At 42.8% G+C, this 288,358-nt stretch overlaps 7 protein-coding genes, 5 long non-coding RNA genes and 1 pseudogene across 29 annotated transcripts; 5 read left to right on the forward strand and 8 right to left on the reverse strand.

The window, feature by feature from the left end:
• Positions 1-359: 359 nt before the first annotated feature.
• On the forward strand, positions 360-7,962 carry LOC311108406 (mitochondrial basic amino acids transporter-like; the record flags this gene model as incomplete). The annotated part of the gene is made up of 2 exons (XM_084151034.1): positions 360-456; positions 7,029-7,962. 2 exons carry the CDS (start codon positions 360-362, stop codon positions 7,595-7,597), a joined length of 666 nt encoding a protein of 221 aa, XP_084007160.1. The 3' UTR covers positions 7,598-7,962.
• Positions 7,963-21,007: 13,045 nt separating this feature from the next.
• Positions 21,008-32,346, forward strand: LOC311108359 (mitochondrial basic amino acids transporter-like). Its single transcript, XM_084150995.1, has 2 exons — positions 21,008-21,453; positions 30,922-32,346. The coding sequence occupies exon 2, from the start codon at positions 31,023-31,025 to the stop codon at positions 31,488-31,490; it is 468 nt and encodes a 155-aa protein (XP_084007121.1). The 5' UTR covers positions 21,008-21,453; positions 30,922-31,022; the 3' UTR covers positions 31,491-32,346.
• A 7,871-nt stretch (positions 32,347-40,217) lies between these two features.
• On the forward strand, positions 40,218-41,852 carry LOC311108407 (uncharacterized protein; the record flags this gene model as incomplete). The annotated part of the gene is made up of 2 exons (XM_084151035.1): positions 40,218-40,290; positions 40,851-41,852. 2 exons carry the CDS (start codon positions 40,218-40,220, stop codon positions 41,558-41,560), a joined length of 783 nt encoding a protein of 260 aa, XP_084007161.1. The 3' UTR covers positions 41,561-41,852.
• Positions 41,853-41,901: 49 nt separating this feature from the next.
• Positions 41,902-43,644, reverse strand: LOC311108331 (uncharacterized protein). The gene is made up of 3 exons (XM_084150959.1): positions 43,515-43,644; positions 43,319-43,427; positions 41,902-43,079 (listed from the first exon to the last, which is right to left on the reverse strand). The coding sequence occupies exons 1-3, from the start codon at positions 43,587-43,589 to the stop codon at positions 42,136-42,138; spliced, it is 1,128 nt and encodes a 375-aa protein (XP_084007085.1). The 5' UTR covers positions 43,590-43,644; the 3' UTR covers positions 41,902-42,135.
• Positions 43,645-44,630: 986 nt separating this feature from the next.
• On the forward strand, positions 44,631-71,476 carry LOC311108819. The gene is made up of 3 exons (XR_014610553.1): positions 44,631-45,561; positions 71,170-71,213; positions 71,392-71,476. It is a non-coding gene; the product is annotated as an uncharacterized lncRNA (long non-coding RNA).
• Positions 66,078-87,399, reverse strand: LOC311108810 (ankyrin repeat and EF-hand domain-containing protein 1-like). 5 transcript variants are annotated; one of them, XM_084151574.1, is made up of 13 exons: positions 87,006-87,399; positions 78,323-78,480; positions 77,735-78,034; positions 77,211-77,296; positions 72,268-72,645; positions 71,419-71,618; positions 70,919-71,068; positions 69,942-70,065; positions 68,855-69,689; positions 68,349-68,575; positions 68,003-68,160; positions 67,223-67,363; positions 66,078-66,597 (listed from the first exon to the last, which is right to left on the reverse strand). In XM_084151574.1, exons 5-13 carry the CDS (start codon positions 72,617-72,619, stop codon positions 66,442-66,444), a joined length of 2,343 nt encoding a protein of 780 aa, XP_084007700.1. In that variant the 5' UTR covers positions 72,620-72,645; positions 77,211-77,296; positions 77,735-78,034; positions 78,323-78,480; positions 87,006-87,399; the 3' UTR covers positions 66,078-66,441. The 5 variants fall into 5 exon arrangements, with proteins under 5 accessions (XP_084007700.1, XP_084007699.1, XP_084007703.1 ...); XM_084151573.1 differs by having other exon boundaries at positions 72,268-72,669; XM_084151577.1 differs by lacking the exons at positions 77,211-77,296; positions 77,735-78,034; positions 78,323-78,480; positions 87,006-87,399 and adding an exon at positions 73,191-75,343.
• Positions 87,400-93,989: 6,590 nt separating this feature from the next.
• On the reverse strand, positions 93,990-133,010 carry LOC311108814 (uncharacterized protein). Its single transcript, XM_084151580.1, has 15 exons — positions 132,261-133,010; positions 125,150-125,307; positions 124,499-124,798; positions 123,945-124,028; positions 123,376-123,405; positions 123,003-123,289; positions 115,878-116,035; positions 115,227-115,526; positions 113,711-114,756; positions 105,545-105,702; positions 104,973-105,256; positions 103,406-104,502; positions 95,239-95,396; positions 94,667-94,950; positions 93,990-94,196 (listed from the first exon to the last, which is right to left on the reverse strand). Exons 3-7 carry the CDS (start codon positions 124,560-124,562, stop codon positions 116,030-116,032), a joined length of 471 nt encoding a protein of 156 aa, XP_084007706.1. The 5' UTR covers positions 124,563-124,798; positions 125,150-125,307; positions 132,261-133,010; the 3' UTR covers positions 93,990-94,196; positions 94,667-94,950; positions 95,239-95,396; positions 103,406-104,502; positions 104,973-105,256; positions 105,545-105,702; positions 113,711-114,756; positions 115,227-115,526; positions 115,878-116,029.
• Positions 133,011-139,474: 6,464 nt separating this feature from the next.
• On the reverse strand, positions 139,475-140,708 carry LOC311108818. Its single transcript, XR_014610552.1, has 3 exons — positions 140,557-140,708; positions 140,145-140,428; positions 139,475-139,683 (listed from the first exon to the last, which is right to left on the reverse strand). It is a non-coding gene; the product is annotated as an uncharacterized lncRNA (long non-coding RNA).
• A 5-nt stretch (positions 140,709-140,713) lies between these two features.
• Positions 140,714-160,742, reverse strand: LOC311108816. Of its 4 annotated transcripts, none has more exons than XR_014610546.1 (6): positions 160,657-160,742; positions 159,156-160,208; positions 151,165-151,322; positions 150,593-150,876; positions 149,092-150,144; positions 140,714-140,874 (listed from the first exon to the last, which is right to left on the reverse strand). It is a non-coding gene; the product is annotated as an uncharacterized lncRNA (long non-coding RNA). The 4 variants fall into 4 exon arrangements; XR_014610547.1 differs by having other exon boundaries at positions 149,088-150,144; XR_014610548.1 differs by lacking the exon at positions 140,714-140,874 and having other exon boundaries at positions 148,397-150,144.
• A 14-nt stretch (positions 160,743-160,756) lies between these two features.
• LOC311108815 lies at positions 160,757-180,473 on the reverse strand. Of its 8 annotated transcripts, none has more exons than XR_014610538.1 (7): positions 180,307-180,473; positions 179,687-180,177; positions 171,144-171,461; positions 170,732-171,015; positions 169,220-170,270; positions 161,229-161,386; positions 160,757-160,940 (listed from the first exon to the last, which is right to left on the reverse strand). It is a non-coding gene; the product is annotated as an uncharacterized lncRNA (long non-coding RNA). The 8 variants fall into 8 exon arrangements; XR_014610541.1 differs by having other exon boundaries at positions 169,220-169,710; positions 169,840-170,270; positions 179,687-180,473; XR_014610539.1 differs by having other exon boundaries at positions 179,701-180,473.
• Positions 180,474-180,520: 47 nt separating this feature from the next.
• On the reverse strand, positions 180,521-194,277 carry LOC311108817. Of its 2 annotated transcripts, none has more exons than XR_014610550.1 (4): positions 193,941-194,277; positions 181,842-181,999; positions 181,191-181,490; positions 180,521-180,729 (listed from the first exon to the last, which is right to left on the reverse strand). It is a non-coding gene; the product is annotated as an uncharacterized lncRNA (long non-coding RNA). The 2 variants fall into 2 exon arrangements; XR_014610551.1 differs by having other exon boundaries at positions 181,783-181,999.
• Positions 194,278-202,591: 8,314 nt separating this feature from the next.
• Positions 202,592-211,923, reverse strand: LOC311108643 (mitochondrial basic amino acids transporter-like). Of its 2 annotated transcripts, XM_084151332.1 has the most exons (6): positions 211,520-211,923; positions 207,693-207,736; positions 207,383-207,431; positions 206,941-207,024; positions 205,957-206,164; positions 202,834-203,627 (listed from the first exon to the last, which is right to left on the reverse strand). In XM_084151332.1, the coding sequence occupies exons 5-6, from the start codon at positions 206,162-206,164 to the stop codon at positions 203,059-203,061; spliced, it is 777 nt and encodes a 258-aa protein (XP_084007458.1). In that variant the 5' UTR covers positions 206,941-207,024; positions 207,383-207,431; positions 207,693-207,736; positions 211,520-211,923; the 3' UTR covers positions 202,834-203,058. The 2 variants fall into 2 exon arrangements, with proteins under 2 accessions (XP_084007457.1, XP_084007458.1); XM_084151331.1 differs by lacking the exon at positions 207,383-207,431 and having other exon boundaries at positions 202,592-203,627.
• Positions 211,924-214,427: 2,504 nt separating this feature from the next.
• On the forward strand, positions 214,428-216,962 carry LOC311108408 (solute carrier family 25 member 47-A-like; annotated as a pseudogene). The gene is made up of 5 exons (XR_014615898.1): positions 214,428-214,463; positions 214,599-214,671; positions 214,793-214,968; positions 215,990-216,274; positions 216,554-216,962. The product of XR_014615898.1 is annotated as a solute carrier family 25 member 47-A-like (transcript).
• Positions 216,963-288,358: the final 71,396 nt, after the last annotated feature.

Below are 288,358 nucleotides of genomic sequence, written 5' to 3' on the forward strand. Positions count from 1 at the left end.
CTAGTACTGCTATCATACCGGGTTTAACAATAAAACCCCATCCTCCGATGTACTCAAGTCGAAAACGGCCTCACAATTCAAAACCTCGTGCTTAATTCTGTAGTAAAACTGTTTTGTGGGGGAAAACTAAAATAAAGCCTTTGCAATATAACAGAATAGAGAAATTTATACTTTTCTCCTACCTGTGCCGGTGGTCGGTGGTTTGCAGTCAGCAAGAGGAGGAAATGTCTGCGTATTTCAACAACTAACAGATATCACCCCAGTTCTGTATGGACTTGATTGCCGCAAAGGCAGTGCGCGTGGTCGATACCTCCTAAATTCTTCTTCAATGGAAAGCAGCATCTCTGCAATCGTAAAAGATGGAGGATGCGTTTGACGTCAGCAGCTTTGAATCGGCATCTGTCAAAAAGATCCGCACTTCTGCAGGCTTGGTAATGGGAAGCTGCATGTGCACGGGTAACAGCTCAATGGAAACCGCCATGTATTTTTAGGCAAACAACAGCATTGTGAATGTGTTTACAGTGTCGGATCATAGTATCACATCTCAGCCGTCGATTCTAGACATTTTCTCCATCAAAACCAGTATTGTTTAGTATTATTTTTGTGGCTTTATCGTGAGAAATAGATAACATAATAGATGTACACATGGTTGGCATGATGATGTTATTGAGCATCCACTACATTTTAGTCATTTAGCAGACGCTCTTATCCAGAGCGACTTAAAGTTAGTGAGTGCATACCTTTTTTCTTTTTCATACTGGCCCCCCGTGGGAATCGAACCCACAACCCTGGCGTTGCAAGCGCCATGCTCTACCAACTGAGCTACACGTGATTTAGTCCTATTGAAGCAAACTGCAGCCATACAATTAAAGAACCATCTTTTAAATGCTCTGAAACAAAATAGACTAGGGAAAACAGCCAGCTTTGTATTAATGGATAGTCGTTAGGGGCCATTCGAAAATTAGTGGGGGTTGGGGGATTCCAACTCGAGATGTCATTTAAAAAATGCACCCCCCTCCCCAATGTTAAGAAAATATTTTCACATGACCCTCCCCTTGTAATTGAAAAAAAAAATGGCAATACCCTCCCCCTTCATTGAATTAACAGTGACAAAGTAGGCCTACCTCATTACTACAGTGCATTCTGAAAGTATTCAGACCCCTTGATTTTTTTCCAAATTTTGTTACGTTACAGCCTTATTCTAAAATGTATTAAATTAAATGTTTTCCTCATCAATCTACACACAATACCGTGTAATGACAAAGTGAAAACTGGTTTTTAGAAATGTTAGCAAATGTATAAAAAAATAAAAAACAGTAATTTAATATTTACATAAGTATTCAGACCCTTAGCTATTAGACTCGAAATTGAGCTCAGGTGCATCCTGTTTCCTTTCATCATCCTTGAGATGTTTCTACAACTTGATTGGAGTCCACCAGTGGTAAATTCAATTGATTGGACATGATTTGGAAAGTTTGGAACCACCAAGACTCTTCCTAGAGCTGGCCGCCCGGCCAAACTGAGCAATCAGTGGAGAAGGGCCTTTGTCAGGGAGGTGACCAAGAACCCGATGGTCACTCTGACAGAGCTCCAGAGTTCCACTGTGGAGATGGGAGAACCTTCCAGAAGGACAACCATCTCTGCAGCACTCCACCAATCAGGCCTTTATGGTAGAGTGGCCAGACAGAAGCCACTCCTCAGTAAAAGACACATGACAGCCTGCTTGTAGTTTGCCAAAAGGCACCTAAAGGACTCTCAGACCATGAGAAACAATATTCTCTGGTCTGATGAAACCAAGATTGAACTCTTTTGCATGAATGCCAAGCGTCACGTCTGGAGGAAACCTGGCACCATCCCTACGGTGAAGCATGGTGGTTGCAGCATCATGATGTGGGGATGTTTTTCAGTGGCAGGGACTGGGAGACTAGTCAGGATCGAGGGAAAGATGAACGGAGAAAAGTACAGAGAGATCCTTGATGAAAGCCTGCTCCAGATCGCTCAGGACCACAGACTGGGGTGAAGGTTCACCCTCCAACAGGACAATGACAAAAGCACACAGCCAAGACAATGCAGGAGTGGCTTCGGTACAAGTCTCTGAATGTCCTTGAGTGGCCCAGCCAGAGCCCGGACTTGAACTGGATTTTAACATCTGTGGAGAGACCTAGAAATTGCTGTGCAGCGACGCTCCCCATCCAATCTGACAGAGCTTGAGAGGATCTGCAGAGAAGAATGGGAGAAACTCCCCAAATACAGGTGTGCCAAGCTTGTAGCGTCATACCCAAGAAGACTCGCGGCTGTAATCGCTGCCAAAGGTGCTTCAACAAAGTACTGAGTAAAGGCTTTGAATACTTACAGTAAATGTAATATTTACGTTTTTATTTTTAATACATTTGCAAAAATGTCTAAAAACCTGTTTTAACTTTGTCATTATGGGGTATTGTGTGTAGATTAATGAGGGGGGGAAACTATTTAATCACTTTTAGAATAAGGCTATAATGTAACAAAATGTGGAAAAAGTCAAGGGGTCTGAATACTTTCTGAATGCAGGGGGTAAAAAAATCACCTTTATAATAGAACATTGCATGCATCTATCATTGTATTTTCGGGTCCCGGAAAAAAACTGTTTAATAAACGCATTAAATGCAATTCTAGTCATTTTACATGACTAAAGACATTAGCAGAATGTATTTTTTTATACCCGTTTTTCTGAGCTAATAGTCAGCAGGCCAGAACATAATATAATAGCAGCCCAATTCATTCCCCATCACTATAACACATCCGGTTAGTAAATAATCAATTCAATGACACATTTGAGATAAAATCACCAATGTCTCTAGTAAATGAGTTTTGTAGTCTTTGTCTATTTCTCTGTGCGTTGATTGGTGAAAAATAGTTAGCCTACCCTATTTCTTATTAGCTCAAAACAATCAGCTTGCAAGAGAAAATGTAGCTTTCGAAAAGTCTCAAAAGAAAGGCATATTTATAAAATAGAAGTTTCAAGGAAGAATGGACAGATAGATTTGCATTCATCGTACCACATTTCTCCAAATTTATCTGATGCCAAACCAGTGTATCTTGTTTGCAACAAAACTGTCGCTGTTTGTAAAAAATGTAATCTTTGACGTCATATGATTCTAAGCAATGTAAGCTACTTTTACAAGTTACATTGCCCTATCCCAGACAGAGGCACGAGGCAGAAATATTAAAGTTTAAACTGCTAGCTACTCTTCCATGGCTTAACACATCAAGAGAAGGTCACAAGTGCGTTCCTAAAAGCTGCCTGTGTTTAAACATCTCTTTTACAGAAAGTGAATAGCCAGAGTTACACATCGTAGGCCTATTAGATTACTTCACAAGCAAAGTAAAACATTTTACTTCTCGGCTAAAGAACTTCATAGTTCAGCCTCTGAATGTCATAGAGACAAAACAAATATATCCCCACATGCATCAGTCGCGTCTTAATTATTATTTCTTTTTCTTTTTAGGGGTAGATCAGCTTTAATATTGCAGATAAATTGTAACTTCCATCAATGTAATTGTCTGCATCACTTCCAATCCCCCATATGTTTTTATTTTCTCGCTAATATATATATATACAGTGGGGGAAAAAAGTATTTAGTCAGCCACCAATTGTGCAAGTTCTCCCACTTAAAAAGATGAGAGAGGCCTGTAATTTTCATCATAGGTACACGTCAACTATGACAGACAAAATGTGGGGAAAAAATCCAGAAAATCACATTGTAGGATTTTTTATGAATTTATTTGCAAATTATGGTGGAAAATAAGTATATATTAAAAAAATAAGTTTCTCAATACTTAAGTTTCTCAAACGTTTTCTGTAAGTCTTCACAAGGTTTTCACACACTGTTGCTGGTATTTTGGCCCATTCCTCCATGCAGATCTCCTCTAGAGCAGTGATGTTTTGGGGCTGCCGCTGGGCAACACGGACTTTCAACTCCCTCAAAAGATTTTCTATGGGGTTGAGATCTGGAGACTGGCTAGTCCACTCCAGGACCTTGAAATGCTTCTTACGAAGCCACTCCTTCGTTGCCCGGGCGGTGTGTTTGGGATCATTGTCATGCTGAAAGACCCAGCCACGTTTCATCTTCAATGCCCTTGCTGATGGAAGGAGGTTTTCACTCAAAATCTCACGATACATGGCCCCATTCATTCTTTCCTTTACACGGATCAGTCGTCCTGGTCCCTTTGCAGAAAAACAGCCCCAAAGCATGATGTTTCCACCCCCATGCTTCACAGTAGGTATGGTGTTCTTTGGATGCAACTCAGCATTCTTTGTCCTCCAAACACGACGAGTTGAGTTTTTACCAAAAAGTTCTATTTTGGTTTCATCTGACCATATGACATTCTCCCAATCCTCTTCTGGATCATCCAAATGCACTCTAGCAAACTTCAGACGGGCCTGGACATGTACTGGCTTAAGCAGGGGGACACGTCTGGCACTGCAGGATTTGAGTCCCTGGCGGCGTAGTGTGTTACTGATGGTAGGCTTTGTTACTTTGGTCCCAGCTCTCTGCAGGTCATTCACTAGGTCCCCCCGTGTGGTTCTGGGATTTTTGCTCACCGTTCTTGTGATCATTTTAACCCCACGGGGTGAGATCTTGCGTGGAGCCTCTTGCGTGGAGCCTCTTAAAGAAGAAGTTACAGGTCTGTGAGAGCCAGAAATCTTGCTTGTTTGTAGGTGACAAAATACTTATTTTCCACCATAATTTGCAAATAAATTCATAAAAAATCAATTAGTTTGTCATAGTTGACGTGTACCTATGATGAAAATTACAGGCCTCTCTCATATTTTTAAGTGGGAGAACTTGCACAATTGGTGGCTGACTAAATACTTTTTTCCCCCACTGTATATAAAATACATGAAAATCACGTTTTTGACATTTGATATCAATATGAGTGAGGTACAGTGCATTCGCAAAGTATTCAGACCTCTTGACTTTTCCACATTTTGTTATGTTACAGCCCTATTCTAAAATTGATTAAATTGTTTCCCCCCCCCCCTTCAATCTACACACAATACCCCATAATGACAAAGCAAAAACAGGTTTTTAGAAAATTATGCAAATTTCTGTTTTAAAAAAAAGAAAGAAAACAAAAATATTACATTTACATAAGTATTCAGACCCTTTACTCAGTACTTTGTTGAAGCACCTTTGGCAGCGATTACAGTCTCGAGTCTTCTTTGACGCTACAAGCTTGGCACACCTGTATTTGGGCAATTTCTCCCATTCTTCTCTGCAGATCATCTCAAGCTCTGTCAGGTTGGATGGGGAGCGTCGCTGCACAGCTATTTTCAGGTCTCTCCAGAGATGTTCAAGTCCGAGCTCTGGCTGGGCCACTCTAGGACATTCAGACTTGTCCCGAAGCCACTCCTGCCTTGTCTTGGCTGAGTGTTTAGGGTCGTTGTCCTGTTGGAAGGTGTATGTTCAGCCTAGTCTGAGGTCCTGAGCGCTTTGGAGCAGGTTTTTTCATCAAGGATCTCTCTGTACTTTGCTCCGTTCATCTTTCCTTTGATCCTGACTAGTCTCCCAGTCCCTGCTGCTGAAAAAACATCCCCACAGCATGATGCTGCAACCACCATGCTTCACCGTAGGGATGGTACAGGTTTCCTCCAGACGTGACGCTTGGCATTCAGGCCAAAGAGTTCAGTCTGAGAGTCTTTAGGTGCCTTTTGGAAAACTCCAAGCGGGCTGTCATGTGCCTTTTACTGAGGAGTGGCTTCTGTCTGGCCACTCTAGAACAAAGTCCTGATTGGTGGAGTGAAGCAGAAATTCTTGTCCTTCTGGAAGTTTCTCCCATCTCCACAGAGGAACTCTGCAGCTCTGTCAGAGTGACAATCAGGTTCTTGGTCACCTCCCTGACCAAGACCCTTCTCCTCCGATTGCTCAGTTTGGCCGGATGGCCAGTTCTAGGAAGAGTCTTGGTGGTTCCAAACTTCTTCCATTTAAGAATAATGGAGGCCACTGTGTTCTTGGGGACCTTCTGTGTCTCTACACAATCCTGTCTCGGAGCTCTATGGACAATTCCTTCGACCTCATGGCTTGGTTTTTGCTCTGACATACACTGTCAACTGTGGGACCTTATATAGACAGGTGTATGCTTTTCCAAATCATGTCCAATCAATTGAATTTACCACAGGTGGACTCCAATCAAGATGTAGAAACATCTCAAGGATGATCAATGGAAACAGGATGCACCTGAGCTCAATTTCAAGTCTCGTAGCAAAGGGTCTGAATACTTATGTAAATAAGGTATTTCTGTTTTTTTTCCTTCTATAAACCTGTTTTCATTTTGTCTTTACAGGGTATTGTGTGTAGATTGATGAGGCAAAAAATGAATTTTATTAATTTCATAATAAGGCTGTAACTTAACAAAATGTGGAAAAAGTCATGGGGCCTGAATACTTTCCGAAGGCACTGTATGTTGTAAAAAAAATGAATATATATGTTATTGCAAACATGCAGCACTGCCTTAGGAGTGTGCCATATCATGATTTGATGAGGGATTTGTTACTGTAATATAACAAAAACGGTTGCCAACACTTGCAAGAATACTTTTCTAGGCAAAAGTGTTCCATGTTTCATTCATACACATTAGTTGGTTTCTGCAACATCTGGTGGTGGAGCAACCTAGCTAACTAGCCAAGCCAGCTAACTAGCCAAGCCAGCTAACTAGCCAACCTAGCTAACTAGCCAACAAATCAAACAATTTGTGCATCACACACTGCCCTTTCAAGCTAGCCACTTAGCTACCTCTGTAGCAAATAACATTTTAGATTATCTGAGCTAGCTAGCATAATGTACTCTGCTCTGCCCCTGCACTGCTAGGAAAGCGTGTGTACCATAGCATTTGAGTTCAAAGGGTTCACCAATGGCACTAACTTTAATAAAAAGTTGACAACTTTCAGGAAAATAATTGTATGGCCACCTATTTCATGTTTCTCCACAAGTCAACCTTTCCATATTGGTGCCCATCACTAGTATTTATAATTATACTGTGTTACTAAGGCACTGGGGAGAAGAAGTCCAAGAGGAAGCTGTACAAGAACTCCCTGGACTGCCTGGCCAGTATCTACAAGTGGGAGGGGCTGCTGGGGGTGAACCGCGGCATGGTCACCACGCTGATCCGAGAGACCCCCTGCTTTGGAGTCTACTTCCTGACCTACGACTTTCTGACCCGCTCCATTGGCTACGAGCCCGGCGAACCTTACATGATCCCCAAGCTGCTATTTGCCGGCGGGATGTCCGGGGTCACCTGCTGGCTGTCCACCTATCCTGTGGACGTGATTAAGTCCCGCCTCCAGGCGGACGGGATGGGCGGAGTCTACCAGTACAGCAGCATCGCTGACTGCGTGCGGCAGAGTGTGAGAAGGGAGGGGCTCAGAGTGTTCACGCGAGGTCTCACCTCCACCCTGCTCAGGGCGTTTCCCGTCAACGCTGTCACCTTCGCCACAGTCACTCTGGTGCTGATGTACGCACGGGGGGTGGAGGAGGGGCCCAAGGAATGTGAACCGGCGTCCCCCGGCACAGCTCACCACACACAGCTACAGCAGCAGGCCCAAGCCTCCAGCCTGTGACCTGAGTCTGGAGGTGTTACTCCCACCTGAGCTGCTCTACTGTGGGGTGGGGGAGGGAGGGAAACCCATAGGGGCCCAATGCCCTTTGAATCTCTGAGTATGGAAACACATAGACTCCTGATTCAGCTATTTGTATATCTATAGATATGCTGTGTCGCCACTTGACTTGTAAATATAATTTACTTATAATTTACTCGAAGCACTGATAATGTTGGAAGATGAGATAAAGAAAGAAAACCAAAATGGTTATGGTTAGGTCGCTGGTACTAACTAGTACGACCACAAGTCTACTAACTAGGACTGTAATCAAATCAAATGTTATTTGTCACATGCTTCGTAGACAACAGGTTTAGACTAACAGTGAAATGCTTACTTACGGATCCTTTTCCAACAATGCAGAGTTAAAGATAAGATATATATTTTTAATATAGAATACAAATAGTGACATGGGGAATAAATACACAGTGAATAACAAATAAAAATAAAGAGTTCAAATAACATGGCTGTATACAGGGAGCCCCAGTACTGAGTCGATGTGCAGGGGTACGAGGTAATTGAGGTAGCTATGTACTGTACATATAGGTAGGGGTAAAGTGACTAGGCAACAGGATAGATAATACACATTAGCAGCAGCGTGTGTGTCTGTGTGTGGACATTTTTAACTATACTTGTGGGGACTAGAAGTCCCCACAAGAATAGTAAACTAACAAAAAATTAACCAACTGGGTATATTTTGTTGGTCCCGACAAGGTCAAATGCTATTTCTAGGGGGTTTAGGGTTAAGAATTAGTGTTAGGGTTAGAATTAGGTTTAGGAGCTAGGGTTAGTTTTAGGGTTAGGGTTAAGGTTAGGTTTTCGGGTTAGGGTATGGGTTAGGTTTAGGGTTAGGGAGAATAGGATTTTGAATGGGACTGAATTGTGTGTCCCCACAAGGTTAGTTGTACAACACTGTGTGTGTGGCGCCCCCGTATTGAGGGTCAGCGTGGCGGATGTGTTGTTTACTACCCTCACCACCTGGGGGAGGCCCATCTGTTAGGCCTACTGCTGCTAGGTAGCTCTCTCTCTGCTCTCCCCCTCCCCTCTGTCTGTTTTTGATTGCAGGAGTGAAGTCTGGTGTGCGGGAGTCAGGGTTCCAGCTGCAGCTCATTCACCATAATCACCTCAGCCTTAAAGACCCGGTCAAACTTGCCACTCATCGTCAGATCATAGTCAAGACGACCATATTATTGGAACCTGACTCCTGCCTCCGCTTCACTCCTGCCACCACCATCCTGCTTTCCACTACTGGACCTCCCTTTTGGACTCACCACGGACACTAGGACGTTACGGTACCACTCCTGCTCAGAACCTGGATCTGTTACCCTCCCTGTAGACCTGGACTTGCTCTTCCCCTATTTTTGGAAACCTGGACAATTTAACTTTGTAAATAAACCTGTTAAACCTTCTCTGGCTCGGTGTAGTTGTCTGCATTTGGGTTCATATCCAGTTAAATCGTGACTGTATGATCTGACCAACATGAACCCAGCAGACAGTAGCTCGGATACCACCCCAGAGTGCCCTCAAATTCGGACTGCCATAGCCAGTCAGGGCATTTTACTTGGCCAACATGATACTTTGTTTAAGACTATTTATGAGAACAGTCAGATGCTGCTTAATCAGGTTCAATTACTCACCAATCAAGTGTCTGCCCTTACTACCCAAGTTAATAATGCACCCCTCGTTCATGGCATACAAACTGCTCCTTCTCCTGCTCCGCCTGTTTTTCCTGCTCCTCCAGCCCAGATCAGAGAGCCTTTTGTTCCTGCTCCAGAGCGCTATGACGGGAACATGGGAACCTGTGGTGATTTTTTGACTCAATGCTCGTTAGTGTTTGAACAACAGCCCCTCACCTACGCCTCAGAAAGAGCCCGTATTGCCTACCTTATCAACTCTACTAGCGGTTCCGCTCGTTCCTGGGGATCCGCGGTCTGGGAGAGTCAGTCGGACATTTGCAACGCTTACGTTGCCTTCACCACTGAGATGAGGAAGGTTTTCGACCACCCCGTACGGGGCAAGGAGGCTGCTAAACGGTTGTTTTCTCTTCGGCAGGGGTCTCGCAGTGTGGCGGAGATGGCAGTGGAGTTTCGGACTTTAGCGGCAGTGAGTGGTTGGAATGACGAGGCATTACAAGGAGTGTTCATTAATGCTTTGTCTGAGACTTTGAAAGATGAATTGGTGTCATATGATGAATCGCCTACGCTGGATAATCTTATTTCACTCACCATCAGGTTGGAGAATCGGATTCGGGAGCGCCGCCGGGAGAGGAGTGTTAGTTCCAAGCAACCTGTCTGTCGTCAACCAACCTCTCCCCGCCTCTTCCCTACGGAGAGGGCCGAGTCTTCCCGAGTCAATACTAGGAGCACTGAACCCGAAGCCATGGAGGTGGGTCGTGCACGGTTGTCCTCAGAGGAGCGTGCACGTCATATTCAGGCTCGTGTCTGCCTGTATTGTGGAGAAGCTGGTCATTTCGTTCCTTCCTGCCCAGTTCGTCCGGGAAAAGGGCCGGCTCATCATTAATGGGAGAAGTTTTGGTGAGCCGAGCAGCAGATTCTTCCTCTTCTCCCCGCATTCTGCTCCAGGCAACCCTCCAGTGGCAGTCCCAGAATTTACCTGTTAGTGCGCTGGTTGACTCTGGTGCCGATGAAAGCTTTTTGGATCGAGAGTTGGCTCAACAAATGGATTTAGAGACTGTTCCTATGGACCGTCCGCTGCAGGCTAAGGGTCTAAATGGACAATTGTTGACCCGTATTACTCATCAGACTGTTCCTGTTTGTCTCAGAGTGTCGGATAATCATCAGGAGAACATTCAATTTCACATAATTGACTGCCCACAGACCCCCCTGGTCCTTGGTATCCCCTGGCTCATAAGACACAATCCACACATTGATTGGGTGACAGGTAGAATTGTTTCATGGAGCACATTTTGTCATGTGAACTGTTTGTGTTCTGCTCAGACCCCTGCCAGCACTGTGCCTCAACCTCCACTGGAGTCCATGGATCTCTCTGCTGTCCCTGACGTGTATCATGACCTGGCATCCGTTTTCTGCAAACACAGAGCTACTTCTCTTCCTCCTCACCGGCCATACGACTGCACCATTGACCTCCAGCCAGGAGCCCCTCTCCCTAACAGTCGCCTGTACAATCTCTCCCGCCCGGAGACGGAGGCTATGGAGAACTACATACGGGACTCCTTGGCGGCAGGTATTATTCGTCCTTCCTCGTCACCTGTAGGAGCGGGATTCTTTTTTGTTGGAAAGAAGGATAAGACCCTCAGACCCTGTATTGATTTCCGTGGACTTAACAACATCACCATTAAGAACAAATATTCTCTGCCTTTAATTAATTCTGCTTTTCCCCTCCTTCATGGTGCAACTATCTTTACGAAACTGGATCTACAAAATGCGTATCACCTGGTGCGCATTCGTAAAGGTGATGAATGGAAGACTGCCTTCAACACACCCTTGGGACATTTTGAGTATCTGGTTATGCCTTTTGGTTTGTCTAATGCCCCTGCTGTTTTTCAGGCACTAGTGAATGATGTCCTTCGGGACATGTTGAATCGTTTTGTTTTTGTCTATCTGGATGATATCCTGATTTACTCAGAGTCCTCCCAGGAACATGAACTGCATGTGCGCCAGGTGTTGCAAAGGTTGTTGGAGAACAAACTATTTGTGAAGATGGAGAAATGTGAATTTCATGTGTCTGAAACCTCTTTTTTGGGTTACATAATAGCTCAGGGGGAGTTGCGGATGGACCCAGCTAAGATCTCTGCTGTCACGGACTGGCCAGCCCCCTCCACCCGCAAACAACTTCAACGATACCTGGGGTTTGCGAACTTCTACAGGAGGTTCATCAAGGACTACAGCCGCATTGCTGCGCCACTCACCGCTCTCACCTCCATCTCACTACCGTTCGCTTGGAATGAAGGGGCCGAATCAGCGTTCGAAGAGCTGAAACATCGCTTCGCCTCGGCTCCCATTCTGATGCAGCCTGACCCCGACCGCCAGTTTGTCGTGGAGGTGGATGCATCCGACACTGGGGTAGGTGCGGTGTTGTCACAACGTTCACCTGAAGATAACAAACTGCATCCCTGTGCTTTTCTTTCACGGAAACTTTCTCAGGCAGAGAGGAATTATGATGTTGGCAATCGTGAACTGCTCGCCGTTAAGCTGGCTCTCGAGGAGTGGCGGCATTGGTTGGAGGGGGCGGAACAACCCTTCATCGTTTGGACGGATCATAAAAATCTTGCATACATCCAGTCAGCGAAGCAGCTCAATCCCCGTCAAGCCAGGTGGGCACTATTTTTTGGTAGATTAAATTTTTCCCTGTCTTACCGTCCTGGGTCACGCAACGTCAAGCCTGACGCCCTGTCTCGTGTTCATTCTGCTGTTGATACTGGTAGTAACCCTGAACCCATCTTGCCTCCTACCTGCAGTATTGCTGCCATTACATGTGACATCGAAGGGATTGTTAGACAGGCTCAACATCTACAAGCTGACTCTGGGAGCGGTCCTCCTAACCGGTTGGTTGTCCCTGAGTCTGTTCGCTCCCAGGTACTTCAGTGGGTTCACTCGTCTCCCCTTACCTGTCACCCTGGAGTTACTCGGACCCTTGACTTTTTGCGACGGAAGTTCTGGTGGCCCAGGATGGAGGCGGACACTCGAGCCTTCATTGCTGCTTGTACGGTATGTGCACGAAGTAAGAACTCCACCCAGGCCAGCGCTGGTCATCTACGACCTCTGCCAATACCCAGCCGGCCCTGGTCCCACATTGCATTGGATTTTGTCACTGGACTTCCCCCCCTCGTCTGGAAAGACTGTCATTCTTACTGTAATTGATCGTTTTTCTAAGTTTGCTCATTTTTTGGCCCTACCTAAACTACCCACTGCCAGAGAAACTGCTGATATTTTGGTTGAACATGTGTTCCGCTCTCATGGTCTACCCACTGATATTGTCTCTGACAGGGGTCCCCAGTTTGTCTCCCAGGTATGGAAAGCTTTCTGTAAAGCTTTGGGCATCACATCCAGCCTGTCCTCTGGATATCACCCCCAGACCAACGGGCAAGCCGAGAGAGCGAACCAGGAGATGGAGACCGCTCTCCGCTGTGTCACAGGGTCTAACCCTGGGTCATGGAGCTCCATGCTCCCCTGGGTGGAATATGCTCATAACACCTTGACTAACGCTTCCTCTGGTTTGTCTCATTTTCTGTGTGCTCTTGGTTATCAACCTCCCCTGTTCCCTTCTCAAGAGAGGGAACTGGCGGTACCCTCGGTGCAGTCCCACATGCGCCGCTGCTTCAAGGTCTGGAGGAAGGCCAGGGTAGCTCTGTCCCGAGCTTCGTCGTACATGCAGAGGCAAGCCAACCGTCACCGGTCCCAGGCTCCCGGTTACTCTCCTGGTCAAGAGGTATGGCTTAAGTCACGTGATCTTCCATTGAAAGTGGAATCTAAGAAGATGGCGCCGCGTTTTATAGGACCGTTCAAAATACTGTCTATTGTTAACCCCTGCACGGTTAAACTACAGCTTCCTGCCTCCCTACGGGTTCATTCCACTTTTCATGTGTCCCAGATTAAGCCTGTGTCTGTTAGCCCTCTGTGCCCGCCCTCTCGTCCCCCTCCTCCGCCCAGGATCGTGGGTGGGGGTCCTGTCTACACTGTCCGGCGACTTCTGGATGTTCGCCGCCGGGGTCGTGGTTTCCAGTACCTGGTGGATTGGGAGGGTTATGGTCCTGAGGAACGTTCCTGGGTTCCCAGGAGCTTCATTGTGGATCCTGCTCTGGTCCGTGATTTTCATAGGTTACATCCTGATAAACCCTGTCGGCCGCCGAGTGGCGTCCGTAGAGGGGGGGGGGGGGTACTGTTAGGCCTACTGCTGCTAGGTAGCTCTCTCTCTGCTCTCCCCCTCCCCTCTGTCTGTTCTTGATTGCAGGAGTGAAGTCTGGTGTGCGGGAGTCAGGGTTCCAGCTGCAGCTCATTCACCATAATCCCCTCAGCCTTAAAGACCCGGTCAAACTTGCCACTCATCGTCAGATCATAGTCAAGACGACCATATTATTGGAACCTGACTCCTGCCTCCGCTTCACTCCTGCCACCACCATCCTGCTTTCCACTACTGGACCTCCCTTTTGGACTCACCACGGACACTAGGATGTTACGGTACCACTCCTGCTCAGAACCTGGATCTGTTACCCTCCCTGTAGACCTGGACTTGCTCTTCCCCTATTTTTGGAAACCTGGACAATTTAACTTTGTAAATAAACCTGTTAAACCTTCTCTGGCTCGGTGTAGTTGTCTGCATTTGGGTTCATATCCAGTTAAATCGTGACACCATCAGGAAGTGCAGGTGGTAAATAGACAGCTACAAAAAATACTACAACTTATCATGAGGTATTCTAACTCAGGCGAGCAGAACCTCAAGACTTCCTTAATATTAGAAATTGCGCACCAGCTGTTGTTAATGGTCTGGTTGTGCAGTTTATCCTTCTATAGCTCTGTCCTCCTTGCACAGTAACTATTCAGTAGTCTACTTTGGCCTCTAAGGAGACTTATATGTAGAGTAGTAGTTGAACTAAAGCACTTCTCATGTCCGAACTGAAACACAACATACAGTTTACTGTACCTGAGCGATATCTGAATGCTGAAGGAATGCCCAGAATGTGATGTTTTGTTTGAAACAAGTGTGAATCAAAGAGTTGGCAATAATTGTGTGTTTTGTTTTTGGATGGGATTTGTTTTACGGAAATAATGTGAAGTTGTGTCTTTGATGTTATACTTGTGTATAAATGTGAGATTAGTTTTATTTTTGTTTTTAAAGATGTGATTGGCTAAATTTCTCTGTAAATATTGCAAATGCTGGAGTGAGGATTTTTGTGTGTGCACCTTTATGCATGTTTGGTCAGTATCAGAATTATTATTATTATTATTATTATTAGTAGTAGTAGTAGTAGTAGTAGTAGTATTTGTTTTTGCCTGAATGTTACTGTCATTGCTGTTAACTAATCTAGTTGTCTCTTGGACTGATAACCCATTGGCTCTCCTCATCCTGTATCCTTTAGTATATCTGTTACCTCCTGCCATTTTAGAGTATTTGTAATGGGGCGTTGATGTATATTTCTTACTGGTTTGTGAGCAACTGATTAGTATTTCCACAGATTTCTCTCCTATATGTATGATGGGAACATTTGTATGCTGTTCTTGAATGAGGGTATTCATATAGTAGGCTATACACATCTGTGGACCTATGATAGCATTGACACACAATATCCATGTGTCTGTAAGGGGGGAAGAACACACACACTGAATTGTCTCTAGTGTATTGCTGCTGTAAAGAACGATCACTGTCATAACCTTCTGAAACAAAGGATTCAGGAAAATCCAAAAATGACATCACAGTGACATTCTTTAAAAGAGCTTCTATGACATCATAATGGCATTATCTAACATATCCACTATGACATCATACAGTCCATTCGGAAAGTATTCAGACTCCTTCACTTTTTCCACATTTAGGATTTGCATTTAAAATGTGCAGAGAAGAATCTGAGAAACTCCCCAAATACAGGTGTGCCAAGCTTGTAGCCTCATACCCAAGAAGACTCAATTCAACTAAGTACTGAGTAAAAGGTCTGAATATTTATGTAAATGTGATATTTCCTGTGTTTTTTTTATATAAATGTGCAAACATTTCTAAAAACCTTTGTCATTATGGGGTATTGTGTGTAGATTGATGAGGGGAAAAAACAATGTAATCCACTTTAGAATAAGGCTGTAACGTAACAAAATGTGGAAAAAGTCAAGGGGTCTGTATACTTTCCGAATGCACTTTATGTACTGAATTGTTGAATGTAGCAATGTTTTCCCACAAAATGGTCTCTGTCTTTTACCAGGAGGATAATAAACATGTACTATACACCTGTAACGATCAGAGATCCTATTCGATACATTTTGGTTGGTTAGGGGTTATTTGCTGGTTGGATAAAACAGCCTCAACCCTTATAATACTGCTGTCCTGCGGTCTACTGAATTTGGGATTATGGATTATGGTTGTGGGGTAATGGGAAAAAAAGATTGCGGAGTGACATTCAGTTTGCCAATCAGATTTGCCAGTGCTAATTGTTACTTTTAACCTATTTTATATGTCACCATAATGTTTTATTGTGCTTAATTGTATTCATTTCAATGTTCTCATACTCCTTCAGTCCTAGACACAATAGAGGCTAAAGTTAACTGGCAATTACAAATCATTTGGACTCTAGTTTTGTGGGAAGATGCAATATGTACCAGATATGTCTGATAATCTGATAGATCATTTAAATGTAAATATAAAACCTATATTTTTCAATGTCAATTAGTTGTGGTGTCTTCAATGTTCTTCAAGGTCTCTTTCTCTTATCATGTGAGGTTTGCTGTTGCAAACTCAAAAGATGGAGACACTGATATTTTTGTAACAAACTAATGATGCTTAGCCAGCGTTGGTACATCAAGGTGACTTGTAGAAAATGTGAAAATCAATAAACGATAAAACAAGTGTTTTATTTTCATACTGCATCTTACTAACTAATAGCAAGGCAACAATAAACATGTTGTCCCCCAACTACTTAGCATGTTAGCTAAACCTTCCCCTAACCTTAACCCTTTTAGCTAACCCTTCTCCTAAACTTAACCCTAAACCCTAGCCTAGATAATGTTAGCCACCTAGGTAGAATTCGTAACATACAGTATCTCACAAAAGTGAGTACACCCCTCACATTTTTGTAAATATTTGAGTATATCTTTTCATGTGACAACACTGAAGAAATGACACTTTGCTACAATGTAAAGTAGTGAGTGTACAGCTTGTATAACAGTGTACATTTGCTGTCCCCTCAAAATAACACAACACACAGCCATTAATGTCTAAACCGCTGGCAACAAAAGTGAGTACACCCCTAAGTGAAAATGTTCAAATTGGGCCCAAAGTGTCAATATTTTGTGTGGCCACCATCATTTTCCAGCACTGCCTTAACCCTCTTGGGAATTGAGTTCACCAGAGCTTCACAGGTTGCCACTGGAGTCCTCTTCCACTCCTCCATGACGACATCACAGAGCTGGTGGATGTTAGAGACCTTGCACTCCTCCACCTTCCATTTGAGGATGCCCCACAGATGCTCAATAGGGGTTAGGTCTGGAGACATGCATGGCCAGTCCATCACCTTTACCCTCAGCTTCTTTAGCAAGGCAGTGGTCGTCTTGGAGGTGTGTTTGGGGTCGTTATCATGTTGGAATACTGCCCTGCGTCCCAGTCTCCGAAGGGAGGGGATCATGCTCTGCTTCAGTATGACACAGTACATGTTGGCATTCATGGTTCCCTCAATGAACTGTAGCTCCCCAGTGCCGGCAGCACTCATGCAGCCTCAGACCATGACACTCCCACCACCATGCTTGACTGTAGGCAAGACACACTTGTCTTTGTACTCCTCACCTGGTTGCCGCCACACACGCTTGACACCATCTGAACCAAATACGTTTATATTGGTCTCATCAGACCACAGGACATGGTTCCAGTAATCCATGTCCTTAGTCTGCTTGTCTTCAGCAAACTGTTTGCGGGCTTTCTTGTGCATCATCTTTAGAAGAGGCTTCCTTTTGGGACGACAGCCATGCAGACCAATTTGATGCAGTGTGCAGCATATGGTCTGAGCACTGACAGGCTGACCCCCCCACCCCTTCAACCTCTGCAGCAATGCTGGCAGCACTCATACGTCTATTTCCCAAAGACAACCTCTGGATATGACGCTGAGCACGTGCACTCAACTTATTTGGTCGACCATGGCGAGGCCTGTTCTGAGTGGAACCTGTCCTGTTAAACCGCTGTATGGTCTTGGCCACCGTGCTGCAGCTCAGATTCAGGGTCTTGGCAATCTTCTTATAGTCCAGGCCATCTTCATGTAGAGCAACAATTATTTTTTTCAGATCCTCAGAGAGTTCTTTGCCATGAGGTGCCATGTTGAACTTCCAGTGACTAGTATGAGGGAGTGTGAGAGCGATGACACCAAATTTAACACACCTGCTCCCCATTTACACCTGAGACCTTGTAACACTAACGAGTCACATGACACCGGGGAGGGAAAATGGCTAATTGGGCCCAATTTGGACATTTTCATTTAGGGGTGTACTCACTTTTGTTGCCAGCGGTTTAGACATTAATGGCTGTGTGTTGAGTTATTTTGAGGAGACAGCAAATGTACACTGTTATACAAGCTGTCACTACTTTACATTGTAGCAAAGTGTCATTTCTTCAGTGTTGTCACATGAAAAGATATACTCAAATATTTACGAAAATGTGAGGGGTGTACTCACTTTTGTGAGATACTGTATCATACGTTTTGCTAATTTATAACATATTGTATGTTTTTGCAAATTCGTCACATATAATACGAATTGTAATTCGTAACATACACTGCTCAAAAAAATAAAGGGAACACTTAAACAACACAATGTAACTCCAAGTCAATCACACTTCTGTGAAATCAAACTGTCCACTTAGGAAGCAACACTGATTGACAATACATTTCACATGCTGTTGTGCAAATGGAATAGACAACAGGTGGAAATTATAGGCAATTAGCAAGACACCCCCAATAAAGAAGTGGTTCTGCAGGTGGTGACCACAGACCACTTCTCAGTTCCTATGCTTCCTGGCTGATGTTTTGGTCACTTTTGAATGCTGGCGGTGCTTTCACTCTAGTGGTAGCATGAGACGGAGTCTACAACCCACACAAGTGGCTCAGGTAGTGCAGCTCATCCAGGATGGCACATTAATGCGAGCTGTGGCAAGAAGGTTTGCTGTGTCTGTCAGCGTAGTGTCCAGAGCATGGAGGCGCTACCAGGAGACAGGCCAGTACATCAGGAGACGTGGAGGAGGCCGTAGGAGGGCAACAACCCAGCAGCAGGACCGCTACCTCCGCCTTTGTGCAAGGAGGAGCAGGAGGAGCACTGCCAGAGCCCTGCAAAATCACATCCAGCAGGCCACAAATGTGCATGTGTCTGCTCAAACGGTCAGAAACAGACTCCATGAGGGTGGTATGAGGGCCCGACGTCCACAGGTGGGGGTTGTGCTTACAGCCCAACACCGTGCAGGACGTTTGGCATTTGCCAGAGAACACCAAGATTGGCAAATTCGCCACTGGCGCCCTGTGCTCTTCACAGATGAAAGCAGGTTCACACTGAGCACATGTGACAGACGTGACAGAGTCTGGAGACGCCGTGGAGAATGTGACAGACGTGACAGAGTCTGGAGACGCCGTGGAGAACGTTCTGCTGCCTGCAACATCCTCCAGCATGACCGGTTTGGCGGTGGGTCAGTCATGGTGTGGGGTGTCATTTCTTTGGGGGGCCGCACAGCCCTCCATGTGCTCGCCAGAGGTAGGCTGACTGCCATTAGGTACCGAGATGAGATCCTCAGACCCCTTGTGAGACCATATGCTGGTGCGGTTGGCCCTGGGTTCCTCCTAATGCAAGACAATGCTAGACCTCATGTGGCTGGAGTGTGTCAGCAGTTCTTGCAAGAGGAAGGCATTGATGCTATGGACTGGCCCGCCCGTTCCCCAGACCTGAATCCAATTGAGCACATCTGGGACATCATGTCTCGCTCCATCCACCAACGCCACGTTGCACCACAGACTATCCAGGAGTTGGCAGATGCTTTAGTCCAGGTCTGGGAGGAGATCCCTCAGGAGACCATCCGCCACCTCATCAGGAGCATGCCCAGGCGTTGTAGGGAGGTCATACAGGCACGTGGAGGCCACACACACTACTGAGCCTCATTTTGACTTGTTTTAAGGACATTACATCAAAGTTGGATCAGCCTGTAGTGTGGTTTTACACTTTAATTTTGAGGGTGACTCCAAATCCAGACCTCCATGGGTTGATACATTTGATTTCCATTGATACTTTTTGTGTGATTTTGTTGTCAGCACATTCAACTATGTAAAGAAAAAAGTATTTAATAAGATTATTTCATTAATTCAGATCTAGGATGTGTTGTTTAAGTGTTCCCTTTATTTTTTTGAGCAGTGTATAATACGAAATGGGTGATGGACATACACAAATTAATACATACCATATGAAATGTAACATATCATACTAAACAGGGCCAACATTATGGGTGGGCCCTAGGGGGTGGGCCCCAGGGGGGCTGGCCCGCCCTACTGTACCTCCTTGCCCGTCCAAATAAAATGTATAATTTATTTGACCGAGACGCGCGTCGACAGAAAGACACATCAATCTCAGATAAAGCATCCGAGCGAGTGAAAGGGCGCCCCTCTGTCTCCGTATGTGTAGACCATGTATCTGATGCTATCTGGACAAAAGGAGTATGGCATTTCATACTTTTTCTGACCAGACAGCATCAGATACTGTACATGGTCTACAAACTGTCGCTGTTTCGCTCGCTAGTTTCAGCAGAGAGGAACGGGTGAAGTGAGAGGGCTCACTCTCTCAAAAATCTGTCCTGAATAAATCCAATGCATTTCTATGGGCATTATATGCAGACCTAAGCTTGTCGCCTGCATTCCCGCCTTTAGGACAACGACTCGAATTGTTAGGGCAGAGACATCTCGTCATTATATACAGACCTCTGGTTAGACCACTTGCAAATTAGAAAGGAAAGTTGGCGGGTGCACTGTGCTCTGTTCGAATGCTAGCTCCCCCGAATGCTAGCTTTTCCTAAAATCATATAATTACTCCTGTCTAAATAAAATCGTTCAAAATACTTTACCAGACAGCTTAACTTAGACACAGAGGTTCATTAGCATATATATGTTTTAATAGCTGTGGATCGTTTCAAATCACAAGTGCATAGGCCTATGCCTATTTGGGAAGCCAGCAATTGGGTAGAAGGTGGGTAGAAGGATTACTTTATCCTATCCCAGGTATTCCTTAAAGAGGTGGGGTTTCAAGTGTCTCCGGAAGGTGGTGAGTGACTCCGCTGTCCTGGCGTCATGAGGGAGCTTGTTCCACCATTGGAGTGCCAGAGCAGCGAACAGTTTTTACTGGACTGAGCGGGAACTGTGCTTCCGCAGAGGTAGGGGGAAGAAACTGACGAAACTCACGAGCTGCCTATGGTCTTTATTATAACACCCATAAAAATAATGTGGGAGGTCCCGTGAAAAAAACGGCCCGCCTATAGAAATAAAATGCCTGTCCAACTGATTCGTTCTGGCGCTGGCCCTGATACTGAATGGAGTGTTTAAGTACAGAATAATACAGAATGCTCTGAGACCAGGTTGGAAATAAGCATCCCAGCAAAATAGTAACTATGGATACTGCATTGAGATTTGAATGTGTTATTGACTCCCTTTCTCAGAAGGAGTCAGTATAATTATACATTTTCAGAAGAAAAGAATATTCTAAATATGTTCGTCTGCTTACTCTTTTTGTGGGCGGCCAAGGTTTTTGTATTGCAAATGCAGCTGTCGACCGTGAAGTAGATATTTTTTTTACTAATAAAAAAGATTGGGTATCGATGTCTTGCCAAGGCTGCACTGCAGCGTGTACTCACAGGCGCTATCCCACTACTGGACGGCACGGGGGATTTGACCTGCTTCGTTTCCGACCTGGGCCGGTACACCCCTCCTTAGACGACCTGGTGGTCCCGGGCTCCCCCAGGAACACCATATCGATACCAAACTTAGTGCGGACACCCGTTCGACATACCGCGCTGCAGCCCAGAGCTCCTCAGCTCATTCGATCCACCAACCTCAGCCTCCCAGTGACTTGGATTACAGGCACGCGCCACCGCGCCCGGTGAGAAACTCAGCTGCAGGTAACGGTGATAAAGTGAGTAAGTAGCCCAGTCTGTAGCGTCATTTCGAAGAAGGGGTGTAGGCTACATTCCTTTGCAATGTCAATGGAAATAACGTAAACCTTTAAGTTCATCAAATTGCCCTACATTTGAATAGTTTTTCAATGAAAGTCAGAGTAGATAACGGAACATCTCTGACGGTCATTTGTTGATGTTTCTAGGATACAAAAGTAGTCTAGCCTGGGCCTATCTGTGCTGCTGGCTAGGTTGTAAAAAATGAATTAAGGTAAATTATGCATGGTTTACCATACATTGTGGAAGTGTAAAGTAAAAACACCTGTAACTAACAGTTTGAAATATTGTATTTTTATTAGTTACAAAATATATTTTAAAACAGTAACAGATTCAATAAAATACTTAGAAAAAGTATTGTGCTAATTTAAAATCTGCTAAGGCCCAAAAACATATGAATGAACAAAACCAAGGAATATGCTGACTTCATGCACATCACAATGGACATAATAAACACCAAACATATCATTCACACATCAACCATGCTTTGCTTAATTGATGTCTGCATCCCTACTGCATGCAATAAAAAAGTGTGTGAAAAATATACTAAAAGATGAGAATAGAACTATGAAGTCATCTTCAAGCACACTATGTGCTATCATAGATTCACATCAGCTGTAATAAATAAATAAATAAAAAAGATATCCTCTGTTACTCAATCAATAAAGCCTTAGACAGTTTGAAAGTCTATAGTCCAGCACAGGGAGAAGAGTAAGAAACTTGGGGTCATTCCTCCAGAACCAGGCTGGAGCTCAATACCAGATGCTTCTTCTATACAGAGAACAAAACATCACACATGGTTCCTCCTGGTTGTGTAAATGGTGACTATGGCAACCATGATGGGCAGTGCCATAAAGAGCATGATGTGACTGATGGGCAACTCAACAACATTTCTGGTACCTGGACATTGAGACAGACAGTGATTAAACAAAATCATTTTGATTAATTTATTTGAAAGTAAAGGTTGTATCACACAGAGGATCAATATCCATTAACCAAACACCTACAACTCTGTTTATATTGCTTCATCACAGAAGCTTTATTATTCAGTAAATATTTTACCCTGTGGAAGTAGATTGATAAATAGAAAAGGATCTTTAGTTTGCAAACACATAACCATTCTCAATCCTGTCCTTTTTGAGAACTTTAAACCACAAGCCCAAATGTAACACATGGTAAAATGTGTCACTTCTATAAGCTGATAAATATGTACCCTGCACAGGAGGCTGCTGAGGGGAGGACAGCTCATAATAATGGCTGGAATGGAGTTAATGGAATGGTATAAAAAAACAAACGTGTTTGATGTGTTCGATATCATTCCATTTATTCTGTTCCAGCCATTACTATGAGCCCATCCACTGGCCGCTATATACATTAACAATAGGCTGTGCCAGTAAACATCAACCACTGGTGATGGTATATGAGTCCGTTTTTACTCCGGGAACAACCCTATAGTGCTGCCAACGCAACCCGATCGAAGCTGCATGATGCGATACGGTATAGCGTAGCAGCCGTGCCAACCAAGAGCATGTCCTTTTCTTTATCAGCTTAACACAGGACACTCTCAACAACCCTTTCGATGCTGGATTTCGATCATAACTAAAGACCTGCTACTAGCTTCTCCATTTTGATGCTCTCTGTCTCTCCATCGCTTTCTCTCTGATGCAAGACACTGAATACGCTCGAGCAGAGCGACAGGGAAGATGCGATGGTGGTCCAGCACGGAAATCTAAAAGCATTATCAGACATTTATGAGACAGTATTACCAGGTCCGACTGGCGAAGACGTGCACCTGACCTACATAACTCATTTGGCCAAACATGTCTGGTCAACAAGCAACAACTTTCAATGGAGCCATGATGAAGAAAAGCCAGTGAGGAATAACATAGTTTTTGTCAATTCCACCATGAAGTTTGACAGTCCTGTCTCCTCTGTTTAACAGCCTACCCCTCCCATCAACACACTCTGCTTGGCGCAATTTACTATAGCCTAACGACAATCCCTAAATCAATCAAGGACCCCTTCTTTCACCCCCTGAGATATGTTTCTCCCCAATTCTGTTTACTTTCTAGTGCGTGTTCGTCCGTTTATTTTCCTAGAGAGAGAGAGAGAGAGAGGCAGAGAGAGAGAGAACAGCGCAGATGTCGTTGTCCACGGTGCTGAAACGCAGAAAACGCCCACAATTTACACATTTGCACACACAGCATCCTTAATTTTCAACAATTGACTACGCGTGGAGATTTAACACGCACAGCACATGGTTCATGTAATTCGAAAGGCGTGCCGCGTTTGCCTCTTTCTAACAGCTATACACACAGCCTAGAACGGATAAATAGGCAATATTAAACAAAAAGGCAACGAAAAAACTTTCTAGTACTGCTATCATACCGGGTTTAACAATAAAACCCCATCCTCCGATGTACTCAAGTCGAAAACGGCCTCACAATTCAAAACCTCGTGCTTAATTCTGTAGTAAAACTGTTTTGTGGGGGAAAACTAAAATAAAGCCTTTGCAATATAACAGAATAGAGAAATTTATACTTTTCTCCTACCTGTGCCGGTGGTCGGTGGTTTGCAGTCAGCAAGAGGAGGAAATGTCTGCGTATTTCAACAACTAACAGATATCACCCCAGTTCTGTATGGACTTGATTGCCGCAAAGGCAGTGCGCGTGGTCGATACCTCCTAAATTCTTCTTCAATGGAAAGCAGCATCTCTGCAATCGTAAAAGATGGAGGATGCGTTTGACGTCAGCAGCTTTGAATCGGCATCTGTCAAAAAGATCCGCACTTCTGCAGGCTTGGTAATGGGAAGCTGCATGTGCACGGGTAACAGCTCAATGGAAACCGCCATGTATTTTTAGGCAAACAACAGCATTGTGAATGTGTTTACAGTGTCGGATCATAGTATCACATCTCAGCCGTCGATTCTAGACATTTTCTCCATCAAAACCAGTATTGTTTAGTATTATTTTTGTGGCTTTATCGTGAGAAATAGATAACATAATAGATGTACACATGGTTGGCATGATGATGTTATTGAGCATCCACTACATTTTAGTCATTTAGCAGACGCTCTTATCCAGAGCGACTTAAAGTTAGTGAGTGCATACCTTTTTTCTTTTTCATACTGGCCCCCCGTGGGAATCGAACCCACAACCCTGGCGTTGCAAGCGCCATGCTCTACCAACTGAGCTACACGTGATTTAGTCCTATTGAAGCAAACTGCAGCCATACAATTAAAGAACCATCTTTTAAATGCTCTGAAACAAAATAGACTAGGGAAAACAGCCAGCTTTGTATTAATGGATAGTCGTTAGGGACCATTCGAAAATTAGTGGGGGTTGGGGGATTCCAACTCGAGATGTCATTTAAAAAATGCACCCCCCTCCCCAATGTTAAGAAAATATTTTCACATGACCCTCCCCTTGTAATTGAAAAAAAAAATGGCAATACCCTCCCCCTTCATTGAATTAACAGTGACAAAGTAGGCCTACCTCATTACTACAGTGCATTCTGAAAGTATTCAGACCCCTTGATTTTTTTCCAAATTTTGTTACGTTACAGCCTTATTCTAAAATGTATTAAATTAAATGTTTTCCTCATCAATCTACACACAATACCGTGTAATGACAAAGTGAAAACTGGTTTTTAGAAATGTTAGCAAATGTATAAAAAAATAAAAAACAGTAATTTAATATTTACATAAGTATTCAGACCCTTAGCTATTAGACTCGAAATTGAGCTCAGGTGCATCCTGTTTCCTTTCATCATCCTTGAGATGTTTCTACAACTTGATTGGAGTCCACCAGTGGTAAATTCAATTGATTGGACATGATTTGGAAAGTTTGGAACCACCAAGACTCTTCCTAGAGCTGGCCGCCCGGCCAAACTGAGCAATCAGTGGAGAAGGGCCTTTGTCAGGGAGGTGACCAAGAACCCGATGGTCACTCTGACAGAGCTCCAGAATTACACTGTGGAGATGGGAGAACCTTCCAGAAGGACAACCATCTCTGCAGCACTCCACCAATCAGGCCTTTATGGTAGAGTGGCCAGACAGAAGCCACTCCTCAGTAAAAGACACATGACAGCCTGCTTGTAGTTTGCCAAAAGGCACCTAAAGGACTCTCAGACCATGAGAAACAATATTCTCTGGTCTGATGAAACCAAGATTGAACTCTTTTGCATGAATGCCAAGCGTCACGTCTGGAGGAAACCTGGCACCATCCCTACGGTGAAGCATGGTGGTTGCAGCATCATGATGTGGGGATGTTTTTCAGTGGCAGGGACTGGGAGACTAGTCAGGATCGAGGGAAAGATGAACGGAGAAAAGTACAGAGAGATCCTTGATGAAAGCCTGCTCCAGATCGCTCAGGACCACAGACTGGGGTGAAGGTTCACCCTCCAACAGGACAATGACAAAAGCACACAGCCAAGACAATGCAGGAGTGGCTTCGGGACAAGTCTCTGAATGTCCTTGAGTGGCCCAGCCAGAGCCCGGACTTGAACTGGATTTTAACATCTGTGGAGAGACCTAGAAATTGCTGTGCAGCGACGCTCCCCATCCAATCTGACAGAGCTTGAGAGGATCTGCAGAGAAGAATGGGAGAAACTCCCCAAATACAGGTGTGCCAAGCTTGTAGCGTCATACCCAAGAAGACTCGCGGCTGTAATCGCTGCCAAAGGTGCTTCAACAAAGTACTGAGTAAAGGCTTTGAATACTTACAGTAAATGTAATATTTACGTTTTTATTTTTAATACATTTGCAAAAATGTCTAAAAACCTGTTTTAACTTTGTCATTATGGGGTATTGTGTGTAGATTAATGAGGGGGGGAAACTATTTAATCACTTTTAGAATAAGGCTATAATGTAACAAAATGTGGAAAAAGTCAAGGGGTCTGAATACTTTCTGAATGCAGGGGGTAAAAAAATCACCTTTATAATAGAACATTGCATGCATCTATCATTGTATTTTCGGGTCCCGGAAAAAAACGGTTTAATAAACGCATTAAATGCAATTCTAGTCATTTTACATGACTAAAGACATTAGCAGAATGTATTTTTTTATACCCGTTTTTCTGAGCTAATAGTCAGCAGGCCAGAACATAATATAATAGCAGCCCAATTCATTCCCCATCACTATAACACATCCGGTTAGTAAATAATCAATTCAATGACACATTTGAGATAAAATCACCAATGTCTCTAGTAAATGAGTTTTGTAGTCTTTGTCTATTTCTCTGTGCGTTGATTGGTGAAAAATAGTTAGCCTACCCTATTTCTTATTAGCTCAAAACAATCAGCTTGCAAGAGAAAATGTAGCTTTCGAAAAGTCTCAAAAGAAAGGCATATTTATAAAATAGAAGTTTCAAGGAAGAATGGACAGATAGATTTGCATTCATCGTACCACATTTCTCCAAATTTATCTGATGCCAAACCAGTGTATCTTGTTTGCAACAAAACTGTCGCTGTTTGTAAAAAATGTAATCTTTGACGTCATATGATTCTAAGCAATGTAAGCTACTTTTACAAGTTACATTGCCCTATCCCAGACAGAGGCACGAGGCAGAAATATTAAAGTTTAAACTGCTAGCTACTCTTCCATGGCTTAACACATCAAGAGAAGGTCACAAGTGCGTTCCTAAAAGCTGCCTGGGTTTAAACATCTCTTTTACAGAAAGTGAATAGCCAGAGTTACACATCGTAGGCCTATTAGATTACTTCACAAGCAAAGTAAAACATTTTACTTCTCGGCTAAAGAACTTCATAGTTCAGCCTCTGAATGTCATAGAGACAAAACAAATATATCCCCACATGCATCAGTCGCGTCTTAATTATTATTTCTTTTTCTTTTTAGGGGTAGATCAGCTTTAATATTGCAGATAAATTGTAACTTCCATCAATGTAATTGTCTGCATCACTTCCAATCCCCCATATGTTTTTATTTTCTCGCTAATATATATATATACAGTGGGGGAAAAAAGTATTTAGTCAGCCACCAATTGTGCAAGTTCTCCCACTTAAAAAGATGAGAGAGGCCTGTAATTTTCATCATAGGTACACGTCAACTATGACAGACAAAATGTGGGGGAAAAATCCAGAAAATCACATTGTAGGATTTTTTATGAATTTATTTGCAAATTATGGTGGAAAATAAGTATATATTAAAAAAATAAGTTTCTCAATACTTAAGTTTCTCAAACGTTTTCTGTAAGTCTTCACAAGGTTTTCACACACTGTTGCTGGTATTTTGGCCCATTCCTCCATGCAGATCTCCTCTAGAGCAGTGATGTTTTGGGGCTGCCGCTGGGCAACACGGACTTTCAACTCCCTCAAAAGATTTTCTATGGGGTTGAGATCTGGAGACTGGCTAGTCCACTCCAGGACCTTGAAATGCTTCTTACGAAGCCACTCCTTCGTTGCCCGGGCGGTGTGTTTGGGATCATTGTCATGCTGAAAGACCCAGCCACGTTTCATCTTCAATGCCCTTGCTGATGGAAGGAGGTTTTCACTCAAAATCTCACGATACATGGCCCCATTCATTCTTTCCTTTACACGGATCAGTCGTCCTGGTCCCTTTGCAGAAAAACAGCCCCAAAGCATGATGTTTCCACCCCCATGCTTCACAGTAGGTATGGTGTTCTTTGGATGCAACTCAGCATTCTTTGTCCTCCAAACACGACGAGTTGAGTTTTTACCAAAAAGTTCTATTTTGGTTTCATCTGACCATATGACATTCTCCCAATCCTCTTCTGGATCATCCAAATGCACTCTAGCAAACTTCAGACGGGCCTGGACATGTACTGGCTTAAGCAGGGGGACACGTCTGGCACTGGAGGATTTGAGTCCCTGGCGGCGTAGTGTGTTACTGATGGTAGGCTTTGTTACTTTGGTCCCAGCTCTCTGCAGGTCATTCACTAGGTCCCCCCGTGTGGTTCTGGGATTTTTGCTCACCGTTCTTGTGATCATTTTAACCCCACGGGGTGAGATCTTGCGTGGAGCCTCTTGCGTGGAGCCTCTTAAAGAAGAAGTTACAGGTCTGTGAGAGCCAGAAATCTTGCTTGTTTGTAGGTGACAAAATACTTATTTTCCACCATAATTTGCAAATAAATTCATAAAAAATCCTACAATGTGATTTTCTGGAAAAAAAATTCTCAATTAGTTTGTCATAGTTGACGTGTACCTATGATGAAAATTACAGGCCTCTCTCATATTTTTAAGTGGGAGAACTTGCACAATTGGTGGCTGACTAAATACTTTTTTCCCCCACTGTATATAAAATACATGAAAATCACGTTTTTGACATTTGATATCAATATGAGTGAGGTACAGTGCATTCGCAAAGTATTCAGACCTCTTGACTTTTCCACATTTTGTTATGTTACAGCCCTATTCTAAAATGGATTAAATTGTTTCCCCCCCCCCCTTCAATCTACACACAATACCCCATAATGACAAAGCAAAAACAGGTTTTTAGAAAATTATGCAAATTTCTGTTTTAAAAAAAAGAAAGAAAACAAAAATATTACATTTACATAAGTATTCAGACCCTTTACTCAGTACTTTGTTGAAGCACCTTTGGCAGCGATTACAGTCTCGAGTCTTCTTTGACGCTACAAGCTTGGCACACCTGTATTTGGGCAATTTCTCCCATTCTTCTCTGCAGATCATCTCAAGCTCTGTCAGGTTGGATGGGGAGCGTCGCTGCACAGCTATTTTCAGGTCTCTCCAGAGATGTTCAAGTCCGAGCTCTGGCTGGGCCACTCTAGGACATTCAGACTTGTCCCGAAGCCACTCCTGCCTTGTCTTGGCTGAGTGTTTAGGGTCGTTGTCCTGTTGGAAGGTGTATGTTCAGCCTAGTCTGAGGTCCTGAGCGCTTTGGAGCAGGTTTTTTCATCAAGGATCTCTCTGTACTTTGCTCCGTTCATCTTTCCTTTGATCCTGACTAGTCTCCCAGTCCCTGCTGCTGAAAAAACATCCCCACAGCATGATGCTGCCACCACCATGCTTCACCGTAGGGATGGTACAGGTTTCCTCCAGACGTGACGCTTGGCATTCAGGCCAAAGAGTTCAGTCTGAGAGTCTTTAGGTGCCTTTTGGCAAACTCCAAGCGGGCTGTCATGTGCCTTTTACTGAGGAGTGGCTTCTGTCTGGCCACTCTAGAACAAAGTCCTGATTGGTGGAGTGAAGCAGAAATTCTTGTCCTTCTGGAAGTTTCTCCCATCTCCACAGAGGAACTCTGCAGCTCTGTCAGAGTGACAATCAGGTTCTTGGTCACCTCCCTGACCAAGACCCTTCTCCTCCGATTGCTCAGTTTGGCCGGATGGCCAGTTCTAGGAAGAGTCTTGGTGGTTCCAAACTTCTTCCATTTAAGAATAATGGAGGCCACTGTGTTCTTGGGGACCTTCTGTGTCTCTACACAATCCTGTCTCGGAGCTCTATGGACAATTCCTTCGACCTCATGGCTTGGTTTTTGCTCTGACATACACTGTCAACTGTGGGACCTTATATAGACAGGTGTATGCTTTTCCAAATCATGTCCAATCAATTGAATTTACCACAGGTGGACTCCAATCAAGATGTAGAAACATCTCAAGGATGATCAATGGAAACAGGATGCACCTGAGCTCAATTTCAAGTCTCGTAGCAAAGGGTCTGAATACTTATGTAAATAAGGTATTTCTGTTTTTTTTCCTTCTATAAACCTGTTTTCATTTTGTCTTTACAGGGTATTGTGTGTAGATTGATGAGGCAAAAAATGAATTTTATCAATTTCATAATAAGGCTGTAACTTAACAAAATGTGGAAAAAGTCATGGGGCCTGAATACTTTCCGAAGGCACTGTATGTTGTAAAAAAAAAAGAATATATATGTTATTGCAAACATGCAGCACTGCCTTAGGAGTGTGCCATATCATGATTTGATGAGGGATTTGTTACTGTAATATAACAAAAACGGTTGCCAACACTTGCAAGAATACTTTTCTAGGCAAAAGTGTTCCATGTTTCATTCATACACATTAGTTGGTTTCTGCAACATCTGGTGGTGGAGCAACCTAGCTAACTAGCCAAGCCAGCTAACTAGCCAAGCCAGCTAACTAGCCAACCTAGCTAACTAGCCAACAAATCAAACAATTTGTGCATCACACACTGCCCTTTCAAGCTAGCCACTTAGCTACCTCTGTAGCAAATAACATTTTAGATTATCTGAGCTAGCTAGCATAATGTACTCTGCTCTGCCCCTGCACTGCTAGGAAAGCGTGTGTACCATAGCATTTGAGTTCAAAGGGTTCACCAATGGCACTAACTTTAATAAAAAGTTGACAACTTTCAGGAAAATAATTGTATGGCCACCTATTTCATGTTTCTCCACAAGTCAACCTTTCCATATTGGTGCCCATCACTAGTATTTATAATTATACTGTGTTACTAAGGCACTGGGGAGAAGAAGTCCAAGAGGAAGCTGTACAAGAACTCCCTGGACTGCCTGGCCAGTATCTACAAGTGGGAGGGGCTGCTGGGGGTGAACCGCGGCATGGTCACCACGCTGATCCGAGAGACCCCCTGCTTTGGAGTCTACTTCCTGACCTACGACTTTCTGACCCGCTCCATTGGCTGCGAGCCCGGCGAACCTTACATGATCCCCAAGCTGCTATTTGCCGGCGGGATGTCCGGGGTCACCTGCTGGCTGTCCACCTATCCTGTGGACGTGATTAAGTCCCGCCTCCAGGCGGACGGGATGGGCGGAGTCTACCAGTACAGCAGCATCGCTGACTGCGTGCGGCAGAGTGTGAGAAGGGAGGGGCTCAGAGTGTTCACGCGAGGTCTCACCTCCACCCTGCTCAGGGCGTTTCCCGTCAACGCTGTCACCTTCGCCACAGTCACTCTGGTGCTGATGTACGCACGGGGGGTGGAGGAGGGGCCCAAGGAATGTGAACCGGCGTCCCCCGGCACAGCTCACCACACACAGCTACAGCAGCAGGCCCAAGCCTCCAGCCTGTGACCTGAGTCTGGAGGTGTTACTCCCACCTGAGCTGCTCTACTGTGGGGTGGGGGAGGGAGGGAAACCCATAGGGGCCCAATGCCCTTTGAATCTCTGAGTATGGAAACACATAGACTCCTGATTCAGCTATTTGTATATCTATAGATATGCTGTGTCGCCACTTGACTTGTAAATATAATTTACTTATAATTTACTCGAAGCACTGATAATGTTGGAAGATGAGATAAAGAAAGAAAACCAAAATGGTTATGGTTAGGTCGCTGGTACTAACTAGTACGACCACAAGTCTACTAACTAGGACTGTAATCAAATCAAATGTTATTTGTCACATGCTTCGTAGACAACAGGTTTAGACTAACAGTGAAATGCTTACTTACGGGTCCTTTTCCAACAATGCTGAGTTAAAGATAAGATATATTTTTTAAATATAGAATACAAATAGTGACATGGGGAATAAATACACAGTGAATAACAAATACAAATAAAGAGTTAAAATAACATGGCTGTATACAGGGAGCCCCAGTACTGAGTCGATGTGCAGGGGTACGAGGTAATTGAGGTAGCTATGTACTGTACATATAGGTAGGGGTAAAGTGACTAGGCAACAGGATAGATAATACACATTAGCAGCAGCGTGTGTGTATGTGTGTGGACGTTTTTAACTATACTTGTGGGGACTAGAAGTCCCCACAAGAATAGTAAACTAACAAAAAATTAACCAACTGGGTATATTTTGTTGGTCCCGACAAGGTCAAATGCTATTTCTAGGGGGTTTAGGGTTAAGAATTAGTGTTAGGGTTAGAATTAGGTTTAGGAGCTAGGGTTAGTTTTAGGGTTAGGATTAAGGTTAGGTTTTCGGGTTAGGGTATGGGTATGGGTTAGGTTTAGGGTTAGGGAGAATAGGATTTTGAATGGGACTGAATTGTGTGTCCCCACAAGGTTAGTTGTACAACACTGTGTGTGTGGCGCCCCCGTATTGAGGGTCAGCGTGGCGGATGTGTTGTTTACTACCCTCACCACCTGGGGGAGGCCCATCAGGAAGTGCAGGTGGTAAATAGACAGCTACGAAAAATACTACAACTTATCATGAGGTATTCTAACTCAGGCGAGCAGAACCTCGAGACTTCCTTAATATTAGAAATTGCGCACCAGCTGTTGTTAATGGTCTGATTGTGCAGTTTATCCTTGTATAGCTCTGTCCTCCTTGCACAGTAACTATTCAGTAGCCTACTTTGGCCTCTAAGGAGACTTATATGTAGAGTAGTAGTTGAACTAAAGCACTTCTCATGTCCGAACTGAAACACAACATACAGTTTACTGTACCTGAGCGATATCTGAATGCTGAAGGAATGCCCAGAATGTGATGTTTTGTTTGAAACACAAGTGTGAATCAAAGAGTTGGCAATAATTGTGTGTTTTGTTTTTGGATGGGATTTGTTTTACGGAAATAATGTGAAGTTGTGTCTTTGATGTTATACTTGTGTATAAATGTGAGATTAGTTTTATTTTTGTTTTTAAAGATGTGATTGGCTAAATTTCTCTGTAAATATTGCAAATGCTGGAGTGAGGATTTTTGTGTGTGCACCTTTATGCATGTTTGGTCAGTATCAGAATTATTATTATTATTATTATTAGTAGTAGTAGTAGTAGTAGTAGTAGTTTTTGTTTTTGCCTGAATGTTACTGTCGTTGCTGTTAACTAATCTAGTTGTCTCTTGGACTGATAACCCATTGGCTCTCCTCATCCTGTATCCTTTAGTATATCTGTTACCTCCTGCCATTTTAGAGTATTTGTAATGGGGCGTTGATGTATATTTCTTACTGGTTTGTGAGCAACTGATTAGTATTTCCACAGATTTCTCTCCTATATGTATGATGGGAACATGTGTATGCTGTTCTTGAATGAGGGTATTCATATAGTAGGCTATACACATCTGTGGACCTATGATAGCATTGACACACAATATCCATGTGTCTGTAAGGGGGGAAGAACACACACACTGAATTGTCTCTAGTGTATTGCTGCTGTAAAGAACGATCACTGTCATAACCTTCTGAAACAAAGGATTCAGGAAAATCCAAAAATGACATCACAGTGACATTCTTTAAAAGAGCTTCTATGACATCATAATGGCATTATCTAACATATCCACTATGACATCATACAGTCCATTCGGAAAGTATTCAGACTCCTTCACTTTTTCCACATTTAGGATTTGCATTTAAAATGTGCAGAGAAGAATGGGAGAAACTCCCCAAATACAGGTGTGCCAAGCTTGTAGCCTCATACCCAAGAAGACTCAATTCAACTAAGTACTGAGTAAAAGGTCTGAATATTTATGTAAATGTTATTTTCCTGAGTTTTTTTTATATAAATGTGCAAACATTTCTAAAAACCTTTGTCATTATGGGGTATTGTGTGTAGATTGATGAGGGGAAAAAACAATGTAATCCACTTTAGAATAAGGCTGTAACGTAACAAAATGTGGAAAAAGTCAAGGGGTCTGTATACTTTCCGAATGCACTTTATGTACTGAATTGTTGAATGTAGCAATGTTTTCCCACAAAATGGTCTCTGACTTTTACCAGGAGGATAATAAACATGTACTATACACCTGTAACGATCAGAGATCCTATTCGATACATTTTGGTTGGTTAGGGGTTATTTGCTGGTTGGATAAAACAGCCTCAACCCTTATAATACTGCTGTCCTGCGGTCTACTGAATTTGGGATTATGGATTATGGTTGTGGGTTAATGGGAAAAAAAGATTGCTGAGTGACATTCAGTTTGCCAATCAGATTTGCCAGTGCTAATTGTTACTTTTAACCTATTTTATATGTCACCATAATGTTTTATTGTGCTTAATTGTATTCATTTCAATGTTCTCATACTCCTTCAGTCCTAGACACAATAGAGGCTAAAGTTAACTGGCAATTACAAATCATTTGGACTCTAGTTTTGTGGGAAGATGCAATATGTACCAGATATGTCTGATAATCTGATAGATCATTTAAATGTAAATATAAAACCTATATTTTTCAATGTCAATTAGTTGTGGTGTCTTCAATGTTCTTCAAGGTCTCTTTCTCTTATCATGTGAGGTTTGCTGTTGCAAACTCAAAAGATGGAGACACTGATATTTTTGTAACAAACTAATGATGCTTAGCCAGCGTTGGTACATCAAGGTGACTTGTAGAAAATGTGAAAATCAATAAACGATAAAACAAGTGTTTTATTTTCATACTGCATCTTACTAACTAATAGCAAGGCAACAATAAACATGTTGTCCCCCAACTACTTAGCATGTTAGCTAAACCTTCCCCTAACCTTAACCCTTTTAGCTAACCCTTCTCCTAAACTTAACCCTAAACCCTAGCCTAGATAATGTTAGCCACCTAGGTAGAATTCGTAACATACAGTATCTCACAAAAGTGAGTACACCCCTCACATTTTTGTAAATATTTGAGTATATCTTTTCATGTGACAACACTGAAGAAATGACACTTTGCTACAATGTAAAGTAGTGAGTGTACAGCTTGTATAACAGTGTACATTTGCTGTCCCCTCAAAATAACACAACACACAGCCATTAATGTCTAAACCGCTGGCAACAAAAGTGAGTACACCCCTAAGTGAAAATGTTCAAATTGGGCCCAAAGTGTCAATATTTTGTGTGGCCACCATCATTTTCCAGCACTGCCTTAACCCTCTTGGGAATTGAGTTCACCAGAGCTTCACAGGTTGCCACTGGAGTCCTCTTCCACTCCTCCATGACGACATCACAGAGCTGGTGGATGTTAGAGACCTTGCACTCCTCCACCTTCCATTTGAGGATGCCCCACAGATGCTCAATAGGGGTTAGGTCTGGAGACATGCATGGCCAGTCCATCACCTTTACCCTCAGCTTCTTTAGCAAGGCAGTGGTCGTCTTGGAGGTGTGTTTGGGGTCGTTATCATGTTGGAATACTGCCCTGCGTCCCAGTCTCCGAAGGGAGGGGATCATGCTCTGCTTCAGTATGACACAGTACATGTTGGCATTCATGGTTCCCTCAATGAACTGTAGCTCCCCAGTGCCGGCAGCACTCATGCAGCCTCAGACCATGACACTCCCACCACCATGCTTGACTGTAGGCAAGACACACTTGTCTTTGTACTCCTCACCTGGTTGCCACCACACACGCTTGACACCATCTGAACCAAATAAGTTTATATTGGTCTCATCAGACCACAGGACATGGTTCCAGTAATCCATGTCCTTAGTCTGCTTGTCTTCAGCAAACTGTTTGCGGGCTTTCTTGTGCATCATCTTTAGAAGAGGCTTCCTTTTGGGACGACAGCCATGCAGACCAATTTGATGCAGTGTGCAGCATATGGTCTGAGCACTGACAGGCTGACCCCCCCACCCCTTCAACCTCTGCAGCAATGCTGGCAGCACTCATACGTCTATTTCCCAAAGACAACCTCTGGATATGACGCTGAGCACGTGCACTCAACTTATTTGGTCGACCATGGCGAGGCCTGTTCTGAGTGGAACCTGTCCTGTTAAACCGCTGTATGGTCTTGGCCACCGTGCTGCAGCTCAGATTCAGGGTCTTGGCAATCTTCTTATAGTCCAGGCCATCTTCATGTAGAGCAACAATAATTTTTTTCAGATCCTCAGAGAGTTCTTTGCCATGAGGTGCCATGTTGAACTTCCAGTGACTAGTATGAGGGAGTGTGAGAGCGATGACACCAAATTTAACACACCTGCTCCCCATTTACACCTGAGACATTGTAACACTAACGAGTCACATGACACCGGGGAGGGAAAATGGCTAATTGGGCCCAATTTGGACATTTTCATTTAGGGGTGTACTCACTTTTGTTGCCAGCGGTTTAGACATTAATGGCTGTGTGTTGAGTTATTTTGAGGAGACAGCAAATGTACACTGTTATACAAGCTGTCACTACTTTACATTGTAGCAAAGTGTCATTTCTTCAGTGTTGTCACATGAAAATATATACTCAAATATTTACGAAAATGTGAGGGGTGTACTCACTTTTGTGAGATACTGTATCATACGTTTTGCTAATTCATAACATATTGTATGTTTTTGCAAATTCGTCACATATAATACGAATTGTAATTCGTAACATACACTGCTCAAAAAAATAAAGGGAACACTTAAACAACACAATGTAACTCCAAGTCAATCACACTTCTGTGAAATCAAACTGTCCACTTAGGAAGCAACACTGATTGACAATACATTTCACATGCTGTTGTGCAAATGGAATAGACAACAGGTGGAAATTATAGGCAATTAGCAAGACACCCCCAATAAAGAAGTGGTTCTGCAGGTGGTGACCACAGACCACTTCTCAGTTCCTATGCTTCCTGGCTGATGTTTTGGTCACTTTTGAATGCTGGCGGTGCTTTCACTCTAGTGGTAGCATGAGACGGAGTCTACAACCCACACAAGTGGCTCAGGTAGTGCAGCTCATCCAGGATGGCACATTAATGCGAGCTGTGGCAAGAAGGTTTGCTGTGTCTGTCAGCGTAGTGTCCAGAGCATGGAGGCGCTACCAGGAGACAGGCCAGTACATCAGGAGACGTGGAGGAGGCCGTAGGAGGGCAACAACCCAGCAGCAGGACCGCTACCTCCGCCTTTGTGCAAGGAGGAGCAGGAGGAGCACTGCCAGAGCCCTGCAAAATCACATCCAGCAGGCCACAAATGTGCATGTGTCTGCTCAAACGGTCAGAAACAGACTCCATGAGGGTGGTATGAGGGCCCGACGTCCACAGGTGGGGGTTGTGCTTACAGCCCAACACCGTGCAGGACGTTTGGCATTTGCCAGAGAACACCAAGATTGGCAAATTCGCCACTGGCGCCCTGTGCTCTTCACAGATGAAAGCAGGTTCACACTGAGCACATGTGACAGACGTGACAGAGTCTGGAGACGCCGTGGAGAATGTGACAGACGTGACAGAGTCTGGAGACGCCGTGGAGAACGTTCTGCTGCCTGCAACATCCTCCAGCATGACCGGTTTGGCGGTGGGTCAGTCATGGTGTGGGGTGTCATTTCTTTGGGGGGCCGCACAGCCCTCCATGTGCTCGCCAGAGGTAGGCTGACTGCCATTAGGTACCGAGATGAGATCCTCAGACCCCTTGTGAGACCATATGCTGGTGCGGTTGGCCCTGGGTTCCTCCTAATGCAAGACAATGCTAGACCTCATGTGGCTGGAGTGTGTCAGCAGTTCCTGCAAGAGGAAGGCATTGATGCTATGGACTGGCCCGCCCGTTCCCCAGACCTGAATCCAATTGAGCACATCTGGGACATCATGTCTCGCTCCATCCACCAACGCCACGTTGCACCACAGACTATCCAGGAGTTGGCGGATGCTTTAGTCCAGGTCTGGGAGGAGATCCCTCAGGAGACCATCCGCCACCTCATCAGGAGCATGCCCAGGCGTTGTAGGGAGGTCATACAGGCACGTGGAGGCCACACACACTACTGAGCCTCATTTTGACTTGTTTTAAGGACATTACATCAAAGTTGGATCAGCCTGTAGTGTGGTTTTACACTTTAATTTTGAGGGTGACTCCAAATCCAGACCTCCATGGGTTGATAAATTTGATTTCCATTGATAATTTTTGTGTGATTTTGTTGTCTGCACATTCAACTATGTAAAGAAAAAAGTTTTTAATAAGATTATTTCATTAATTCAGATCTAGGATGTGTTGTTTAAGTGTTCCCTTTATTTTTTTGAGCAGTGTATAATACGAAATGGGTGATGGACATACACAAATTAATACATACCATATGAAATGTAACATATCATACTAAACAGGGCCAACATTATGGGTGGGCCCTAGGGGGGCGGGCCCCAGGGGGGCTGGCCCGCCCTACTGTACCTCCTTGCCCGTCCAAATAAAATGTCTAATTTATTTGACCGAGACGCGCGTCGACAGAAAGACACATCAATCTCAGATAAAGCATCCGAGCGAGTGAAAGGGCGCCCCTCTGTCTCCGTATGTGTAGACCATGTATCTGATGCTATCTGGACAAAAGGAGTATGGCATTTCATACTTTTTCTGACCAGACAGCATCAGATACTGTACATGGTCTACAAACTGTCGCTGTTTCGCTCGCTAGTTTCAGCAGAGAGGAACGGGTGAAGTGAGAGGGCTCACTCTCTCAAAAATCTGTCCTGAATAAATCCAATGCATTTCTATGGGCATTATATGCAGACCTAAGCTTGTCGCCTGCATTCCCGCCTTTAGGACAACGACTCGAATTGTTAGGGCAGAGACATCTCGTCATTATATACAGACCTCTGGTTAGACCACTTGCAAATTAGAAAGGAAAGTTGGCGGGTGCACTGTGCTCTGTTCGAATGCTAGCTCCCCCGAATGCTAGCTTTTCCTAAAATCATATAATTACTCCTGTCTAAATAAAATCATTCAAAATACTTTACCAGACAGCTTAACTTAGACACAGAGGTTCATTAGCATATATATATTTTAATAGCTGTGGATCGTTTCAAATCACAAGTGCATAGGCCTATGCCTATTTGGGAAGCCAGCAATTGGGTAGAAGGTGGGTAGAAGGATTACTTTATCCTATCCCAGGTATAGGCCCTTTTCACGATGACGTCATCTAACTTCCGCCTTTCCGCGTAGCAGGTTAACTTCACTTCCGTTCGCCCGTAACCTGAGACTTCTCAACGAAAATACAACTGTTGACCACTAACTAGCAAGCTAGCTACTTGAAGAAATTCCAAAAGGTACGTTTAAGTTAAATTAGTAAAGTTAAGAGTAATAATGTTTACGTATATGCAATGGTTTGTAACTTGCTAACGTTATTGTTAATTCATAATTGTTCACTGCCTTAGTTACTTAAAAGTGGGCTAACGTTAGCTAACAACAACTTAGTACCAGATACCGATAACGTTAAAAGGTAGCGTTACATTGCTGCCTGGCTGTAATGTAACAAGTTTACTTAGCTAGCTATCTAACCCTTTGTTAGGCAGTTAGTTTATTCATGAATGTATAGTAACTCACCTATTCAAATACTGTTGTGCATGATAGCTAGATAAATATTGATTCCTGGTCAAAGCTGAATGTTAATTTAGCTGTTTCTTTTCTCCCGGTGTCTGTATCGCAACAGTATCCCATCCAACACCGAAGCATGGCACAATCTTCGAGAAGATGCTATTGCAGTGTACCATTTTGTTCAAACAACAAACAGAAATTCCCGTATCTGAGTTTTCACGATTTCCCTGTTGATGGAGAAATACGTGCCCGTTGGGTGAGGGCGATCAGGAGAGATGAGGGACCAAGTTTTAAGATTCTTCGTGGGAGCACCTTTGTTTGCAGTCAGCACTTTCCCCCTGAGGATAGATACACATCGGCCAGTGGACGGATCCGTATTAAACAGGGATCAGTGCCGTCTAGATTCCACTGGAATGATTGGGGTAAGGATAGGTAGACAGCGTTAAACGTAATACTACTGTAATCCAATAATATATTACTTGTACAAAATGTTTAATAATTTAATCCTGATGCAATATAGCTGCTACATTTTGTCATTTTAGGGACTGAAAAGTGATTACCAAAATGTATCATGACAAGCATATGGTTAATTTCACACATATAGGAGGCGGCTCACAAGCTCGGGAGTCAGTTTACCAGCGAGCAAGAAAGCGTCTTGGTGTTGCTGTCCTGGATGATTCTGATCATGAGATGCCTGACAGCACAGAGGGTGCTTTGCCTGCAGTGACAAACGATCACGACTATGCCTGCCGTCCTTCTCCTGGTTAGTATTACAAATAAGAGTAACCATGTATCTGTTTGGCAAAAAAAGTAAAAGTATATGGCAGTTAAGTAAAAATACTATTTTATACTACGATTTGGAGTAACTGGTCTCTCTGTGAAAAGACTTGGCGTTTTAAACCTCATCCATCTTAGAAGCTTCTTCAGTTTTATTTATTGAAAATGGGATGGGATAGATGAGTAATAACTAACCTACCAACATGTATGCTTTTTCTTCCCCTTAAGGTAAACTGGACAGTGCTACTCAAAGAATTCGAGAGTTGGAGCTGCAAGTGTTGTCCCTAGAAATTGAGATCCAGCACCTGACAGTTAAGAAGCAGCATCCACTCCTTTTTAATTTTTGTGTCACAGATGAGGACTATCGCTACTACACACGATTCAGCTCAAAGGAGGTCTTCACTGTGTTTTGGGATTCTGTTTATCCCTCTGCTTCACGGCTTGTATACTGGTCTAAGGCACAGCAAACGGCACATGTGACACCTAGCCCTCACCGAAAACTTCCACTTATTGATGAACTATTTATGTTTCTGTGTCGTGTTGCAGCTGGGCTTCAGGAGAAAACCTTGTCTACCATCTTTGAGGTCAGCCTGTCCACAGTTAGCCGCATCATTTTAACATGGACTAGCTACCTTTACCAGGTTCTTGGCTCACTGCCGGTGTGGATGACAAGAGAGCAGGTGCAGGCCACAATGCCTGATAAGTTCAAGCTCTACTGCCCTCAGGTGAGAGTTATAGTAGACTGCACCGAGATCCGCTGTGAAACACCATCCTCCCTCTCACTACAGTCAGAAACCTTTTCGAGCTACAAAAATCACACCACCTTTAAAGGGCTGATTGGTGTAGCTCCATGTGGTGTTATCACATTTGTATCAAAGCTCTACACAGGCTCCATCTCCGACATGGAAATAACACGGAAATGTCAGATCTTGCATTTACTTCAGCCCGGAGATGAATTAATGGCGGACAAGGGTTTCCTGATCGAGAGGATGTTGTCAGAAGTGGGGGCAACACTCGTCATCCCTCCACTGAAAAAATCTCCTCAGCTCAGCAGGGAGGACACTCTTAAGACCCAGGCCATCGCCCGGCTGAGGATTTTAGTCGAGAGGGCCATACGGAGGGTGAAGGAGTACCATATCTGGGATGGGCTTGTTCCTCTTTCCACAGTGGGTTCAGTGAATCAGCTGTGGGCCATCTGCTGCCTCATGTCGAACTATCAGGGACCTCTTGACATTAAAGGAGACAAACCAGTCTGATGTTTTTGTCAACTGGAAGTTGTATATTTCCTGAGTAAGCTAGATGGGCTGTAAATAGAAGTACTTTTATATTACTGTATTGTATGTACAAAAAAATGTAAATATGAATTAACTTTGTTGGTAATTTAATTGATCTAATGTTATACTGTATGTTTTTGTTAAGGGTAATAACTTTTTCATAGCTATTAATGAACCTAATGTGATATATTGTAAAAATATCCAACTATTAACCATGTTATGTGCTTATGTGTCATGGCACTGATGGAACTATTAAATATATGTTTGCAAGCAACTGCTTCCAATCCTTTTTGATTTTGGTAAGAGCATTTACAACATCGCAATCCTTTTCAAAATTTGTATTTCAATACATAGATATACAGTATATAACACAATTAAGTTCATTTGCAGTTAAAGAAAAACATGTCGACATTTACATCACAATCCTTTTCAAAATGTGTGTTTCAGTACATAGGAGATATACAGTATATGACAAGTTAATTTGCAGTTAAAGAAAAAAATGTCAAAGGTTCACCTTCCACATTTACCTTAACACTATTTACACATAAAATTCTGCCTTATGTTTTATAACTTAAGAAGACATCCATGTAGATGTTATAATAGAAATGATCAAGCTTCTGTCGCATTGAGTGGATAATCTCCTCATCCCTAAAGATTCTCTCAACTGTGAAGTCAGTGCGGGTATCTGTAATGAAGTCACACCACTGAAGTCCGCTTAAGGCGAGTTGGCCTTGAACCTGATAGTAGTATTTGTGGCTCTTCTTAAGGCAGGCCTGGCCTTTAACTGTGATCAGGTGTTTAACTTGGGTAACATTTTCAACATCGCAACTCTTAACCTCAGCAAGACCAAATGGTGGTGCTTCTGTTGGGCAGAAGACTTTAGCATCCGGGCTGGCTGCAAGGTGAGGTGAATCAGGGTGGATGATGACCCCGCATTGTTTCAGAGAGACATCACAAAAATCAGAATATTGCCTCAGTATCTTAGGTTCCAGATCCAACCCTCTTCTCATAGCAGCTGTCTGAGGAGTTCCTCTCAGAATGCGGGTTGCCAAAGCCTTGGCAGACAACTCCCCACGAACATGGCATATTTCACGGAATCTGCTGGCTGTCAGTCGGGGTTTGCGTACCTGGCTCCACAGCTGGCATTCTGACTGCATTCTTGTTTCTGCTTCAATAGCAGCAGACATCTCCTCTGACACAATCAGGCTGTCCAAATGACATTGTTGTATGTAGTTGGGCTCAAAATCAATGGGAAATTTAAAGTTGTAACCTTCAATAGGCAACTGAGGAAACTCACTGGCACCAGGGTGTTTAATAATATCTCTACTTAATTCTAGAGGGCACTGGTAAGAAAGCACAGACCCAAATGGCACAGGGCCAAATTTAGAGTCCACCAAATTAAGGCCCTCAAGCCCGTGCAGCAATTTGCAAATCCCTGGTTGTGGACGGATGTCTTTCAGTTTCTCAGCACTGGCCATGACGTGAGGATCCGGAATAGGCCCTGGCATGAAAGTGAGATATGTCAAGTTTAGATTTCATTAAATGCCACCTTATCTTTTTCACTAAAAAAGACAACCACACTCATCCAGTCTCGTACATGCTTCTAATACAAATAAAAAAATATCCACTGAAAGTCTATATAAAAAGTAACAAATAATAATCACTTTTATGTTTGTATTATTTTAGAAATGCACTAAAGTCTTTGTGCTCTAGTACAGGCGGGGGCTCATTCAGACTCACCATCATAGGCTCGGTACAGTGTGCACTTCACACCAGCTCTGACACTTGTTTTTTTCTTAGCCGCTGGTTTACACACCGCCATATCATTGGTGGCCTCTGGTACAATTCCCTGTGATATAATAATGATGAACAATACATTGTCAAAAGTCAATACAAACTGCAAAGTTCTGCATCAGTGTAACAAATAATGTCTGACCTGTGTCCTAGGCCGGTGCCAGGTCTGCAGTGCGCTGGTGCATGACAGAGGCAATGGCACTGTCTTAAAGCCCATGGTAACATAGTGAGCACTTTGAAAAAGAAGTGCTACTATGTGATTACATAGTGCTTTCCCAGCAGAGCAGGAACATGACATGTGATTGAGTACCACAGGAACCTCTGCAGAGTCTAGTGTAACCTGTTCATAGAGACATAACAATTAGTGCTGTACTTACAAAACATTTTTTCTGCGTTTCATTATAAACTACTGTACACAATTTTCAAAACCCAATTTCTTTTTTTAATTAAGAAAAATTGGCTGTTCTGAAACCTTTGACAAGTAGTGCCAACACTTATCGAAAATTTGAACATGTTGAGTTATCACAGAATCTTTCCCAGTCTTTATTGCCGTCAACAACCCACATCGGTTTGTAAGAATTTCGTTGTGTATTAAGTTTAATGATACAAAATCAGAGCTCAGACTGAGAAACAAACTGATCCACAGTGGAACTTTGTGGAATCATTCTTATTAAATCTGCAACCGCAGCAAAACACAACAAAAAGAAAACTTATCTATCTTAACCTATCTTATCATAATGTTAGAGAACTGTTTATCTGAGAAACCTGAAGCCGATGAGCCTCCTCATTTTTCTTCATGGACCTGTAACATCGCCCTCTCACTGTCACCTCACCGTTAACTACACTTGAGACTGTTTCAATACAGTGATTGGGAGAAAGGGCGCAGCATTAGCCATTAATACATTACTGACTCTTATCTTACGGTCGATACAAACAGCAGTAATATTAAAAAGAGGCTGCAAAACAGAAACTCGTCAGCTCATAACCTTCGCTAGCATAGGGCTAATTTAAGCTAAATAAAGATAAACACGTACCTTCATAATCAAACAGGTAACCTTCAACGAAGAACTTGTAGCCTTTATCAAGCTTCGATCTTGAAGTAAGGGACCACTTGTCAGCAAGTCGTTCTACGTCGTTAAGTCGTATTGGTGGCAGATGTGAAAGGGACTGGGTGAACTCCATAATGATGTGCTACTAGCTAAGCGTTCCTAAGCGACACCGGATGTAAACATAACCTGCATCGCGGCAGAACGGAAGTTGTCTGACGTCACGTGAAAAGGGCCTATTCCTTAAAGAGGTGGGGTTTCAAGTGTCTCCGGAAGGTGGTGAGTGACTCCGCTGTCCTGGCGTCATGAGGGAGCTTGTTCCACCATTGGAGTGCCAGAGCAGCGAACTGTTTTGACTGGGCTGAGCGGGAACTGTGCTTCCGCAGAGGTAGGGGGAAGAAACTCACGAAACTCACGAGCTGCCTATGGTCTTTATTATAACACCCATAAAAATAATGTGGGAGGTCCCGTGAAAAAAACGGCCCGCCTATAGAAATAAAATGCCTGTCCAACTGATTCGTTCTGGTGCTGGCCCTGATACTGAATGGAGTGTTTAAGTACAGAATAATACAGAATGCTCTGAGACCAGGTTGTAAATAAGCATCCCAGCAAAATAGTAACTATGGATACTGCATTGAGATTTGAATGTGTTATTGACTCCCTTTCTCAGAAGGAGTCAGTATAATTATACATTTTCAGAAGAAAAGTATATTCTAAATATGTTCGTCTGCTTACTCTTTTTGTGGGCGGCCAAGGTTTTTGTATTGCAAATGCAGCTGCCGACCGTGAAGTAGATATTTTTTTTACAAATAAAAAAGATTGGGTATCGATGTGTTGCCAAGGCTGCACTGCAGCGTGTACTCACAGACGCTATCCCACTACTGGACGGCACGGGGGCTTTGACCTGCTTCGTTTCCGATCTGGGCCGGTACACCCCTCCTTAGACGACCTGGTGGTCCCGGGCTCCCCCAGGAACACCATATCGATACCAAACTTAGTGCGGACACCCGTTCGACATACCGCGCTGCAGCCCAGAGCTCCTCAGCTCATTCGATCCACCAACCTCAGCCTCCCAGTGACTTGGATTACAGGCACGCGCCACCGCGCCCGGCGAGAAACTCAGCTGCAGGTAACGGTGATAAAGTGAGTAAGTAGCCCAGTCTGTAGCGTCATTTCGAAGAAGGGGTGTAGGCTACATTCCTTTGCAATGTCAATGGAAATAACTTAAACCTTTAAGTGCATCAAATTGCCCTACATTTGAATAGTTTTTCAATGAAAGTCAGAGTAGATAACGGAACATCTCTGACGGTCATTTGTTGATGTTTCTAGGATACAAAAGTAGTCTAGCCTGGGCCTATCTGTGCTGCTGGCTAGGTTGTAAAAAATGAATTAAGGTAAATTATGCATGGTTTACCATACATTGTGGAAGTGTAAAGTAAAAACACCTGTAACTAACAGTTTGAAATATTGTATTTTTATTAGTTACAAAATATATTTTAAAACAGTAACAGATTCAATAAAATACTTAGAAAAAGTATTGTGCTAATTTAAAATCTGCTAAGGCCCAAAAACATATGAATGAACAAAACCAAGGAATATGCTGACTTCATGCACATCACAATGGACATAATAAACACCAAACATATCATTCACACATCAACCATGCTTTGCTTAATTGATGTCTGCATCCCTACCGCATGCAATAAAAAAGTGTGTGAAAAATATACTAAAATCATATCATATCATACTATCATAGATTCACATCAGCTGTAATAAATAAATAAATAAAAAAGATATCCTCTGTTACTCAATCAATAAAGCCTTAGACAGTTTGAAAGTCTATAGTCCAGCACAGGGAGAAGAGTAAGAAACTAGGGGTCATTCCTCCAGGACCAGGCTGGAGCTCAATACCAGATGCTTCTTCTATACAGAGAACAAAACAACACACATGGTTCCTCCTGGTTGTGTAAATGGTGACTATGGCAACCATGATGGGCAGTGCCATAAAGAGCATGATGTGACTGATGGGCAACTCAACAACATTGCTGGTACCTGGACAATGAGACAGACAGTGATTAAACAAAATCATTTTGATTAATTTATTTGAAAGTAAAGGTTGTATCACACAGAGGATCAATATCCATTAACCATTAACCATTAACCAAACACCTACAACTCTGTTAATATTGCTTCATCACAGAAGCTTTATTATTCAGTAAATATTTTACCCTGTGGAAGTAGATTGATAAATAGAAAATGATCTTTAGTTTGCAAACACATAACCATTCTCAATCCTGTCCTTTTTGAGAACTTTAAACCACAAGCCCAAATGTAACACATGGTAAAATGTGTCACTTCTATAAGCTGATAAATATGTACCCTGCACAGGAGGCTGCTGAGGGGAGGACAGCTCATAATAATGGCTGGAATGGAGTTAATGGAATGGTATAAAAAAACAAACGTGTTTGATGTGTTCGATATCATTCCATTTATTCTGTTCCAGCCATTACTATGAGCCCATCCACTGGCCGCCTGTGGTACTCTGCTATCAAAGTGTAATAGGGTGGAAGTGCCTCTATAGAGAGCAATAGTAATGGCGTCTTTTTGTAGGCACTAATAATAATAATAATATGCCATTTAGCAGACGCTTTTATCCAAAGCGACTTACAGTCATGCGTGCATACATTTTTGTGTATGGGTGGTCCCGGGGATCGAACCCACTATCTTGGCGTTACAAGCACCGTGCTCTACCAGCTGAGCTACAGAGGACCACCACTAACTCCGCCATGGTTTGTTGGACAAAGCCTATGGGAAAATGAATGGAGTTTTTGTAAGGTTTTTGGATAAACGCAGAAAATATGGTCTGTGGTAAACACAGGCTTAGAAGATTTGCTAAGTTTTGTTCTGTGAGATAATCTTCATCAGTTAACATAACTTTTTGTGAATTTTGAAGCATTAATGTAATATAAAAAAGCACATAAAGGCTTCATAATTCATAAAGGTCATGTTAACTGACTGATATTATCTCATAGAACCAAACGTATAAGAACCAAACGTATTCATGTAGCCATGAAGTGCTTTGAAAGACTGGTCATGGCTCACATCAACAGCATAATCCCAGAAACCCTAGACCCACTCCAATTTGCATACCGCCCCAACAGATCCACAGATGATGCAATCTCTATCGCACTCCACACTGCCCTTTCCCACCTGGACAAGAGGAACACCTACGTGAGAATGCTATTCATTGACTACAGCTCAACATTCAACACCATAGTGCCCTCTAAGCTCATCACTAAGCTAAGGATCCTGGGACTAAACACCTCCCTCTGCAACTGGATCCTGGACTTCCTGACGGGCCGCCCCCAGGTGGTAAGGGTAGGTAACAACACATCTGCCACACTGATCCTCAACACGGGGGCCCCTCAGGGGTGCGTGCTCAGTCCCCTCCTGTACTCTCTGTTCACCCATGACTGCATGGCCAGGCACGACTCCAACACCATCATTAAGTTTGCCGACGACACAACAGTGGTAGGCCTGATCACCGACAACGATGAGACAGCCTATAGGGAGGAGGTCAGAGATCTGGCCGTGTGGTGCCAGGACAACAACCTCTCCCTCAACGTGACCAAGACAAAGGAGATGATTGTGGACTACAGGAAAAAAAAGAGGACTGAGCACGCCCCCATTCTCATCGACGGGGCTGTAGTGGAACAGGTTGAGAGCTTCAAGTTCCTTGGTGTCCACATCACCAACGAACTATCATGGTCCAAACACACCAAGACAGTCGTGAAGAGGGCACGACAAAGCCTATTCCCCCTCAGGAGACTAAAAAGATTTGGCATGGGTCCTCAGATCCTCAAAAAATTCTACAGCTGCACCATCGAGAGCATCCTGACTGGTTGCATCACCGCCTGGTATGGCAACTGCTTGGCCTCTGACCGCAAGGCACTACAGAGGGTAGTGCGTACGGCCCAGTACATCACTGGGGCAAAGCTCCCTGCCATTCAGGACCTCTATACCAGGCGGTGTCAGAGGAAGGCCCTCAAAATTGTCAAAGACTCCAGCCACCCTAGTCATAGACTGTTCTCTCTGCTACCGCACGGCAAGCGGTACCGGAGTGCCAAGTCTAGGTCCAAAAGACTTCTCAACAGCTTCTACCCCCAAGCCATAAGACTCCTGAACAGCTAATCATGGCTACCCGGACTATTTGCACTGCCCCCCCACCCCATCCTTTTTACGCTGCTGCTACTCTGTTAAGTATTTATGCATAGTCACTTTAACTCTACCCACATGTACATATTACCTCAACTACCTCAACTAGCCGGTGCCCCCGCACATTGACTCTGCAACGGTACCCCCCTGTATATATAGCCTCCCTACTGTCACTTTATTTTACTGTATATATAGCCTCCCTACTGTCACTTTATTTTACTTCTGCTCTTTTTCTCTCAACACTTTTTTTGTTGTTGTTTTATTCTTACTTTTTTTGTTTAAAATAAATGCACTGTTGGTTAAGGGCTGTAAGTAAGCATTTCACTGTAATGTCTGCACCTGTTGTATTCGGCGCATGTGACCAATAAAATTTGATTTGATAAGATCACCTAAACCTGTGGTAATCTCAGACCAAATTTTCTACTTTTATCCCAAAACCCTATTCTTTACCCATTAATAGGAATGGCTGAACAAACCAGAGGTAACTCATTTCTGGGTTTTAGGACTACAAGCTGGTGAGCTCTTGATGTGACGTGGAACTGTGAGCTAATTGATCAGTTTAAATTCATTGTTTATGTGCTCTGCTTGGTTGCAGGCATGAATGGAGAATAAATCTCACCCTGTTTCCTACAAAATGGCTGTGCAATTAATGGATGCATTTCCTGCCAGAGGAAGCACTAATACAGGCACTAAGCATTTACGTCATTTAGCAGACGCTCTTATCCAGAGAGACTTACAGTTAGTGCATACATTATTCTTTTTTTATTTTCATACTGGCCCCCTGTGGGAATTGAACCCACAACCCTGGTGTTGCAAACACCATGCTCTACCAACTGAGCTACCTCCCTGCCGGCCATTCCCTCCCCTACCCTGGACGACGCTGGGCCAATTGTGCGCCGCCCCATTGGTCTCCTGGTTGCGGCCAGCTACAGCAGAGCCTGGATACGAACCAGGATCTCTAGTGGCACAGCTAGCACTGCGATGCAGTGCCTTAGACCACTGCGACACTCGGGAGCACTTATTGAGCTGATAGCTGCTTTAATTAGGAATGTTTTTACTTGCAATGACTGTGGAATTTGGTTGTTTTATCTACCATAGTTGAATGTACTGCCCCTCTGACTGTAAGTCGCTATGGATACAGTGGGGGAAAAAAGTATTTAGTCAGCCACCAATTGTGATAGGTATAATGATAGGTATAATTGTGATAATATAATGATAGGTTTATTTGAACAGTGAGAGACAGAATAACAACAACAAAAATCCAGAAAAACGCATGTCAAAAATGTTATATATTGATTTGCATTTTAATGAGGGAAATAAGTATTTGACCCCTCTGCAAAACATGACTTAGTACTTGGTGGCAAAACCCTTGTTGGCAATTACAGAGGTCAGACGTTTCTTGTAGTTGGCCACCAGGTTTGCACACATCTCAGGAGGGATTTTGTCCCACTCCTCTTTGCAGATCTTCTCCAAGTCATTAAGGTTTCGAGGCTGACGTTTGGCAACTCAAACCTTCAGCTCCCTCCACAGATTTTCTATGGGATTAAGGTCTGGAGACTGGCTAGGCCACTCCAGGTCCTCAATGTGCTTCTTCTTGAGCCACTCCTTTGTTGCCTTGGCCGTGTGTTTTGGGTCATTGTCATGCTGGAATACCCATCCATGACCCATTTTCAATGCCCTGGCTGAGGGAAGGAGGTTCTCACCCAAGATTTGACGGTACATGGCCCCGTCCATCGTCCCTTTGATGCGGTGAAGTTGTCCTGTCCCCTTAGCAGAAAAACACCCCCAAAGCATAATGTTTCCACCTCCATGTTTGACAGTGGGGATGGTGTTCTTGGGGTCATAGGCAGCATTCCTCCTCCTCCAAACACGGCGAGTTGAGTTGATGCCAAAGAGCTCAATTTTGGTCTCATCTGACCACAACACTTTCACCCAGTTCTCCTCTGAATCATTCAGATGTTCATTGGCAAACTTCAGACGGGCCTGTATATGTGCTTTCTTGAGCAGGGGGACCTTGTGGGCGCTGCAGGATTTCAGTCCTTCACGGTGTAGTGTGTTACCAATTGTTTTCTTGGTGACTATGGTCCCAGCTGCCTTGAGATCATTGACAAGATCCTCCCGTGTAGTTCTGGGTTGATTCGTCACCGTTCTCATGATCATTGCAACTCCACGAGGTGAGATCTTGCATGGAGCCCCAGGCAGAGGGAGATTGACAGCTCTTTTGTGTTTCTTCCATTTGCGAATAATCGCACCAACTGTTGTCACCTTCTCACCAAGCTGCTTGGCGATGGTCTTGTAGCCCATTCCAGCCTTGTGTAGGTCTACAATCTTGTCCCTGACATCCTTGGAGAGCTCTTTGGTCTTGGCCATGGTGGAGAGTTTGGAATCTGATTGATTGATTGCTTCTGTGGACAGGTGTCCTTTATACAGGTATCAAGCTGAGATTAGGAGCACTCCCTTTAAGTGTGTGCTCCTAATCTCAGCTCGTTACCTGTATAAAAGACACCTGTGACCCAGAAATCTTTCTGATTGAGAGGGGGTCAAATACTTATTTCCCCCATTAAAATACAAATCAATGTATAACATTTTTGACATGCGTTTTTCTGGATTTTGTTGTTGTTATTCTGTCTCTCACTGTTCAAATAAACCTACCATTAAAAATATAGACTGATCATTTCTTTGTCAGTGGGCAAACGTACAATATCAGCAGGGGATCAAATACTTTTTTCCCTCACTGTATACCCTTTATTGGCAATGACACAGGTCAAATGTTTTCTGTAAGTCTTCACAAGGTTTTCACACACTGTTGTTGGTATTTTGGCCCATTCCTCCATGCAGATCTCCTCTAGAGCAGTGATGTTTTGGGGCTGTCGCTGCGCAACACAGACTTTCAACTCCTTCCAAATATTTTCTATGGGGTTGAGATCTGGAGACTGGCTAGGCCACTCCAGGACCTTGAAATGCTTCTTACGAAGCCACTCCTTTGTTGCCCGGGCGGTGTGTTTGGGATCATTGTCATGCTGAAAGACCCAGCCACGTTTCCTCTTCAATGCCCTTGCTGATGGAAGGAGGTTTTTACTCAAAATCTCACGATACATGGCCCCATTCATTCTTTCCTTTACACGGATCAGTCGTCCTGGTCCCTTTGCAGAAAAACAGCCCCAAAGCATGATGTTTCCACCCCCATGCTTCACAGTAGGTATGGTGTTCTTTGGATGCAACTCAGCATTCTGTGTCCTCCAAACACGACGAGTTGAGTTTTTACCAAAAAGTTCTATTTTGGTTTCATCTGACCATATGACATTCTCCCAAACCTCTTCTGGATCATCCAAATGCACTCTAGCAAACTTCAGACGGGCCTGGACATGTACTGGCTTAAGCAGGGGGACACGTCTGGCACTGCAGGATTTGAGTCCCTGGCGGCGTAGTGTGTTACTGATGGTAGGCTTTGTTACTTTGGTCCCAGCTCTCTGCAGGTCATTCACTAGGTCCCCCCGTGTGGTTCTGGGATTTTTGCTCACCGTTCTTGTGATCATTTTGACCCCACGGGGTGAGATCTTGAGTGAAGCCCCAGATCGAGGGAGATTATCAGTGGTCTTGTATGTCTTCCATTTCCTAATAATTGCTCCCACAGTTGATTTCTTAAAACCAAGCTGCTTACCTATTGCAGATTCAGTCTTCCCAGCCTGGTGCAGGTCTACAATTTTGTTTCTGGTGTCCTTTGACAGCTCGTTGGTCTTGGCCATAGTGGAGTTTGGAGTGTGACTGTTTGAGGTTGTGGACAGGTGTCTTTTATACTGATAACAAGTTCAAACAGGTGCCATTAATACAGGTAACGAGTGGAGGACAGAGGAGCCTCTTAAAGAAGAAGTTACAGGTCTGTGAGAGCCAGAAATCTTGCTTGTTTGTAGGTGACCAAATACTTATTTTCCACCATCATTTGCAAATAAATTCATAAAAAATCCTACAATGTGATTTTCTGGATTTTTTTTTGTGAACAACAATGCTTAGGCCTCTACTTCCAGCTTATACATACTATATACATTTTATGAGTCGCGTCTTGTTGTGCAACTCATTTCTAGCATAAAGCATAGTAGAGGAAAGCATTGTTATACTGTAGATAGATAGATAGAGTGGCCTGCGAAAGTATTCAGCCCCCTTGGTATTTTTCCTATTTTGTTGCTTTACAACCTGGAATTAAAATGGATTTTTTGGGGGTTTGTATCATTTGATTTACACAACATGCCTACCACTTTGAAGATGCAAAATATTTTTTCTTGTGAAACAAACAAGAAATAAGACAAAAAAACAGAAAACTTGAGCATACATAACTATTCACCCCCCCCAAAGTCAATACTTTAAGTCTCTTGGGGTATGTCTATATAAGCTTGGCACATCTAGCCACTGGGATTTTTGCCCATTCTTCAAGGCAAAAATGCTCCAGCTCCATCAAGTTGGATGGGTTCCGCTGGTGTACAGCAATCTTTAAATCATACCGCAGATTCTCAATTAGATTGAGGTCTGGGCTTCGACTAGGCCATTCCAAGACATTTAAATGTTTCCCCTTAAACCACTCAAGTGTTGCTTTAGCAGTATGCTTAGGGTCATTGTCCTGCTGGAAGGTGAACCTCCATCCCAGTCTCAAATCTCTGGAAGACTGAAATAGGTTTCCCTCAAGAATTTCCCTGTATTTAGCACCATCCATCATTCCTTCAATTCTGACCAGTTTCCGAGTCCCTGCCGATGAAAAACATCCCCACAGCATGATGCTGCCACCACCATGCCTCACTGTGGGGATGGTGTTCTCATGGGTGATGAGAAGTGTTGGGTTTGCGCCAGACATAGCGTTTTCCTTGATGGCCAAAAGCTCAATTTTAGTCTCATCTGACCAGAGTACCTTCTTCCATATGTTTGGGGAGTCTCCCACATGCCGTTTGGAGAACACCAAACACATTTGCTTATTCTTTTCTTCAAGCAATGGCTTTTTTCTGGCCACTCTTCCGTAAAGCCCAGCTCTGTGGAGTGTACGGCTTAAAGTGGTCCTATGGACAGATACTCCAATCTCCGCTGTGGAGCTTTGCAGTTCCTTCAGGGTTATCTTTGGTCTCTTTGTTGCCTCTGATTAATGCCCTCCTTGCCTGGTCCGTGAGTTTTGGTGGGCGGCCCTCTCTTGGCAGGTTTGTTGTAGTGCCATATTTTTTCCATTTTCTAATAATGGATTTAATGGTGCTCCGTGAGATGTTCAAAGTTTCTGATATTTTTTTATAACCCAACCCTGATCTGTACTTCTCAATAACGTTGTCCCTGACCTGTTTGGAGAGCTCCTTGGTCTTCATGGTGCCGCTTGCTTGGTGGTGCCCCTTGCTTAGTGGTGTTGCAGACTCTGGGGCCTTCCAGAACAGGTGTATATATACTGAGATCATGTGACTCTTAGATTGCACACAGGTGGACTTTATTTAACTAATTATGTGACTTCTGAAGATAATTTGTTTCACCAGATCTTATCTAGGGGCTTCATAGCAAAGGGGGTGAATACATGTGCACGCACCACTTTTCCGTTATTTTTATTTTGAATTTTTTGAAACAAGTTATTTTTTTTATTTCACTTCACCAATTCTGACTATTTTGTGTATATCCATTAAAATGAAATCCAAATAAAAATCAATTTAAATTACATGTTGTAATGCATCAAAATAAGAAAAACGCGAAGGGGGTTGAATACTTTTGCAAGGCACTGTAGATATATATATACAGTGAGGGAAAAAAGTATTTGATCCCCTGCTGATTTTGTACGTTTGCCCACTGACAAAGACATGATCAGTCTATAATTTTAATGGTAGGTTTATTTGAACAGTGAGAGACAGAATAACAAAACAAAAATCCAGAAAAACACATATAAAAAATGTTATAAATTGATTTGCATTTTAATGAGGGAAATAAGTATTTGACCCCTCTGCAAAACATGATTTAGTACTTGGTGGCAAAACCCTTGTTGGCAATCACAGAGGTCAGACGTTTCTTGAAGTTGGCCACCAGGTCATAGGCAGCATTCCTCCTCCTCCAAACACAGCGAGTTGAGTTGATGCCAAAGAACTCCATTTTGGTCTCATCTGACCACAACACTTTCACCCAGTTCTCCTCTGAATCATTCAGATGTTCATTGGCAAACTTCAGATGGGCCTGTATATGTGCTTTCTTGAGCAGAGGGACCTTGCGGGCACTGCAGGATTTCAGTCCTTCACGGCGTAGTGTGTTACCAATTGTTTTCTTGGTGACTATGGTCCCAGCTGCCTTGAGATCATTGACAAGATCCTCCCATGTAGTTCTGGGCTGATTCCTCACCGTTCTCATGATCATTGCAACTCCACGAGGTGAGATCTTGCATGGAGCCCCAGGCCGAAGGAGATTAACATTAATTTTGTTTCTTCCATTTGCGAATAATCGCACCAACTGTTGTCTCCTTCTCACCAAGCTGCTTGGCGATGGTCTTGTAGCCCATTCCAGCCTTGTGTAGGTCTACAATCTTGTCCCTGACATCCTTGGAGAGCTCTTTGGTCTTGGCCATGGTGGAGAGTTTGGAATCTGATTGATTGATTGCTTCTGTGGACAGGTGTCTTTTATACAGGTAACAAGGTGAGATTAGGAGCACTCCCTTTAAGAGTGTGCTCCTAATCTCAGCTCGTTACCTGTATAAAAGACACCTGGGAGCCAGAAATCTTTCTGATTGAGAGAGGATCAAATACTTATTTCCCTAATTGAAATGCAAATCAATTTATAACATTTTTGACATGCGTTCTTCTGGATTTTTTTGTTGTTATTCTGTCTCTCACTGTTCAAATAAACCTACCATTAAAATTATAGACTGATCATTTCTTTGTCAGTGGGCAAACGTACAAAATCAGCAAGGGATCAAATACTTTTTTTCCTCACTGTATATATATATACAGTGGGGAAAAAAAGTATTTAGTCAGCCACCAATTGTGCAAGTTCTCCCACTTAAAAAGATGAGAGAGGCCTGTAATTTTCATCATAGGTACACATCAACTATGACAGACAAATTGAGGAAAAAAAATCCAGAAAATCACATTGTAGGATTTTTTATGAATTTATTTGCAAATTATGGTGGAAAATAAGTATTTGGTCACCTACAAACAAGCAAGATCTCTGGCTCTCACAGACCTGTAACTTCTTCTTTAAGAGGCTCCTCTGTCCTCCACTCGTTACCTGTATTAATGGCACCTGTTTGAACTTGTTATCAGTATAAAAGACACCTGTCCACAACCTCAAACAGTCACACTCCAAACTCCACTATGGCCAAGACCAAAGAGCTGTCAAAGGACACCAGAAACAAAATTGTAGACCTGCACCAGGCTGGGAAGACTGAATCTGCAATAGGTAAGCAGCTTGGTTTTAAGAAATCAACTGTGGGAGCAATTATTAGGAAATGGAAGACATACAAGACCACTGATAATCTCCCTCGATCTGGGGCTCCACGCAAGATCTCATCCCGTGGGGTCAAAATGATCACAAGAACGGTGAGCAAAAATCCCAGAACCACACGGGGGGACCTAGTGAATGACCTGCAGAGAGCTGGGACCAAAGTAACAAAGCCTACCATCAGTAACACACTACGCCGCCAGGGACTCAAATCCTGCAGTGCAAGACATGTACCCCAGCTTAAGCCAGTACATGTCCAGGCCCGTCTGAAGTTTGCTAGAGTGCATTTGGATGATCCAGAGGAGGATTGGGAGAATGTCATATGGTCAGATGAAACCAAAATATAACTTTTTGGTAAAAACTCAACTCGTCGTGTTTGGAGGACAAAGAATGCTGAGTTGCATCCAAAGAACACCATACCTACTGTGAAGCATGGGGGTGGAAACATCATGCTTTGGGGCTGTTTTTCTGCAAAGGGACCAGGACGACTGATCCGTGTAAAGGAAAGAATGAATGGGGCCATGTATCGTGAGATTTTGAGTGAAAACCTCCTTCCATCAGCAAGGGCATTGAAGATGAAACGTGGCTGGGTCTTTCAGCATGACAATGATCCCAAACACACCGCCTGGGCAACGAAGGAGTGGCTTCGTAAGAAGCATTTCAAGGTCCTGGAGTGGTCTAGCCAGTCTCCAGATCTCAACCCCATAGAAAATCTTTGGAGGGAGTTGAAAGTCCGTGTTGCCCAGCGACAGCCCCAAAACATCACTGCTCTAGAGGAGATCTGCATGGAGGAATGGGCCAAAATACCAGCAACAGTGTGTGAAAACCTTGTGAAGACCTGTGTCATTGCCAATAAAGGGTATATAACAAAGTATTGAGAAACTTTTGTTATTGACCAAATACTTATTTTCCACCATAATTTGCAAATGAATTCATAAAAAATCCTACAATGTGATTTTCTGGGGGAAAAAATCTCATTTTGTCTGTCATAGTTGACGTGTACCTATGATGAAAATTACAGGCCTCTCTCATCTTTTTAAGTGGGAGAACTTGCACAATTGGTGGCTGACTAAATACTTTTTTCCCCCACTGTATACAGCTGTGGAAAAAATTAAGAGACCACTACAAAATTATCCGTTTCTCTAGTTTTACTATTTATAGGTATGTGTTTGGGTAAAAATAACATTTTTGTTTTATTCTATGAACTACTGAAAACATTTCTCCCAAATTCCAAATAGAAATATTGTCATTTAGAGCCTTTATTTGCAGAAAATGACAACTGGTCAAAATAACAAAAAAGATGCAGTGTTGTCAGACCTCGAATAATGCAAAGAAAATAAGTTCATGTTCATTTTTAAACAACACAATAGTAATGTTTTAACTTAGGAAGAGTTCAGAAATCAATATTTGGTGGAATAACCCTGATTTTCAATCACAGCTTTCATGTGTCTTGGCATGCTCTCCACCAGTCTTTCACATTGATGTTGGCTGACTTTATGCCACTCCTGGCGCAGAAATTCAAGCAGCTCGGCTTTGTTTGATGGCTTGTGACCATCCATCTTCCTCTTGATCATATTCCAGAAGTTTTCAATGGGGTTCAGGTCTGGAGATTGGGCTGGCCATGACAGGGTCTTGATCTGGTGGTCTTCCATCCACACCTTGATTGACCTGGCTGTGTGGCATGGCACATTGTCCTGCTGGAAAAACCAATCCTCAGAGTTGGGGAACAATGTCAGAGCAAAAGGAAGCAAGTTTTCTTCCAGGACAACCTTGTACGTGGCTTGATTCATGCGTCCTTCACAAAGACAAATCTGACCGATTCCAGCCTTGCTGAAGCACCCCCAGATCATCACTGATCCTCCACCAAATTTCACAGTGGGTGCGAGACACTGTGGCTTGTAGGCCTCTCCAGGTCACCGTCTAACCATTAGACGACCAGGTGTTGGGCAAAGCTGAACATTGGACTCATCAGAGAAGATGACCTTACTCCAGTCCTCTATGGTCCAATCCTTATGGTATTTTGCAAACCTCAGCCTGGCTCTTCTTTGCTTCTCATTGATGAAGGACTTTTTTCTAGCTTTGCACGACTTCAGCCCTGCCCCTAGGAGCCTGTTTTGAACCATCCTCGCCGTGCACTTCACCCCAGCTGCCGTTTGCCATTCTTTTTGTAGGTCACTTGATGTCATCCTACGGTTGTTGAGTGACATTGGAATGAGTTGGCGGTCATCCCGGTCAGTAGAGAGTCGTTTTCGCCCTCTGCCGGTCTGTAGCTTTGTTGTCCCCAATGTTTGCTGCTTGACCTTGTTCTTATGAACCGCCGTCTTTGAAATTTTAAGGATGGAAGCAACCTGACGCTCACTGTATCCCTCTGCCATTAAAGCCAGAATTGAACCCTTCTTTTCCTCACTCAAAACTTTCCTTTTCAACTCTTTTGGCATGGTCAATAGTTATTTTTTGATTGGTATTACTTTTGAGGTACTATTAGCACTGTTTTTGCCATCCAGCTGGTCCTATTGCAAGAGGATAGTGATGACCACAGCAGTGGTTTTTATAATTTTCCTCGTTAAATAAGATTTGGTTCATGTGATCACCTAATCAGTACCTAATTCAGTAGAATGAGGTGTGCCTGTGTTGGAATTCAACAGACACTGGAATGGAATGGCTGTCATACATGTAGAGATGCTGATTTAAGAAATTTGCAGTGGTCTCTTCATTTTTTCCACAGCTGTATATATATATATATAGATACATGGGGAGAGAGAGAGAGAATGAGAGAGGGAGCGATATGGGAAGAGACAGATGGGGAGAGATATAGATAGATACTGTAGATGTGGGATAGAGAAAGAGAGAGATGGAGAGAGAGAAAGAGAGAGAGCGAGAGAGAGAGAGAGAGAGAGAGAGAGAGAGAGAGAGAGAGAGAGAGAGAGAGAGAGAGAGAGAGAGAGAGAGAGAGAGAGAGAGAGAGAGAGATTGACAAAGGAGTCTCTTGCAGGCCATTTCATTAATAAAACCAACAGATAGTAACTGCATGTATTTAGAAATGGCCAGCCATTTAGCAATCCATGATGTGTATTTATAATACAGTACAGAGTAGATATGTGTCACATGTTTTTCCCTGATTGGAGAGCAGCCCTTTTTTTTGTGTATTTATTATTTATTTTCAGTTTGCAGTGATAGTTTATTTAACATATTTTGCATGCCTTATTCTAATTTGCATGAGAATCTATTGTTTGCTGTGCCTCCTTTTGTGCTTTCTAATTGATTTATTATAGACTCCTTCCCCTTGGCTGGTCTCCTTGGAGATGGGTGTTGGCCCAGGTTTGCCACGCCTGGGCCTGATCAACTAACGAGCTAACTGAGCTCCTTAAACTGCTACAGTGCACAATTGTGGCACATGTACTTGTGTGGGTGTACATAAAACCAATCTACTGTATGTATGGGATTGTGAAGCATAGTAGGTGCATTGACCTCACATCTCTCAGCCTCAGCGTTGTCCGGATAGAGTGATATTCAATCTGATAATTGAGATATTAATAGATTTGGGCCGAGTGGTGACATTAATAAGTGTGAGACTGAAGATCTTTTATCCAATGGCAAGGATGGCTGTCAGGGAGAATATTGACCTGGTATCAACCTGTATCTCTAAACCTCACAGGCCATCTCCTCCACATCACATCACAGCTACTGCTGTCTACTGCTGTATACTACTACTAGAGTCTCTGGACAGGAGAGGAGAAGAATATTAAGATTAACGAGTGACAAAGACTGAGCGAGTGTGTGACAGATTTAAAGAGAGGGTTAGGGAGAGACTGAGAGAGAGGCGGAGACAGAGAGACAAGAAAGACAGAAGGAAAGAGAGAGATGCAGAGAGAGAGGAGTGAAATATGGGAAACGACACATATAAACATGGCCTCTATATGGAAGGTGGGCAAAACCAAATCAATTAAGATTTTACCAACATTGAATCTTGTCTATTCATATTCGCTATTTCCTATTTGGGTGATCTATTCTTGTCAGTACGGTATACTGCATCACAATAATAAATAGGACTTAGCAAGCTATTCAACAGGGCCCAGAAGGGTTATAAGGTTCAGTGATGCCAGTCTTGTGCGTGGACAGCCGTGCAGTGCAGGATGGCAGAGCAGAGCTGAATGCTCTAATACCTCGGAGCAATGGACCAAAACAGAAGGTCCCTTCTGGCTAACTCACAGGAAGTGGCACGTTATTGCCAACTGAACACAAATCTGTGTATTCTTAGTCTCCATATGAGTGTGTGTATACTGTGTGTCTGTGCATATTTGTCTCTGTGTGTGTGTGTTTGCTTGAGCATTTGCATCAGGGGCTAAAACATTGCAACAGCTGAGATCCTCTTGCTGCATGATTACATTTTGATATGCCACATGAGCAGATACAATGAGTGGTATGGGTGGTGGGGAGAGTGCAGTCAGTGTGCCATTGGATCCCCTCCCCTCGTGTGTGTGTGTGTGTGTATGTGTGTGTGCGTTCACAGTGCAGTGCTCCTCATGGGATGCTTCTGTGCCCAGGCTGGGTTATGGAGGTCAGTGTTCTGGTCAACCAATCAACTCCGCCATTACTGATGGTGTGGTAGTTTAATAGTCTCTGCAGGTCCAGTGTGTATGTGGGAGGCTGTATTGTGTGTGTGTGTGTGCATGTGTGCCTACCTGTGTGCGTGCCTGTGTGTGTGTTACACTATTAACATCACTACATGCATGAACATGTTTTATCTCCACAGATTGAACATGATTAGCTGCCAATTCCTGCGCCTGCATGTTGCTATGGCAATGTTCTCTGCCGTCACCTGCAACCATATTTGGTTTGGTGTCCTTTTCCTTTTTTTCCAAAAACAGTTCAATTGAGAGAGAAGCAACACGCGACACTGCCTATTGTCTCCTGTTGTATACCATTAAGCACATATACCATGTCATAGAGAAGGAGCACACACCTCTGACTATATCGTTTGTTGTTGTACACAATCATTAGCCTATAGCATTATTGTCATAGAGAATAGAGGAACTGCGTACGTCTGCCCATTGTATCCTTTTGACGTGCTCATATTAGTTGAGTTCCTGTGTCTTTTATCCAAATAGATGATAAAGATGGTAAACTAATGATTATTCTTTATGAAATAGTGATGAAAGAACGGTCAATACTAATACAATAAGCAGCAACAGCCATGACATAGCATAATTCACAGAAGCCAGCTAGCTACAGGTTAGTTTCTTCTACGCCAAAATGTTATGAAAGAAACAAAATATCTTCTCTAGTGTCGGAGAGAGAGAGAGAGAGAGAGAGAGAGAGAGAGAGAGAGAGAGAGAGAGAGAGAGAGAGAGAGAGAGAGAGAGAGAGAGAGAGAGAGAGAGAGAGAGAGAGAGAGAGAGAAACAGTACCCCAACCAGCCAACCAGCTCTATTGATTCAGTGCAGCAGAGGAGAAGCAGGCACTGGCTGGCACAGCCACGCTTCAGGCTCTGCAGTGCTACCCAGTTTGAGGAAAACACCCCTCTCTCCCTCACTCACCAGAAAGAAACCTCCATTCTCTCTCCTCACCTCAGATACCATTTCAGAGATTCTCTTTTTCTCTTTCATCAGGTCAATTTCTCTGTTTGTTGTCACCTAAAGTCACTAAAGCATCACTCAGGCTACATCCCAAATGGCACCCTATTCTACTTTTGACCAGGGCCCAATGGGCACTTTGGGATGCATCTATAGTCCTCTTGCCTGTCATTTGGGCTGATGTGCTGTCTGTCAGACCATTCCAAACAGCAGGTCTCCCCTTCACTTCATCTTTACATAACAGTCAATCACAGCACAGAGCAGAGGACAGGGAGCTATCCTCTAGTATTAGCCCTATAACCACATCCAATCCATGTGATACGATTAATTAAATATGACCCCTTCATTAATAATGAATAGTAGACACAGATCACAACCACAAAGTAAACATTCCTTTACTATACAGATGTTTCCTATACAGTGTAGGTGTTTCCTTTATACTACAGCTGGAAATACATGTGCGTCTCAAATGGCACCCTTTTCTGTATATAGTGTACTACTGAGGGCTCTGTGATCTGAAACACTGCAGTTCTGCTGGGAGCTCCAGACATTGTTCTCAGACAGCAGTATCTAGAACAGCATAGTACAGCCTGGTTTACTCCTACTAACCATAGAAATATATGTATATGGGTAGAACAGCCAGCCCTCCACTCTCCCTCCTCCTCCTCCTCCTCACTGAGTCAACGTGCCGTGCTCTCCCCTCCCTTCCTCTCCATCTCATTACACTGATCCACAGACATGAAAGTTACTACTGGGCTTTCTCTCTCTCTCCGTCTATTGCGTTCATTCATTTAGCTTATCCTTCTTGCTCTCCCTCTCTCTGTCACTGACATCCCTATCTCATCCTCTCGCATGCTAGCAGATACCCATAGACTTCCAGTCATTGCCCTAATGCTAGTTAGCATTGGCTGGTGAAACTACCTCTAACTTCCTTCATACTGGACACAGAGACATAAAAATGGTATCCACGAGTTCATCTGACTCTGGGTAAGTAGATAAAGAGCCTCATGGCCAACATCCCGAAGTATCCCTTTAAAGGTCCTGTGGTAATGCATATTCAACATGGGCCTGTTACTGACCTTGATGTTGGTCTTTTTCCTTTTATTTGATTATGTAACATGTCCAATGGACCTTGAGGACACTAAGAGCGTCTGCTAAATGACTAAAATGTAAATGTAAATGTGAGAGAGCATGGATCAGCATCAGCAAGTACTAACACATTTAACACAGAGAGATAGATAGAGAGAGCCACTGAGAGAAGATCCATGAGTGTGATTGTAATCTTTGTCTCTCAATGTGATCATCAACTCGCAATGCAGTCTGCAGTCTTGAGATACTGTTCAACTGTAACACTGAATGTATCATGCAACAATTATTAAATGAGGCACTATGGGTATAATTGGGATCAATATAAGCGCTTATACCCAGTGGTGGAAAAAGTACCCAATTGTCATACTTGAGTTAAAGTAAAGATACCTTAATAGAAAATGACTCAAGTAAAAGTGAAAGTCACCCAGTAAAATACCACTTGAGTAAAAGTCTCAAAGTATTTGGTTTTAAATATACTTAAGTATCAAAAGTAAAAGTAAAAGTATAAATCATTTCAAATTGCTTATATTAAGCAAACCAGACGGCACAATTGTCTTGTTATAATTTTTTTACGGATAGCCAGGGGCACACTCCAACACTCAGACATTATTTACAAAAGTAGCATTTGTGTTTAGTGAGTCCGCCAGATCAGAGGCAGTAGGGATGACCAGGGATGTTCTCTTGATAAGTGCGTGAATTTGACAATTTTCCTGTCCTACTAAAGCATTCGAAATATAACGAGTACTTTTGGGTGTCTGGGAAACTGTATAGAGTAAAAAGTACATTATTTTCTTTAGGAATGTAGTGAAGTAAAAGTAGTCCAAAAATATAAATAGTAAAGTACAAATACCCAGAAAAACTACTTAAGTACTTTACACCACTGCTTATACCATGGCTTATCTTGTTATTTATTCTCAGATCGACTCACTTAAAAACATAAACATAAACTGACCAATTATATAATTGTATAGCAAGCTAATAACAGCCATGGTGGTTTATAAACAATGAAAGTATAAATGACTGCCATTTTCCCTCATTCTGAGCTGTAAGAAAAGAGCTCCCAATAAGTTTCTATTCAAGAATAAAGTTAGCCAAACAGTGCCCCCTGCAGGTTCAGAGGAGGAACTGTGTATTGCATGGAAAACCATACCCTCTATACTCACCAGAAGAAGGAAAGTGTCAAAAACCCAGTCCATTACAGGCACATAGATGACTAACAAAAGGATGAAACAGGCACATTAAAAAAATCAGTCAGGCAGTGAAATCAAATAGCACAGCATCAACCATGTGTAATGTCATGAAAGTAACTAGACACGGACGATCTGTTTAGTGTGTTAACACACTATTGGTAGTTTGTTGTAACCAATTATTGGTGCTAAACCGTGTGTTATTGGATGCTAGCATGCTAGTTAGCTATGGCGTCATAGGATACGGTGCCCTGGGCGGTTTTCACGGAAGAATACTGTACCAAGTTAGCTAGCTGAATAAACTAAGTTAGAATATATTCCTAGAAACATTGAACCGTTGTAGTTACAACAATTATAATTTCTAAAGTGGAAGTTGGGAGAGTTATATTTGAGTGTTTCAGTGAAAGGTAAGTGAGGGAGGCCCCGCTCTCTCGCTTCCCCAGATGTTTAGTTAATTTTATTCCGATCTCTTTTGCATTATTGTAGCCTTTTCTGTAGCCTGTCAACTATGTGTCTGTCTATCCATGTTCTCTCCTCTCTGCACAGGCCATACAAACGCTTCACACCGCATGGCTGCTGCCACTCTAATCTGGTGGTCCCTGTGCGCACGACCCACGTGGAGTTCCAGGTCTCCGGCAGCCTCTGGAACTGCCGTTCTGCGGCCAACAAGGCAGAGTTCATCTCAGCCTATGCTACCCTCCAGTCCCTCGACTTCTTGGCGCTGACGGAAACATGGATTACCACAGAAAACACTGCTACTCCTACTGCTCTTTCCTTGTCTGATCATGTGTTCTCGCATACCCCGAGAGCATCTGGTCAGCGCTGCGGTGGCACAGGAATCCTCATCTCTCCCAAGTGGACATTCTCTCTTTTCCCCCTGACCCATCTGTCTATCTCCTCATTTGAATTTCATGCTGTCACAGTCACTAGCCCATTCAAGCTTAACATCATTATCATTTATCGCCCGCCAGGTTCCCTTGGAGAGTTCATCAATGAGCTTGACGCCTTGATAAGTTCCTTTCCTGAGGATGGCTCACCCCTCACAGTTCTGGGTGACTTTAACCTCCCTAAGTCTGCCTTTGACTAATTTCTCTATGCCTCCTTCTTTCCACTCCTTTCCTCTTTTGACCTCACCCTCTCACCGCCCCCCCTACTCACAAGGCAAGCAATATGCTTGACCTCATCTTTACTGCAGCCCGTCTGGTGTTCAACCTTCCCAAGTTCTCTCATGTCACCCCGCTCCTCCGCACACTCCACTGGCTTCCAGTTGAAGCTCGCATCTACTACAAAACCATGGTGTTTGCCTACGGAGCTGTGAGGGAAACGGCACCTCCTTACCTTCAGGCTCTGATCAGACCCTACACCTAAACGAGGGCACTACGTTCATCCACCTCTGGCCTGCTAGCCCCCCTACCTCTATGGAAGCACAGTTCCCGCTCAGCCCAGTTAAAGCTATTCGCTGCTCTGGCACCCCAATGGTGGAACAAGCTCCCCTACGACGCCAGGACAGCGGAGTCACTGACCACCTTCTAAAATAATGAAAGAAAAAAAATTAACAGGTGGTTTTCCCACTGGCTATACTAAGTTGGATGCACCAATTTGTAAGTCGCTCTGGACAAGAGCATCTGCTAAATGACTAAAATGTAAAATGTCATTGGCATTTACAGGCTTGGGGAGGTGTGTCTTAATGTGCGTGGGGTGTGTGGTGTGGTGAAGTGTGTGGTGTGGAGAGGTGTGTGGTGCGGAGAGGTGTGTGGTGCGGAGAGGTGTGTGGTGCGGAGAGGTGTGTGGTGCGGAGAGGTGTGTGGTGCGGAGAGGTGTGTGGTGCGGAGAGGTGTGTGGTGCGGAGAGGTGTGTGGTGCGGAGAGGTGTGTGTGTGTGCCTGCAGAGTGAGGCCTGCTATCCAGCGTGCCTGGCAAACGGTGGTGAGAGACAGAGAGGAGACGTTGACACATGCCAACCACCAGCCCAGATCTGGATCCTCCCCAGCATATTTCACATCAATACTAGGCCTTCTATTTCAGATCCGTAGAACTGTAAAGCTGTCTGGAAGAGTGGAAGCTGTCTGGTATATAGGACAGACTCTTAGCCATGTGCTTTGTGTCTAGTGATAACAATGAGTATTCGGTAGGCATGTCAGAAGAAGACAATTTTGTACTAAATTCAAGTGGATTTATTTCAATAGATACAGTAAACAACATCTATACATTATTCTTACGTCTTTACATCTACTACTCGGTGTCTCTTATTTTAGTCAATACATTTACCTGCTTTCTATGACAGTGAGGAAACAATCCTCTCAGCCAACAGTGTGCTAAGGCAAAAGGGTTGGGGTAAATTCTGTTTTCAATTCAGTCAATTCAGATAGTGAATTGAAATTCAATACATAAATTGAAAATATGACTAAATTAATTCCAATTCACTTACTGAATTGAAAACTGATTTGAACCTAACTCCGTGAGGCAAAGATATTCCATCTGCAAACATAACTTCTGACTCAGTACAACCATGTCTTGTTCCCACTAGTTAGTAGCTTGAGTCAGCTTCAGAGATTTCTGCTGGATGTTTTTACTGAAGGGCATCATAAAGTCCTCAAAGTCTACCTCGTAGGAAAACCTCTCCCTCTTCTTCTGTTTCTTCTCCACCAGCTGGCTGGTGCTGGTCTGCTTGCCCCACACCTGGAACATAAAGTAGGGGGAGAACATAGAGTTGTATAGATGACTTTCACCATTTTGAAGTAGTCAACTGGGTGGGACATACTATGAGTTAAGGAAAGATCACATAATTCCATCCAGGTCATCAGGAGGGATCAGCCAATGAATTATACTGGTGAGCAAACATTCCATAACTGCAGGTGGCATTAAATCACCAACCTTGTGTTTATTTATACCTGTTCAAACAACACACTCCAAGTGGCAGTATGAACCCTTTTAGTTTGTTTACCAATTCTTTGACATAGTAGAAGAATATGGACTACTTCAAAATGGCGATGCCTCAATGGCGCTGCCTCGTGCCCTCAAAGAGGCAATAATGGGACAGACACAATGTTGCGATCTCTATACAACTCTATGAGGGAGAAACAACTAAACTGAATGCAATAAATGTAGCTCAACTCTATTCTAATATACAGGTTCAATTCCCCTCCTGGACCTCCATGTACATGTCTTGCAGAAAAAAATAAACATAGTTACCAAATTATTTTGAGAGATTTTGACAGGACATTTTTGTGGACAAGCCTCAACTCGTTGTCATTTTAAATGTATTACCCGTTACATCAGCACTCCAATGGCATAGCAGTCCTACCGATTTTGGCACATAGCTGATGTCCACTTTGTTGACTTGTCCGCTGATGATCTGAGTGCTGTGCAGGATGACGCTCTCCTTCAGGGACATCGCTTTATTCACTACCTTCTCAGATGGGGCAGGGGTCACCGGACCATGACCCTGGGGGGGACCACGACAATACAGTGATCAAGGTGACAAAGAAAACAGCAATCAAGGTTTAGGGTCAGTTCAATTAAATTCCAATTCAGTCCATTTCTGGAGATTGTATCAGCATTTTAATTCTACAACGACTGAAATGTTGCCTCATTGATTTTCAATGAGGATTTTTCAATACTTGAATTATGATTAATATCTTGACTGAATTGAAATGGAATTGAGCCCAACCCTGGAGCAACACAGAAGTAACCACAGTGACACAGCAACACAGTCACAGTCTGAGTCTGAATAGGGACTTGCATGGTGTCTCTGCCGGCTACGATGCGTGTGGTTATTGAGAACCACACCAAGGCCTTGTCAGCAGGTAATTCTACACGTCTGGACTAATTTGCTTACAAGTCACTGGGATAGAGTAACATGGGCTATCCTTTTACACTCTATGGTTTTCGGTCGCACTGAGAGGTGGGGAGCGAGGCCTATGCGCAGATCAAAAAAGAATGGGTGTGTGACCACATCTTTGACGTACAGGAATATGATGATTCGTTAACAGTCTTAACTACCATCGATTGGATCAAAAATAGAAAGAAACGGTCCAATTGTTGTTAGGACAAACCAGTAGTAGAGCATGAAAAGTTATTGTACCTTTTCTTTGGCAGTTGCAGGTCTGGGCTTAGGTTGAGGTTTACCCCCTTTTCCTTTATTGTTCTCCTTGGGTTTGGGAAGAGTATCAATCTTAGCCTGGACCAAGTCCACAATCCTCAAGTCTGCATAGGCATGGGCGATGTCCAAGCAATTTTGCTCTGAAACAAAATGCACTTATTCAAATGACTGCAAAGGTCTCTGAGGCAATCGATCAACTCAAACAGTCAACCAACTTGGGTGTTTTGAGTGTTGACCTTATGTGTTATTTGGGCAGCCTACAGAGTGAGTGAGTGTTTGCTATTTACTATCCTACTGCATCATGCTATTCATGATGGTATCACAGTACCTTTCTTGTTTTCTGCGGTGACCTTTGCCCCGGCCTTGATGAGGTAGTCCACACAGCAGGGCCTGCAGCTCTCGATGGCCCTCATGAGGGGTGTGGCACCGTTGAGAGTGGGCGTGTCCACCTTGGCTCCTCTCTCCACCAGCAGCTCCATTATGTCCAGCTGTCCAGCGTGAGAAGCGTGGTGGAGGGGCGTCCAACGGAACTGGTCACATGCATTCACGTCAGCCCTGTGGTATATAAGAAACACATACGGTACAGTACTGAAATAGGCCTATTGCTATGACTGACTAAACCTTATCCCTTTACCAGTATATTCACACTGCATTATAAAACAAAGAACAACATTGAGAAATGTATACAATCTACAAAAAGGAGAAGTGATAAGGATGAGTTGTGTTACAACCCCATTTGTGTGTGTTTATGCCTTTACATATGTCGACTAATATTGTAGGGTGTTCCATAAACTAAAACAAAATAAACTCGTCCAGGAGAGTGTTCTTCCTCACCCCAAGTTGAGGAGGAAGTGGGCCACCTCGTAGTTTCCACTGGAGCAGGCTGTCATGAGAGGGGTCTTATAGAAGCGGTCCTTCACATCCACAGGGACCCCCTGACTGAAGGCAAGGCTCAGAGACTCCAGGTCCCCCGTCTTCACACAGTCGTTGATGTTGATATAGACCCTCTCCGGCTCATCTAGGTACCAGGCGGAGTCATCCTCGATTGGGTGGACTGGCGGGTGGTCGCGGTCGAACCGGGTGACGTCAGTACAATGCTGGTACGTCTCGATCATGTAGTGAGGCGGCCCGCCGTCGTCCCGCCGGGATATAAGCTCAGGTGGGATGGTACAAATAGGCATGGGGAGAGTGAATTTAGCCTTTTTCTTGCCCTTTTTACCTCCCTTTTCGCCTTTCTTCTTCTTGGGACCATAGGAGGCGATGGTAAATGGTTTCTGGAGGTACTTGAGGCCCTTGAAGAAGTCACTGATGTTGACTAGTCCTTCTCTCCTCTTGTCGTGGGCCACTACCACCTTATGGAGCTGGTCCAGTTCCACTGGGGCCTGGAGCTTCTGTAGCACCGATATAAACATCTCCCTAGAGACTGTCTCCGTTCCCTTGGCTTCTGATTCGTCCAAAAAGGCATTCCGGAGGGCGGCCTCGTGCTCGTGGGACCAATCGTGGAGGGTCAGGGCCCAGGGAGTGTTGGGATTGGACACCCCGGGTTTGGAGTACTTCCCGTGTATCCGCTCTGCTTTTTTGAGTTCCTTTACCACTGCCTTGTAGCCATTGTCTTTGGCAATCTGACGGGGGAGAAGACCCTCCTGGTTTTTTTGTTTGGGGTTACAACCTGGAGTTATCACACAATAAAAGATAGAAACCCTTCAGTGACTGAAGTGAAATAAAAATCATACAAGTCAAAAGCCCGCTGAAAACATTCCAAATGCTGGGAATAAAATTTATAAAATGCTTAAAATGTTTAAAACAGATGTATCCACTGAGTTTAACGTCAATGTGTTTGTTTGAGTTTAAGAAGGACTGATTCATTCCGTTTATATTAGTTACAGTATTTGTAAAAAAGCATATTAGTTAAGGCCTATACCTCTCTGTGCTAGGAACCTGCAGCAATCAGTGAAGCCCCCTCGGGCAGCGTAGTGCAGAGGAGTGTCCCCCTCTGATGTCATCACCCCCATGTCAGCTGAGTAAGCAGACAGCACCTGGATCACCTGCAGGAAGTCAGTACAATCATAGTAACTGATGATGCTTTTACACAAAACAACAGATGACGTATAGGGCCTGTTTCCCGGACCCAAAATAAGCCTAAATTCAAGACTTAATCTGGGTCCAGGAAACTGGGGCATGGAGTTCAGACTAGGGTTGCAAAGCTACCGGTAATTTACCAAAGTTACCAGAATCTTCCGTAATTTTGGTAATTAACAGAAAATATATGGCAATCTATCGTGACTTTGGTAATTTATACTTGAATAACCTTTTTAAAAATTATGGTTCAAGAGAAAATAGCCTAGTTAATCAAAAAAACATCTAATCAACAATGGCATTAACTCTGCAACCCAACCAACTATTGACTTGTTTCACAACTGCCACTAGTTTGACGCCAAAACATTGACAACAAATACATATTGAAATAGTAAAATAAAACTGTGTAAAAAAATATATAAAGGACATTTCATGCAGAAACCCTCATATTAAACACCAATGGTATTCACTAAGTTGATGGTTTATATTTAGGATAATGTTTTACAGCTTTGTCATTCTGTTTTTCTATATTAAAAACATAATTGAATTATTTCATATATTTGACATGTGATAAAGCCACACTGAGGGCCCGAGATAATTACAGACACCTTTAATAATCTGAAGTACCCAAAAGGCCCACTAGATGTCTAGTGATTGATTACATAAATACAGAAAGTCTCCAGTAATATACCCTCCCTTTGCAACCTTAGTACAGACATATTGTACATGTGGCCCATGTGGGAATTAAAGCCACAAGTAGACATGGGTAGTCTATACTGACAGACACCTGACGTTCAAATTAATTATTACTGTATAACCCACCTCAAAGAATCCCCCCATGGCAGCGAAGTGTGTGGCGTGGAGGTGTTTCTTGTCGAGGGTGTTGGGGTTCGCCCCCCTCAGTAGGATGGCTCTGACTAGCTCCACAGCCCCAGCCCTGGCTGCCTCCATCAACGCAGTGCGGCCTGTCACCTGGAGAGACAGGAGGATGTCACCTCTATGTGATGAGTGTGATTATCAAGACCAAATTCACACACATCAAAGTCTTAGTTACCTTATTCTATTCAACACAGGTATCTACATTACTCAGGAGAGCCAACAATTCAGGTGAATTCAGGTAATTTCCTCTCCCATAATTCAACAAGTCACAATAAGTTCAATTTTAGAAATATACAATTTGTTGAATCCAAAATGGCACACTTATAACATTTCACCAAACTGTACCTCATAAGACTAAAGTATTGCACTAAATAGAGAATAGAGTGTCATTTCAGATTTGCCCTTTGATCTCCCAGAACCTCCCATGTCATGTGTTATGAGACCTGATTGGATGCGTTGGGGTCGGCGCCCTGCTCCAGGATGCTGAGGCACATGGCGGAGCAGTCGGCGGCATGTTGACACGCCAGCAGGAACACGGGTGTCCCGGCGAGCGAGACGTTGTTGACATCAGCCATGCTGTGTAGCGCCACCTGCAGGCAGCGCATGTGACGCTTGGTGGGGAAGATGCAGTAGAAGAGCACACCTGGGAAAAGAGCCAAGAGCCACCAAGTGAGCTGATTGGATCGGATTACCCAGCAGGCTTTACAGACCAGGCAGAGGATCCCTTTTGATCTGTAATTAGATGTGTCCACAATCATCCCCACAAAAGAGCCAAGACTCATTGACTGTAACTGAAGACTGGACCACACTGCAATTGAGGCTATTATCATAATTGGGCTTTAAGGAGTTTTGTATGAGCGCCATTGGGTTGGCTCCTTCGGAGGGAGTGAGTCAATTTGAGCCGCCTGAGACACTGATCTCATCAATATGTAAACAGAGAAAGCATGCATTTTCATGAGTCAAACAGGCACGCCATTCAACAGGAGGCTACCAGACTCAACTTGAAACAGAACCCATCTCTTGGTATCAGAGCTACACACACAGTAATACATTAAGTAAGCAAACCGTGGAGTGGAAATTTAAATACAGTGGTTTGAATTGATGGCAAGTGCAAATTTCCATCTACGGGTAATAAATAAAGTCAAATTCTATTCTATTCCATCCCAATCTATAAAATGGTATTATATTCTCAGTGGCTGACTATTCTACACTACACTACACTACTCTACTCTACTCAATATCTTTATCAAACACAGCATCACCTAATCTGGGGGCTGACTGGATCCTCTCACCTTTCCCCTCAGCATCCAACAGGTTCATTTCAGCATAGTTCTTAGCTAGCAGGGCCACCATGCCATTGTGCCCCAGCTCAGCTGCTAACATGACCGGGGTGCGTCCCCTTTTGTCCTGGACGTTGGGCTGGGCGCCCTGGGCCAGCAGGAAGCTGACCATGTCTGTGTTGTTGGCCACAGCAGCCAGGTGGAGAACTCCGGTGCCCTCCTGTGGCTCTGTCAGGTTGATGAGGTCCTCCACACCCATGTCCACCATCTTCTCTATCTGGGGCTGGTCTCCCTCATGGACATACTGGAGGAGCCGGTAAATCTGCAGCACCTGCAGGCGACCCTCAGCCACTGGGGTCTTCATTATGGGTCAGTGGGCCAGTAGTGGCTCTGGTTACAGACCAGGGTCAAATACTGTATGTCAAAAGTTTAAAATACTTGAGTTTCACTTTATTTAATTTGTCTGGTACAATGTAACCAATGGTATAGTCCTCAAAATGCACATTTTAAGCCAAAGCATGCACAACTCTAGCAGAACTAAACTCCAATCTATGGTGAAGGAAGTTGATAAACTTCCTTCATACTGGTTTATAAACTTCCTTCACCATGGAGTGGAGTTTAGTCCACTAGCACAACTCAACTAATAGCCTACCTTCAACTATATGTATTTCTTTGTCCCTGTCTCCTTGAATACATTAAAACTGTAGGCCCTATTACGTTACTATCAACTCACACTCACAGCTCCTTGTGGTCATTCTGCCTCGCTGTTGTAAACTGTTTACGTTCTGTTTACGCATATCAAATCAAAAACAAGTGGGTACGTCTGGCTTGTTTACGTGTCTGGCTACCTACGTAAAATATGCCTAGCTACGTAGAATATGCCTAGACCAAGCTAACGTAAACTGCAAAACAACTTTTAAAGTGTACTTTCTTACCTTAAAAAAAATCTCACATGCAGAAACTATTTCTATGCGGTTAGCTTGTTGACAAATCCAGTCATCAATGGAGCGAAATTAATGAGTAATCGACAGAATAGTTTGAAAGCTGGTTGTTTCAAAGCACAACCTGTGACTTTTGTTGGTGAGAGCAGGGGGGAGGAGAAAGAATTCCCATAGCAACGGAACGCGCGGGTAAAATCACTAGAGAGGATGGGCCTCAAGGAATAACTGCAGGCATCTTGAATGCTGGCAGGCAACGCACATTCTATTTTACTCAATGGCTATGTTCTTAAGTGGGTAGAATTACGGGTTCATTCCACTTCACTGGCATTGCAAATATCAGTTTACATGGTGTGTCAGTGACTTTGTGCTTGAGTGTCAGGAGTGGCAGTCTTAAAGAGGGTAAAAACAAAAGCCAAGGAATAAGATCAGACAGTGAGAGTAAAAGAGGATGAATATTGCCTCCTCTCTTCAAAATGAAAAAGTAATCTCCAAATATTCCGAGCTGTTCAGCAGCACAGTCAAGTAGAGCTATCATATAATTCTGGACATAAGATTTCACTAGTGCAACAGTTTACAGTGAAGACAACTAAGATAATGATCAAGTGTGTAATTGTGCCTGGCCACAAACATTGACAAGTTGCCTATTGCTAAATGATCAGAGGCTGACATTCTTATAATTATTTTCACACAACAGATTAGGTTGTCCCACGAAAGCGTTTGAAATGAGGTGTTTCGGTAAAACGTAGGAGTATATTATGACTAATACATTTAAGTCCAGATCAATCATTGTCAGACTCTTCTCTAATGAAAAAGTACTACTGAATTAATACACAAAACCTATTCGTGCAGTAGTGACTATGTAGAGACATGTAGGGATTGTGTGGTGAATGTGTAGTTTATGCACTACTCAAGATACACAAGTAGAGTTTTGTAGTGTTTAGTAGGAAAACAGTAATTTCCCGTAGTAATCAGGTAGAGATTTTTACTTATTGATGTTGGTAATAAATAAGTAGGCCTATCACAACAGACTACACCGGAGAAGAAGACCAAACAGAAAGTACTTTGTTGTTGTTAGCTACTGTAGCTACTGTTTTTGACAATCCCGAATGTAATCATCTTCCATTCTTCGTCATCCTGTCTTCCTTATCACCATATGTAAATGTAATGTTCCTTTATGTTTTCTGAATACCTTCTTCTTTTTACCACATAAAAAACATTGCTAGCAAAAATGGTCTTAGCTGTTGTCATAGAGATGTATTGAGTTTAGCCTAGCTGTTTGCTAACCATATTGAAATGTAGCTATGACTACGTAGCCTTTGTTTTTGTCATGCTTGCAAATAAGTAATGTGTTTGTATACAAATGTACAGTATGTTCATATTGGTATACTTACCGATTCTACTTACCCCTTTTGACCTGTTGTCAAGGAAGACTGGAGGCCGTTGTTGGTAAGATTAAAATTGTTTTCAAATGTTTGTCTGTATTGTCTTATGTGACCTCTTAGCAGATTATTGATAATGGCTTATATAATATAATATGCCATTTAGCAGACGCTTTTATCCAAAGCGACTTACAGTCATGTGTGCATAAATTTTTACGTATGGGTGGTCCCGGGGATCGAACCCACTACCCTGGCGTTTCAAGCGCCATGCTCTACCAATTGAGCTACAGAGGCCCGTATACTGTAGACTCTTGTGCTTGTCTTTATTTTCTAAAAGGTTACATGGTGTAGAAATGTGGCTGCAACAAAAAGTTAAAAGGGAAGTTAACCCATTTTTACATGTGGCCTTATTTTCACTCTTTCTGTGCTTTTAGTTGTTTTGTTGCAAAATAATGGTTGTCACATTTTGCGGAGTCATCACTTGCCATTGACTACAATGCATTGTGAAAATGTGTCTAAAGCATGTTATAAAATACTACAAAACACTCCAAACCAACTCAGAATCTCATTCTGGAAGTCTCTGCACTAAATTTGAGAAAATTTAGATAATGCTGCTTACAACAACAACAAAAAGATGCAAATATGGATTTATGGGACAGTGGATTTTTAAAAACAAAATTGAGTGGAGAGACATTATCCAGAATGAGATTCTGATGTAATATGAGTTGGTTTGGAGTGTTTTGGGGCGTTTTATAACATGCTTAGACACATTTTCATAATGCATTATTGTCTATGGCAAATGATGACTCTCTGTAACCAAACAAAATATATTTTTTAACGGTTTGGGGGGTTCAACTACAAGCACAAAAGAGTGAAAGCTGAATGAAGACAAGGCCTCAAAGGGATTAACAAAAAAGTGTAAATATGTAATTTAATGACAAAAATGTTTGTATTTTGGTTGTAATATCATTTACATATATTCTTTTACATTTTAGTCATTTAGCAGACGCTCTTATCCAGAGCGACTTACAGTTAGTGAGTGCATACATCTTCATACTGGCCCTCCAGGCCCCCTGTGGGAATCGAACCCACAACCCTGGCATTGCAAGCACCATGCTCTACCAACTGAGCTACGCTTAGTATTTCTTGTCTTATGATATAACTACATTTAGAAACTTGAGGAAATAACGTGCACTGCTCTAGTAGTGACACAGTAGTGAAACAAGAAGAATTTTGAATAGGCAAAAAGTAGTCAAATGTTTTCAATAGTAATTCAAAAGGGTTTATGTAGGAAATTAAATAGTCTCAGGAGCATTTCAGTAGTGACACAACACTACACACACAGATGGCACTGGTAGTAGTAATTCAATAGGGATTGAGTAGACATACAGAAGTAATGTGTAGGCATTGTGTAGTAATTCAATTGAAAACTTGTAGGAATTGTGTAGATATGTGTAGGTTTTAAGTAGTAGCTACCCAAAAGCTCAGTAGTTACACAGTAGTCATTAAGGGATAATTATGCAGTGATTTGAGTAGGAAATATGTAGTGATCACCAGTAGTGAAATGTCCCAATTTATCACTCATTACTACTTAAATTACTACATAAATCACTACTGGTTTACTACACATTTCAATAGCAATCATGTAGTAAAACCAGTAGGTTCTGTGTCGATCTTGTGTAGTAGTGATGAGTAGTAATTCAGTAGTACTTCATGAGGATTCCTCTTTTAGATTCCTCTGTGACCTCTTGACCTCTATGATTGAGAATAACAGTAAAATCTATTTTCATCATGCATTGGAGCAGAATAAGAAAGGGAAGTCGAGACTACACAGGAAGTTGTCGCTGAGTAGACTGATGCAAGGCCAACTATTCCTCTGAAAAGGTGTGGTGATGGAAGAAGTACCCTTTTTGGTATAGCTTTACTGAGAAAGTTTCTTTAAAATGAACCTTCAAGTTCTTACATTTGTACATCTTTCTCCTCGTCTCCACTTGACAATCTTGAAACTCAGAGCCAGTAAATGAAAAACAATCAAGTAATTTTACAAAACAAAAGCAAATATTTTAACATGGCACACATACGTCTCAAACAACATCATTATCTGTTGCTCAATGACCAAGCACAGGGAAGTAATTTGGCACATTGCGACTGCTTTAAACATATATCTTGCAACAGAAATGGTGAGAATTTGAATATCTGATTATTCTACTAACCTCTTTAATATATCAATATAAGATTATAGTCTTAATAGTGAATAGTCTATGGTTCAGGGTCTTGATGTAATGGTTGCATACTCAGTCTGTTGGTCTACCAGTGGGAAGGTTGACCTCAGTATAGGTAATGTCTGTTCTCTGGCCCTATACACACACACACACACACACACACACACACACACACACACATGATATTCACAATAACATTTCCTGTGTTGACTAGCATCTGATTTTCTGAAACAGAATCTGAGATCGAACGATCGTGAATCCTTAATAAAATACTCATTTCACACCAAAAATAAAGGTTTTCTTTACTATACAACATTATAAATATCTACTAACTGTATGAAGGAAATTAGTTCAGTTCAGATAGAATAGAACCTGACTTCAGAGGGTAATTAAGAGAGTTGTAGATGACTTACGCGCCCTCCTTCTGAAGATGACAACCAGAGCTGCGGCCACACACACAGCCCCACTGACACCCAAATCACCCCCGACTGGTTAAGACCTGATGACACAGAGCACACCTGTGTCACTTGAGATCAGCCTGGCTCACAACAAGGAGGTTGAGTGAAAGAGGGACTGACACACAAATGACAAAGTACATAGATGAAGCACAATGAGGTACAGTAGTGAAAGTGTTGCCTTGATGAACAGGGTTTGAATTTTACTTAGTAGATTGTTTCTTACCATCGTTTTCCTATTTTTCGTCATTACCATAATGATCAGGTTTAATATTACATTCTTGTTCATTTTTTCCAGAGTAACATAACAAGAATACCACAGGAGGTTGGTGGCACCTTAATTGGGGAGGACGGGCTCGTGGTAATGGCTGGAGCAGAATAAGTGACATGGTTTCCATGTGTTTGATGCCATTACATTCGCTCCGTTACAGCCATTATTATGAGTCGTCCTCCCTCAGCAGCCCCCTGTGAAGAATACGTACCTGAGAATGTAGAGGTGAAGTCAATGGAGTTCTTCACTTTTCCCTTGTCAGTCAGCTGACACATCCACTTCCTGTTGTTGTCCTCCCTCTGGAGTGTCACAGAGTGAGGTCACAGCGAAACCCTCTGACCTGGTATCTGGAGTCTCCCTGCAGCTCACTACCTGTCATCCTCCCAGCTAAGACTAACTGCATGGTCAATGAGTGAGATACTTGTTCCAAGTCCATCAAATGTGTGCTGAGAGCAACTTAAAGTTACTGATCTATTAGGCTTTAGATCTGTCTCTGGTGTGGATGAGGAGACTGGGAGAGACAGAAGAAAAATACAATATTGTGGTAGTTGTACATTTATTGTGTACTACTGTATTGTATATGTTGTATAACTAAGACAACTTTTCGCTCTTGACTTTACTGTAAACAGAAAAACTCACTGGTGAGAATAGACAAATAGGTATCATTATCTGTCTCAAATGGGGTTCTGTTGTTTACTCAACAGGTGTAGAGTCCAGCATCTTCAGCTGTGACACTTTGAAGATATAGAGACTGAGCCTTCACACTCAGTCTCTCAGTTCTCTGTGAGTTATGTCTCACCTCCCCCTTAGAGAAAACTGCAATAGCATTCCCAATCCCAGCTCTGGAGTAAAGCCATGTAGTTGAGGAGCAGTCTTCTGGATCAGCCGTATTGTGACAAGGTAGATGGACATCAACCCCCACATTGACATATTGAGAGAGTTTGTTTCCACTCACACCTAGAAAGTAAGACAAAGTTAATCCATGTAACACAGCATAATAATTTCTCAAATAATTTCATAAAGATTGGATCCATTATAAGTGGTAAATATTCACTGAGTGTACAAAACATTAAGAACACTTTCCTACTATTGAGTTGCACCTAGGGCTGTGGAGGTCATGACATATTGTCAGCCGTTGATTGTCAAGCAAATACCTCCCGGTCTCACAGTAATTTACCGTTAATTAACATAAACACATTTAGCATCTCCTGGCTTCCATGCATAGCCTACAAGCCACTGATGCAGACCTTTGGAACATCTACATGTTAAAAAGTCTAATAAATCCATTGAATATAGCCTGCACCATCACAATAAATCCATCATTTATTTTAGACAGGTCTAAAGAAACACTATATGAAGAAAATGTAGTCTATTTCAGAAGAACAGAATAGCATACTCTGAGTGGTCCTTATGTTAGGCCCTGATTTGGCTATGCCATTTGGCTGTGGGCTACACTAGTTATTTGCTTAGAATTCCATGGCATTATTTTATATTATTTTATAGTATGAAGAATACAATTGAACATAGCTGAATAAAATAGAAAGGATGTTTTCTCCAAACGATTTCTGAGGGAGTGCACACATGCAGCTATTCTGTGTTGAGCGGTTAACAAAGGAACAGGACCTCCTATATGCTTAATTTAGAGTTATTTATGCAACTTTAGTTGTGATACACGTGGCTCTCTCAGATATGACAATTCTTATTAGCCAATGCCCGTCAGGTGATCGGGTTCTTCTCACAGGCATCTATCTAAGCTCTGAAGTAGGCTACAAGTGAAGAGAGACACATCAGGGACGCAACCGCGGCGTCCTTCTTATCGATTTCCGAGGGACATATTGAAGATGTTAGCAGAACTGTCCACATTTACTATTCTTCAGCCAGCAAGATGAGTAGGCCAAACAAACAGCAAAAGCACTAGCCTATGTCAATCTACAATCCCCCATAGTACAAACGTTGACCTATTCTATTGGTCAACTTGTCCTTCTGTGCGAGTAATAAATATTCCAAACATAGTCTGGGACAGTTGTGTGATAAGATAGATCCCAAATTATTACAACCGCTCGCATCAAAAAACGTTTTAAAAGCAATGAGGCTGAAAACACCATTCTCAAAAGTGACCACAAATGCGATTATGCATGTAATGCTTTATTATAAAGGTTCATTTTTATGGTGGAAATGATCTTCCCCATACTTGAAACTCACGCGCTGCGTATGTATGCCAGTTAGGCTCTACACCGGTTGTAAAGTGGATTAATGTGCTTAATTTTAAGAAGTTATTTGGCCACTTTAGTTGTGATACAAACCTTATCAAAACATGAAGTGCATTCGGAAAGTATTCAGACCCCTTGACTTTTTCCACATTTTGTTACGTTACAGCCTTATTCTAAAATGGATTAAATAAATAAAAGTCCTAATGAATTTACACACAATACAGCATAATGAATAAGTGAAAACTGTTTTTTTGACATTTTTGCAAATGTAAAAAATATATATATACAGTGAGGGAAAAAAGTATTTGATCCCCTGCTGATTTTGTACGTTTGCCCACTGACAAATAAATGATCTGTCTATAATTGTAATGGTATGTTTATTTGAACAGTGAGAGACAGAATAACAACAACAAAAATCCAGAAAAACGCATGTCACAAATGTTATAAATTGATTTGCATTTTAATGAGGGAAATAAGTATTTGACCCCCTCTCAATCAGAAAGATTTCTGGCTCCCAGGTGTCTTTTATACAGGTAACGAGCTGAGATTAGGAGCACACTCTTAAAGGGAGTGCTCCTAATCTCAGTTTGTTACCTGTATAAAAGACACCTGTCCACAGAAGCAATCAATCAATCAGATTCCAAACTCTCCACCATGGCCAAGACCAAAGAGCTCTCCAAGAATGTCAGGGACAAGATTGTAGACCTACACAAGGCTGGAATGGGCTACAAGACCATCGCCAAGCAGCTTGGTGAGAAGGTGACAACAGTTGGTGCAATTATTCGCAAATGGAAGAAACACAAAAGAACTGTCAATCTCCCTCGGCCTGGGGCTCCATGCAAGATCTCACCTCGTGGAGTTGCAATGATCATGAGAACGGTGAGGAATCAGCGCAGAACTACACGGGAGGATCTTGTCGATGATCAAAAGGCAGCTGGGACCATAGTCACCAAGAAAACAATTGGTAACACACTACGCCGTGAAGGACTGAAATCCTGCAGCGCCCGCAAGGCCCCCCTGCTGAAGAAAGCACATATACAGGCCCGTCTGAAGTTTGCCAATGAACATCTGAATGATTCAGAGGAGAACTGGGTGAAAGTGTTGTGGTCAGATGAGACAAAAATCGAGCTCTTTGGCATCAACTCAACTCGACGTTTTTGGAGGAGGAGGAATGCTGCCTATGACCCAAAGAACACCACCCCCACCGTCAAACATGGAGGTGGAAACATTATGCTTTGGGGGTGTTTTTCTGCTAAGGGGACAGGACAACTTCACCGCATCAAAGGGACGATGGACGGGGCCATGTACCGTCAAATCTTGGGTGAGAACCTCCTTCCCTCAGCCAGGGCATTGAAAATGGGTCGTGGATGGGTATTCCAGCATGACAATGACCCAAAACACACGGCCAAGGCCACAAAGGAGTGGCTCAAGAAGAAGCACATTAAGGTCCTGGAGTGACCTAGCCAGTCTCCAGACCTTAATCCCATAGAAAATCTGTGGAGGGAGCTGAAGGTTCGAGTTGCCAAACGTCAGCCTCGACACCTTAATGACTTGGAGAAGATCTGCAAAGAGGAGTTGGACAAAATGACAGATGAAGCCTTTAAACCGGACATTAATCCCATTGTTTGATAACAGCTGGATTTAATCATGATTCATAATATAATGAAAGAAATGTCATCATATTTTGATGTACTGACCATGTCCTCATTGGCTGGTAGGTTGGAGTGGTTTCCTGCATTTAGACCCTACATAAATCAAATTAAAATAGAAACAATGCACAGGATCTAGTAAAAAAAACAAGTGAAGATGTATAGCTTGTCTCATGCAATAATGTGTATTTGTGACCCATTCCAGGAAGCTAGGCATACGTGCACGTCACTACTTAACAGGTGAGGCATTTGAACGTAATTTATTATCTTTTATTTAAATCAAAATGTGTTTTTTGGCCAAAATGCCTTCTGGAACATGTGGACTTTCATGTGCCTTAATAACACACTTGTATGCCATCTGTAAATACAAATAAAATTGTTAAATTACGAGCCTAGTTGGTTTAGCCATGGAAAAAGACAGAAACCTTCCCACTAGCCATGATTGGCTGAGATAATGGATGGGCTGGATATGCCGAGAGATGAGTTCGAATTGGTATGTCTATAACATGAGCTGCTCAGAATGTGTAGATAATCCTTTCTACATCAGCTTTTTTGAAAGATACATTGCTGCACAGAGTTTAGCAGGCGCTATCGACAAAGATAAGTGGGAAAAAGTTGTAATGGACTACTTTCTGGAGGAGGATTGTGCCATTCTGACTCTCTCTGACTCCGAAAATGAATCAGACGACGAATAAATTCCTGATTTACACTACCGGTCATAAGTTTTAGAAAACCTACTCATTCAAGGGTTTTTCTTTATTTTTACTATTTTCTACATTGTAGAATAATAGTGAAGACATCAATACTGTGAAATATCACATATGGAATCATGTAGTAACCAAAAAAGTGTTCAACAAATCAAAATATATTTTATATATGAGATTCTTCAAATAGCCACCCTTTGCCTTGATGACAGCTTTGTACACTCTTGGCATTCTCTCAACCAGCTTCATGAGGTAGTCACCTGGAATGCATTTCAATTAACAGGTGTGCCTTCTTAAAGGTTAATTTGTGGAATTTCTTTCCTTCTTAATGCGTTTGAGCCAATCAGTTGTGTTGTGACAAGGTGGGGGGGGGGGGGGGGGGGGTATATAGAAGATAGCCCTATTTGGTAAAAGACCAAGTCCATATTATGGCAACAACAGCTCAAATAAGCAAAGAGACTTTACTTTAAGACATGAAGGTCAGTCAATACGGAACATTTCAATAACTTTTAAAGTTTCTTCAAGCGCAGTCGCAAAAACCATCAAGCGCTATTATGAAACTGGCTCTCATGAGGACCGCCACAGGAATGGAAGACCCAGAGTGACCTGGCCTCCACAATCCCCCGAGTGCTCAGCATATGTGGGAACTCCTTCAAGACTGTTGGAAAAGCATTCCAGGTGTAGCTGGTTGAGAGAATGTCAAGAGTGTGCAAAGCTGTCATCAAGGTAAAGGGTGGCTATTTGAAGAATCTCAAATATAAAATATATTTTCATTTGTTTTACACTTTTTTGGTTACTACATGACTCCATCTATGTTATCTCATAGTTGTGATGTCTTCACTATTATTCTACAAAGTAGAAAATAGTAAAAATGAAGAAAAACCCTTGAATGAGTAGGTGTTCTAAAACTTTTGACCGGTAGTGTAGGTAAAAACATTTTCATTGAACCAGACATATTAGAGTCTTCTGATGACAGTGATAGGGAAGAAACAGCGATCAACACTGTTGTTGTCACAAAAGTTTTAAAATCAGTGGAATGCCCGGTGGAAGCAGAGTATGACTGCAAATGTGGTGGGAGTCGAAAAGAGAACACAGAAAGCTGTTGTATAAAACACCTTTCCACGGATTACATCTTCAAACTAAGGGCAACCATGGCATCCGTGACAGAGAGGGTGAAGCGTCCATTTATGTATACAAGTAAGAGTCTAGCTACATTTTCAGATATTATAAGTTTCTAATTTTGTCAGAAAGTTGTTTTCATTGCAAGTTAAAGCTTACTGTTAGCTAGCTAGCTAAAGTTAGCTGGCTGGCTCGCTATCTAACATTACGTGTATGAGCTGTGTAGTAATATTATTAGTATCTCAGAAATCCATTTGCATTGCTAGTTATAGCCTAATGTTAGCTAGCTAGCTAACATTGAACCTAAACATTGAACCTGACACCTGACAATAGCAATATAAGATCATTATTTTTCATATAGATTATACTTTACAGATTTCACAGGTATGCTTTTCACATAAATTGAATAATTTTATCCACAGAATGTCACAACAAAAATGTCTACTTATCAAAATAATTTTATATTATATTTATCAGATACAAAAGGGACCCAAGCAGCCTTAAAACTGCTATTTCAACCATTGTCCTCTCAATCTGACTCACCTCTGTCAGAATGTCTCAGTACAGCAAGTTTCTCACCATACAGTATTGAGTATAGTTTAGCAGACAAATACAGTGGGGGAAAAAAGTATTTAGTCAGCCACCAATTGTGCAAGTTCTCCCACTTAAAAAGATGAGAGAGGCCTGTAATTTTCATCATAGGTACACGTCAACTATGACAGACAAAATGAGAAAAATAAATCCAGGAAATCACATTGTAGGATTTTTAATGAATTTATTTGCAAATTATGGTGGAAAATAAGTATTTGGTCACCTACAAACAAGCAAGATTTCTGGCTCTCACAGACCTGTATCTTCTTCTTTAAGAGGCGCCTCTGTCCTCCACTCGTTACCTGTATTAATGGCACCTGTTTGAACTTGTTATCAGTATAAAATACACCTGTCCACAACCTCAAACAGTCACACTCCAAAATCCACTATGGCCAAGACCAACGAGCTGTCAAAGGACACCAGAAACAAAATTGTAGACCTGCACCAGGCTGGGAAGACTGAATCTGCAATAGGTAAGCAGCTTGGTTTGAAGAAATCAACTGTGGGAGCAATTATTAGGAAATGGAAGACATACAAGACCACTGATAATCTCCATCGATCTGGGACTCCACTCAAGATCTCACCCCGTGGGGTCAAAATGATCACAAGAACGGTGAGCAAAAATCCCAGAACCACACGGGGGGACCTAGTGAATGACCTGCAGAGAGCTGGGACCAAAGTAACAAAGCCTACCATCAGTAACACACTACGCCGCCAGGGACTCAAATCCTGCAGTGCCAGACGTGTCCCCCTGCTTAAGCCAGTACATGTCCAGGCCCGTCTGAAGTTTGCTAGAGTGCATTTGGATGATCCAGAAGAGGATTGGGAGAATGTCATATGGTCAGATGAAACCAAAATATAACTTTTTGGTAAAAACTTGTGTTTGGAGGACAAAGAATGCTGAGTTGCATCCAAAGAACACCATACCTACTGTGAAGCATGGGGGTGGAAACATCATGCTTTGGGGCTGTTTTTCTGCAAAGGGACCAGGACGACTGATCCGTGTAAAGGAAAGAATGAATGGGGCCATGTATCGTGAGATTTTGAGTGAAAACCTCCTTCCATCAGCAAGGGCATTGAAGATGAAACGTGGCTGGGTCTTTCAGCATGACAATGATCCCAAACACACCGCCCGGGCAACGAAGGAGTGGCTTCGTAAGAAGCATTTCAAGGTCCTGGAGTGGCCTAGCCAGTCTCCAGATCTCAACCCCATAGAAAATCTTTGGAGGGAGTTGAAAGTCTGTGTTGCCCAGCGACAGCCCCAAAACATCACTGCTCTAGAGGAGATCTGCATGGAGGAATGGGCCAAAATACCAGCAACAGTGTGTGAAAACCTTGTGAAGACTTACAGAAAACGTTTGACCTGTGTCATTGCCAACAAAGGGTATATAACAAAAAGTGATGTTAACTGATGAAGAAATTGTGGTCCTCTGTAGCTCAGCTGGTAGAGCACGGTGCTTGTAACGCCAAGGTAGTGGGTTCGATCCCCGGGACCACCCATACACAAAAATGTATGCACGCATGACTGTAAGTCGCTTTGGATAAAAGCGTCTGCTAAATGGCATATTATATTATATATTATCTCACAGAACAAAACTTATTAAATCTTCTAAGCCTGTGTTTACCACAGACCATATTTTCTGCGTTTACCCATAGGCTTTGTCCAACAAACCATGGCGGAGTTAGTGCCTACAAAAAGACGCCATTACTATTGCTCTCTATAGAGGCACTTCCACCCTATTACACTTTGATAGCAGAGTACCACAGGCGGCCGGTGGATGGGCTCATAGTAATGGCTGGAACAGAATAAATGGAATGATATCGAACACATCAAACACGTTTGTTTTTTTATACCATTCCATTAACTCCATTACAGCCATTATTATGAGCTGTCCTCCCCTCAGCAGCCTCCTGTGCAGGGTACATATTTATCAGCTTATAGAAGTGACACATTTTACCATGTGTTACATTTGGGCTTGTGGTTTAAAGTTCTCAAAAAGGACAGGATTGAGAATGGTTATGTGTTTGCAAACTAAAGATCCTTTTCTATTCATCAATCTACTTCCACAGGGTAAAATATTTACTGAATAATAAAGCTTCTGTGATGAAGCAATATAAACAGAGTTGTAGGTGTTTGGTTAACGGTTAATGGTTAATGGATATTGATCTTCAGCAGCCTCTAGTGGCTGCTGTGTGATACAACCTTTACTTTCAAATAAATTAATCAAAATGATTTTGTTTAATCACTGTCTGTCTCATTGTCCAGGTACCAGAAATGTTGTTGAGTTGCCCATCAGTCACATCATGCTCTTTATGGCACTGACCATCATGGTTGCCATAGTCACCATTTACACAACCAGGAGGAACCATGTGTGTTGTTTTGTTCTCTGTATAGAAGAAGCATCTGGTATTGAGCTCCAGCCTGGTCCTGGAGGGATGACCCCTAGTGTCTTACTCTTCTCCCTGTGCTGGACTATAGACTTTCAAACTGTCTAAGGCTTTATTGATTGAGTAACAGAGGATATCTTTTTTTTTTTTTTTTTTTTTTTTTTTACAGCTGATGTGAATCTATGATAGCACATAGTGTGCTTGAAGATGACTTCATAGTTCTATTCTCATCTTTTAGTATATTTTTCACACACTTTTTTATTGCATGCAGTAGGGATGCAGACATCAATTAAGCAAAGCATGGTTGATGTGTGAATGATATGTTTGGTGTTTATTATGTCCATTGTGATGTGCATGAAGTCAGCATATTCCTTGGTTTTGTTCATTCATATGTTTTTGGGCCTTAGCAGATTTTAAATTAGCACAATACTTTTTCTAAGTATTTTATTGAATCTGTTACTGTTTTAAAATATATTTTGTAACTAATACAAATACAATATTTCAAACTGTTAGTTACAGGTGTTTTTACTTTACACTTCCACAATGTATGGTAAACCATGCATAATTTACCTTAATTCATTTTTTACAACCTAGCCAGCAGCACAGATAGGCCCAGGCTAGACTACTTTTGTATCCTAGAAACATCAACAAATGACCGTCAGAGATGTTCCGTTATCTACTCTGACTTTCATTGAAAAACTATTCAAATGTAGGGCAATTTGATGCACTTAAAGGTTTAAGTTATTTCCATTGACATTGCAAAGGAATGTAGCCTACACCACTTCTTCGAAATGACGCTACAGACTGGGCTACTTACTCACTTTATCACCGTTACCTGCAGCTGAGTTTCTCGCCGGGCGCGGTGGCGCGTGCCTGTAATCCAAGTCACTGGGAGGCTGAGGTTGGTGGATCGAATGAGCTGAGGAGCTCTGGGCTGCAGCGCGGTATGTCGAACGGGTGTCCGCACTAAGTTTGGTATCGATATGGTGTTCCTGGGGGAGCCCGGGACCACCAGGTCGTCTAAGGAGGGGTGTACCGGCCCAGATCGGAAACGAAGCAGGTCAAAGCCCCCGTGCCGTCCAGTAGTGGGATAGCGTCTGTGAGTGCACGCTGCAGTGCAGCCTTGGCAAGACATCGATACCCAATCTTTTTTATTAGTAAAAAAAATATCTACTTCACGGTCGGCAGCTGCATTTGCAATACAATACTCACGTGAGTTTCTTCCCCCTACCTCTGCGGAAGAACAGTTCCCGCTCAGCCCAGTCAAAACTGTTCGCTGCTCTGGCACCCCAATGGTGGAACAAGCTCCCTCACGACGCCAGGACGGCGGAGTCACTCACCACCTTCCGGAGACACTTGAAACCCCACCTCTTTAAGGAATACCTGGGATAGGATAAAGTAATCCTTCTACCCAATTGCTGGTTTCCCAAATAGGCATAGGCCTATGCACTTGTGATTTGAAACGATCCACAGCTATTAAAAAATATATAAGCTAATGAACCTCTGTGTCTAAGTCAAGCTCTCTGGTAAAGTATTTTGAATGATTTTATTTAGACAGGAGTAATTATATAATTTTAGGAAAAGCTAGCATTCGGGGGAGTTAGCATTCGAACAGAGCACAGTGCACCCGCCAACTTTCCTTTCTAATTTGCAAGTGGCTGAAACCAGAGGTCTGTATATAATGACGAGATGTCTCTGCCCTAACAATTCGAGTCGTTGTCCTAAAGGCGGGAATGCAGGCGACAAGCTTAGGTCTGCATATTATGCCCATAGAAATGCATTGGATTTATTCAGGACAGATTTTGGAGAGAGTGAGCCTCTCACTTCACCCGTTCCTCTCTGCTGAAACTAGTGAGCGAAACAGCGACAGTTTGTAGACCATGTACAGTATCTGATGCTGTCTGGTCAGAAAAAGTATTAAATGCCATACTCCTTTTGTCCAGATAGCATCAGATACATAGTCTACACATACGGAGACAGAGGGGCGCCCTTTCACTCGCTCGGATGCTTTATCTGAGATTGATGTGTCTTTCTGTCGACGCGCGTCTCGGTCAAATAAATTATACATTTTATTTGGACGGGCAAGGAGGCCCCCCTGGGGCCCGCCCCCCTAGGGCCCACCCATAATGTTGGCCCTGTTTAGTATGATATGTTACATTTCATATGGTATATATTAATTTGTGTATGTCCATCACCCATTTCGTATTATACACTGCTTAAAAAAATTAAGGGAACACTTAAACAACACATCCTAGATCTGAATTAATGAAATAATCTTATTAAATACTTTTTTCTTTACATAGTTGAATGTGCTGACAACAAAATCACACAAAAATTATCAATGGAAATCAAATTTATCAACCAATGGAGGTCTGGATTTGGAGTCACCCTCAAAATTAAAGTGTAAAACCACACTACAGGCTGATCCAACTTTGATGTAATGTCCTTAAAACAAGTCAAAATGAGGCTCAGTAGTGTGTGTGGCCTCCACGTGGAATTTCTTTCCTTCTTAATGCGTTTGAGCCAATCAGTTGTGGGGGGGGGGGGGTATATATAGAAGATAGCCCTATTTGGTAAAAGACCAAGTCCATATTATGGCAACAACAGCTCAAATAAGCAAAGAGACTTTACTTTAAGACATGAAGGTCAGTCAATACGGAACATTTCAATACCTTTTAAAGTTTCTTCAAGCGCAGTCGCAAAAACCATCAAGCGCTATTATGAAACTGGCTCTCATGAGGACCGCCACAGGAATGGAAGACCCAGAGTGACCTGGCCTCCACAATCCCCCGAGTGCTCAGCATATGTGGGAACTCCTTCAAGACTGTTGGAAAAGCATTCCAGGTCTAGCTGGTTGAGAGAATGTCAAGAGTGTGCAAAGCTGTCATCAAGGTAAAGGGTGGCTATTTGAAGAATCTCAAATATAAAATATATTTTCATTTGTTTTACACTTTTTTGGTTACTACATGACTCCATCTATGTTATTTCATAGTTGTGATGTCTTCACTATTATTCTACAAAGTAGAAAATAGTAAAAATGAAGAAAAACCCTTGAATGAGTAGGTGTTCTAAAACTTTTGACCGGTAGTGTAGGTAAAAACATTTTAATTGAACCAGACATATTAGAGTCTTCTGATGACAGTGATAGGGAAGAAACAGCGATCAACACTGTTGTTGTCACAAAAGTTTTAAAATCAGTGGAATGCCCGGTGGAAGCAGAGTATGACTGCAAATGTGGTGGGAGTCGAAAAGAGAACACAGAAAGCTGTTGTATAAAACACCTTTCCACGGATTACATCTTCAAACTAAGGGCAACCATGGCATCCGTGACAGAGAGGGAGAAGCGTCCATTAATGTATACAAGTAAGAGTCTAGCTACATTTTCAGATATTATAAGTTTCTAATTTTGTCAGAAAGTTGTTTTCATTGCAAGTTAAAGCTTACTGTTAGCTAGCTAGCTAAAGTTAGCTGGCTGGCTCGCTATCTAACATTACGTGTATGAGCTGTGTAGTAATATTATTAGTATCTCAGAAATCCATTTGCATTGCTAGTTATAGCCTAATGTTAGCTAGCTAGCTAACATTGAACCTAAACATTGAACCTGACACCTGACAATAGCAATATAAGATCATTATTTTTCATATAGATTATACTTTACAGATTTCACAGGTATGCTTTTCACATAAATTGAATAATTTTATCCACAGAATGTCACAACAAAAATGTCTACTTATCAAAATAATTTTATATTATATTTATCAGATACAAAAGGGACCCAAGCAGCCTTAAAACTGCTATTTCAACCATTGTCCTCTCAATCTGACTCACCTCTGTCAGAATGTCTCAGTACAGCAAGTTTCTCACCATACAGTATTGAGTATAGTTTAGCAGACAAATACAGTGGGGGAAAAAAGTATTTAGTCAGCCACCAATTGTGCAAGTTCTCCCACTTAAAAAGATGAGAGAGACCTGTAATTTTCATAATAGGTACACGTCAACTATGACAGACAAAATGAGAAAAATAAATCCAGGAAATCACATTGTAGGATTTTTAATGAATTTATTTGCAAATTATGGTGGAAAATAAGTATTTGGTCACCTACAAACAAGCAAGATTTCTGGCTCTCACAGACCTGTAACTTCTTCTTTAAGAGGCGCCTCTGTCCTCCACTCGTTACCTGTATTAATGGCACCTGTTTGAACTTGTTATCAGTATAAAAGACACCTGTCCACAACCTCAAACAGTCACACTCCAAACTCCACTATGGCCAAGACCAACGAGCTGTCAAAGGACACTATAGAAACAAAATTGTAGACCTGCACCAGGCTGGGAAGACTGAATCTGCAATAGGTAAGCAGCTTGGTTTGAAGAAATCAACTGTGGGAGCAATTATTAGGAAATGGAAGACATACAAGACCACTGATAATCTCCATCGATCTGGGGCTCCAATCAAGATCTCACCCCGTGGGGTCAAAATGATCACAAGAACGGTGAGCAAAAATCCCAGAACCACACGGGGGTACCTAGTGAATGACCTGCAGAGAGCTGGGACCAAAGCAACAAAGCCTACCATCAGTAACACACTACGCCGCCAGGGACTCAAATCCTGCAGTGCCAGACGTGTCCCCCTGCTTAAGCCAGTACATGTCCAGGCCCGTCTGAAGTTTGCTAGAGTGCATTTGGATGATCCAGAAGAGGATTGGGATAATGTCATATGGTCAGATGAAACCAAAATATAACTTTTTGGTAAAAACTCAACTCGTCGTGTTTGGAGGACAAAGAATGCTGAGTTGCATCCAAAGAACACCATACCTACTGTGAAGCATGGGGGTGGAAACATCATGCTTTGGGGCTGTTTTTCTGCAAAGGGACCAGGACGACTGATCCGTGTAAAGGAAAGAATGAATGGGGCCATGTATCGTGAGATTTTGAGTGAAAACCTCCTTCCATCAGCAAGGGCATTGAAGATGAAACGTGGCTGGGTCTTTCAGCATGACAATGATCCCAAACACACCGCCCGGGCAACGAAGGAGTGGCTTCGTAAGAAGCATTTCAAGGTCCTGGAGTGGCCTAGCCAGTCTCCAGATCTCAACCCCATAGAAAATCTTTGGAGGGAGTTGAAAGTCTGTGTTGCCCAGCGACAGCCCCAAAACATCACTGCTCTAGAGGAGATCTGCATGGAGGAATGGGCCAAAATACCAGCAACAGTGTGTGAAGACTTACAGAAAACGTTTGACCTGTGACATTGCCAACAAAGGGTATATAACAAAAAGTGATGTTAACTGATGAAGATTATCTCACAGAACAAAACGTATTAAATCTTCTAAGCCTGTGTTTACCACAGACCATATTTTCTGCGTTTATCCAAAAACCGTACGAAAACTCCATTCATTTTCCCATAGGCTTTGTCCAACAAACCATGGCGGAGTTAGTGCCTACAAAAAGACGCCATTACTATTGCTCTCTATAGAGGCACTTCCACCCTATTACACTTTGATAGCAGAGTACCACAGGCGGCCAGTGGATGGGCTCATAGTAATGGCTGGAACAGAATAAATGGAATGATATCGAACACATCAAACACGTTTGTTTTTTTATACCATTCCATTAACTCCATTCCAGCCATTATTATGAGCTGTCCTCCCCTCAGCAGCCTCCTGTGCAGGGTACATATTTATCAGCTTATAGAAGTGACACATTTTACCATGTGTTACATTTGGGCTTGTGGTTTAAAGTTCTCAAAAAGATTGAGAATGGTTATGTGTTTGCAAACTAAAGATCCTTTTCTATTCATCAATCTACTTCCACAGGGTAAAATATTTACTGAATAATAAAGCTTCTGTGATGAAGCAATATAAACAGAGTTGTAGGTGTTTGGTTAACGGTTAATGGTTAATGGATATTGATCTTCAGCAGCCTCTAGTGGCTGCTGTGTGATACAACCTTTACTTTCAAATAAATTAATCAAAATGATTTTGTTTAATCACTGTCTGTCTCATTGTCCAGGTACCAGCAATGTTGTTGAGTTGCCCATCAGTCACATCATGCTCTTTATGGCACTGACCATCATGGTTGCCATAGTCACCATTTACACAACCAGGAGGAACCATGTGTGTTGTTTTGTTCTCTGTATAGAAGAAGCATCTGGTATTGAGCTCCAGCCTGGTCCTGGAGGAATGACCCCAAGTTTCTTACTCTTCTCCCTGTGCTGGACTATAGACTTTCAAACTGTCTAAGGCTTTATTGATTGAGTAACAGAGGATATCTTTTTTATTTATTTATTTATTACAGCTGATGTGAATCTATGATAGCACATAGTGTGCTTGAAGATGACTTCATAGTTCTATTCTCATATTTTAGTATATTTTTCACACACTTTTTTATTGCATGCAGTAGGGATGCAGACATCAATTAAGCAAAGCATGGTTGATGTGTGAATGATATGTTTGGTGTTTATTATGTCCATTGTGATGTGCATGAAGTCAGCATATTCCTTGGTTTTGTTCATTCATATGTTTTTGGGCCTTAGCAGATTTTAAATTAGCACAATACTTTTTCTAAGTATTTTATTGAATCTGTTACTGTTTTAAAATATATTTTGTAACTAATAAAAATACAATATTTCAAACTGTTAGTTACAGGTGTTTTTACTTTACACTTCCACAATGTATGGTAAACCATGCATAATTTACCTTAATTCATTTTTTACAACCTAGCCAGCAGCACAGATAGGCCCAGGCTAGACTACTTTTGTATCCTAGAAACATCAACAAATGACCGTCAGAGATGTTCCGTTATCTACTCTGACTTTCATTGAAAAACTATTCAAATGTAGGGCAATTTGATGCACTTAAAGGTTTAAGTTATTTCCATTGACATTGCAAAGGAATGTAGCCTACACCCCTTCTTCGAAATGACGCTACAGACTGGGCTACTTACTCACTTTATCACCGTTACCTTCAGCTGAGTTTCTCGCCGGGCGCGGTGGCGCGTGCCTGTAATCCAAGTCACTGGGAGGCTGAGGTTGGTGGATCGAATGAGCTGAGGAGCTCTGGGCTGCAGCGCGGTATGTCGAACGGGTGTCCGCACTAAGTTTGGTATCGATATGGTGTTCCTGGGGGAGCCCGGGACCACCAGGTCGTCTAAGGAGGGGTGTACCGGCCCAGATCGGAAACGAAGCAGGTCAAAGCCCCCGTGCCGTCCAGTAGTGGGATAGCGTCTGTGAGTACACGCTGCAGTGCAGCCTTGGCAAGACATCGATACCCAATCTTTTTTATTAGTAAAAAAAAGATCTACTTCACGGCAGCTGCATTTGCAATACAATACTCACGTGAGTTTCGTGAGTCTCTTCCCCCTACCTCTGCGGAAGAACAGGTCCCGCTCAGCCCAGTCAAAACTTGCGTCACATTGCGACTGCTTTAAACATATATCTTGCAACAGAAATGGTGAGAATTTGAATATCTGATTATTCTACTAACCTCTTTAATATATCAATATAAGATTATAGTCTTAATAGTGAATAGTCTATGGTTCAGGGTCTTGATCTAATGGTTGCATACTCAGTCTGTTGGTCTACCAGTGGGAAGGTTGACCTCAGTATAGGTAATGTCTGTTCTCTGGCCCACACACACACACACACACACACACACACACACACACACACACACACACACACACACACACACACACACACATGATATTCACAATAACATTTCCTGTGTTGACTAGCATCTGATTTTCTGAAACAGAATCTGAGATCGAACGATCGTGAATCCTTAATAAAATACTCATTTCACACCAAAAATAAAGGTTTTCTTTACTATACAACATTATAAATATCTACTAACTGTATGAAGGAAATTAGTTCAGTTCAGATAGAATAGAACCTGACTTCAGAGGGTAATTAAGAGAGTTGTAGATGACTTATGTGCCCTCCTCCTGAAGATGACAACCAGAGCTGCGGCCACACACAGCCTCACTGACACCCAAATCACCCCCGACTGGTTAAGACCTGATGACACAGAGCACACCTGTGTCACTTGAGATCAGCCTGGCTCACAACAAGGAGGTTGAGTGAAAGAGGGACTGACACACAAATGACACAGTACATAGATGAAGCACAATGAGGTACAGTAGTGAAAGTGTTGCCTTGATGAACAGGGTTTGAATTTTACTTAGTAGATTGTTTCTTACCGTCGTTTTCCTATTTTTCGTCATTACCATAATTATCAGGTTTAATATTACATTCTTGTTCATTTTTTCCAGAGTAGCATAACAAGAATACCACAGGAGGTTGGTGGCACCTTAATTGGGGAGGACGGGCTCGTGGTAATGGCTGGAGCGGAATAAGTGGAATGGTATCAAATACATCAAACACATGGTTTCCATGGTTTCCATGTGTTTGATGCCATTATATTCGCTCCGTTACAGCCATTATTATGAGTCGTCCTCCCTCAGCAGCCCCCTGTGAAGAATACGTACCTGAGAATGTAGAGGTGAAGTCAATGGAGTTCTTCACTTTTCCCTTGTCAGTCAGCTGACACATCCACTTCCTGTTGTTGTCCTCCCTCTGGAGTGTCACAGAGTGAGGTCACAGCGAAACCCTCTGACCTGGTATCTGGAGTCTCCCTGCAGCTCACTACCTGTCATCCTCCCAGCTAAGACTAACTGCATGGTCAATGAGTGAGATACTTGTTCCAAGTCCATCAAATGTGTGCTGAGAGCAACTTAAAGTTACTGATCTGTCTCTGGTGTGGATGAGGAGACTGGGAGAGACAGAAGAAAAATACAATATTGTGGTAGTTGTACATTTATTGTGTACTACTGTATTGTATATGTTGTATAACTAAGACAACTTTTCGCTCTTGACTTTACTGTAAACAGAAAAACTCACTGGTGAGAATAGACATATAGGTATCATTATCTGTCTCAAATGGGGTTATGTTGTTTACTCAACAGGTGTAGAGTCCAGCATCTTCAGCTGTGACACTTTGAAGATATAGAGACTGAGCCTTCACACTCAGTCTCTCAGTTCTCTGTGAGTTATGTCTCACCTCCCCCTTAGAGAAAACTGCAATAGCATTCCCAATCCCAGCTCTGGAGTAAATCCATGTAGTTGAGGAGCAGTCTTCTGGATGAGCCGTATTGTGACAAGGTAGATGGACATCAACCCCCACATTGACATATTGAGAGAGTTTGTTTCCACTCACACCTAGAAAGTAAGACAAAGTTAATCCATGTAACACAGCATAATAATTACTCAAATAATTTCATAAAGATTGGATCCATTATAAGTGGTAAATATTCACTGAGTGTACAAAACATTAAGAACACTTTCCTACTATTGAGTTGCACCTAGGGCTGTAGAGGTCATGACATATTGTCAGCCGTTGATTGTCAAGCAAATACCTTCTGGTCTCACAGTAATTTACCGTTAATTAACATAAACACATTTAGCATCTCCTGGCTTCCATGCATAGCCTACAAGCCACTGATGCAGACCTTTGGAACATCTACATGTTAAAAAGTCTAATAAATCCATTGAATATAGCCTACACCATCACAATAAATCCATTATTTATTTTAGACAGGTCTAAAGAAACACTATATGAAGAAAATGTAGTCTATTTCAGAAGAACAGAATAGCATACTCTGAGTGGTCCTTATGTTAGGCCCTGATTTGGCTATGCCATATAAGCATATGGCTGTGGGCTACACTAGTTATTTGCTTAGAATTCCATGGCATTATTTTATATTATTTTATAGTATGAAGAATACAATTGAACATAGCTGAATAAAATAGAAAGGATGTTTTCTCCAAACGATTTCTGAGGGAGTGCACACATGCAGCTATTCTGTGTTGAGCGGTTAACAAAGGAACAGGTCCTCCTATATGCTTAATTTAGAGTTATTTATGCAACTTTAGTTGTGATACACGTGGCTCTCTCAGATATGACAATTCTTATTAGCCAATGCCCGTCAGGTGATCGGGTTCTTCTCACAGGCATCTATCTAAGCTCTGAAGTAGGCTACAAGTGAAGAGAGACACATCAGGGACGCAACCGCGGCGTCCTTCTTATCGATTTCCGAGGCACATATTGAAGATGTTAGCAGAACTGTCCACATTTACTATTCTTCAGCCAGCAAGATGAGTAGGCCAAACAAACAGCAAAAGCACTAGCCTATGTCAATCTACAATCCCCCATAGTACAAACGTTGAGCTATTCTATTGGTCAACTTGTCCTTCTGTGCGAGTAATAAATATTCCAAACATAGTCTGGGACAGTTGTGTGATAAGATAGATCCCAAATTATTACAACCGCTCGCATCAAAAAACGTTTTAAAAGCAATGAGGCTGAAAACACCATTCTCAAAAGTGACCACAAATGCAATTATGCATGTAATGCTTTATTATAAAGGTGCATTTTTATGGTGGAAATGATCTTCCCCATACTTGAAACTCACGCGCTGCGTATGTATGCCAGTTAGGCTCTACACCGGTTGTAAAGTGGATTAATGTGCTTAATTTTAAGAAGTTATTTGGCCACTTTAGTTGTGATACAAACCTTATCAAAACATGAAGTGCATTCGGAAAGTATTCAGACCCCTTGACTTTTTCCACATTTTGTTACGTTACAGCCTTATTCTAAAATGGATTAAATAAATAAAAGTCCTAATGAATTTACACACAATACAGCATAATGACAAAGTGAAAACTGTTTTTTTGACATTTTTGCAAATGTAAAAAATATATATATACAGTGAGGGAAAAAAGTATTTGATCCCCTGCTGATTTTGTACGTTTGCCCACTGACAAAGAAATGATCAGTCTATAATTGTAATGGTAGGTTTATTTGAACAGTGAGAGACAGAATAACAACAACAAAATCCAGAAAAACACATGTCACAAATGTTATAAATTGATTTGCATTTTAATGAGGGAAATAAGTATTTGACCCCCTCTCAATCAGAAAGATTTCTGGCTCCCAGGTGTCATTTATACAGGTGACGAGCTGAGATTAGGAGCACACTCTTAAAGGGAGTGCTCCTAATCTCAGTTTGTTACCTGTATAAAAGACACCTGTCCACAGAAGCAATCAATCAATCAGATTCCAAACTCTCCACCATGGCCAAGACCAAAGAGCTCTCCAAGAATGTCAGGGACAAGATTGTAGACCTACACAAGGCTGGAATGGGCTACAAGACCATCGCCAAGCAGCTTGGTGAGAAGGTGACAACAGTTGGTGCAATTATTCGCAAATGGAAGAAACACAAAATAACTGTCAATCTCCCTCGGCCTGGGGCTCCATGCAAGATCTCACCTCGTGGAGTTGCAATGATCATGAGAACGGTGAGGAATCAGCCCAAAACTACACGGGAGGATCTTGTCGATGATCTCAAGGCAGCTGGGACCATAGTCACCAAGAAAACAATTGGTAACACACTACGCTGTGAAGGACTGAAATCCTGCAGCGCCCGCAAGGCCCCCCTGCTCAAGAAAGCACATATTCAGGCCCGTCTGAAGTTTGCCAATGAACATCTGAATGATTCAGAGGAGAACTGGGTGAAAGTGTTGTGGTCAGATGAGACCAAAATCGAGCTCTTTGGCATCAACTCAACTCGCCGTGTTTGGAGGAGGAGGAATGCTGCCTATGACCCAAAGAACACCATCCCCACCGTCAAACATGGAGGTGGAAACATTATGCTTTGGGGGTGTTTTTCTGCTAAGGGGACAGGACAACTTCACCGCATCAAAGGGACGATGGACGGGGCCATGTACCGTCAAATCTTGGGTGAGAACCTCCTTCCCTCAGCCAGGGCATTGAAAATGGGTCGTGGATGGGTATTCCAGCATGACAATGACCCAAAACACACGGCCAAGGCCACAAAGGAGTGGCTCAAGAAGAAGCACATTAAGGTCCTGGAGTGACCTAGCCAGTCTCCAGACCTTAATCCCATAGAAAATCTGTGGAGGGAGCTGAAGGTTCGAGTTGCCAAACGTCAGCCTCGACACCTTAATGACTTGGAGAAGATCTGCAAAGAGGAGTAGGACAAAATGACAGATGAAGCCTTTAAACCGGACATTCATCCCATTGTTTGATAACAGCTGGATTTAATCATGATTCATATGAGTAAATATAATGAAAGAAATGTCATCATATTTTGATGCACTGACCATGCCCTCATTGGCTGGTAGGTTGGAGTGGTTTCCTGCATTTAGACACTACATAAATCAAATTAAAATAGAAACAATGCACAGGATCTAGTAAAAAAAAACAAGTGAAAAAGTATAGCTTGTCTCATGCAATAATGTGTATTTGTGACCCATTCCAGGAAGCTAGGCATACGTGCACGTCACTACTTAACAGGTGAGGCATTTGAACGTAATTTATTATCTTTTATTTAAATCAAAATGTGTTTTTTGGCCAAAATGCCTTCTGGAACATGTGGACTTTCATGTGCCTTAATAACAAACGTGTATGCCATCTGTAAATACAAATACAATTGTTAAATTACGAGCCTAGTTGGTTTAGCCATGGAAAAAGACAGAAACCTTCCCACTAGCCATGATTGGCTGAGATAATGGATGGGCTGGATATGCCGAGAGATGAGTTCGAATTGGTATGTCTATAACATGAGCTGCTCAGAATGTGTAGATAATCCTTTCTACATCAGCTTTTTTGAAAGATACATTGCTGCACAGAGTTTAGCAGGCGCTATCGACAAAGATAAGTGGGAAAAAGTTGTGATGGACTACTTTCTGGAGGAGGATTGTGCCATTCTGACTCTCTCTGACTCCGAAAATGAATCAGACGACGAATAAATTCCTGATTTACACTACCGGTCATGAGTTTTAGAACATAGAAGATAGCCCTATTTGTTAAAAGACCAAGTCCATATTATGGCAACAACAGCTCAAATAAGCAAAGAGACTTTACTTTAAGACATGAAGGTCAGTCAATACGGAACATTTCAATCACTTTTAAAGTTTCTTCAAGCGCAGTCGCAAAAACCATCAAGCGCTATTATGAAACTGGCTCTCATGAGGACCGCCACAGGAATGGAAGACCCAGAGTGACCTGGCCTCCACAATCCCCCGAGTGCTCAGCATATGTGGGAACTCCTTCAAGACTGTTGGAAAAGCATTCCAGGTCTAGCTGGTTGAGAGAATGTCAAGAGTGTGCAAAGCTGTCATCAAGGTAAAGGGTGGCTATTTGAAGAATCTCAAATATAAAATATATTTTCATTTGTTTTACACTTTTTTGGTTACTACATGACTCCATCTATGTTATTTCATAGTTGTGATGTCTTCACTATTATTCTACAAAGTAGAAAATAGTAAAAATGAAGAAAAACCCTTGAATGAGTAGGTGTTCTAAAACTTTTGACCGGTAGTGTAGGTAAAAACATTTTAATTGAACCAGACATATTAGAGTCTTCTGATGACAGTGATAGGGAAGAAACAGCGATCAACACTGTTGTTGTCACAAAAGTTTTAAAATCAGTGGAATGCCCGGTGGAAGCAGAGTATGACTGCAAATGCGGTGGGAGTCGAAAAGAGAACACAGAAAGCTGTTGTATAAAACACCTTTCCACGGATTACATCTTCAAACTAAGGGCAACCATGGCATCCGTGACAGAGAGGGAGAAGCGTCCATATATGTATACAAGTAAGAGTCTAGCTACATTTTCAGATATTATAAGTTTCTAATTTTGTCAGAAAGTTGTTTTCATTGCAAGTTAAAGCTTACTGTTAGCTAGCTAGCTAACGTTAGCTGGCTGGCTCGCTATCTAACATTACGTGTATGAGCTGTGTAGTAATATTATTAGTATCTCAGAAATCCATTTGCATTGCTAGTTATAGCCTAATGTTAGCTAGCTAGCTTACATTGAACCTGAACATTGAACCTGACACCTGACAATAGCAATATAAGATCATTATTTTTCATATAGATTATACTTTACAGATTTCACAGGTATGCTTTTCACATTAATTGAATAATTTTATCCACAGAATGTCACAACAAAAATGTCTACTTATCAAAATAATTTTATATTATATTTATCAGATACAAAAGGGACACAAGCAGCCTTAAAACTGCTATTTCAACCATTGTCCTCTCAATCTGACTCACCTCTGTCAGAATGTCTCAGTACAGCAAGTTTCTCACCATACAGTATTGAGTATAGTTTAGCAGACAAATACAGTGGGGGAAAAAAGTATTTAGTCAGCCACCAATTGTGCAAGTTCTCCCACTTAAAAAGATGAGAGAGGCCTGTAATTTTCATCATAGGTACACGTCAACTATGACAGACAAAATGAGAAAAATTAATCCAGGAAATCACATTGTAGGATTTTTAATGAATTTATTTGCAAATTATGGTGGAAAATAAGTATTTGGTCACCTACAAACAAGCAAGATTTCTGGCTCTCACAGACCTGTAACTTCTTCTTTAAGAGGCGCCTCTGTCCTCCACTCGTTACCTGTATTAATGGCACCTGTTTGAACTTGTTATCAGTATAAAAGACACCTGTCCACAACCTCAAACAGTCACACTCCAAACTCCACTATGGCCAAGACCAACGAGCTGTCAAAGGACACTATAGAAACTAAATTGTAGACCTGCACCAGGCTGGGAAGACTGAATCTGCAATAGGTAAGCAGCTTGGTTTGAAGAAATCAACTGTGGGAGCAATTATTAGGAAATGGAAGACATACAAGACCACTGATAATCTCCATCGATCTGGGGCTCCACTCAAGATCTCACCCCGTGGGGTCAAAATGATCACAAGAACGGTGAGCAAAAATCCCAGAACCACACGGGGGGACCTAGTGAATGACCTGCAGAGAGCTGGGACCAAAGTAACAAAGCCTACCATCAGTAACACACTACGCCGCCAGGGACTCAAATCCTGCAGTGCCAGACGTGTCCCCCTGCTTAAGCCAGTACATGTCCAGGCCCGTCTGAAGTTTGCAAGAGTGCATTTGGATGATCCAGAAGAGGATTGGGAGAATGTCATATGCTCAGATGAAACCAAAATATAACTTTTTGGTAAAAACTTGTGTTTGGAGGACAAAGAATGCTGAGTTGCATCCAAAGAACACCATACCTACTGTGAAGCATGGGGGTGGAAACATCATGCTTTGGGGCTGTTTTTCTGCAAAGGGACCAGGACGACTGATCCGTGTAAAGGAAAGAATGAATGGGGCCATGTATCGTGAGATTTTGAGTGAAAACCTCCTTCCATCAGCAAGGGCATTGAAGATGAAACGTGGCTGGGTCTTTCAGCATGACAATGATCCCAAACACACCGCCCGGGCAACGAAGGAGTGGCTTCGTAAGAAGCATTTCAAGGTCCTGGAGTGGCCTAGCCAGTCTCCAGATCTCAACCCCATAGAAAATCTTTGGAGGGAGTTGAAAGTCTGTGTTGCCCAGCGACAGCCCCAAAACATCACTGCTCTAGAGGAGATCTGCATGGAGGAATGGGCCAAAATACCAGCAACAGTGTGTGAAGACTTACAGAAAACGTTTGACCTGTGTCATTGCCAACAAAGGGTATATAACAAAAAGTGATGTTAACTGATGAAGATTATCTCACAGAACAAAACGTATTAAATCTTCTAAGCCTGTGTTTACCACACACCATATTTTCTGCGTTTATCCAAAAACCGTACGAAAACTCCATTCATTTTCCCATAGGCTTTGTCCAACAAACCATGGCGGAGTTAGTGCCTACAAAAAGACGCCATTACTATTGCTCTCTATAGAGGCACTTCCACCCTATTACACATTGATAGCAGAGTACCACAGGCGGCCGGTGGATGGGCTCATAGTAATGGCTGGAACAGAATAAATGGAATGATATCGAACACATCAAACACGTTTGTTTTTTTATACCATTCCATTAACTCCATTCCAGCCATTATTATGAGCTGTCCTCCCCTCAGCAGCCTCCTGTGCAGGGTACATATTTATCAGCTTATAGAAGTGACACATTTTACCATGTGTTACATTTGGGCTTGTGGTTTAAAGTTCTCAAAAAGGACAGGATTGAGAATGGTTATGTGTTTGCAAACTAAAGATCCTTTTCTATTCATCAATCTACTTCCACAGGGTAAAATATTTACTGAATAATAAAGCTTCTGTGATGAAGCAATATAAACAGAGTTGTAGGTGTTTGGTTAACGGTTAATGGTTAATGGATATTGATCTTCAGCAGCCTCTAGTGGCTGCTGTGTGATACAACCTTTACTTTCAAATAAATTAATCAAAATGATTTTGTTTAATCACTGTCTGTCTCATTGTCCAGGTACCAGAAATGTTGTTGAGTTGCCCATCAGTCACATCATGCTCTTTATGGCACTGACCATCATGGTTGCCATAGTCACCATTTACACAACCAGGAGGAACCATGTGTGTTGTTTTGTTCTCTGTATAGAAGAAGCATCTGGTATTGAGCTCCAGCCTGGTCCTGGAGGGATGACCCCTAGTTTCTTACTCTTCTCCCTGTGCTGGACTATAGACTTTCAAACTGTCTAAGGCTTTATTGATTGAGTAACAGAGGATATCTTTTTTTTTTTTTTTTTTTTTTTACAGCTGATGTGAATCTATGATAGCACATAGTGTGCTTGAAGATGACTTCATAGACACTTTTTTATTGCATGCAGTAGGGATGCAGACATCAATTAAGCAAAGCATGGTTGATGTGTGAATGATATGTTTGGTGTTTATTATGTCCATTGTGATGTGCATGAAGTCAGCATATTCCTTGGTTTTGTTCATTCATATGTTTTTGGGCCTTAGCAGATTTTAAATTAGCACAATACTTTTTCTAAGTATTTTATTGAATCTGTTACTGTTTTAAAATATATTTTGTAACTAATAAAAATACAATATTTCAAACTGTTAGTTACAGGTGTTTTTACTTTACACTTCCACAATGTATGGTAAACCATGCATAATTTACCTTAATTCATTTTTTACAACCTAGCCAGCAGCACAGATAGGCCCAGGCTAGACTACTTTTGTATCCTAGAAACATCAACAAATGACCGTCAGAGATGTTCCGTTATCTACTCTGACTTTCATTGAAAAACTATTCAAATGTAGGGCAATTTGATGAACTTAAAGGTTTACGTTATTTCCATTGACATTGCAAAGGAATGTAGCCTACACCCCTTCTTCGAAATGACGCTACAGACTGGGCTACTTACTCACTTTATCACCGTTACCTGCAGCTGAGTTTCTCGCCGGGCGCGGTGGCGCGTGCCTGTAATCCAAGTCACTGGGAGGCTGAGGTTGGTGGATCGAATGAGCTGAGGAGCTCTGGGCTGCAGCGCGGTATGTCGAACGGGTGTCCGCACTAAGTTTGGTATCGATATGGTGTTCCTGGGGGAGCCCGGGACCACCAGGTCGTCTAAGGAGGGGTGTACCGGCCCAGATCGGAAACGAAGCAGGTCAAAGCCCCCGTGCCGTCCAGTAGTGGGATAGCGTCTGTGAGTACACGCTGCAGTGCAGCCTTGGCAAGACATCGATACCCAATCTTTTTTATTAGTAAAAAAAAGATCTACTTCACGGTCGGCAGCTGCATTTGCAATACAATACTCACGTGAGTTTCGTGAGTCTCTTCCCCCTACCTCTGCGGAAGAACAGGTCCCGCTCAGCCCAGTCAAAACTTGCGTCACATTGCGACTGCTTTAAACATATATCTTGCAACAGAAATGGTGAGAATTTGAATATCTGATTATTCTACTAACCTCTTTAATATATCAATATAAGATTATAGTCTTAATAGTGAATAGTCTATGGTTCAGGGTCTTGATCTAATGGTTGCATACTCAGTCTGTTGGTCTACCAGTGGGAAGGTTGACCTCAGTATAGGTAATGTCTGTTCTCTGGCCCCACACACACACACACACACACACACACACACACACACACACACACACACACACACACACACACACACACACACACACACACACACACACACACACATGATATTCACAATAACATGTCCTGTGTTGACTAGCATCTGATTTTCTGAAACAGAATCTGAGATCGAACGATCGTGAATCCTTAATAAAATACTCATTTCACACCAAAAATAAAGGTTTTCTTTACTATACAACATTATAAATATCTACTAACTGTATGAAGGAAATTAGTTCAGTTCAGATAGAATAGAACCTGACTTCAGAGGGTAATTAAGAGAGTTGTAGATGACTTATGTGCCCTCCTCCTGAAGATGACAACCAGAGCTGCGGCCACACACAGCCTCACTGACACCCAAATCACCCCCGACTGGTTAAGACCTGATGACACAGAGCACACCTGTGTCACTTGAGATCAGCCTGGCTCACAACAAGGAGGTTGAGTGAAAGAGGGACTGACACACAAATGACACAGTACATAGATGAAGCACAATGAGGTACAGTAGTGAAAGTGTTGCCTTGATGAACAGGGTTTGAATTTTACTTAGTAGATTGTTTCTTACCGTCGTTTTCCTATTTTTCGTCATTACCATAATTATCAGGTTTAATATTACATTCTTGTTCATTTTTTCCAGAGTAGCATAACAAGAATACCACAGGAGGTTGGTGGCACCTTAATTGGGGAGGACGGGCTCGTGGTAATGGCTGGAGCAGAATAAGTGGAATGGTATCAAATACATCAAACACATGGTTTCCATGGTTTCCATGTGTTTGATGCCATTACATTCGCTCCGTTACAGCCATTATTATGAGTCGTCCTCCCTCAGCAGCCCCCTGTGAAGAATACGTACCTGAGAATGTAGAGGTGAAGTCAATGGAGTTCTTCACTTTTCCCTTGTCAGTCAGCTGACACATCCACTTCCTGTTGTTGTCCTCCCTCTGGAGTGTCACAGAGTGAGGTCACAGCGAAACCCTCTGACCTGGTATCTGGAGTCTCCCTGCAGCTCACTACCTGTCATCCTCCCAGCTAAGACTAACTGCATGGTCAATGAGTGAGATACTTGTTCCAAGTCCATCAAATGTGTGCTGAGAGCAACTTAAAGTTACTGATCTGTCTCTGGTGTGGATGAGGAGACTGGGAGAGACAGAAGAAAAATACAATATTGTGGTAGTTGTACATTTATTGTGTACTACTGTATTGTATATGTTGTATAACTAAGACAACTTTTCGCTCTTGACTTTACTGTAAACAGAAAAACTCACTGGTGAGAATAGACATATAGGTATCATTATCTGTCTCAAATGGGGTTATGTTGTTTACTCAACAGGTGTAGAGTCCAGCATCTTCAGCTGTGACACTTTGAAGATATAGAGACTGAGCCTTCACACTCAGTCTCTCAGTTCTCTGTGAGTTATGTCTCACCTCCCCCTTAGAGAAAACTGCAATAGCATTCCCAATCCCAGCTCTGGAGTAAATCCATGTAGTTGAGGAGCAGTCTTCTGGATGAGCCGTATTGTGACAAGGTAGATGGACATCAACCCCCACATTGACATATTGAGAGAGTTTGTTTCCACTCACACCTAGAAAGTAAGACAAAGTTAATCCATGTAACACAGCATAATAATTACTCAAATAATTTCATAAAGATTGGATCCATTATAAGTGGTAAATATTCACTGAGTGTACAAAACATTAAGAACACTTTCCTACTATTGAGTTGCACCTAGGGCTGTAGAGGTCATGACATATTGTCAGCCGTTGATTGTCAAGCAAATACCTTCTGGTCTCACAGTAATTTACCGTTAATTAACATAAACACATTTAGCATCTCCTGGCTTCCATGCATAGCCTACAAGCCACTGATGCAGACCTTTGGAACATCTACATGTTAAAAAGTCTAATAAATCCATTGAATATAGCCTACACCATCACAATAAATCCATTATTTATTTTAGACAGGTCTAAAGAAACACTATATGAAGAAAATGTAGTCTATTTCAGAAGAACAGAATAGCATACTCTGAGTGGTCCTTATGTTAGGCCCTGATTTGGCTATGCCATATAAGCATATGGCTGTGGGCTACACTAGTTATTTGCTTAGAATTCCATGGCATTATTTTATATTATTTTATAGTATGAAGAATACAATTGAACATAGCTGAATAAAATAGAAAGGATGTTTTCTCCAAACGATTTCTGAGGGAGTGCACACATGCAGCTATTCTGTGTTGAGCGGTTAACAAAGGAACAGGTCCTCCTATATGCTTAATTTAGAGTTATTTATGCAACTTTAGTTGTGATACACGTGGCTCTCTCAGATATGACAATTCTTATTAGCCAATGCCCGTCAGGTGATCGGGTTCTTCTCACAGGCATCTATCTAAGCTCTGAAGTAGGCTACAAGTGAAGAGAGACACATCAGGGACGCAACCGCGGCGTCCTTCTTATCGATTTCCGAGGCACATATTGAAGATGTTAGCAGAACTGTCCACATTTACTATTCTTCAGCCAGCAAGATGAGTAGGCCAAACAAACAGCAAAAGCACTAGCCTATGTCAATCTACAATCCCCCATAGTACAAACGTTGAGCTATTCTATTGGTCAACTTGTCCTTCTGTGCGAGTAATAAATATTCCAAACATAGTCTGGGACAGTTGTGTGATAAGATAGATCCCAAATTATTACAACCGCTCGCATCAAAAAACGTTTTAAAAGCAATGAGGCTGAAAACACCATTCTCAAAAGTGACCACAAATGCAATTATGCATGTAATGCTTTATTATAAAGGTGCATTTTTATGGTGGAAATGATCTTCCCCATACTTGAAACTCACGCGCTGCGTATGTATGCCAGTTAGGCTCTACACCGGTTGTAAAGTGGATTAATGTGCTTAATTTTAAGAAGTTATTTGGCCACTTTAGTTGTGATACAAACCTTATCAAAACATGAAGTGCATTCGGAAAGTATTCAGACCCCTTGACTTTTTCCACATTTTGTTACGTTACAGCCTTATTCTAAAATGGATTAAATAAATAAAAGTCCTAATGAATTTACACACAATACAGCATAATGACAAAGTGAAAACTGTTTTTTTGACATTTTTGCAAATGTAAAAAATATATATATACAGTGAGGGAAAAAAGTATTTGATCCCCTGCTGATTTTGTACGTTTGCCCACTGACAAAGAAATGATCAGTCTATAATTGTAATGGTAGGTTTATTTGAACAGTGAGAGACAGAATAACAACAACAAAATCCAGAAAAACACATGTCACAAATGTTATAAATTGATTTGCATTTTAATGAGGGAAATAAGTATTTGACCCCCTCTCAATCAGAAAGATTTCTGGCTCCCAGGTGTCATTTATACAGGTGACGAGCTGAGATTAGGAGCACACTCTTAAAGGGAGTGCTCCTAATCTCAGTTTGTTACCTGTATAAAAGACACCTGTCCACAGAAGCAATCAATCAATCAGATTCCAAACTCTCCACCATGGCCAAGACCAAAGAGCTCTCCAAGAATGTCAGGGACAAGATTGTAGACCTACACAAGGCTGGAATGGGCTACAAGACCATCGCCAAGCAGCTTGGTGAGAAGGTGACAACAGTTGGTGCAATTATTCGCAAATGGAAGAAACACAAAATAACTGTCAATCTCCCTCGGCCTGGGGCTCCATGCAAGATCTCACCTCGTGGAGTTGCAATGATCATGAGAACGGTGAGGAATCAGCCCAAAACTACACGGGAGGATCTTGTCGATGATCTCAAGGCAGCTGGGACCATAGTCACCAAGAAAACAATTGGTAACACACTACGCTGTGAAGGACTGAAATCCTGCAGCGCCCGCAAGGCCCCCCTGCTCAAGAAAGCACATATTCAGGCCCGTCTGAAGTTTGCCAATGAACATCTGAATGATTCAGAGGAGAACTGGGTGAAAGTGTTGTGGTCAGATGAGACCAAAATCGAGCTCTTTGGCATCAACTCAACTCGCCGTGTTTGGAGGAGGAGGAATGCTGCCTATGACCCAAAGAACACCATCCCCACCGTCAAACATGGAGGTGGAAACATTATGCTTTGGGGGTGTTTTTCTGCTAAGGGGACAGGACAACTTCACCGCATCAAAGGGACGATGGACGGGGCCATGTACCGTCAAATCTTGGGTGAGAACCTCCTTCCCTCAGCCAGGGCATTGAAAATGGGTCGTGGATGGGTATTCCAGCATGACAATGACCCAAAACACACGGCCAAGGCCACAAAGGAGTGGCTCAAGAAGAAGCACATTAAGGTCCTGGAGTGACCTAGCCAGTCTCCAGACCTTAATCCCATAGAAAATCTGTGGAGGGAGCTGAAGGTTCGAGTTGCCAAACGTCAGCCTCGACACCTTAATGACTTGGAGAAGATCTGCAAAGAGGAGTAGGACAAAATGACAGATGAAGCCTTTAAACCGGACATTCATCCCATTGTTTGATAACAGCTGGATTTAATCATGATTCATATGAGTAAATATAATGAAAGAAATGTCATCATATTTTGATGCACTGACCATGCCCTCATTGGCTGGTAGGTTGGAGTGGTTTCCTGCATTTAGACACTACATAAATCAAATTAAAATAGAAACAATGCACAGGATCTAGTAAAAAAAAACAAGTGAAAAAGTATAGCTTGTCTCATGCAATAATGTGTATTTGTGACCCATTCCAGGAAGCTAGGCATACGTGCACGTCACTACTTAACAGGTGAGGCATTTGAACGTAATTTATTATCTTTTATTTAAATCAAAATGTGTTTTTTGGCCAAAATGCCTTCTGGAACATGTGGACTTTCATGTGCCTTAATAACAAACGTGTATGCCATCTGTAAATACAAATACAATTGTTAAATTACGAGCCTAGTTGGTTTAGCCATGGAAAAAGACAGAAACCTTCCCACTAGCCATGATTGGCTGAGATAATAGATGGGCTGGATATGCCGAGAGATGAGTTCGAATTGGTATGTCTATAACATGAGCTGCTCAGAATGTGTAGATAATCCTTTCTACATCAGCTTTTTTGAAAGATACATTGCTGCACAGAGTTTAGCAGGCGCTATCGACAAAGATAAGTGGGAAAAAGTTGTGATGGACTACTTTCTGGAGGAGGATTGTGCCATTCTGACTCTCTCTGACTCCGAAAATGAATCAGACGACGAATAAATTCCTGATTTACACTACCGGTCATGAGTTTTAGAACATAGAAGATAGCCCTCTTTGTTAAAAGACCAAGTCCATATTATGGCAACAACAGCTCAAATAAGCAAAGAGACTTTACTTTAAGACATGAAGGTCAGTCAATACGGAACATTTCAATCACTTTTAAAGTTTCTTCAAGCGCAGTCGCAAAAACCATCAAGCGCTATTATGAAACTGGCTCTCATGAGGACCGCCACAGGAATGGAAGACCCAGAGTGACCTGGCCTCCACAATCCCCCGAGTGCTCAGCATATGTGGGAACTCCTTCAAGACTGTTGGAAAAGCATTCCAGGTCTAGCTGGTTGAGAGAATGTCAAGAGTGTGCAAAGCTGTCATCAAGGTAAAGGGTGGCTATTTGAAGAATCTCAAATATAAAATATATTTTCATTTGTTTTACACTTTTTTGGTTACTACATGACTCCATCTATGTTATTTCATAGTTGTGATGTCTTCACTATTATTCTACAAAGTAGAAAATAGTAAAAATGAAGAAAAACCCTTGAATGAGTAGGTGTTCTAAAACTTTTGACCGGTAGTGTAGGTAAAAACATTTTAATTGAACCAGACATATTAGAGTCTTCTGATGACAGTGATAGGGAAGAAACAGCGATCAACACTGTTGTTGTCACAAAAGTTTTAAAATCAGTGGAATGCCCGGTGGAAGCAGAGTATGACTGCAAATGCGGTGGGAGTCGAAAAGAGAACACAGAAAGCTGTTGTATAAAACACCTTTCCACGGATTACATCTTCAAACTAAGGGCAACCATGGCATCCGTGACAGAGAGGGAGAAGCGTCCATATATGTATACAAGTAAGAGTCTAGCTACATTTTCAGATATTATAAGTTTCTAATTTTGTCAGAAAGTTGTTTTCATTGCAAGTTAAAGCTTACTGTTAGCTAGCTAGCTAACGTTAGCTGGCTGGCTCGCTATCTAACATTACGTGTATGAGCTGTGTAGTAATATTATTAGTATCTCAGAAATCCATTTGCATTGCTAGTTATAGCCTAATGTTAGCTAGCTAGCTTACATTGAACCTGAACATTGAACCTGACACCTGACAATAGCAATATAAGATCATTATTTTTCATATAGATTATACTTTACAGATTTCACAGGTATGCTTTTCACATTAATTGAATAATTTTATCCACAGAATGTCACAACAAAAATGTCTACTTATCAAAATAATTTTATATTATATTTATCAGATACAAAAGGGACACAAGCAGCCTTAAAACTGCTATTTCAACCATTGTCCTCTCAATCTGACTCACCTCTGTCAGAATGTCTCAGTACAGCAAGTTTCTCACCATACAGTATTGAGTATAGTTTAGCAGACAAATACAGTGGGGGAAAAAAGTATTTAGTCAGCCACCAATTGTGCAAGTTCTCCCACTTAAAAAGATGAGAGAGGCCTGTAATTTTCATCATAGGTACACGTCAACTATGACAGACAAAATGAGAAAAATTAATCCAGGAAATCACATTGTAGGATTTTTAATGAATTTATTTGCAAATTATGGTGGAAAATAAGTATTTGGTCACCTACAAACAAGCAAGATTTCTGGCTCTCACAGACCTGTAACTTCTTCTTTAAGAGGCGCCTCTGTCCTCCACTCGTTACCTGTATTAATGGCACCTGTTTGAACTTGTTATCAGTATAAAAGACACCTGTCCACAACCTCAAACAGTCACACTCCAAACTCCACTATGGCCAAGACCAACGAGCTGTCAAAGGACACTATAGAAACTAAATTGTAGACCTGCACCAGGCTGGGAAGACTGAATCTGCAATAGGTAAGCAGCTTGGTTTGAAGAAATCAACTGTGGGAGCAATTATTAGGAAATGGAAGACATACAAGACCACTGATAATCTCCATCGATCTGGGGCTCCACTCAAGATCTCACCCCGTGGGGTCAAAATGATCACAAGAACGGTGAGCAAAAATCCCAGAACCACACGGGGGGACCTAGTGAATGACCTGCAGAGAGCTGGGACCAAAGTAACAAAGCCTACCATCAGTAACACACTACGCCGCCAGGGACTCAAATCCTGCAGTGCCAGACGTGTCCCCCTGCTTAAGCCAGTACATGTCCAGGCCCGTCTGAAGTTTGCTAGAGTGCATTTGGATGATCCAGAAGAGGATTGGGAGAATGTCATATGCTCAGATGAAACCAAAATATAACTTTTTGGTAAAAACTTGTGTTTGGAGGACAAAGAATGCTGAGTTGCATCCAAAGAACACCATACCTACTGTGAAGCATGGGGGTGGAAACATCATGCTTTGGGGCTGTTTTTCTGCAAAGGGACCAGGACGACTGATCCGTGTAAAGGAAAGAATGAATGGGGCCATGTATCGTGAGATTTTGAGTGAAAACCTCCTTCCATCAGCAAGGGCATTGAAGATGAAACGTGGCTGGGTCTTTCAGCATGACAATGATCCCAAACACACCGCCCGGGCAACGAAGGAGTGGCTTCGTAAGAAGCATTTCAAGGTCCTGGAGTGGCCTAGCCAGTCTCCAGATCTCAACCCCATAGAAAATCTTTGGAGGGAGTTGAAAGTCTGTGTTGCCCAGCGACAGCCCCAAAACATCACTGCTCTAGAGGAGATCTGCATGGAGGAATGGGCCAAAATACCAGCAACAGTGTGTGAAGACTTACAGAAAACGTTTGACCTGTGTCATTGCCAACAAAGGGTATATAACAAAAAGTGATGTTAACTGATGAAGATTATCTCACAGAACAAAACGTATTAAATCTTCTAAGCCTGTGTTTACCACACACCATATTTTCTGCGTTTATCCAAAAACCGTACGAAAACTCCATTCATTTTCCCATAGGCTTTGTCCAACAAACCATGGCGGAGTTAGTGCCTACAAAAAGACGCCATTACTATTGCTCTCTATAGAGGCACTTCCACCCTATTACACATTGATAGCAGAGTACCACAGGCGGCCGGTGGATGGGCTCATAGTAATGGCTGGAACAGAATAAATGGAATGATATCGAACACATCAAACACGTTTGTTTTTTTATACCATTCCATTAACTCCATTCCAGCCATTATTATGAGCTGTCCTCCCCTCAGCAGCCTCCTGTGCAGGGTACATATTTATCAGCTTATAGAAGTGACACATTTTACCATGTGTTACATTTGGGCTTGTGGTTTAAAGTTCTCAAAAAGGACAGGATTGAGAATGGTTATGTGTTTGCAAACTAAAGATCCTTTTCTATTCATCAATCTACTTCCACAGGGTAAAATATTTACTGAATAATAAAGCTTCTGTGATGAAGCAATATAAACAGAGTTGTAGGTGTTTGGTTAACGGTTAATGGTTAATGGATATTGATCTTCAGCAGCCTCTAGTGGCTGCTGTGTGATACAACCTTTACTTTCAAATAAATTAATCAAAATGATTTTGTTTAATCACTGTCTGTCTCATTGTCCAGGTACCAGAAATGTTGTTGAGTTGCCCATCAGTCACATCATGCTCTTTATGGCACTGACCATCATGGTTGCCATAGTCACCATTTACACAACCAGGAGGAACCATGTGTGTTGTTTTGTTCTCTGTATAGAAGAAGCATCTGGTATTGAGCTCCAGCCTGGTCCTGGAGGGATGACCCCTAGTTTCTTACTCTTCTCCCTGTGCTGGACTATAGACTTTCAAACTGTCTAAGGCTTTATTGATTGAGTAACAGAGGATATCTTTTTTTTTTTTTTTTTTTTTTACAGCTGATGTGAATCTATGATAGCACATAGTGTGCTTGAAGATGACTTCATAGACACTTTTTTATTGCATGCAGTAGGGATGCAGACATCAATTAAGCAAAGCATGGTTGATGTGTGAATGATATGTTTGGTGTTTATTATGTCCATTGTGATGTGCATGAAGTCAGCATATTCCTTGGTTTTGTTCATTCATATGTTTTTGGGCCTTAGCAGATTTTAAATTAGCACAATACTTTTTCTAAGTATTTTATTGAATCTGTTACTGTTTTAAAATATATTTTGTAACTAATACAAATACAATATTTCAAACTGTTAGTTACAGGTGTTTTTACTTTACACTTCCACAATGTATGGTAAACCATGCATAATTTACCTTAATTCATTTTTTACAACCTAGCCAGCAGCACAGATAGGCCCAGGCTAGACTACTTTTGTATCCTAGAAACATCAACAAATGACCGTCAGAGATGTTCCGTTATCTACTCTGACTTTCATTGAAAAACTATTCAAATGTAGGGCAATTTGATGAACTTAAAGGTTTACGTTATTTCCATTGACATTGCAAAGGAATGTAGCCTACACCCCTTCTTCGAAATGACGCTACAGACTGGGCTACTTACTCACTTTATCACCGTTACCTGCAGCTGAGTTTCTCGCCGGGCGCGGTGGCGCGTGCCTGTAATCCAAGTCACTGGGAGGCTGAGGTTGGTGGATCGAATGAGCTGAGGAGCTCTGGGCTGCAGCGCGGTATGTCGAACGGGTGTCCGCACTAAGTTTGGTATCGATATGGTGTTCCTGGGGGAGCCCGGGACCACCAGGTTGTCTAAGGAGGGGTGTACCGGCCCAGATCGGAAACGAAGCAGGTCAAAGCCCCCGTGCCGTCCAGTAGTGGGATAGCGTCTGTGAGTACACGCTGCAGTGCAGCCTTGGCAAGACATCGATACCCAATCTTTTTTATTAGTAAAAAAAAGATCTACTTCACGGCAGCTGCATTTGCAATACAATACTCACGTGAGTTTCGTGAGTCTCTTCCCCCTACCTCTGCGGAAGAACAGGTCCCGCTCAGCCCAGTCAAAACTTGCGTCACATTGCGACTGCTTTAAACATATATCTTGCAACAGAAATGGTGAGAATTTGAATATCTGATTATTCTACTAACCTCTTTAATATATCAATATAAGATTATAGTCTTAATAGTGAATAGTCTATGGTTCAGGGTCTTGATCTAATGGTTGCATACTCAGTCTGTTGGTCTACCAGTGGGAAGGTTGACCTCAGTATAGGTAATGTCTGTTCTCTGGCCTCACACACACACACACACACACACACACACACACACACACACACACACACATGATATTCACAATAACATTTCCTGTGTTGACTAGCATCTGATTTTCTGAAACAGAATCTGAGATAGAACGATCGTGAATCCTTAATAAAATACTAATTTCACACCAAAATAAAGGTTTTCTTTACTATACAACATTATAAATATCTACTAACTGTATGAAGGAAATTAGTTCAGTTCAGATAGAATAGAACCTGACTTCAGAGGGTAATTAAGAGAGTTGTAGATGACTTACGCGCCCTCCTCCTGAAGATGACAACCAGAGCTGCGGCCACACACAGCCTCACTGACACCCAAATCACCCCCGACTGGTTAAGACCTGATGACACAGAGCACACCTGTGTCACTTGAGATCAGCCTGGCTCACAACAAGGAGGTTGAGTGAAAGAGGGACTGACACACAAATGACACCGTACATAGATGAAGCACAATGAGGTACAGTAGTGAAAGTGTTGCCTTGATGAACAGGGTTTGAATTTTACTTAGTAGATTGTTTCTTACCGTCGTTTTCCTATTTTTCGTCATTACCATAATTATCAGGTTTAATATTACATTCTTGTTCATTTTTTCCAGAGTAGCATAACAAGAATACCACAGGAGGTTGGTGGCACCTTAATTGGGGAGGACGGGCTCGTGGTAATGGCTGGAGCGGAATAAGTGGAATGGTATCAAATACATCAAACACATGGTTTCCATGGTTTCCATGTGTTTGATGCCATTACATTCGCTCCGTTACAGCCATTATTATGAGTCGTCCTCCCTCAGCAGCCCCCTGTGAAGAATACGTACCTGAGAATGTAGAGGTGAAGTCAATGGAGTTCTTCACTTTTCCCTTGTCAGTCAGCTGACACATCCACTTCCTGTTGTTGTCCTCCCTCTGGAGTGTCACAGAGTGAGGTCACAGCGAAACCCTCTGACCTGGTATCTGGAGTCTCCCTGCAGCTCACTACCTGTCATCCTCCCAGCTAAGACTAACTGCATGGTCAATGAGTGAGATACTTGTTCCAAGTCCATCAAATGTGTGCTGAGAGCAACTTAAAGTTACTGATCTATTAGGCTTTAGATCTGTCTCTGGTGTGGATGAGGAGACTGGGAGAGACAGAAGAAAAATACAATATTGTGGTAGTTGTACATTTATTGTGTACTACTGTATTGTATATGTTGTATAACTAAGACAACTTTTCGCTCTTGACTTTACTGTAAACAGAAAAACTCACTGGTGAGAATAGACAAATAGGTATCATTATCTGTCTCAAATGGGGTTCTGTTGTTTACTCAACAGGTGTAGAGTCCAGCATCTTCAGCTGTGACACTTTGAAGATATAATAATAAATAATAATAATATGCCATTTAGCAGACGCTTTTATCGAAAGCGACTTACAGATATAGAGACTGAGCCTTCACACTCAGTCTCTCAGTTCTCTGTGAGTTATGTCTCACCTCCCCCTTAGAGAAAACTGCAATAGCATTCCCAATCCCAGCTCTGGAGTAAAGCCATGTAGTTGAGGAGCAGTCTTCTGGATCAGCCGTATTGTGACAAGGTAGATGGACATCAACCCCCACATTGACATATTGAGAGAGTTTGTTTCCACTCACACCTAGAAAGTAAGACAAAGTTAATCCATGTAACACAGCATAATAATTTCTCAAATAATTTCATAAAGATTGGATCCATTATAAGTGGTAAATATTCACTGAGTGTACAAAACATTAAGAACACTTTCCTACTATTGAGTTGCACCTAGGGCTGTGGAGGTCATGACATATTGTCAGCCGTTGATTGTCAAGCAAATACCTTCCGGTCTCACAGTAATTTACTGTTAATTAACATAAACACATTTAGCATCTCCTGGCTTCCATGCATAGCCTACAAGCCACTGATGCAGACCTTTGGAACATCTACATGTTAAAAAGTCTAATAAATCCATTGAATATAGCCTGCACCATCACAATAAATCCATCATTTATTTTAGACAGGTCTAAAGAAACACTATATGAAGAAAATGTAGTCTATTTCAGAAGAACAGAATAGCATACTCTGAGTGGTCCTTATTTTAGGCCCTGATTTGGCTATGCCATATGGCTGTGGGCTACACTAGTTATTTGCTTAGAATTCCATGGCATTATTTTATATTATTTTATAGTATGAAGAATACAATTGAACATAGCTGAATAAAATAGAAAGGATGTTTTCTCCAAACGATTTCTGAGGGAGTGCACACATGCAGCTATTCTGTGTTGAGCGGTTAACAAAGGAACAGGTCCTCCTATATGCTTAATTTAGAGTTATTTATGCAACTTTAGTTGTGATACACGTGGCTCTCTCAGATATGACAATTCTTATTAGCCAATGCCCGTCAGGTGATCGGGTTCTTCTCACAGGCATCTATCTAAGCGCTGAAGTAGGCTACAAGTGAAGAGAGACACATCAGGGACGCAACCGCGGCGTCCTTCTTATCGATTTCCGAGGGACATATTGAAGATGTTAGCAGAACTGTCCACATTTACTATTCTTCAGCCAGCAAGATGAGTAGGCCAAACAAACAGCAAAAGCACTAGCCTATGTCAATCTACAATCCCCCATAGTACAAACGTTGACCTATTCTATTGGTCAACTTGTCCTTCTGTGCGAGTAATAAATATTCCAAACATAGTCTGGGACAGTTGTGTGATAAGATAGATCCCAAATTATTACAACCGCTCGCATCAAAAAACGATTTAAAAGCAATGAGGCTGAAAACACCATTCTCAAAAGTGACCACAAATGCGATTATGCATGTAATGCTTTATTATAAAGGTGTATTTTTATGGTGGAAATTATCTTCCCCATACTTGAAACTCACGCGCTGCGTATGTATGCCAGTTAGGCTCTACACCGGTTGTAAAGTGGATTAATGTGCTTAATTTTAAGAAGTTATTTGGCCACTTTAGTTGTGATACAAACCTTATCAAAACATGAAGTGCATTCGGAAAGTATTCAGACCCCTTGACTTTTTCCACATTTTGTTACGTTACAGCCTTATTCTAAAATGGATTAAATAAATAAAAGTCCTAATGAATTTACACACAATACAGCATAATGACAAAGTGAAAACTGTTTTTTTGACATTTTTGCAAATGTAAAAAATATATACAGTGGGGAGAACAAGTATTTGATACACTGCCGAAATTGCAGGTTTTCCTACTTACAAAGCATGTAGAGGTCTGTGATTTTTATCATAGGTACACTTCAACTGTGAGAGACGGAATCTAAAACAAAAATCCAGAAAATCACATTGTATGATTTTTAAGTAATTAATTTGCATTTTATTGCATGACATAAGTATTTGATACATCCGAAAAGCAGAACTTAATATTTGGTACAGAAACCTTTGTTTGCAATTACAGAGATCATACGTTTCCTGTAGGTCTTTACCAGGTTTGCACACACTGCAGCAGGGATTTTGGCCCACTCCTCCATACAGACCTTCTCCAGATCCTTCAGGTTTCGGGGCTGTCGCTGGGCAATACGGACTTTCAGCTCCCTCCAAAGATTTTCTATTGGGTTCAGGTCTGGAGACTGGCTAGGCCACTCCAGGACCTTGAGATGCTTCTTACGGAGCCACTCCTTAGTTGCCCTGGCTGTGTGTTTCGGGTCGTTGTCATGCTGGAAAACCCAGCCACGACCCATCTTCAATGCTCTTACTGAGGGAAGGTTGTTGTTGGCCAAGATCTCGCGATACATGGCCCCATCCATCCGCCCCTCAATACGGTGCAGTCGTCCTGTCCCCTTTGCAGAAAAGCATCCCCAAAGAATGATGTTTCCACCTCCATGCTTCACGGTTGGGATGGTGTTCTTGGGGTTGTACTCATCCTTCTTCTTCCTCCAAACATGGCGAGTGGAGTTTAGACCAAAAAGCTATATTTTTGTCTCACCAGACCACATGACCTTCTCCCATTCCTCCTCTGGATCATCCAGATGGTCATTGGCAAACTTCAGACGGGCCTGGACATGCGCTGGCTTGAGCAGGGGGACCTTGCGTGCGCTGCAGGATTTTAATCCATGACGGCGTAGTGTGTTACTAATGGATTTCTTTGAGACTGTGGTCCCAGCTCTCTTCAGGTCATTGACCAGGTCCTGCCGTGTAGTTCTGGGCTGATCCCTCACCTTCCTCATGATCATTGATGCCCCACGAGGTGAGATCTTGCATGGAGCCCCAGACCGAGGGTGATTGACCGTCATCTTGAACTTCTTCCATTTTCTAATAATTGCGCCAACAGTTGTTGCCTTCTCACCAAGCTGCTTGCTTATTGTCCTGTAGCCCATCCCAGCATTGTGCAGGTCTACAATTTTATCCCTGATGTCCTTACACAGCTCTCTGGTCTTGGCCATTGTGGTGAGGTTGGAGTCTGTTTGATTGAGTGTGTGGACAGGTGTCTTTTATACAGGTAACGAGTTCAAACAGGTGCAGTTAATACAGGTAATGAGTGGAGAACAGGAGGGCTTCTTAAAGAAAAACTAACAGGTCTGTGAGAGTCGGAATTCTTACTGGTTGGTAGGTGGTCAAATACTTATGTCATGCAATAAAATGCAAATGAATTACTTAAAAATCATACAATGTGATTTTTTGGATTTTTGTTTTAGATTCCGTCTCTCACAGTTGAAGTGTACCTATGATAAAAATTACAGACCTCTACATGCTTTGTAAGTAGGAAAACCTGCAAATTCGGCAGTGTATCAAATACTTGTCCTCCCCACTGTATATATACAGTGAGGGAAAAAAGTATTTGATCCCCTGCTGATTTTGTACGTTTGCCCACTGACAAATAAATGATCTGTCTATAATTGTAATGGTAGGTTTATTTGAACAGTGAGAGACAGAATAACAACAACAAAAATCCAGAAAAACGCATGTCACAAATGTTATAAATTGATTTGCATTTTAATGAGGGAAATAAGTATTTGACCCCCTCTCAATCAGAAAGATTTCTGGCTCCCAGGTGTCTTTTATACAGTTAACGAGCTGAGATTAGGAGCACACTCTTAAAGGGAGTGCTCCTAATCTCAGTTTGTTACCTGTATAAAAGACACCTGTCCACAGAAGCAATCAATCAATCAGATTCCAAACTCTCCACCACGGCCAAGACCAAAGAGCTCTCCAAGAATGTCAGGGACAAGATTGTAGACCTACACAAGGCTGGAATGGGCTACAAGACCATCGCCAAGCAGCTTGGTGAGAAGGTGACAACAGTTGGTGCAATTATTCGCAAATGGAAGAAACACAAAATAACTGTCTATCTCCCTCGGCCTGGGGCTCCATGCAAGATCTCACCTCGTGGAGTTGCAATGATCATGAGAACGGTGAGGAATCATCCCAGAACTACACGGGAGGATCTTGTCGATGATCTCAAGGCAGCTGGGACCATAGTCACCAAGAAAACAATTGGTAACACACTACGCCGTGAAGGACTGAAATCCTGCAGCGCCCGCAAGGCCCCCCTGCTAAAGAAAGCACATATACAGTGGGGAAAAAAAGTATTTAGTCAGCCACCAATTGTGCAAGTTCTCCCACTTAAAAAGATGAGAGAGGCCTGTAATTTTCATCATAGGTACACGTTAACTATGACAGACAAATTGAGGAAAGAAAATCCAGAAAATCCCATTGTAGGATTTTTTATGAATTTATTTGCAAATTATGGTGGAAAATAAGTATTTGGTCACCTACAAACAAGCAAGATTTCTGGCTCTCACAGACCTGTAACTTCTTCTTTAAGAGGCTCCTCTGTCCTCCACTCGTTACCTGTATTAATGGCACCTGTTTGAACTTGTTATCAGTATAAAAGACACCTGTCCACAACCTAAAACAGTCACACTCCAAACTCCACAATGGCCAAGACCAAAGAGCTGTCAAAGGACACCAAAAACAAAATTGTAGACCTGCACCAGGCTGGGAAGACTGAATCTGCAATAGGTAAGCAGCTTGGTTTGAAGAAATCAACTGTGGGAGCAATTATTAGGAAATGGAAGACATACAAGACCACTGATAATCTCCCTCGATCTGGGGCTAAACGCAAGATCTCACCCCGTGGGGTCAAAATGATCACAAGAACGGTGAGCAAAAATCCCAGAACCACACGGGGGGACCTCGTGAATGACCTGCAGAGAGCTGGGACCAAAGTAACAAAGCCTACCATCAGTAACACACTATGCCGCCAGGGACTCAAATCCTGCAGTGCGAGACGTGTCCCCCTGCTTAAGCCAGTACATGTCCAGGCCCGTCTGAAGTGCATTTGGATGATCCAGAAGAGGATTGGGAGAATGTCATACGGTCAGATGAAACCAAAATATAACTTTTTGGTAAAAACTCAACTCGTCATGTTTGGAGGACAAAGAATGCTGAGTTGCATCCAAAGAACACCATACCTACTGTGAAGCATGGGGGTGGAAACATCATGCTTTGGGGCTGTTTTTCTGCAAAGGGACCAGGACGACTGATCCGTGTAAAGGAAAGAATGAATGGGGCCATGTATCGTGAGATTTTGAGTGAAAACCTCCTTCCATCAGCAAGGGCATTGAAGATGAAACGTGGCTGGGTCTTTCAGCATGACAATGATCCCAAACACACCGCCCGGGCAACGAAGGAGTGGCTTCGTAAGAAGCATTTCAAGGTCCTGGAGTGGCCTAGCCAGTCTCCAGATCTCAACCCCATAGAAAATCTTTGGAGGGAGTTGAAAGTCTGTGTTGCCCAGCGACAGCCCCAAAACATCACTGCTCTAGAGGAGATCTGCATGGAGGAATGGGCCAAAATACCAGCAACAGTGTGTGAAAACCTTGTGAAGACTTACAGAAAATGTTTGACCTGTGTCATTGCCAACAAAGGGTATATAACAAAAAGTGATGTTAACTGATGAAGATTATCTCACAGAACCAAACTTATTAAATCTTCTAAGCCTGTGTTTACCACAGACCATATTTTCTGCATTTATCCAAAAACCGTACAAAAACTCCATTCATTTTCCCATAGGCTTTGTCCAACAAACCATGGCGGAGTTAGTGCCTACAAAAAGACGCCATTACTATCGCTCTCTATAGAGGCACTTCCACCCTATTACACTTTGACAGCAGAGTACCACAGGCGGCCGGTGGATGGGCTCATAGTAATGACTGGAACAGAATAAATGGAATGATATCGAACACATCAAACACGTTTGTTTTTTTATACCATTCCATTAACTCCATTCCAGCCATTATTATGAGCTGTCCTCCCCTCAGCAGCCTCCTGTGCAGGGTACATATTTATCAGCTTATAGAAGTGACACATTTTACCATGTGTTACATTTGGGCTTGTGGTTTAAAGTTCTCAAAAAGGACAGGATTGAGAATGGTTATGTGTTTGCAAACTAAAGATCCCTTTCTATTTATCAATCTACTTCCACAGGGTAAAATATTTACTGAATAATAAAGCTTATGTGATGAAGCAATATAAACAGAGTTGTAGGTGTTTGGTTAACGGTTAATGGTTAATGGATAGTGATCTTCAGCAGCCTCTAGTGGCTGCTGTGTGATACAACCTTTACTTTCAAATAAATTAATCAAAATGATTTTGTTTAATCACTGTCTGTCTCATTGTCCAGGTACAAGCAATGTTGTTGAGTTGCCCATCAGTCACATCATGCTCTTTATGGCACTGACCATCATGGTTGCCATAGTCACCATTTACACAACCAGGAGGAACCATGTGTGTTGTTTTGTTCTCTGTATAGAAGAAGCATCTGGTATTGAGCTCCAGCCTGGTCCTGGAGGAATGACCCCAAGTTTCTTACTCTTCTCCCTGTGCTGGACTATAGACTTTCAAACTGTCTAAGGCTTTATTGATTGAGTAACAGAGGATATATTTTTTATTGATTTATTTATTACAGCTGATGTGAATCTATGATAGCACATAGTGTGCTTGAAGATGACTTCATAGTTCTATTCTCATCTTTTAGTATATTTTTCACACACTTTTTTATTGCATGCAGTAGGGATGCAGACATCAATTAAGCAAAGCATGGTTGATGTGTGAATGATATGTTTGGTGTTTATTATGTCCATTGTGATGTGCATGAAGTCAGCATATTCCTTGGTTTTGTTCATTCATATGTTTTTGGGCCTTAGCAGATTTTAAATTAGCACAATACTTTTTCTAAGTATTTTATTGAATCTGTTACTGTTTTAAAATATATTTTATAACTAATAAAAATACAATATTTCAAACTGTTAGTTACAGGTGTTTTTACTTTACACTTCCACAATGTATGGTAAACCATGCATAATTTACCTTAATTCATTTTTTACAACCTAGCCAGCAGCACAGATAGGCCCAGGCTAGACTACTTTTGTATCCTAGAAACATCAACAAATGACCGTCAGAGATGTTCCGTTATCTACTCTGACTTTCATTGAAAAACTATTCAAATGTAGGGCAATTTGATGAACTTAAAGGTTTAAGTTATTTCCATTGACATTGCAAAGGAATGTAGCCTACACCCCTTCTTCGAAATGACGCTACAGACTGGGCTACTTACTCACTTTATCACCGTTACCTGCAGCTGAGTTTCTCGCCGGGCGCGGTGGCGCGTGCCTGTAATCCAAGTCACTGGGAGGCTGAGGTTGGTGGATCGAATGAGCTGAGGAGCTCTGGGCTGCAGCGCGGTATGTCGAACGGGTGTCCGCACTAAGTTTGGTATCGATATGGTGTTCCTGGGGGAGCCCGGGACCACCAGGTTGTCTAAGGAGGGGTGTACCGGCCCAGATCGGAAACGAAGCAGGTCAAAGCCCCCGTGCCGTCCAGTAGTGGGATAGCGTCTGTGAGTACACGCTGCAGTGCAGCCTTGGCAAGACATCGATACCCAATCTTTTTTATTAGTAAAAAAAAGATCTACTTCACGGCAGCTGCATTTGCAATACAATACTCACGTGAGTTTCGTGAGTCTCTTCCCCCTACCTCTGCGGAAGAACAGGTCCCGCTCAGCCCAGTCAAAACTTGCGTCACATTGCGACTGCTTTAAACATATATCTTGCAACAGAAATGGTGAGAATTTGAATATCTGATTATTCTACTAACCTCTTTAATATATCAATATAAGATTATAGTCTTAATAGTGAATAGTCTATGGTTCAGGGTCTTGATCTAATGGTTGCATACTCAGTCTGTTGGTCTACCAGTGGGAAGGTTGACCTCAGTATAGGTAATGTCTGTTCTCTGGCCTCACACACACACACACACACACACACACACACACACACACACACATGATATTCACAATAACATTTCCTGTGTTGACTAGCATCTGATTTTCTGAAACAGAATCTGAGATAGAACGATCGTGAATCCTTAATAAAATACTAATTTCACACCAAAATAAAGGTTTTCTTTACTATACAACATTATAAATATCTACTAACTGTATGAAGGAAATTAGTTCAGTTCAGATAGAATAGAACCTGACTTCAGAGGGTAATTAAGAGAGTTGTAGATGACTTACGCGCCCTCCTCCTGAAGATGACAACCAGAGCTGCGGCCACACACAGCCTCACTGACACCCAAATCACCCCCGACTGGTTAAGACCTGATGACACAGAGCACACCTGTGTCACTTGAGATCAGCCTGGCTCACAACAAGGAGGTTGAGTGAAAGAGGGACTGACACACAAATGACACCGTACATAGATGAAGCACAATGAGGTACAGTAGTGAAAGTGTTGCCTTGATGAACAGGGTTTGAATTTTACTTAGTAGATTGTTTCTTACCGTCGTTTTCCTATTTTTCGTCATTACCATAATTATCAGGTTTAATATTACATTCTTGTTCATTTTTTCCAGAGTAGCATAACAAGAATACCACAGGAGGTTGGTGGCACCTTAATTGGGGAGGACGGGCTCGTGGTAATGGCTGGAGCGGAATAAGTGGAATGGTATCAAATACATCAAACACATGGTTTCCATGGTTTCCATGTGTTTGATGCCATTACATTCGCTCCGTTACAGCCATTATTATGAGTCGTCCTCCCTCAGCAGCCCCCTGTGAAGAATACGTACCTGAGAATGTAGAGGTGAAGTCAATGGAGTTCTTCACTTTTCCCTTGTCAGTCAGCTGACACATCCACTTCCTGTTGTTGTCCTCCCTCTGGAGTGTCACAGAGTGAGGTCACAGCGAAACCCTCTGACCTGGTATCTGGAGTCTCCCTGCAGCTCACTACCTGTCATCCTCCCAGCTAAGACTAACTGCATGGTCAATGAGTGAGATACTTGTTCCAAGTCCATCAAATGTGTGCTGAGAGCAACTTAAAGTTACTGATCTATTAGGCTTTAGATCTGTCTCTGGTGTGGATGAGGAGACTGGGAGAGACAGAAGAAAAATACAATATTGTGGTAGTTGTACATTTATTGTGTACTACTGTATTGTATATGTTGTATAACTAAGACAACTTTTCGCTCTTGACTTTACTGTAAACAGAAAAACTCACTGGTGAGAATAGACAAATAGGTATCATTATCTGTCTCAAATGGGGTTCTGTTGTTTACTCAACAGGTGTAGAGTCCAGCATCTTCAGCTGTGACACTTTGAAGATATAATAATAAATAATAATAATATGCCATTTAGCAGACGCTTTTATCGAAAGCGACTTACAGATATAGAGACTGAGCCTTCACACTCAGTCTCTCAGTTCTCTGTGAGTTATGTCTCACCTCCCCCTTAGAGAAAACTGCAATAGCATTCCCAATCCCAGCTCTGGAGTAAAGCCATGTAGTTGAGGAGCAGTCTTCTGGATCAGCCGTATTGTGACAAGGTAGATGGACATCAACCCCCACATTGACATATTGAGAGAGTTTGTTTCCACTCACATCTAGAAAGTAAGACAAAGTTAATCCATGTAACACAGCATAATAATTTCTCAAATAATTTCATAAAGATTGGATCCATTATAAGTGGTAAATATTCACTGAGTGTACAAAACATTAAGAACACTTTCCTACTATTGAGTTGCACCTAGGGCTGTGGAGGTCATGACATATTGTCAGCCGTTGATTGTCAAGCAAATACCTTCCGGTCTCACAGTAATTTACTGTTAATTAACATAAACACATTTAGCATCTCCTGGCTTCCATGCATAGCCTACAAGCCACTGATGCAGACCTTTGGAACATCTACATGTTAAAAAGTCTAATAAATCCATTGAATATAGCCTGCACCATCACAATAAATCCATCATTTATTTTAGACAGGTCTAAAGAAACACTATATGAAGAAAATGTAGTCTATTTCAGAAGAACAGAATAGCATACTCTGAGTGGTCCTTATTTTAGGCCCTGATTTGGCTATGCCATATGGCTGTGGGCTACACTAGTTATTTGCTTAGAATTCCATGGCATTATTTTATATTATTTTATAGTATGAAGAATACAATTGAACATAGCTGAATAAAATAGAAAGGATGTTTTCTCCAAACGATTTCTGAGGGAGTGCACACATGCAGCTATTCTGTGTTGAGCGGTTAACAAAGGAACAGGTCCTCCTATATGCTTAATTTAGAGTTATTTATGCAACTTTAGTTGTGATACACGTGGCTCTCTCAGATATGACAATTCTTATTAGCCAATGCCCGTCAGGTGATCGGGTTCTTCTCACAGGCATCTATCTAAGCGCTGAAGTAGGCTACAAGTGAAGAGAGACACATCAGGGACGCAACCGCGGCGTCCTTCTTATCGATTTCCGAGGGACATATTGAAGATGTTAGCAGAACTGTCCACATTTACTATTCTTCAGCCAGCAAGATGAGTAGGCCAAACAAACAGCAAAAGCACTAGCCTATGTCAATCTACAATCCCCCATAGTACAAACGTTGACCTATTCTATTGGTCAACTTGTCCTTCTGTGCGAGTAATAAATATTCCAAACATAGTCTGGGACAGTTGTGTGATAAGATAGATCCCAAATTATTACAACCGCTCGCATCAAAAAACGATTTAAAAGCAATGAGGCTGAAAACACCATTCTCAAAAGTGACCACAAATGCGATTATGCATGTAATGCTTTATTATAAAGGTGTATTTTTATGGTGGAAATTATCTTCCCCATACTTGAAACTCACGCGCTGCGTATGTATGCCAGTTAGGCTCTACACCGGTTGTAAAGTGGATTAATGTGCTTAATTTTAAGAAGTTATTTGGCCACTTTAGTTGTGATACAAACCTTATCAAAACATGAAGTGCATTCGGAAAGTATTCAGACCCCTTGACTTTTTCCACATTTTGTTACGTTACAGCCTTATTCTAAAATGGATTAAATAAATAAAAGTCCTAATGAATTTACACACAATACAGCATAATGACAAAGTGAAAACTGTTTTTTTGACATTTTTGCAAATGTAAAAAATATATACAGTGGGGAGAACAAGTATTTGATACACTGCCGAAATTGCAGGTTTTCCTACTTACAAAGCATGTAGAGGTCTGTGATTTTTATCATAGGTACACTTCAACTGTGAGAGACGGAATCTAAAACAAAAATCCAGAAAATCACATTGTATGATTTTTAAGTAATTAATTTGCATTTTATTGCATGACATAAGTATTTGATACATCCGAAAAGCAGAACTTAATATTTGGTACAGAAACCTTTGTTTGCAATTACAGAGATCATACGTTTCCTGTAGGTCTTTACCAGGTTTGCACACACTGCAGCAGGGATTTTGGCCCACTCCTCCATACAGACCTTCTCCAGATCCTTCAGGTTTCGGGGCTGTCGCTGGGCAATACGGACTTTCAGCTCCCTCCAAAGATTTTCTATTGGGTTCAGGTCTGGAGACTGGCTAGGCCACTCCAGGACCTTGAGATGCTTCTTACGGAGCCACTCCTTAGTTGCCCTGGCTGTGTGTTTCGGGTCGTTGTCATGCTGGAAAACCCAGCCACGACCCATCTTCAATGCTCTTACTGAGGGAAGGTTGTTGTTGGCCAAGATCTCGCGATACATGGCCCCATCCATCCGCCCCTCAATACGGTGCAGTCGTCCTGTCCCCTTTGCAGAAAAGCATCCCCAAAGAATGATGTTTCCACCTCCATGCTTCACGGTTGGGATGGTGTTCTTGGGGTTGTACTCATCCTTCTTCTTCCTCCAAACATGGCGAGTGGAGTTTAGACCAAAAAGCTATATTTTTGTCTCACCAGACCACATGACCTTCTCCCATTCCTCCTCTGGATCATCCAGATGGTCATTGGCAAACTTCAGACGGGCCTGGACATGCGCTGGCTTGAGCAGGGGGACCTTGCGTGCGCTGCAGGATTTTAATCCATGACGGCGTAGTGTGTTACTAATGGATTTCTTTGAGACTGTGGTCCCAGCTCTCTTCAGGTCATTGACCAGGTCCTGCCGTGTAGTTCTGGGCTGATCCCTCACCTTCCTCATGATCATTGATGCCCCACGAGGTGAGATCTTGCATGGAGCCCCAGACCGAGGGTGATTGACCGTCATCTTGAACTTCTTCCATTTTCTAATAATTGCGCCAACAGTTGTTGCCTTCTCACCAAGCTGCTTGCTTATTGTCCTGTAGCCCATCCCAGCCTTGTGCAGGTCTACAATTTTATCCCTGATGTCCTTACACAGCTCTCTGGTCTTGGCCATTGTGGTGAGGTTGGAGTCTGTTTGATTGAGTGTGTGGACAGGTGTCTTTTATACAGGTAACGAGTTCAAACAGGTGCAGTTAATACAGGTAATGAGTGGAGAACAGGAGGGCTTCTTAAAGAAAAACTAACAGGTCTGTGAGAGTCGGAATTCTTACTGGTTGGTAGGGGGTCAAATACTTATGTCATGCAATAAAATGCAAATGAATTACTTAAAAATCATACAATGTGATTTTTTGGATTTTTGTTTTAGATTCCGTCTCTCACAGTTGAAGTGTACCTATGATAAAAATTACAGACCTCTACATGCTTTGTAAGTAGGAAAACCTGCAAATTCGGCAGTGTATCAAATACTTGTCCTCCCCACTGTATATATACAGTGAGGGAAAAAAGTATTTGATCCCCTGCTGATTTTGTACGTTTGCCCACTGACAAATAAATGATCTGTCTATAATTGTAATGGTAGGTTTATTTGAACAGTGAGAGACAGAATAACAACAACAAAAATCCAGAAAAACGCATGTCACAAATGTTATAAATTGATTTGCATTTTAATGAGGGAAATAAGTATTTGACCCCCTCTCAATCAGAAAGATTTCTGGCTCCCAGGTGTCTTTTATACAGTTAACGAGCTGAGATTAGGAGCACACTCTTAAAGGGAGTGCTCCTAATCTCAGTTTGTTACCTGTATAAAAGACACCTGTCCACAGAAGCAATCAATCAATCAGATTCCAAACTCTCCACCACGGCCAAGACCAAAGAGCTCTCCAAGAATGTCAGGGACAAGATTGTAGACCTACACAAGGCTGGAATGGGCTACAAGACCATCGCCAAGCAGCTTGGTGAGAAGGTGACAACAGTTGGTGCAATTATTCGCAAATGGAAGAAACACAAAATAACTGTCTATCTCCCTCGGCCTGGGGCTCCATGCAAGATCTCACCTCGTGGAGTTGCAATGATCATGAGAACGGTGAGGAATCATCCCAGAACTACACGGGAGGATCTTGTCGATGATCTCAAGGCAGCTGGGACCATAGTCACCAAGAAAACAATTGGTAACACACTACGCCGTGAAGGACTGAAATCCTGCAGCGCCCGCAAGGCCCCCCTGCTAAAGAAAGCACATATACAGTGGGGAAAAAAAGTATTTAGTCAGCCACCAATTGTGCAAGTTCTCCCACTTAAAAAGATGAGAGAGGCCTGTAATTTTCATCATAGGTACACGTTAACTATGACAGACAAATTGAGGAAAGAAAATCCAGAAAATCCCATTGTAGGATTTTTTATGAATTTATTTGCAAATTATGGTGGAAAATAAGTATTTGGTCACCTACAAACAAGCAAGATTTCTGGCTCTCACAGACCTGTAACTTCTTCTTTAAGAGGCTCCTCTGTCCTCCACTCGTTACCTGTATTAATGGCACCTGTTTGAACTTGTTATCAGTATAAAAGACACCTGTCCACAACCTAAAACAGTCACACTCCAAACTCCACAATGGCCAAGACCAAAGAGCTGTCAAAGGACACCAAAAACAAAATTGTAGACCTGCACCAGGCTGGGAAGACTGAATCTGCAATAGGTAAGCAGCTTGGTTTGAAGAAATCAACTGTGGGAGCAATTATTAGGAAATGGAAGACATACAAGACCACTGATAATCTCCCTCGATCTGGGGCTAAACGCAAGATCTCACCCCGTGGGGTCAAAATGATCACAAGAACGGTGAGCAAAAATCCCAGAACCACACGGGGGGACCTCGTGAATGACCTGCAGAGAGCTGGGACCAAAGTAACAAAGCCTACCATCAGTAACACACTATGCCGCCAGGGACTCAAATCCTGCAGTGCGAGACGTGTCCCCCTGCTTAAGCCAGTACATGTCCAGGCCCGTCTGAAGTGCATTTGGATGATCCAGAAGAGGATTGGGAGAATGTCATACGGTCAGATGAAACCAAAATATAACTTTTTGGTAAAAACTCAACTCGTCATGTTTGGAGGACAAAGAATGCTGAGTTGCATCCAAAGAACACCATACCTACTGTGAAGCATGGGGGTGGAAACATCATGCTTTGGGGCTGTTTTTCTGCAAAGGGACCAGGACGACTGATCCGTGTAAAGGAAAGAATGAATGGGGCCATGTATCGTGAGATTTTGAGTGAAAACCTCCTTCCATCAGCAAGGGCATTGAAGATGAAACGTGGCTGGGTCTTTCAGCATGACAATGATCCCAAACACACCGCCCGGGCAATGAAGGAGTGGCTTCGTAAGAAGCATTTCAAGGTCCTGGAGTGGCCTAGCCAGTCTCCAGATCTCAACCCCATAGAAAATCTTTGGAGGGAGTTGAAAGTCTGTGTTGCCCAGCGACAGCCCCAAAACATCACTGCTCTAGAGGAGATCTGCATGGAGGAATGGGCCAAAATACCAGCAACAGTGTGTGAAAACCTTGTGAAGACTTACAGAAAATGTTTGACCTGTGTCATTGCCAACAAAGGGTATATAACAAAAAGTGATGTTAACTGATGAAGATTATCTCACAGAACCAAACTTATTAAATCTTCTAAGCCTGTGTTTACCACAGACCATATTTTCTGCATTTATCCAAAAACCGTACAAAAACTCCATTCATTTTCCCATAGGCTTTGTCCAACAAACCATGGCGGAGTTAGTGCCTACAAAAAGACGCCATTACTATCGCTCTCTATAGAGGCACTTCCACCCTATTACACTTTGACAGCAGAGTACCACAGGCGGCCGGTGGATGGGCTCATAGTAATGACTGGAACAGAATAAATGGAATGATATCGAACACATCAAACACGTTTGTTTTTTTATACCATTCCATTAACTCCATTCCAGCCATTATTATGAGCTGTCCTCCCCTCAGCAGCCTCCTGTGCAGGGTACATATTTATCAGCTTATAGAAGTGACACATTTTACCATGTGTTACATTTGGGCTTGTGGTTTAAAGTTCTCAAAAAGGACAGGATTGAGAATGGTTATGTGTTTGCAAACTAAAGATCCCTTTCTATTTATCAATCTACTTCCACAGGGTAAAATATTTACTGAATAATAAAGCTTATGTGATGAAGCAATATAAACAGAGTTGTAGGTGTTTGGTTAACGGTTAATGGTTAATGGATAGTGATCTTCAGCAGCCTCTAGTGGCTGCTGTGTGATACAACCTTTACTTTCAAATAAATTAATCAAAATGATTTTGTTTAATCACTGTCTGTCTCATTGTCCAGGTACAAGCAATGTTGTTGAGTTGCCCATCAGTCACATCATGCTCTTTATGGCACTGACCATCATGGTTGCCATAGTCACCATTTACACAACCAGGAGGAACCATGTGTGTTGTTTTGTTCTCTGTATAGAAGAAGCATCTGGTATTGAGCTCCAGCCTGGTCCTGGAGGAATGACCCCAAGTTTCTTACTCTTCTCCCTGTGCTGGACTATAGACTTTCAAACTGTCTAAGGCTTTATTGATTGAGTAACAGAGGATATATTTTTTATTGATTTATTTATTACAGCTGATGTGAATCTATGATAGCACATAGTGTGCTTGAAGATGACTTCATAGTTCTATTCTCATCTTTTAGTATATTTTTCACACACTTTTTTATTGCATGCAGTAGGGATGCAGACATCAATTAAGCAAAGCATGGTTGATGTGTGAATGATATGTTTGGTGTTTATTATGTCCATTGTGATGTGCATGAAGTCAGCATATTCCTTGGTTTTGTTCATTCATATGTTTTTGGGCCTTAGCAGATTTTAAATTAGCACAATACTTTTTCTAAGTATTTTATTGAATCTGTTACTGTTTTAAAATATATTTTATAACTAATAAAAATACAATATTTCAAACTGTTAGTTACAGGTGTTTTTACTTTACACTTCCACAATGTATGGTAAACCATGCATAATTTACCTTAATTCATTTTTTACAACCTAGCCAGCAGCACAGATAGGCCCAGGCTAGACTACTTTTGTATCCTAGAAACATCAACAAATGACCGTCAGAGATGTTCCGTTATCTACTCTGACTTTCATTGAAAAACTATTCAAATGTAGGGCAATTTGATGCACTTAAAGGTTTAAGTTATTTCCATTGACATTGCAAAGGAATGTAGCCTACACCCCTTCTTCGAAATGACGCTACAGACTGGGCTACTTACTCACTTTATCACCGTTACCTGCAGCTGAGTTTCTCGCCGGGCGCGGTGGCGAGTGCCTGTAATCCAAGTCACTGGGAGGCTGAGGTTGGTGGATCGAATGAGCTGAGGAGCTCTGGGCTGCAGCGCGGTATGTCGAACGGGTGTCAGCACTAAGTTTGGTATCGATATGGTGTTCCTGGGGGAGCCCGGGACCACCAGGTCGTCTAAGGAGGGGTGTACCGGCCCAGATCGGAAACGAAGCAGGTCAAAGCCCCCGTGCCGTCCAGTAGTGGGATAGCGCCTGTGAGTACACGCTGCAGTGCAGCCTTGGCAAGACATCGATACCCAATCTTTTTTATTTGTAAAAAAAATATCTACTTCACGGTCGGCAGCTGCATTTGCAATACAAAAACCTTGGCCGCCCACAAAAAGAGTAAGCAGACGAACATATTTAGAATATACTTTTCTTCTGAAAATGTATAATTATACTGACTCCTTCTGAGAAAGGGAGTCAATAACACATTCAAATCTCAATGCAGTATCCATAGTTACTATTTTGCTGGGATGCTTATTTACAACCTGGTCTCAGAGCATTCTGTATTATTCTGTACTTAAACACTCAGTACATTCAGTATCAGGGCCAGCGCCAGAACGAATCAGTTGGACAGGCATTTTATTTCTATAGGCGGGCCGTTTTTTTCACGGGACCTCCCACATTATTTTTATGGGTGTTATAATAAAGACCATAGGCAGCTCGTGAGTTTCGTGAGTTTCTTCCCCCTACCTCTGCGGAAGCATAGTTCCCGCTCAGCCCAGTAAAAACAGTTCACTGCTCTGGCACCCCAATGGTGGAACAAGCTCCCTCATGACGCCAGGACAGCGGAGTCACTCACCACCTTCCGGAGACACTTGAAACCCCACCTCTTTAAGGAATACCTGGGATAGGATAAAGTAATCCTTCTACCCACCTTCTACCCAATTGCTGGTTTCCCAAATAGGCATAGGCCTATGCACTTGTGATTTGAAACGATCCACAGCTATTAAAAAATATATAAGCTAATGAACCTCTGTGTCTAAGTCAAGCTCTCTGGTAAAGTATTTTGAATGATTTTATTTAGACAGGAGTAATTATATAATTTTAGGAAAAGCTAGCATTCGGGGGAGTTAGCATTCGAACAGAGCACAGTGCACCCGCCAACTTTCCTTTCTAATTTGCAAGTGGCTGAAACCAGAGGTCTGTATATAATGACGAGATGTCTCTGCCCTAACAATTCGAGTCGTTGTCCTAAAGGCGGGAATGCAGGCGACAAGCTTAGGTCTGCATATTATGCCCATAGAAATGCATTGGATTTATTCAGGACAGATTTTGGAGAGAGTGAGCCCTCTCACTTCACCCGTTCCTCTCTGCTGAAACTAGTGAGCGAAACAGCGACAGTTTGTAGACCATGTACAGTATCTGATGCTGTCTGGTCAGAAAAAGTATGAAATGCCATACTCCTTTTGTCCAGATAGCATCAGATACATGGTCTACAGATACGGAGACAGAGGGGCGCCCTTTCACTCGCTCGGATGCTTTATCTGAGATTGATGTGTCTTTCTGTCGACGCGCGTCTCGGTCAAATAAATTATACATTTTATTTGGACGGGCAAGGAGGTACAGTAGGGCGGGCCAGCCCCCCTGGGGCCCGCCCCCCTAGGGCCCACCCATAATGTTGGCCCTGTTTAGTATGATATGTTACATTTCATATGGTATGTATTAATTTGTGTATGTCCATCACCCATTTCGTATTATACACTGCTCAAAAAAATAAAGGGAACACTTAAACAACACATCCTAGATCTGAATTAATGAAATAATCTTATTAAATACTTTTTTCTTTACATAGTTGAATGTGCTGACAACAAAATCACACAAAAATTATTAATGGAAATCAAATTTATCAACCCATGGAGGTCTGGATTTGGAGTCACCCTCAAAATTTAAGTGTAAAACCACACTACAGGCTGATCCAACTTTGATGTAATGTCCTTAAAACAAGTCAAAATGAGGCTCAGTAGTGTGTGTGGCCTCCACGTGGAATTTATTTCCTTCTTAATGCGTTTGAGCCAATCAGTTGTGGGGGGGGGGGGGGGGTATATAGAAGATAGCCCTATTTGGTAAAAGACCAAGTCCATATTATGGCAACAACAGCTCAAATAAGCAAAGAGGCTTTACTTTAAGACATGAAGGTCAGTCAATACGGAACATTTCAATAACTTGTAATGTTTCTTCAAGCGCAGTCGCAAAAACCATCAAGCGCTATTATGAAACTGGCTCTCAAGAGGACCGCCACAGGAATGGAAGACCCAGAGTGACCTGGCCTCCACAATCCCCCGAGTGCTCAGCATATGTGGGAACTCCTTCAAGACTGTTGGAAAAGCATTCCAGGTGTAGCTGGTTGAGAGAATGTCAAGAGTGTGCAAAGCTGTCATCAAGGTAAAGGGTGGCTATTTGAAGAATCTCAAATATAAAATATATATTTTTTTGTTTTACACTTTTTTGGTTACTACATAACTCCATATATGTTATTTCATAGTTTTGATGTCTTCACTATTATTCTACAAAGTAGAAAATAGTAAAAGTGAAGAAAAACCCTTGAATGAGTAAGTGTTCTAAAACTTTTGACCGGTAGTGTAGGTAAAAACATTTTAATTGAACCAGACATATTAGAGTCTTCTGATGACAGTGATAGGGAAGAAACAGCGATCAACACTGTTGTTGTCACAAAAGTTTTAAAATCAGTGGAATGCCCGGTGGAAGCAGAGTATGACTGCAAATGCGGTGGGAGTCGAAAAGAGAACACAGAAAGCTGTTGTATAAAACACCTTTCCACGGATTACATCTTCAAACTAAGGGCAACCATGGCATCCGTGACAGAGAGGGAGAAGCGTCCATTTATGTATACAAGTAAGAGTCTAGCTACATTTTCAGATATTATAAGTTTCTAATTTTGTCAGAAAGTTGTTTTCATTGCAAGTTAAAGCTTACTGTTAGCTAGCTAGCTAACGTTAGCTGGCTGGCTCGCTATCTAACATTACGTGTATGAGCTGTGTACTAATATTATTAGTATCTCAGAAAACCATTTGCATTGCTAGTTATAGCCTAATGTTAGCTAGCTAGCTAACATTAAACCTGAACATTGAACCTGACACCTGACAATAGCAATATAAGATCATTATTTTTTATATAGATTATACTTTACAGATTTCACAGGTATGCTTTTCACATAAATTGAATAATTTTATCCACAGAATGTCACAACAAAAATGTACTTATCAAAATGTATATTATATTTATCAGATACAAAAGGGACCCAAGCAGCCTTAAAACTGCTATTTCAACCATTGTCCTCTCAATCTGACTCACCTCTGTCAGAATGTCTCAGTACAGCAAGTTTCTCACCATACAGTATTGAGTATAGTTTAGCAGACAAATATCCATAGCGACTTACAGTCAGAGGGGCAGTACATTCAACTAAGGTAGATAAAACAACCAAATTCCACAGTCATTGCAAGTAAAAACATTCCTAATTAAAGCAGCTATCAGCTCAATCAGTGCTAGTAAGCAAAGACAAGTGCTCCCGAGTGGCGCAGTGGTCTAAGGCACTGCATCGCAGTGCTAGCTGTGCCACTAGAGATCCTGGTTCGTATCCAGGCTCTGCTGTAGCTGGCCGCAACCAGGAGACCAATGGGGCGGCGCACAATTGGTCCAGGGTAGGGGAGGGAATGGCCGGCGGGGAGGGAATGGCCGGCAGGGAGGTAGCTCAGTTGGTAGAGCATGGTGTTTGCAACACCAGGGTTGTGGGTTCAATTCCCACGGGGGGCCAGTATGAAAATAAAAAAAGAATAATGTATGCACTAACTGGAAGTCGCTCTGGATAAGAGTGTCTGCTAAATGACGTAAATGTAAATGCTTAGTGCATGTATTAGTGCTTCCTCTGGCAGGAAATGCATACATTAATTGCACAGCCATTTTGTAGGAAACAGGGTGATATTTATTCTCCATTCATGCCTGCAACCAAGCAGAGCACACAAACAATGAATTTAAACTGATCAATAAGCTCACAGTTCCACGTCACATCAAGAGCTCACCAGCTTGTAGTCCTAAAACCCAGAAATGAGTTACCTCTGGTTTGTTCAGCCATTCCTATTAATGGGTAAAGAATAGGGTTTTGGGATAAACTTAGAAAATTTGGTCTGAGATACCACAGGTTTAGGAGATCTTATACGTTTGGTTCTATGAGATAATATCAATCAGTTAACATGACCTTTATGAATTATGAAGCCTTTATGTGCTTTTTTATATTACATTAATGCTTCAAAATTCACAAAAAGTGATGTTAATTGATGAAGATTATCTCACAGAACAAAAGTTATCAAATCTTCTAAACCTGTGTTTACCACAGACCATATTTTCTGCGTTTATCCAAAAACCTTACAAAAACTCCATTCATTTTCCCATAGGCTTTGTCCAACAAACCATGGCGGAGTTAGTGCCTACAAAAAGACGCCATTACTATTGCTCTCTATAGAGGCACTTCCACCCTATTACACTTTGATAGCAGAGTACCACAGGCGGCCGGTGGATGGGCTCATAGTAATGGCTGGAACAGAATAAATGGAATGATATCGAACACATCAAACACGTTTGTTTTTTTATACCATTCCATTAACTCCATTCCAGCCATTATTATGAGCTGTCCTCCCCTCAGCAGCCTCCTGTGCAGGGTACATATTTATCAGCTTATAGAAGTGACACATTTTAGTCATTTAGCAGAAGCTAATATCCAGAGCGACTTACAGTTAGTGAATACATTTTTTATTTTTTTATACTGGCCCCCCGTGGGAATCGAACCCACAACCCTGGCGTTGCAAACGCCATGCTCTATCAACTGAGCTACATCCCTGCCGGCCATTCCCTCCCCTACCCTGGACGACGCTGGGCCAATTGTGCGCCGCCCATGAGTCTCCCGGTCGCGGCCGGCTGCGACAGAGCCTGGATTCGAACCAGGATTTCTAGTGGCACAGGGCTTGTTACATTTGGGCTTGTGGTTTAAAGTTCTCAAAAAGGACAGGATTGTTACATTTGGGCTTGTGGTTTAAAGTTCTCAAAAAGGACAGGATTGAGAATGGTTATGTGTTTGCAAACTAAAGATCCTTTTCTATTTATCAATCTACTTCCACAGGGTAAAATATTTACTGAATAATAAAGCTTCTGTGATGAAGCAATATAAACAGAGTTGTAGGTGTTTGGTTAACGGTTAATGGTTAATGGATATTGATCTTCAGCAGCCTCTAGTGGCTGCTGTGTGATACAACCTTTACTTTCAAATAAATTAATCAAAATGATTTTGTTTAATCACTGTCTGTCTCATTGTCCAGGTACCAGCAATGTTGTTGAGTTGCCCATCAGTCACATCATGCTCTTCATGGCACTGACCATCATGGTTGCCATAGTCACCATTTACACAACCAGGAGGAACCATGTGTGTTGTTTTGTTCTCTGTATAGAAGAAGCATCTGGTATTGAGCTCCAGCCTGGTCCTGGAGGAATGACCCCAAGTTTTTTACTCTTCTCCCTGTGCTGGACTATAGACTTTCAAACTGTCTAAGGCTTTATTGATTGAGTAACAGAGGATATCTTTTTTATTTATTTATTTATTACAGCTGATGTGAATCTATGATAGCACATAGTGTGCTTGAAGATGACTTCATAGTTCTATTCTCATCTTTTAGTATATTTTTCACACACTTTTTTATTGCATGCAGTAGGGATGCAGACATCAATTAAGCAAAGCATGGTTGATGTGTGAATGATATGTTTGGTGTTTATTATGTCCATTGTGATGTGCATGAAGTCAGCATATTCCTTGGTTTTGTTCATTCATATGTTTTTGGGCCTTAGCAGATTTTAAATTAGCACAATACTTTTTCTAAGTATTTTATTGAATCTGTTACTGTTTTAAAATATATTTTGTAACTAATACAAATACAATATTTCAAACTGTTAGTTACAGGTGTTTTTACTTTACACTTCCACAATGTATGGTAAACCATGCATAATTTACCTTAATTCATTTTTTACAACCTAGCCAGCAGCACAGATAGGCCCAGGCTAGACTACTTTTGTATCCTAGAAACATCAACAAATGACCGTCAGAGATGTTCCGTTATCTACTCTGACTTTCATTGAAAAACTATTCAAATGTAGGGCAATTTGATGAACTTAAAGGTTTAAGTTATTTCCATTGACATTGCAAAGGAATGTAGCCTACACCCCTTCTTCGAAATGACGCTACAGACTGGGCTACTTCCTCACTTTATCACCGTTACCTGCAGCTGAGTTTCTCGCCGGGCGCGGTGGCGCGTGCCTGTAATCCAAGTCACTGGGAGGCTGAGGTTGGTGGATCGAATGAGCTGAGGAGCTCTGGGCTGCAGCGCGGTATGTCGAACGGGTGTCCGCACTAAGTTTGGTATCGATATGGTGTTCCTGGGGGAGCCCGGGACCACCAGGTCGTCTAAGGAGGGGTGTACCGGCCCAGATCGGAAACGAAGCAGGTCAAAGCCCCCGTGCCGTCCAGTAGTGGGATAGCGTCTGTGAGTACACGCTGCAGTGCAGCCTTGGCAAGACATCGATACCCAATCTTTTTTATTAGTAAAAAAAAGATCTACTTCACGGTCGGCAGCTGCATTTGCAATACAATACTCACGTGAGTTTCGTGAGTCTCTTCCCCCTACCTCTGCGGAAGAACAGGTCCCGCTCAGCCCAGTCAAAACTTGCGTCACATTGCGACTGCTTTAAACATATATGTTGCAAGAGAAATGGTGAGAATTTGAATATCTGATTATTCTACTAACCTCTTTAATATATCAATATAAGATTATAGTCTTAATAGTGAATAGTCTATGGTTCAGGGTCTTGATCTAATGGTTGCATACTCAGTCTGTTGGTCTACCAGTGGGAAGGTTGACCTCAGTATAGGTAATGTCTGTTCTCTGGCCCCCCCCCCCCCCCCCCCCCCCCCCCACACACACACACACACACACACACACACACACACACACACACACACACACACACACACACACATGATATTCACAATAACATTTCCTGTGTTGACTAGCATCTGATTTTCTGAAACAGAATCTGAGATCGAACGATCGTGAATCCTTAATAAAATACTCATTTCACACCAAAAATAAAGGTTTTCTTTACTATACAACATTATAAATATCTACTAACTGTATGAAGGAAATTAGTTCAGTTCAGATAGAATAGAACCTGACTTCAGAGGGTAATTAAGAGAGTTGTAGATGACTTACGCGCCCTCCTCCTGAAGATGACAACCAGAGCTGCGGCCACACACACAGCCCCACTGACACCCAAATCACCCCCGACTGGTTAAGACCTGATGACACAGAGCACACCTGTGTCACTTGAGATCAGCCTGGCTCACAACAAGGAGGTTGAGTGAAAGAGGGACTGACACACAAATGACACAGTACATAGATGAAGCACAATGAGGTACAGTAGTGAAAGTGTTGCCTTGATGAACAGGGTTTGAATTTTACTTAGTAGATTGTTTCTTACCGTCGTTTTCCTATTTTTCATCATTACCATAATTATCAGGTTTAATATTACATTCTTGTTCATTTTTTCCAGAGTAGCATAACAAGAATACCACAGGAGGTTGGTGGCACCTTAATTGGGGAGGACGGGCTCGTGGTAATGGCTGGAGCGGAATAAGTGGAATGGTATCAAATACATCAAACACATGGTTTCCATGTGTTTGATGCCATTACATTCGCTCCGTTACAGCCATTATTATGAGTCGTCCTCCCTCAGCAGCCCCCTGTGAAGAATACGTACCTGAGAATGTAGAGGTGAAGTCAATGGAGTTCTTCACTTTTCCCTTGTCAGTCAGCTGACACATCCACTTCCTGTTGTTGTCCTCCCTCTGGAGTGTCACAGAGTGAGGTCACAGCGAAACCCTCTGACCTGGTATCTGGAGTCTCCCTGCAGCTCACTACCTGTCATCCTCCCAGCTAAGACTAACTGCATGGTCAATGAGTGAGATACATGTTCCAAGTCCATCAAATGTGTGCTGAGAGCAACTTAAAGTTACTGATCTGTCTCTGGTGTGGATGAGGAGACTGGGAGAGACAGAAGAAAAATACAATATTGTGGTAGGTGTACATTTATTGTGTACTACTGTATTGTATATGTTGTATAACTAAGACAACTTTTCGCTCTTGACTTTACTGTAAACAGAAAAACTCACTGGTGAGAATAGACAAATAGGTATCATTATCTGTCTCAAATGGGGTTCTGTTGTTTACTCAACAGGTGTAGAGTCCAGCATCTTCAGCTGTGACACTTTGAAGATATAGAGACTGAGCCTTCACACTCAGTCTCTCAGTTCTCTGTGAGTTATGTCTCACCTCCTCCTTAGAGAAAACTGCAATAGCATTCCCAATCCCAGCTCTGGAGTAAATCCATGTAGTTGAGGAGCAGTCTTCTGGATCAGCCGTATTGTGACAAGGTAGATGGACATCAACCCCCACATTGACATATTGAGAGAGTTTGTTTCCACTCACACCTAGAAAGTAAGACAAAGTTAATCCATGTAACACAGCATAATAATTTCTCAAATAATTTCATAAAGATTGGATCCATTATAAGTGGTAAATATTCACTGAGTGTACAAAACATTAAGAACACTTTCCTACTATTGAGTTGCACCTAGGGCTGTGGAGGTCATGACATATTGTCAGCCGTTGATTGTCAAGCAAATACCTTCCGGTCTCACAGTAATTTACCGTTAATTAACATAAACACATTTAGCATCTCCTGGCTTCCATGCATAGCCTACAAGCCACTGATGCAGACCTTTGGAACATCTACATGTTAAAAAGTCTAATAAATCCATTGAATATAGCCTGCACCATCACAATAAATCCATCATTTATTTTAGACAGGTCTAAAGAAACACTATATGAAGAAAATGTAGTCTATTTCAGAAGAACAGAATAGCATACTCTGAGTGGTCCTTATTTTAGGCCCTGATTTGGCTATGCCATATGGCTGTGGGCTACACTAGTTATTTGCTTAGAATTCCATGGCATTATTTTATATTATTTTATAGTATGAAGAATACAATTGAACATAGCTGAATAAAATAGAAAGGATGTTTTCTCCAAACGATTTCTGAGGGAGTGCACACATGCAGCTATTCTGTGTTGAGCGGTTAACAAAGGAACAGGTCCTCCTATATGCTTAATTTAGAGTTATTTATGCAACTTTAGTTGTGATACACGTGGCTCTCTCAGATATGACAATTCTTATTAGCCAATGCCCGTAAGGTGATCGGGTTCTTCTCACAGGCATCTATCTAAGCTCTGAAGTAGGCTACAAGTGAAGAGAGACACATCAGGGACGCAACCGCGGCGTCCTTCTTATCGATTTCCGAGGCACATATTGAAGATGTTAGCAGAACTGTCCACATTTATTATTCTTCAGCCAGCAAGATGAGTAGGCCAAACAAACAGCAAAAGCACTAGCCTATGTCAATCTACAATCCCCCATAGTACAAACGTTGACCTATTCTATTGGTCAACTTGTCCTTCTGTGCGAGTAATAAATATTCCAAACATAGTCTGGGACAGTTGTGTGATAAGATAGATCCCAAATTATTACAACCGCTCGCATCAAAAAACATTTTAAAAGCAATGAGGCTGAAAACACCATTCTCAAAAGTGACCACAAATGCGATTATGCATGTAATGCTTTATTATAAAGGTGCATTTTTATGGTGGAAATTATCTTCCCCATACTTGAAACTCACGCGCTGCGTATGTATGCCAGTTAGGCTCTACACCGGTTGTAAAGTGGATTAATGTGCTTAATTTTAAGAAGTTATTTGGCCACTTTAGTTGTGATACAAACCTTATCAAAACATGAAGTGCATTCGGAAAGTATTCAGACCCCTTGACTTTTTCCACATTGTTACGTTACAGCCTTATTCTAAAATTGATTAAATAAATAAAAGTCCTAATGAATTTACACACAATACAGCATAATGACAAAGTGAAAACTGTTTTTTTGACATTTTTGCAAATGTAAAAAATATATATATACAGTGAGGGAAAAAAGTATTTGATCCCCTGCTGATTTTGTACGTTTGCCCACTGACAAATAAATGATCTGTCTATAATTGTAATGGTAGGTTTATTTGAACAGTGAGAGACAGAATAACAACAAAAAAATTCCAGAAAAACGCATGTCACAAATGTTATAAATTGATTTGCATTTTAATGAGGGAAATAAGTATTTGACCCCCTCTCAATCAGAAAGATTTCTGGCTCCCAGGTGTCTTTTATACAGGTAACGAGCTGAGATTAGGAGCACACTCTTAAAGGGAGTGCTCCTAATCTCAGTTTGTTACCTGTATAAAAGACACCTGTCCACAGAAGCAATCAATCAATCAGATTCCAAACTCTCCACCATGGCCAAGACCAAAGAACTCTCCAAGAATGTCAGGGACAAGATTGTAGACCTACACAAGGCTGGAATGGGCTACAAGACCATCGCCAAGCAGCTTGGTGAGAAGGTGACAACAGTTGGTGCAATTATTCGCAAATGGAAGAAACACAAAATAACTGTCAATCTCCCTCGGCCTGGGGCTCCATGCAAGATCTCACCTCGTGGAGTTGCAATGATCATGAGAACGGTGAGGAATCAGCCCAGAACTACACGGGAGGATCTTGTCGATGATCTCAAGGCAGCTGGGACCATAGTCACCAAGAAAACAATTGGTAACACACTACGCCGTGAAGGACTGTAATCCTGCAGCGCCCGCAAGGCCCCCCTGCTGAAGAAAGCACATATACAGGCCCGTCTGAAGTTTGCCAATGAACATCTGAATGATTCAGAGGAGAACTGGGTGAAAGTGTCGTGGTCAGATGAGACAAAAATCGAGCTCTTTGGCATCAACTCAACTCGACGTGTTTGGAGGAGGAGGAATGCTGCCTATGACCCAAAGAACACCATCCCCACCGTCAAACATGGAGGTGGAAACATTATGCTTTGGGGGTGTTTTTCTGCTAAGGGGACAGGACAACTTCACCGCCTCAAAGGGACGATGGACGGGGCCATGTACCGTCAAATCTTGGGTGAGAACCTCCTTCCCTCAGCCAGGGCATTGAAAATGGGTCGTGGATGGGTATTCCAGCATGACAATGACCCAAAACACACGGCCAAGGCCACAAAGGAGTGGCTCAAGAAGAAGCACATTAAGGTCCTGGAGTGACCTAGCCAGTCTCCAGACCTTAATCCCATAGAAAATCTGTGGAGGGAGCTGAAGGTTCGAGTTGCCAAACGTCAGCCTCGACACCTTAATGACTTGGAGAAGATCTGCAAAGAGGAGTAGGACAAAATGACAGATGAAGCCTTTAAACCGGACATTCATCCCATTGTTTGATAACAGCTGGATTTAATCATGATTCATATGAGTAAATATAATGAAAGAAATGTCATCATATTTTGATGCACTGACCATGTTCTCATTGGCTGGCAGGTTGGAGTGGTTTCCTGCATTTAGACCCTACATAAATCAAATTAAAATAGAAACAATGCACAGGATCTAGTAAAAAAAACAACAAGTGAAGATGTATAGCTTGTCTCATGCAATAATGTGTATTTGTGACCCATTCCAGGAAGCTAGGCATACGTGCACGTCACTACTTAACAGGTGAGGCATTTGAACGTAATTTATTTTCTTTTATTTAAATCAAAATGTGTTTTTGGGCCAAAATGCCTTCTGGAACATGTGGACTTTCATGTGCCTTAATAACAAACTTGTATGCCATCTGTAAATACAAATAAAATTGTTAAATTACGAGCCTAGTTGGTTTAGCCATGGAAAAAGACAGAAACCTTCCCACTAGCCATGATTGGCTGAGATAATGGATGGGCTGGATATGCCGAGAGATGAGTTCGAATTGGTATGTCTATAACATGAGCTGCTCAGAATGTGTAGATAATCCTTTCTACATCAGCTTTTTTGAAAGATACATTGCTGCACAGAGTTTAGCAGGCGCTATCGACAAAGATAAGTGGGAAAAAGTTGTGATGGACTACTTTCTGGAGGAGGATTGTGCCATTCTGACTCTCTCTGACTCCGAAAATGAATCAGACGACGAATAAATTCCTGATTTACACTACCGGTCATAAGTTTTAGAACACCTACTCATTCAAGGGTTTTTCTTTATTTTTACTATTTTCTACATTGTAGAATAATAGTGAAGACATCAATACTGTGAAATATCACATATGGAATCATGTAGTAACCAAAAAAGTGTTCAACAAATCAAAATATATTTTATATATGAGATTCTTCAAATAGCCACCCTTTGCCTTGATGACAGCTTTGTACACTCTTGGGGGTATATAGAAGATAGCCCTATTTGGTAAAAGACCAAGTCCATATTATGGCAACAACAGCTCAAATAAGCAAAGAGACTTTACTTTAAGACATGAAGGTCAGTCAATACGGAACATTTCAATAACTTTTAAAGTTTCTTCAAGCGCAGTCGCAAAAACCATCAAGCGCTATTATGAAACTGGCTCTCATGAGGACCGCCACAGGAATGGAAGACCCAGAGTGACCTGGCCTCCACAATCCCCCGAGTGCTCAGCATATGTGGGAACTCCTTCAAGACTGTTGGAAAAGCATTCCAGGTGTAGCTGGTTGAGAGAATGTCAAGAGTGTGCAAAGCTGTCATCAAGGTAAAGGGTGGCTATTTGAAGAATCTCAAATATAAAATATATTTTCATTTGTTTTACACTTTTTTGGTTACTACATGACTCCATCTATGCTATCTCATAGTTGTGATGTCTTCACTATTATTCTACAAAGTAGAAAATAGTAAAAATGAAGAAAAACCCTTGAATGAGTAGGTGTTCTAAAACTTTTGACCGGTAGTGTAGGTAAAAACATTTTCATTGAACCAGACATATTAGAGTCTTCTGATGACAGTGATAGGGAAGAAACAGCGATCAACACTGTTGTTGTCACAAAAGTTTTAAAATCAGTGGAATGCCCGGTGGAAGCAGAGTATGACTGCAAATGTGGTGGGAGTCGAAAAGAGAACACAGAAAGCTGTTGTATAAAACACCTTTCCACGGATTACATCTTCAAACTAAGGGCAACCATGGCATCCGTGACAGAGAGGGTGAAGCGTCCATTTATGTATACAAGTAAGAGTCTAGCTACATTTTCAGATATTATAAGTTTCTAATTTTGTCAGAAAGTTGTTTTCATTGCAAGTTAAAGCTTACTGTTAGCTAGCTAGCTAAAGTTAGCTGGCTGGCTCGCTATCTAACATTACGTGTATGAGCTGTGTAGTAATATTATTAGTATCTCAGAAATCCATTTGCATTGCTAGTTATAGCCTAATGTTAGCTAGCTAGCTTACATTGAACCTGAACATTGAACCTGACACCTGACAATAGCAATATAAGATCATTATTTTTCATATAGATTATACTTTACAGATTTCACAGGTATGCTTTTCACATAAATTGAATAATTTTATCCACAGAATGTCACAACAAAAATGTCTACTTATCAAAATAATTTTATATTATATTCATCAGATACAAAAGGGACCCAAGCAGCCTTAAAACTGCTATTTCAACCATTGTCCTCTCAATCTGACTCACCTCTGTCAGAATGTCTCAGTACAGCAAGTTTCTCACCATACAGTATTGAGTATAGTTTAGCAGACAAATACAGTGGGGGAAAAAAGTATTTAGTCAGCCACCAATTGTGCAAGTTCTCCCACTTAAAAAGATGAGAGAGGCCTGTAATTTTCATCATAGGTACACGTCAACTATGACAGACAAAATGAGAAAAATAAATCCAGGAAATCACATTGTAGGATTTTTAATGAATTTATTTGCAAATTATGGTGGAAAATAAGTATTTGGTCACCTACAAACAAGCAAGATTTCTGGCTCTCACAGACCTGTAACTTCTTCTTTAAGAGGCGCCTCTGTCCTCCACTCATTACCTGTATTAATGGCACCTGTTTGAACTTGTTACAACCTCAAACAGTCACACTCCAAACTCCACTATGGCCAAGACCAACGAGCTGTCAAAGGACACTATAGAAACTTAATTGTAGACCTGCACCAGGCTGGGAAGACTGAATCTGTAATAGGTAAGCAGCTTGGTTTGAAGAAATCAACTGTGGGAGCAATTATTAGGAAATGGAAGACATACAAGACCACTGATAATCTCCATCGATCTGGGGCTCCACTCAAGATCTCACCCCGTGGGGTCAAAATGATCACAAGAACGGTGAGCAAAAATCCCAGAACCACACGGGGGGACCTAGTGAATGACCTGCAGAGAGCTGGGACCAAAGTAACAAAGCCTACCATCAGTAACACACTACGCCGCCAGGGACTCAAATCCTGCAGTGCCAGACGTGTCCCCCTGCTTAAGCCAGTACATGTCCAGGCCCGTCTGAAGTTTGCTAGAGTGCATTTGGATGATCCAGAAGAGGATTGGGAGAATGTCATATGCTCAGATGAAACCAAAATATAACTTTTTGGTAAAAACTTGTGTTTGGAGGACAAAGAATGCTGAGTTGCATCCAAAGAACACCATACCTACTGTGAAGCATGGGGGTGGAAACATCATGCTTTGGGGCTGTTTTTCTGCAAAGGGACCAGGACGACTGATCCGTGTAAAGGAAAGAATGAATGGGGCCATGTATCGTGAGATTTTGAGTGAAAACCTCCTTCCATCAGCAAGGGCATTGAAGATGAAACGTGGCTGGGTCTTTCAGCATGACAATGATCCCAAACACACCGCCCGGGCAACGAAGGAGTGGCTTCGTAAGAAGCATTTCAAGGTCCTGGAGTGGCCTAGCCAGTCTCCAGATCTCAACCCCATAGAAAATCTTTGGAGGGAGTTGAAAGTCTGTGTTGCCCAGCGACAGCCCCAAAACATCACTGCTCTAGAGGAGATCTGCATGGAGGAATGGGCCAAAATACCAGCAACAGTGTGTGAAGACTTACAGAAAACGTTTGACCTGTGTCATTGCCAACAAAGGGTATATAACAAAAAGTGATGTTAACTGATGAAGATTATCTCACAGAACAAAACTTATTAAATCTTCTAAGCCTGTGTTTACCACAGACCATATTTTCTGCGTTTATCCAAAAACCGTACGAAAACTCCATTCATTTTCCCATAGGCTTTGTCCAACAAACCATGGCGGAGTTAGTGCCTACAAAAAGACGCCATTACTATTGCTCTCTATAGAGGCACTTCCACCCTATTACACTTTGATAGCAGAGTACCACAGGCGGCCGGTGGATGGGCTCATAGTAATGGCTGGAACAGAATAAATGGAATGATATCGAACACATCAAACACGTTTGTTTTTTTATACCATTCCATTAACTCCATTCCAGCCATTATTATGAGCTGTCCTCCCCTCAGCAGCCTCCTGTGCAGCGTACATATTTATCAGCTTATAGAAGTGACACATTTTACCATGTGTTACATTTGGGCTTGTGGTTTAAAGTTCTCAAAAAGGACAGGATTGAGAATGGTTATGTGTTTGCAAACTAAAGATCCTTTTCTATTCATCAATCTACTTCCACAGGGTAAAATATTTACTGAATAATAAAGCTTCTGTGATGAAGCAATATAAACAGAGTTGTAGGTGTTTGGTTAACGGTTAATGGTTAATGGATATTGATCTTCAGCAGCCTCTAGTGGCTGCTGTGTGATACAACCTTTACTTTCAAATAAATTAATCAAAATGATTTTGTTTAATCACTGTCTGTCTCATTGTCCAGGTACCAGAAATGTTGTTGAGTTGCCCATCAGTCACATCATGCTCTTTATGGCACTGACCATCATGGTTGCCATAGTCACCATTTACACAACCAGGAGGAACCATGTGTGTTGTTTTGTTCTCTGTATAGAAGAAGCATCTGGTATTGAGCTCCAGCCTGGTCCTGGAGGGATGACCCCTAGTTTCTTACTCTTCTCCCTGTGCTGGACTATAGACTTTCAAACTGTCTAAGGCTTTATTGATTGAGTAACAGAGGATATCTTTTTTTTTTTTTTTTTTTTTTTTACAGCTGATGTGAATCTATGATAGCACATAGTGTGCTTGAAGATGACTTCATAGTTCTATTCTCATCTTTTAGTATATTTTTCACACACTTTTTTATTGCATGCAGTAGGGATGCAGACATCAATTAAGCAAAGCATGGTTGATGTGTGAATGATATGTTTGGTGTTTATTATGTCCATTGTGATGTGCATGAAGTCAGCATATTCCTTGGTTTTGTTCATTCATATGTTTTTGGGCCTTAGCAGATTTTAAATTAGCACAATACTTTTTCTAAGTATTTTATTGAATCTGTTACTGTTTTAAAATATATTTTGTAACTAATAAAAATACAATATTTCAAACTGTTAGTTACAGGTGTTTTTACTTTACACTTCCACAATGTATGGTAAACCATGCATAATTTACCTTAATTCATTTTTTACAACCTAGCCAGCAGCACAGATAGGCCCAGGCTAGACTACTTTTGTATCCTAGAAACATCAACAAATGACCGTCAGAGATGTTCCGTTATCTACTCTGACTTTCATTGAAAAACTATTCAAATGTAGGGCAATTTGATGAACTTAAAGGTTTAAGTTATTTCCATTGACATTGCAAAGGAATGTAGCCTACACCCCTTCTTCGAAATGACGCTACAGACTGGGCTACTTACTCACTTTATCACCGTTACCTGCAGCTGAGTTTCTCGCCGGGCGCGGTGGCGCGTGCCTGTAATCCAAGTCACTGGGAGGCTGAGGTTGGTGGATCGAATGAGCTGAGGAGCTCTGGGCTGCAGCGCGGTATGTCGAACGGGTGTCCGCACTAAGTTTGGTATCGATATGGTGTTCCTGGGGGAGCCCGGGACCACCAGGTCGTCTAAGGAGGGGTGTACCGGCCCAGATCGGAAACGAAGCAGGTCAAAGCCCCCGTGCCGTCCAGTAGTGGGATAGCGTCTGTGAGTACACGCTGCAGTGCAGCCTTGGCAAGACATCGATACCCAATCTTTTTTATTAGTAAAAAAAAAATCTACTTCACGGTCGGCAGCTGCATTTGCAATACAATACTCACGTGAGTTTCGTGAGTCTCTTCCCCCTACCTCTGCGGAAGAACAGGTCCCGCTCAGCCCAGTCAAAACTTGCGTCACATTGCGACTGCTTTAAACATATATGTTGCAACAGAAATGGTGAGAATTTGAATATCTGATTATTCTACTAACCTCTTTAATATATCAATATAAGATTATAGTCTTAATAGTGAATAGTCTATGGTTCAGGGTCTTGATCTAATGGTTGCATACTCAGTCTGTTGGTCTACCAGTGGGAAGGTTGACCTCAGTATAGGTAATGTCTGTTCTCTGGCCCCACACACACACACACACACACACACACACACACACACACACACACACACATGATATTCACAATAACATTTCCTGTGTTGACTAGCATCTGATTTTCTGAAACAGAATCTGAGATCGAACGATCGTGAATCCTTAATAAAATACTCATTTCACACCAAAAATAAAGGTTTTCTTTACTATACAACATTATAAATATCTACTAACTGTATGAAGGAAATTAGTTCAGTTCAGATAGAATAGAACCTGACTTCAGAGGGTAATTAAGAGAGTTGTAGATGACTTATGTGCCCTCCTCCTGAAGATGACAACCAGAGCTGCGGCCACACACACAGCCCCACTGACACCCAAATCACCCCCGACTGGTTAAGACCTGATGACACAGAGCACACATGTGTCACTTGAGATCAGCCTGGCTCACAACAAGGAGGTTGAGTGAAAGAGGGACTGACACACAAATGACACAGTACATAGATGAAGCACAATGAGGTACAGTAGTGAAAGTGTTGCCTTGATGAACAGGGTTTGAATTTTACTTAGTAGATTGTTTCTTACCATCGTTTTCCTATTTTTCGTCATTACCATAATTATCAGGTTTAATATTACATTCTTGTTCATTTTTTCCAGAGTAGCATAACAAGGATACCACAGGAGGTTGGTGGCACCTTAATTGGGGAGGACGGGCTCGTGGTAATGGCTGGAGCGGAATAAGTGGAATGGTATCAAATGGTTTCCATGTGTTTGATGCCATTACATTCGCTCCGTTACAGCCATTATTATGAGTCGTCCTCCCTCAGCAGCCCCCTGTGAAGAATACGTACCTGAGAATGTAGAGGTGAAGTCAATGGAGTTCTTCACTTTTCCCTTGTCAGTCAGCTGACACATCCACTTCCTGTTGTTGTCCTCCCTCTGGAGTGTCACAGAGTGAGGTCACAGCGAAACCCTCTGACCTGGTATCTGGAGTCTCCCTGCAGCTCACTACCTGTCATCCTCCCAGCTAAGACTAACTGCATGGTCAATGAGTGAGATACTTGTTCCAAGTCCATCAAATGTGTGCTGAGAGCAACTTAAAGTTACTGATCTGTCTCTGGTGTGGATGAGGAGACTGGGAGAAACAGAAGAAAAATACAATATTGTGGTAGGTGTACATTTATTGTGTACTACTGTATTGTATATGTTGTATAACTAAGACAACTTTTCGCTCTTGACTTTACTGTAAACAGAAAAACTCACTGGTGAGAATAGACAAATAGGTATCATTATCTGTCTCAAATGGGGTTATGTTGTTTACTCAACAGGTGTAGAGTCCAGCATCTTCAGCTGTGACACTTTGAAGATATAGAGACTGAGCCTTCACACTCAGTCTCTCAGTTCTCTGTGAGTTATGTCTCACCTCCCCCTTAGAGAAAACTGCAATAGCATTCCCAATCCCAGCTCTGGAGTAAATCCATGTAGTTGAGGAGCAGTCTTCTGGATCAGCCGTATTGTGACAAGGTAGATGGACATCAACCCCCACATTGACATATTGAGAGAGTTTGTTTCCACTCACACCTAGAAAGTAAGACAAAGTTAATCCATGTAACACAGCATAATAATTTCTCAAATAATTTCATAAAGATTGGATCCATTATAAGTGGTAAATATTCACTGAGTTTACAAAACATTAAGAACACTTTCCTACTATTGAATTGCACCTAGGGCTGTAGAGGTCATGACATATTGTCAGCCGTTGATTGTCAAGCAAATACCTTCTGGTCTCACAGTAATTTACCGTTAATTAACATAAACACATTTAGCATCTCCTGGCTTCCATGCATAGCCTACAAGCCACTGATGCAGACCTTTGGAACATCTACATGTTAAAAAGTCTAATAAATCCATTGAATATAGCCTACACCATCACAATAAATCCATTATTTATTTTAGACAGGTCTAAAGAAACACTATATGAAGAAAATGTAGTCTATTTCAGAAGAACATAATAGCATACTCTGAGTGGTCCTTATGTTAGGCCCTGATTTGGCTATGCCATATAAGCATATGGCTGTGGGCTACACTAGTTATTTGCTTAGAATTCCATGGCATTATTTTATATTATTTTATAGTATGAAGAATACAATTGAACATAGCTGAATAAAATAGAAAGGATGTTTTCTCCAAACGATTTCTGAGGGAGTGCACACATGCAGCTATTCTGTGTTGAGCGGTTAACAAAGGAACAGGTCCTCCTATATGCTTAATTTAGAGTTATTTATGCAACTTTAGTTGTGATACACGTGGCTCTCTCAGATATGACAATTCTTATTAGCCAATGCCCGTCAGGTGATCGGGTTCTTCTCACAGGCATCTATCTAAGCTCTGAAGTAGGCTACAAGTGAAGAGAGACACATCAGGGACGCAACCGCGGCGTCCTTCTTATCGATTTCCGAGGCACATATTGAAGATGTTAGCAGAACTGTCCACATTTACTATTCTTCAGCCAGCAAGATGAGTAGGCCAAACAAACAGCAAAAGCACTAGCCTATGTCAATCTACAATCCCCCATAGTACAAACGTTGAGCTATTCTATTGGTCAACTTGTCCTTCTGTGCGAGTAATAAATATTCCAAACATAGTCTGGGACAGTTGTGTGATAAGATAGATCCCAAATTATTACAACCGCTCGCATCAAAAAACGTTTTAAAAGCAATGAGGCTGAAAACACCATTCTCAAAAGTGACCACAAATGCGATTATGCATGTAATGCTTTATTATAAAGGTGCATTTTTATGGTGGAAATGATCTTCCCCATACTTGAAACTCACGCGCTGCGTATGTATGCCAGTTAGGCTCTACACCGGTTGTAAAGTGGATTAATGTGCTTAATTTTAAGAAGTTATTTGGCCACTTTAGTTGTGATTCAAACCTTATCAAAACATGAAGTGCATTCGGAAAGTATTCAGACCCCTTGACTTTTTCCACATTTTGTTACGTTACAGCCTTATTCTAAAATGGATTAAATAAATAAAAGTCCTAATGAATTTACACACAATACAGCATAATGACAAAGTGAAAACTGTTTTTTTGACATTTTTGCAAATGTAAAAAATATATATATACAGTGAGGGAAAAAAGTATTTGATCCCCTGCTGATTTTGTACGTTTGCCCACTGACAAAGAAATGATCAGTCTATAATTGTAATGGTAGGTTTATTTGAACAGTGAGAGACAGAATAACAACAAAAAAATCCAGAAAAACACATGTCACAAATGTTATAAATTGATTTGCATTTTAATGAGGGAAATAAGTATTTGACCCCCTCTCAATCAGAAAGATTTCTGGCTCCCAGGTGTCTTTTATACAGGTGACGAGCTGAGATTAGGAGCACACTCTTAAAGGGAGTGCTCCTAATCTCAGTTTGTTACCTGTATAAAAGACACCTGTCCACAGAAGCAATCAATCAATCAGATTCCAAACTCTCCACCATGGCCAAGACCAAAGAGCTCTCCAAGAATGTCAGGGACAAGATTGTAGACCTACACAAGGCTGGAATGGGCTACAAGACCATCGCCAAGCAGCTTGGTGAGAAGGTGACAACAGTTGGTGCAATTATTCGCAAATGGAAGAAACACAAAATAACTGTCAATCTCCCTCGGCCTGGGGCTCCATGCAAGATCTCACCTCGTGGAGTTGCAATGATCATGAGAACGGTGAGGAATCAGCCCAGAACTACACGGGAGGATCTTGTCGATGATCTCAAGGCAGCTGGGACCATAGTCACCAAGAAAACAATTGGTAACACACTACGCTGTGAAGGACTGAAATCCTGCAGCGCCCGCAAGGCCCCCCTGCTCAAGAAAGCACATATACAGGCCCGTCTGAAGTTTGCCAATGAACATCTGAATGATTCAGAGGAGAACTGGGTGAAAGTGTTGTGGTCAGATGAGACCAAAATCGAGCTCTTTGGCATCAACTCAACTCGCCGTGTTTGGAGGAGGAGGAATGCTGCCTATGACCCAAAGAACACCATCCCCACCGTCAAACATGGAGGTGGAAACATTATGCTTTGGGGGTGTTTTTCTGCTAAGGGGACAGGACAACTTCACCGCATCAAAGGCACGATGGACGGGGCCATGTACCGTCAAATCTTGGGTGAGAACCTCCTTCCCTCAGCCAGGGCATTGAAAATGGGTCGTGGATGGGTATTCCAGCATGACAATGACCCAAAACACACGGCCAAGGCCACAAAGGAGTGGCTCAAGAAGAAGCACATTAAGGTCCTGGAGTGACCTAGCCAGTCTCCAGACCTTAATCCCATAGAAAATCTGTGGAGGGAGCTGAAGGTTCGAGTTGCCAAACGTCAGCCTCGACACCTTAATGACTTGGAGAAGATCTGCAAAGAGGAGTAGGACAAAATGACAGATGAAGCCTTTAAACCGGACATTCATCCCATTGTTTGATAACAGCTGGATTTAATCATGATTCATATGAGTAAATATAATGAAAGAAATGTCATCATATTTTGATGCACTGACCATGTCCTCATTGGCTGGTAGGTTGGAGTGGTTTCCTGCATTTAGACACTACATAAATCAAATTAAAATAGAAACAATGCACAGGATCTAGTAAAAAAAAACAAGTGAAAAAGTATAGCTTGTCTCATGCAATAATGTGTATTTGTGACCCATTCCAGGAAGCTAGGCATACGTGCACGTCACTACTTAACAGGTGAGGCATTTGAACGTAATTTATTATCTTTTATTTAAATCAAAATGTGTTTTTTGGCCAAAATGCCTTCTGGAACATGTGGACTTTCATGTGCCTTAATAACAAACGTGTATGCCATCTGTAAATACAAATAAAATTGTTAAATTACGAGCCTAGTTGGTTTAGCCATGGAAAAAGACAGAAACCTTCCCACTAGCCATGATTGGCTGAGATAATGGATGGGCTGGATATGCCGAGAGATGAGTTCGAATTGGTATGTCTATAACATGAGCTGCTCAGAATGTGTAGATAATCCTTTCTACATCAGCTTTTTTGAAAGATACATTGCTGCACAGAGTTTAGCAGGCGCTATCGACAAAGATAAGTGGGAAAAAGTTGTGATGGACTACTTTCTGGAGGAGGATTGTGCCATTCTGACTCTCTCTGACTCCGAAAATGAATCAGACGACGAATAAATTCCTGATTTACACTACCGGTCATGAGTTTTAGAACATAGAAGATAGCCCTATTTGTTAAAAGACCAAGTCCATTTTATGGCAACAACAGACTGTTGGAAAAGCATTCCAGGTCTAGCTGGTTGAGAGAATGTCAAGAGTGTGCAAAGCTGTCATCAAGGTAAAGGGTGGCTATTTGAAGAATCTCAAATATAAAATATATTTTCATTTGTTTTACACTTTTTTGGTTACTACATGACTCCATCTATGTTATTTCATAGTTGTGATGTCTTCACTATTATTCTACAAAGTAGAAAATAGTAAAAATGAAGAAAAACCCTTGAATGAGTAGGTGTTCTAAAACTTTTGACCGGTAGTGTAGGTAAAAACATTTTAATTGAACCAGACATATTAGAGTCTTCTGATGACAGTGATAGGGAAGAAACAGCGATCAACACTGTTGTTGTCACAAAAGTTTTAAAATCAGTGGAATGCCCGGTGGAAGCAGAGTATGACTGCAAATGTGGTGGGAGTCGAAAAGAGAACACAGAAAGCTGTTGTATAAAACACCTTTCCACGGATTACATCTTCAAACTAAGGGCAACCATGGCATCCGTGACAGAGAGGGAGAAGCGTCCATATATGTATACAACTAAGAGTCTAGCTACATTTTCAGATATTATAAGTTTCTAATTTTGTCAGAAAGTTGTTTTCATTGCAAGTTAAAGCTTACTGTTAGCTAGCTAGCTAAAGTTAGCTGGCTGGCTCGCTATCTAACATTACGTGTATGAGCTGTGTAGTAATATTATTAGTATCTCAGAAATCCATTTGCATTGCTAGTTATAGCCTAATGTTAGCTAGCTAGCTAACATTGAACCTAAACATTGAACCTGACACCTGACAATAGCAATATAAGATCATTATTTTTCATATAGATTATACTTTACAGATTTCACAGGTATGCTTTTCACATAAATTGAATAATTTTATCCACAGAATGTCACAACAAAAATGTCTACTTATCAAAATAATTTTATATTATATTTATCAGATACAAAAGGGACCCAAGCAGCCTTAAAACTGCTATTTCAACCATTGTCCTCTCAATCTGACTCACCTCTGTCAGAATGTCTCAGTACAGCAAGTTTCTCACCATACAGTATTGAGTATAGTTTAGCAGACAAATACAGTGGGGGAAAAAAGTATTTAGTCAGCCACCAATTGTGCAAGTTCTCCCACTTAAAAAGATGAGAGAGGCCTGTAATTTTCATCATAGGTACACGTCAACTATGACAGACAAAATGAGAAAAATAAATCCAGGAAATCACATTGTAGGATTTTTAATGAATTTATTTGCAAATTATGGTGGAAAATAAGTATTTGGTCACCTACAAACAAGCAAGATTTCTGGCTCTCACAGACCTGTAACTTCTTCTTTAAGAGGCGCCTCTGTCCTCCACTCATTACCTGTATTAATGGCACCTGTTTGAACTTGTTATCAGTATAAAAGACACTTGTCCACAACCTCAAACAGTCACACTCCAAACTCCACTATGGCCAAGACCAACGAGCTGTCAAAGGACACTATAGAAACAAAATTGTAGACCTGCACCAGGCTGGGAAGACTGAATCTGCAATAGGTAAGCAGCTTGGTTTGAAGAAATCAACTGTGGGAGCAATTATTAGGAAATGGAAGACATACAAGACCACTGATAATCTCCATCGATCTGGGGCTCCACTCAAGATCTCACCCCGTGGGGTCAAAATGATCACAAGAACGGTGAGCAAAAATCCCAGAACCACACGGGGGGACCTAGTGAATGACCTGCAGAGAGCTGGGACCAAAGTAACAAAGCCTACCATCAGTAACACACTACGCCGCCAGGGACTCAAATCCTGCAGTGCCAGACGTGTCCCCCTGCTTAAGCCAGTACATGTCCAGGCCCGTCTGAAGTTTGCTAGAGTGCATTTGGATGATCCAGAAGAGGATTGGGAGAATGTCATATGGTCAGATGAAACCAAAATATAACTTTTTGGTAAAAACTTGTGTTTGGAGGACAAAGACTGCTGAGTTGCATCCAAAGAACACCATACCTACTGTGAAGCATGGGGGTGGAAACATCATGCTTTGGGGCTGTTTTTCTGAAAAGGGACCAGGACGACTGATCCGTGTAAAGGAAAGAATGAATGGGGCCATGTATCGTGAGATTTTGAGTGAAAACCTCCTTCCATCAGCAAGGGCATTGAAGATGAAACGTGGCTGGGTCTTTCAGCATGACAATGATCCCAAACACACCGCCCGGGCAACGAAGGAGTGGCTTCGTAAGAAGCATTTCAAGGTCCTGGAGTGGCCTAGCCAGTCTCCAGATCTCAACCCCATAGAAAATCTTTGGAGGGAGTTGAAAGTCTGTGTTGCCCAGCGACAGCCCCAAAACATCACTGCTCTAGAGGAGATCTGCATGGAGGAATGGGCCAAAATACCAGCAACAGTGTGTGAAAACCTTGTGAAGACTTACAGAAAACGTTTGACCTGTGTCATTGCCAACAAAGGGTATATAACAAAAAGTGATGTTAACTGATGAAGATTATCTCACAGAACAAAACGTATTAAATCTTCTAAGCCTGTGTTTACCACAGACCATATTTTCTGCGTTTATCCAAAAACCTTACAAAAACTCCATTCATTTTCCCATAGGCTTTGTCCAACAAACCATGGCGGAGTTAGTGCCTACAAAAAGACGCCATTACTATCGCTCTCTATAGAGGCACTTCCACCCTATTACACTTTGATAGCAGAGTACCACAGGCGGCCGGTGGATGGGCTCATAGTAATGGCTGGAACAGAATAAATGGAATGATATCGAACACATCAAACACGTTTGTTTTTTTATACCATTCCATTAACTCCATTCCAGCCATTATTATGAGCTGTCCTCCCCTCAGCAGCCTCCTGTGCAGGGTACATATTTATCAGCTTATAGAAGTGACACATTTTACCATGTGTTACATTTGGGCTTGTGGTTTAAAGTTCTCAAAAAGGACAGGATTGAGAATGGTTATGTGTTTGCAAACTAAAGATCCTTTTCTATTCATCAATCTACTTCCACAGGGTAAAATATTTACTGAATAATAAAGCTTCTGTGATGAAGCAATATAAACAGAGTTGTAGGTGTTTGGTTAACGGTTAATGGTTAATGGATATTGATCTTCAGCAGCCTCTAGTGGCTGCTGTGTGATACAACCTTTACTTTCAAATAAATTAATCAAAATGATTTTGTTTAATCACTGTCTGTCTCATTGTCCAGGTACCAGAAATGTTGTTGAGTTGCCCATCAGTCACATCATGCTCTTTATGGCACTGACCATCATGGTTGCCATAGTCACCATTTACACAACCAGGAGGAACCATGTGTGTTGTTTTGTTCTCTGTATAGAAGAAGCATCTGGTATTGAGCTCCAGCCTGGTCCTGGAGGGATGACCCCTAGTGTCTTACTCTTCTCCCTGTGCTGGACTATAGACTTTCAAACTGTCTAAGGCTTTATTGATTGAGTAACAGAGGATATCTTTTTTATTTATTTATTTATTACAGCTGATGTGAATCTATGATAGCACATAGTGTGCTTGAAGATGACTTCATAGTTCTATTCTCATCTTTTAGTATATTTTTCACACACTTTTTTATTGCATGCAGTAGGGATGCAGACATCAATTAAGCAAAGCATGGTTGATGTGTGAATGATATGTTTGGTGTTTATTATGTCCATTGTGATGTGCATGAAGTCAGCATATTCCTTGGTTTTGTTCATTCATATGTTTTTGGGCCTTAGCAGATTTTAAATTAGCACAATACTTTTTCTAAGTATTTTATTGAATCTGTTACTGTTTTAAAATATATTTTGTAACTAATAAAAATACAATATTTCAAACTGTTAGTTACAGGTGTTTTTACTTTACACTTCCACAATGTATGGTAAACCATGCATAATTTACCTTAATTCATTTTTTACAACCTAGCCAGCAGCACAGATAGGCCCAGGCTAGACTACTTTTGTATCCTAGAAACATCAACAAATGACCGTCAGAGATGTTCCGTTATCTACTCTGACTTTCATTGAAAAACTATTCAAATGTAGGGCAATTTGATGAACTTAAAGGTTTAAGTTATTTCCATTGACATTGCAAAGGAATGTAGCCTACACCCCTTCTTCGAAATGACGCTACAGACTGGGCTACTTCCTCACTTTATCACCGTTACCTGCAGCTGAGTTTCTCGCCGGGCGCGGTGGCGCGTGCCTGTAATCCAAGTCACTGGGAGGCTGAGGTTGGTGGATCGAATGAGCTGAGGAGCTCTGGGCTGCAGCGCGGTATGTCGAACGGGTGTCCGCACTAAGTTTGGTATCGATATGGTGTTCCTGGGGGAGCCCGGGACCACCAGGTCGTCTAAGGAGGGGTGTACCGGCCCAGATCGGAAACGAAGCAGGTCAAAGCCCCCGTGCCGTCCAGTAGTGGGATAGCGTCTGTGAGTACACGCTGCAGTGCAGCCTTGGCAAGACATCGATACCCAATCTTTTTTATTAGTAAAAAAAAAATCTACTTCACGGTCGGCAGCTGCATTTGCAATACAATACTCACGTGAGTTTCGTGAGTCTCTTCCCCCTACCTCTGCGGAAGAACAGGTCCCGCTCAGCCCAGTCAAAACTTGCGTCACATTGCGACTGCTTTAAACATATATGTTGCAACAGAAATGGTGAGAATTTGAATATCTGATTATTCTACTAACCTCTTTAATATATCAATATAAGATTATAGTCTTAATAGTGAATAGTCTATGGTTCAGGGTCTTGATCTAATGGTTGCATACTCAGTCTGTTGGTCTACCAGTGGGAAGGTTGACCTCAGTATAGGTAATGTCTGTTCTCTGGCCCCACACACACACACACACACACACACACACACACACACACACACACACACATGATATTCACAATAACATTTCCTGTGTTGACTAGCATCTGATTTTCTGAAACAGAATCTGAGATCGAACGATCGTGAATCCTTAATAAAATACTCATTTCACACCAAAAATAAAGGTTTTCTTTACTATACAACATTATAAATATCTACTAACTGTATGAAGGAAATTAGTTCAGTTCAGATAGAATAGAACCTGACTTCAGAGGGTAATTAAGAGAGTTGTAGATGACTTATGTGCCCTCCTCCTGAAGATGACAACCAGAGCTGCGGCCACACACACAGCCCCACTGACACCCAAATCACCCCCGACTGGTTAAGACCTGATGACACAGAGCACACCTGTGTCACTTGAGATCAGCCTGGCTCACAACAAGGAGGTTGAGTGAAAGAGGGACTGACACACAAATGACACAGTACATAGATGAAGCACAATGAGGTACAGTAGTGAAAGTGTTGCCTTGATGAACAGGGTTTGAATTTTACTTAGTAGATTGTTTCTTACCATCGTTTTCCTATTTTTCGTCATTACCATAATTATCAGGTTTAATATTACATTCTTGTTCATTTTTTCCAGAGTAGCATAACAAGGATACCACAGGAGGTTGGTGGCACCTTAATTGGGGAGGACGGGCTCGTGGTAATGGCTGGAGCGGAATAAGTGGAATGGTATCAAATGGTTTCCATGTGTTTGATGCCATTACATTCGCTCCGTTACAGCCATTATTATGAGTCGTCCTCCCTCAGCAGCCCCCTGTGAAGAATACGTACCTGAGAATGTAGAGGTGAAGTCAATGGAGTTCTTCACTTTTCCCTTGTCAGTCAGCTGACACATCCACTTCCTGTTGTTGTCCTCCCTCTGGTGTGTCACAGAGTGAGGTCACAGCGAAACCCTCTGACCTGGTATCTGGAGTCTCCCTGCAGCTCACTACCTGTCATCCTCCCAGCTAAGACTAACTGCATGGTCAATGAGTGAGATACTTGTTCCAAGTCCATCAAATGTGTGCTGAGAGCAACTTAAAGTTACTGATCTGTCTCTGGTGTGGATGAGGAGACTGGGAGAGACAGAAGAAAAATACAATATTGTGGTAGGTGTACATTTATTGTGTACTACTGTATTGTATATGTTGTATAACTAAGACAACTTTTCGCTCTTGACTTTACTGTAAACAGAAAAACTCACTGGTGAGAATAGACAAATAGGTATCATTATCTGTCTCAAATGGGGTTATGTTGTTTACTCAACAGGTGTAGAGTCCAGCATCTTCAGCTGTGACACTTTGAAGATATAGAGACTGAGCCTTCACACTCAGTCTCTCAGTTCTCTGTGAGTTATGTCTCACCTCCCCCTTAGAGAAAACTGCAATAGCATTCCCAATCCCAGCTCTGGAGTAAATCCATGTAGTTGAGGAGCAGTCTTCTGGATCAGCCGTATTGTGACAAGGTAGATGGACATCAACCCCCACATTGACATATTGAGAGAGTTTGTTTCCACTCACACCTAGAAAGTAAGACAAAGTTAATCCATGTAACACAGCATAATAATTTCTCAAATAATTTCATAAAGATTGGATCCATTATAAGTGGTAAATATTCACTGAGTGTACAAAACATTAAGAACACTTTCCTACTATTGAGTTGCACCTAGGGCTGTAGAGGTCATGACATATTGTCAGCCGTTGATTGTCAAGCAAATACCTTCTGGTCTCACAGTAATTTACCGTTAATTAACATAAACACATTTAGCATCTCCTGGCTTCCATGCATAGCCTACAAGCCACTGATGCAGACCTTTGGAACATCTACATGTTAAAAAGTCTAATAAATCCATTGAATATAGCCTGCACCATCACAATAAATCCATTATTTATTTTAGACAGGTCTAAAGAAACACTATATGAAGAAAATGTAGTCTATTTCAGAAGAACATAATAGCATACTCTGAGTGGTCCTTATGTTAGGCCCTGATTTGGCTATGCCATATAAGCATATGGCTGTGGGCTACACTAGTTATTTGCTTAGAATTCCATGGCATTATTTTATATTATTTTATAGTATGAAGAATACAATTGAACATAGCTGAATAAAATAGAAAGGATGTTTTCTCCAAACGATTTCTGAGGGAGTGCACACATGCAGCTATTCTGTGTTGAGCGGTTAACAAAGGAACAGGTCCTCCTATATGCTTAATTTAGAGTTATTTATGCAACTTTAGTTGTGATACACGTGGCTCTCTCAGATATGACAATTCTTATTAGCCAATGCCCGTCAGGTGATCGGGTTCTTCTCACAGGCATCTATCTAAGCTCTGAAGTAGGCTACAAGTGAAGAGAGACACATCAGGGACGCAACCGCGGCGTCCTTCTTATCGATTTCCGAGGCACATATTGAAGATGTTAGCAGAACTGTCCACATTTACTATTCTTCAGCCAGCAAGATGAGTAGGCCAAACAAACAGCAAAAGCACTAGCCTATGTCAATCTACAATCCCCCATAGTACAAACGTTGAGCTATTCTATTGGTCAACTTGTCCTTCTGTGCGAGTAATAAATATTCCAAACATAGTCTGGGACAGTTGTGTGATAAGATAGATCCCAAATTATTACAACCGCTCGCATCAAAAAACGTTTTAAAAGCAATGAGGCTGAAAACACCATTCTCAAAAGTGACCACAAATGCGATTATGCATGTAATGCTTTATTATAAAGGTGCATTTTTATGGTGGAAATGATCTTCCCCATACTTGAAACTCACGCGCTGCGTATGTATGCCAGTTAGGCTCTACACCGGTTGTAAAGTGGATTAATGTGCTTAATTTTAAGAAGTTATTTGGCCACTTTAGTTGTGATTCAAACCTTATCAAAACATGAAGTGCATTCGGAAAGTATTCAGACCCCTTGACTTTTTCCACATTTTGTTACGTTACAGCCTTATTCTAAAATGGATTAAATAAATAAAAGTCCTAATGAATTTACACACAATACAGCATAATGACAAAGTGAAAACTGTTTTTTTGACATTTTTGCAAATGTAAAAAATATATATATACAGTGAGGGAAAAAAGTATTTGATCCCCTGCTGATTTTGTACGTTTGCCCACTGACAAAGAAATGATCAGTCTATAATTGTAATGGTAGGTTTATTTGAACAGTGAGAGACAGAATAACAACAAAAAAATCCAGAAAAACACATGTCACAAATGTTATAAATTGATTTGCATTTTAATGAGGGAAATAAGTATTTGACCCCCTCTCAATCAGAAAGATTTCTGGCTCCCAGGTGTCTTTTATACAGGTGACGAGCTGAGATTAGGAGCACACTCTTAAAGGGAGTGCTCCTAATCTCAGTTTGTTACCTGTATAAAAGACACCTGTCCACAGAAGCAATCAATCAATCAGATTCCAAACTCTCCACCATGGCCAAGACCAAAGAGCTCTCCAAGAATGTCAGGGACAAGATTGTAGACCTACACAAGGCTGGAATGGGCTACAAGACCATCGCCAAGCAGCTTGGTGAGAAGGTGACAACAGTTGGTGCAATTATTCGCAAATGGAAGAAACACAAAATAACTGTCAATCTCCCTCGGCCTGGGGCTCCATGCAAGATCTCACCTCGTGGAGTTGCAATGATCATGAGAACGGTGAGGAATCAGCCCAAAACTACACGGGAGGATCTTGTCGATGATCTCAAGGCAGCTGGGACCATAGTCACCAAGAAAACAATTGGTAACACACTACGCTGTGAAGAACTGAAATCCTGCAGCGCCCGCAAGGCCCCCCTGCTCAAGAAAGCACATATACAGGCCCGTCTGAAGTTTGCCAATGAACATCTGAATGATTCAGAGGAGAACTGGGTGAAAGTGTTGTGGTCAGATGAGACCAAAATCGAGCTCTTTGGCATCAACTCAACTCGCCGTGTTTGGAGGAGGAGGAATGCTGCCTATGACCCAAAGAACACCATCCCCACCGTCAAACATGGAGGTGGAAACATTATGCTTTGGGGGTGTTTTTCTGCTAAGGGGACAGGACAACTTCACCGCATCAAAGGGACGATGGACGGGGCCATGTACCGTCAAATCTTGGGTGAGAACCTCCTTCCCTCAGCCAGGGCATTGAAAATGGGTCGTGGATGGGTATTCCAGCATGACAATGACCCAAAACACACGGCCAAGGCCACAAAGGAGTGGCTCAAGAAGAAGCACATTAAGGTCCTGGAGTGACCTAGCCAGTCTCCAGACCTTAATCCCATAGAAAATCTGTGGAGGGAGCTGAAGGTTCGAGTTGCCAAACGTCAGCCTCGACACCTTAATGACTTGGAGAAGATCTGCAAAGAGGAGTAGGACAAAATGACAGATGAAGCCTTTAAACCGGACATTCATCCCATTGTTTGATAACAGCTGGATTTAATCATGATTCATATGAGTAAATATAATGAAAGAAATGTCATCATATTTTGATGCACTGACCATGTCCTCATTGGCTGGTAGGTTGGAGTGGTTTCCTGCATTTAGACACTACATAAATCAAATTAAAATAGAAACAATGCACAGGATCTAGTAAAAAAAAACAAGTGAAAAAGTATAGCTTGTCTCATGCAATAATGTGTATTTGTGACCCATTCCAGGAAGCTAGGCATACGTGCACGTCACTACTTAACAGGTGAGGCATTTGAACGTAATTTATTATCTTTTATTTAAATCAAAATGTGTTTTTTGGCCAAAATGCCTTCTGGAACATGTGGACTTTCATGTGCCTTAATAACAAACGTGTATGCCATCTGTAAATACAAATAAAATTGTTAAATTACGAGCCTAGTTGGTTTAGCCATGGAAAAAGACAGAAACCTTCCCACTAGCCATGATTGGCTGAGATAATGGATGGGCTGGATATGCCGAGAGATGAGTTCGAATTGGTATGTCTATAACATGAGCTGCTCAGAATGTGTAGATAATCCTTTCTACATCAGCTTTTTTGAAAGATACATTGCTGCACAGAGTTTAGCAGGCGCTATCGACAAAGATAAGTGGGAAAAAGTTGTGATGGACTACTTTCTGGAGGAGGATTGTGCCATTCTGACTCTCTCTGACTCCGAAAATGAATCAGACGACGAATAAATTCCTGATTTACACTACCGGTCATGAGTTTTAGAACATAGAAGATAGCCCTATTTGTTAAAAGACCAAGTCCATTTTATGGCAACAACAGACTGTTGGAAAAGCATTCCAGGTCTAGCTGGTTGAGAGAATGTCAAGAGTGTGCAAAGCTGTCATCAAGGTAAAGGGTGGCTATTTGAAGAATCTCAAATATAAAATATATTTTCATTTGTTTTACACTTTTTTGGTTACTACATGACTCCATCTATGTTATTTCATAGTTGTGATGTCTTCACTATTATTCTACAAAGTAGAAAATAGTAAAAATGAAGAAAAACCCTTGAATGAGTAGGTGTTCTAAAACTTTTGACCGGTAGTGTAGGTAAAAACATTTTAATTGAACCAGACATATTAGAGTCTTCTGATGACAGTGATAGGGAAGAAACAGCGATCAACACTGTTGTTGTCACAAAAGTTTTAAAATCAGTGGAATGCCCGGTGGAAGCAGAGTATGACTGCAAATGTGGTGGGAGTCGAAAAGAGAACACAGAAAGCTGTTGTATAAAACACCTTTCCACGGATTACATCTTCAAACTAAGGGCAACCATGGCATCCGTGACAGAGAGGGAGAAGCGTCCATATATGTATACAACTAAGAGTCTAGCTACATTTTCAGATATTATAAGTTTCTAATTTTGTCAGAAAGTTGTTTTCATTGCAAGTTAAAGCTTACTGTTAGCTAGCTAGCTAAAGTTAGCTGGCTGGCTCGCTATCTAACATTACGTGTATGAGCTGTGTAGTAATATTATTAGTATCTCAGAAATCCATTTGCATTGCTAGTTATAGCCTAATGTTAGCTAGCTAGCTAATATTGAACCTAAACATTGAACCTGACACCTGACAATAGCAATATAAGATCATTATTTTTCATATAGATTATACTTTACAGATTTCACAGGTATGCTTTTCACATAAATTGAATAATTTTATCCACAGAATGTCACAACAAAAATGTCTACTTATCAAAATAATTTTATATTATATTTATCAGATACAAAAGGGACCCAAGCAGCCTTAAAACTGCTATTTCAACCATTGTCCTCTCAATCTGACTCACCTCTGTCAGAATGTCTCAGTACAGCAAGTTTCTCACCATACAGTATTGAGTATAGTTTAGCAGACAAATACAGTGGGGGAAAAAAGTATTTAGTCAGCCACCAATTGTGCAAGTTCTCCCACTTAAAAAGATGAGAGAGGCCTGTAATTTTCATCATAGGTACACGTCAACTATGACAGACAAAATGAGAAAAATAAATCCAGGAAATCACATTGTAGGATTTTTAATGAATTTATTTGCAAATTATGGTGGAAAATAAGTATTTGGTCACCTACAAACAAGCAAGATTTCTGGCTCTCACAGACCTGTAACTTCTTCTTTAAGAGGCGCCTCTGTCCTCCACTCATTACCTGTATTAATGGCACCTGTTTGAACTTGTTATCAGTATAAAAGACACTTGTCCACAACCTCAAACAGTCACACTCCAAACTCCACTATGGCCAAGACCAACGAGCTGTCAAAGGACACTATAGAAACAAAATTGTAGACCTGCACCAGGCTGGGAAGACTGAATCTGCAATAGGTAAGCAGCTTGGTTTGAAGAAATCAACTGTGGGAGCAATTATTAGGAAATGGAAGACATACAAGACCACTGATAATCTCCATCGATCTGGGGCTCCACTCAAGATCTCACCCCGTGGGGTCAAAATGATCACAAGAACGGTGAGCAAAAATCCCAGAACCACACGGGGGGACCTAGTGAATGACCTGCAGAGAGCTGGGACCAAAGTAACAAAGCCTACCATCAGTAACACACTACGCCGCCAGGGACTCAAATCCTGCAGTGCCAGACGTGTCCCCCTGCTTAAGCCAGTACATGTCCAGGCCCGTCTGAAGTTTGCTAGAGTGCATTTGGATGATCCAGAAGAGGATTGGGAGAATGTCATATGGTCAGATGAAACCAAAATATACCTTTTTGGTAAAAACTTGTGTTTGGAGGACAAAGACTGCTGAGTTGCATCCAAAGAACACCATACCTACTGTGAAGCATGGGGGTGGAAACATCATGCTTTGGGGCTGTTTTTCTGAAAAGGGACCAGGACGACTGATCCGTGTAAAGGAAAGAATGAATGGGGCCATGTATCGTGAGATTTTGAGTGAAAACCTCCTTCCATCAGCAAGGGCATTGAAGATGAAACGTGGCTGGGTCTTTCAGCATGACAATGATCCCAAACACACCGCCCGGGCAACGAAGGAGTGGCTTCGTAAGAAGCATTTCAAGGTCCTGGAGTGGCCTAGCCAGTCTCCAGATCTCAACCCCATAGAAAATCTTTGGAGGGAGTTGAAAGTCTGTGTTGCCCAGCGACAGCCCCAAAACATCACTGCTCTAGAGGAGATCTGCATGGAGGAATGGGCCAAAATACCAGCAACAGTGTGTGAAAACCTTGTGAAGACTTACAGAAAACGTTTGACCTGTGTCATTGCCAACAAAGGGTATATAACAAAAAGTGATGTTAACTGATGAAGATTATCTCACAGAACAAAACGTATTAAATCTTCTAAGCCTGTGTTTACCACAGACCATATTTTCTGCGTTTATCCAAAAACCTTACAAAAACTCCATTCATTTTCCCATAGGCTTTGTCCAACAAACCATGGCGGAGTTAGTGCCTACAAAAAGACGCCATTACTATTGCTCTCTATAGAGGCACTTCCACCCTATTACACTTTGATAGCAGAGTACCACAGGCGGCCGGTGGATGGGCTCATAGTAATGGCTGGAACAGAATAAATGGAATGATATCGAACACATCAAACACGTTTGTTTTTTTATACCATTCCATTAACTCCATTCCAGCCATTATTATGAGCTGTCCTCCCCTCAGCAGCCTCCTGTGCAGGGTACATATTTATCAGCTTATAGAAGTGACACATTTTACCATGTGTTACATTTGGGCTTGTGGTTTAAAGTTCTCAAAAAGGACAGGATTGAGAATGGTTATGTGTTTGCAAACTAAAGATCCTTTTCTATTCATCAATCTACTTCCACAGGGTAAAATATTTACTGAATAATAAAGCTTCTGTGATGAAGCAATATAAACAGAGTTGTAGGTGTTTGGTTAACGGTTAATGGTTAATGGATATTGATCTTCAGCAGCCTCTAGTGGCTGCTGTGTGATACAACCTTTACTTTCAAATAAATTAATCAAAATGATTTTGTTTAATCACTGTCTGTCTCATTGTCCAGGTACCAGAAATGTTGTTGAGTTGCCCATCAGTCACATCATGCTCTTTATGGCACTGACCATCATGGTTGCCATAGTCACCATTTACACAACCAGGAGGAACCATGTGTGTTGTTTTGTTCTCTGTATAGAAGAAGCATCTGGTATTGAGCTCCAGCCTGGTCCTGGAGGGATGACCCCTAGTGTCTTACTCTTCTCCCTGTGCTGGACTATAGACTTTCAAACTGTCTAAGGCTTTATTGATTGAGTAACAGAGGATATCTTTTTTATTTATTTATTTATTACAGCTGATGTGAATCTATGATAGCACATAGTGTGCTTGAAGATGACTTCATAGTTCTATTCTCATCTTTTAGTATATTTTTCACACACTTTTTTATTGCATGCAGTAGGGATGCAGACATCAATTAAGCAAAGCATGGTTGATGTGTGAATGATATGTTTGGTGTTTATTATGTCCATTGTGATGTGCATGAAGTCAGCATATTCCTTGGTTTTGTTCATTCATATGTTTTTGGGCCTTAGCAGATTTTAAATTAGCACAATACTTTTTCTAAGTATTTTATTGAATCTGTTACTGTTTTAAAATATATTTTGTAACTAATAAAAATACAATATTTCAAACTGTTAGTTACAGGTGTTTTTACTTTACACTTCCACAATGTATGGTAAACCATGCATAATTTACCTTAATTCATTTTTTACAACCTAGCCAGCAGCACAGATAGGCCCAGGCTAGACTACTTTTGTATCCTAGAAACATCAACAAATGACCGTCAGAGATGTTCCGTTATCTACTCTGACTTTCATTGAAAAACTATTCAAATGTAGGGCAATTTGATGAACTTAAAGGTTTAAGTTATTTCCATTGACATTGCAAAGGAATGTAGCCTACACCCCTTCTTCGAAATGACGCTACAGACTGGGCTACTTCCTCACTTTATCACCGTTACCTGCAGCTGAGTTTCTCGCCGGGCGCGGTGGCGCGTGCCTGTAATCCAAGTCACTGGGAGGCTGAGGTTGGTGGATCGAATGAGCTGAGGAGCTCTGGGCTGCAGCGCGGTATGTCGAACGGGTGTCCGCACTAAGTTTGGTATCGATATGGTGTTCCTGGGGGAGCCCGGGACCACCAGGTCGTCTAAGGAGGGGTGTACCGGCCCAGATCGGAAACGAAGCAGGTCAAAGCCCCCGTGCCGTCCAGTAGTGGGATAGCGTCTGTGAGTACACGCTGCAGTGCAGCCTTGGCAAGACATCGATACCCAATCTTTTTTATTAGTAAAAAAAAGATCTACTTCACGGTCGGCAGCTGCATTTGCAATACAATACTCACGTGAGTTTCGTGAGTCTCTTCCCCCTACCTCTGCGGAAGAACAGGTCCCGCTCAGCCCAGTCAAAACTTGCGTCACATTGCGACTGCTTTAAACATATATCTTGCAACAGAAATGGTGAGAATTTGAATATCTGATTATTCTACTAACCTCTTTAATATATCAATATAAGATTATAGTCTTAATAGTGAATAGTCTATGGTTCAGGGTCTTGATCTAATGGTTGCATACTCAGTCTGTTGGTCTACCAGTGGGAAGGTTGACCTCAGTATAGGTAATGTCTGTTCTCTGGCCCCACACACACACACACACACACACACACACACACACACACACACACACATGATATTCACAATAACATTTCCTGTGTTGACTAGCATCTGATTTTCTGAAACAGAATCTGAGATCGAACGATCGTGAATCCTTAATAAAATACTCATTTCACACCAAAAATAAAGGTTTTCTTTACTATACAACATTATAAATATCTACTAACTGTATGAAGGAAATTAGTTCAGTTCAGATAGAATAGAACCTGACTTCAGAGGGTAATTAAGAGAGTTGTAGATGACTTATGTGCCCTCCTCCTGAAGATGACAACCAGAGCTGCGGCCACACACACAGCCCCACTGACACCCAAATCACCCCCGACTGGTTAAGACCTGATGACACAGAGCACACCTGTGTCACTTGAGATCAGCCTGGCTCACAACAAGGAGGTTGAGTGAAAGAGGGACTGACACACAAATGACACAGTACATAGATGAAGCACAATGAGGTACAGTAGTGAAAGTGTTGCCTTGATGAACAGGGTTTGAATTTTACTTAGTAGATTGTTTCTTACCGTCGTTTTCCTATTTTTCATCATTACCATAATTATCAGGTTTAATATTACATTCTTGTTCATTTTTTCCAGAGTAGCATAACAAGAATACCACAGGAGGTTGGTGGCACCTTAATTGGGGAGGACGGGCTCGTGGTAATGGCTGGAGCGGAATAAGTGGAATGGTATCAAATACATCAAACACATGGTTTCCATGTGTTTGATGCCATTACATTCGCTCCGTTACAGCCATTATTATGAGTCGTCCTCCCTCAGCAGCCCCCTGTGAAGAATACGTACCTGAGAATGTAGAGGTGAAGTCAATGGAGTTCTTCACTTTTCCCTTGTCAGTCAGCTGACACATCCACTTCCTGTTGTTGTCCTCCCTCTGGAGTGTCACAGAGTGAGGTCACAGCGAAACCCTCTGACCTGGTATCTGGAGTCTCCCTGCAGCTCACTACCTGTCATCCTCCCAGCTAAGACTAACTGCATGGTCAATGAGTGAGATACATGTTCCAAGTCCATCAAATGTGTGCTGAGAGCAACTTAAAGTTACTGATCTGTCTCTGGTGTGGATGAGGAGACTGGGAGAGACAGAAGAAAAATACAATATTGTGGTAGGTGTACATTTATTGTGTACTACTGTATTGTATATGTTGTATAACTAAGACAACTTTTCGCTCTTGACTTTACTGTAAACAGAAAAACTCACTGGTGAGAATAGACAAATAGGTATCATTATCTGTCTCAAATGGGGTTCTGTTGTTTACTCAACAGGTGTAGAGTCCAGCATCTTCAGCTGTGACACTTTGAAGATATAGAGACTGAGCCTTCACACTCAGTCTCTCAGTTCTCTGTGAGTTATGTCTCACCTCCCCCTTAGAGAAAACTGCAATAGCATTCCCAATCCCAGCTCTGGAGTAAATCCATGTAGTTGAGGAGCAGTCTTCTGGATCAGCCGTATTGTGACAAGGTAGATGGACATCAACCCCCACATTGACATATTGAGAGAGTTTGTTTCCACTCACACCTAGAAAGTAAGACAAAGTTAATCCATGTAACACAGCATAATAATTTCTCAAATAATTTAATAAAGATTGGATCCATTATAAGTGGTAAATATTCACTGAGTGTACAAAACATTAAGAACACTTTCCTACTATTGAGTTGCACCTAGGGCTGTGGAGGTCATGACATATTGTCAGCCGTTGATTGTCAAGCAAATACCTTCCGGTCTCACAGTAATTTACCGTTAATTAACATAAACACATTTAGCATCTCCTGGCTTCCATGCATAGCCTACAAGCCACTGATGCAGACCTTTGGAACATCTACATGTTAAAAAGTCTAATAAATCCATTGAATATAGCCTGCACCATCACAATAAATCCATCATTTATTTTAGACAGGTCTAAAGAAACACTATATGAAGAAAATGTAGTCTATTTCAGAAGAACAGAATAGCATACTCTGAGTGGTCCTTATTTTAGGCCCTGATTTGGCTATGCCATATGGCTGTGGGCTACACTAGTTATTTGCTTAGAATTCCATGGCATTATTTTATATTATTTTATAGTATGAAGAATACAATTGAACATAGCTGAATAAAATAGAAAGGATGTTTTCTCCAAACGATTTCTGAGGGAGTGCACACATGCAGCTATTCTGTGTTGAGCGGTTAACAAAGGAACAGGTCCTCCTATATGCTTAATTTAGAGTTATTTATGCAACTTTAGTTGTGATACACGTGGCTCTCTCAGATATGACAATTCTTATTAGCCAATGCCCGTCAGGTGATCGGGTTCTTCTCACAGGCATCTATCTAAGCTCTGAAGTAGGCTACAAGTGAAGAGAGACACATCAGGGACGCAACCGCGGCGTCCTTCTTATCGATTTCCGAGGCACATATTGAAGATGTTAGCAGAACTGTCCACATTTATTATTCTTCAGCCAGCAAGATGAGTAGGCCAAACAAACAGCAAAAGCACTAGCCTATGTCAATCTACAATCCCCCATAGTACAAACGTTGACTTATTCTATTGGTCAACTTGTCCTTCTGTGCGAGTAATAAATATTCCAAACATAGTCTGGGACAGTTGTGTGATAAGATAGATCCCAAATTATTACAACCGCTCGCATCAAAAAACATTTTAAAAGCAATGAGGCTGAAAACACCATTCTCAAAAGTGACCACAAATGCGATTATGCATGTAATGCTTTATTATAAAGGTGCATTTTTATGGTGGAAATTATCTTCCCCATACTTGAAACTCACGCGCTGCGTATGTATGCCAGTTAGGCTCTACACCGGTTGTAAAGTGGATTAATGTGCTTAATTTTAAGAAGTTATTTGGCCACTTTAGTTGTGATACAAACCTTATCAAAACATGAAGTGCATTCGGAAAGTATTCAGACCCCTTGACTTTTTCCACATTGTTACGTTACAGCCTTATTCTAAAATTGATTAAATAAATAAAAGTCCTAATGAATTTACACACAATACAGCATAATGACAAAGTGAAAACTGTTTTTTTGACATTTTTGCAAATGTAAAAAATATATATATACAGTGAGGGAAAAAAGTATTTGATCCCCTGCTGATTTTGTACGTTTGCCCACTGACAAATAAATGATCTGTCTATAATTGTAATGGTAGGTTTATTTGAACAGTGAGAGACAGAATAACAACAAAAAAATTCCAGAAAAACGCATGTCACAAATGTTATAAATTGATTTGCATTTTAATGAGGGAAATAAGTATTTGACCCCCTCTCAATCAGAAAGATTTCTGGCTCCCAGGTGTCTTTTATACAGGTAACGAGCTGAGATTAGGAGCACACTCTTAAAGGGAGTGCTCCTAATCTCAGTTTGTTACCTGTATAAAAGACACCTGTCCACAGAAGCAATCAATCAATCAGATTCCAAACTCTCCACCATGGCCAAGACCAAAGAACTCTCCAAGAATGTCAGGGACAAGATTGTAGACCTACACAAGGCTGGAATGGGCTACAAGACCATCGCCAAGCAGCTTGGTGAGAAGGTGACAACAGTTGGTGCAATTATTCGCAAATGGAAGAAACACAAAATAACTGTCAATCTCCCTCGGCCTGGGGCTCCATGCAAGATCTCACCTCGTGGAGTTGCAATGATCATGAGAACGGTGAGGAATCAGCCCAGAACTACACGGGAGGATCTTGTCGATGATCTCAAGGCAGCTGGGACCATAGTCACCAAGAAAACAATTGGTAACACACTACGCCGTGAAGGACTGAAATCCTGCAGCGCCCGCAAGGCCCCCCTGCTGAAGAAAGCACATATACAGGCCCGTCTGAAGTTTGCCAATGAACATCTGAATGATTCAGAGGAGAACTGGGTGAAAGTGTTGTGGTCAGATGAGACAAAAATCGAGCTCTTTGGCATCAACTCAACTCGACGTGTTTGGAGGAGGAGGAATGCTGCCTATGACCCAAAGAACACCATCCCCACCGTCAAACATGGAGGTGGAAACATTATGCTTTGGGGGTGTTTTTCTGCTAAGGGGACAGGACAACTTCACCGCCTCAAAGGGACGATGGACGGGGCCATGTACCGTCAAATCTTGGGTGAGAACCTCCTTCCCTCAGCCAGGGCATTGAAAATGGGTCGTGGATGGGTATTCCAGCATGACAATGACCCAAAACACACGGCCAAGGCCACAAAGGAGTGGCTCAAGAAGAAGCACATTAAGGTCCTGGAGTGACCTAGCCAGTCTCCAGACCTTAATCCCATAGAAAATCTGTGGAGGGAGCTGAAGGTTCGAGTTGCCAAACGTCAGCCTCGACACCTTAATGACTTGGAGAAGATCTGCAAAGAGGAGTAGGACAAAATGACAGATGAAGCCTTTAAACCGGACATTCATCCCATTGTTTGATAACAGCTGGATTTAATCATGATTCATATGAGTAAATATAATGAAAGAAATGTCATCATATTTTGATGCACTGACCATGTTCTCATTGGCTGGCAGGTTGGAGTGGTTTCCTGCATTTAGACCCTACATAAATCAAATTAAAATAGAAACAATGCACAGGATCTAGTAAAAAAAACAACAAGTGAAGATGTATAGCTTGTCTCATGCAATAATGTGTATTTGTGACCCATTCCAGGAAGCTAGGCATACGTGCACGTCACTACTTAACAGGTGAGGCATTTGAACGTAATTTATTTTCTTTTATTTAAATCAAAATGTGTTTTTGGGCCAAAATGCCTTCTGGAACATGTGGACTTTCATGTGCCTTAATAACAAACTTGTATGCCATCTGTAAATACAAATAAAATTGTTAAATTACGAGCCTAGTTGGTTTAGCCATGGAAAAAGACAGAAACCTTCCCACTAGCCATGATTGGCTGAGATAATGGATGGGCTGGATATGCCGAGAGATGAGTTCGAATTGGTATGTCTATAACATGAGCTGCTCAGAATGTGTAGATAATCCTTTCTACATCAGCTTTTTTGAAAGATACATTGCTGCACAGAGTTTAGCAGGCGCTATCGACAAAGATAAGTGGGAAAAAGTTGTGATGGACTACTTTCTGGAGGAGGATTGTGCCATTCTGACTCTCTCTGACTCCGAAAATGAATCAGACGACGAATAAATTCCTGATTTACACTACCGGTCATAAGTTTTAGAACACCTACTCATTCAAGGGTTTTTCTTTATTTTTACTATTTTCTACATTGTAGAATAATAGTGAAGACATCAATACTGTGAAATATCACATATGGAATCATGTAGTAACCAAAAAAGTGTTCAACAAATCAAAATATATTTTATATATGAGATTCTTCAAATAGCCACCCTTTGCCTTGATGACAGCTTTGTACACTCTTGGGGGTATATAGAAGATAGCCCTATTTGGTAAAAGACCAAGTCCATATTATGGCAACAACAGCTCAAATAAGCAAAGAGACTTTACTTTAAGACATGAAGGTCAGTCAATACGGAACATTTCAATAACTTTTAAAGTTTCTTCAAGCGCAGTCGCAAAAACCATCAAGCGCTATTATGAAACTGGCTCTCATGAGGACCGCCACAGGAATGGAAGACCCAGAGTGACCTGGCCTCCACAATCCCCCGAGTGCTCAGCATATGTGGGAACTCCTTCAAGACTGTTGGAAAAGCATTCCAGGTGTAGCTGGTTGAGAGAATGTCAAGAGTGTGCAAAGCTGTCATCAAGGTAAAGGGTGGCTATTTGAAGAATCTCAAATATAAAATATATTTTCATTTGTTTTACACTTTTTTGGTTACTACATGACTCCATCTATGCTATCTCATAGTTGTGATGTCTTCACTATTATTCTACAAAGTAGAAAATAGTAAAAATGAAGAAAAACCCTTGAATGAGTAGGTGTTCTAAAACTTTTGACCGGTAGTGTAGGTAAAAACATTTTCATTGAACCAGACATATTAGAGTCTTCTGATGACAGTGATAGGGAAGAAACAGCGATCAACACTGTTGTTGTCACAAAAGTTTTAAAATCAGTGGAATGCCCGGTGGAAGCAGAGTATGACTGCAAATGTGGTGGGAGTCGAAAAGAGAACACAGAAAGCTGTTGTATAAAACACCTTTCCACGGATTACATCTTCAAACTAAGGGCAACCATGGCATCCGTGACAGAGAGGGTGAAGCGTCCATTTATGTATACAAGTAAGAGTCTAGCTACATTTTCAGATATTATAAGTTTCTAATTTTGTCAGAAAGTTGTTTTCATTGCAAGTTAAAGCTTACTGTTAGCTAGCTAGCTAAAGTTAGCTGGCTGGCTCGCTATCTAACATTACGTGTATGAGCTGTGTAGTAATATTATTAGTATCTCAGAAATCCATTTGCATTGCTAGTTATAGCCTAATGTTAGCTAGCTAGCTTACATTGAACCTGAACATTGAACCTGACACCTGACAATAGCAATATAAGATCATTATTTTTCATATAGATTATACTTTACAGATTTCACAGGTATGCTTTTCACATAAATTGAATAATTTTATCCACAGAATGTCACAACAAAAATGTCTACTTATCAAAATAATTTTATATTATATTCATCAGATACAAAAGGGACCCAAGCAGCCTTAAAACTGCTATTTCAACCATTGTCCTCTCAATCTGACTCACCTCTGTCAGAATGTCTCAGTACAGCAAGTTTCTCACCATACAGTATTGAGTATAGTTTAGCAGACAAATACAGTGGGGGAAAAAAGTATTTAGTCAGCCACCAATTGTGCAAGTTCTCCCACTTAAAAAGATGAGAGAGGCCTGTAATTTTCATCATAGGTACACGTCAACTATGACAGACAAAATGAGAAAAATAAATCCAGGAAATCACATTGTAGGATTTTTAATGAATTTATTTGCAAATTATGGTGGAAAATAAGTATTTGGTCACCTACAAACAAGCAAGATTTCTGGCTCTCACAGACCTGTAACTTCTTCTTTAAGAGGCGCCTCTGTCCTCCACTCATTACCTGTATTAATGGCACCTGTTTGAACTTGTTACAACCTCAAACAGTCACACTCCAAACTCCACTATGGCCAAGACCAACGAGCTGTCAAAGGACACTATAGAAACTTAATTGTAGACCTGCACCAGGCTGGGAAGACTGAATCTGTAATAGGTAAGCAGCTTGGTTTGAAGAAATCAACTGTGGGAGCAATTATTAGGAAATGGAAGACATACAAGACCACTGATAATCTCCATCGATCTGGGGCTCCACTCAAGATCTCACCCTGTGGGGTCAAAATGATCACAAGAACGGTGAGCAAAAATCCCAGAACCACACGGGGGGACCTAGTGAATGACCTGCAGAGAGCTGGGACCAAAGTAACAAAGCCTACCATCAGTAACACACTACGCCGCCAGGGACTCAAATCCTGCAGTGCCAGACGTGTCCCCCTGCTTAAGCCAGTACATGTCCAGGCCCGTCTGAAGTTTGCTAGAGTGCATTTGGATGATCCAGAAGAGGATTGGGAGAATGTCATATGCTCAGATGAAACCAAAATATAACTTTTTGGTAAAAACTTGTGTTTGGAGGACAAAGAATGCTGAGTTGCATCCAAAGAACACCATACCTACTGTGAAGCATGGGGGTGGAAACATCATGCTTTGGGGCTGTTTTTCTGCAAAGGGACCAGGACGACTGATCCGTGTAAAGGAAAGAATGAATGGGGCCATGTATCGTGAGATTTTGAGTGAAAACCTCCTTCCATCAGCAAGGGCATTGAAGATGAAACGTGGCTGGGTCTTTCAGCATGACAATGATCCCAAACACACCGCCCGGGCAACGAAGGAGTGGCTTCGTAAGAAGCATTTCAAGGTCCTGGAGTGGCCTAGCCAGTCTCCAGATCTCAACCCCATAGAAAATCTTTGGAGGGAGTTGAAAGTCTGTGTTGCCCAGCGACAGCCCCAAAACATCACTGCTCTAGAGGAGATCTGCATGGAGGAATGGGCCAAAATACCAGCAACAGTGTGTGAAGACTTACAGAAAACGTTTGACCTGTGTCATTGCCAACAAAGGGTATATAACAAAAAGTGATGTTAACTGATGAAGATTATCTCACAGAACAAAACTTATTAAATCTTCTAAGCCTGTGTTTACCACAGACCATATTTTCTGCGTTTATCCAAAAACCGTACGAAAACTCCATTCATTTTCCCATAGGCTTTGTCCAACAAACCATGGCGGAGTTAGTGCCTACAAAAAGACGCCATTACTATTGCTCTCTATAGAGGCACTTCCACCCTATTACACTTTGATAGCAGAGTACCACAGGCGGCCGGTGGATGGGCTCATAGTAATGGCTGGAACAGAATAAATGGAATGATATCGAACACATCAAACACGTTTGTTTTTTTATACCATTCCATTAACTCCATTCCAGCCATTATTATGAGCTGTCCTCCCCTCAGCAGCCTCCTGTGCAGGGTACATATTTATCAGCTTATAGAAGTGACACATTTTACCATGTGTTACATTTGGGCTTGTGGTTTAAAGTTCTCAAAAAGGACAGGATTGAGAATGGTTATGTGTTTGCAAACTAAAGATCCTTTTCTATTCATCAATCTACTTCCACAGGGTAAAATATTTACTGAATAATAAAGCTTCTGTGATGAAGCAATATAAACAGAGTTGTAGGTGTTTGGTTAACGGTTAATGGTTAATGGATATTGATCTTCAGCAGCCTCTAGTGGCTGCTGTGTGATACAACCTTTACTTTCAAATAAATTAATCAAAATGATTTTGTTTAATCACTGTCTGTCTCATTGTCCAGGTACCAGAAATGTTGTTGAGTTGCCCATCAGTCACATCATGCTCTTTATGGCACTGACCATCATGGTTGCCATAGTCACCATTTACACAACCAGGAGGAACCATGTGTGTTGTTTTGTTCTCTGTATAGAAGAAGCATCTGGTATTGAGCTCCAGCCTGGTCCTGGAGGGATGACCCCTAGTTTCTTACTCTTCTCCCTGTGCTGGACTATAGACTTTCAAACTGTCTAAGGCTTTATTGATTGAGTAACAGAGGATATCTTTTTTTTTTTTTTTTTTTTTTTTTTTTTTTTACAGCTGATGTGAATCTATGATAGCACATAGTGTGCTTGAAGATGACTTCATAGTTCTATTCTCATCTTTTAGTATATTTTTCACACACTTTTTTATTGCATGCAGTAGGGATGCAGACATCAATTAAGCAAAGCATGGTTGATGTGTGAATGATATGTTTGGTGTTTATTATGTCCATTGTGATGTGCATGAAGTCAGCATATTCCTTGGTTTTGTTCATTCATATGTTTTTGGGCCTTAGCAGATTTTAAATTAGCACAATACTTTTTCTAAGTATTTTATTGAATCTGTTACTGTTTTAAAATATATTTTGTAACTAATAAAAATACAATATTTCAAACTGTTAGTTACAGGTGTTTTTACTTTACACTTCCACAATGTATGGTAAACCATGCATAATTTACCTTAATTCATTTTTTACAACCTAGCCAGCAGCACAGATAGGCCCAGGCTAGACTACTTTTGTATCCTAGAAACATCAACAAATGACCGTCAGAGATGTTCCGTTATCTACTCTGACTTTCATTGAAAAACTATTCAAATGTAGGGCAATTTGATGAACTTAAAGGTTTAAGTTATTTCCATTGACATTGCAAAGGAATGTAGCCTACACCCCTTCTTCGAAATGACGCTACAGACTGGGCTACTTCCTCACTTTATCACCGTTACCTGCAGCTGAGTTTCTCGCCGGGCGCGGTGGCGCGTGCCTGTAATCCAAGTCACTGGGAGGCTGAGGTTGGTGGATCGAATGAGCTGAGGAGCTCTGGGCTGCAGCGCGGTATGTCGAACGGGTGTCCGCACTAAGTTTGGTATCGATATGGTGTTCCTGGGGGAGCCCGGGACCACCAGGTCGTCTAAGGAGGGGTGTACCGGCCCAGATCGGAAACGAAGCAGGTCAAAGCCCCCGTGCCGTCCAGTAGTGGGATAGCGTCTGTGAGTACACGCTGCAGTGCAGCCTTGGCAAGACATCGATACCCAATCTTTTTTATTAGTAAAAAAAAGATCTACTTCACGGTCGGCAGCTGCATTTGCAATACAATACTCACGTGAGTTTCGTGAGTCTCTTCCCCCTACCTCTGCGGAAGAACAGGTCCCGCTCAGCCCAGTCAAAACTTGCGTCACATTGCGACTGCTTTAAACATATATCTTGCAACAGAAATGGTGAGAATTTGAATATCTGATTATTCTACTAACCTCTTTAATATATCAATATAAGATTATAGTCTTAATAGTGAATAGTCTATGGTTCAGGGTCTTGATCTAATGGTTGCATACTCAGTCTGTTGGTCTACCAGTGGGAAGGTTGACCTCAGTATAGGTAATGTCTGTTCTCTGGCCCCACACACACACACACACACACACACACACACACACACACATGATATTCACAATAACATTTCCTGTGTTGACTAGCATCTGATTTTCTGAAACAGAATCTGAGATCGAACAATCGTGAATCCTTAATAAAATACTCATTTCACACCAAAAATAAAGGTTTTCTTTACTATACAACATTATAAATATCTACTAACTGTATGAAGGAAATTAGTTCAGTTCAGATAGAATAGAACCTGACTTCAGAGGGTAATTAAGAGAGTTGTAGATGACTTATGTGCCCTCCTCCTGAAGATGACAACCAGAGCTGCGGCCACACACACAGCCCCACTGACACCCAAATCACCCCCGACTGGTTAAGACCTGATGACACAGAGCACACCTGTGTCACTTGAGATCAGCCTGGCTCACAACAAGGAGGTTGAGTGAAAGAGGGACTGACACACAAATGACACAGTACATAGATGAAGCACAATGAGGTACAGTAGTGAAAGTGTTGCCTTGATGAACAGGGTTTGAATTTTACTTAGTAGATTGTTTCTTACCATCGTTTTCCTATTTTTCGTCATTACCATAATTATCAGGTTTAATATTACATTCTTGTTCATTTTTTCCAGAGTAGCATAACAAGGATACCACAGGAGGTTGGTGGCACCTTAATTGGGGAGGACGGGCTCGTGGTAATGGCTGGAGCGGAATAAGTGGAATGGTATCAAATACATCAAACACATGGTTTCCATGTGTTTGATGCCATTACATTCGCTCCGTTACAGCCATTATTATGAGTCGTCCTCCCTCAGCAGCCCCCTGTGAAGAATACGTACCTGAGAATGTAGAGGTGAAGTCAATGGAGTTCTTCACTTTTCCCTTGTCAGTCAGCTGACACATCCACTTCCTGTTGTTGTCCTCCCTCTGGAGTGTCACAGAGTGAGGTCACAGCGAAACCCTCTGACCTGGTATCTGGAGTCTCCCTGCAGCTCACTACCTGTCATCCTCCCAGCTAAGACTAACTGCATGGTCAATGAGTGAGATACTTGTTCCAAGTCCATCAAATGTGTGCTGAGAGCAACTTAAAGTTACTGATCTATTAGGCTTTAGATCTGTCTCTGGTGTGGATGAGGAGACTGGGAGAGACAGAAGAAAAATACAATATTGTGGTAGTTGTACATTTATTGTGTACTACTGTATTGTATATGTTGTATAACTAAGACAACTTTTCGCTCTTGACTTTACTGTAAACAGAAAAACTCACTGGTGAGAATAGACAAATATGTATCATTATCTGTCTCAAATGGGGTTCTGTTGTTTACTCAACAGGTGTAGAGTCCAGCATCTTCAGCTGTGACACTTTGAAGATATAATAATAAATAATAATAATATGCCATTTAGCAGACGCTTTTATCCAAAGCGACTTACAGATATAGAGACTGAGCCTTCACACTCAGTCTCTCAGTTCTCTGTGAGTTATGTCTCACCTCCCCCTTAGAGAAAACTGCAATAGCATTCCCAATCCCAGCTCTGGAGTAAAGCCATGTAGTTGAGGAGCAGTCTTCTGGATCAGCCGTATTGTGACAAGGTAGATGGACATCAACCCCCACATTGACATATTGAGAGAGTTTGTTTCCACTCACACCTAGAAAGTAAGACAAAGTTAATCCATGTAACACAGCATAATAATTTCTCAAATAATTTCATAAAGATTGGATCCATTATAAGTGGTAAATATTCACTGAGTGTACAAAACATTAAGAACACTTTCCTACTATTGAGTTGCACCTAGGGCTGTGGAGGTCATGACATATTGTCAGCCGTTGATTGTCAAGCAAATACCTTCCGGTCTCACAGTAATTTACCGTTAATTAACATAAACACATTTAGCATCTCCTGGCTTCCATGCATAGCCTACAAGCCACTGATGCAGACCTTTGGAACATCTACATGTTAAAAAGTATAATAAATCCATTGAATATAGCCTGCACCATCACAATAAATCCATCATTTATTTTAGACAGGTCTAAAGAAACACTATATGAAGAAAATGTAGTCTATTTCAGAAGAACAGAATAGCATACTCTGAGTGGTCCTTATTTTAGGCCCTGATTTGGCTATGCCATATGGCTGTGGGCTACACTAGTTATTTGCTTAGAATTCCATGGCATTATTTTATAGTATTTTATAGTATGAAGAATACAATTGAACATAGCTGAATAAAATAGAAAGGATGTTTTCTCCAAACGATTTCTGAGGGAGTGCACACATGCAGCTATTCTGTGTTGAGCGGTTAACAAAGGAACAGGTCCTCCTATATGCTTAATTTAGAGTTATTTATGCAACTTTAGTTGTGATACACGTGGCTCTCTCAGATATGACAATTCTTATTAGCCAATGCCCGTCAGGTGATCGGGTTCTTCTCACAGGCATCTATCTAAGCTCTGAAGTAGGCTACAAGTGAAGAGAGACACATCAGGGACGCAACCGCGGCGTCCTTCTTATCGATTTCCGAGGCACATATTGAAGATGTTAGCAGAACTGTCCACATTTACTATTCTTCAGCCAGCAAGATGAGTAAGCCAAACAAACAGCAAAAGCACTAGCCTATGTCAATCTACAATCTCCCATAGTACAAACGTTGACCTATTCTATTGGTCAACTTGTCCTTCTGTGCGAGTAATAAATATTCCAAACATAGTCTGGGACAGTTGTGTGATAAGATAGATCCCAAATTATTACAACCGCTCGCATCAAAAAACGTTTTAAAAGCAATGAGGCTGAAAACACCATTCTCAAAAGTGACCACAAATGCGATTATGCATGTAATGCTTTATTATAAAGGTGTATTTTTATGGTGGAAATTATCTTCCCCATACTTGAAACTCACGCGCTGCGTATGTATGCCAGTTAGGCTCTACACCGGTTGTAAAGTGGATTAATGTGCTTAATTTTAAGAAGTTATTTGGCCACTTTAGTTGTGATACAAACCTTATCAAAACATGAAGTGCATTCGGAAAGTATTCAGACCCCTTGACTTTTTCCACATTTTGTTACGTTACAGCCTTATTCTAAAATGGATTAAATAAATAAAAGTCCTAATGAATTTACACACAACACAGCATAATGACAAAGTGAAAACTGTTTTTTTGACATTTTTGCAAATGTAAAAAATATATATATATACAGTGAGGGAAAAAAGTATTTGATCCCCTGCTGATTTTGTATGTTTGCCCACTGACAAAGAAATGATCAGTCTATAATTGTAATGGTAGGTTTATTTGAACAGTGAGAGACAGAATAACAACAACAAAAATCCAGAAAAACGCATGTCACAAATGTTATAAATTGATTTGCATTTTAATGAGGGAAATAAGTATTTGACCCCCTCTCAATCAGAAAGATTTCTGGCTCCCAGGTGTCTTTTATACAGGTAACGAGCTGAGATTAGGAGCACACTCTTAAAGGGAGTGCTCCTAATCTCAGTTTGTTACCTGTATAAAAGACACCTGTCCACAGAAGCAATCAATCAATCAGATTCCAAACTCTCCACCATGGCCAAGACCAAAGAGCTCTCCAAGAATGTCAGGGACAAGATTGTAGACCTACACAAGGCTGGAATGGGCTACAAGACCATAGCCAAGCAGCTTGGTGAGAAGGTGACAACAGTTGGTGCAATTATTCGCAAATGGAAGAAACACAAAAGAACTGTCAATCTCCCTCGGCCTGGGGCTCCATGCAAGATCTCACCTCGTGGAGTTGCAATGATCATGAGAACGGTGAGGAATCAGCCCAGAACTACACAGGTGGATCTTGTCGATGATCTCAAGGCAGCTGGGACCATAGTCACCAAGAAAACAATTGGTAACACACTACGCCGTGAAGGACTGAAATCCTGCAGCGCCCGCAAGGCCCCCCTGCTCAAGAAAGCACATATACAGGCCCGTCTGAAGTTTGCCAATGAACATCTGAATGATTCAGAGGAGAACTGGGTGAAAGTGTTGTGGTCAGATGAGACAAAAATCGAGCTCTTTGGCATCAACTCAACTCGCCGTGTTTGGAGGAGGAGGAATGCTGCCTATGACCCAAAGAACACCATCCCCACCGTCAAACATGGAGGTGGAAACATTATGCTTTGGGGGTGTTTTTCTGCTAAGGGGACAGGACAACTTCACCGCATCAAAGGGACGATGGACGGGGCCATGTACCGTCAAATCTTGGGTGAGAACCTCCTTCCCTCAGCCAGGGCATTGAAAATGGGTCGTGGATGGGTATTCCAGCATGACAATGACCCAAAACACACGGCCAAGGCCACAAAGGAGTGGCTCAAGAAGAAGCACATTAAGGTCCTGGAGTGACCTAGCCAGTCTCCAGACCTTAATCCCATAGAAAATCTGTGGAGGGAGCTGAAGGTTCGAGTTGCCAAATGTCAGCCTCGACACCTTAATGACTTGGAGAAGATCTGCAAAGAGGAGTAGGACAAAATGACAGATGAAGCCTTTAAACCGGACATTAATCCCATTGTTTGATAACAGCTGGATTTAATCATGATTCATATGAGTAAATATAATGAAAGAAATGTCATCATATTTTGATGCACTGACCATGTCCTCATTGGCTGGTAGGTTGGAGTGGTTTCCTGCATTTAGACCCTACATAAATCAAATTAAAATAGAAACAATGCACAGGATCTAGTAAAAAAAAAACAAGTGAAGATGTATAGCTTGTCTCATGCAATAATGTGTATTTGTGACCCATTCCAGGAAGCTAGGCATACGTGCACGTCACTACTTAACAGGTGAGGCATTTGAACGTAATTTATTTTCTTTTATTTAAATCAAAATGTGTTTTTGGGCCAAAATGCCTTCTGGAACATGTGGACTTTCATGTGCCTTAATAACAAACTTGTATGCCATCTGTAAATACAAATAAAATTGTTAAATTACGAGCCTAGTTGGTTTAGCCACGGAAAAAGACAGAAACCTTCCCACTAGCCATGATTGGCTGAGATAATGGATGGGCTGGATATGCCGAGAGATGAGTTCGAATTGGTATGTCTATAACATGAGCTGCTCAGAATGTGTAGATAATCCTTTCTACATCAGCTTTTTTGAAAGATACATTGCTGCACAGAGATTAGCAGGCGCTATCGACAAAGATAAGTGGGAAAAAGTTGTGATGGACTACTTTCTGGAGGAGGATTGTGCCATTCTGACTCTCTCTGACTCCGAAAATGAATCAGACGATGAATAAATTCCTGATTTACACTACCGGTCATAAGTTTTAGAACACCTACTCATTCAAGGGTTTTTCTTTATTTTTACTATTTTCTACATTGTAGAATAATAGTGAAGACATCAATACTGTGAAATATCACATATGGAATCATGTAGTAACCAAAAAAGTGTTCAACAAATCAAAATATATTTTATATTTGAGATTCCTCAAATAGCCACCCTTTGCCTTGATGACAGCTTTGTACACTCTTGGCATTCTCTCAACCAGCTTCATGAGGTAGTCACCTGGAATGCATTTCAATTAACAGGTGTGCCTTCTTAAAGGTTAATTTGTGGAATTTCTTTCCTTCTTAATGCGTTTGAGCCAATCAGTTGTGGTGGGGGGGGGTATATAGAAGATAGCCCTATTTGGTAAAAGACCAAGTCCATATTATGGCAACAACAGCTCAAATAAGCAAAGAGACTTTACTTTAAGACATGAAGGTCAGTCAATACGGAACATTTCAATAACTTATATAATGTTTCTTCAAGCGCAGTCGCAAAAACCATCAAGCGCTATTATGAAACTGGCTCTCATGAGGACCGCCACAGGAATGGAAGACCCAGAGTGACCTGGCCTCCACAATCCCCTGAGTGCTCAGCATATGTGGGAACTCCTTCAAGACTGTTGGAAAAGCATTCCAGGTGTAGCTGGTTGAGAGAATGTCAAGAGTGTGCAAAGCTGTCATCAAGGTAAAGGGTGGCTATTTGAAGAATCTCAAATATAAAATATATTTTCATTTGTTTTACACTTTTTTGGTTACTACATGACTCCATATATGTTATTTCATAGTTTTGATGTCTTCACTATTATTCTACAAAGTAGAAAATAGTAAAAATTAAGAAAAACCCTTGAATGAGTAGGTGTTCTAAAACTTTTGACCGGTAGTGTAGGTAAAAACATTTTCATTGAACCAGACATATTAGAGTCTTCTGATGACAGTGATAGGGAAGAAACAGCGATCAACACTGTTGTTGTCACAAAAGTTTTAAAATCAGTGGAATGCCCGGTGGAAGCAGAGTATGACTGCAAATGCGGTGGGAGTCGAAAAGAGAACACAGAAAGCTGTTGTATAAAACACCTTTCCACGGATTACATCTTCAAACTAAGGGCAACCATGGCATCCGTGACAGAGAGGGAGAAGCGTCCATTTATGTATACAAGTAAGAGTCTAGCTACATTTTCAGATATTATACGTTTCTAATTTTGTCAGAAAGTTGTTTTCATTGCAAGTTAAAGCTTACTGTTAGCTAGCTAGCTAACGTTAGCTGGCTGGCTCGCTATCTAACATTACGTGTATGAGCTGTGTAGTAATATTATTAGTATCTTAGAAATCCATTTGCATTGCTAGTTATAGCCTAATGTTAGCTAGCTAGCTAACATTGAACCTGAACATTGAACCTGACACCTGACAATAGCAATATAAGATCATTATTTTTCATATAGATTATACTTTACAGATTTCACAGGTATGCTTTTCACATAAATTGAATAATTTTATCCACAGAATGTCACAACAAAAATGTACTTATCAAAATGTATATTATATTTATCAGATACAAAAGGGACCCAAGCAGCCTTAAAACTGCTATTTCAACCATTGTCCTCTCAATCTGACTCACCTCTGTCAGAATGTCTCAGTACAGCAAGTTTCTCACCATACAGTATTGAGTATAGTTTAGCAGACAAATATCCATAGCGACTTACAGTCAGAGGGGCAGTACATTCAACTAAGGTAGATAAAACAACCAAATTCCACAGTCATTGCAAGTAAAAACATTCCTAATTAAAGCAGCTATCAGCTCAATCAGTGCTAGTAAGAAAAGACAAGTGCTCCCGAGTGGCGCAGTGGTCTAAGGCACTGCATCGCAGTGTTAGCTGTGCCACTAGAGATCCTGGTTCGTATCCAGGCTCTGCTGTAGCCGGCCGCAACCAGGAGACCAATGGGGTGGCGCACAATTGGTCCAGGGTAGGGGAGGGAATGGCCGGCAGGGAGGTAGCTCAGTTGGTAGAGCATGGTGTTTGCAACACCAGGGTTGTGGGTTCAATTCCCACGGGGGGCCAGTATGAAAATAAAAAAAGAATAATGTATGCACTAACTGGAAGTCGCTCTGTATAAGAGCGTCTGCTAAATGACGTAAATGCTTAGTGCATGTATTAGTGCTTCCTCTGGCAGGAAATGCATACATTAATTGCACAGCCGTTTTGTAGGAAACAGGGTGAGATTTATTCTCCATTCGTGCCTGCAACCAAGCAGAGCACACAAACAATGAATTTAAACTGATCAATAAGCTCACAGTTCCACGTCACATCAAGAGCTCACCAGCTTGTAGTCCTAAAACCCAGAAATGAGTTACCTCTGGTTTGTTCAGCCATTCCTATTAATGGGTAAAGAATAGGGTTTTGGGATAAACGTAGAAAATTTGGTCTGAGATTACCACAGGTTTAGGAGATCTTATACGTTTGGTTTTATGAGATAATATCAGTCAGTTAACATGACCTTTATGAATTATGAAGCCTTTATGTGCTTTTTTATATTACATTAATGCTTCAAAATTCACAAAAAGTGATGTTAACTGATGAAGATTATCTCACAGAACAAAACTTATCAAATCTTCTAAGCCTGTGTTTACCACAGACCATATTTTCTGCGTTTATCCAAAAACCTTACAAAAACTCCATTCATTTTCCCATAGGCTTTGTCCAACAAACCATGGCGGAGTTAGTGCCTACAAAAAGACGCCATTACTATTGCTCTCTATAGAGGCACTTCCACCCTATTACACTTTGACAGCAGAGTACCACAGGCGGCCGGTGGATGGGCTCATAGTAATGACTGGAACAGAATAAATGGAATGATATCGAACACATCAAACACGTTTGTTTTTTTATACCATTCCATTAACTCCATTCCAGCCATTATTATGAGCTGTCCTCCCCTCAGCAGCCTCCTGTGCAGGGTACATATTTATCAGCTTATAGAAGTGACACATTTTTCCATGTGTTACATTTGGGCTTGTGGTTTAAAGTTCTCAAAAAGGACAGGATTGAGAATGGTTATGTGTTTGCAAACTAAAGATCATTTTCTATTTATCAATCTACTTCCACAGGGTCAAATATTTACTGAATAATAAAGCTTATGTGATGAAGCAATATAAACAGAGTTGTAGGTGTTTGGTTAACGGTTAATGGTTAATGGATATTGATCTTCAGCAGCCTCTAGTGGCTGCTGTGTGATACAACCTTTACTTTCAAATAAATTAATCAAAATGATTTTGTTTAATCACTGTCTGTCTCATTGTCCAGGTACCAGCAATGTTGTTGAGTTGCCCATCAGTCACATCATGCTCTTCATGGCACTGACCATCATGGTTGCCATAGTCACCATTTACACAACCAGGAGGAACCATGTGTGTTGTTTTGTTCTCTGTATAGAAGAAGCATCTGGTATTGAGCTCCAGCATGGTCCTGGAGGAATGACCCCAAGTTTTTTACTCTTCTCCCTGTGCTGGACTATAGACTTTCAAACTGTCTAAGGCTTTATTGATTGAGTAACAGAGGTTATCTTTTTTTTTTACAGCTGATGTGAATCTATGATAGCACATAGTGTGCTTGAAGATGACTTCATAGTTCTATTCTCATCTTTTAGTATATTTTTCACACACTTTTTTATTGCATGCAGTAGGGATGCAGACATCAATTAAGCAAAGCATGGTTGATGTGTGAATGATATGTTTGGTGTTTATTATGTCCATTGTGATGTGCATTGTTTTCGGCGGTGCCGGGTGTAGCACGAAGCTAGCTAGCTAGCCGTTTTTCGAACAGAGTCAACACAGTAGCCATTGTGTGCTGTACTGTGGCAGCTAAATACAAAATATTTGTGCTAGCTAGCCAACGTTTAATTATTGCTGCGTTATGAAAGGAACTAGACACGGACACGAATTATCCGTTTAGTGTGTTAACACACTATTGGTGGTTTGTTGTGACCATGTGTTGGTGCTAAACTGTGTGTTATTGGATGCTAGCATGCTAGTTAGCTATGGTGTCATAGTTAGCTAGCTGAATAAAGTGGGTTGAGTCCATTCCTTGAAACATTGAACCGCTGTGGTTCACAACAATTCTGATTTCTAAAGGTGGAAGTTGGGAGAGTTTTTGTTCGGGTGGTTCAGTGAAACAATTATAGTTTCTGAGGTGGAAGTTTTGGTGAGGGAGGCCCTGCTCTCTCCTCTCCCAGATGTTTAGTTCATTTCATTCCGATCTCCTCTGCATTATTGTAGCCATTTGCTACAGCCTGTCAACTATGCCTCTGCCTATCCCTGTTCTCTCCTCTCTGCACAGGCTACACAAACGCCTCACACCGCGTGGCTGCTGCCTCTCTAACCTGGTGGTCCCTGCACGCACCCCACACCTGGAGTTCCAGGTCTCAGGCAGCCTCTGGAACTGCCGTTCTGCTGCCAACAAAGCTGACTTCATCCCAGCCTATGCTAACCTCCAGTCCCTCGACTTCCTGGCGCTGACGGAAACATGGATTACCACTGAAAACACTGCTACTCCTACTGCTCTCTCCTCGTCTGACCATGTGTTCTCACATACCCCGAGAGCATCTGGTCAGAGGGGTGGTGGCACAGGAATCCTCATCTCTCCCAAGTGGACATTCTCAATTTTTCCCCTAACCCATCTGTCTATCTCCTCATTTGAATTCCATGCTGTCACAGTCACTAGCCCATTTAAGCTTAATATCCTTGTCATCTATCGCCCTCCAGGTTCCCTTGGAGAGTTCATCAATGAGCTTGACGCCTTGATAAGTTCCTTTCCTGAGGATGGCTCACCCCTCACAGTTTTGGGGGATTTCAACCTCCCTACGTCCACATTTGACTCATTTCTCTCTGCCTCCTTCTTTCCACTCCTCTCCTCTTTTGACCTCACCCTCTCACCGTCCCCCCCTACTCACAAGGCAGGCAATACGCTTGACCTCATCTTTACTAGATGCTGCTCTTCTACTAATCTCACTGCAACTCCCCTCCATGTCTCCGACCACTACTTTGTTTCCTTTTCTCTCTCGCTCTCCTCCAACACTACTCACTCTGCCCCTACACAGATGGTAATGCGCCGCCACAACCTTCGCTCTCTCTCTCCCACTACTCTCTCCTCTTCCATCCTATCATCTCTTCCCTCTGCTCAATCCTTCTCCCTCCAATCTCCTGATTCTGCCTCCTCAACCCTCCTCTCCTCCCTTTCTGCATCCTTTGACTCTCTGTGTCCCCTATCCTCCCGGCCGGCTCGGTCCTCCCCTCCAGCTCCGTGGCTTGATGACTCATTGCGAGCTCACAGAACAGAGCTCCGGGCAGCGGAGCGGAAATGGAAGAAAACTAAACTCCCTGCCGACCTGGCATCTTTTCACTCCCTCCTCTCTACATTTTCTTCATCTGTTTCTGCTGCTAAGGCCACTTTCTACCACTCTAAATTCCAAGCATCTGCCTCTAACCCTAGGAAGCTCTTTGCCACATTTTCCTCCCTGCTGAATCCCCCCCCCCCCCCCCCCCCCCCCCTCCTCTCTCTCTGTGGATGACTTCGTCAACCACTTTGAAAAGAAGGTTGACGACATCCGATCCTCGTTTGTTAAGTCTAATGACACTGCTGGTCCTACTCACACTGTCCTACCCTATGCTTTGACTTCTTTCTCCCCTCTCTCTCCAGATAAAATCCTGCGACTTGTGACTGCAGGCCGCCCAACAACCTGCCCGCTTGACCCCATCCCCTCCTCTCTTCTCCAGACCATCTCCGGTGACCTTGTCCCCTACCTCACCTCGCTGATCAACTCATCCTTGACCGCTGGCCATGTCCCTTCCGTCTTCAAGAGAGCGAGAGTTGCACCCCTTCTCAAAAAACCAACACTCGATCCCACTGATGTCAACAACTACAGACCAGTATCCCTTCTTTCTTTTCTTTCCAAAACTATTGAGCGTGCCGTCTTTAGCCAACTCTCTTGCTATCTCTCTCAGAATGACCTTCTTGATCCAAACCAGTCAGGTTTCAGGACTGGTCATTCAACTGAGACTGCTCTTCTCTGTGTCACGGAGGCTCTCCGCACTGCTAAAGCTAACTCTCTCTCCTCTGCTCTTGTCCTTCTAGACCTGTCTGCTGCCTTTGATACTGTGAACCATCAGATCCTCCTCTCCACCCTCTCCGAGCTGGGCATCTCCGGCGCAGATGCATCTCCGTGCACAGATGTCTCGTGCACACTGTCCCGTGCACACTGCCTAGCGTGCCCTGAGATGTCCCAGATCTGTGACCACCACACTCTTATGACTCCAGTCACCTGATGTTCAGCCTCTGGTTCTGTTCTACCTACAGATAGTGATGCTGTCACTGCCTCTGATGGTTCAGTGAGTGGGGGACATTTTACATCCCCTGCCTCTCTAAATGACAATGATTTGCATATACAGGTACAGAGCACTGTTTCTCAAACTCACTGCTCTTGTCCTTCTAGACCTGTCTGCTGCCTTTGATACAGTGAACCATCAGATCCTCCTCTCCACCCTCTCCGAGCTGGGCATCTCCGGCGCGGCTCACTCCTGGATTGCGTCCTACCTGACCGGTCGCTCCTACCAAGTGGCGTGGCGAGAAGCTGTCTCCGCACCACGTGCTCTCACCACTGGTGTCCCCCAGGGCTCAGTTCTAGGCCCTCTCCTATTCTCCCTATACACCAAGTCACTTGGCTCTGTCATATCCTCACATGGCCTCTCCTATCATTGCTACGCTGACGATACACAACTAATCTTCTCCTTTCCCCCTTCTGATAACCAGGTGGCGAATCGCATCTCTGCATGTCTGGCAGACATATCAGTATGGATGACGGATCACCACCTCAAGCTGAACCCTGGCAAGACGGAGCTGCTCTTCCTCCCGGGGAAGGACTGCCCGTTCCATGATCTCGCCATCACGGTTGACAACTCCGTTGTGTCCTCCTCCCAGAGTGCGAAGAGCCTTGGCGTGACCCTGGACAACACCCTGTCGTTCTCCGCTAACATCAAGGCGGTGACCCGATCCTGCAGGTTCATGCTCTACAACATTCGGAGAGTACGACCCTGCCTTACACAGGAAGCGGCACAGGTCCTAATCCAGGCACTTGTCATCTCCCGTCTGGATTACTGCAACTCGCTGTTGGCTGGCCTCCCTGCCTGTGCCATTAAACCCCTACAACTCATCCAGAATGCCGCATCCCGTCTGGTGTTCAACCTTCCCAAGTTCTCTCACGTCACCCCCCTCCTCCGCACACTCCACTGGCTTCCAGTTGAAGCTCGCATCCGTTACAAGACCATGGTGCTTGCCTATGGAGCAGTGAGGGGAACGGCACCTCCGTACCTTCGGGCTCTGATCAGTCCCTACACCCAAACGAGGGCATTGCGTTCATCCACCTCTGGCCTGCTGGCTCCCCTTCCTCTGCGGAAGCATAGTTCCCGCTCAGCCCAGTCAAAACTGTTCGCTGCTCTGGCACCCCAATGGTGGAACAAGCTCCCTCACGACGCCAGGACAGCGGAGTCACTCACCACCTTCCGGAGACATTTGAAACCCCACCTCTTTAAGGAATACCTGGGATAGGATAAAGTAATCCTTCTACCCCCCCCCCCCCCCCCCCCCAAAAAAAAAAAAAAAAAAAGTGTAAAGTGGTTATCCCACTGGCTATAGGGTGATAGCACCAATTTGTAAGTCGCTCTGGATAGGAGCGTCTGCTAAATGACGTAAATGTGCCCTTGAGCAAGGCACTTAACCCTAATTGCTCCTGTAAATCGCTCTGGATAAGAGCGTCTGCTAAATGACTAAAATGTAAATGTAATGTGCATGAAGTCAGCATATTCCTCGGTTTTGTTCATTCATATGTTTTTGGGCCTTAGCAGATTTTAAATTAGCACAATACTTTTTCTAAGTATTTTATTGAATCTGTTACTGTTTTAAAATATATTTTGTAACTAATAAAAATACAATATTTCAAACTGTTAGTTACAGGTGTTTTTACTTTACACTTCCACAATGTATGGTAAACCATGCATAATTTACCTTAATTCATTTTTTACAACCTAGCCAGCAGCACAGATAGGCCCAGGCTAGACTACTTTTGTATCCTAGAAACATCAACAAATGACCGTCAGAGATGTTCCGTTATCTACTCTGACTTTCATTGAAAAACTATTCAAATGTAGGGCAATTTGATGCACTTAAAGGTTTAAGTTATTTCCATTGACATTGCAAAGGAATGTAGCCTACACCCCTTCTTCGAAATGACGCTACAGACTGGGATACTTACTCACTTTATCACCGTTACCTGCAGCTGAGTTTCTCGCCGGGCGCGGTGGCGCGTGCCTGTAATCCAAGTCACTGGGAGGCTGAGGTTGGTGGATCGAATGAGCTGAGGAGCTCTGGGCTGCAGCGCGGTATGTCGAACGGGTGTCCGCACTAAGTTTGGTATCGATATGGTGTTCCTGGGGGAGCCCGGGACCACCAGGTCGTCTAAGGAGGGGTGTACCGGCCCAGATCGGAAACGAAGCAGGTCAAAGCCCCCGTGCCGTCCAGTAGTGGGATAGCGTCTGTGAGTACACGCTGCAGTGCAGCCTTGGCAAGACATCGATACCCAATCTTTTTTATTAGTAAAAAATATATATACTTCACGGTCGGCAGCTGCATTTGCAATACAATACTCACGTGAGTTTCTTCCCCCTACCTCTGCGGAAGCACAGTTCCCGCTCAGCCCAGTCAAAACTGTTCACTGCTCTGGCACCCCAATGGTGGAACAAGCTCCCTCACGACGCCAGGACAGCGGAGTCACTCACCACCTTCCGGAGACACTTGAAACCCCACCTCTTTAAGGAATACCTGGGATAGGATAAAGTAATCCTACTACACCCCCCCCCCCCCCCCAAAAAAAGTATTTTGAATGATTTTATTTAGACAGGAGTCATTATATAATTTTAGGAAAACATCAATTTACTTTAGGAGAAGCTAGCATTCGAACAGAGCACAGTGCACCCGCAAACTTTCCTTTCTAATTTGCAAGTGGCTGAAACCAGAGGTCTGTATATAATGACGAGATGCTCATGTCTCTGCCCTAACTATTCGAGTCGTTGTCCTAAAGGCGGGAATGCAGGCGACAAGTTTAGGTCTGCATATTATGCCCATAGAAATGCATTGGATTTATTCAGGACAGATTTTGGAGAGAGTGAGCCCTCTCACTTCACCTCTTCCTCTCTGCTGAAACTAGCGAGCGAAACAGCGACAGTTTGTAGACCATGTACAGTATCTGATGCTGTCTGGTCAGAAAAAGTATGAAATGCCATACTCCTTTTGTCCAGATAGCATCAGATACATGGTCTACACATACGGAGACAGAGGGGCGCCCTTTCACTCGCTCGGATGCTTTATCTGAGATTGATGTGTCTTTCTGTCGACGCGCGTCTCGGTCAAATAAATTATACATTTTATTTGGACGGGCAAGGAGGTACAGTAGGGCGGGCCAGCCCCCCTGGGGCCCGCCCCCCTAGGGCCCACCCATAATGTTGGCCCTGTTTAGTATGATATGTTACATTTCATATGGTATGTATTAATTTGTGTATGTCCATCACCCATTTCGTATTATACACTGCTCAAAAAAATTAAGGGAACACTTAAATAACACATCCTAGATCTGAATTAATGAAATAATCTTATTAAATACTTTTTTCTTTACATAGTTGAATGTGCTGACAACAAAATCACACAAAAATTATCAATGGAAATCAAATTTATCAACCCATGGAGGTCTGGATTTGGAGTCACCCTCAAAATTAAAGTGTAAAACCACACTACAGGCTGATCCAACTTTGATGTAATGTCCTTAAAACAAGTCAAAATGAGGCTCAGTAGTGTGTGTGGCCTCCACGTGCCTGTATGACCTCCCTACAACGCCTTGGCATGCTCCTGATGAGGTGGCGGATGGTCTCCTGAGCAGGGGCGGTGTGTTCAATAGGGCGATATGGGCGACGCACTGCCAAACGGGAAAAGGAAGGGATTTTTTTTCTAATCAATTATATCACGGCAACAGTAGTTATCAGTGTTGTAATCTAGACGTCTGATCTGCCACAGTGCCACTAAATGTCCAATCAGGCTAAAGTCGTGCTTCAAATGGCCCCCCCCCCTTTTGGGGCGATTTCAGTCAGGTTGAAAATCGCCCAGAAGTCTGTCATAGACTCCCATGTAAAATCTATTTTTTTCAAATATCAGAGCTTTCAATACAATCTCTATGGGTTTCTGAGGGCTTGCACTTACGCGCTTTCGTCATACGTAACATATAACCATGAACGTAACTAAGAAAAGAGCGGGTAGCAGCGTCAATCAATTCACTACTTCTATCAAAATGGCTAGGCTTCAGTGCAACTCGATTGTGTCTTTGAAAGAAGTTCCTTTTTGTCGGCGAACAAATGAAGATAAATTGGCAACGAAACAATTAGGACCTCCCAGACCAAATTTAATAATTCAACAGGTTTCTACTAAAGGGGGGAAGTCCTACACCCGAGGATTTTCCAAAAATTGGTACGAACGAAAAACCTGGCTAGCAGGCTGCGATGTAGCTAATGCAGTCTTCTGCTACCCCCTGCTTACTCTTTCACCCTGAAGGCGGCACGGCAGACAGCACCGCTTGGACAGCGACTGGTGTGTAACGGACATGCACCATCTTTCAGGAAAGATTAAGAAACATGAGCTGTCAAAGACCCACATGGATAGCTGTTTGAGATTGTCTGCTTTGGGGAGAGTGAACATTCCCACTCAACTGGATGAGGGATACAGGCTAGCTGTCCGCCGCCACAACGATGAGGTTAGTGTTGATAATCACAAGTTTACTGGAGAACTGAAACTGACAAGGCTGACAAGATAGGACCCTTTTGTCCATTGTTATTGGATAGGAACAGAACTTATAACCAGCTCCTGACCTAAATAGATCTTAGCACAACATTTTACTCAACATATCATATTCCATATTCACTATAACAAATATATTTACTACGACATTAGCAAGAACCGCCACATCCTCAGCCGGCTAATCCAGTGTGTGAAGTTTTGCGGAGTGTTTGAGTTAGCTTTGCGAGGCAAAGATGAAACTGAGGGCTCCACCAACCCTGGTAAGCCAACATTTTTGAGATCAGTCAATAAATGCTTCTGGTATTGACTTATATGCTGCCCCTGTCTTCATGTTGTTGCTGGACATATCTTTTTTAAAATGTGTGTAGGTCACCTAAATCATCAGAAAAATTGCCCCCCCTGAGAATTTTTTCAGGAGCCGCCACTGCTCCTGAGGGATCTCCTCCCAGACCTGGACTAAAGCATCCGCCAACTCCTGGATAGTCTGTGGTGCAACGTGGCGTTGGTGGATGGAGCGAGACATGATGTCCCAGATGTGCTCAATTGGATTCAGGTCTGGGGAACGGGCGGGCCAGTCCATAGCATCAATGCCTTCCTCTTGCAGGAACTGCTGACACACTCCAGCCACATGAGGTGTAGCATTGTCTTGCATTAGGAGGAACCCAGGGCCAACCGCACCAGCATATGCTCTCACAAGGGGTCTGAGGATCTCATCTCGGTACCTAATGGCAGTCAGGCTACCTCTGGCGAGCACATGGAGGGCTGTGCGGCCCCCCAAAGAAATGCCACCCCATACCATGACTGACCAACCGCCAAACCGGTCATGCTGGAGGATGTTGCAGGCAGCAGAACGTTCTCCACGGCGTCTCCAGACTCTGTCACGTCTGTCACATGTGCTCAGTGTGAACCTGCTTTCATCTATGAAGAGCACAGGGCGCCAGTGGCGAATTTGCCAATCTTGGTGTTCTCTGGCAAATGCCAAACGTCCTGCACGGTGTTGGGCTGTAAGCACAACCCCCACCTGTGGACGTCGGGCCCTCATACCACCCTCATTGAGTCTGTTTCTGACCGTTTGAGCAGACACATGCACATTTGTGGCCTGATGGAGGTCATGTTGCAGGGCTCTGGCAGTGCTCCTCCTGCTCCTCCTTGCACAAAGGCGGAGGTAGCGGTCCTGCTGCTGGGTTGTTGCCCTCCTACGGCCTCCTCCACGTCTCCTGATGTACTGGCCTGTCTCCTGGTAGCGCCTCCATGCTCTGGACACTACGCTGACAGACACAGCAAACCTTCTTGCCACAGCTCGCATTGATGTGCCATCCTGGATGAGCTGCACTACCTGAGCCACTTGTGTGGGTTGTAGACTCCGTCTCATGCTACCACTAGAGTGAAAGCACCGCCAGCATTCAAAAGTGACCAAAACATCAGCCAGGAAGCATAGGAATTTATTTTTTTGAGCAGTGTATGTTACGAATTACAATTCGTATTATATGTGACGAATTTGCAAAAACATACAATATGTTATGAATTAGCCAAACGTATGATACAGTATCTCACAAAAGTGAGTACACCCCTCACATTTTCGTAAATATTTGAGTATATCTTTTCATGTGACAACACTGAAGAAATGACACTTTGCTACAATGTAAAGTAGTGACAGCTTGTATAACAGTGTACATTTGCTGTCCCCTCAAAATAACACAACACACAGCCATTAATGTCTAAACCGCTGGCAACAAAAGTGAGTACACCCCTAAATGAAAATGTCCAAATTGGGCCCAATTAGCCATTTTCCCTCCCCGGTGTCATGTGACTCGTTAGTGTTACAAGGTCTCAGGTGTAAATGGGGAGCAGGTGTGTTAAATTGTGTCATCGCTCTCACACTCCCTCATACTGGTCACTGGAAGTTCAACATGGCAAAGAACTCTCTGAGGATCTGAAAAAAATAATTGTTGCTCTACATGAAGATGGCCTGGACTATAAGAAGATTGCCAAGACCCTGAATCTGAGCTGCAGCACGGTGGCCAAGACCATACAGCGGTTTAACAGGACAGGTTCCACTCAGAACAGGCCTCGCCATGGTCGACCAAATAAGTTGAGTGCACGTGCTCAGCGTCATATCCAGAGGTTGTCTTTGGGAAATAGACGTATGAGTGCTGCCAGCATTGCTGCAGAGGTTGAAGGGGTGGGGGGGTCAGCCTGTCAGTGCTCAGACCATACGCTGCACACTGCATCAAATTGGTCTGCATGGCTGTCATCCCAAAAGGAAGCCTCTTCTAAAGATGATGCACAAGAAAGCCCGCAAACAGTTTGCTGAAGACAAGCAGACTAAGGACATGGATTACTGGAACCATGTCCTGTGGTCTGATGAGACCAATATACACTTATTTGGTTCAGATGGTGTCAAGCGTGTGTGGCGGCAACCAGGTGAGGAGTACAAAGACAAGTGTGTCTTGCCTACAGTCAAGCATGGTGGTGGGAGTGTCATGGTCTGGGGCTGCATGAGTGCTGCCGGCAGTGGGGAGCTACAGTTCATTGAGGGAACCATGAATGCCAACATGTACTGTGTCATACTGAAGCAGAGCATGATCCCCTCCCTTCGGAGACTGGGACGCAGGGCAGTATTCCAACATGATAACGACCCCAAACACACCTCCAAGACGACCACTGCCTTGCTAAAGAAGCTGAGGGTAAAGGTGATGGACTGGCCATGCATGTCTCCAGACCTAACCCCTATTGAGCATCTGTGGGGCATCCTCAAATGGAAGGTGGAGGAGTGCAAGGTCTCTAACATCCACCAGCTCTGTGATGTCGTCATGGAGGAGTGGAAGAGGACTCCAGTGGCAACCTGTGAAGCTCTGGTGAACTCAATGCCCAAGAGGGTTAAGGCAGTGCTGGAAAATGATGGTGGCCACACAAAATATTGACACTTTGGGCCCAATTTGGACATTTTCACTTAGGGGTGTACTCACTTTTGTTGCCAGCGGTTTAGACATTAATGGCTGTGTGTTGTGTTATTTTGAGGGGACAGCAAATGTACACTGTTATACAAGCTGTACACTCACTACTTTACATTGTAGCAAAGTGTCATTTCTTCAGTGTTGTCACATGAAAAGATATACTCAAATATTTACAAAAATGTGAGGGGTGTACTCACTTTTGTGAGATACTGTATGTTGCGAATTCTACCTAGGTGGCTAGGTGGCTAACATTATCTAGGCTAGGGTTTAGGGTTAAGTTTAGGAGAAGGGTTAGCTAAAAGGGTTAAGGTTAGGGGAAGGTTTAGCTAACATGCTAAGTAGTTGGGGGACAACATGTTTATTGTTGCCTTGCTATTAGTTAGTAAGATGCAGTATGAAAATAAAACACTTGTTTTATCGTTTATTGATTTTCACATTTTCTACAAGTCACCTTGATGTACCAACGCTGGCTAAGCATAATTTGTTTGTTACAAAAATATCAGTGTCTCCATCTTTTGAGTTTGCAACAGCAAACCTCACATGATAAGAGAAAGAGACCTTGAAGAACATTGAAGACACCACAACTAATTGACATTGAAAAATATAGGTTTTATATTTACATTTAAATGATCTATCAGATTATCAGACATATCTGGTACATATTGCATCTTCCCACAAAGCTAGAGTCCAAATGATTTGTAATTGCCAGTTAACTTTAGCCTCTATTGTGTCTAGGACTGAAGGAGTATGAGAACATTGAAATGAATACAATTAAGCACAATAAAACATTATGGTGACATATAAAATAGGTTAAAAGTAACAATTAGCACTGGCAAATCTGATTGGCAAACTGAATGTCACTCAGCAATCTTTTTTTCCCATTACCCCACAACCATAATCCCAATTCAGTAGACCGCAGGACAGCAGTATTATAAGGGTTGAGACTGTTTTATCAAACCAGCAAATAACCCCTAACCAACCAAAATGTATCGAATAGGATCTCTGGTCGTTACAGGTGTATAGTACATGTTTATTATCCTCCTGGTAAAAGTCAGAGACCATTTTGTGGGAAAACATTGCTACATTCAACAATTCAGTACATAAAGTGCATTCGGAAAGTATACAGACCCCTTGACTTTTTCCACATTTTGTTACGTTACAGCCTTATTCTAAAGTGGATTACATTGTTTTTTCCCCTCATCAATCTACACACAATACCCCATAATGACAAAGGTTTTTAGAAATGTTTGCACATTTATATAAAAAAAACACAGGAAATATCACATTTACATAAATATTCAGACCTTTTACTCAGTACTTAGTTGAATTGAGTCTTCTTGGGTATGAGGCTACAAGCTTGGCACACCTGTATTTGGGGAGTTTCTCCCATTCTTCTCTGCACATTTTAAATGCAAATCCTAAATGTGGAAAAAGGGAAGGAGTCTGAATACTTTCCGAATGGACTGTATGATGTCATAGTGGATATGTTAGATAATGCCATTATGATGTCATAGAAGCTCTTTTAAAGAATGTCACTGTGATGTCATTTTTGGATTTTCCTGAATCCTTTGTTTCAGAAGGTTATGACAGTGATCGTTCTTTACAGCAGCAATACACTAGAGACAATTCAGTGTGTGTGTTCTTCCCCCCTTACAGACACATGGATATTGTGTGTCAATGCTATCATAGGTCCACAGATGTGTATAGCCTACTATATGAATACCCTCATTCAAGAACAGCATACAAATGTTCCCATCATACATATAGGAGAGAAATCTGTGGAAATACTACTCAGTTGCTCACAAAGCAGTAAGAAATATACATCAACGCCCCATTACAAATACTCTAAAATGGCAGGAGGTAACAGATATACTAAAGGATACAGGATGAGGAGAGCCAATGGGTTATCAGTCCAAGAGACAACTAGATTAGTTAACAGCAACGACAGTAACATTCAGGCAAAAACAAATAAATACTACTACTACTACTACTACTAATAATAATAATAATAATAATAATTCTGATACTGATCAAACATGCATAAAGGTGCACACACAAAAATCCTCACTCCAGCATTTGCAATATTTACAGAGAAATTTAGCCAATCACATCTTTAAAAACAAAAATAAAACTAATCTCACATTTATACACAAGTATAACATCAAAGACACAACTTCACATTATTTCCGTAAAACAAATCCCATCCAAAAACAAAACACACAATTATTGCCAACTCTTTGATTCACACTTGTGTTTCAAACAAAACATCACATTCTGGGCATTCCTTCAGCATTCAGATATCGCTCAGGTACAGTAAACTGTATGTTGTGTTTCAGTTCGGACATGAGAAGTGCTTTAGTTCAACTACTACTCTACATATAAGTCTCCTTAGAGGCCAAAGTAGACTACTGAATAGTTACTGTGCAAGGAGGACAGAGCTATACAAGGATAAACTGCACAATCAGACCATTAACAACAGCTGGTGCGAAATTTCTAATATTAAGGAAGTCTCGAGGATCTGCTCGCCTGAGTTAGAATACCTCATGATAAGTTGTAGTATTTTTCGTAGCTGTCTATTTACCACCTGCACTTCCTGATGGGCCTCCCCCAGGTGGTGAGGGTAGTAAACAACACATCCGCCACGCTGACCCTCAATACGGGGGCGCCACACACACACAGTGTTGTACAACTAACCTTGTGGGGACACACAATTCAGTCCCATTCAAAATCCTATTCTCCCTAACCCTAAACCTAACCCATACCCTAACCTGAAAACCTAACCTTAATCCTAACCCTAAAACTAACCCTAGCTCCTAAACCTAATTCTAACCCTAACACTAATTCTTAACCCTAAACAGCCTAGAAATAGCATTTGACCTTGTCGGAACCAACAAAATATACCCAGTTGGATAATTTTTTGTTAGTTTCCTAACTAAAAATACACACGCTGCTGCTAATGTGTATTATCTATCCTGTTGCCTAGTCACTTTACCCCTACCTATATGTACAGTACATAGCTACCTCAATTACCTCGTACCCCTGCACATCGACTCAGTACTGGGGCTCCCTGTATACAGCCATGTTATTTTAACTCTTTATTTTTATTTGTTATTCACTGTGTATTTATTCCCCATGTCACTATTTCTATTCTATATTTAAAAAATATATCTTATCTTTAACTCTGCATTGTTGGAAAAGGACCCGTAAGTAAGCATTTCACTGTTAGTCTAAACCTGTTGTCTACGAAGCATGTGACAAATAACATTTGATTTGATTACAGTCCTAGTTCGTAGACTTGTGGTCGTACCAGTTAGTACCAGCGACCTAACCATAACCATTTTGTTTTTTTTTCTTTATCTCATCTTCCAACATTATCAGTGCTTCAAGTAAATTATAAGTAAATTATATTTACAAGTCAAGTGGCGACACAGCATATCTATAGATATACAAATAGCTGAATCAGGAGTCTATGTGTTTCCATACTCAGAGATTCAAAGGGCATTGGGCCCCTATGGGTTTCCCTCCCTCCCCCACCCCACAGTAGAGCAGCTCAGGTGGGAGTAACACCTCCAGACTCAGGTCACAGGCTGGAGGCTTGGGCCTGCTGCTGTAGCTGTGTGTGGTGAGCTGTGCCGGGGGACGCCGGTTCACAGTCCTTGGGCCCCTCCTCCACCCCCCGTGCGTACATCAGCACCAGAGTGACTGTGGCGAAGGTGACAGCGTTGACGGGAAACGCCCTGAGCAGGGTGGAGGTGAGACCTCGCGTGAACACTCTGAGCCCCTCCCTTCTCACACTCTGCCGCACGCAGTCAGCGATGCTGCTGTACTGGTAGACTCCGCCCATCCCGTCCGCCTGGAGGCGGGACTTAATCACGTCCACAGGATAGGTGGACAGCCAGCAGGTGACCCCGGACATCCCGCCGGCAAATAGCAGCTTGGGGATCATGTAAGGTTCGCCGGGCTCGCAGCCAATGGAGCGGGTCAGAAAGTCATAGGTCAGGAAGTAGACTCCAAAGCAGGGGGTCTCTCGGATCAGCGTGGTGACCATGCCGCGGTTCACCCCCAGCAGCCCCTCCCGCTTGTAGATACTGGCCAGGCAGTCCAGGGAGTTCTTGTACAGCTTCCTCTTGGACTTCTTCTCCCCAGTGCCTTAGTAACACAGTATAATTATAAATACTAGTGATGGGCACCAATATGGAAAGGTTGTCAACTTTTTATTAAAGTTATTGCCATTGGTGAACCCTTTGAACTCAAATGCTATGGTACACACGCTTTCCTAGCAGTGCAGGGGCAGAGCAGAGTACATTATGCTAGCTAGCTCAGATAATCTAAAATGTTATTTGCTACAGAGGTAGCTAAGTGGCTAGCTTGAAGGGCAGTGTGTGATCCACAAATTGTTTGATTTGTTGGCTAATTAGCTAGGTTGGCTAGTTAGCTGGCTTGGCTAGTTAGCTGGCTTGGCTAGTTAGCTAGGTTGCTCCACCACCAGATGTTGCAGAAACCAACTAATGTGTATGAATGAAACATGGAACACTTTTGCCTAGAAAAGTATTCTTGCAAGTGTTGGCAACCGTTTTTGTTATATTACAGTAACAAATCCCTCATCAAATCATGATATGGCACACTCCTAAGGCAGTGCTGCATGTTTGCAATAACAACATATATATTCATTTTTTTTTACAACATACAGTGCCTTCGGAAAGTATTCAGGCCCCATGACTTTTTCCACATTTTGTTAAGTTACAGCCTTATTATAAAATTTATTAAATTCATTTTTTGCCTCATCAATCTACACACAATACCCTGTAATGACAAAATGAAAACAGGTTTATAGAAGGAAAAAAAAAACAGAAATACATTATTTACATAAGTATTCAGACCCTTTGCTACGAGACTTGAAATTGAGCTCAGGTGCATCCTGTTTCCATTGATCATCCTTGAGATGTTTCTACATCTTGATTGGAGTCCACCTGTGGTAAATTCAATTGATTGGACATGATTTGGAAAAACATACACCTGTCTATATAAGGTCCCACAGTTGACAGTGTATGTCAGAGCAAAAACCAAGCCATGAGGTCGAAGGAATTGTCCATAGAGCTCCGAGACAGGATTGTGTAGAGACACAGAAGGTCCCCAAGAACACAGTGGCCTCCATTATTCTTAAATGGAAGAAGTTTGGAACCACCAAGACTCTTCCTAGAACTGGCCATCCGGCCAAACTGAGCAATCGGAGGAGAAGGGTCTTGGTCAGGGAGGTGACCAAGAACCTGATTGTCACTCTGACAGAGCTGCAGAGTTCCTCTGTGGAGATGGGAGAAACTTCCAGAAGGACAAGAATTTCTGCTTCACTCCACCAATCAGGACTTTGTTCTAGAGTGGCCAGACAGAAGCCACTCCTCAGTAAAAGGCACGACAGCCTCTTGGAGTTTGCCAAAAGGCACCTAAAGACTCTCAGACCACGAGAAACAAGATTGAACTCTTTGGCCTGAATGCCAAGCGTCACGTCTGGAGGAAACCTGTACCATCCCTACGGTGAAGCATGGTGGTGGCAGCATCATGCTGTGGGGATGTTTTTTCAGCAGCAGGGACTGGGAGACTAGTCAGGATCAAAGGAAAGATTAACGGAGCAAAGTACAGAGAGATCCTTGATGAAAAACCTGCTCCAATGCGCTCAGGACCTCAGACTGGGCCGAACATACACCTTCCAACAGGACAACGACCCTAAACACTCAGCCAAGACAAGGCAGGAGTGGCTTCGGGACAAGTCTGAATGTCCTAGAGTGGCCCAGCCAGAGCTCAGACTTGAACATCTCTGGAGAGACCTGAAAATAGCTGTGCAGCGACGCTCCCCATCCAACCTGACAGAGCTTGAGAGGATCTGCAGAGAAGAATGGGAGAAATTGCCCAAATACAGGTGTGCCAAGCTTGTAGCGTCAAAGAAGACTCGAGACTGTAATCGCTGCCAAAGGTGCTTCAACAAAGTACTGAGTAAAGGGTCTGAATATTTATGTAAATGTAATATTATTTTTTTCTTTCTTTTTTTAAAAATAGAAATTTGCATAATTTTCTAAAAACCTGTTTTTGCTTTGTCATTATGGGGTATTGTGTGTAGATTGATGAGGGGTGGGGGGACAATTTAATCAATTTTAGAATAGGGCTGTAACACAACAAAATGTGGAAAAGTCAAGGGGTCTGAATACTTTGCGAATGCACTGTACCTCACTCATATTGATATCAAAAACGTGATATTCATGTATTTAATATATATTTCCACACTATGAGGTTGGAATAATACTGTGACATTTTTTATTTTTGACCATTTAAATTTAAAACAATCACAGTAAGGTACTTTCATTACCCATAAATGATTTGATATTGAGATCAAAACAGCTGCATTGGACCTTTAAGCAGTTAGAAAAAGAGTGGAGACAACTACAATTCTCTCCATGTAAAAGCCCATTATTTTGGTAATACCTACCTTGCATCTGCATGCGTGTCTTGGCCAGCTCCATGGGACAGCAGATGACACACTGTATGGCCCCGGCTGCTGCCCCAGCCAGGAACTGGTTCATTGGGGTGTCATGGCCCAGGTAACGCATGGTGTTGCCATGCACTCCAAACACTATGGCATTGATGAAGGTTAAGCCCATCATGGGGGAGCCGATGCCTTTGTACAGCCCAAACATCTGGGTAGGGAGGGGGAAACGGGAGGGAAGGGGAGATGGAGGGTGAAGGAGGGAGAGATGGGGCAGGTAGAGAGAGAGAAAAATAGAAGGGTGGATATTAGAAAGAGACTGTATTCAAGGCTATGGACTCTTGTGTAGCATGAAAAGGGAGCCACATAATTCTAAATCAAATTTGCATGTCGTAGAATCCATGTATAAATAAAACATATATATATGGGGGATTGGAACTGATGCAGACAATTATATTTATAGAAACCACAATCTATCTGCAATATTAAAGCTGACCTACCCCTAAAAAAACGTTTTTGTTGTTGTTGTTAAAACCCTGTTATAAGCCATCTATAAGAGAAAACAAACCAAAATTCCCCAATTACCCTATTTACCAGTGCCTCTCCTATCCCACCCCTGTGAGTATTTCAGCTGGCCCATAGCAATGGCATCCCACTCAGTCACAAGACCGGTGAGTTCATCTGACACAGACAGTTTCCAGGATCAGCCCTCAGGACACACTGACCTCATTAATAGCACCACAACAAATGCCAAAACAGCTTCAGGCCAAGAGACCCAATGAGCCATAACCTCTGTGAATAACTCAAGCAGAGCAGACCTCAATGTGGTTGTGCTGATAGGAGAGTGACCAAAGTGCCATCAAACAAAAATGTAGCCTATAGGGCTATAATATATCAAATATGACAACTTGACATGGGCTAATCACCTGTTAAAATTTTAATTGGAGACAGTTTCCACTAAATGATAAAGATGTATGTAGGACTTACCGACTCCTGCCGTACGATGGACTGGAAACAGTGGTAGGTCCCGCGGTAAAGAGGCTTGTCCACATTCTGGACCTGGAGTCTCACCTGCAATACAAACACAGGTCAAGGGTCAAAGGTCAAATAGAACCTGGACGGCCAATCAGCATCCCTCCTGAACCAACAAACACTTTCTGACAACACTATCACAACATAGGAACAAAAGGGAGGGAATATGGAGTATGATGCCATTACACACAAATATATGTGCTGCCATGAAGTGTACAAACATGTTTTTTCTGACACAACTTGGTGAATGTACATTAAGTCAGACATCAAAGAGTTACTTAGGGCTTTCTGTTGATAGGGGATGGGGAAGGGTCCTATTCTTGTTGTGGTTCAACAAAACCAAGACAGTCCAAGTGAGACAGAGATAGGTGGATGGATTGACCTTTGCTGTACTTACTACAGTGTACTGTTGTGAAGAAGTATCTACTAACACAGTAAGACCTTTTCTGTGAAACGAAGAAAGTCCCTGTTACAGGTAACAAGAAAATCTCCCACAATTATTAAGCCTATGTAAGCTAAGGATGTATACAATATCAGCACCATACATACAAATAGCATCTGTTATAGTGTAGAGATCATCCCTTTACCCAAACCATACTGTATTGCAGCATTTATGGTTGGTCTGAGACAAGCAGCAACTCTATTGAACTTAGTGACTGCAAGCTTTATTTGCATACAAGGAAAGAAACAAGAAAAACTAAACTTACCTTAACTGTGTCAAACGGGTGTCCTACTAAGACTCCGGCAGCACCTTAAGAGAATAATGAGAGAGCCATTATAGACAGGATAGCCTATAGCCAACGCTATACTTAACTGAGAGCAGATTGTTTCAAGTAAACATTGGGCTACTGTACTGTGTGTTACACTGATTATTCAGACAGTTTGAGAAGTTGTATTCTGGTAGGGGGAATAAATCTAAATTACAGATTTTTACATGCCTTATTGCAACACAATTGTGGATGTAAACAAAATAAATAGCTGTGTCCGCTTTTCAGATCACAACTTCAGAGATTGTAAACATACCCCTTTAATGTTGGCTATCACCTCACATAGAGGACATCACATCAGACTGCCAAAAATATAAGCTGCAATTCATCCGAGATGGAAATGTAAACCCTGTAGCCAACAACAACCTGCAACTGTAAACAAATAGCAGCCCTGGGTTCAAATAGTATTTGAAATCTTTCAAATACTTTGAGCGTTTGCTCGAACCTGCTTTGCGAGCCAGATGGGTGGGATTTGCAGTTGAGATGATTATATTGGTCCATTAAGCCAGACAGGCTAAATCAGGCACCAGTAAAGTATTTGAAATTATATAAAATAATATTTGAACCCAGGTTTGAGACAGTGATGCTATCTGGATCTAGAAAGTGCTGATAAATATCTGGCAAGGCCACTGGGGAGAGAGCGTGATTCTTCAGGACTAGTCCTGATGACTGCTCTACAAGTTAGCCTACATAACGTGTTCAGGGGTACCCAACCCTACCTTGTTCCGATGCCATTTTGAGACATCTCACTACTGACGCTGGTATTTTGGTGTAACCTTACCTAATACAAGCCCTCTCCTCCCCTCCCCTTGGTTCTGACTGGAGTGAAACCTCAGCCCTGGGCCCTGACAGCAACTGTCCTGCTATAGGCCTTGATATAGGCCTACAGAACTATCCTCCATATTGGCACCAAACGTTCCATAACAACATTCTGAAATGAAATGTATTGTGCACCAGCATGGCGCCCATGAGAAAGCCACAACCCAAACAGAGTTTGCAGAGCTCTGGTTACTGGCCATCTCTCCAGCTATGGTCTGTCTGTGCCTTTCTGGACTGGCTAGAACAGCTAGGCTAATCCTAACTAAGCAGCACCTGCTGTGTCACAGTGGGAGGACAGGCCCCAGCCAGCCAATAAGAGCCAGGCCACTTATATAAACCAGTCAAAGAACAGCAGTAGGCATATGTTAGTTGCAAGGGGATCACAAGTCAACACAGTGACCTCAGAGAAACTACCACCATTATTTGTGTCTTTGTGAACAGGCAGGCAAGCGGCAATTATGGTAATATTTGTACCTTAGGTATAATATACCTTAGGTATTAATACCACAGTAGCTACAGTGGAACAAACTACCAGTACCTGGGCAATTTGCAAAGTTGAGCTGTTTCTTTATTTTCCTTCACTTTTTGTATCTACTTAAAATTTGCAGTGGTACAGTATTATGCAAAGGTCTGTGTCTGCCTGGTACAAGGGAACTACGTAAGTTATTAATTTCCCTATCAGGGCTCTACGCTGACCTTTTTTACAAGGAGCACGCGCACGCCTATGTTGAAAAATGCAGGTGCACACAGATATTTAGGAGCACAATTTAAAAAATGTGAGGTATTAAAGCTAGAATCCTTCATTTGTCTAGGTGTGCTGGTGCTATTAAATAAAAAAATCCAGGTCGCACAGCGAAATATTTAGGCGCATATGCGAGTAAAATGGTCACACTGTAGAGCCCTGCCTAGTCACCTTGGAATGATTGCTTTGAAGGACTAATGCAAAGAGTTTCCTGAAAACGGCGGGAGATATCAGTGGAACTGATTTACAAATGCTCAGGGGCTTGTCATCATTTTTGGAGGGTGCCATGTTGCCACCAACAGTTCTAGTCAGAATTCCAATTAGAATGTTACGGAACATTTGGTGCCAACATGGAGGTTAGTTTACACCCATGTATGGTTATGGCTCAGCTCCAAATAGTGGGCCTAGTAGGCCTACACTTCCATATAATACCAAAGTTGCCCTCTGAGTCGAGTCAGAGCTTTTCCCTGCCATTCCACTCGCGTTGAGCATATGGGTCCCTCCCCTATGGGTTTACATGTACACCAAGCCACTCCACAGCAGATTAGTGACAGGGGGGAGGGAGAGCGTAATTGGTCTGTGAAGGGGTGTGTGTGGATGGATGCCTCTCCTTTTTACAGTAGAGCTATCTTAGGTTGTCTGTTCCAGTCTGCTATGCTATAGGAACATAGTCCTACATGCTTTCCATTCTTCACAGGGTGTACAGAGGACACCAATGAAGCTTGTGGGCGGCTGGAAAACACCTGCGGTAGGATTTCTAGGCTATGTCCTAGTGAGAAGGAAGAAAGGAAGCAATCTTATCTTGAATATTGATAAGTAACCTTTTATGATTGTTAATTGGTGCATAAATCATTGATTGATGGAGCAGTAGCTGAAACCACAGATGTATTATTTATCATAAATCCTTTCACCAGGGAAGAAATATACTTTTTGCTTTCAACAACATAAACGTGTTCTTCCTGGAGAGCAAGGCCACCCACTTAGACCTGACCACCTATAAACGAATCTAACTTAGAACAATAGTACCAAGGTTACATTGAAGACCACTGGAATCAGATACCCAAATAAGGTCTAACTCTGAAATACCCATAACCCCAGATTTCCAGCTTTTCTGACATAGCATAGGAGCTACTTTTTTTCTGACACCAGATAGCAGACTCAACATGACTTGCACCAACCTGACTTTCCAAATATATCTACATTACAACAATTGTCATGCCTACCGATTATTCAGACTGTAGGCTACAGTTAGTCTGTGTACCAGTCTTTTTAGCTAACATTCCACTCCTTGCCACTCCTGCCATTCAAATGACCGGAGTGGCAAGGAGTGGAATGTAATAGCTGAACAGAGATGGCAACCAGGCTAGGCTACAGTACTTTTAGGTGTCAAATGTATATTGTTTGCTATTTCAGTTATGCTGTTCAGTGCTTGACTTGGGCAGGAGCTCACTGGAGCTGGGCACCTAAAATGTTACACTGCTTGAGCGCCTTCCTCTTATAGAATAGTATTCGCTCAAAAGTATTGTGGAGCTCCTGCACCTAAATATTAATATTAACACCCAAAATGAGTACTGGCACCTATTTCAGTGCAAGTCACGCACTGATGATGTTACAATAAGACAAGGAGTGATTGTTTTCATGCATTGTCTCTGAATAGTTCCAGACAGCTATATGATGTTAAGTGTTTTCCATCGCTAGATAGAATTTGGAGAATGCTCCTTGTGTGCTGACTTGCGCCAAGAACAAAAGTGTGGTTGATATCACGTATCACACGATGCTAGTACGCCGGGTAGTTAACCGCTTGATGGGAATAAATCGAGAGCTTCACAATGTCAACATTGTGTAAACTACAGTATGTAAGAATTCATTTCTCAAATAGCACGTTTGGTTTTAGGCCAAGTATATGTGTGTGAGTGGTAACGTTAGGTGTGATGATGGATGGATGACATAGCTACAGGGACAGCTTGTGTAGTGCCTAGCGTGTGTGGGTATGGCTACAGTAGCTATAGACATCACTAGCCGACTAAACTCAACTCCACGATTTACGATCGTGGTGTTGAGTGAAAATCGTGGAGTTGAGTTTAATCGGCTAGCTACCCGCACCAACCAGTCAGACACGGGATGTGCTACAGTAGTAGCTAGCCTTCCAACATTGGCTGCAGTAGTAGCTAGCTGGAAAGCGATGCGTGTTTCAAATCAGACTTACCTCCAATGCAGCCAGCAAGAAAGTCCATAACCAGTCTTCAGCACAAGTTTGCGATTCAGGAGGCAGTGATATGTCAATTAACTATTATTAGATACTTTTTGAAACAGATTCGTTTGACACCGACACAACTTGATGCAACACGTCGTAAGTTACACAGCTAGCGCGGGAAGCCAGCTAACTACTGTAGCTAGTAAGCTAGCTACGTCGCTTGCCACTTAGCTAGCTACTATAGCTGGCTAAAGTTTTTGTTTAGTCCTAGCAAGGCAAATGTGCTATAAACTTGCTAGATAATATATATTTGTTGATATATCTGCGGCCGTTAGAGTTAGCTAGCTACACGACCTCCATGAGCTGTCCTAGCTAAATGACTTTACACTCCTCTCTGCCATACACTCGGTCTGTCTGACCAACGTTTTGACAGATGACATTGAAGGTGTGTACCACCTGGGGCATATTCAATACACCGATTCTGTTACAAAACGTTTCTTTAACAGAAGCAAGCGGAACAAAACGGGGCGGGACATACCTGCATTTGTCCAATAGAAATTCACGATTTTCTCTGTTTGCTTCCGTTTGGTTCTTAAAAGGTAAACGGTTTCCGTAATGAATACATCCCTACTTCGTGTAAACATCGTATCCACTCACATTACAGTGCCTAAGCCGCAATCCCCCTTTTCGATTTTACCCCAAAAGCGTATTGGTTGTGCACGAAAATACTAGTAATGGGAAGTTCGGCTCTTTTTACTGACTCTGAGCTTTTCGACTCATTCAGTAAAAATAACGAATATTTCGACTAATTTCGTTCACTTGAGTCAGTTATGCCCAGAGCACGCAGGACGCCCTACCCGCGAACGATGAACTGAAAACTCGAGAGTCATGATTCTTCGAGCCTTTCGTTCACCATAGGAGGATTTTTGGAGCTGTCATTTGTGACTGGGACTTGTAAACAATGTACATTTGTTGATTGCTTGGCATACAAATAAGATTACTTATTGATACATTTGAAACGAGGTCTAGTTGTGGCCGGAACCGGACTAGATTGCGAACGACTCTTTAGGAATGTATTGCTTGACTGCTGTGAGGGTGATAAGTAGTCAGACAATTCACACTAAATTTGCTCACAATTTGAAATTGCGAGTGAGACAAGAGTGGAAACTCGCGAGTTCAGGATGATCGTGCAAGACTACTATGAATTTGAGAGGTAAAACATTTCTCTAACCTCATTCTTTAGCATTATGTGTCAGGGCTACCATTATGTTTACATTAAGACTAAGGAGAGCACCATTACGTTAAAACATTATTATGTTACACAATATTAGATGCGTAACTTCCTGTACAGCAATGCTTCAGAGACGCCTTTCCTCTTATCACAGCATTCCTTGCTAATGGATACCTAAGATTTCCCCCGTCGGTGTATAGCCTGAGAGTGAAAATGAAATTTCAGTTAGGATTTTAGACCCTTCTTTCTATTTCTTGTTATGTCTACCTTTTTTTGTACTAAATTATATTTTAAATTGGTTCCAAATTGCAATCACTGTAGTCCTGTGTAAACCAATTAGCCTGACAAGCATGTTCATGTAAATATTTCGATTAATCATTGTGACACTGAATTTTGAAAGGAGGCTGTCAAATAGTTTCATGATATTTACTTGTAGTACATGGAACCAGCAAAGTAATAGTGCAGACTGTAGGAAGACTGATTTGATTGTCTTTTATTTATTTAATGTCATGGTCAACCATCACACATCTATAAGACAAAGACAAAAACATTAGTGAAATAAAGTAGTACATCCAATCACTAATTGAAGAATGACTACAATTAAGGTCAAGTAGCAGCCTTGACCCCATTCATATTGATAGACCAAATATTTGCTAATGAAACAGCTTATAAAGCAGCATCCTGACTTATGAGCCTCTGAGGCTGCTATTGAATCTGATCAGCCTGGCAGGAATAGAGCTCACCCACTGGATCATATGCATCAGCCTATAAGGCACTTTGACTGCTAATATGCCTGCAAGGAGCTTTTCTCATGAAACAGCCTACAAGGCAGCTTTCACTGGTGTAGAGAGGAGTAGGCAGGAGGCAGTCATAGTTTTAGAACTACTGAATTTATTTAAGCACCATAGATCAAAGCGGGACAAAACCCAAATGCTGTTGTGCTCAAAATATTTCTTCATAAACAAAAAGGTACAGGGCAAACCTAAAGTGCAAAATAAAAAGTACTCAGGAAATAGTAGGAGAGATTCCTCTCAGGAAAACAAGTAACATTTACAATGACCGACAAAGACAAATGGCAGAGGTAGTATTTATATACAGTGATAGAGTGGTCCACAAACGAAGGGAAAAGATGAGAGGAGGAGAGTACATAGAGGCTAGAATGAATACAGTGTGGCTGCTATGATCAGGGGTGTATTCATTCTGCTGATTCTTTTGAAAAACGTTTCTTAAACGGAGGCAAACGAAACGGGGATAACAATACCTGATTTTGTCCAATAGAAACTCTTGTTTGCAACTGTTGGACTAATGATTACACCATAAAGAAGATAGATGCAGGCAAGAGTGTGCAAGGCGGTGTTGAATGTGTCACTGTCTGTCCATGTGTCACTGTCTATCATCTAAAACATTTCTCATGACCTGTGTGCACCTACGTTGTAAACGTTCATTCATAGGCTAGGTTGCAGCAACCTCATGATGGGTATAGGGGAAATTCGAGTATCATGTAGTAGACTAAACCTATCGATGTAACAATGAACTGGGTGAATGGAATATGAATGACAGTAATCCAACATGCTGTAATAGAAATAAGGATCATGCTCATGAAAAAAAAATATTGTCCTACCTCATCATAAACGGCACTGACCGCCACTGATGTGTGTGGTCTTTATAATTTCCTAAACATAACGGACATGTGGTGCAGTGGGCTATCCTCTTGACACAGTAAAGGTAAGCGTTTTGATAATGTATTTAATTGAAGTGAAGACATACATACCTAAAGATGCTGCTATGAGCCTTTTTTGGGAAAATATCATTCTGGTGATGACAACTCCTGCTTGGCTGAACTCTTCCTTACATTGACAGGTGAGGATACAAACTCAGAAGCAGTTCACTGGGATATGGCAGTGCTTCGTAAACAACGTTATCAAAAGAAGGGGTGAGTATAAATATTTTCCGGCAGAAAGTAGTCCTATTCAGTCGGTTCATCAGTCACCTTATCTTATAGTCTAAATTGAGAAGCACACTGACCCACCCTCCCCTCTCTCCTGTATCTCCAGGTCCATGGCTTCTTCAAGGGAAGAAGCCTGTTACCATGGATTCCATTACTTCCTCTGTGATGTTTGGGATGTACAGGAACTGCTGCCAGTGTCTCAGTCAGCTGAGGGGGGGACCAGGAACCCCAAACACCAAACTAGAAATCTTCCTCTCCGGCCAGGCTGGGGGTGTGGCTACAGTGAGGAGTTCTATTTCTGAGGATAGTTATTATTTTGTTGTGTTTTTTTAACCTTCACAGGATGCACTCAGTGTGATTGCATGGCAATTTAATTTACGTTCTAAAGGAGGAACAATGCCATATTATCCAAACTTGGGTCCCTATTTACATGATTTGGCTTTAACACATGACTTAATGTTTAAAAAACATACGGATGAGCTAGTTAAAAAGCTAAGATTTAAAGTGGGCTTCTTTTTTAGAAATAGATCTTGCCTCTCCCTAAATAGCAGGAAGCAGATTGTAGTCGACTTTTCTGTCAGTTCTAGATTATGGTGACACCATTTAGCAAATTGCAGCAGCAACTAATCTTAAACTTTTGGATGCCATCTACCATAGCACCATTCGTTTTATCACTGGTGACAGTTTTAATACCACTGCATCCTGTATCAAAAGGTTGGCTGGTCCTCATTAAAGTCCCGTAGATCAATTCATTACTCCCTTGTTGTTTACAAAGCCCCACTACACAAGCTACCAACTTATCGAACTTCGTTGCTAACGTATAAAAGAATGAGATACCAAACCCGTTCACAGGGTTGGTTAACTCTTCAGATTCCTTGGGTCTCCACGGAATTAGGTAAATCTGCTGTTAGTTTTCACTCTCCACATTTTTGGAATCACTTACAGAATTCCTTACATTTGGATTCCCTGGTGCCACTAAGGCATTTAAAAACCCTGATGATAGATGAGTTCACTGAGGTGTGCAATTGTTTTGATTGATTGATTTAGCTAGGAACTTGTTTATGATGGCTGTGAGGTTGGTGATGTTCTGGTGTAGTGTATTTCTTATTGTATTTTGTATCTTTTGCTTTGTGGTCTCACTGCACCATTGAAAATGAGACCCTGGTCTCAATTGGGCTCCCCTGATTAAATAAAAGTTAATAAAATAAATATAAGTCCTGTTACTGTGTAATTACTGTGTAACTATCTGCCAACCGGTATGTGAATTCACTGACAGTCCCATTTCCTTATTCTGGTCTCTTAGGTGACAGTGATGGCACCAGGTGACATAGTGAAGGTGAGGCTGAAGTGTCAGACAGAGTCCATGCGAGCCAGAAAAGGAGCCAACCTGCCCAAACCCAAGTACCGCAGCTCCGTCCACTGTCTGCTGAACATCGTCAGAGAGGAGGGGGTGCTGGGGTTCTACGGGGGGGGGGGGGGGGGGGGGGCTCTGCTTCTCATGCTGAGGGATGGCTGTCCTACGCCACCTACTTCCTGACTTACAGCACGCTCTGTGAGTGGTTCACCTCGACTGGGAAGAAGGGACCAGGTGGGTGAGATTCTATAGGCCAAAAGTTGACCTTTTGACCCTCAAACTGTTTTATATTGATCCAAAGGTGGGTCTTACAGTGCACAACAGGATGCAACGTTACAGGAAGTTAAGATATAAATGTGTTCTGTAGTACTGCATATTAACGGCAACAGTCTAAATGTTGACCCTTATGAATGAGCCTTTGGCTTCTAGTCTACAAATGCTACATTTATTATTGTGTAGTCTATAGAGAGCATGTAACCCTATCTCCTTACCATTATGTCTTTGGATTACCAGAGTGGACGGGGGATGCTGGTGGGTGGGTGAGGTGGCTGGTATGACCGGCTGGACAGTAGGTACACCCATGGATGTGATAAAGGCTCATCTCCAGATGGACAGAGATGTGGATATCAAGAGATACAAGGGCTTTGTCCACTACATCACAGAGACGGTCAGGTTGAAGGGGTGAGGGGGTGTTCTTCAGGAGCCTGGGAATCAACTGTCTACGTGCCTTCCCTGTCAACATGGTGGTGTTCGCTATCTACGAACTCCTGGTAGTCTTCCTCAGAACACAACCTGTTGTTATAGAACCCCCCACACTGGAGTTTAAGTAAGGCACTAGACCAGGGAGGGCAACTTTGATGGGGGTGGGGGCCACAAAAAATAGGAACTCATCATGAGGGGTAATTGTTTTTGAAAACCAAGAATGTACGGGCAGTTATACAGTATTATGTGCCCGTATAAACATTAAGGCTCTTAATACTTACAGCTCATTACCTAACAGTAGCATACCAGATGGATTCAGGTAGCATTTAAACAGGAGTGCAAAGCAAAACATAGAAGCTTGGCCTCTGTGGCCTTTGTGTTGCTACTTTGCATGCTGATAGTAAACATGACATACTACTGTACATACCAGACACATTAGGTTATAAACAAAGAACACATGCCACTTCATAGGAGCAATATGATAGTTGTATCAGTATGACTCATCTCTGTGTTGATTTTGACTGTTGTATTCTGTGTATTACTCAGGTACTCATGACATCATCATGAATAAATAACTGCTGTTCATGGACAATGCTGTAACCATCGATACTCTATCTATCTATCTATCTATCTATCTATCTATCTATCTATCTATCTATCTATCTATCTATCTATCTATCTATCTATCTATCTATCTATCTATCTATCTATCTATCTATCTATCTATCTATCTATCTATCTATCTATCTATCTATCTATCTATCTATCTATCTATCTATCTATCTATCTATCTATCTATCAAAATAAAGGAAACACTTGAGTAAATGAGGGATACAAAGTATATTGAAATCAGGTGCTTCCACAAAGGTGTGGTTCCTGAGCAATTCCTAAGCAATCCCATGCTTGGGGTCATGTATATAAATGCTGGGCAGGTCCAGTTGCCCATTATTTTGGCTACCATGGCTATGCCCCCATAGGATGACAATGACCCAATCCACAGGGCACGAGTGGTCACTGAATGGTTTGATGAGCATGAAAATGATGTAAACCACAAGCCATGGCCGTCTTTCACCAGATCTCAACCCAATTGAACACTTATGGGAGATTCTGTAGCTGTGCCTGAGACAGCGTTTCCACCACCAATTTCTTGTGGAAGAATGGTGTCGCATCCCTCCAATAGAGTTCCAGACACTTGTAGAATCCATTCCAAGGCGATGGGGCCCTTTATCTACTTCCCCAGAGTCCAATGAAATTGTGGACACCATTTTTATGTCTCTGTGTCCAGTATGAGGTAGTTTCGTGAGCCAATGCTAACTAGCATTAGCACAATTAATGGAAATCTATAGGTATCTGCTAGCATGCTAGCAGGTACCCAGACTTCCAGTCATTGCGCTAACGCTAGTGTCACGGAATCAGCCGAGGCTGCCCCTCCTCCTTGCTCGGGCAGGCTTCGGTGTTCGTCGTCCCCGGAGTACTAGCTGCCACCGATCTATGTTTTGGTGTTTGTCTAGTTTGTCCTGATTGTTTTCACCTGTTTCCCATTATGTTATATTGTATTTCCTTTATAACCCCCTGTCTCTCATTGGTTATTGTGTGTGATTGTTTTCCGTTAGGTCGGCAGTGCTGGTTGTATGCGATTATTGTTCCTCCCTGTTTGGAGTTTTGTTTTGTACTTTCTTTACTGTGTTGAGTAAAGTACGTTCTGCCAGTAGTTCAGTGTCCTGCGCTTGACTTCGTTTCCCGCATACACGTCACCTTGACAGATAGTTAGCAATTGCGCTAGCACTCGTCAGCAACTTCCTTCAAACCACATGCAGAGACATAAGAAATGGTATCCACAAGTCACAGGAGGTTGGTGGCACCTTAATTGGGGAGGACGGGCTCGTGATAATGGCTGGAGCGGAATTAGTTGAATGGTATCAAATACTTTAAATGCATGGGCTCCATGTGTTTGATGCCATTCCATTAGCTCCTTTCCAAACATTATTATGAGCCGTCCTCCCGTCAGCAGCCTCCACTGCCAGAAGTTCATCTGTCTCTGGGGAAGTACAGTGAGGGAAAAAAATATTTGATCCCCTGCTGATTTTGTACGTTTGCCCACTGACTAAGACATGATCAGTCTATAATTTTAATGGTAGGTTTATTTGAACAGTGAGAGACAGAATAACAACAACAAAATCCAGAAAAACGCATGTCAAAAATGTTATAAATTGATTTGCATTTTAATGAGGGAAATAAGTATTTGACCCCTCTGCAAAACATGACTTAGTACTTGGTGGCAAAACCCTTGTTGGCAATCACAGAGGTCAGACGTTTCTTGTAGTTGGCCACCAGGTTTGCACACAGGAGGGATTTTGTTCCACTCCTCTTTGCAGATCTTCTCCAAGTCATTAAGGTTTTGAGGCTGACGTTTGGCAACTCGAACCTTCAGCTCCCTCCACAGATTTTCTATGAGATTAAGGTAAGGACCTTAATGTGCTTCTTCTTGAGCCACTCCTTTGTTGCCTTGGCCATGTGTTTTGGGTCATTGTCATGCTGGAATACCCATCCACGACCCATTTGCAATGCCCTAGCTGAGGGAAGGAGGTTCTCACCCAATATTTGACGGTACATGGCCCCATCCATCGTCCCTTTGATGCAGTGAAGTTGTCCTGTCCCCTTAGCAGAAAAACACCCCAAAGCATAATGTTTCCACCTCCATGTTTGACAGTGGGTATGGTGTTCTTGGGGTCATAGGCAGCATTCCTCCTCCTCCGAAAACGGCGAGTTGAGTTGATGCCAAAGAGCTCGATTTTGGTCTCATCTGACCACAACACTTTCACCCAGTTCTCCTCTGAATCATTCAGATGTTCATTGGCAAACTTCAGATGGGCCTGTATATGTGCTTTCTTGAGCAGGGGGACCTTGCGGGCGCTGCAGGATTTCAGTTCTTCACGGCGTAGTGTGTTACCAATTGTTTTCTTGGTGACTATGGTCCGAGCTGCCTTGAGATCATTGACAAGATCCTCCTGTGTAGTTCTGGGCTGATTCCTCACCGTTCTCATGATCATTGCAACTCCACTAGGTGAGATCTTGCATGGAGCCCCAGGCCGAGGGAGATTGGCAGGTTTTTTTGTTTCTTCCATTTGCGAATAATCATACCAACTGTTGTCACCTTCTCACCAAGCTGCTTGGCGATGGTCTTGTAGCCCATTCCAGCCTTGTGTAGGTCTACAATCTACCTTGGAGAGCTCTTTGGTCTTGGCCATGGTGGAGAGTTTGGAATCTGATTGATTGATTGCTTCTGTGGACAGGTATCTTTTATACAGGTAACAAGTTGAGATTAGGAGCACTCCCTTTAAGAGTGTGCTCCTAATCTCAGCTCGTTACCTGTATAAAAGACACCTGGGAACCAGAAATCTTTGTGATTGAGAGGGGGTCAACTTATTTCCCTCATTAAAATGCAATTCAATTTATAACATTTTTGACATGCGTTTTTCTGGATTTTGTTATTGTTATTCTGTCTCTCACTGTTCAAATAAACCTACCATTAAAATTAGAGACGGATCATGTCTTTGTCAGTGGGCAAACGTACAAAATCAGCAGGGGATCAAATACTTTTTTCCCTCACTGTATATTTCCTATTTTCAATGGGCTATAGTAGTAAAGGCCAAATTCAATATTTTATCAAATAATAAAAATATATAATAATAATAATACTTAAAGGGGTCCTAAAATTCTAAATCAAATAGCCAAAAGATCCATGGTATGACCATCTTAAAACAATCCACCCAATGTCTAGTACATTTCATTTTGGGAAATGTATTATGGCCAAAATGTGTATGAAATATACCAAATAAATGGACTGGTGGATGTGCTCACTCTATCAATGGCAGAATATAACAGTGTACACAGCATACATTTACATTTAGCAGACGCTCTTATCCAGAGCGACTTACAGTTAGTGAGTGCATACACTTTCATACTGGCCCCCCGTGGGAATCAAACCCACAACCCTGGCATTGCAAGCGCCATGCTCTACCAACTGAGCTACACGGGGCTATACAAGTGTCATAAGCTGATACCAGTTGTCATAACTGTTTATTACATCTGTTATGACAATTTTATAATAAAAGTTTTGTAGCCTGAAGGTTTCAAGAAGTGTAACAGAGCCATTGTTTTGGAATATAACTCTAGAGACCTCTAGTAGACAGAGGAGACACTGCATCAACATGTTCATCACTCCACTGGGACACTTCTGATGTGATGCAGAACAGACATCTTCCCATTATATTTGACTGATCTGGTCCTCTGGACATTTAGCAGAGCACACACACACATACGCCACTCTCTCTGGCATACAAACATGCCTCAGTCTCTCTAACACATACAAACATGCACACACACAAACACACACACACACACTACCCTCCCATGAGTCCCAAATCAGATGTGAGAAAAGTATTTCCAAGGGCCATTTGACATTTAATCACATGGCATAAGATGAACCAGAGTTGAACATGTTGGTCTGAAGACTATAGGAGAGTGTAGAAGCTTGCTGCATGAGGCTGATATTTAGGTTGGCTAACATCATAATTCTAGTAGGACAGTCTCAGGTGGTTGATTGCCACTAATTACCACAGATTCCTGGGTCTTATTCACTAGGTGCCGAAAGGAAGAAAACAGACAAACAGGGAGGGAACTACCTATAGTTGTCCAATAAGAAATGCTTGTTTTCGTTTGCTGTTGCAAAACGTTTTGCTACAAATTGCATTTATGAATAAGACCCTGCTGTTCTGCTGCAGATGGTGCACTGCCTCTCTCTACCGGCCACATATGAAACTGAGCCATACACCAACCCACCTCAATGTTGCTCAATATTCACACACAATGCCTCAAATCCTGCAGCCTACAGCCAACTCTCTCTCATATCCTCACTGCTATCAGCCTAACAGATTTCTGGGAGATGATAGATCTATTGTTTAGTTTATCCACAACTGATGTGAAGAGGGATAACCCTCCGAATCAAGGTTCTCAGCTTGTTTGAATCCCACAAACATGCTGAATAAAGATGAGTGTGATCACACACAGACACACAGGCTTGCATGCACATGCGCACACAATAACATGTACACAGACACACACACAACTCACACATCAATGAGCGCTTTGAATTTGAAGGACAGTCATAGAATAATCTAAGCAATGTGGCCTACATCATTACTTCAGGTAAAAGCATGAATCCCCTCTATCCTGTCCTGAGTTCCAACAACCAACTAGACGCCAATTGCCATAAAGATATTGTGCACACATTGGGGTATAAAGGCTTCTCCTGGAATCTGAGCTTTCTTACAAAGACATAGTTGCTGAAATGATAGGAATTACATAATTACTTAAGGTCAACATTTACATTTACAGTCAAGGCGTGGGACCCTTCTATCCTGTCCTGAACTGTCAGTAATATGAAAAAAAGATGGATGGAGGGATAATGGAGGAATATACAAACAGAATGAATGGAGGTCATTTGAGGTGAGACCCATAGAGGCATGTATGACCAGTGTAATGAGCTATACATTACACCAGGGGGACATCTGGATGTTTTTGCTCCAGCAACCAACTAGACACCAATCACCATAAAGATCTGTGCACATTGGGTATTAACTGCTTCTCCTGGAAACTGGGCTTCCTTACAAAGACATAGTTGCTGAAATTCTACGAATTACCGACTGTGTACTGTGAAACAAGAAAATCCCTCAATGTTTCCTTTGTTCTCTGCTCATAATTAAACCCTGCATGTCTTTTCCCCTTATGCAACAAAAGCAGCATGCAATTATGCAGGCTTCTAAAGATCTCAACGAGCTAAGTTAAGCTGGCTAAGTATGCACCACACTACTTTTAGAGGAGGATAGGGGGTGGGGAGTGTCTTTTATTATCTTAGAACCTTTTGAAAATGTGTTATTGTTCAAGTCTCCACTCGCATTCCCTGTTGCTAAGGCCAAAGGCAGGAAGCCACATTAGAGGAGAAGAGTGACCTCATCAGTGGCCATTGTTGTGCTTGGTGCAGGTATACAGGTACATCAATTACCGCTAGTTCACCTGGTGATTGTCGACTGGACTGATTGAAGAGGATTGAAGAATGAAGACTGACGATTACATGTCTGGATGTGGACAGTCAATAGTCTGTCATCTACACTGAACACAAATATAAACGCAACATGTAAAGTGTTGGTCCCATGTTTCATGAGCTGAAATAAAAGATCCCACAACATTTTCCATATGCACAGAAAGCTTATTTCTCTAAAATCTTGTGCACAAATTTGTTTGCATCCCTGTTAGTGAGCATTTCTCCTTTGCCAAGATAATCCATCCACCTGACAGGTGTGGCATATCATGAAGCTGATTAAACAGCATGATCATTACACAGGTGCACCTTGTGCTGGGGCCAAGAAAAGGCCACCCTAAAATGTGCAGTTGTGTCAAACAACACAATGTCACAGATGTCTCAAGTTTTGTGGGGGGAGTGCAATTGGCATGCTGACTGCAGGACTGTCCACCAGAGCTGTTGCCAGAGAAGTGAATGTTAATTTCTCTACCATAAACCGCCTCCAATGTCATTTTAGAGAATTTGGCAGTACGTCCAACCGCAGACCACGTGTAACCACGCCAGCCCAGGCTTCTTCACATGCGGGATCGTCTGAGACCAGCCACCCGGAGAGCTGATAAAACTGTTGGTTCCTGCACAAACTGTCAGAAACCATCTCAGGGAAGCTCATCTGCATGCTCATCGGCCTCACCAGGGTCTTGACCTGACTGCAGGTTGGCACCGTAACCGACTTCAATGGGTAAATGCTCACCTTCGCTGGATGAATCCCGGTTTCAACTGTACCGGGCAGATGGCACACTGTCAGAAACCGTCTCAGGGATGGCATCGTGTGGGCGAGCGGTTTGCTGATGTCAACGTTGTGAACATAGTGCCCCATGGTGGCGGTGCGTTTATGGTATGAGCAGGCATAAGCTACGAACAACGAGCACAGAGATACCATGATGGGATCCTGAGGCCCATTGTCGTGCCATTCATCCCCGCCCATCGCCTCATGTTTCAGCATGATAATGCACCGCCCCATGTTGCAAGGATCTGTACACAATTCCTGGAAGCTGAACATTTCCCAGTTCTTCCATGGCCTGCATACTCACCAGACATGTCACCCATTGAGCATGTTTGGGATGCTCTGGATGGACGTGTACGACAACGTGTTCCAGTTCCCGCCAATATCCAGAAACTTTGCACAGCCATTGAAGAGGAGTGGGACACCATTCCACAGGCCACAATCTACAGCCTGATCAACTCTATGCGAAGGAGATGTGTTGTGCTGCATGAGGCAAATGGTGATCACACCAGATTCTGACTGGTTTTCTGATCCACGCCCCTACCTTTTTATTAAGGTATCTGTATTCCTAGTCATGTGAAATCCATAGATTAGGGCCCAATGAATTAATTTCAATTGACTGATTTCCTTACTCAGTAAAATCGTTGAAATTGTTGTATGTTGCGTTTATATTTCTGTTCAGTCTACAGCCTGTTTTGTGGATGCATACGTTGGGCTTGAACAGGCTGGGTTTGAAGAGGCTTCTGAATGCCACAAGACTGTGTTAGGGTCAGTTTGAAAGTATAAGCTCTGCTCCTTCAGGGTAGCTATTCGCCCAAGCAAAGCATAAATATAAAATAGCCTACAGGCAGTGAGTGCGGTAAGCTATATCAATCCCCCCGGCCGGAACACAGAACCTAACAGGATAGAACCTAACAGGAAAGAACCTAACAGGTTCTGTATTCCTGCCGGGGTGGTGATGGGAGCAAGAAGCCAGTGCATAGTAGCAGTAGCAGCAAGCAGCAGCAGGATGAGTGAGCACACCTTGTTATCTTAAATAGACCGCCAGTAAGGTGGGCATGATTGTCACAAGCCTCTAATTGGTGTCATCTCAACTGATGTGTTAGCCTGAGGTGGGGCACTCGGGTTTCCCTTCTGAACTGGCTCCGCTTAATTTCAGAAAGGAAATGCCATGTAGAAATATGTTTAACCATTTATTAAGAGATTAATAATCCAAGTCTTGGTGTATAGGCTCTGCTCCTTCAGTGTAGCTCACTGCCCAAGCAAAGCATCAATATAAAATAGCCTACTGGCAGTGAGTGCGTCAAGCTATACCAATCCTCTAAAACAGCAGAACCCTACGCCAGCCGACTATGTGTAGCTATGCCAGAGCGCCGTTTACATATAATCAATAGACCAGCTAAAGTAAACCTACCATTGCAAGAATGAATACTATGTGGGAATGTTAACCATGTGTGGCATTAACTGCGACGTATGACTCTTATCCCTCGTGACGTACCGCTGGGTACCCTCGCTTGAGGCAAGATGAGCTTCATCTGCCCATCTTGCCAACGTAGCAGTGTGAACCCAGCAGCCCCAGATATGCACCGCCGGGTGCTCTCACTGAACTATACGAGTAGTCTGATCATCGGTGGGCCTACATTAAATATCTACCATCTAACAAGCAATATACACACTGCCAACCACATGTGCTAAAATGCACTGAACCTTATTACTATAACCACCAAAGCAATGCTATTTACTGTGGGCTGAATGCCGACATAGCAAACTATATATGGCATGGAACTCATCACTTTTAGCATCCAAAATCTCCTTGGCATTTAATCTTATATAGAGTTTGTAGGAAGCAGAGGACCAATGCCTCATGATCTACAGTGTGGATGCAGGGACAGATAGAGAAGCTGTTGAATCAGCGCCAATGCGAAATGAATGGGCTGCATATACAGTACCAGTCAAAAGTTTTAGAACACCTACTCATTCAAGGGTTTTTCATTATTTAAAAAAAAATTTACATTGTAGAATAATAGTGAAGACATCAAAACTATGATATAACACATATGGAATCATGTAGTAACCAAAAAAGTGTTAAACAAATTAAAATATATGTTATATTTGAGTGTCACGGGTTACAAAGCCAGAACCCAGAAGCAGACCAGGACAAGGTGAGTTGAAACGAAGGTGAGTGTTTATTTAACAGGTTCAACAGTGATGCTGAATAATCCAGGGAACAGAGCGGGCGGCGGAGATGAGTTGGTGGGGGTGCAGTGGCAGGTCCAATAATGGCTCGGCAGCCGCCGACCACCAGGCAGGGGTTGGGTGAAGGTTCCGGGTGAGTGACTGCAGATAGAACAAAACGGAGGTAAGTACACAGCAAGCCAACAAGGTGCAAAACAACAAAACTAACGCTAGAAGCTCTAAGGCTGATACACTGATACACATACTGTTCATGGCTAATGATCCGGCAGGGAATGGATGTCAGGTCAGAGCCTAAAAAGGGTGATGATCAGGACCAGGTGTGCAGATCGCTGATGGGATGCAGGTGCGGTAAATCAGGAGAGCTCCCGCCTAGCAACGTCGCCCGGCAACCAGGCAGGGAGCGTTCCAGAACCCTCGGGAAACTGGAGATCCCGAGCAGAAAAATGACAACACAGGCAGGAACCGACTCAGGATGCAGGGTTCGTGACAGTACCCCCCCTCCGACGAACGCCACCGGGCGGACTACCCGGAGCGCCAGGATGGAGGCGGTAGAAGTCACGAAGGAGGTCAGCATCAAGGATCTGTCGCCTAGGAATCCAACTCCTCTCTTCAGGACCATACCCCTCCCAGTCCACGAGATACTGGAAACCCCGGCCCCGCCGTCTGGAATCCATAATGCGTCGCACCGTGTAGGCAGGACCACCTCCGATCATCCAAGGGGGAGGAGGAGGAGGCGGAGGGGGCAACAGAGGACTGAGGAGAACAGGCTTGAGGCAGGAGACATGAAAGGTGGGATGGACTCTGAGCGTTCTCGGTAACTTGAGTCGAACTGCAACAGGATTGATCACCTTCTCCACCACAAACGGACCAATGAACTTCGGTGACAGCTTCCTAGACTCAGTCCGTAGAGGAAGATCCCGTGTGGCCAACCAGACCCTATCTCCGATGGTATAGGTGGGAGCGGGAATCCGGCGACGATTCGCCTGGAGCTGATACCGGTCAGAAACTCTAAGGAGGGCCTTTCTGGCCCGATGCCAGGTCCGGTGGCAACGACGAATGTGGGCCTGAACAGAGGGCACTGAGAGATCCTTCTCCTGAGAAGGAAACAAGTGAGGTTGGTAGCCATACAGGCACTGGAAGGGAGACATCCCAGTGGCAGATGTAGGGAGAGTATTGTGGGCATACTCAACCCAAGGCAACTGAGAGACCCAGGAGGTGGGGTTGGAGGAGACAAGGCAGCGTAGCGTGGATTCCATCTTCTGGTTGGCTCTCTCCGCCTGACCATTAGATTGGGGGTGAAAACCAGATGTGAGACTGACTGTAGCTCCAATGGCCAAACAGAAGGACTTCCAGACAGCAGAGGTAAACTGAGGACCACGGTCGGAAACGATGTCACTGGGCAACCTGTGGACCCTGAAAACCTCCCTAACCAGGATCTCGGACGTCTCAGAGGCAGAGGGAAGCTTGGAAATGGGCACAAAGTGGGCGAACTTGCTGAATCTGTCCACGATAGTCAGAACGACCGTGTTCCCCTCAGAAGAGGGCAACCCAGTGACAAAGTCCAGGGCCAGATGCGACCATGGTCGCCGGGGAATAGGGAGGGGGTGAAGTAGTCCAGAGCTGGGCCGATTGGCACTCTTATTCTGCGCACACACTGGACAGGCAGCAACAAACCTCCGAGTATCCTCTCCCATGGCAGGCCACCAAAATCGTCTGCGAAGTAACGCCATCGTCCGAGCCACGCCAGGGTGACAAGCCATCTTGCTGGCGTGGGACCATTGGAGGACAGCAGAACGAACCGACTCAGGCACAAACAACCGACCGGGTGGACCGTTACCGGGACCGGGCTGCGTCCGAAGGGCCGCCATAACCTCCTCGTCAATCTTCCACATAACTGCTCCCACGACACAGTTCCGGGGAAGAATCATCTCGGTCTTGGCCCCACTCTCCTCCGTCTTGGAGAACATCCGGGACAAGGCGTCCGCCTTGCCGTTCTTAGATCCAGGTCGGAACGTCAGGGGAAAATTAAAGCGTCCGAAAAACAAAGACCACCTGGCCTGACGGGAGTTGAGACGTCTAGCCGATTGCACTTAAGCAAGATTCTTGTGGTCAGTCCAGACAATAAACGGTTGCTCCGCCCCCTCCAACCAGTGGTGCCACTCCTCCAAGGCAAGCTTCACCGCGAGAAGCTCCCGGTTACCCACATCGTAGTTCCTCTCCGCAGACGAAAGACGACGAGAGTAGTAGGCGCAGGGATGGAGTTTACCGTCAGTGGAGCATCGCTGGGACAGGATGGCTCCAACCCCCACATCAGACGCATCCACTTCAACGACGAACTGACGGGCCGTGTCAGGTTGAGAGAGAATCGGTGCGTTGGTGAATCGCCTCTTCAAATACAGGAACGCTCGATCCGCCTCCGGATTCCAATTGAAGGTCCTGGTACTGGAAGTCAGGGCAGTTAACGGAGCGGCCACACGGCTGTAATCCCGGATGAATCTGCGGTAGAAATTCGCAAACCCCAGAAACCTCTGGAGCTGCAATCTCGTACCGGGCTGGGCCCATTCCAGAACCGCCCTAACCTTCTCCTGGTCCATCCTAATCTCTCCCCTGGAGATGATGTACCCGAGGAAGGATGTAGTGTGGGCGTGAAATTCGCACTTCTCGGCCTTCACGAACAGGCGATTCTCCAACAATCGCTGCAGAACCTGCCTGACATGCTGGACGTGGTTGGAAGGTTCCTTCGAGAAGATCAGAATGTCATCCAGGTAAACAAACACAAAGAGACCGATCATATCTCTCAGGACGTCATTCACCATACTCTGGAATACAGCTGGAGCATTGGTCAGTCCAAACGGCATCACCTGATACTCGAAGTGACCCATCGGTGTATTGAAACCCGTCAACCACTCGTCCCCCTCTCTGATCCGGACCAGGTGATACGCATTGCGTAGGTCTAGCTTGGTGAACACAGTAGCACCCTGTAAGGAGTCGAAGGCAGAGCTCATCAAGGGCAGGGGATACTTGTTCTTAACCGTGATATCATTCAACCCCCGATAATCAATACACGGTCGAAGAGAGCCATCCTTCTTACCCACAAAGAAGAATCCTGCCCCTAGGGGTGATGACGAGGGACGAATGAGACCAGCAGCTAGGGACTCCTTGATGTAGGTCTCCAAAGCCTCACGTTCAGGTCGGGAGATACTGTATAACCGTCCCTTGGGATAGACAGCTCCAGGGAACAGGTTGGCACAATCATATGGTCGGTGGGGAGGGAGTGACATAGCCCTCTGCTTACTAAACACTTCCCCCAAATCGTGATATGTCTCGGGAACCAGGGACAAATCTGGGGGTTTTGCCTCAATCACCGGACTGGGAACCGAATGGGAACAGGCAGTCTTGAGACAGTTAGCATGACAATCAAGGCTCCAACTAGTTACCTTGCCAGTCACCCAATCGAACGTGGGATTGTGTTCCTTCAGCCAGGGGTATCCAAGGACCAGCGGAACATGGGAAGAAGGCAGAATGAAGAATGAGATCACCTCAGAATGATTCCCTGACAACAGCATCTTAACCGGTTCAGTCCTCATCGTGATACGTGCCAGACTACTGCCGTTCAGAGTGGTAGCTTCAATGGCTTCCAGTAATTGCTCCTTGGAAAGCCCCAGCTGTTCCACCACTTCGGCATCAATAAAGCTTCCATCGGCACCTGAATCGACAAAAGCGTTAATCGCTAAGCTCTGATTCCTGTTCATGAGGGTAGCCGGGAAACGGGGTCTGACAGAGGTATTGAGAGGTTGAAACTGGCTCGCTAAAAGTCCTCCCAACTTTAGCGAGCCGAGCAGTTTGACGACCGCCGGGAACAAGTGGAGATGTAATGTCCTGAACTACCACAGTAGAGGCAGCAGTTGGTCTTACGTCTATGCTGGCGCTCCTCCTTGGTTAACCCGTGCCGCCCCACTTGCATGGGTTCAGAATCGGGAGGCAGGACCTCTCCACTAATCCTGTGTGGTGGACAATGATCGACGTATTCTGGTCCACCCCCCGACCCGACTGGGAACTGAGAAGCTGATCGATTGGACGGGCCCAATTGCTTCTCCCTCCTTCGCTCTCGAACTCGGTTATCCACCCGAATAGACAAGGCTACCAAGCTGTCCAGGTCACTAGGCTCCGGATAGGAGATCAACTCATCCTTGAGCTGCTCCGACAGGCCCTGGTAAAAGGCCGCTTGCAGAGACTCCTCATTCCACCCACTCTCCACAGCCAACGTCCTGAACTCGATCACGAAGTCGGCAACGCTGCGAGTTCCTTGGCGAAGCGAAAACAGGCGCCTAGCTGCGTCCATACCTCGGACGGAATGGTCGAATAGCTTCCTCATCTCGGCCGTGAACTCCTGGTATGAAGCCATGCAGGTGTCCTGTCGTTCCCAAACGGCTGAAGCCCACTCCAGCGCTCGACCACGCAGCAACTCAATAACAAAGGCTACCCTAGCCTTGTCTGTGGCATAAGAGTTGGGCTGTAGATCGAACACTAAGCCACACTGCATAAGGAAAGAACGGCATCTTCCCAGCTCCCCCTCATATTTATCCGGCGTCGGAACCTTGGGCTCACGGAAGGACACAGCTCCAGAAGCGGCAGGCGAGATGGGTGAAACCGGTAGTGGATTCTCCACCGGCAAACTGAGCTGGGCCTGGATCTTCGTCAGACTGGTGGAAAGGTTCCGAACTGACAACGCTATCTCCTGTAGTGCCGTGCTATGTTGTCCCAACATCTTCTCCTGATGGGTAATGGCATGGCGAACAGAGTCCAGGTCCGCTGGGTTCATTACTGGCCGGATCGTTCTGTCACGGGTTACAAAGCCAGAACCCAGAAGCAGACCAGGACAAGGTGAGTTGAAACGAAGGTGAGTGTTTATTTAACAGGTTCAACAGTGATGCTGAATAATCCAGGGAACAGAGCGGGCGGCGGAGATGAGTTGGTGGGGGTGCAGTGGCAGGTCCAATAATGGCTCGGCAGCCGCCGACCACCAGGCAGGGGTTGGGTGAAGGTTCCGGGTGAGTGACTGCAGATAGAACAAAACGGAGGTAAGTACACAGCAAGCCAACAAGGTGCAAAACAACAAAACTAACGCTAGAAGCTCTAAGGCTGATACACTGATACACATACTGTTCATGGCTAACGATCCGGCAGGGAATGGATGTCAGGTCAGAGCCTAAAAAGGGTGATGATCAGGACCAGGTGTGCAGATCGCTGATGGGATGCAGGTGCGGTAAATCAGGAGAGCTCCCGCCTAGCAACGTCGCCCGGCAACCAGGCAGGGAGCGGTCCAGAACCCTCGGGAAACTGGAGATCCCGAGCAGAAAAATGACAACACAGGCAGGAACCGACTCAGGATGCAGGGTTCGTGACATTGAGATTCTTCAAATAGCCACCCTTTGCCTTGATGACAGCTTTGCACACTCTTGGCATTCTCTCAACCAGCTTCATGAGGTAGTCACCTGGAATGCATTTAATTAACAGGTGTGCCTTCTTTAAAGTGAATTTGTGGAATTTCTTTCCTTCTTAATGCGTTTGAGCCAATCAGTTGTGTTGTGACAAGGTAGGGAGGGGGGGGGGGGGGGGGGGGGGGGGGTATACAGAAGATGGTATTTTACCAAATAGGGCTAAGTTCATATTATGGCAAGATCAGCTCAAGTAAGCAAAGAGAAATGACAGTCCATCATTACTTTAAGACATGAAGGTCAGTCAATACAGACAATTTCAAGAACTTAAAAAATTCTTCAAGTGCAGTCGCAAAAACCATCAAGCCGTATGATGAAACTAGCTCTCATGAGGCCCGCCACAGGAATGGAAGACCCAGAGTTACCTCTGCTGTAGAGGATAAGTTCAACAGAGTTACCAGCCTCAGATGATGCAGCCCAAATAAATGCTTCACAGAGATTAAGTAACAGACACATCTCAACATCAACTGTTCAGAGGGGACTGTGTGAATCAGGCCTTCATGGTCAAATTGCTGCAAAGAAACCACTACTAAAGGACACCAATAAGAAGACGAGACCTGCTTGGGCCAAGAAACACGAGCAATGGACATTAGACCGGTGGAAATGTGTCCTTTGGTCTGGAGTCCAAATTGGAGATTTTTGGTTCCAACCGCCATGTCTTTGTGAGATGCGGTGTGGGTGAACAGATGATCTCCGCATGTGTAGTTCCCACCGTAAAGCATGGAGGAGGAGGTGTTATGGTATGGGGGTGCTTTGCTGGTGACACTGTCTGTGATTTATTTAGAATTGAAGGAAATATTAGCCAGCATGGCTATCACAGCATTCTGCAGCGATACACCATCCCATCTGGTTTGGGCTTAGTGGGACTATAATTTGTTTTTCAACAGGACAATGACCCAACACACCTCCAGGCTGTGTAAGGGCCATTTTACCAAGAAGGAGAGTGATAGAGTGCTGCATCAGGTGACCTGGCCTCCACAATCCCCCGACCTCAACCCAATTGAGATGGTTTGGGATGAGTTGGACGGCAGAGTGAAGGAAAAGCAGCCATCAAGTGCTCAGCATATGTGGGAACTCCTTCAAGACTGTTGGAAAAGTATTCCAGGTGAAGCTGATTGAGAGAATGCCAAGAGTGTGCAAAGCTGTCATCAAGGCAAAGGGTGGCTATTTGAAGAATCTCAAATATAAAATATATTTTGATTTGTTTAACACTTTTTGTGGTTACTACATGATTCCATATGTGTTATATCATAGTTTTGATGTCTTCACTATTATACTACAATGTAGAAAATAGTAAAAATAAAGAAAACCCTTTGAATGAGTAGGTGTGTCCAAACTTTTTACTGGTACTGTAGCTCAGGAGATAGCCCGAAACATTGGAGGAGATGGAGCCGTGATGAAAAACCAGTATCTCATCATTGGTTTACCAGCATCAGTGATGAAAAATTGATTGCCCGGCATGGCCAGTGGTCGCCATTGCAGGTAGCGTAACATGAAAGAGAGGACAGAAAGCAGTGTTAGTTTGAGCAATGATACCCGCGTACCTTTACCTTTCCTATCAGTTTGGAAATGCTTAACCAACACGGTGAACATGTGAGTGTCCATAATTCAATCAGAATATCGTGAGATAATGCAATGATTAAAGAGAAAAGTATACGAAGTGTATTCCCCAACCGTAAAAACATGTAGAAAGCAATAAGACGACTGCCTCTAATAAAAATCATTGTACGAGCCGAAATCCCTTTCCTTAATGTGAATCCAGTTTTTGTTTAGAGTGAGGGTGATAGATAACCTTTGGCATTGCAATACTGCAAGAACTCAGGTAGGTTTCACAATCTCAGAATAAATAAATTGTACCATCATAGCAGCAAAGTTCCAGTATTTTGTCATTGGTTGCCAGCATCAACAGAGGTTCGCCAGGTGCTGCCCATGCTCAGCATGCAGGCAGCATAACATGAAAGAGAGGACAAAGCAGTGTTAGTTCTGGTGATGACAACAGTGTTCCACATGCGAGAGTCCATATTGCAAACAGAACTTAAGAGATCATGCAAAATTAAAGGGAAGGAACATTTCATGTATTCAGACTGAAGAACCCCTAAAGCCATCATAGTCTGGAAAAGCGTAATGTAAACCCAACACCACTGCCTTAATGTGAACTCAAACTTGTGCTACTGACAGAGGAGAGGTACTCTTTGATATGCCTGACTGAATTTGGAATAGAAAAGGCATATGTGGTTATATAACAGAAGACATTGTACAGAGAGAAGACCATACAGTAGACTGCTGCGGAGCACACAGCTCAGCCATGACATACTGTACCATCACATAGCATAAAACACAGTATTGCTAACAACCCCCAAAACCGCAACTAAACGTTAGCTACGTACCCACCTTATCTAAATAGCCTGTCCTATTGAAATTGCACAGCAGTAGCTGATGCATCTGCAGCATGCACAGTGTGCACAGTGAGAGTGAGCTGACTCAGCTGAAGGCTATGTCTAACGATATAACCGGTAAGCCAAGAGAGAAATAGACCCCATAGATTACTAGAATAAGTCTGCATATAAGAGTGTCTGAAATAAGCTCTCTAACAGACCTTCCCATAAGGGGCAATGAATGCTTGATTGCTAACACTGATCGCCATGTGGGTGTTTAGCAAGCGCTCCACATGCTAGGTAACGCTAGATCAACAGCCCATCCAACGCGGCTGAAACAATAGAAAGCCTTGATTAGTCATTGCACAGCTATACGGCGTCAGCTTCCCCACTAAGGTCCAGGGTAATAACTTAGAATCTGAGGAAGAAAGGTCAGGGTTAGGCAGAAGTATCCATTTAAAATGAGGCTGTACTCCTGTGAATATATGCTTAGTGATAAAAATACCCAGTATTGTTTAGCCGACAGACAGACTAACGCCATTCAAATAGCACAAGATATCACACTGCTCGACTGCTGAACAGTTCATGTAGCACCCACACATTTGGGCCACCACAGGTTGGTAGATATGAGTCACGCTCAGTGAGCTGCATCAGGGTATAAGATGCCTGCATACGGACTATGTACAAGCATGCATGATAACGCACAGAAACGTGCTTACTACTATCCTAAAATGATGTGCCATCGTACTGCAATGCTCCAGCAGATGCTGTGGAGGGGATAGCTAGTGTTGCCCTCTAAGTCACCACAACGTCACTGTGAGCTCTTGCAATAGCAATAATAGCAACCATGCCACAACGACTATGTACAGATGATACAGAACATAACAGCCAATGCATGAATAAGCACAACATTCACCTAAGTGATGTATACGGAGCCTAACCAGCACGTGCACCCATTATGCAATATTGGCAGCCATGCAATTATGCATAATGTGTGTAGAAAACGAAGCAAAGAATATCAGCCAACACCTGAATGTGCGAGCATTCACCACAGCGTTAAGTGTTGCAGCCTAAACACATAATAGAACTAGTATGTAAGACATGAAAATAACAAAATGCAACAGAAAGTATGATAGAAGACCAGTCACTAGAAAAATACTACTAGAATGCAAGAAGACTGACAGGGTGGACCACCTATGTAAAATGCATGACACATGATTAGACATGCTAATAAACAGAGCCTGAAGCTACTGCTGCAAATAAGAATGAAGTCAATATAACTACGTTAACTGAAATATTGAACACAGATACTTAAAAGTGTAGCTATATAAGCGAACTTATCCAAGTCCTTGTGATTTGTACAAGATTTGAGGTGTGACTGCCGCCGCAAGTCACTTTAACCGATGTGACTGGGATGACCTGTAAAATGTAGGCTATCACTGATAGTATGCATTAATTCAGCTTTCTCATGAGCTTCGCAATGATAACTGCTATCGATATTGAAGCTGCACTAAACGATAAATGTCTGCATAGAGACTGAAATACTATTGAATGACCATGATAAGCACCATCTCCTGCTCATGATTAGAAAACATTGCTACTCACTCACTGTGCATCGAGCATAGCTTGTATGCTATCCCAGCATAGGCTACAGTTGAAGTCAGAAGTTTACATACACCTTAGCCAAATACATTTAAACTCTGTTTTTCAAACTTCCTGACATTTAATCCTAGTAAAAATTCCCTGTCTTAGGTCAGTTAGGATCACCACTTTATTTAAAAAATGTGAAATGTCAGAATAATAGTCGAGAGAATGATTTATTTCAGCTTTTATTTCTTTCATCACATTCCCAGTGGGTCAGAAGTTTACATACACTCAATTAGTATTTGGTAGCATTTCCTTTAAATTGTTTAACTTAGGTCAAACACTTCGGGTAGTCTTCCACAAGCTTCCCACAATAAGTCTGGTGAATTTTGGCCCATTCCTCCTGACAGAGCTGGTGTAACTGAGTCAGGTTTGTAGGCCTCCTTGCTCGCACATGCTTTTTCAGTTCTGCCCAAAGATTTTCTATAGGATTGAGGTCAGGGTTTTGTGATGGCCACTCCAATACCTTGATTTTGTTGTCCTTAAGCCATTTTGCCACAACTTTGGAAGTATGCTTGGGATCATTGTCCATTTGGAAGACCCATTTGCGACAAAGCTTTAACTTCCTGACTGATGTCTTGAGATGTTGCTTCAATACATCCACATAATTTTCCTTCCTCATGATGCAATCTATTTTGTGAAGTGCACCAGTCTCTCCTGCAGCAAAGCACCCCCAGAACATGATGCTGCTACCCCCGTGCTTCATGGTGGGGATGGTGTTCTTCGGCTTGCAAGCACCCCCCTTTTTCCTCCAAACATAACGATGGTCATTATGGCCAAACAGTTATATTTTTGTTCCATCAGACCAGAGGACATTTCTCCAAAAAGTACGATCTTTGTCCCCATGTGCAATTGCAAACCATAGTCTGGCTTTTTTATGGCAGTTTTGGAGCAGTGGCTTCTTCCTTGCTGAGTGGCCTTTCAGGTTATGTTGATATAGGACTCGTTTTACTGTGGATATAGATACTTTTGTACCTGTTTCCTCCAGCATCTTCACAAGGTCCTTTGCTGTTGTTCTGGGATTGATTTGCACTTTTCGCACCAAAGTACGTTAATCTCTAGGAGACAGAACACGTCTCCTTCCTGAGCGGTATGACGGCTGCGTGGTCCCATGGTGTTTATACTTTCGTACTATTGTTTGTACAGATGAATGTGGTACCTTCAGGCATTTGAAAATTGCTCCCAAGGATGAACCAGACTTGTGGAGGTCTACAATTTGTCTTGGCTGATTTCTTTTCATTTTCCCATGATGTCAAGCAAAGAGGCACTGCGTTTGAAGGTAGGCCTTGAAATACATCCACAGGTACACGTCCAATTGACTCAAATTATGTCAACTAGCCTATCAGAAGCTTCTAAAGCCATGACATCATTTTCTGGAATTTTTCAAGCTGTTTAAAGGCACAGTCAACTTAGTGTATGTAAACTTCTGACCCACTGGAATTGTGATACAGTGAATTATAAGTGAAATTATCTGTCTGTAAACAATTGTTGGAAAAATGTACTTGTGTCATGCACAAAGTAGATGTCCTAACTGACTTGCCAAAACTATAGTTTGTTAACAAGAAATTTGTGGAGTGGTTGAAAAATGAGTTTTAATGACTCCAACCTAAGTGTATGTAAACTTCCGACTTCAACTGTATTTTGATTTGTTTAACAGTTTATTGGTTACTACATGTTTCCATATGTGTTATTTCATTATTTTGATGTCTTCACTATTATTCTACAATGTAGAAAATAGTAAAAATAAAGAAAAACCCTTGAATGAGTAGGTGTTCTAAAACTTTTGACCCCTAGTGTATGTTGTGTAGTAATCTGTCAGTAGCCCATGTGCCTCACCCTAATAACTTGGTTCCTTTCCCCCTCATAACTTAGCCTACTGTTCTGACTTGGTGGTGCACATGTAGCCTATAGCCTGTTTTAGAGAAATTAGATCATCGGATTTTGTAAGAGCTTTCATTGTCTGCTTATATGCCCCCTTTATTTATCCTACGGTTCTGACTTGGTGTACAGGGAGAATACTGTAAGAATGGCCCATGTTCTGAATGCTGTCGCTGTACATTTCAAAAGTGCTGAACAAATAGTTATATTGAGTTTGTCCGTCCTAGCTCGCTCATTAATGTCTTATTCGAAATTACGGATTTCCTCTTATCCGCTCATTGTCCCCTTATGCCATAGTTTGTACATCTCAATTGTCAGTAGATATTACATTTGTTTAAGCAAGTTAACCATATCAGCTATGTTTTTTTAAAAGGCAGTAAATGTGGCTGAATGAACTGTTTCACTGCCAGACATGGCTCCGCTGATAGCCAGGTGTAGCAGTGGTAAGGATTCACTCCATGGTGCTGAAAAGAAATCTCTTCTTTTGGGACAGATTTATGTAGGTCCTAACAGTTTGTGGGCACCATTTGTCACCATTATAGTGCAATTAATATATTGTTTAGTGTTGTGTTGTGTAGTGGTTTTGCTGGCATGTATAAAAATAAAATACTAATGTAGTTTGCCCCACCAAGATTTACATGCTAAAATCGCCACTGACATTTCCACTTCACAATAACAGTACATACATTTGACTGGGGCAGCTCTACCAGGGCAGACAATTTATGAACTGAGTTGGTGGAAAGGTGGCATCCTATGACAGTGCCACGTTGAAAGTCACTGAGCTCTTCCGTAAGGCCATTCTACTGCCAATGTTTGTCTATGGTGATTGCATGGCTGTGTGCTCGATTTTATACACCCGTCAGCAATGTGTGTGGCTGTAATAGCCGAATCCACTAATTTGAAGGGGTGTCCACATACTTTTGTATATATAGTGTACTTTCAAATGACTAAAACCAAATCGAAACTGTGTAGAAATGATAATGGACCCATATTCATACAGTTTCTTGATTGTCCAGCTTGCTAATAATCACTAGACAATGAGGCAGTGGTGGAAAAAGTACAAAATTGTCATACTTGAGTAAAAGTATAGATACCTTAATAGAAAGTTACTCAAGTAAAAGTGAAAGTCACCCAATAAAATACTACTTGAGTAAAAGTCTAAAAGTATTTGGTTGAAAATATACTTAAGTATCAAAAGTAAATGTAAAAGTATAAATCATTTCAAATTCCTTATATTAAGCAAACCATCCAGCACCATTTTCTTGTTTTTAAAATGTATGGATAGCCAGGGGCACACTCCAACACTCAGACATTATTTACAAAAGATACATTGTGTTTAGTGAGTCCGCCAGATCAGAGGCAGTAGGGATGGCGACGTGTTCTCTTGATAAATGCGTGAATTTCACAATTTTCCTGTCCTGCTAAGCATTCAAAATGTAACGAGTACTTTTGGGTTGTCAGGGAAAATGTATGGAGTAAAAAGTACAATATTTTCTTCAGGAATGTAGTAAAGTAAAAGTATTTTTACTTAAGTACTTTACACCACTGCAATCAGGCAGCATCGAAAATATAATAAACGATGAATAGAGGACTCTTTTTAGCACATTTTGACAGCAAGGAAATAAAAAGAAACTATCAGTGCGCCCCCTCGACCTTGTTGAAGACGAAATGCGGCCCTCGGGGCAAAATGAGTTTGACACCCCAGCACTAAGCCAATAGTGTGTACAAGTCCCTGTTTGCAATAGTATGACATTGTTTTAAACAGTGGACTGTGACAAATGGGCTCAAATGCATAACTCATAACGACGTGTATCTTATGTTGTTCAGGGTTGGACAACATTTCTGTTTTACTGATAAATGAATCAAACTAAATACACTCATAGAAATTTCTTCCAAACACCACCTCTCCTCTCCTCTCCTGATTTTTACATTTTAGTCATGTGGCAGACGCTCTTATCCAGAGCGACTTACAGTAGTGAGTGCATACATTTTTCAGACGTTTTCGCACTGGTTCTCCCTCTGCAGTGCAGTCACATCGCTGGCTGTCTAACATCACGATAGAAAATATGTGATAATTTGAAGGGGCTGGGGTGAGAGACAGACACTTGTTCATATCCGGTCTGAAGAGCTACATTTTGTTGTCAGAATCAGTCCTCGGTAACCGCCACTTAGGTCCCCATTCACCCTGTGCTGTTTGGGCTATTTTGGGCGCTCTGCGCTTCCCTGGTGGTGACGTGTGCTGCTGGGTAAATCTGCAGCTCCGACCTGCCCTGCCTTCTACCTCATATGGCACTAAGAAAATGACAGCTAGCAGAGAGAGATGGAGAGGAGAGGAGAGGAGAGGAGAGGAGAGGAGAGGAGAGGAGAGGAGAGGAGAGGAGAGGAGAGGAGAGGAGAGGAGAGGAGAGGAGAGGAGAGGAGAGGAGAGGAGAGGAGAGGAGAGGAGAGGAGAGGAGAGGAGAGGAGAGGAGAGGAGAGGAGAGGAGAGGAGAGGAGAGGAAAGGAGGAGGAAGAGAGCAGGTTCTATACTCAGATGGCACTGACCTAATGACAGTCAGAAGAGAGGAATGGTGGAGGAGAGGAGAGGAAGAGGAGAGAAAGCAGAGAAAGGAGGAGGAGGGTGACAATTGTCTGCCTGATTGGGAGGCTGGGGCTCTGCAGAGGATAAGATGCTGTCTCTGGTTTTTTATAGTTTCTATAGCTGTCTAAGCACACGAGAGACATGCTAAATGCTTAACAGAATGCTAGCTGGGGCTGAAAGTGTGGGGCCAACGAAAAAGAGCAAGATGTACAGACAACCATATCAGACCCATATCAAAGAAGGCAAATCAGAAGGGTTTCATATCATATATTTTTCATCCGGTGTCTATGTAAATCTTTCTCTTCTCTTCCTTTCTTTTTCTCTATTTTGTAGCGAAGTGTATAGGGAGTCCAGAAGCACACTCCAAATAACGTTTGATTGATTGATTGATTCATTGATTGGTTCATTATTACCGTGTCGTGAGCAGGAGGAACACAGAGCAACAACTCTAATGGAGCACTTGGGTAAATCCATCCATCCGTGGTGGCACTGAATCTGCTACAAGACGTAAGAGCCTGGAGTCTACAATACAATTATCTAAGGAGGCAGTTGCGTACGCTGTCAGCCTCGTGGCTTCCACTTGATATCCTCAAAGCAAATATTTTAATAAAATTACCTCCACATATTTACATTAACAGTAAATATGAATGTTCCTCTCCGGCAGATCCAGGGTCTCAGTGGGGAGCTCATTGCTCCTAACAGCAGCTGCAACAGCAACGAGCCCTGAGGGCCCCTGGGTAGAGTGTCGTGACAGGGCACAGAGAAAGAGAGAAGTGGGGGGGGGAGAGGGGAAAGTGACAGAGAGAGAGAGAGAGAGAGAGAGAGAGAGAGAGAGAGAGAGAGAGAGAGAGAGAGAGAGAGTTAAAGAGAGGAGGGAGAGAGGGGAGAGTGACAGAGAGAGTTGTGTAAGAGAGGATAACGAGAACAGAGTGGAGAAAAAGAGAGTGAGTAGAGCAAACATAGAGTGGATAGAGAGAGAGGGTGGATAAAGAGAGAGGGAGCGGAGTGGATCTGTCACGCTGTGCTGAGAGCATGCCTCGGCAGCCTTGATGTTGGTATCTGTGATCGCCCACTCACTCTGACAGGCCACGGCTCTGGTACAGGAGAGGAAAGAGATATGGAGAGAAAAGATGGAGAGAAAGAGAGAGAGAGAGAGAAAGAAAGAGAGAGGGAGAGAGAGAGGAAAAGCTACGCTATGGTAGGGGGTTCAGCTCAGGTCGGCTACTCACAGATCAGAGAGCATGAATCTAGCTTTGCACACACACACGCGCATGCACACACACTCACACACCACACGAGAGTTAGAGGAAGGACATTTAACATATATCAACGAAATGTTGGAATAAAGATTTATATGCACCCTGCTGAGTTGCGCTTTCCCACAGCCAAGCTAAATATTGCTTAACCCTGAATCCTTTAAACATATACGCTATTTATGCCTTAAATACTTTCCTCTGTTCCCTTTCAGTCAGTACTCTAGGTACAACTTAACTATGGGGAGTCGCACTCTCGCGACATCAACTGAAGAACTAAAACCACCCCTGGCAAGGCCAATGAAATGGCTGCCTTCCAAAGGTGATAAACCAGAGGCTCGTAGTCATTCCATCAATTCTTCCGCTCTTCACCTTGATGTGAGCAAGAACAATTCACGCTACTAAAAACAAATATTTTTGGAACATGAGACTATCTGACTTTACGCCAACTAAACTGTCCCTTTTTGGTAGAGCGTGCTCACCACCTGGACATTGCATGCTGGAGTTTGCATTTGTTCTCCTAGTTTCCACAAGCCAATTAGTTATTCTTCGGTTTGCTTGGCCTGGCTGTAGCAATGACTAAGATGGCTAAAGCAACCGAAAAGACGAAGGCTAGCAAGCCGGGTTTGGGATTGCGACCATACCCAAATGAATAAAGAAATACTATATAAATCGTTTTTCCCCACAAAAGGACTTTATTACAGACAGAAATACTCCTCAGTTTCATCAGCTGTCCGGGTGGGTGGTCTCAGACGATCCCGCAGGTGAAGAAGCCGGATTTGGAGGTCCTGGGCTGGCATGGTTACACGTGGTCTGCGGTTGTGAGGCAGGTTGGACATACTGCCAAATTCTCTAAAATGATGTTGGAGGCGTCTTATGGTAGAGAAATTAACATTAAATTATCTGGCAACAGCTCTGGTGGGCATTCCTGCAGTCAGCATGCCAATTGCACACTTTCTCAAAACTTGAGATATCTGTGGCATTGTGTTGTGTGACAAAACTGCACATTTTAGGTGCCCTTTTACTGTCTCCAGCACAAGGTGCACCTGTGTAATGATCATGCTGTTTAATCAGCTTCTTGATATGCCACACCTGTCAGGTGGATGGATTATCTTGGCAAAGGAGAAATGCACATTAGTAGTGATGTAAACAAATTTGTGCACAAAACTTGAGATAAATAAACTTTTTGTGCGTATGGAAAATATCTGGGATCTTTTATTTCAGCTCATGAAACATGGGACCAACACTTTACATGTTGCCTTTACAGTATATATTTGTTCAGTATAGATCACAGGAGGTTGGTGGCACCTTAATTGGGGAGGATGGGCTCGTAGTAATGGCTGGAGCCGAATGAGTGGAATGGTTTCCATGTGTTTGATGCTATTCCATTTACTCCTTTCCAGCCATTATTATGAGCCATCCTCCCTCAGCCTGCTCCACTGGTATACAGTGAGGGAAAAAAGTATTTGATCCCCTGCTGATTTTGTAGGTTTGCCCACTGACAAATAAATGATCAGTCTATAATTTGAATGGTAAGTTTATTTGAACAGTGAGAGACAGAATAACAAAAAAATCCAGAAAAACATTGATTGCATTTTACATTTACATTTACATTTTAGTCATTTAGCAGACGCTCTTAACCAGAGCGACTTACAGGAGCAATTAGGGTTAAGTGCCTTGCTCAAGGGCACATTAACGTCATTTAGCAGACGCTCTTAGCCAGAGCGACTCACAAATTGGTGCGTTCACCCTATAGCCAGTGGGATAACCACTTTACAATTTGGGGGGGGGGGGGGGGGGTTAGAAGGAATACTTTATCCTATCCCAGGTATTCCTTAAAGAGGTGGGGTTTCAAATGTCTCCGGAAGGTGGTGAGTGACTCCGCTGTCCTGGCGTCGTGAGGGAGCTTGTTCCACCATTGGGGTGCCATTTTAATGAGGGAAATAAGTATTTGACTCCCTCTCAATCAGAAAGATTTCTGGCTCCCAGGTGTCTTTTATACAGGTAACGAGCTGAGATTAGGAGCACACTCTTAAAGGGAGTGCTCCTAATCTCACCTTGTTACCTGTATAAAAGATACCTGTCCAAAGAAGCAAACAATCAATCAGATTCCAAACTCTCCACCATGGCCAAGACCAAAGAGCTCTCCAAGGATGTCAGGGACAAGATTCTAGACCTACACAAGGCTGGAATGGGCTACAAGACCATCGCCAAGCAGCTTGGTGAGAAGGTGACAACAGCTGGTGCGATTATTCACAAATGGAAGAAACACAAAAGAACTGTCCATCTGCCTCGGCCTGGGGCTCCATGCAAGATCTCACCTCGTGGAGTTGCAATGATCATGAGAACGGTGAGGAATCAGCCCAGAACTACACGGGAGGATCTTGTCAATGATCTCAAGGCAGCTGGGACCATAGTCACCAAGAAAACAATTGGTAACACACTACGCCGTGAAGGACTGAAATCCTGCAGCGCCCACAAGGTCCCCCTGCTCAAGAAAGCACATATACAGGCCCGTCTGAAGTTTGCCAATGAACATCTGAATGATTCAGAGGAGAACTGGGTGAAATTGTTGTGGTCAGATGAGACCAAAATCGAGCTCTTTGGCATCAACTCAACTCGCCGTGTTTGGAGGAGGAGGAATGCTGCCTATGACCCAAAGAACACCATCCCCACCGTCAAACATGGAGGTGGAAACAATATGCTTTGGGGGTGTTTTTCTGCTAAGTGGACAGGATAACTTCACCGCATCAAAGGGACAATGTACCGTCAAATCTTGGGTGAGAACCTCCTTCCCTCAGCCAGGGCATTGAAAATGGGTCGTGGATGGGTATTCCAGCATGACAATGACCCAAAACACACGGCCAAGGCAACAAAGGAGTGGCTCAAGAAGAAGCACGTTAAGGTCCTGGAGTGACCTAGCCAGTCTGCAGACCTTAATCCCATAGAAAATCTGTGGAGGGAGCTGAAGGTTCGAGTTGCCAAACGTCAGCCTCGAAACCTTAATGACTTGGAGAAGATCTGCAAAGAGGAGTGGGACAAAATCCCTTCTGAGATGTGTGCAAACCTGGTGGCCAACTACAAGAAACGTCTGACCTCTGTGATTGCCAACAAGGGTTTTGCCACCAAGTACTAAGTCATGTTTTGCAGAGGGGTCAAATACTTATTTCCCTCATTAAAATGCAAATCAATTGATAACATTTTTTACATGCATTTTTCTGGATTTTTTGGTTATTATTCTGTCTCTCACTGTTCAAATAAACCTACCATTAAAATTATAGACTGATCATTTCTTTGTCAGTGGGCAAACGTACAAAATCAGCAGGGGATCAAATACTTTTTTCCCTCACTGTAGATTAAATTACACATTTCCCCTGTCTGTTACCACAGAAAGGGTCCGTTTTTCAGAGCTGTATGTCCCATTCCCAGCTAGGTTACAAGGAGCTTTGTTGCCAGTAACTATGACTGGTCGGTAGGGTAACCTCCATGATATCCCCCCCCCCCCCCGGGTCTATTTTGAATGCATGCGGTCCAGCGCTGGGTGCCAGCCGGTTACCGCAACGCATCTTACCGCCTCAACTGAGTGAGTCTTGTTGCGACAACAGTACTCCCAAGTGGTACTGCCAATCAGGATACTTCACTGATCGCCGGACCCCTTGTACCACAGAATGAGCAGGGCTTTAGGCAAACCTTGGCACATAAACACAGTTTTTTCACTCTCTAGTTCCACAGTGTTCACGGGTGTCAAAAGTGTTGCATCTTCCGCATGTGAGTTCAATTAAAAGTGTTTCTTCTCCACGTTCAGACACGGTTGTCAAGTGGTGGAAATGGAAAATAACCAGTCTCTCCAAGTCCACAAGGTGGCGTTTCACCCCATTCAGATGGCACTTCACGGGTGACTTACTTTCTGTTCCGACCAATGGCGCACATGCGCAGTGCCGCACTGGATCATGCAAACAGTGATGTTGGGGTACGGGCTACAATTTGTTTGCTTAGCCAAATGTCATCTGGGTCACACAGTGCGTTTTGCCAGTGCCTGCGCCTACTGGGGATGATGGCTCCTGTGATAGAAGTCATTCCCCTGGGACTATTGTTGGTGCAGCCTTTCTAGCACTGAGGGCTAGCCACTCACCTGGATGGATCTCGCAGCCTTAACTGGTCGCTTCGGGTATCCCCGTCATGCCTACGGCCCTGGCCCAGTGGTGGGACCCTCTGCTGTTGTCAGGGGGCTCCCATGGGCTGAGTTGTATCCTGCAAGGTAACCATGACAGACACATCCCCCGAGGGTGGGGTGCATGGGTACGACGACAACTTGATTTGGGGGGTATGGATAGTGGTGCAGAGGGCACTGCATATCAATTACCTGGCTCTCTTCACAGTGTATCTGGCACTCAAGCACTTCCTCCTGCTTTTGCCGGGCTGGCGATCAACCGATGGGGAGAGACTCAGTTTCTCTCCCTCCTAACCTTGGCTCGCTCCCTATTGCAGGGGTGCAGTGCGCACATGCTCTCACTTCGGCCGACGCATTTCCCCGGTTGTCTCAACTCGGGTGCAGATCTTCTATCCAGGTGGGGCCCGCTCTCTCAGGAGTGGAGGCTACACCACTGAGTGGTCTCCCAGGAATGGGAAATGTTCGGCAGGCGAAATGTAGGTCTTTGCACATTGCGAGAAAACGTGCATTGTCATCTGAGGGACCCAAGCGCTCCATTGGGAGTGGACGCACTGGCGCACCAGTGGCCTCAGACCCTTCTTTATGCATTTCCCCCATGGAGCTGATTCAGCCCACGTTGGGGAGGGTGCACCTGGAGGGCTTGTTGATTTCTGTGGCTCCCTGTTGGCCCAATCAACCTTGGTTCGCAGAGATCGTCTGCCTATTGGGCGGGGTCCCGTGGCAACTCCCGCTGCGCAGGGATCGGTTATCCCAGGTGAACCGGCAGGTTTGTCACCCTCTGCCATAGATTTGGGGTCTGTGGGCTTGGCCCCTAAGAGGTTTACCATCAAACATGATTGCTACTATTCGTCCGCAAGCGCACCCTCCACGGGAGGGCTGTACGCGTATAAGTGGCAGGAGTTGGAGCTCTGCTACTAAAATAAAGGAGTTGTTCCTTTTCAGAGTACTCAGGCGGACATTTTAATGTCTCTACAGGAGCTTTTCGAGCATGGTCATTCATTCTCCACTTTGAAAGTGTACATGGCGGCTATTTCAGTGTGTCATGTGGGAATTGATGGCGCCATCTGGCGGTGCGGTTCCTGAAAGGTGTTCGCCGTCTCAGACCGGTTTCTAAACCAATTGCGTGACGTTGCATCCGAATGCGGCCTTTTCCCCCGAAGGTCATGGTTAAGTCCTACAGGTCTTTAGCTTTTGAGCTATTTACTTTTTCACCTCTTCCTTTTGCTTCTGAAGAGCAACAGAGGTTGCATGCCCTGTATCCAGTACAAGCTTTACACATGTACATTGAGCAGACCCGAGGGGATATTTGTGCTAAGGCGAGTTGGGCATTACCACACACTTGTGAAGTTTTATCTCCTGGATGTCACTGCTCCCAGTGTAGCCCACAGCGTGCTTACAGCTGGAACAGGAGAGGGTCATTAGGTTCATTAGCCAGCATAAGGTGTGCGCAATACCCACACTACCTCATCTTGAGGGGTGGAGGTCTGGGTGGTCTGCCATGGGCCATTTCTTTTGGTATCCATTAGGGCCGGCTTGGGGCGGGATTTTAATTTCCCCATAGTTGAGTTGTACCGAGAGTACTGACTGAAAGGAAACGTAACGTTATGACTATACTGTTCCCTGAAGGAGGGAAACGAGGTAAAACATCTGTTTGGCTCCGCACCGCCCGATTCTGGGCTCGGTGAAAAGCGGTAGTGAATTGAAGGAATGAATCCGAGCCTCGGGCTTATCACCAGTGGAAGGCGGGGCTTCCAGCTGCTACATATTTCATTGGCCTTGTCAGGCATGATTTTAGTTCTTCAGTCGAAGTCGCGAGAGTGCGACTCCCCATAGTTGTGTCATGACATGACTTACTTTAATGTATGACTGTTATTTATTGAATCACCTAACTATGTTTAATTGTCACTCGATTCAATTAATCATGTAACAATTAACTCATTAGGTATTTGGGGCACCACGGAAGAAGTTGTTTAATGATTTACCATCTCCCGAATGAAACTCTTAGAAGATATATATGTTATATATCGATAACAGTCACTTATCAAATAATTACCTCTTATCAGTCTCATTCGGAACGTCGCATAATCCTTGAACCTGCAAGAACCCTAACCTTATTGATGAATCAGCAATACACAAATTGGCTTAATTATTTATTTATTTACTAACTAACTAAATAATAACACAATACAAACACACACACACACACACATAGGTTATTGATTACTAATGTTATACAATGAAAACAGGTCCCTAGTGGACTGGACTAACAATAGCATGAATGCTTGGGTAGAAGGAGGGTCAGAGTGGAAGGGAGAGATAGAGATTCAAACTATCGTGGTTACTTTGGATACTACGCTCACGGAAATACAAATGCTTAAAACCACACTAAACGCTAATTTGGATTAGAAATGCAACATGTATTTACGTGTAGCTGTCCTCGATAGTTGAGTTGATGATGTAGGACTCTGGTTTGCCCACCAGAGATCCCAAAGTCCTTGGTAGAGTTTCTGGTCGTAGTTGTGGTTAGAATGTATACTTCAGATGTACCAGTGGTTGTCTGAGAGGGATTGTCCTCTCCTCTCGTGCACATTTTTTGTTCTAACCCAGCACTAACATGCCTGACTGAACTATCCAAATTAAGGCTTGGTGATTAGTGAATCTGTTGAATCAGGGTTTTTAGTGCTGGGAAAGAACAAGAATGCGGTCAGGAAAAACTCCTGACAAAGTCGTCACTCGAGGCCCTAGTCATTAGTTCTGATGGTAGATATGAGTTGCTCTGTTCAACAGTAGTATGACATGTAGTGACTCGCTGTCCCCTGACCTCTGGAAGCTTCTGACACTGATGATGTGATGATGACACCTGTAAATCATTCACAGGAAGGTAAATAAATGCAAATCTGTGGGGCAGAGTTGGTGTGTGTGTGTGTGCATGTGCACGCGTGTGTGTTTAAGTAGCATAGGTTGTTCACCTTGCATTGCCTGAGGGGAGAGATAAAAATCCCTGGTAAGTAGCCCACTCCACCCTCTGTGGAGGGTCAGGGTTGAGGTTAGGTTTGTGTGTGCATGTTCCCTCCCCACTGTTACAGCTCTCTTCCCGTTCTGTCCTATGCTCCACGTGGGGCTGTTCCAACTGTTCCAATGCAGGGGACAAACGAGGACAGCAGCTGGGAGAGGAGAGCAGGTCAAGGGTGTGTTAACCCACACTACTGGCCCCTCATGAAGCTGCATGCACATGCCAGCACAGCACAGCACCCCTGCTTCAACACTCAAACAGACAATGAAGAGAAACAACTGTGACTAACCCACCTTGCACAATTTCATATCCATTTCACCACAGGATTTGGAACATAACATTGGAACATGACGTTAAAAGAAATTCTCAAAGGTCTTGTAAATGTTTGTAAAGCTATATGGTTAGAGTTTATGCCTTCAAACATGATGCACTGACATGCACCGATGTGCTCTGGCAGAAAAGTGTACACAAACATCTTGAGAGAGTGTTGAGATCTACAAGTGCTTTTCCCAAAACCCAGTCACAAGAAGATGATACCAGGTGTCTTATTTTCTGTTGCTCAATTCTTTTGAAGGATAACTTTGTTTCAGCCCCGACGATGGAGTTCTTCTGCTAAGGACAATAACAGATTGTTGACTATATAACTTTTTTTTTCTTTTTTTTCTAACATGTCACTGTTGAAACTAAATGGCTTATACATCCACATTTTCCAGAGGAAAAAAGGTCTGTGCCCTCTCTCCTTCAAAGTATTTACACAACGGTGCTAAGGGCTGAATCCTCACTTGAGAAAAACACACACGGAACTCTAAACTTTCGTGTAAATCTCCCATTGACATCAATGCATAATCGATGTAGGAGTTCAACTCAGGTGTCTGAAGTTAGGATGCATGCCTGAAAGGGAAAGGAACAAACTCATAGAAGATTAGGGTTTTTGCCTTATTCCAAAACTCTATAAGGCCCTTTCCAATGTCTCATCATGCTGAGGTAAGCATGTATGTATTCTGTATTTAAAATGTAAATAATGCTGTAATAACCTTCTGAGACCCAGCAATTCATTTTAGTCCTCTAGTGGACATCAGTTCTTGGTCCGTATCTCTGAGGCCATACAAAATACTGTATCAACTCCTGTTGTCCCTTTCAGAGGACATTCTAGGCTTTTCAATGTTATCAAGTGTTGGGGTGTGACCATGTCAACTTTATCTTCCTGGTTCTTAAAAAAAATGGCTGCCGTCAAAATTAGCACATTTTATGGACATTTCAAAAGAAGTGTGTGCAATTATGAATGATCATTTTTGTGTGTTTGATATTCAAATCGTTTCTAGTAAGTGAATATCTCAGGAATAGTTAAGTGATTTGTCAGGACTGTGTAATACGTTTTTCACATCAAATAAGAGCTAAATAAGAGCTTACCAAGAAATGTCCTCTGTAGTGGTCACTCGGGTCCCGCAACAATGTTTTTCACCTACTGTACCCATTGACTGCAATGTAAGGAAATAATGTCGTAATGACCACTACAGAGAACGATTTTGCACTGAAAATAAAATAGAAATGACAATATAAAAAATATATATACAGCACCAGTCAAAAGTTGGAACACACCTACTCATTCAAGGGTTTTTCTTTATTTTTACTATTTTCGACACTGTAGAATGATAGCGAAGACTATGAAAACTATGAAATAACACATATGGAATCATGTAGCAACCAAAACAAATGAAAATATATTTTATATTTGAGATTCTTCAAATAGACACCCTTTGCCTTTATGACAGCTTTGCACACTCTTGGCATTCTCTCAACCAGCTTCACCTGGAATGATTTTCCACCAGTCTTGAAGGAGTTCCCACATGCTGAGCTGGCTGCTTTTCCTTCACTCTGCTGTCCGACTCATCCCAAACCATCTCAATTGGGTTGAGGTTGGGGGATTATGGAGGCCAGGTCATCTGATGCAGCACTCCATCACTTTCCTTCTTGGTAAAATAGCCCTTACACAGCCTGGAAGTGTGTTGGGTCATTGTCCTGTTGAAAAACAAATTATAGTCCCACTAAGCCCAAACCAGATGGGATGGTGTATCGCTGCAGAACGCTGTGGTAGCCATGCTAGTCCCTTGAATTCTAAATAAATCACAGACAGTGTCACCAGCAAAGCACCCCCACACCATAACACCTCCTCCTCCATGCTTTATGGTTGGAAATACACATGCGGAGATCATCTGTTTACCCACACCACGTCTCACAAAGACATGGCGGTTGGAACAGGACGAGGAGGGGGAGCCAGGGGACAGGTGGCGACGGGCTTGAGGAGGGACACATGGTATGTGGAATGCACCCGCATGGTGGGGGCAGGTTGCAGGCGGTAGGCCACTGGGTTGACTCGCCGGACCACTCTGAATGGCCCGACGAATCGGGTGGACAGCTTCCTGGACCACGCGGAGGGGAAGATCCTGAGTGGAGAGCCACACCCTCTGTCCCTGGTGAAAGACCGGGGCCGGGCGACGCCTGCGGTTGGCTTGATGTTGAGACCTGACCGAGGCCCGCTTAAACGCCGCCTGTACCTGCCTCCAGGTGCAGCGACAGCGACTGATGTGGGCCTGGACCGACGGGACTGCCACCTCCTCCTCTTGCTCTGGGAATAGGGGGGGTTGGTACCCGTATTGGCACTGGAAGGGGGACAGGCCGGTGGACGAGCAGAGAAGGGTGTTGTGGGTGTACTCCGCCCATGCCAGATGCTGACTCCACGTATCTGGGTTGCTGGAGGCGTAGCACCTCAGCACCCCCTCCAGATCCTGGTTGACACGCTCCATCTGCCCATTCGACTGGGGATGGAAGCCGAGACAAGCTGACGGAGGTGCCGAAGCAGGTGGCGAACGCCTTCTAGAACCTGGAGGCGAACTGAGGTCCCCGATCCGACACCACATCTTGGGAAAGGCCATGGACCCGGAAAACGTGCTGCACCACCAACTTAGCCATCTCCCGGGCCGACGGGAGTTTGGGAAGGGGAATGAAGTGGGCAGCCTTCGAGAACCGGTCCACCACGACCAGAATGGCTGTGCATCCATCAGAGGGGGGTAGGGCGGAAATGAAATCCAGCAAGATGTGGGACCAGGGGCGCTTGGGGATAGGCAGGGGTCGGAGAAACCCTGCCGCGGGCTGACGTGAGCTCTTCGTGCGCGCGCACACCTGGCAAGCAGCCATGAAGGCGTGCGTATCCCCCTCAGCAGATGGCCACCAGAACTTCCTACGCAGGAACTCCAACGTCTTGGCACCCCCCAGATGCCTGGTGAGGTCGGAATGCGTGCGCCCACTGAAGCAGTCCCGAGCGCGCAGCCTTGGGTACGTACATCCTCCCCGATGGACCTCCGCCCGGATCGGGCTCCCGGCCGGATCGGGCTCCCGCCGTAGCACTGCTCTGACCAGCCTATCAATTCCCCACGAAACTGGGGTCATCCCTCTCCAACAGGTCCACGGGGTCGAAGTGCCGGGAGAGTGCGTCAGGCTTGGTGTTCGGACGGTATGAGATGGTGAACCGGAACCTGGTGAAGAAAAACACCCACCTGGCCTGGCGCGAGTTGAGCCTCTTGGCTCCCTGTATGTAGGCTAAGTTCTTGTGGTCAGTCCATACGACGAATGGATTGGCAGCCCCCTCTAGCCAATGCCTCCACTCCCCCAGGGCGAGCCTGACTGCTAGCAGCTCACGTTTCCCCACATTGTAATTCCGCTCCGCCGGGGCCAGCCGACGGGAGAAAAACGTGCAGGGGTGAGTCTTACTGTCCGTAAGGAACCGCTGGGACAGGATTGCTCCCACCGCAACGTCTGAAGCATCCACCTCCACAATGAACAGCAGGGACGGATCAGGATGCCCGAGGCCCGGGGCCGAAGTAAAGCGCCGCTTAAGCGCATCAAATGCGTTCCCCGCTTCCGGCTCCAGGCGAAGGAGCTCGTCTGGGTGAGGGCTGTCAGGGGAGCAGCTAGGGAGCTAAAATTGCGAATAAATCGCCTATAAAAATGAGCCAACCCTGCATGAGGGATGAGGGCTGGGTCCAATCCAGTACCGCGCAGACCTTGGCTGGGTCCATCCGTAGGTCCCCCTGGGTGACGATGAACCCCAGGAAGGAGACTGTCTCTGTGTGGAACACACACTTCTCCGCCTTGACGTAGAGCTGGTGACGGAGAAGGTGTTGGAGGACCTGCCGAACGTGCTGCTGGTGTTCGCTTATGTCCTTCGAAAATTTTAGGATGTCATCCTGTAGTCGAGGAGGTCCCAGAGCACATCATTGACCAAGGCCTGGAACACCGCAGGCGCATTGGCTAGACCAAACAGCGTGACTTGGTACTCGTAATGCCCACTGGGTGTGTTAAAAGCCATCTTCCACTCGTCCCCCTCCCGAATCCTCAGCAGGTTGTAGGCATTACGTAAGTCCAGCTTGGTGAAGACTCAGGCTCCCTGCAATGACGCGAATGCCGTTGTCTTCAGGGGGAGTGGGTAATGGTTCCTAACCGTGATGTCGTTGAGCGCCCGGTAATCAATGCACGGCCACTGCCCACCGTCCTTTTTCCCCATGAAGAAGAAGCACCCGAAGAAGAAGCCTGCACCCGTGGGTGAGGTAGAGGGACGGATGTGACCCTCGACGAGTGCCGCCGTACTCCCGGTGGCAACTGCCGCTTGGGTGGTAGGCGTTTCGGAGTGTGGGACCTGGGGAAGAGGTGAGGACTGGTAGGTGGTCTGGGACTGTGGTTTGGGCTGATGAGTGGTCGGTGGAGACCGGAACAAGATGGAAGCGGAGCCTCCCTCCAGGAGGTTTGTGGGCGACCAGCCAGGGGTGCCTGAGGATGAGGGGATACTCCAGAGAGTCCACAATCAAAAACTGGATATCCTCCCATAGCCCCCCCGCCACCAGGACACGCACGGGGACAGTGCGCCGGGTGATGAAGCCCGACCTGTAACACTGTTTTGCGATAATATGGACTTGGTCTTTTACCAAATAGGGCTATCTTCTGTATACCCCACTATCTTGTCACAACACAACTGATTGGCTCAAATGCATCAAGAAGGAAAGAAATTCCACAAATGAACTTTTAAGAAGCCACACCTGTTAATTGAAATGCATTCCAGGTGACTACCTTATGAAGCTGGTTGAGAGAATGCCAAGAGTGTGCAAAGCTGTCATCAAGGCAAAGGGTGGCTATTTGAAGAATCTCAAATCGTCACATTGTATAATGATTAGAAGACAGGCGCAGGAATATGTATTAGTTTTTTTTTATTACTCCACAAGGTACATCATGAAAAATGATGGGGACGAAGCCCAAAACAAACACGTATATATATAACACAGGGATGTAACCTAAACAAAAGAGCGAGGTGTAAACCTCCAAACAATACACGGGACGAGACCCGTAATTACAAGAGCATAATGCACGGTACTCACGAGAGCAATGGATATAGGACAATAATCGACAAGGACAATGGGGAACAGAGGGCACATATATACACATACTAATCAGAGGAAATGGGAACCAGGTGTGCGTAATCAGTCCACCGCAGGAGCCCAGCACCACTCCTTTGGGCCGTACCCCTCCCAGTCAATGAGGTACTGGAGACGCCCCACCCGACGCCTCGAATCCAGGACTTCACAGACTTCACCTCCCTCGATGTCCAGAGGAGGAGGTGGGGCGTCACTGGGTCCAGCCTCAGCGAGGGTACCAGGCACCACTGGCCTGAGGAGAGACACATGAAAAGTCGGGTTAATGCGGTAATCAGCAGGGATAACCCACCTCAGGACTTTAAACGCACGGCCCGCTGGAGATGAGCGTGCACAGCGTTCCAGATCTCCTCAGCGCGCCAAAACCACTCGTCCACTGCAGGGGCCTCGGTCTGGCTCGGATGCCAAGGTGCATTGGCCGGCTGATACCCCAAGATGCACTGGAAAGGAGTGATGGTAGTTGAGGATTGGCGGAGTAAATTCTGCGCATACTCAGTCCAAGGTAGAAAATCCGCCCACTTCCCCTGCCGGTCCTGACAGTAACACCTCAGGAACCATCCCACTTTCTGATTGACCCTCTCCACCTGCCCATTAGCTTGAGGACGTTACCCGGAGGTGAGACTGACCGTGACCCCCAGGTGTTCCATACGCGTGAGGTGAACTGGGGGCCACGGTCAGACACAATTTCCTCCAGGGTTTGCATGGCCGACAGGAGCCCAGGCAGAGGAAGGAGACGTACTTTGGTGCGAAAAGTGCAAATCAATCCCAGAACAACAGCAAAGGACCCTGTGAAGATGCTGGAGGAAACAGGTACAAAAGTATCTATATCCACAGTAAAACGAGTCCTTTATCAACATAACCTGAAAGGCCGCTCAGCAAGGAAGAAGCCACTGCTCCAAAACCGCCATAAAAAAGCCAGACTATGGTTTGCAACTGCACAACTGGCTTTGGAAAACCGGTTCACAACGACGAGAGTGGGGGTGTTCCCCTGGGAGGGGGGAAGGTCAGTGACAAAGTCCACCGAGAGGTGAGACAAGTATTGTTGTGGAACCGGCAGGGGAAGTAGCCTTCCATAAAGGAGGTGTCTGCACAGATGGAAGAGACGTAAACCCGGACGTCCCTATCCAAGGTGGGCCACCAGTACTTCTCAGTCAGGCAGGCGATGGTGCGGTCTATCCCAGGATGACCCGACATAGGCGGCGTGTGCGCCCAGGAAAGGAGGCGGTCCCGCACACCCGTGGGTATGTATGCGCGGTTCTCCGGGCACTGTGCAGGTGCGGGTTCCGTACGCAGGGCCTGCCGTATGTCGGCGTCCACGTCCCACACCACTAGCGCGACGATACGGAATGGAGGGATGATGGGGGTCTCCTCTCCTCTGCATCATAGTGGCGAGACAGGGCGTCCGCCTTCACATTCTTCGAGCCTGGCCTATAGGAAAGTGTGAATTGGAACCTGGTGAAGAATAGAGCCCACCTGGCCTGTCTCAGGTTTAGCCTCTTCACTGCTCTAATGTGCTCCAGGTTGCGGTGGTCCGTCCACACCAGTAAAGGGTGTTTGGACCCCTCCAGCCAGTGCCTTCACGCCTTCAGAGCCTTCTTGACCGCCAAGAGTTCCCGGTCCCCTACGTCGTAGTTCCTCTGGGCGGGCCTCCTGTGCGCTGGGACAGCACTGCCCCAACTCCTACTTCGGAGGCATCCACCTCGATGATGAAGGGGAGTGAGGGGTAGGAATGTGCCAGCCCGGGAGCAGTGGTGAAGCGTGCCGTCTCAAACGCCCTCTTCGCCTCCGCCGTCCAACGAAGCCGCTGGGGACCTCCTCTCAGCAGGGAGGTAAGGGGCGCGAACACCGTGCTGAAGCCCCGGATGAACCTCCGGAAATAGTTGGTGAACTATTGTGTTCTGTCTCCTAGAGATGAACGTACTTTGGTGCGAAAAGTGCAAATCAATCCCAGAACAACAGCAAAGGACCCTGTGAAGATGCTGGAGGAAACAGGTACAAAAGTATCTATATCCACAGTAAAACGAGTCCTTTATCGACATAACCTGAAAGGCCGCTCAGCAAGGAAGAAGCCACTGCTCCAAAACCGCCATAAAAAAGCCAGACTATGGTTTGCAACTGCACAACTGGCAAATCTGGTGCAGTCCATGAGGAGGAGATGCACTGCAGTACTTAATGCAGCTGGTGGCCACACCAGATACTGACTGTTACTTTTGATTTTGACCCCCACTTTGTTCTGGGACACATGATTCCATTTCTGTTAGTCACATGTCTGTGGAACTTGTTCAGTTTATGTCTCAGTTGTTGAATCTTGCTATGTTCATACAAATATTTACACATGTTAAGTTTGCTGAAAGTAAACGCAGTTGACAGTGAGAGGATGTTTCTTTTTTTGCTGAGTTTATGTTGGATAAACAGCCATGGTAGATCATTGGTCTGAGGTCTTCTTAATGTGTGTAAATGTGTGCGTGCGTGCGTTCGTGTGTGCCGCCTGCTAGCATGCCAGTCCTCCACTGCTGTTTAGCCAGGTGACATGACCCCTGTCCCGGTGAGGTCAGGTCATGGGTTTGGAAGCTTTCATAATGAGATAAGAAACTTGAGGCATCTGAGGAGACTCAAGAGGAAGAGCTAGACAAACGTACGGATGCGTGAGGGCCTTTTCATGAGGTGACAAATTCACTTAGAGAGACACATTGTATCGGCCGCCTATTCAGTCAGAACTGGTAATTGGGTGTGTTCGAGGAGGGAGGGAGATGTGTACTGAGGTACTTTCAATTTACTGTGTATATCTCTGGTTTAGGGTAGGTCTGGTCAAAGGAGTGCTCTCGTCACACTGCAAGAGGGCATATTGGAACGTTTCCATGCAGTTGCAGAATCGAAACAAGCATTCTCACTGTACAAAACCAATGTCATGTCGAGAAAACCGAATGATTTTACATTTTAGTAGACACTCTTATCCAGAGCAACTTACAGTTAGTGAGTGCATACATTTTTCATACTGGCCCCCCGTGGGAATCAAACCCACAACCCTGGCATTGCAAGCGTCATGCTCTACCAACTGAGCTACAGGAGGGTATCAGAAGAAAATTCCAAAACTCCTAAATTCCTTATCTTCCTGGTGTTCCTGTGGCAGTTTATACACAACCATACTAATAAATGAATACATAACTCTCATGCACTGTAAAAAAAAAAAGCTAACTTAACCAATTGCTCAATCAAGTGGACTTCCAAAGGACAAGAATTTGAGTTAATGTGTTAAAGTTTGTTTACTCAACAAACTCTGCCTGAAGTGAGCTGTATTTGAAAAAGCTTGTTGAGTAAAATTAGAAATTCACGTTTGCTCAAAACCACTCAAGACCACACCCATCATTATCATATTTCCCAGCATGCCCTATTGCAGGTTGATTTTCAGAATGGTTTGTTTCAATACATGTGTTTTTGCATGTACATTTTTCTAAACTAATCCAATCTGTTAGTAGTTGGAGTTACTGCACTTGTTACTGAGATGGCTGTTCCAGTTTATATGATTTACATAGTCTCAATAATTAACCTTCCATACCCGGCAGTCATTCTCAATGCAGGTTGCGTGCGATTAAAAGTTCAAATTGTTGGATATCCTCACTCTGGCTGGATTCCAATAGGAATTACATATCACTTTGCAAGTCAGCATAATGTGACTTGCAGGCTTGATGTGGTCTGTAAGCGACAAGTTTCAGACCACTGTGTTAGGGTGTAACTAGGCCCTCAAAGAATAGCCTTATGATATATGTAATGTATTGTCATAAAGAGAGAAAAACATATTCACTTCAACACTCACTTGGTGAAGCCTACAGGACTGAAAGCCATTGAATATAACAACTATGTCTCCGTCATGGGTGGTAACTCCACTTCACTCAACCAGCAAGGCACACTATGAAATATGCAAATAATATGCAAATAAGGTAGAAAAGTTGAGTGAACATACAATTCAATTTGAACAAACTCAAATCTTATTGCAGTTGGTTGCCTCAAGTACCCCTCACAGCCGCACATGTAACAGGGTGGAGACGGTTGTGGGCGGGGTCATCCCCACCACACATTTTCATTGGTTGGTGACTGGCCAGGCCCCACCCACCACACGTTTTCATTGGCTGAGGCACATTCACATTCCACCATGCTCGAGACGTTTGTTCATGTAGCCTGAGGGGTGATACATCAGCACATACATGCAGACCCAGCACCAGACAATGATCAGCTGGGGGTAATTTTTTTTCAAAAGGGGGTCACTCATTTCTATGCTGTATTTATAGTTATATAAAATATATACAACGAATCTTCCACCAACAGGTTTCTTTGCCAATGCACCACATAACCAATAAGCAAAGCATGACTTCTACATACCGACTTTGGGAGCATCAACATCATGGTTTGTGTTTTCAACATTCAAATAGACTAGGCTAATGTCAATCTCGACAAACAGAAAATACATCCCTCCATACCTTATACGTATAGTAGGCTTGGTTATAGGCCTACTTTACCCAATCATCATTAAGAAGAGTAGCATGGCCTAGTCTCCCTAGGCAGACAGGTGGCCAAAGGTAGGCCTAATTAGCCTGACGACTCACACTCAATTATTCCGCTGCGCTGTCGTTCATAGCGGAGAAGAAACTAATGTCAGAGGGCGTGGCATAGCATTTGGCTGGAGCAGGAATCTGGGTAGCCAGGCAAAGGCCTAATACATTAAAACTTCAATGACAAATCATTAGGCTATTAAAGCCTTCTAGGTGATCGAGGAAAAGCTACTCGAAGGGGAGAGGAGGCAGAGCGTAAGGTAAGCTTACGAGAATAACTGGACCTGCTGGGAGCATAATATTATTGACAGCGCATCTTAGTTTCAGAAGTCAAAATACAGTGCATTCGGAAATGTTTCCACATTTTGTTACGTTACAGCCTTATTCCAAAATGGATAACAATTTTTTTTTACTAATCAATCTACACACAATAACCCATAATGACGAACCGAAAACAGGTTTTTAGACATTTTTGCAAATGTATTAGAAATAAAAAACAGAAATACCTTATTTACATAAGTATTCAGACCCTTTGCTATGAGATTCGAAATTGAGCTCAGGTGCATCCTGTTTCCATTGATCATCCTTGAGATGTTTTATACAACTTGATTGGAGTCCACCGTTGGTAAATTAAATTGATTGGACATGATTTGGAAAGGCACACACCTGTTTACATAAGGTCCCACAGTTGACAGTGCATGTCAGAGCAAAAACCAAGCCATGAGCTCGAAGGAATTGTCCGTAGAGCACCGAGACAGGATTGTGTCGAGGCACAGATCTGGGGAACGGTACCAAAAAACGTCTGCAGCATTGAAGTTCCCCATGAACACAGTGGCCTCCATCATTCTTAAATGAAAGATGTTTGGAACCACCAAGACTCTACCTAGAGCTGGCCACCCGGAGGGTGAGAAGGGCTTTGGTCAGGGAGGTGACCAAGAAGCCGATGGTCACTCTGACAGAGCTCCAGAGTTCCTCTGTGGAGATGGGATAATCTTACAGAAGGACAACCATCTCTGCAGCACTACACCAATCAGGCCTTTATGGTAGAGTGGCCAGACGGAAGTCACTCCTCAGTAAATGGCACATGACAGCTCGCTTGGAGTTGCCAAAATGCACCTAAAGGACTCTCAGACCATGAGAAACAAGATTCTCTGGTCTGATGAAACCAAGATTGAACTCTTTGGCCTGAATGCCAAGCGTCACATCTGGAGGAAACCTGGCACCATCCGTACGGTGAAGCATGGTGGTGGCAGCATCATGCTGTGGGGATGTTTTTCAGCGGCAGGGACTGGGAGACTAGTCAGGATCGAGGGAAAGATGAATGGAGCAAAGTACAGAGAGATCCTTGATGAAAACCTGCTACAAAGCATTCAGGACCTCAGACTGGGGCGAAGGTTCACCTTCCAACAGGACAACAATACTAAGCACACAGCCAAGACAACGCAGGAGTGGCTTCTGGACACGTCTCTGAATGTCCTTGAGTGGCCCAGCCAAAGCCTGGACTTGAACCCGATCAAACATCTCTGTAGAGACCTGGAAATAGCTGTGCAGCGACAGATCCCCATCCAACCTGACAGAGCTCGACAGGATCTGCAGAGAAGAATGGGAGAAACTCCCCAAATACAGGTGTGCCAAGCTTGTAGCGTCATACCCAAGAAGACTCAAGGTTGTAATCGCTGCTAAAAGTGCTTCAACCAAGTACTGAGTAAAGGGTCTGAATACTTATGTAAATGTGATATTTCTGGGGGGGGGGGGGTTATTTATGCATTTGCTAAAAAATTCTAAGAACCTGTTTTTGCTTTCCCATTATGGGGTATTGTGTGTAGATTGATGAGGAAATGTGTGGATCGATGAGGGATTTAAAAAAAAAATCAATTTTAGAATAAGGCTGTAACGTAACAAAATGTGGAAAAAGTCAAGGTGTCTGAATACTTTCTGAATGCACTATACACCCAGACGGGCTTGCTAATGTGCCTTCTAGACCTTGAAAAACTGTAGAGAGTAGACCCACGTACAACTGATCCGAATGGTTGCCTAGGCTAGATGCAGTTATTTTCTGAATGAAACATTCAAAACGCAGGGTTAATTATTCAAATGATATTTTCACTAAAGTTTACAGTACAATTTTTCACTTACTTGAAAATAATAATACTTTTTTTTATTGTGGTGTTGTAGTCTAGGTAGGATAATTTCATCACCCGCCAATATGATCACACCATCGCGCTTTCGCTTATCTCTCGCCTTTCAAATTTCCCGCAACTTGTTTTGGATGCTGTAGCCTTCCAGCAAGGAAGAGCAAGCTTAAATCGCTCCTCGGATAGGCTATTAGTAAAGAAAATGCTCGAAATAACTGTCCAATAGCTTTTCCTGGGACTCCATGAGACCTAAGAGGAATAGCTGAGAGGCAGCACTGCAGTGGAGAGGCCAGGTGTGTAATTGTGAAGACAGACAGGCTAGAGATGTGTAGCCTATAAAAGTTAGAAGCTCATGCATGTTAAAGGGAATTTACGATTTTCAACTTCATATTCGTCATCTCCAGCACCACCCTAACATCAACATAAGTGAAAATGGCACATTTCTTTGTTTAGTAAGATGGAGAGGAAGATAAGTGTTTCCAATGACATCATCAACCTATTAGTAGACAATTAGTAGGCAATTAGTAGACAATGCCTACTCATCATTGGTTAAAAATCACATGTGCACACCGATGATGTCATTGGGAACACTTATATTCCTCTATCTACAGTTAATGTCGGAAGTTTACATACACTTAGGTTTGAGTCATTAAAACTAGTTTTTTTCAACCATTCCACAAATTTCTTGTTAACAAACTATAGTTTTGGCAAGTCGGTTAGGACATATACTTTATGCATGACACAAGTAATCTTTCCAACAATTGTTTACAGACAGATCATTTCACTTATAATTCACTGTATCACAATTCCAGTGGGTCAGAAGTTTACATACACTAAGTTGACTGTGCCTTTAAACAGCTTGGAAAATTCCAGAAAATGATGTCATGGCTTTAGAAGCTTCTGATAGGCTAATTGACATCATTTGAGTCAATTGGAGGTGTACCTGTGGATGTATTTCAAGGCCTACCTTCAAACTCAGTGCCTCTTTGCTTGACATCATGGGAAAATCAAAATAAATCAGCCAAGACCTCAGAAAAAAATTTGTAGACCTCCACAAGTCTGGTACATCCTTGGGAGCAATTTCCAAACACCTGAAGGTACCACATTCATCTGTACAAACAATAGTATGCAAGTATAAACACCATGGGACCACGCAGCCTTCATACCGCTCAGGAAGGAGACGCGTTCTGTTTCCTAGAGATGAACGTACATTGGTGCGAAAAGTGCAAATCAATCCCAGAACAACAGCAGAGGACCCTGTGAAGATGCTGGAGGAAACAGGTACAAAAGTATCTATATCCACAGTAAAACGAGTCCTATATCGACATACAGTGGGGGAAAAAAGTATTTAGTCAGAAACCAATTGTGCAAGTTCTCCCACTTAAAAAGATGAGAGAGGCCTGTAATTTTCATCATAGGTACACGTCAACTATGACAGACAAATTGAGAAAAAAAAATCCAGAAAATCACATTGTAGGATTTTTAATGAATTTATTTGCAGATTATGGTGGAAAATAAGTATTTGGTCACCTACAAACAAGCAAGATTTCTGGCTCTCACAGACCTGTAACTTCTTCTTTAAGAGGCTCCTCTGTCCTCCACTCGTTACCTGTATTAATGGCACTTGTTTGAACTTGTTATCAGTATAAAAGACACCTGTCCACAACCTCAAACAGTCACACTCCAAACTCCACTATGGCCAAGACCAAAGAGCTGTCAAAGGACACCAGAAACAAAATTGTAGACCTGCACCAGGCTGGGAAGACTGAATCTGCAATAGGTAAGCAGCTTGGTTTGAAGAAATCAACTGTGGGAGCAATTATTAGGAAATGGAAGACATACAAGACCACTGATAATCTCCCTCGATCTGGGGCTCCACGCAAGATCTCACCCCGTGGGGTCAAATTGATCACAAGAACGGTGAGCAAAAATCCCAGAACCACACGGGGGGACCTAGTGAATGACCTGCAGAGAGCTGGGACCAAAGTAACAAAGCCTACCATCAGTAACACACTACGCCGCCAGGGACTCAAATCCTGCAGTGCAAGACGTGTCCCCCTGCTTAAGCAAGTACATGTCCAGGCCCGTCTGAAGTTTGCTAGAGTGCATTTGGATGATCCAGAAGAGGATTGGGAGAATGTCATATGGTCAGATGAAACCAAAATATAACTTTTTGGTAAAAACTCAACTCGTCGTGTTTGGAGGACAAAGAATGCTGAGTTGCATCCAAAGAACACCATACCTACTGTGAAGCATGGGGGTGGAAACATCATGCTTTGGGGCTGTTTTTCTGCAAAGGGACCAGGACGACTGATCCGTGTAAAGGAAAGAATGAATGGGGCCATGTATCGTGAGATTTTGAGTGAAAACCTCCTTCCATCAGCAAGGGCATTGAAGATGAAACGTGGCTGGGTCTTTCAGCATGACAATGATCCCAAACACACCGCCCGGGCAACGAAGGAGTGGCTTCGTAAGAAGCATTTCAAGGTCCTGGAGTGGCCTAGCCAGTCTCCAGATCTCAACCCCATAGAAAATCTTTGGAGGGAGTTGAAAGTCCGTGTTGCCCAGCGACAGCCCCAAAACATCACTGCTCTAGAGGAGATCTGCATGGAGGAATGGGCCAAAATACCAGCAACAGTGTGTGAAAACCTTGTGAAGACTTACAGAAAACGTTTGACCTGTGTCATTGCCAACAAAGGGTATATAACAAAGTATTGACAAAACTTTTGTTATTGACCAAATACTTATTTTCCACCATAATTTGCAAATAAATTCATTAAAAATCCTCTAATGTGATTTTCTGGATTTTTTTTTCTCATTTTGTCTTTCATAGTTGACGTGTACCTATGATGAAAATTACAGGCCTCTCTCATCTTTTTAAGTGGGAGAACTTGCACAATTGGTGGCTGACTAAATACTTTTTTGCCCCACTGTAACCTGAAAGGCCGCTCAGCAAGGAAGAAGCCACTGCTCCAAAACCGCAATAAAAAAGCCAGACTACGGTTTGCAACTGCAAATGGTGACAAAGATCGTACTTTTTGGAGAAATGTCCTCTGGTCTGATGAAACAAAAATAGAGTTGTTTGGACATAATGACCATCGTTATGTTTGGAGGAAAAGGGGGGCTGCTTGCAAGCCGAAGAACACCATCCCAACCGTGAAGCACGGGGGTGGCAGCATCATGCTGTGGTGGTGCTTTGCTGCAGGAGGGACTGGTGCACTTCAGAAAATAGATGGCATCATGAGGAAGGAACATTATGTGGATATATTGAAGCAACATCTCAAGACATCAGTCAGGAAGTTAAAGCTTGGTCGCAAATGGGTCTTCCAAATGGACAATGACCCCAAGCATACTTCCAAAGTTGTGGCAAAATGCCTTAAGGACAACAAAGTCAAGGTATTGGAGTGGCCATCACAAAGCCCTGACCTCAATCCTATAGAACATTTGTGGGCAGAACTGAAAAAGCGTGTGCGAGCAAGGAGGCCTACAAATCTGACTCAGTTACACCAGCTCTGTCAGGAGGAATGGGCCAAAATTCACCCAACTTATTGTGGGAAGCTTGTGGAAGGCTACCCGAAATGTTTGACCCAAGTTAAACAATTTAAAGGCAATGCTACCAAATACTAATTGAGTGTATGTAAACTTCTGACCCACTGGGAATGTGATGAAAGAAATTAAAGCTGAAATAAATCATTCTCTCTACTATAATTCTGACATTTCCCTTTAAAGGGTAGGAAGTATGAGTTTTTAGCCAAATGTTTTGCAGTATTACTTTAATGACATGTTGCAAACAGGATACATGTTTTGGAATATTTGTATTCTGTACAGGCTTCCTTATTTTCACTCTGTCAATTAGGTTAGTATTGTGGAGTAAATACAATGTTGTTGATCCATCCTCAGTTTTCTCCTATCACAGCCATTAGACTCTGTAACTGTTTTAAAGTCACCATTGGCCTCATGGTGAAATCCCTGAGCGGTTTCCTTCCTCTCCTGCAACTGAGTAAGGAAGAACGCATGTATCTTTGTAGTGACTGGGTGTATTGATATAGCATCCAACTTCTAATTAATAACTTCACCATGCTCAAACGGATATTTAATCTCTTTTTTTTATTTTACCCATCTACCAATAATTGCCGTTCTTTGTGAGGCATTGGTTTTTGTGATTGAATCTGTGTTTGAAATTCACTGCTCGACTGAGGGACCTTACAGATAATTGTATGTGTGGGGTACAGAGATGAGGTTGTCATTCAAAAATCATGTTAAACACTATTATTGCACACAGGGTCTTGGTGGTCTGGCCATGATGTAATTTGAAGAATGTAATTTTATACAACTGTTGATAGAATGTTTTTTTGTTTTGTTATCAAAGTTTGAAATTATTGTGTTTTAGTCAAATATTATATCTGTTTGGGCTTCTCTTGCGGTCAATTTGCACTGTACAAATTATTTGTAATTATGTTCCAGTCCCCCAACCATCCGCTCAAGAAAAAGTCGTCCTGTGGCTGAATATATATGGGGACCTCTAAACTAACCGCTTGGTCAGTGACCCTAGCCGCTTTGACTAGAGGGATAAGCGTGTAACAGGCAAACCCAGCTTCGCTCCTCACTTTTCTGTCTGGAAAGCGCTTAATTATGGTCATTTCACTTCGCAAATGAAAACATGCGGTGGGCGGGGTTGACCCCGGCCGACCCCGCCCACAGCCAACCCCGCACCGTTCCATGTGCCGCAGCGAGGGACTTCTCGGTTGCCTTACAATTGTACACTGAATCAACTTCTTTGTTTTTTTGGCTGTTGCGATATGCGTTGCCGGTTTTGCTAACGTTCTACGTTTGGTATAAAGTAGACTGGGCGGCAGGTAGCTTAGTGGTTAAGAGCGTTGTGCCAGTAACCGAAAGGTCGCTGGTTCTAATCCCCGAGCCAACTAGGTGAAAAATCTGTCGATGTGCCCTTGAGCAAGGCACTTAACCCTAGTTGCTCTGGATAAGAGCATCTGCTAAATAATGTAAATGTAAGATCACAGGGTGGCCCATACCATATTATCTGTGATCAGTGTTTTGTGAGATCACAAGACTGCCCTGGAACATCAAGAGCCCAGGAAATATGAAGTGAGACTTCCAATAATTGATTTAAGCTTTCAGATGGAAGAATTCAATAATGTGGTCTTCGACTTCATTATGGCTGGCGATGCTATTTAGAAACTTCAAAAAGAGGAGAACTTGGTCTGTGTCTCAAATGGCACCCAATTCCCTATATAGTGCAATAGTTTTAATCAGAAGTGCACTAAATAGGGAATGCCATTTGGGACGAAGCCTTGGAGACATAGCGAACAAAGCAGATCAACGTACTGAAAGCGACAGGAGAGAACACAGCATAACAAAAGGAAAAACAACAAAGGGCAATACATTCGGTTTGTATCTTCCTCAAATTATCCTCAGCCACAGATCTCAAGTCTCTTTGACATGATACACTGAATGCACAAACTGGTTTAGGCGACAAATGTTATTTTCACGCCACCCACTGTATCTGATCTGTTTCCTTTAAAGGCTGTGGTTTATGGATTGAACTAGAACTAAACTTTGAATACAGGCATATTTATAAGATGCGAAAGAAGAGGCGCCTACCCACACACTTGCAAATGTTTCAACAAGCAAAAAGCAAACGAGGATAAACAGTATCTACAGTTGCAGTTGAAAGTCCAGGCAGAAGGATAGGATAGTGTATGCAAAGCCATTCTAGTTCATCTTGCACAATATCTTTCATATGCTGGTCAAATATGACCGGGCCTGCCAGGTGGATGCCCGGAGGGGGATACGTTGTTCGCTGCTCAGCACAGGACTACAGGACACTGGGCTTATTGACAGAGAACCTTTGTGTCCTTTTGGAAAACGGCATCAGGTCATCGCCTTACCCACCGAGCCCACGGCTCTACTGTCAGCTTCTGTATGCCTGGTGCAGACTACGACTTAACCACACACACACACACACACATGCACACACACACGCACACAGTCTCAGCATCACCACACTACTCAGATTGGATAGATATAGGCACATTCCTGAAGGTTAATCTAAAAGTCAAATTAGTCATATTAGCCTTAAAAGCACCCAAAACATAATAATTTCCTTTTTTTTTTTATCCTTCTGAATTTTTTTGACTTTGTCAAGCAACTACTTACCGACAAAATATGATAATTAACCATGATTTCTGTGTTAATATGGAGGACTGAGAAATAATCTATTTTATGTACTAGGTAGGGGTGCGTGGCTAAGCTGAAAATATGGACTCAATAGTAAACTTTGTGATAAAGGCACCAAATTTGGCACAGAGGTAGATGTATGTACCCTGTAAAGATATAGATGTGGAGCCACCCCACATTTGGCCCCTGGGGGGCGTGGCAGCCACTATAATCACACAGTCTCCTCTGAACAGTTGATGTTGAGATGTGTTTGAGGCACAGTGCAGCGCAATTGGATTGTGAAGGATTAACTGCCTTGCTCAAGGGCACAATGGCAGGAGATGGTACATGGAATCAGAGATCAGTAGCCTTCCAGCTGCCAGTTCAGAACCATTCCCATTTTTGTGTCGCCCGGCACAGGGCTTGAACAAGCAACCTTCCTCCCCGATCTGTGTTCGTATTGTTCATGAGTTTCTAGTGGATAGACCATATGGTTCAGGAGAAAATAGCCTAATGAAAAAACATTGGATCAACAATAATGTCATTTGAAAGTAGCGTCTTCTATTATTGTATTTATTCACAACAGCCACTCACACAATCACCGTTTTCAGGAATATTGTTAACATTAAATGTCCTTTTCCCTCCTTGGCTCTCCTCTCTCCTCCACCACTACCTCTCTGATCCCTAACCCCCCGAGTAATAACAGATTAGAGTCCGGAAAACAACAAGGATTACAAGGAAGAAGGAAATTCTGGTTTTATGGAATGGAATCCTCGGAATCCATGAAATCGGCAGAATCCTTGAAAGAAAGGTATATGTGTGGGAAGTTGTGTGAAGGCGAAACGAGCGACGCCCCATCATACAGTGAGGGAAAAAAGTATTTGATCCCCTGCTGATTTTGTACGTTTGCCCACTGACAAAGAAATTATCAGTCTATAATTTTAATGGTAGGTTTATTTGAACAATGAGAGACAGAATAACAACAAAATAATCCAGAAAAACTAATGTCAAAAATGTTATAAATTGATTTGCATTTTAATGTGGGAAATAAGTATTTGACCCCCTCTCAATCAGAAAGATTTCTGGCTCCCAGGTGTCTTTTATACAGGTAACAAACTGAGATTAGGAGCACACTATTAAAGGGAGTGCTCCTAATCTCAGCTTGTTACCTGTATAAAAGACACTTATCCACAGAAGCAATCAATCAATCAGATTCCAAACTCTCCACCATGGCCAAGACCAAAGAGCTCTCCAAGGATGTCAGGGACAAGATTGTAGACCTACACAAGGCTGGAATGGGCTACAAGACCATCACCAAGCAGCTTGGTGAGAAGGTGACAACAGTTGGTGCGATTATTCGCAAATGGAAGAAACACAAAATAACACTCAATCTGCCTCGGCCTGGGGCTCCATGCAAGATCTCACCTCGTGGAGTTGCAATGATCATGAGAACGGTGAGGAATAAGCCCAGAACTACACGGGAGGATCTTGTCAATGATCTCAAGGCAGCTGGGACCATAGTCACCAAGAAAACAATTGGTAACACACTACGCCGTGAAGGACTGAAATCCTGCAGCGCCCACAAGGTCTCCCTGCTCAAGAAAGCACATATACAGGCCCGTCTTAAGTTTGCCAATGAACATCTGAATGATTCAGAGGAGAACTGGGTGAAAGTGTTGTGGTCAGATGAGACCAAAATCGAGCTCTTTGGCATCAACTCAACTCGCTGTGTTTGGAGGGGGGGGGAATGCTGCCTATGACCCCAAGAACACCATCCCCACCGTCAAACATGGAGGTGGAAACATTATGCTTTGGGGGTGTTTTTCTGCTAAGGGGACAGGACAACTTCACTTCATCAAAGGGACGATGGGCGGGGCCATGTACCGTCAAATCTTGGGTGAGAACCTCCTTCCCTCAACCAGGGCATTGAAAATGGGTCGTGTATGGGTATTCCAGCATGACAATGACCCAAAACACACGGCCAAGGCAACAAAGGAGTGGCTCAAGAATAAGCACATTAAGGTCCTGGAGTGGCCTAGCCAGTCTCCAGACCTTAATCCCATAGAAAATCTGTGGAGGGAGCTGAAGGTTCGAGTTGCCAAACGTCAGGCTCGATACCTTAATGACTTGGAGAAGATCTGCAAAGAGGAGTGGGACAAAATCCCTCCTGAGATGTGTGTAAACCTGGTGGCCAACTACAAGAAACGTCTGACCTCTGTGATTGCCAACAAGGGTTTTGCCACCAAGTACTAAGTCATGTTTTGCAGAGGGGTCAAATACTTATTTCCCTCATTAAAATTTAAATCAATTTATAACATTTTTGACATGCGTTTTTCTGGATTTTTTTGTTGTTATTCTGTCTCTCACTGTTCGAATAAACCTACCATTAAAATTATAGACTGATAATCAGTGGGCAAACGTACAAAATCAGCAGGGGATCAAATACTTTTTTCCCTCACTGTATATCCCTCCATTACAGTAGAGCTGAGTCTGCCCCTTCCTGGAAGAGAGAAACACTGTAAATCAGCAAACATAGTGGAATAACAAACAGCATGGGGATCAGAAAGCTTAAAACATACTGTAGGTCTGCTGGGGGACAAAATAAGTGCTTCAAGGACAAAGACCCTCAAGGACCATGGACCAAAGACTAAGAACCGCTTCAAGGCCCAAGACCCTCAAGGAACAAGGACCAAAGACTAAGAAGCGCTTCAATACCAAGACCCTCCTGAAGCGGTGTGACATCCAGCCTTTAAATCTGGAGAGCCTGGCAACCAACCCCCCATACCTGGCATTCCACCTGCCTCATGTGTCTCATGTGGCAAATCATCTGGGCCTCACATTGGCCTGTAAAGCCACATGCAATGACATAAACACAACCCCCCCACAATAACCTCATTTGGGAGCAACGTCATTATGAGAGAATGTTGAAAATGCTTCTAAGTTGAGAGAATGATTCAAATGCTGCTTCTTAGGAATAAGGGGTTGTCCTCATATACCGTACTTGGGTATGCTGAAATAAAGAGGCTGCTACTAGCTTTTTAAAGGGGCAATCTGGGATTCAAACAACAAGAAAGCGGGGACCCCACCACTTTTTTTAACACTAGAAAGTCTGAGCGAGTCATTTTGACTCTAAATGTATTTAAAATTGAAATACCTCTGTCATTTTGAAAGTCATGCCCCCCTCCATCCTTGACTTTTCTTAATAAGTCTATTTAACATACGTATGCTGTTAGAATCTCAATATCACAAACAGAGTTTGTGTTCTAAGCAGTTTTAAGAGGACATGTAATTATTTTCCCGGAGTGCCAAAAACTTACTTTTCAAATCCTGCTACAGAGTCACATGAAGGTAATACATTTAGATATCTATTTAGCAATACATTTAGATTTCTATATAGCACTAGAAAGAGCAGATTGAAGTTTCCAAAACACTTACCTTTGCCAAATAACTCAAAATATCACTTTTCCAAGAATAACTACTGTTCCATGCACTCCACACATTAACACGCGGCAACAGATAGAAAATGCTATTGTGTTATTTGAAATAATAAAATGTTTGTATTCTAATGATACCCAAGACCTTCCTAAACACAACCAAATAATTATTTTTCCAATAGCATTAATGAAATATATTTATTAGACTGTTAGAATATTGGAGTCAAAATGACTTCTCATTGGCAGGAAGGGGGGTCCAACAAGGCCAGACATTTCTACAACTGAGGGATGGGGCTGGAGAAATGTAACCACTCAAATTCATAGACAGAGCTATGGATGCAAGGCCTGACATCCATGAGATCTAAATGATTTTTTGAGTTTTAAGCAAGCTTTGAAGCAATACAGTGTTTGTTAGCAATTACATTGTTTACAGAAAATGAAGTGAAACAAGCTTATAGTTCAGCAGTTGAACTAAGCTCATGAGGCATTCATGAGTTGTATTCTTCAAGAATCAATGGCTATGTATCATGATTTAAAAGTAAGAAAATAATGGATGTATCAATCCCAGATTGCCACTTTAAAGCAGAGGAAATCATGTTTTCAAAAAAACATCAAAGACCATTTACTTTTTTTGTCTGGTAACTGTGCTCCGGAGTACTGCGTCCTCGGATGCCCATGACCTTGAATATTATTTTAAGCGAGTTTGTCAGTTCTCAGACGACCAACTTGAGTATCTTTACTTTTGTTCATGTCGTGAAGATGAACTTTTAAGAAAGAGACATGATCGCTGCACTAAGTGCAGCTGCAACCCAGACTTGGTAAAGGCACAGGTGCTCTCTCTCTCTCTCTCTCTCTCTCTCTCTCTCTCTCTCTCTCTCTCTCTCTCTCTCTCTCTCTCTCTCTCTTTCTCTCTCTCTCTATCACTCATGTGCGCGCATTTGTGCGTTTGCATGTGTCTGTGTTGGTGTGTGTGTTTACCCTGTTTGAATAGTTGCCATGCTTCAAACATTTTATAGAGAGAGCACATCTTGTGTTTTTGTACAAACGTTGAGCAACCATTATTAAGCAGCAATCCATTCACACTGTTTGACATTACCTCTTCTGGCACCATTATGTCGATGCTGTGACCAAAACATTTTGGTTCAATCTGTTGACAATCTGGGATGATATCAGACCATGTTCTAATCACAATGGCCTGTCGTTGTTGGGTGTACTACTAGTTTATCATGTCATCATAGTGTGATAGTTTTGTTTGTTGGTTTCGGGGACACACACACACACACACACACACACACACAGTAGATTAACATCCATAGTAGAACTGAACTGGCACTGTGGCATATGTGGAATCCCCTCAAAGAGAACTGTGCTCGATCCCTTTAACAGTTGCCAGATAAACATCCATGCTGTCAGATTTATAGAAGTCATGATGGATGACGGATTGCAGGGTTCAATAGGAGAGTTGCTTTACATTGAAGCTGGGGTTTCTTGCTGTGAAGCCGTTCCAGTCAGACACATGTTTTCCATCAAAACCAAATCTAAACTGTGTAGAAATTATAATGGATCTATATTCATACAGTTTTGACGGTCCAGCTCGCTAATAATCAATGGAACGATAGTTTGGGTCAGACTGTGGAAATGGGGCTGAAAGTAATAGTATTATTATAAAAGTTGTACGGTTGAACTAGATTGTACACTGAGTGTACAAAACATTAGGAACACCAGCTCTTTCCATGACATAGACTGACCAGGTGAATCCAGGTGAAAGCTATGATCCCTTATTGATGTCACCAATCAGTGTAGATGAAGGGGAGAAGACAGGTTAAAGAATGATTTTTAAGCCTTAAGACAGTTGAGATATGGATTGTGTATGTGTGCCATTCAGAGGGTGAATGGACAAGACAAAATATTTAAGTGCCTTTGAACAGAGTATGGTAGTAGGTGCCAGGTGCACAGCTTTGAGTGTGTCAAGAACTGCAACGCTGCTCACGCTCAACAGTTTCATTTACATTTTATAATTTAGCAGATGCTCTTATCCAGAGCGACGTACAGTTAGTGAGTGCATAAATTTTTCATACAGGCCTCCCGTGGGAATCGAACCCACAACCCTGGCGTTGAAAATGCCATGCTCTACCAACTGAGCTACACGGGGCCTTGTGTATCAAGAATGGTCCACCACACAAAGGACATCCAGCCAACTTGACACAACTGTGGAAAGCGTTGGAGTCAACATGGGCCAGCATCCCTGTGGAACGGTTGACACCTTGTAGAGTCCATGCCCTGACGAATTAAGACTGTTCTGTGGGCAAAAGTGGGTAAGCTGGCCTTTTGCTTGATTGTTTAGTTTGACCTCATAGAGAGTACTATTAGAAACCAAAACCATTATGCCACCCCAGGATTAGGCAGCACAAGGAGCTCCACCATTATGGCACAACGTTGATGGGATTTGGGTCTACAGAATGGCATGAAGTGAGGGTACAACACTCATTTTTCCTTGTCACTGGGAATTCCAGAAGTCTCACATTGACTGCAAGTGTGTGTGTATACAACCTGACACTGGCTCTGCCATCAAGGAGTGGAATCGGCTGAGGAGAAAAGGACTGAACGTCGCCTGGCAAAACGACAGAGACGAAAGATGACCATGGCTGCCCTGGCCTCAGCGGGACAGGCCTTTGTGTGCTCTGGATTTTGAATGGGAATCAATTGTTTGGTCCCCACAAGGACACAAAAATAACTGTGTGTGTGGTAGCAAGACACCGGGCAGGTGTATGTATGTGAGGTTACTTAGTGTTGACCTTAGGGTCAGTATGGCCCACCAGACAAATAGAGGCCCTAGGGTCATGTGCAGTCTTATATCACAGGTGTGAAACACCTATAGAAACACCACGTCAGCATGTGTGTGTGTTGCAGTAAGGCACCGGATAGGGTCAGTATGGTTCTACCAATTAGACCTGTGGGATGATTTGGGAGTGCAGATAGAGAGAGGATGGGGGGCACAGGTTTGAATAAGAAAAGGAGAGCCGCACGTTCTAGGAGCTCCGATGCAATCATTTAATAACCAACGTTTACCCTGATGAAGACAGCTTGTCTGTCGAAACGTTGGCTATTAAATTATTGCATCTGAGCTCCTAGAGTGAGCGGCTCTGCTTTTATTTTTCAAGTGTTCTACTCCGCTAGCCAAAACCTCACCTAAACAGGGGTGTGTTTCATTCGCCTCCAGATTAATTGGTACAGGTTACCAAAACAGTCGAAAATATGTTTTTCTAAATGTTCCCCCCGCCCCCTTCCTGTCCTCCTCTCTGTGTGTTTGTGTGTCTCGTCTGGCTTAATGGCGCTATTTACATGTACAAGAGCCTGGCAGAGGGAGTGGTGCTGGGACAGAACAGAAGAGAGGAGAAGAACAGAGGGAAGAGGAGAAGAGGAAAGTGAATGCCCAGAGGAGAGAAAAGGGCCCACTAATAAACCACTGCAGCCTCCTCCTGGACTCTTTCACAACACCGCAACCTCCCTCCCTACCTTCCTCCACCATCCCCTCTTCCCTCCCTCCCTTGCTCCAGCCACCACCAGTGCTGTTGCAGTTAGTTATTTTCCAGCGAGTTGGCAGAACTCTGGCTTAACAACCTCTCTCTCAAGGATCATTTCATAATATCAAAGAGTTGACACTGGCATCCAAAACAGCTCACTGGTATTTTGCCACAGCTCAAAAGACCTCAATCCACCAGGCAGGCTGTGTGATTATCAGTAAACAACTTTATTAGGTTCTTTAAAAGGTGGCTGTTTTTGTTTCAGATTGTTGTACGTGCCAGGGTATTTATTTGAGGGTTACTGCTCTGAAGCCAGAAGTACATGGACATGCTGTACAGTAACATAACACAGTGGGTGTCTGGGTCTGGCTGAGAAATAGATGTTTGATGGTTCTCTGCAGGGTCACTGAATGTGGGCCAGACATCTTGAAGACCATAAAGTCTATAGGACGGGATTTATGTGCTTCATAATCTGTCTGTCTCTCTCTTTTTGTCTCTCTCTCTCTCTCTTTCTTTTTGTCTCTCTCTCTCTCTCTTTCTCTCTCTCTCTCTCTTTTTCTCTTTCTCTTTCTCTCTCTCTCTCTCTCTTTCTCTCTCTCTCTCTCTTTTTGTCTCTCTCTCTCTCTTTTTGTCTCTCTCTCTCTCTTTTTGTCTCTCTCTCTCTCTTTTTGTCTCTCTCTCTCTCTCTCTCTCTCTCTCTCTCTCTCTCTCTCTCTCTCTCTCTCTCTCTCTCTCTCTCTCTCTCTCTCTCTCTCTCTCTCTCTCTTTCTCTCTCTCTCTCTCTTTCCTTTTGTATGTATGATAAAGTATTATTTTTGGTGGTAGAATTAGGTATATTGTATTTCTTGTTGTAATTGCCCTGGTTTTGGTGGGGATGGCGACCCACATGGGGACGCCGTCCCTGTCACATCGGCACAGCTTCAGGTGTGTTACTGAAGCTACTGTCACTGTGGAGGAGTTTATGGTCGCTGTAGGAGAGAATGTAGGCTATGAAAATGTTGCTTATGTGTCGCGGATGAATAAAGCGATGGTGGTTTTTATTAAATAGAGCGTCTTGTCGATCGGATGGTTGAGCATGGCTTACTTCTTAAAAAGTATGTTTATTCAAGTTACCCAGCTTTTTTCTCCATCAATAAGGGTTACGATTTCGATTGTACCGCCGTTTATCCCCAATGAGCTATTGGAGCGCGAGTTATTGCGGTTTGGGAAGTTTGCAAGTTCAATTAAAACTGTCCCGCTGGGTTGCAAACACCCGGCTCTGAAACAGGTGATGTCGTTTCGGCTACAGGTGTTTATGTTTTTGGACTCACCGGAGCAGACTTTGGAGTTATCGTTTAAAGTCAAGTATGACAACAGATTGTATAAGGCGTATGCTAGTACGGGTAGTCAACAGTGTTTTGAGTGTAGGGATGTTGGCCATAAGCGACATGCTTGCCCGAAAAGAGAGAAGGCAGAGGGTCCTCGTAACACCTGTGCCCACTGATGTAGTGAGAGGTGGGCCGACAGTGGTTGAGCAGCCACAAGTATCTGTTGCTGAGGAACACGTTGTTTGTGTTGAGTGTACTGAGTTGCAGCTTGTACTAGAGGGGAACATGGCGTCTGATATGCAGAATAAAAATATTGTTGTAGGAGGTAAGGATGGATCTGAGGAGCCATTTCCCCAGACTGGTGAGGAGATGCCCAGTACCAATAATGGGGTACAGGAGGGGGTTCAGGTGGAGCTAGTCTCCCGGGTAGTGGAGGAGATGTCCATTACGAGTAATGGGGTACAGGAGGGGGTTCAGGTGGGGCTAGTCTCCCAGGCAGTGGAGGAGATGCCCGGTACGAGTGATGGGGTGCAAGTAGGGAGTGTTGAGAGGGATGTGGCAGAGGGGAGTAAGGAGGAGGATCAGGAGAAGGATATGGACATTTCTGATATCCCTGTTGATATGATAGCAGCTGGCGATGACTCAATTTACAATATAGATGAGGTAAATGGGTTCCTGGACCAGACTTTTGGGAAATCTGTTAAATTGGCAGATTTTTTTGATGTTGATAAATTTGTGAGGTCAGCTGTGGTGTTACAGAAGATGGTGGGGTTAGACCAGTTGAGTGTGAAGAAGCGTTTCCGCTTGAGGAAATGTGTTACTGCTGTCACGGCAGCAAAAGGTAGTGGGAAACGTGGTAAGGTTAAGAGAAAATTAAAACAATGATGATTATCATGCCTCATAGGGTGCTTTTCTCTCTTTGTCTGGTTTCTTTGTGGTTTCTTCTGTTTTTCCTTTCTCTTTTCTATATGGAGGTACTAAGGGTAGGTTCTCTCAATATTAATGGGGGAAGGGACAGGAATAAGAGGGCTTTGGTATTAGAATAAATAAAACAGAAAAAGCTTAATTTGTTTTTCTACAGGAGATGCATACTGATGAGGCTAATGAGGTTGACTGGGGTATGTGGTGGGATGGGCAGCATATACTCAGTCATGGTACTAATTTCAGTGCTGGGGTGGCAATTTTGTTTTCCTCAGGCTTAGGGGTGACTGTGGTATTTACAACAGAGATTGTCAAGGGTTGGGTTTTATTGGTCAAGGCGGATGTTATGTTTTTTTAAATGTATATATATATTTGTATGTTTATGCTCCTAATGAGGGCGGCAGGTAGCTTAGTAGTTAAGAGCATTGTGCCAGTAACCGAAAGGTCGCTGGTTCTAATCCCCGAGCAGATTAGGTGAAAAATCAGTCGATGTGCCCTTGAGCAAGGCACTTAACCCTAATTGCTCCTGTAAGTCGCTCTGGATAAGAGTGTCTGCTAAATGACGTAAAATGTACAGAGCATATTGCTGTATTTGATCAAATAAAGGAAACCTTAAGACAGTGTGACCCAGTGTATGGTTTTAGGGGGGGACTGGAACTGTACAGTGGATTTTACTGTTGATCGCACTGCTGAAGAACCTCACCTTCGGTCAGCAATTTGCCTGCCTGGTCTATTAACTGAGTTTGAGCTTTCTGATGTGTGGAGAGTAAGAAATGCAAAAGTTAGACAGTACACATGGCTAAAAGTTAATGAAGGTCGTGTCAGTGCAGCAAGGTTAGACAGGTTGAATGTATCTGAGCACTACTGTGGTAGGGTTGTAAGGTGTGACATTACTCCTGTTTTTCTGATCACCATATGGCTACTGTTGATATTCACTTGTCCTGTCCACGAAGGTCATCACCTTATTGGTATTTTAATGTTAAGTTATTACATGACGCGATGTTTTATAAATTGTTTTAGTTGTTTTGGGGAAAATGTAGGGTTATTAAATGGAATTTTGAGTCCTTGAGACAATGGTGGGAGGTTGGGAAGGCCCAAATACGTGTGTTTTGTCAACAGTATACTGCTCTGTCTAGTATTGAAGTTAAAGAGACTATCAGGGCCCTTGAACAGGACATCAAATCTATTGAATTGAAGTTGCTCACTCAGAATGACCCTAAACTAGTCATGAACTTACAGGACAAGAGACATGAACTGGGGTCATTTTTACATGAAAGAGTGAAGGGTGCCTTGATTAGATCTCGCTTTGCTACCCTCAAGGATATGGATGCTCCTAGCGTTAGTTATTTTTTTTTAAACCTAGGGCAGTCGACATTGCAACGCAAACAGCTGGTCTGCCTTCGTCTCCCTGATGGGAAGGTGACCACGGATGACGGTGAGATGTGCCAACATGCCGTGGACTTCTACTCTGCCCTCTATAAGACGGAGGATTGTGATCCTCTGTGTGCTGAACAGTTGTTACATGGACTTCCTCAATTGGGCGCTGAGCAGAGAGCTGCTTTGGACTCTGACATTACTCTGCAGGAGCTGTCCACTGCAGTTATGCAGCTCACATCAGGCTGAGCCCCTGGCGTCGATGGTTTACCATCTGATTTCTATAAGCACTTTTGGGGGTCTATTGGGGGGACTTTTATGAAATGGTGTGTAAATCTTTTCATGAGAGTTCTCTTCCTGTATCTTGTCAACGTGCTGTGCTTTCGTTGTTGCCAAAAAAGTGGGATTTGGCTCTTTTGAAAAACTGCCGACCTGTTGAATTGCTGTGTGCAGAATATAAAATTATATCTAAGTCTCTCTCAAACAGATTGAAAGAATATCTCAGGCTGTTGATCCACAAGGACCAGTCTTACCGTGTATATGACTGCTCTATTGTTGAATACTTGTTTCTAATAAGAGATGTTTGTAAACTGTCTGATGTGAATGTGGGTTTGCTTTCTTTGGATCAGGAGAAGGCTTTTGACCATGTGGACCACCAGTACTTGTTCGAAACAATCAAAGCATTTGCATTTGGGGATGTTTTTTTTGTCTTGGCTGAGTTTACTGTATGCTGGGGCCTCATGTATAGTGAAGGTGGGGGGTGGTTTGAGCTGCCCCATCCCCATCCATTGGGTTATTTGGCAGGGATGACCAATTTCAGGACAGTTATATTGTCTGGCAATTGAGCGAGGCTTACTGGTTTCTCTGTGCCAGGGGTTATGAAGGGTCCCACGATAGCACTGTCTGCGTATGCAGATGACGTGACAGTTTTTATTACAGGGGGTGAGGATGTTAAAGTTCTCTCAAACACTCTAAAGGTGTATGAGGGGGCCTCCTCAGCTAGAGTTAATTGGGAAAAGAGTGAATCGCTGTGGGCAGGTCAGCATCAGATAGGGTCCCCTCTACGGTTACCAGGGGGGCTTCAGTGGGGCAGAGATGGGATGAAGACTTTGCATTTTTTTCTAGGATCTGTTGTCATTCAAAAATAAAACTGGGAGGGTGTAGTGGAAAAGGTGTCTGGCAGATTGTCTAGGTGGAAATGGTTGCTACCCCAGCTATCTTATAGGGGAAGGGTGCTGGTAGCCAATAACCTAGCCGTCTCTACCCTGTGGCACAGACTAATGATTCTACAGCCACCCCCCCGGTGGTACAAGAGCTTCAGAGGACCCTTGTCAATTTATTCTGGTCAACATTGGATTAAAGCTGCAGCCCTGTACCTGCCACTGCACGAGGGTGGGCAAGGCCTGGTGGACATTTCTTCTAGGATCATGGTTTTCCAGCTTCAAGCAGCCCAGAGACTGTTGTACAGTGATGGTTCTAGCTGGGTCGATACAGCCTACACATTGATGAGGAGAGCGGGCTGTTTGGGCTTAGATAAGCACCTTTTCCTCTTAAAGCTAGAGGGGGGTGATTTGTCTGGCCTGACTCCATTCTATGAGTCTCTCATGCAGGCTTGGAGAGTTTTCGACATGTCCCGTAAGGCCGGCACGCCACCAGGGATGTGGCTTTTTGAAGAGCCTCTTTTTTACAACACTGTCATCCAGTCCCGTGCTATGGGTTCAGCCAGCCTACGTTCATGCCTGTTAGGTGTGGGGTGTACCAAGCTGGGTCATCTGATGCGGAGCAGGATCAGATCGTTGGAGGAGCTGGGAGAAAGAGCGAGGATCCGATCATCTCGCCTACTGAGGAAGGTCGTAGCTGAGATCTGCGATTCCTTGCCAGTACTTCATCAGCAGTATGTGACTGATACTTCCAATTCTGATCGGTGGGCGGAGGGTCTGGATTATGTGTTCCCTGCGCTGAATGTTAGTGCTGCGGCAGGGGCATTAGAGGTGGACATGGGGATGCTGCTTTCCTTCGATACCCCGGAGCTGGGGGAGTTCAAGGCGGTGGGAAAGAAGGTCATGTACATAATATGTGTAAAAGTGTCCCGTGCTTCTTCCCTGGAAGGGGTAAAATCGACGAGGAGGGCAGGTGTATTTGGTCCAGGTGCCTCCCCAAAAGGCTGTTGGCGGTCTTTATATAAACTGCCTATTGATAAGAGGACAGCTGACCTCCAATGGAGGATAATACATGGAGCTATAGCCACCAACATGCATCTTTTACACCTGGATCTTACTGTTGGGGAGGGGTGTCCATTCTGTGCTGAGTCTGAAACTCTGGCACATCTGTTTTTACAGTGTCCCAGGTTGGTCGGGATGATTGACCTGATCACTAGTTGGTTCTCAGCTCTGGGAGAGGTTTTCTCTTCCCAACTGTTTTTTATTTGTCCCAAAGTACAGGTTTAGTTGAAGGGGTGTAGTTCTCTTACTTAACTTTGTGTAAGGGGCAGCTAAATTAGCATTCGGGGACATGGGTCTGTGGACGTGGTGGGCATGCTGGAGGGGATGTTGGCCACGAGACTGAGGGTTGAGTTTGCCTATTACAAACAGGTTAATAACATTGGGCTGTTTATGAGCATATGGGGTATTCAGAGGTTGTTGTGTTAAGTTACTCTGGAGGATGATCTGGTGTTGTGTTTTTAATTGATGTTTTTGTTTGTTTGAGTGTTTATTGTGCTGTGGGTTCCCAGACCCAGTAAAGTCTCTCTCTCTCTCTCTCTCTCTCTCTCTCTCTCTCTCTCTCTCTCTCTCTCTCTCTCTCTCTCTCTCTCTCTCTCTCTCTCTCTCTCTCTCTCTCTCTCTCTCTCTCTCTCTCTCTCTCTCTCAACCCTTTAACAAATAATTTACGAAAGTTACATTAGTAATCAATTGGCTTACAATGTAATTTCCCTTGATTTCAATTGAGTAACCGTCACACCAAATGATGGAATCCTCAGATTTATGACATACTAAAAGGGTGTTATTAGCAAATAATTTTATTTAATATAGACCCCTCCCCCTATAACTACAGCCTATATCAATTAGCATTCTAGCTAACAACTGCTGCATCCAAAATAGTTATTTTGCAAAGAGCACAACCAAATATAATTTTAGCAATTGTTCAAGCACGATTGGAAAATGGTCTATAGTTGTGCGGCGCCCCTGGAGTGGAGCAAATTAGGGTTAAGTGCCTTGCTCAACGGCACATCAAACATTTTTCACCTGGTCAGCTCAGGTATTCGAACCAGTGACCTTTCTCTTACTGTTCCAATGCTCTAACCGCTAGGTTAACTGCCACCATATATAGCTAAAGTGTGCTTTTCCCATTTGAAACGAGACAAATAAGGTTTATCACCAGATAATGTTTTTCTGTTAACCATTGACATGTGAAAAGTGAAAGGTATTGTCAGGTTAACATATGGAGGTCTTGTATGTAGCCTTTTAAGTGCTGCTTTTCACTTTCTTTAACAAGCTAGGTAAGGTTTATCACCAGATAATGTAGTTTTGTTAAACAGTGACGTGAGTGAAAGGTATTGTTAGGTTAAACTTAGTCAGCAAACAACCATACTGTACAGTATGTTAACATATCCCACTGTGCACAAATTGGTCGAATAAACGTCATAAAAAAAAAAGAAACTTTTCACCTAAATCCAATGACATGGTTATATGTTTTGTTAATTTCACTTTGAATTCACGTTAGTTGGTAACTCAATCAAATGTAAATAAAAACTACAGACGTTGAACTGACATCTGTACCAAGCAGGATGAAGGTCTCGTATGTAGCCTGTAAAGTGTGATAGGGTTTATCACCAGATAGTGTGTTTCTGTTAAACAGTGACAAGAGTGAAAGGTCTTTTAAGGTTAAGGCTATATCACCCAGCCCCTGAGAAACATATAACCGGCCTATTCATGTAATGCACATGCAGTACAGATGTAGGATCTTAATTTGTCCAGTTTCGTTGCAGGAGTGAAATACTTTATTCCTACAGCAGGATAATTTGATTATTCAAGAAAAGTGATACTTTCTTAAAGGAAATGAGTTCTGATAGGCTACAGTAGGTTATAATTTACAGTGGGGAAAAAAAGTTTTTAGTCAGCCACCAATTGTGCAAGTTCTCCCACTTAAAAAGATGAGAGAGGCCTGTAATTTTCATCATAGGTACACATCAAACAATGACAGACAAAATGAGGGAAAAAAATCCAGAAAATCACATTGTAGGATTTTTTATGAATTTATTTGCAAATTACGGTGGAAAATAAGTATTTGGTCAATAACAAAAGTTTCTCAATACTTTGTTATATACCCTTTGTTGGCAATGACGCAGGTCAAACGTTTTCTGTAAGTCTTCACAAGGTTTTCACACACTGTTGCTGGTATTTTGGCCCATTCCTCCATGCAGACCTCCTCTAGAGCAGTGATGTTTTGGGGCTGTCGCTGGGCAACACGGACTTTCAACTCCCTCCAAAGATTTTCTATGGGGTTGAGATCTGGAGACTGGCTAGGCCACTCCAGGACCTTGAAATGCTTCTTACGAAGCCACTCCTTCGTTGCCCGGGCGGTGTGTTTGGGATCATTGTCATGCTGAAAGACCCAGCCACGTTTCATCTTCAATGCCCTTGCTGATGGAAGGAGGTTTTCACTCAAAATCTCACGATACATGGCCCCATTCATTCTTTCCTTTACACGGATCAGTCGTCCTGGTCCCTTTGCAGAAAAACAGCCCCAAAGCATGATGTTTCCACCCCCAAGCTTCACAGTAGGTATGGTGTTCTTTGGATGCAACTCAGCATTCTTTGTCCTCCAAACACGACGAGTTGAGTTTTTACCAAAAAGTTCTATTTTGGTTTCATCTGACCATATGACATTCTCCCAATCCTCTTCTGGATCATCCAAATGCACTCTAGCAAACTTCAGACGGGCCTGGAAATGTACTGGCTTAAGCAGGGGGACACGTCTGGCACTGCAGGATTTGAGTCCCTGGCGGCGTAGTGTGTTACTGATGGTAGACTTTGTTACTTTGGTCCCAGCTCTCTGCAGGTCATTCACTAGGTCCCCCCGTGTGGTTCTGGGATTTTTGCTCACCGTTCTTGTGATCATTTTGACCCCACGGGGTGAGATCTTGCGTGGAGCCCCAGATCGAGGGAGATTATCAGTGGTCTTGTATGTCTTCCATTTCCTAATAATTGCTCCCACAGTTGATTTCTTCAAACCAAGCTGCTTACCTATTGCAGATTCAGTCTTCCCAGCCTGGTGCAGGTCTACAATTTTGTTTCTGGTGTCCTTTGACAGCTCTTTGGTCTTGGCCATAGTGGAGTTTGGAGTGTGACTGTTTGAGGTTGTGGACAGGTGTCTTTTATACTGATAACAAGTTTCAAACAGGTGCCATTAATACAGGTAACGAGTGGAGGACAGAGGAGCCTCTTAAAGAAGAAGTTACAGGTCTGTGAGAGCCAGAAATCTTGCTTGTTTGTGGGTGACCAAATACTTATTTTCCACCATAATTTGCAAATAAATTCATAAAAAATCCTACAATGTGATTTTCTGGAGAAAAAAAATCTACATTTGTCTGTCATAGTTGACGTTATTACAGGCCTCTCTCATCTTTTTAAGTGGGAGAACTTGCACAATTGGTGTAAATCACGAGGCTCATTTGAATTTCCAGCGGCGTAGAGTGATAAAAATAAGATACTACATGTGTAGGCCTACAGTGACTTGCGAAAGTATTCACCCCCCTTGGCATTTTTCCTATTTTGTTGCCTTACAACCTGGAATTAAAATTGATTTTTGGGGGGTTTGTATCATTTCATTTACACAACATGCCTACCACTTTGAAGATGCAAAATATTTTTTCTTGTGAAACAAACAAGAAATAAGACAAAAAAACAGAAAACTTGAGCGTGCACAACTATTCACCCCAACCCTGATCTGTTCTTCTCCACAACTTTGTCCCTGACCTGTTTGGAGAGCTCCTTGGTCTTCATGGTGCCGCTTGCTTGGTGGTGCCCCTTGCTTAGTGGTGTTGCAGACTCTGGGGCCTTTCAGAACAGGTGTATATATACTGAGATCATGTGACAGATCATGTGACACTTAAATAAAGTCCACCTGTGTGCAACTAACTAATTATGTGACTTCTGAAGGTAATTGGTTGCACCAGATCTTATTTAGGGGCTTCATAGCAAAGGGGGTGAATACATAATACCACTTTTCCGTTTTATTTTTTTGAATTTTTTTGAAACAAGTTATTTCTTTCTTCACTTCACCAATTTGGACTATTTTGTGTATGTCCATTACATGAAATCCAACTAAAAATCCATTTAAATTACAGGTTGTAATGCAACAAAACAGGAAAACCGCCAAGCGGGGGGGAGGGGGTGAATAGCAAGGCACTGTACATGATACCCTTGTATCCAAACTGGAAATCACCTTTGCTTGTTATGAGATATTTGTATTGCTATAGGTTTCATTATGCCAATCAAACTTGATGGCATGAAAGATTACACGTTTTCTGTGTTAGCGTCATTGTGATGGGTGCCTCAGTTTGCTGTAGCAGGTCACATACAGTATTATGGTAAGGTCTATAGAGTGAATCATTTCACTTTTTAACAAGTAAAATAAGGTACAGTATAACTCCAGACAAAAAGTGTCATCTGAGGAGTGGAATGTGTTGTTAGGTTAAGCCTAGATTACACGTGCACACCATGCCATACCCTGTGTGAGGTGTGAGGGTTAACCCATAGATAATACAGTGTGTGTCCTATGTGGGTGAACCCATGGTGAAACGTATGTCTCTCTGGGAGTGGAGCACAGCAGAGTGCAGTGAACAGCAGGGATTCGGGAGAATAAGAGGCACACAGGCTTAATGATTAAGGGAAAGTACATGGCTTATCTAAGCTTTTCTGTGTATGTGTGTGTGTGCGTGTGTGTGTGCGTGTGCGTGCGTGCGTGCGTGCATAAATGAGATAAGCTTGTCCCATGCCCCGGCGTGCCCCACCTTCTCAATGTCCCCTAACACGCAGAGTAATAGTGGCCTTTTTGAAGACTTCAAACAAATACAACTTTTTAAAGGGTTTCCCATATTACTTTCATGATAGAATGTCCTGTAAGTTTGGATATCAATCGATTAGTCTGTTCCCCAAAAATAATAAACACATTGGTGTGGCTGGCTTCCGGGTTAAGCGAGCAGTGCGGCTTGGCATGGTCGTGTTTTGGAGGACTCATGGCTCTCGATCTTCAACTCTCCCGAGTCCGTACGGGAGTTGCAGCGATGTGACAAGACTGTAATTACCAATTGGATATCACGAAATTCTGGAGAAAATGGGGTAAAAAGTACACCAAAAAAGTAATAATAATAAACAAAGCTATCACACTATAATGACATGATAAAAACTAGTACAAAGACCATTGTGATTAGAACATGGTCTGATATCATCCCAGATTGTCAGCAGATTGTGCAAAAGTGTTTTGGTCACAGCATCCACATAATGGTGCCAGAAGAGGTTATGTCAAACAGTGGGTATGTTTTGCTGCTTAATAATGGTTGCTCAACATTTGTACAAAAATACAAGATGTGTTCTCTCTGAGGTTGTTGAAGCATGGCAACTGTTCAAACGGGGTAGCCCTACCAACAACAGACACACGCAAACACACCCTGAAATCAAAAACACCCCTTGTAGGCCTATAGAAACGAATGTACAGTACTGTACTTTTGGAGTCTTTATATACTCACTAGCCCACTAACCCACCCACTCACTCACACAAGCAAACTAGTACAGACTTTGACACATTATTTTATTAGAATCCTAAGCTTAATAATAGACAAACACATACAGTACGCATACGCATCCTCTGAAACGAGAGACACCCTTGCAAACTCTGACACATTTACAGACCTAAAGAGGAAGAACACACTCTCACTCATTCACTCACATTACAGAGACTCCAGTGGGGTATCACGACACACACTATAAAGGCTGACATTTTGGCAGTGCGTCAAGAGGAAACTCCGGTGGCATCGTTGGGCATGCTGCCCACTCTAATCTCACTGTCAAACCACCGCTCGATTTGTTACACAAACACACCTCAGATGAACCTTACAGAGCTTACACTCATTTATAACCTGTGCTACTGTTACTCATCACACTTGTAATAAAGCGGAGACCGATATAAATGTAGAGGTTTATCCATGAATGCTTATGTAGGCCTGGGGTTTGCATTTAGTAGAATAACTGCTGTCTCCACTTCTTGGAATTAGTTTAGATGTGGGTTTCTGCTAGTTAGCTGATTAATTGCCTTCCCCATTTCTTGATTGATGCAATTGCATAATAACTGAACCACAACACAAATCTTGATACAAACAAGAGTCTACATGGCTCTAAATGGGATTCATGATGGCCTGTGGTATTCTGTTGTAACTTCTCTTTCCTTTCACTTCCATGTCCCTACATGTCTTATGAAGGAGGTAGAGTTGACTTGTAGTTAAACGGTAATGAAACATCATGACCATATTCACATCTGGTATCAAAATGCATGCTGGGACTGGATTTGTATTCCTCTTTGTGTAAACAAATCCAAATTAACTTCCAACTGCTTTACCCACTGAATGGTACAGGTGAGACCCACTGAATGGTATACTGTAGGTGAGGCCCACTGAATAGTATACTGTAGGTGAGGCCCACTGTCTTCCATGTGCTCCAAATCTCCAAAGCATTGTATTAAACCTTTTTATATTGTCCGATCTCATCTCTGATTCATACTCGTCACGTGAATAATTAAGTTCCCAACACTATAAGGTGACTTATTTTATTTATTTTTTTATTAATTAGTAAGGTCTTTTTAGACAGACACCCAGCCAGCCACAGCCAGATATGCAGCCAGGCAGCTCTAGATGTACATGTATGTGCCTAACAGTGCTGTTCCGTACAGTGGTCTGAAAAGTGGGTCAGCGAGGCCTCTGTCACACTGCTTTCCTAAATAGATTACACAGGGCCTGAAGGCGTGATACTGTTTTAACGGCCAATTATCACTCAGCAATTACGGGCCCCTACTTGAGAGCCTGACTACCAGGAACAGCTCTTTAAATGGCCCCTGGTATTCTATTCCCGGGCAGTGGGATAATCCCACACCATTTCTCCGCCTGGCATATTTATAGTAGGAGCGAGTGTGTGGGTTATTTTCCCATACCTGATTAAGATTATGTAGTCAGGGAGTTTTATATACAGCTACTGTCTGGGACTTGGTTCTTCTCTCATTGGGTAGCTTAAGCAACTTCCTAGAGGGATTTATCTCTCAGTTAAAGCAATGATATCACGTGGTGCTATATGGAGTAACACTAAGTAATACTAAGTAATACTAAGTAATACTTAGTAATACTTAGTAAACTTAACTGATGAACCAGTAAACTCAAGTAATTCACCTTTTAAAAACAGTCTTGCACAACTTAATGGTTACTATCTGTTTGCTGTCTTTTCACACCCATAATTCTATTGATTAATTACCAGGCTTTAGATGTTTCGTAATTGCAGCTATTAGCAAATAAACACAAGTTACGATTTTATGCATTAATTCTTCTATATTTGCATGAGTAATATGATCAATTCTCTTATGACACAGGGTAGTAAATGGGCTTATATATAGGCTTATATGTCAGTAGTGTTGCTACAATTAAACGTGACATGGTTCAAGGCTAGCTCTTTGTTATGGAAGCATTATTTAATATAGACATTCTTCTTACTGTCAATGGCATGGTCTCATAATCTCACCTGAATCCCAAATGGCACCGTATTCCCTATTTAGTGTGCTACTTTTGACCAGGTGCTATTGGGCTCTGGTCAAAAGTAGTGCACTACATATGATTTTTTAAATGTATTTTTAATTTAACCTTTATTTAACCAGGTAAGCCAGTTGAGAACAAGTTCTTATTTACAACTGCGACCTGGCCAAGATAAAGCAAAGCAGTGCGATAAAAACAACAACATAGAGTTACATATGGGGTAAAACAAAACATAAAGTCCAAAATACAACAGAAAATATATATACAGTGTGTGCAAATGTAGCAAGTTATGGAGGTAAGGCAATAAATAGGCTATAGTGCTAAATAATTAAAAATGAGTATTAACACTGGAATGATAGATGTGCAAGAGATGATGTGCAAATAGAGATACTGGGGTGCAAATGAGCAAAATAAATAACAATATAGGGATGTGGTAGTTGGGTGGGCTAATTTCAGATGGGCTGTGTACAGGTGCAGTGATCGGTAAGGTGCTCTGACAACTGATGCTTAAAGTTAGTGAGGGAGATAAGTGTCTCCATTTGGGATGTAACCCATCTGCTGCAAAGTCCTTATGAAGAAAATAAATCAATGCGAAAAATCCACAATGGGAAAAACATTGCTGCTGAGCAGTAAAAAACAACTTGACCCATTTTAGATGCTGAGTAAACATTAGCCTGAGTGAGTGGTGTAGAGATCTCTCCATCTATCCTGGAAGAACAGGTGAGTTTGTATGGGATTGTCTCTCAACATTCAAATCTATTGTTAGAGATGTATGAAGTCATTGTTTTCTGTTAAGTTTATATAATAAGAATAGATTGTCTGTACACTATAATAAGAATAGATTGTCTGTACAATATAATTAGAATAGATTGTGTGTATAATATAATAAGAATAGATTGTCTGTACACTATAATAAGAATAGATTGTCTGTACAATATAATTAGAATAGATTGTGTGTATAATATAATAAGAATAGATTGTCTGTATAATATAATAAGAATAGATTGTCTGTATAATATAATAAGAATAGATTGTCTGTATAATATAATAAGAATAGATTGTCTGTACAATATAATTAGAATAGATTGTCTGTATAATATAATAAGAATAGATTGTCTGTATAATATAATAAGAATAGATTGTCTGTACAATATAATAAGAATAGATTGTCTGTATAATATAATAAGAATAAATTGTCTGTATAATATAATAAGAATAGATTGTCTGTATAATATAATAAGAATAGATTGTCTGTATAATATAATAAGAATAGATTGTCTGTATAATATAATAAGAATAGATTGTCTGTACAATATAATAAGAATAGATTGTCTGTATAATATAATAAGAATAGATTGTCTGTATAATATAATAAGAATAGATTGTCTGTATAATATAATAAGAATAGATTGTCTGTATAATGTTGTCAAGAGGTGATGTGTACGTGGCGAG

Source organism: Coregonus lavaretus (assembly GCF_964263955.1).
Source record: "Coregonus lavaretus genome assembly, chromosome: 33".
Classification (NCBI taxonomy): Eukaryota; Metazoa; Chordata; class Actinopteri; order Salmoniformes; family Salmonidae; genus Coregonus; species Coregonus lavaretus.

Coding starts and splice junctions, on each gene's coding strand:
- LOC311108359 (XM_084150995.1), top strand. CDS start 31,023: ATGGTCACCACGCTGATCCGAGAGACCCCCTGCTTTGGAGTCTACTTC.
- LOC311108331 (XM_084150959.1), bottom strand. CDS start 43,589: ATGGGCTTTAAGACAGTGCCATTGCCTCTGTCATGCACCAGCGCACTG. Junction 43,428..43,514: donor GGCACCGGCCTAGGACACAG/GTCAGACATTAT, acceptor ATTATATCACAG/GGAATTGTACCAGAGGCCAC. Junction 43,080..43,318: donor ACTGTACCGAGCCTATGATG/GTGAGTCTGAAT, acceptor CTTTCATGCCAG/GGCCTATTCCGGATCCTCAC.
- LOC311108810 (XM_084151574.1), bottom strand. CDS start 72,619: ATGAAGACCCCAGTGGCTGAGGGTCGCCTGCAGGTGCTGCAGATTTAC. Junction 69,690..69,941: donor CAGGTTCCTAGCACAGAGAG/GTATAGGCCTTA, acceptor TGATAACTCCAG/GTTGTAACCCCAAACAAAAA. Junction 68,576..68,854: donor CACTTCCTCCTCAACTTGGG/GTGAGGAAGAAC, acceptor TATATACCACAG/GGCTGACGTGAATGCATGTG.
- LOC311108814 (XM_084151580.1), bottom strand. CDS start 124,562: ATGTGTCAGCTGACTGACAAGGGAAAAGTGAAGAACTCCATTGACTTC. Junction 124,029..124,498: donor CTTCACCTCTACATTCTCAG/GTACGTATTCTT, acceptor CTGTGTCATCAG/GTCTTAACCAGTCGGGGGTG. Junction 123,406..123,944: donor CATCTTCAGGAGGAGGGCGC/GTAAGTCATCTA, acceptor GTTCTTCCGCAG/AGGTAGGGGGAAGAGACTCA.
- LOC311108643 (XM_084151331.1), bottom strand. CDS start 211,547: ATGGACTTTCTTGCTGGCTGCATTGGAG. Junction 206,165..206,940: donor CCATCGTACGGCAGGAGTCG/GTAAGTCCTACA, acceptor CTCCCTACCCAG/ATGTTTGGGCTGTACAAAGG. Junction 203,628..205,956: donor GACACGCATGCAGATGCAAG/GTAGGTATTACC, acceptor TGTGTTACTAAG/GCACTGGGGAGAAGAAGTCC.